The sequence below is a fragment of the Myiozetetes cayanensis genome, unplaced genomic scaffold (assembly GCF_022539395.1).
Source record: "Myiozetetes cayanensis isolate MyiCay16 unplaced genomic scaffold, myiCay2020 scf19, whole genome shotgun sequence".
In the NCBI taxonomy this organism is placed as follows: Eukaryota; Metazoa; Chordata; class Aves; order Passeriformes; family Tyrannidae; genus Myiozetetes; species Myiozetetes cayanensis.
In genome coordinates, this window is record NW_026087400.1 from 12,300,739 (window position 1) to 12,550,314 (window position 249,576).

General features: G+C 49.4%; 2 protein-coding genes across 4 annotated transcripts; one reads left to right on the plus strand and one right to left on the minus strand.

The window, feature by feature from the left end:
- The first annotated feature begins 34,101 nt into the window (after window positions 1-34,101).
- TOX2 (TOX high mobility group box family member 2) lies at window positions 34,102-188,181 on the plus strand. Of its 3 annotated transcripts, none has more exons than XM_050313847.1 (9): window positions 34,102-34,166; window positions 96,284-96,349; window positions 125,957-126,202; window positions 164,117-164,356; window positions 168,289-168,516; window positions 178,188-178,268; window positions 179,758-180,165; window positions 181,376-181,506; window positions 186,953-188,181. In XM_050313847.1, the coding sequence occupies exons 2-9, from the start codon at window positions 96,299-96,301 to the stop codon at window positions 186,987-186,989; spliced, it is 1,422 nt and encodes a 473-aa protein (XP_050169804.1). In that variant the 5' UTR covers window positions 34,102-34,166; window positions 96,284-96,298; the 3' UTR covers window positions 186,990-188,181. The 3 variants fall into 3 exon arrangements, with proteins under 3 accessions (XP_050169804.1, XP_050169803.1, XP_050169805.1); XM_050313846.1 differs by lacking the exon at window positions 34,102-34,166 and adding an exon at window positions 36,500-36,647; XM_050313848.1 differs by lacking the exon at window positions 34,102-34,166 and adding an exon at window positions 37,390-37,658.
- Window positions 188,182-214,533: 26,352 nt separating this feature from the next.
- SNTA1 (syntrophin alpha 1) lies at window positions 214,534-229,760 on the minus strand. The gene is made up of 8 exons (XM_050313474.1): window positions 229,493-229,760; window positions 227,010-227,195; window positions 220,512-220,710; window positions 220,203-220,410; window positions 219,996-220,126; window positions 218,778-218,974; window positions 218,516-218,703; window positions 214,534-218,259 (listed from the first exon to the last, which is right to left on the minus strand). The coding sequence occupies exons 1-8, from the start codon at window positions 229,758-229,760 to the stop codon at window positions 218,167-218,169; spliced, it is 1,470 nt and encodes a 489-aa protein (XP_050169431.1). The 3' UTR covers window positions 214,534-218,166.
- Window positions 229,761-249,576: the final 19,816 nt, after the last annotated feature.

Consider the following 249,576-nt stretch of genomic DNA (forward strand, 5'->3'; position numbering starts at 1 on the left):
CTCTCTTCCAGGCCACCATTCCAGCTGTATATGAGCTCCCTTTGCCTGGAATGTCCCTTCCAGATCGGTTTTGTACTTCTGACTTCCCAAGGTCTCTGCTGTAAAGAGCACCAGGACAGGTGGCTGCACTGCTTTGCTCTGTTTATCCAACTCTTGCCCTTCCCAAATACAGACCAAGTGTTTCTGTTTAAATTGAACCAACCACCATCCCATCCCAGTTCTGCTCTACACCTGGCTCCTCTATGATCTCCTCCCTGGTTGGCCCAAAGTACCAGTGAAGCAGTTCCCCCAGCAGACCTCCCCATCTCCCAGGGCTTGGGAGTAGGATGGGAAGCTGCAGCTCCAGCTGAGGACTCAGGGGTCTCCCCAGACTGGAGCTGGCAGCTTGGCCAGCAAACAATCATGGAATGGTTTGGGTTGGAAGGATCTTATCACCATCTTGTTCCATCCCCTGCCATGGGCAGGGACACCTTCCACTAGCCCAGGTTGCTCCAAGTCCTGTCCAACCTGGCCTTGGACACTTCTAGGGATGGGGCAGCCACAGCTTCTCTGGGCAACCTGTGCCAGGGCCTCACCACCCTCACAGGGAACAACTTCTTCCCAATATCCCATCTAACCCTGCCCTCTGGCAGTGGGAAGCCATTCTTCCTTCTCCTGTCACTCCATGTCCTTGTCCAAAGTACCTCTCCAGCTCTCTTGGAGTCCCTTTAAGTGCTGGGCAGTGCTCTAATGTCTCTCTGGAGCCTTCTCCAGCATCAGGAACATCTGCCATAAGGTTGATGGGACAATCCAGATTCACTGTAACTCATGGTCCCACCTGAGGAACATGCATGGTCAGGTCAGAAAGGGAGAATCCAAGGTCCAGAAAGTTCTTTTCCTAGGGTGTGCAGGTCACCACAACCCCTCTCCCTCTGGGAATACTCAGAGCACTTTTGACATCATTGGCTAATTGAACAGTAAAAAGTCAGATTCTCTTCTTTTGTTCTTATTTTGTAATAATAAGAACCTCGTTCTTCTGCTCACCCCACAGCTGTTGTCTAATGGCAACAATAAAATAAAAAACTACACAAGAAACTTTTCTAAGAAATTAGCGACCTTTTCCCCTGCTCACGTGGTTCCTGTGGTTTGGGTAACATTTAAAAGAGCTTGTGTTACTGGTATTGCAGTTCTGATGTGACTAGAAAATGAGCCCTCTGTCAAAAGCTGAGGTTTCTCCTCTGCATTTCCTCTACTTGAAGATTTCTCATGCACCTGTAAGTGCAGTGTCTCTGGATGGTTTTCAAATGACCAGAACCAAGCAAAGAGAGAAAAAGCAATTTTAAGATGGGCCAGTGTTGAAGAGAGTCTGGAGAGTCTTGTTGCACACTGAGACATTCTGTAGCAAAATGGGGCATCCTGCACCAGCCACCCTCATCCTCTGTTAAAGGGAACATGTACTGTGGAACATTGCACTTCTCATCTGGTTTGGGGGCGTTTGTTTTTGGTTGGTTGGTTGCTTTGTTTGGTTTGGTTTTTAATGAGATCCATTATTTCACTGAAATATTGAGGCTCGGGAGAGACAGCAAGCTCCACTCATTGTCAGGGTCCAGTGGGAAGCATTGCCCATCCCAGTGAGAAGTGCTGAGATGTTAAAGACTTTCCTCATTTACACTGGGATGAAACCAAACCTTCTTAAAAAGAATGAAGCATCACTTCCCTGAGTTTAGGGGCACACAAATCTGGGCCCAGCTCTGGGTTTTTCCTGAGTTAAGCCAGCAGCTCATGTCCAACGTGATCCCGTGTTCCCTCAGGAGGCTCAGGACTTGCTGTGCCCAACACTTACTCAATGTGCCAAAGGGACAGAAGTCACCACGTCCCACACAGAGCCAGGGGAATGGAAGTGTGGGGTCAAACAAAGGGAAGAGTGAACACCAGTGAGTGTGGGACTGGGATGGATGGGAGCAAACACCCCAGGGAGAAGAGGGGGCCATCAGGGTGGTGGTGATCCCCAGAAAGGGGTTGCTGAAAGGAAAGGGAGGATAATATAAATAGGGGAACACAGGCACTGGACAGCTCTGATGCTCAGAGACTTCCCAGATATTGATTTTGCATCTGGGGGATCCTCAGTGATGAACCATTCTGGGGGGGGGGCAGTCCAGCCCAGCACTCCTGATGGGGTGTGGAGGAAGGATCCCTCTCCTGCTTGTTCCTGCTAGATATGTCCTGCAGATCCCATTTGTGGAGTTACCAAATGCTGAATCCAACCCATTGCATAAAGCAAGATGCTGTTAGAATAACACCATAAATCTCTGTCTCTGGAACAACGAGTCAGCTCTAATGGAAAAGGGAAGAACGAGAGAGATGATTTTTTTAAATGCATTTGGTCAAGTAAAGAGTTTTAGTTTTTGTTCAAACTGTTGACTTTCTTCAGAGTGAAATAATTCCTTTACTAACGAGATACAGCCTAAGGAAAAGAAAATGAGTTCATTCAGCCTTTGTTACTCCTCGGATTAACCAAAAACATGATTTCTAGACAGTGATTCTTTCCTGTCAGATCTCCCAGGTGCAATTATTTGCCATGTAACAAAAGCTTTTTCTAATGAAATCCAATGTGCACTAATAGAGACTAGATTGGCTTTGACAATGACACCTTTTGCTCCAATTCATGCAAAAAGTACCAGAGAATGATCTTAAGAGTGCGGGGAAGTTTTGGTGAGGGCTCTTTGACATCGGCAGGATTTTCCATCGGCTGCATTAGTGGGACTGAGCCAACACAAAGGCTCAATCTGAGAGCTCATCACACACTAATTTCCTGCAGGTCCTGCTATAAATAATGCATGCAATGGGGAGCTCAACAGCCCTTAGTGCAGTAATGCACTCAGGCTTCTTCCTCCCACAGAGGCCAAACTTCGTGTCTGTGCTGGAATCACATCGGTGACTTGGGATCAGGGTAGGAAAAACTCTGGGATTTAGCCATCTTACATCTCAGGCAAGATATTTATAATCTCTGTCATTTGTATCTCTGTATTTATATCTTCTTCCTTTATTGACAGGAAATGCTGGCTGAAAAGCAGAAAGCAGGCAAAAGATCTGTTTGGGTTTTCCTCAGGGATGTGGTGTGGGTTCCCTGCAGGGTTTTCCAGTCACTCCAGAGAGAGCCCTGCAGTGGAGGGGGTGACTGTACCTAGTGCTGCTGGAGAGAGTGGTCTGAGAGGCCAGGATGCTCTTGGCAGGGAAGGGAAGGAGGACTCATCCCAAACTACATCTAAGTCCTGGGAGATGAGAAAATTATTAGTCAAGAATTATTCTGAGGAACGTGGTTGAAAGATTTTCTGAAAATCCACCTGAATGCCTTTTTCCCCATCCAAGAGGAGTATCCAGGTGATCCAGTCTTTCTGGTATTGCATTGCCTGTGTAGTCAGGGTGAAACCTGGTGCTTTCCCACAGAGCTGTGCAGTCTGTGACTCTCCAGGTTTTCAGCACAGGGGCGGTTTTAGTGACAGACTGGATATTTTTGGTTTCTGTTCCACCTCTTCTTCCTGTAGGATCTTAAAAGATCTTGTCTGACACCTTCCCTGCCTTGTGTGTTGTTTTGCTGGGTTTTTCCTCCTTTTTCCTTCAGTTAACTCCCTCTTGTGTCCCCTTACAAAACCCTGATGGAGCTTTGGCCTTTCCACCCACGAACTGTGTGGGGCTCATACTGTTCATGATAAATAATGTAGATTCTTTATAGTTTTCATTACTTCCCTTCCCTTTACTGGCATTTCAACAGTGCCACAAATCTTACTGCAGACTTTCAGTCTCTGACATAACAGGCTCTCTTGCTGCCTGTTTTATGGGTGTCTGTTTTGGCCCCAAGTCCCTGTCCCCTCCTAACCCGAGTTTCAAACATACCTGTTGCCTGCCTTCCTCAATGCTCCTTTTTATTGGCCTAATTAAAATTGGATTTCCATTTCCAGCAGAATGACTGTGGTTTAATTATTTCTTGATCTATCTCACTAAGTTTGGTGTTTTTGTTTCCTCCTTCGTTCCTTTCCTGCTTTTTTTTTTTTTTTTTTCCCCATGAGAAGTTAAAGCTCACTACTGGCTAGTTTGAGCAGTTTTGGGGTGAGGATTGTCTGTCTTGGAGGGTTTCACCCCTGTGCAAGGGGTTATGCAGGTGGGAGCACCATCCATGGTATCCATAGTTTGTTGTCTCCGTTAATGACGTTTCCATGGGACAGGAGAGGCATTTTCCCAAGCCAGGAACCAGTGGTGGATGTGAGGCCCCTAGCCCAGCCAGGATTGCCATCCTCATCCCCTAAACATTGGTTTTCCATCACCTCTGGGGTGTCCCCAAGGCATAGGAAGCTTCTTTTGGGGAGGACTGTTAACTTGAAAAGCAAATAATGAGAGAGTTTTGTTGCATCCTCTGCTTTGCCTTCATCCTGGGAGGGTGTTGTGCACATGCCTGTCACAGTGCAGGGATGTGCTGGTGTTGATGGGCTTTCTGGGTCAGATATCCTCAAACCACAGTCACCCTGGTGCTCTGCTGTGCCTGGGCAGTGCCCAAGCCCCTCATCATGCCTTGGTGGCCAAAGGAATGAGCTGGATCCTCCCAGACTCAAGCCAGGAGCGGTCCAGCAGATACACACAGAGGATCAACAGGGCTGAGCCTGGGGCAGCAAGGGGTGCAGGGGGTACACAGGGCCATTGCCCAGTGATTCAGTGCCTGAAGGTCATTCAAATATTCAGAGGTTATTTTTTTCTCCTGCAAAGCCAGTTGCTCTGAGGAAAACCAGTCAAACTCTCACAAAAACTAACAAATATCCCATGGAGCTTCTTGGGACCCTTGAGATGTGTCTTCTGTTTGTATGACAGCATGCTTGAATAACTGCATATCCAAAGACCCTGAGAAACAGCCTCTTCCATGTTTCCCTCGGGGTCTAGTTTGAGATGCAGACATACCAGGGGCCCCCCAGCAGCCCTGGAAGTTGCCCTGAGTCTCCACCTGCACCCTCCAGGCTCCATGTCCACTCCCATCTGCCTCAAGGCTCATCCTACCCCACAAGCTCCCCATAGCCCAAGGCTGAGCCCCACAGCAACACTTGGGCTATGGGGCAAGAAGAACACAGGTCCCACACTGGGCAGGGACCAACTGGTACCAAACTTCAGCCCCTGAGAACTTGGGATGGAGTCAAATCCCCGGCTGCACCATCAGAGTCCCCAACTTATTAAACACCGAAGCAGCAGCCCAGTTTTGTTTGAGAGAGGATTTAGGAAATGTAACAAGCTGTTTTGCTGTTAGATGCTGAAAGGAGAACAGAGCTGTAGTAGTTGTGTTGGGGGTTTGTGTGTTGTTTTTTTTTTTTTTTTCTGAGTCCCTTTTTATCTTTTGGCAGCCCTTTGTACAATTAAATAGCTCCACGGGGATGCCATATGTTGCCAATAGTTTTACACTTCTCAGTAGTGGGAGGCTGGAACACTTTCCAAATTGACATGATAGGAACCCATTACAAAATTCTTCTCTAAGAGGAACGGCTAAATGTTCTGTCAAGGAACTGAATTAAAAATAGACCTACTGGTATTGTTATCTCCCCAAAAGAATGCTCTTGGCATCACACAAAAACTGGTACATCTGGTGGAACATCTCTGATCTTGGGGGCCTGAGCTTGAGTCTGGTAAGGCCATGAGTGGTGAGAGGGCAGGGCTGGGCCCAGACCCCAGGGACAGGGTGGTGGGTTTGGGACTTGTCTTCTATTCCCCACAGCAGCTGAACAGCATGGTCCTGGCAAATCCATTGCCCCAGGCAATGTGGCCTCCCAGAGATGTCCCTGCCTGCCACCATGAGGGACAGCACAGGAGGACCTTATGGGACTTGCCCAAGTCTTCCCTGCCCAAGCTCCCAGATAAGCCTTTTCTTGATGTGCTGGGGAATAAATTCACCCAAGTGTTCCTCAGGTCACAGCTAGAAAGGACCAAATCCAACCACACTTCAGTGCAGTCAGTTGGTGCAGCACACAAAACCTGCTCCAGATGAATTTGACTTCCCTATGAGGGTGGGGAGGCCCTGGCACAGGCTGCCCAGAGAAGCTGTGGCTTCCCCATCCCTGGAAGTGTCCAAGGCCAGGTTGGATGGGGCTTGGAGCAACCTGGGCTAGTGGAAGGTGTCCCTGCCCATGGCAGGGGGTGGAATGAGATGATCTTCAAGGTCCCTTCCAACCCAAATCTGTGATTCTATGTGATTCCATGATTCTCTGAATTTATTTTCTCACCATTTGTTGCCTCCATGAAAATTCTTATTTTTGCCCTCCCCCATCTCCACCTTATCTTCGACTGCCCTGTTCTTTGCTTGTTTGCTCAGTGACTCCTCTCTGCAGGGCGGGTTACAGGTTCTCTGTGGGGCCAGTGGGGACACATCCAGCACACAGCTGTGGGTGGTGGAAGGGGGATCTCATAATAGCCTGATAACAGCTATTAAGTAAATACCACACACTGGAACAAAATGCTTCGCTTCAACCTCAAACAGGGCGGGGTGAACTATCAGAACTGAGTTGTTTACCTTGGGCTGAAACGCCTGAAAAGGGGGACTTTGAAAAATCTGCTCCCATGAATTACTGGTTTCCACACAGGCTTCTGTTATATGGTAGTGACAGCTTAAATAAGCAGAAATCCCTCGGAAAGATTTTGTCTCAGTTATGCCTTTCCTCCAAGCCCAGAGCATCATTCACACAATCAAAAATTGCCAGTGTGCCAGGTACTACAATTGCAGTCAGAGCTGCCCCTTTATTTACTCTGATGTTGTGTTGATGTTGAGTTGGTTTGAAAAATGAAAAAAAACCCAAAACAAAAAAACCCCAAACAAACAAACAAACAAACAAAAACACACAAAAACCCCTGTGTGATTCTTACTTGAGTTTATACTGAGAAACATGCTAAAACAACAGAAAAATAGGGAGCCTGCCTGGTGACAATCTTGGGTCTGACTGGGAGTTGATCAGGGTAAGTGGATCTGCTTTCGGTGTGCCTGTCCCTGGGAGTGAGCTGTGCTGAGCCTCCCTGGATCTCTGGGATGAACCCACTCTGGGGCTGTGTTTGTAGAGTGTATTCTGGGCAGAGAGAAACTCTGCTGAGAGGCAAAACACATGAACCTGACTTCATGACATCTTAATGGGGTCTGGACACCTCTGGGAGCCCGGTGAACATGTGTCTGTGCTTCTAGGCCTCTCTAGGTCTGTCTGAAACCTGGGGCCAGGGGCCAGATGCAGGAGGAGATCAGTAGTGTGAGGGACTGTCAGTGGCCTCTGCATAATTCAGACAACTGGCCTGTTACAGGGTCAGTTGCCAAACCAGGGTATTTCTTGTGAGTCTGCCAAAAAAACCCTCAGAGGACAGTACCTAGTGGGGTAGGACATTCCCAGAACTGTGCTCTAGGGATGGCATTTTGGTAAATCAAAGGTTAGAGGATAAGTGGGGTTTTTTTAGCTTTTCCCCTTGGGGTCACTAGATCAAATGCCACCTCAGCAACTCCCTTAAGCTCCATCTCCTTCTTGCATCCCACCACGATGTCCCACAGCTACAGGGAGGGCTGGTCCCCACCCTGTCTCCCCTCTGCACCCTCACTACAGAGCCTCTGAGTGCTGGAGCCCCGTGGGCTGAGGAGGTCTTTGGGTCACCCATCTCTGGGGGGACGCCACAAACCTTCCATGCCTTTGGTGGGAGCAGGTGTGGACCACGCTTTTCCAAGCAGGTTCCTGCAGCCCCTGTGTCAAGTTCAAGGGGGTATTTTTCCTTCCAGATAGGATTAAGTGCCCACAGATGGGAGAAGATGAGCCTCTGAGGCCAAATCCAACCTCAGGCAGCAGGAGGATTTTAGGTCCTCCCCTCTGCACATGGGGTCTCTTGCTCAGGGCCTGGCTGCTCCAGGTCCTCCTTGTGATGCTGCCAAATATGAGCTGGGCAGAATTCAGGTCTTCAAGGACTGCACAGAGCTGGAATGACTTCCTCTTCTTCTCCTTCCTGGGCTGACTGTGGTCCCACATGGGAGGAACAAACCATCCCTGCAGAAGAGAGACCCTTTGTGCCTTTCCCAGGATGTGTAGAGCTGTTTGGAGGCTCGTAGAGGGAAAGCTGAGCTATTGCTGTGCAGGAGCTCAGGCTGGATCATCGGGTTCTGTCTGCTCTGAAGCTCAATGAATCTAGAAAACCATCTCCCCTTGTCATCCGTGCTAAGAGATTCACAGCACCTGCACAAAAGTGCTTTTATGTCTGCTTCATGCATATTGAGAGTTGACATTAAAAGAGAGAGAAAGAAAGAACAATCCATTAGGCTCTGTGCACTAAATCCTAGATTTCAAACTGACACATCTAAAAATACCTATGATATGAAAGCAGATACAGCATGATAATTATATACTGCAGGTCTATTGTACTATTGTGTTCTATATGGGATTCCAGGAGCAAACCAGGCTGAATAAAATGAAGAACAGTGCTGTTGGATTGATTAATATCATCGACATCCCAAAATCTCCCAGGCTCTGGTCCTGGGCTCTTCAATTTGGAGTGCTGGGATTTGGCCCTGGGTAGCTCTTCCTTGCCCAGGTTTGATGTATTTCTTTAAAGAGTCCTTTGGTGGCTGACCTGAAACCAGTTTCTTGTGTGAAGTGGTTAGCAACTGTGCTTTCCCACTTTCTGGAGACATTTCTCATGTCCTTGGATGTGGTAGAAAACATGTGTCACGAAACTCCTGACCTCAGGTTGGTATGGGGGGAGCCACCCTGACTCTGAATCATTTAACTGTGTGTTTCTGGCAATTTCCTGTAGTTACAGACTCCAGTGAAAATTAAGATTAAATTGCAGTCTAATTAGTTAATGATTTAATTTTGTATAAATAACTCCAATAAATCGTGTTCATTATTATATAATAATATAATAATAGGTTCTCTTGTGTTTAAAATAATCTTCATAAGATGCACCATCCTGTGTACAAACCAAACCATGTCCCAGCTTTCCCACTGTGTCTCAAGTGACAACATGGGACAGATATGCCTAAAAATCAAGTCTCTTGTTAGAAGTCTGCTGCCTGAATGAGAGAACACGGAATATCCTCTTCATCTGGGCAAAACAGCAACGGGCTGGTTTGGAAACAGCTCTTGAAGGAGCAGGAAGGAAGAGGAACCCACGCTGCAAAGTCCCTGCTGTCACCCAAGTGTCCTCGATTCCAGCTTGCAATGGTTCTGAACGCCAAGTCCTGGGCAGGCGTGGTCAGTGAAGGTCCCACTGGCTTTGTGAGGGTTTTTGGGAGCCTCTGGCCAGCACAGCAGTGGGGCTCTGCCATCCTCACCTCATCTTCCACTTCCAAGTGGCTGTGATGATCTGCCTTGAGTTCTGGGTTTAGCTGGTGGAGAAGCAGGCTGGGATCCTCCAGATGAAAGACTCTATAAAAAGGCAAGTCATTCCCTGCAATTTGAGAGTACTGCCAACCCCAAATGTTAAAAGATTCTGAGGTTCCCAAACCACAGAACCAGCCAAACTGCCACAAGCTTTTCATTTCTAATTGGAGTTCCTTCTTATTTTCCTCCTGGTTTTGAGCCTGGCTGGGTCCTGCTCTTATTTGCAGGGAAAGGTCTCGATGAAGCACAAACTCTCTGGTTTTCAGAAGCGAAACCCGAGCCTCTCTGTCTCGATCACGTGTCTCTCTCGGAGATGGGGCTTCTGTAAAATGTCAAGGAAGGGGGAGCACCATGACAAGAGCATCGGAGCAGGTACCTTTTTGCTTCAAGTCCATGTCTCTCACAGTGCTTCTCACATCTCTTGCCCCACCACCAGCTGCTCCCAGAGCGGAGCACCGACCCCCAAAGGCAACTTCATCCTTTCCCAGGGAGAGCCTGGGCAGCCAGTTCTGCGGGAGGAAATCACTCCTCCTGCTCTTTGAGAAAACCACCTGTGTTTAAGTGGGTCAAAGTAAAGCTGTGAAGTTCTCACATCCCCTCTGTGAGAGCAGGGGCCGTGTGACAGGGAGGGTGCGGATCTCACCTCGGGTGCTGAGCTGTGCTGGCAGCAGCGGTGGCCAGGACAGGGTGTGTGGTTGATATTGGTGCTCACTGCCAAATTTGCTAGAAAAAAACCCCAGGAAGAGCCCCAGAGGAAAGCAACTCGTTTTTATAACTTGTTTTTATAACTAGGTGGGGGTTTTTTGTTGCCTAACAGTGATGGTCTCTCCCATGTCCACCCCTCTCCTGGCAGTGACTGCCTTGTGTTTTTAGGGGTACTAAAAGCAAACACCACCCAAACACTGCATTTCAAGCCTGGGGTTTGAGCCTGTGGCTCTTCCTGTGCTCAACCCACAGCTCATGCTCTCAGCTGAGCTTCTGGAGGCACCACAGCAGGGGCAGAGGTTTGTGCTCCCACAAACCCACCAGATGGGGAACACAAGCAAGTGTTACAGTGCCCTGCCAGAGAACCAAGCCCATCCTTTTCTCAGGAAGTCTGGAAAACAGGTCCCAGGTCTCCCAAATCCTTGGCTTGTGCTGCTCTGGAAATAACTCCAGCGTGATGCGTGGCCACACATCCAGGATGCTGAATATCTGGTGTGGGCATGAGTTGGAGATGAAACCTCCAGGGCTTGAGACGGGCAATTCCACACTCACAACGATGAAAGGGATGGAATGGGATCCCCCAGTGTGCTGTGGAAGAAGCTGCTCCTCTGTGCCTCAGTTTCCCCATCTGTAAGATGGGCACATTTGTGCTGTTTGTGGAGGCAGAGGGCTTTGACATGCATTCCTGTGAAATGCTGGATGAAGGGCAGCAGTAGCAAAACAGAGAGGGACAGAGCAAGCCCAGAGTTGCTCAGTAACACCCCTGGCAGTGCCAGGATCTGCAAACAGTTCTGCAGTGTGGGCAGGGATGGCCCTGGGGATGGGATGCTTTGGCCCTTGGGTCTGCTTTACTATTAGAGCTTTTTCTGTCAGGCTGCTTCAGATTCTGCCTGGAGCAATGAGGTTCTTTTTCCCAGGGGAGACACCTTCTCTTAGCACTGAGCAAGACCCAGGCCTCAAAGGAGGAGTCAGAGAGCAAAAGGCTACAAGGCAGGTGAAGGCAAAACACAATTTCAGTGACTGTGTAACCCTGGCTGTCTCCATACGTGCTTTCTCTTGCTAAGCCTCCCAGCTTTCAAGGATCTGTCACAACAGTTCTCCTTTGAAATACCTGTCCTGGCAGAAACCACACTTTAGATACCATTATTTGTACATTTTCCTAAGAATATACACTGCTTTAAGGACTTTCCTACCTGTTTTAGGTCACCCACCCTGCAGAGGTTGTGTGTCTCCCCATCAGTACCAGGTCCATGTGTAACACAGAGAGAAATTCTCAGAAACAGGAGCTCTGAAATCAGTCCTACCAGGAAATTAGGACAAAGGGAGATACTACACTTTCCCTTGTTATTTTGCAGAGCAAGAAAAAATTTGCAAAACAGGAAGAGAAAGGGGGGTGTGCGAGTAGCAGAAAGGCAAATTAAAAAGTAAAAAATAATAAATGGAAATCAAAAAGAAAAATGGGGATGGAGACAGAGAACATATGGGCATGGAGAAGGGAAAAAAAGAAGGGATAAAGGTGGGGGAAGCCTAAGCCACCTGTCCCCGTGGGCGGTGTTGGGGCTCCGTTACCCGATGGCTGGGCAGCAGGTGCTGCCGCTCCCTTATCGTGCCCTGCTCCGCCAAAAACCGCCCATGGGACCTCTGCCAAGGGCACCTGCCTCATCCCAGGGGGGTTGTTGTTCCTTCCTGTCTCCAGAGGTTCTTTGGGTGCACGGCCCCAGGTACACGTTGCTTGTAAACCACCTGCTGTCCTTGTCTGCTCTGGCTCGGCTGAAGGGGGGAGGGAGGGGAATTTGGTAGAGAAGTGAAATAAAAATGCCCTGTGTGTAAACTCCAGAAATCCCATGTAGCCTGGCTTGCTTTTTTATAGGATTAGTTATTCCTCTGCATCATCACATGGGGATAGACGTGTCAAGCGACCACAGATTATGTCACTATTAAGGTCACCTGCAGGAGCTACTCCGGATTCTCTCCCATGGAAGAGCACAAAACCCGGGTCTATTCAAGCAACATAAAGTCAGACAGGCTGTGACAAATTTCTAAGCTACTTCCCCACTGCTTATCCCACCTCAGCCATGAATCCCTGCCGTCAGAGTGCTGAGCACATGGAGCAGGGACTGGCAGAGTGGGCACGGGCCAACGTACGGGAAAATCAGGCGTCTCCAGTGTTTGCCGACAGGAATTGAAACGATATTTGTTTTCTGATAAAAGGCTGGTACTTTGCTCTTTCGCAAGATACTTTTAAAAGCAGTTACTCTGGGGAGTGGTTTAACTCCTTCCAATAACCTCAGTCCCTGCCTCTGCCAACAGACACGTAGGAGCTGATGCAAAGCCTCGTGAAGCTCCTGAATACTCAAAGATATCCAGATCGCCTTGCTGAGCGTAAAAAGATCCACTCCAGATGAAAAGTATTATTGCTGAAGCTTTTAGGAGTCTGGCCTGACTGTGTCTCACAAAGGATCTCATCCTTGAGAGAAGTGCCACCAGGTCTGGTGCCTCTCACATCTCCCCAGTGGGAGAGGGGACCTGCAAGGACCATTTGGGATGGGAAGCCCAGCCCCATGTGGGAACTGATTCCCTGGGGATTCACATCCCAGGGGAGGAGAGGAGGTGTCCCACATCTTACCTGAGGAGTGGTGGTGCCCACACTGCCTCCTTCAGAGGAGCCATTAACTAGTTAATCAGAGAAAGTCAAATAGGAAAAAATTATATTGGTGAGCACTCCCTGCCAAGTGACAGAAAAAAGATGGTGATTCATTTCGGGGGGTAACTGCAGTTCAGAGATCCTCAGAGAAGGTTAACTACTCATGACAATATGCCCAGAAATAATTTATCTGGCAGTGGATGAGAAAAAGAAAAAAAAATACAAAAGTCGAATAAACTATTTTTGGATAATGCTAGTGAGCCAGGACCAGGGAGCTGAACGTATTGATGGGTCCGTGCAGCCAAAGCCTGAGTGGGTGGTGGGTCCCACATCCACCTGCACCCACAGCACCCTGCAGGGACAAGCAGGAGCTGGTCCTGCTTGGATCCTTGTCCCCATCCCTGGCATGGAGTGCCCAGCCCTTTCCCCTTCCCAGCCTCTCAGCCCCCCCTGAGTTTTTCCATGCTTGTGGTGGGCACGGGGCCAGTTTGCTGGAGGAGCCTTGCAGAAAGAAACCCTTGGACAAGGGGTAAAATTACTTGGGAAGTGAAAGCCTGTCATGCCAGGCAGCGGCTGAGCCAGAGCAAGAAACCCCTGATTAGTATTCCTAGAGCTCTGCACTTTTTTAGGAGAGGAGCACCTCGATTTAGCAGCCAGAGTAAATATCATGCCTTAATATTGTGTGTTAATAGACTCGCTTTTGCAGCTACTGATGACTGTAGTTTTGGAAAATTTATTGTTGCTATAAAACGAGCCTCTCTCTCTCTCTCTTCCCTCTCCCTCTCTCTTCTGCTAATTGACAAAGAGGCCCAGTAATTAAAGGACAATAAAAGTTTTCCAGTAATTAGTTTCTGTTGTTTGGTTACAGGCCATCAATTGTTCTTTAATAATACCAATCGTTAGCATGCAGTAGTCAGTGGGCTCTCAAAGGCTTCTGGGGCACAACCACTTACCAACACTACACATTCCATTCCCATGAGGGCATCCTGCATCCAGCGGGAGATTAACCCTCTCCTAGGATGAGGCACTCCTACCCCTGCCGCCGTGTTTTGGGGTAAACAGCTCACATAACTGATGACCAGGAGATGGCAATTAGGGTAAGGTAATTATCTGTACCTGAGGAGGAGCAGGGAGGTGAGGAGCTCACTTTGGATATAGTGCAGGGCACTGGCAGCCCGGGGTAACACACACACCTCTGCTGGGAGGCTGCCCTTCAGCACGTCCTGCCCTGCTCAAATTCACTGCAAAATACTCCTCCAAGGTCTAATTTTGCAGAGGGGCATTCCCAGTGATTTCAACAGGATTAAAGGATGAAGTACTTAAAGGGGGTCTACTAAAGGGGGACAAACTTTTTGGCAGGGCCTGCTGCGATAGGACAAGAGGTGACAGTTTAAAACTAAAAGAAGGTTGATTTAGGTTAGATATAAGAAGTTTTTTTACAATAAGGGTGGTGAAACGCTGGTACAGGTGGCTCAAAGAGGTGATGGCTGCCCCATCCCTGGCAGTGTTCAAGGCCAGGTTGGAAAAGGCTTGGAACAAAACCTGATCCAGTGGAAAATGTCCCTGTCTATGGCAGGGGGTTGGAATAGATGGCTTTTAAAGGTCCCTTCTAACCCAAACCATCCTCTGCCTAATGAACATTCAGACAATAAGCATATGCCAGTTGATTACCACCTGAATGCTGTACTTTATGCTTCAGGTTCAGCACGTTTGTGGGATTTGGCACCCATCTAGGGATGGCATTCCCTGTTGGCCTCTTTGCAGGACCCAGCTGAAGCTGCAAAGAGAACAGGTTCTGGAGAACTTGTCTCCAGGTTTTTCACAGGCACCTTATTTATACATCTGAGTCAGAACATGTTTGGAGGTTCTCCCTCAAACAAAATCTCATGTTGGTTCTGTGACTGCTGGTTTCTACATCACAGGAGTCCCTCAGAAGCTCCTGGAGGTGGGCACTGCCCAGAAGTGGCAGCCACCAATAAAAAAATAATGTAATAAAACTGAATCTCAGCACTGCAGAGAAAAGATTAAAAATATGGCCTTAAAATTAAAAACCCTTCCTTATCCTTCTTCACACTGAGATGTAGATAAATACTGACAGATTGTTTCTGTAAGGCAAAGTCCCAGTTTGGGGAGATATGATTCACAATTTTTGAATCCTCAGGGTTGCAATGGAGGGGCATTTTGCAGCACCTCTCCTCAAGCTGCAGCCTTTCACTAACATGCACAGCATGACTGGATTTAATATTTCCTTTTCATGTTTTATTTTTTCCCCCCAGCCTCCTGCAGCAGGTCAGATGGGAAGTAGGAGCAGTTGTTAAAGGGCACACTCCTCAAACACACCTCTCTGATGGAGCTTTTATGGCCAGCTTCTCTCAGGGCTGGGGTTGAACATCAATGGACACTCTCCCCAGGGAGCAAAAAGTTCCCTGCTCCCAAGCTGGAGTCTTCCCTGGCTTGGAGAAGCTCCTCTCCTGTGGGCAGCTGCCTGCCCTGCCCCTCCCTGTCTCTGCTTTCCATCAGAAATTCCTCACGTGCTGCCGAACAGCCTGGTAGGCTCCCATGAAAAACCTTGATTTTGCCTAATCAGAATTTCCTGACATTTCCTGGAAGATTCCCAAGGAGCACTCAGATACTTTAGTAGGCCTGGATTCTGGATATGATTTCTGTCCATAAATAGCCAGGCTGAAGCTCAGTTAAATCATCGTGACATCCAACCACGTGGCCCCTGCCAGAGCTTTGGCATGGGCTTGTCACCCTGGGACGGGTTCAGGGTGGTTGTGCTGGGGTGTCAGCAGCCTTCCCTGGGTCTCTCTGGCCACTGTGCGTGCCCAGCTCCTCTTCCTCGCCGTGTCCTTCGCACAGGCACAGCTCTTGCCCCAGGAGGTGCTGTGGGAGCCCAGCCCGGATCTCCCTCAGCACTCCAAGGCACACGTGCTTGGGTAGGAGAAGAGCTGTGGAGCTGCAGAGGGGGCTCTGGTGCACCAAGGTCTCCAGGGAGGTGGATGAAACGTGGGCAAGTGCCATGAAAGGCTCCAAAGGCTGATTCATCACACCCCAGGGCAGGACCCTTGATGGGTGCACAGGCCCTTGCCAAGGGCTTGGTCCATCAGGCTCTGCAGGGACCTCATGACCTCTTTCCTAGAGAAGATCAACCCTCAGCAAAGCCCATCTGTCATGCAGATGCCAAAACCTTTCCCATACAGTCCTTGGCAATGGATTTGCCCACAATGAGCCCAGGTGAAGCTGCAGAAACACCCTCTGGGGGAAGAACCTTTTTCTTGATATCCAACATAAACCCGTGATATTTATCAAAACGACAAAATGATAGTTATCAAAACTCTGTGGGGAAAGCTGGCAGTGCAGCCACGGTGTGTGAGAAGCTGCTGGATCAGCCCTGAGGGCACAGGCAGGGCTGCAAAGAGTTTGGATTGAGACTGACTCTCCCAGCTCTCCCTGTTCCTTGTGATGAAGCTTATAATGAGCTTCCCAATGTCTGGCTTTGGCCCTGCTGCTGGAGTCCTATAAAAAGGCTGGCCATGCCTGTGGACTGTGCAGATGGGATGCACAGCCAGGGGAGGAATGTTTTTGGCAAAACCTGAGGCGTATCAGACAATCCATTTCTGAGACATGGGTCTTAGGGAAAATAAGTGTAATTCAGAGTGTTTGAAGCATCTCCTAATGCTTTTGCATGTCATATCTCAAAAATGGCTTGGCCTAGAAACTTCAGATTTGTTTAATTCAAGAGCCCTTGACGTAATCTAGCACAGATGAGGGCTTCTGAGAGGCTGCACTGCTTATATGGAGTTATTCTCTTCTGAATTACGAATATATTAGTGTTCCACCAGCAGCTGTGACAGTGAGAAGTTAAGACAGCCTTTCCAGACTTCATCAAAGCATCCTTGGAGTCCTTTTCCAGGATCCCTGGGGCAGATCTGTTTCACTCACAACCACTTTGCAGCAAGGAGTGTTAAGGTGCAGTGGAAACCAAAGCCAGCCCTGATGTCTGCATCTGCCAAACCTCCTCAAACCTGCCTTTTTCATCTACTAACAGGACTTGCCTTTCTTCTGACTTCAGTGCCCCACTCTGGTGTCACTGCTTCCTTGCTGGATGTATTCAGAGAATCATCACAGAATGGTTTGAGCTGGAAGGGACCTCAAAGATCAGCCAGTCCATTCCCCTGCCATGGGCAGAGACACTTTCCACTGTCCCAGATTGCTCCAAGCCCCGTCCAACCTGGCCTTGGACACTGCCAGGGATGGGGCAGCTTCTCTGGGTAACCTGTGGCCCAGCTTCCATCCCCAAAGAGGCTGAGAAATGCCTGCTGTGCTCCCACCTGTGCTCCTCCAGGCACGAGTGGGGATAACGGGATAACAGGGGCACAAGCTCAGCTCCTGCTGATCCTTAAAAAAAAAAACCAAAAAACAAAAAACCACTAAAAATACAAGTCTAGAAATGGGGCTATGAAAAGAAAGCTTCACCAGGAAATGCTATAATAGACAGGTTTGATGCTGAGGCACAACCTGGTTTCCTTCCTCCCAAATGACAGCTGCCCTCAGGAGCTCTTCCCTGGGATCACCCACCAGCAGGACCCACCTTTGCCACCCTGCCACGCCTGTGCCACCCTCTGTTTGTGTCCCAAGGGTGGGCTGAGTTTCCACTCCTCACCCACATCCCATTTCAGCCAAACCTAAATAAAACTCAGAAAGTGTCAGACAACTCCTGGCAACAATTCAGCTTGGAGAAGGAGGAGTGAGCCAGCATGAAGTTTGGGAAGAGTTCTATTTGCAGTAATAAAACTGAAAGAAAAAAAAAACCCTCCTGAAATTCATTTCCTCTCTAAAGGCCAGGGTGACTGGGGGAGTGTGGATTTTTTTTTTTTTTTTTTTAATAATTATCAGAGCTAAAGGAGAGATGTTGCGGATGGGGTGTTAATTAGACCCGATATACTTGGGTATATTGCATTTCATTAAGAGAGTAAATAACCCCAGCAGATTTTAATCCTGCTGGCAGCTGGCCAAGCGCTGCAGAGAGATTATCTTTGAGGGTTAAAACTAGGCCAAAGAGCTAAAAGCAGCCTTTCGTGAAAGAAGAAGGCCAAGGATCCAGGTTAGAAGTGGGCCAAAGCTCTGGGATAATCAGATTGAATTCCTTGGCAGAAAGCACACTAAAAAAAAAAAAAGAGATAAATCCCGATTGCCTCATTTCCGTGGGCAAACAGGCACGCAGGAGGGAATCTGGGAACTTTCCCTAAGTGGAAGGAGAACGTGGTCTGGTGCTGCTTGCCTTGTGGAACCAGCAGGTCTGACAGAGCTGCTCTGGCTGTGGAGGGTGAGGAGGGTGACCCAGCACTGCTGCCAAGGCCAAGATGTCCCCCATGGTGAGGTCACCCAAAAAGCCTTCTGGTACCTCACGGTGCTCCCCCACACCCCGTGTTTATGAACCCCTGGTGGTGACAGCTGTTCACCAGTAAGGAGACACTCAAAGGAGATAAACAGAGTGACCCTGGTGTGCTTTGGGTGGGATTTTAGGGCAGCGTTCGATGAACTGTGATTTAGTTCTTCTGGAATGAGTTTCTCTCGTAAATGCGCACACGGAAATGAAACCCAGAGGTGCAGTTTTAAATTGTTAGGAAACAGGATTTGTACTTGAATTTAACAGTTCCCAGTCCTGCCTCCTGCTGTCTGTGATGCAGCTGCTCAAATACTGGGGTAGCTGGCCTCATGTTCCCCCAGGGTTTATCACAATAACAGAAGGGTTTGGGCTGAAAGGCACCTTAAAGATCATTCAGATACAACTCCATTCCAAGGACAGTGTCACCTTCCACCAGACCAGGTTGCTCCAAGCCCCATCCAACCTGTCTCCTTCTCAGGAGATATCAATGTAAAGATCAGTGTAAAAGGTGCAAATGAAAGGTAAGAATAAGCTTGAGCTGTGACCTGCTCAGAGCCTTCAGAAAGCAGAAAGAGTTGAAGGAAGAGGAGAAGGTCTGCAATGCAGGTGAATGACCACATCCACTCTTGATCTGATTCTTCGCCATCAGCAAGGTTTAAATGTAGAAAATCATTTCTGAAAAAATGCAAGTTTCAAAAACTTTTCAGCCTGCAAATGAGGGAGAAATTAATTTTTGTCCTTTTCAGTTGGGAGCATGAGCTGTAAATCACTCCAAGAGTTATTTCAGGGCAGGACTGGAGTGTGGTGATCCCGTGGCTGGATCACTGTGAGAGAGCTCCATTCAATTAAAATGCAGTTGTTGCATCCTGTGAAGGGACCCAGATTCCTCGCCAGTGACTGCACAGAGACTTGCAGGGAAGTAGCCACAGGAGGGAATGACACCATTTTATGATCTCAGCTGTGAGTAAAGATGGTCTAACCCTCCAGCACCCACGAGTCATGACATCAGTGCTGGTCCCACAAGGACACCTTGGATATCTCTGGTTGGAGAAACCATGGGAAACCAGTTTGTAAACAAATTAAAAACCAGGGAAGGACACAACATATAAGTATCTCCATTCACCCCACTGCAGTGGGGACGAGAAGGCTCAGAGCTCACTGGAGCAGGAGTCTCAGAGGCACCTTTGGTGTCTGAGGTTCCTGATGTCCTTAACTGGGCTGGAAATCCCGCTCATTTGTCCTTAACTGGGCTGGAAATCCCGCTCATTTGTCCTTAACTGGGCTGGAAATCCCTCTCATTTGTCCTTAACTGTTCTAGACTTGAACATGAAATGAGTCCTTCCAGTTTGGATCTCCTCTAACACCTCTGATGCGGTGATCCTTTGGAAATGAGAGGGGAATAAGCCACCCCAAAGGGAGGAGCAGATACCAGGGATGATTTTTGCACTTCTTGAGGGATCAAGCCTAGGAAATTGTTTCCTTCCCACATGGCTGTTTGTGAGTCCCCTTTGGAGATGGTGCTCCTTAATGCCTTCAGTGCTGTAGGTGGATATGAAACAACAGCTGAGCATCTGTTAGGAGGTCTCAAAGTACCTTATGCTTTGACATAATAATTACTTCTAAAACTGAATAGGGATTTGGAATTTAAAATTTGGGAAAATAAGTTAAAGCAATCTATGGGAAAGGCCAAACTTCAATGGGGAAGGACCCTGACACTGCCTAAGATCATGACTGGATCAACTCAAGAGGTATCTGGTATTTAATCCTGGGTGATGTTTAGTCACAGAATATTGCTAGAAACAAACCTATGATATAATCAGGATAAAAAAATCCTATATGGAACCTGATTTTCACAACAGTTTCCTGAAATGTCATGATTTAAGATCAACTTTAAAATGAGGTGTGTTTAAGTGGTTTAAATGCCTGACACTGATGTTGCCCACACCCAGCACTGCTCCCTCCAGCCAAAGAGGGGTAAAAAGGAGGAAGCAACACAGCTGAAATGACAAAATCTTCTTAATTAGCTACAAGGGCTAACCAGTTCATCACGTAGAGATGTTCCTAAAAGCACCAAACTGAAGTGAGGAGGTGATGGATGAAAAGAATAGGGAACAAACTGCAAAAAAGGGGGAGGTTAGTAGCTTTTTTTTACTGGATTACTCAAAACTTTCACGTGTGAGCCCTGACTCACCTGCTGCTGGGGAGCACTGGGCTCTACTTAACAGCCAGCCCTGGGCAGAGCTCTGAGCATTGAAGAGATCCTGCAAATGAGGGTTATGGCCTGGAGCCCACGTGGTGGCAATAAGGTGTTTTATTGACCAGTGTTTTGGAAGGGCTCCATCCTCTAAAATAAAAATAAATATAGAGTTAAAGGGACCAACTCTTCAGCTTTGTCAGATGTGTGTGATTCCTTCTCTTGGGTACCAGGTAGGTGTAAGCTACTGACTTTCTGTTGTTTTGGGGCTATTTTTGGTCTTCTGGGCTCAAGGTGAGATGGTGGTGCCTGGTACAGAGAGGGGAAAATCAGGCTGCCTTATGTACAACAAATCCAACTGAACAAAAAGGGAATAGAACAGTAAGTTTGGGAGTAGGAAACTGAGAGGATAATTTATGTAATATAAAAACTCCAACTTCACAGGAGGGAAGAAGACTCTGAAGAACATCAGATATGTTTATTCCCTGAACTGTCTGAGTTGGAAGAACTCCTCTGGCCTGCAAAGCTCTCTCTGCTACTACTGTTAGTCACACAATAAACTAATACTGAACAATTAGGATTGTTTGCAGGTAATTCAAGAAGGGGAAAAGTTCTCCTGACAAAGGAATTTTGGACATCTAATTAGAGATAAACCCAAATTCCATGTGATTGAGGTGTCCAGTCATAAGGCTGTTGAAAATAGTCAGAAAATCTCTACTACTGAGGCTGCCTGTCTGTCCAGCCAAGTCCTACACTTTTGATCATGGACTTCTCCAAACACCTTCTGGCCTCTGTCCACATCATGGTAAGAGATTTGACTTCAGATTCAGTGCCCATCTGGCACCAACCAGGTTTGAAGCTTTGCTCAGTGATAGAAAACTCTTCATCCTGTGGCCTGGCTTGGGTTGATACCTGGGGCACCCTGTGGCAATTGGGCTAAAACCAGGCTTTCCCACATCAGCTCTCTGAAAAGGGAGCTCAGGATGAGCTGCTAGAGATGGGATAGGACAGGAGCACAGGTACTGGGTCATTTAGTGCCCACCTTTGCCCAGAACAAAGAAATTCTACTTTGCCTCCATTACTCCCAGGATGTAAATGAAGAAAAATGAAGTCAGCTTTCAGATTGCTGGAGATAGATGACATTCATTCACTCAGGCATTTAGCTATTTCTGTTGTTTACATTTGATGCCTCTTACAAATACACTATTTCTGATTAAGGGGAAAATCTTTTTTTTTTTTTTTTTTTTTTCAAGGTTTGTTTAATTTTTCACTTCAAAGTCAATCTTTAAAAACCTCTCTGCCATTATCAAGCCTGCAATGGTTTCATCCTAATCCCTCTTATGCTCTCCATTCTTATCCTTTGCTGAGGGGAAATGATAAAAATTTTTCTGACAGAGAACTCGGATCCAGTGCTGACAGATAAGCTGTTTCAAAATAAAATCATGGAATTCAATTTCAAGCATTGGTTAATATTGCCATTTTTATAGATCCTTTCCTGCTGCAGATTGAACAAAGCACATTAACTAAAGGCCTTCTCCTGAAATAGGAGCTCATACTTTTCTAAGACTCCTTCTTCATTCTAAGTTTCCACTTCTAAGTATTGTCTTTCTACAGTAATGAACACCCAGAGATCAAAAACAGATTTATAATTAAAAATTTAATCAAAACTAGGTCTTGGAAACTTCCAGAGGGTGAGAAAGCTGTAGGTGAACTTAGGTTTAATTGCTGGCTGTTTTTATTTTAAGGCTGTTTTAAGATACTTAAAGCTTCCCCGTTTTTCAAAACCTGGCATTCAGACTTGGTCAGACACACTCCCGGGAAGACTGAAAGAGGATGCACGAGTGGCCTTGAACACTTGTCTTTGCAAATTCAATGGTCTTTCAGTGCAGTTTGTATTGGAGTAATGGCTGTGAGTGCTGCCAGTTAACATCTGAAAAGGTCTGCCCAAGGGTTTGGAAGGAATGGTCTTGTCTAATTGAATGAACTGGCCTAGCTAGTTTTGTTTGTTTGTTTGTTTTTTGTGAGTATGACCCGGAATAGTTTCACTAGAGTCAATGTTATCATCAGCTGAAGAGTCCTAAACCAAAAATCATACAAAAATATAGGTTCTTAACACAAATTCAGCTAAATATATGTGTTTTTAAGGGAGCCAGAAGGTGGAAGGTCTGCTCTGTTTATGCTCTGACTGCTTTGCTTAATTTCTGGGGTGAAACAAAGCATCCCTGACAGTGTGTACACACACACCAGCCATGAGCTGTGCTCACCAAGCAGGAGACACTGCTTAATATAAAATATTGAGTTTACTGCCTCTTTAATATCATTGGGGCAGTGTTAACCCAAGGAGGGAGTGATGGTTCGAGGGGTTCAGCTTTCCCTCACCCTGTCTCTCCATTCCCAAATGGACACTAATATGGAATTAAGAGTCTGCAAACAGCCAGAAACAAACCCAGTGCCTTTGGGCTGCTTCTTCCTTGCTCGATATCCAAACAACCATGGCAGCAGCTGAAGTTCTCCCTGGCCTTGTTTGGATTGCAGTAGGACCATGGCAAGCCAATGCCTGCCATCAACAGCACCAATGGATCACTGCTGTAGGATCCTGCCCATTGTGAATCCCAGAATATCCTGAGCTGGAAGACACACCCAAGGATTGACTCCAACTCCTGGCCCTGCACAGGACGCCCCAACAATCCCACCCTGTGCCTGAGAGTGCTGTCCAGCTGCTCCTGGAGCTCTGGCAGCTTTGGGGCTGTGACCACTGGCTACAACCATTATAACATTTTCATCAACCAGTTTCCAGCTACAAATTGCACTCAGCAATACCATATTGCAGATACAAGTGGTAAATAGTCCTGGAAACTCACACCCAGGCTGGAAGCTTTTTCCTTTAAATCCAAGTACAACTGTGACCAACACCAGGTGTGTGGAAAACTGGGAAAGTCCCGTGTGGCTGGAAGTTGTTCTGGTGAATGCTGTGCACTAACAATTCTGTGTAGCTGTGTGAGGAACATCTGCCCCACAGAACCTTCTGGTTTCCCCAAAATGTTCCTGCAGTGGGACAAGTAAGGGGGCTTTACTAGGGTTTTGGGCTTTAGGAATGCTGAGGCAGGTAGAGACTAACTCTCAGATCCCAGGAGAAATCAAATATTCACTTATAAGCTATGGGACACTTAAAGTTAGATATGTTTCTGACCAGAAACTTGGACCTAACTGAGGGACAGAGCAGATGTGTGATGGACTGTGGGGTAGGACCTCTAGATGCAGCCTTTCCCATAAAACTTAGTATTCATCAGAGGTGCATCAGTGGGGTGGAATGCCAGGACTTTCAGCTGTTGGTGTGGAAAATGAAGTGTAAAGTCACCAAGTCAAAGAAGGGCTTATTGATCATGTGGAGGTGCTTCCACAGGAGATAAGGGTGGAATCAGGAGCTCCTCACATTCTGGTGTCTGTCCTCATCCAGTGTAGCTTGTGTTCTGTGTTCCCAGCTTTGACCAGAATTTTTACTGCTGATCAGAGATATCCTTTCTCAAGCAAATTTTGTCAAAATCAATACATTCTCAACACACAAATGACTTCAAAATGTTTGATTTTTTATTTTTTTAGGAAGTGCTATCAAAACCCCAAACCCAGGCCCAGCCTGATGTTAATGAGATCTGAATTACTGTTTTCAAAGCATGAATTCGGTGATATCTTAAGCCTGAAAATTATACATATGCAGAAAGTAGAAGCTTAGTTTGAGAGGGGGGTTATGTTTCACAGCATTGATGTGTCTTATTTGTTGTGTTTTACACATAAAACCTCTCTCTCACACATAAAACATTAATGGAGTGATGGGGGCCATGTCCACATTGGAGAATTTTGGTTTTAGGTGCTCTAACCCTCAGTTCATCTCCATTCCTGCAATGCTCCGTGTTTTCTGGTAACCTTTGGAAATCGTTCACTTCAATTTTATTCACGAGAGACAAAATGCTAATCTGCTGGCACTTCAAATGGTGAGGGGAGAAGGAGGGGAAGGAAGGAAGACCTATGTGATCTATTCATTCATTATTCCCTGGCGCATGGGAAGTCATCTCTTTACATGATTGACCCGCCTGGATTTGATTACAACACACAGCTAACCTTTTCCAAATCTGGTTGTGTCATACAAGAGAAGGGGTTGAAGGCTGTTGCCATGGTATTAAGGTATCTCTTGAGAAAGGGGGAAAAAAAGAGAGAGAGGGAGGAAATGATGCTTCTTTACTTCCTAGCCAAGTATAAACAAGAAATGCACACACATGTTTTTGTTTTGGAAGAGCTTTCAGCTTCTTATTGAGTCTCATCTATCACTGTGTTTCCTCGGGAAGGGAAGGAGGAATTGTCTGCTTTGCAGATCAGTGTCTCTTCGGAGGGTGGGGAGGGGGGGTGACAATTGGAGGGAGGGGAAAAAAAAAAAAAAAGAATAAATCAGTCTTGCCACCATTCATGATTTATTCATGAGACACGTGAGTTTTGCATTTAAATGTGACATTCTCATGATCTCAATATTGTATATGCAAATCTAAAGATTTCTGCATCTCTCCACATGCCCAGCTTAAGTCTTGTCTCAGATCCACAGCTCTGTAAATGCAAAACCAGAGAGGCTCACGCAGCTTCTGCTTCACTCCCTGTTTGTTCTGTGACTCAAAGAACAGTAACACTGAACCACTCTTAACAGCAGAGGTATAATTTAGATGTCATTATTTTTTATTTTTTTAATGATAGTGAACTCTCACAGTCAGGAAATTACCTGTAGGTTTATTAATGGTTTAACTTTCTGAGGTCTTGCCTTGCCTGAGCTTTCCAACCCCTTCTCTGCCAGGGCAGATTTGAGATCAGCTGAGCAGCCCTGAACAAAGAATTTACACCTTGAGTAGTGCTTGCTGCTACACTCCAACACAAACGTGCCAGTTGTCACTCAAAAAGTAAGGCGGGATGACCTTGTTTGCAGGTGCTTAATTAAGATCTGATGGATATATTGAAACAAATGTTCCAATTCAAGGCCAGGCTGGACTGGGCTTGGAGCAACCTGGTCTGGTGGAAGGTGTCCCTGCCCAAAGCAGGGTTTGGAGTGAGATGAGCCATTCTGGGATTCTCTGAAACACACTGGTGTAGAGAGGACAGGCTTCCCCTGAGCAGTGATGCTCAATTAGGGAGATAACCTGAACCTTGGTAACATCTCTTGATCTTTGTCCCCAGCCAAGATTCCCACTCTGGGGCCACTCAGCAGCATGAGAGGTGTGAAGGCAGGACTTTTCAAAGGAACACAAAACACTGTTCCCAGCTAAACCAGTCTGTACCAACTCCTTCCCAGGAGAGACCTTTGGCCCAGTATTTGCAGAAGTGATTTGTGTAGGGAAACCCCCTTGGGTTCTTGGGGCTTTGCCTGATCCATGTGGATGGAGAGTTGCTTCATGATCTTGTTGTTACTCAGTGAACAAATCAGAGTATAAATAATTTTTATGGTTTTTTTGCTCTGTCATTGACTGACAAAAATATTCCTCAAATATATTATTGACAAACAGTCACCACATTCATTGATAACACTAAAATTTGTAGTTTTTATAGCACTCTCCTACATTCAACACTCCCTTCCTGTTGTCTTGTCAGATTGAAGCCAGAACTTGCTGAACTTGATGGCCTCATATTCACCTTCTGAGGTCAGGGCCCATATAAGCAAAATTCTTTGTATTAGTTTCATTATATGAAACACATAAATATTTCCTAACTATCCATAAGGCCTAATATCCTACCTCCAGCAATGACTGCTTGAGGGAACTGCAAAAGAGACAGAGCTTGTATTAAATGGCATGTTACAAGGGTGTTATCTCAGACTTAGGAAAATATGAATATAGAGACTTCCTGATGTTATATATTGAGGTCATCCCAACTAATTGCTTTCAAGAACTTGTTCCTTTTAAGCCCACCTGTACATTTGTTCCCCCAGCACCCTGTGGCAATGAGCTCCTCAATTTAATTTCCTATGGGGTGAATAACTACTCACTTTTGGATAATTTAATGCTGTCAGTCCCCACTGTTTCTTTCATTATGAGAGATAATAAAACAGTTATTCCTGAGCATCTTTCTCCACACTGCTCATGATTTTAGGAGCCTGTACTGGAAGTTCCTCAATGCTCTCTTCTCCAAGCAAAAATTCGTATGCATTTACCTATCCTATTAGGAGCTGCTCCTATGGAAGCAGCTCACAACTCTGATGCTTTAAACCTGTCTTTATAAATTTTCTGCTTCTCTAATATCCTTTCTGAAAGGGGAACATTAGGGCTGCCTGCAATATTTACGAAGATGGTACAGCAGGAATTTATGCACTGGCAAAATGACTTTTTCTGTTCAGTGTCACATCTGACAACCCCTGGTATCCTCATTACTTTCCTGACCATCCCTGATTGCTGAGCTGCTGATGTTTCTGAAGAACTGAAATCTTTCCTGAGCAGTGTCTGTGACACAAAGAGCCACAGCTCTAACTCAGGGCTGGTGTTGCTGTGCTCTTGTTTTCAGTACATTGTGTTTCTTGCCACTGAATTTCCCATCACTGCATCTTGCCCTGTTATTTGAGTGACTGTCCTGCAACACCTTCCCTAGACCAGCAGCAAAGCTGGTCTAGGAAAACACCTGAATACTTTGCATTGTGTGCAGATACCTTCATTGTGTTCATTTCTCTCCTTTCCAGACAAATGATGACCATGCTGAACCCCACAGACCCCAACCCATGTCCCCCACAGGGCTCTGCTGGCCACCTCCTGCTCAGGTGAGACCACCCTTTTGTTCCTGTCCTTTGTTTCCCACCTCAAAACAAATTATCCAGCTCCACAAGGCAACCTGCTTTTAGCCCATGACACTGGCTCAGAGCCCACAGTGTGACTGTGTTTACTTCTTCCCCTAAACTCAAACTTGCATTCAGCTGAAAGCCAGGGGAAGATTAGCATGGAGAAAAAAAAAAAAAAACCTCTGGAATCAAATATTAAGAAAATAATGTATAAGGGGTTTCTCCATCATTCTCACATCCTCTTTTGCCATGTCCTCAGTACTGATACAAGCACCTGAAATAGCACCCTTCATAGCTGGCCAGACTGGGAGTGCTGTTTTACCAGGCAGGGAAAAGAAACTCATGCAGGGATCCCATTGTTATTTAAAGATATGCTATCACTTTTAGCCACTATTTAAAAACTGAGAGGGATAAACATTTCTTTGCAGAGAAGAAACCAAACCTGTGCTAAATTCAGACTGAGTTTTCTTGGTTTCTTGATTTACCCATGTTTAGCCTGGGTTTAGTGGCCGGGGCTGCAGCCACGCTCAGCAGGGTTAAAACAAAGTGGGTTATTCCTGGGAATGCCCCAGTGATGCCCTTCCTCCTGCCCAGAGTGCTCACTGCCTGCCCCTGAGGAATGCCAGGACCTGTGTGCTGAGGGTTCTGCCTGCTCAAACACTGAAAATGGGTGTTATCAACCAGACAGGGCGAAGGCCAGCGATGGGTGAATTGGGTGCCTGGCAAACCCAGGCCATGAATGACTTCACTGCCCAGATTTCATTCCCTAGCAGTGGATGGAGAAGGCTTCTCCGTGTCTTCCAGCTCCCACAGAACTCAGGCATGGCAGCTCCACCTCCAAACCAGCACCCTTGCACTTCATGTGGGGCTAAATTTATGAAGAATCACAGGATCACAGAATGGTTTGGGTAGGGAGTGACCTTAAAGACTTCTTAGTTCCAACCCCCTGCCATGGGCAGGGACACCTTCCACTAAACCAGTTTGCTCAGAGTAAGAAAGAAAGGGGAATAAGCAGAGCTGTTGCAGACACTCAAATGTGATTAAATTGTGCTGTGCAAGTGGGTTTCACTTGCTAAACTCTGCTCGTGCCTGTGTTCACACGGAGCAGGGCTGTATTCCTCACACAAGTGAAGAATGCACTGCCTTGCAGACCTTGGTTTCTGCAAACGTGGCCCCTGTGAATGTAATCAATGTTGTGCAGAGCTGCTGAAACCGAAAACAAAGCCAGAATGATCATTGTGCTAAGTTTGGGTTCCTCATTGTTCATTGAATTACATCAGTGTTTTCTTTAGTTGCACAGTCAGCTGGCAAAGGTTTGTTTGAAATCTCGAGACTCTCCCCTTTCAGGGGAAAACATGAATTTCCGGAGATGTGGGCTCTGTTCTGCATCACAGTGCTGGGTCTGCTGTGGCCCAGGACATGATGTGACAGCACAGCTGCCCAGGGGGTTCCCAGCCCATGGCCCCTCAGCCAGGGCTGCAATGCAGCCACAGGAAAAAGTGTTCTGTTAGTTGTTTTAATTTGTATTTAATTTACAGCAACTATTTAATCTACTTAAAAAAAATATATTAACCATTAAAACTTATTTTGTAGTGAATCCCTCTCCCCATCTCATGAACATAAAGCAGTGTTTTGTTTCACTGCTGTTTTGTTTGGTAAAAATCTTACTTTCTCCCTTGGATGCAGAGAGTGAGCAGGGGCTGGCACAGCCTGTGCTCCCAGGGCACCTCTCCCTGCAGCAAAGGAATACCAGGACAGGGTGAAATACAGAGTAGTTTGGGTTGGAAGGGACTTCAAAGATTATCCAGTTTCACTCCCTGCCATAGGCAGGGACACCTTCCACTAGCCCAGGTTGCTCCAACCTGGCCTTGGACACTCCCAGGGATCCAGGGGCAGCCACAGCTTCTCTGGGTAACCTGTGCCAGGGCCTGCCCACCCTCACAGTAAAGAATCTCTTCCCAATATCTCATCTAACCCTGACCTCTGGCAGTGGGAAGCCATTCCCCTTGTCCTTTCACTCCAGGTCCTTTTCCAAAGTCCCTTTCCAGCTCTCTTGGAGCCCCTTTAGGCATTGGAAGGGGCTCTAAGGTCTTCTAGGAGGCTCTAAGGAGCCTTCTCTCCTCCAGGCTGAACACCTCCAGCTCTCCCAGTCTGGCTCCAGAGCAGAGGTCTTGTGGCCTCCTCTGATCCTCTGTGACTCTTTCCAGCACATCCATGTCCTGCTGGAAGCAGTGCTACAGGTGGGGTGTCAGGAAAGCAGAGTAGAAGGGGAGAATCAGCTCCCTCAGCCTGCTGCTCACATCACTGGGGATGAGCCCAGGACACTGCTGGCTTTCTGGAATGCTCCCTTCATGTACAAGGTCCTCCAGCAGCCTTGGGACAGGATGCTCCAGCCCCTCAGGACTGTTGGGGTTTGGGTGTGCACCTGTGTGCCGCTGAATGGGAGCCACGGCTCATTTAAACTTAACCTGACTTCCCTCTAAAAGCCTGATTTTCATCATCCACAGCCTAACTTCCCCCAGAATCACAGGCACTTCCTGTGCTGTGCCTCAGAGCAAACTCTTCTGCAAGTTGAAGTGGTCAGAACAGGAGCTGTAGAGTGGTGGGGTTTGGCTTTCTGAAAGTTGTATTTTTGTTTGATCCGAAGGATGCGCTGAGGGCTCAGCCTGCACAGCCCAACCGATTTTTCTAACTTTGATTTTTATTTCCTGCTTTTTTTAACTTTGTAGAGGAAAACAGTGATAAAATAGCAGGATCTAGGGTGAAGTTTATGATGTTTACTTTATTATGTTTATTATTTATGTTTATTATGTTTATTATGAAGTTTATCAAAGCAAAAAACACAGCATGGAGGAAGCTGTACAACATCCAGGTCGTGGAATTTTCTTCATAACCCTGTAGAGCTTAAAAAACTAGGAAAGAAACTTTGTCAGGTCTTGTGATGCTGCTTTTATTTGGGGGGAGGTCTTGTATAACCACGGAGAGAAGCTGGTCAAGGTGGAACTCCAGCCCAGAAGACCAAGGAGAGGAGGCAGGATGGAGAAAAGAGCTCTGAGGGACCATCAGGGCAGCCACAGTGGGTAGGGGAGGAAGAACAGGGACAGAGACTAAAGGGAGGAAGAGTGTGGGTTGTATTTACCAGGGTGCCCAGAGCTGAGAACCGAGGCCTGAAGCAGCCAGAGCTCATCCTGGGACACTGATGGGAGGAGGTATTTATTGCTTGGTGAAAACTGAACTTATCGAAGTATGTAACCGGTTTGTGACTCGTATTAATTTTGCAACTTCTTCCTGCAGAGAAAGAGAGGAGGGGGGAGCAAATTGAAAATATTCAAAATATCTCATTTCATGTTTTAAAAATGAGCCATTTTCAGTTTTCACTCGGAAAGAAGGCCTCTGTCTCCTCAGTAATGTAATTATCTCATGATAGAGAGGGCAGGAAGTAACCTGACACTTAGCTGAAAGTTTTGTTTCAGACAGAGGACGTTTTTGGGGTTAACCCGTGATGATTCCCCGCACCCTCCCCAGCATTTCTGGACTCTTTAGTTCTGCCATTGAAATGAAAATCCATTATTTGTCCTGCTCAGCTAATAACACTGACCAGCATTTCCACGGGCAGCAGAAACCCTGGAGGAAGGCTGCCAAAAGCCCGGGGAGTCAGAGTTCCTTTTCATGTTCAAAGCTTCAGACTCTGAAATGCTTTAGCAATGCCATTACAAATGCCTAATGTCAGACCTGTGTCTCTGCTCTCCTCTCCCTCACTCCATTAGCCCTGCAAGGACGATGATAAACCATCTGAAGAAGCAGGAGTCATCCCAGGTCAGGCCGAAAGAGCTGGAAACCTCTGATAATCCCCAGCTTCATTAACATTTTTGTTTTTAAAAAGGTAACTTTCTGTCACCAGGAATGTATTTTATACATATATATATATCAAATAGAAGCTGGGATATAATTTTAGCCTCGATTCTTAAGGTGATATATTTTGGATTGTCAAGCAGGGGTGCAGCATGTGTGGGAATACATGTAAAAACATTGTTAAAGTGTAGTAGATGTGCTGCTCTTCAGATCAGAGGCTGCCCAGGGAAATTCCCACCCTGCCCCAAAATGCCCAGCGATGATATATGTTGGGTGAAAGCAAAAGCAGAGGCTTAGAAACACTAAAAAAAAAAAAAAAAGAAATCGCAGCGATGAAACTGAGCTAAAATGCATTTTGACATTTAATCCTAGATCAACTGGCAAAGCTCACAATAGGTATTTTTTTCTTGTCACCCTGGCAAAACAGAGCCATGGGAAACTGGTTTTCAAAAAAGAAAAACAGCAAAGAAACAAGAATTAATTTCTAAATCAACCAGCAATCTTCTTTCTGGGCTGAGGGTGGGCACGGGAGCTCCCTCGCACTGCCGAAATATTGAGTAAGTTTAGGGAAAACCCAACTATCGCAAGCTCAGGAGATCATTTATTAAACAAAAGTCACTCTCTGCTGCATTGAAGAGCCTCAGTGCTGCTCTCAGGAAGATTAATTTTCTGGGTAGAGGAGGGGAGCGTCGGCTTCACCCCTCAAAATGAGCCAAAGAGATGATTCAATTGCTTCCCTTTCCAAGCGTGAGCCCGAGACACTCACTCAGAGCACGGTTATAAGAAATTACTCCTTTACTTTAGGAGGGAGAAACTGAAGAAACTGTTAAACTTGGTCACAGTATGTGACATCCTTGAAATCAAAAGTAATACTTCTTCTCAGCAACTGCACAGTAAAATTAAAGATATGAAGCCAAATTCATCTCTGGTGTAATTCTCCTGCCAGTAGCCGGGGAGACACCTGGGATTAATTTCCTCTATTATACAAGTGGCACAAGACCCTGACAAATTGTTTGGAGTGTTCTTTGTAACACTTAGTTAACAGAAACCTTATTCACTGTGTCCCACCCATGGAAATGGAGTGGCTCTGATATATTTTACAGTATTAGGACTTTTTGGTTTTAGCATATTCATATTAATGGAGATTTCTTTTTTGGGGAAAATTATTTGCTTATAAGCATCAGCCAGGTTGGTATTTGACCAAATAGGAGCAGATATTTGACCAAAGGTGAGATATTTTCATGAGGGCAGAAGAAAAATATAAGTCAATGTTGTGAGCATCCTTAATGCTTCTCCAACGTGTTTGAGCTTGTTTTGTTTTGTTATATTTGGTTTTCTGGTGTGTTTTATCCTGTCAATGACATTAATTATGGAGTAATTGCCTTAGTAGCATGTAACAACTCTCCTCTTTTTTTAAAATAGATTTTCACACAATGTGTAAACTTTGCTGTATATGTGCTACGTTTCTTGTGTCGTGAAATAACGTGTAGACAAAATAATGTTTTTCCTGTCAGAAATTCAATGGGCATCTAAAGCAAAGTGACAGGTGGTTAAATAGCTGCATTTAAAGGATGTCAAGAAGATTTTTTGGACAGGTACCAAAACCCAGTGCCAAAAAGAAGGCCTAATACCATCTGTTTTGTTAGCAGAGAGATGCAATTATACATTAGATTTTAAATTACGTGAAATGCCAAATTCATAACCTTGATTTTTGGGTCAAATCTAGCTTATCTAGACTGTGAGTGTTTTTATTTACTAGCGCAGTTCCCGACCCTGAGCCCACACAGGTAAACGAAGATGTTTTCAATCAGCCCCATTTTAAAGTCACAGGAAGCTCTTGAGCTGCATTTAATTTTGTTTTGTATTACATGTAAATCCAGATGCAACGTGGATTTAATTAATCCAATTTCACCGCATTTAAATGTACACATTTGCATTGTGTTTATTGGCAATTGGGTTTATCCATTTGTTCAGCATTTTTTATGACCAATGAAACCACTGAATATTTAGAGATCTCTCTCCTTCCGAGCAGGAACGAGGAGTGTAGTTCTGAATTAAATCACTCTCAGACATAAACTGGGGATAAGACGAAAATGTCAAAATATAGCTGCATAATACAGTGGGGAAATGATATCACTATTTTAAAGTAATAAAGTGCACTGTGCTAAATTATTTTAGAAACCATTTCAGCAGGCTTTTTAGATGGTTTGTTGAGGGAAGGAGGACCACGTTGAAACAAATAATGAAACTGATATATTCAGAGACTTTTTCCTGCTTCTAAAAGGTGCCTCGGAAATTATGATTGTTTAGGTTTAGTCTAATATTTAGAAATAGTCACTGCAGAGTTTTCTTTTCTTTGTGAGGAGTCCATGTGGCTTAAATGGGATTGCTGAGATAATCACACTCCGCTGTTTCTGTTTCAGGGCTAATGTTAGGCATGAAATGTGAGTTGTCATGTTGGGAGCTCCTCTTTCAACGACCTGACCAAAGCAACTACAAATGCTCTGGGGTTTGTGAGGAGTCAGTTGGGAAAAGAACAAAAGGACTGGGATCTTTCCCTGTCTGTGTTTAGCTGCTCGGTTGGGCTCTGCTGGGAATGCTGTGGTTCAGCTGGTGTCACTGGCTCCCTTCAGCCAGCACAGACCATTCCTTTCACCTTTGGATGCTTGGCCAAACCTCAAGGCCTTGATCCTTTTCCCTATCACAACATGCCCTGATGAAATGTCCCCATTTTTCTTATAAGACCCCTTTAGGCACTGCAAAGGGCTCTAAGGTCTCCCTGGAGCCTTCTCTTCTCCAGGCTGGATAATCCCAGCTCTGCCAGCCTGGCTCCAAAGGACAGGTGCTCCAGCCCTGGTAGCATCTCCACGGTCCACTGTTGATCCTATGTAGAGAGGGACACCAAAGTGTTAGAGGAGAGCAGGGATTCAGCCAAACCTGCATCTCCTGGTAGACCTCCACTTGCTCCATAGCGCAGGTACCAAAGTGCCAGAGGGACAAAACACATTGAAACACGGGTAAAAACGGGCTGAGGGAGGATTTAGCAGCAGGTACAAATTGGTGAGGCTGGATAGGTTCCCCCTGGAGCAGCAGGGGCTGCTGATCCATGGGCAGAGAACCGTGGAGGAGGCTGGAAACACCTCGTTCCCCATGCCCCTGGTGAGGATGATGCTCAGCTCCCCTGGGTTATCTTCTGACAGTCTGAGGAGGAGAAGAAGCACTGAAGACATGAGGTGAGCTGTGAGAACATTCATCTGATGAAGAGCATTTCCTCTGCCAGCTTCTCTTAGCATGTATATTTATATATATATATATACATATAAAAGCATTCTGGCTATTAATAGCAATAACACTTTGTGATGACGGGTGTTTCAGATCAGTCTCTGTTTGAGGTCTAACGGAGGCACAGGAACGTGCAAAGTTTGACAGGGCTGATTGTTGTAAATCTGAGGAGGCATTAAGAAAACGGGGGAAAATGAGCTTTTAAATGGTCTGAAAGGGATCTTTGGGGTGTCTCAGGCACTGAAAAGAAATTGGGTTGTATCTGCTGGAGAGATGCTGCACGTTTGGTGATGAAATGTGTTAATTTTTGTAGGAAACAACAGAATTAAATCCTGCTTTTAGTGGAAAAGCCAATTCAACCTTAACTGCAAAGCTGCTAGCAATGACTCCACAATATATGAAATATAATAATTATGATAATTAATAAAGATAATAATACAGTAAAACCTTGCTAATGACTCAGAGGCTGCTTACTAATTACTGAATTTTGTGGATAAACAAGCCAGAATAATGCATAATAAAATACACTTTGTTCCATTATTTTGACAACTCTCATTTAGTTTTAATTATTTATACTTCATAATATACCAGTCACTCTACTTGGGAGGGTTTTACAAAAATAATGAAGCTCTAATAATGTGACATGTCAGTTCAGTATTTGCTGAAACAGGGAGAGAGGGAAAACCAGTCCTTTCTGGGTGCGTGTAAATCAGGAAGGGCACAGATCAGCTGAGCACAGATATTCAAAGTTTTAATGCAAAATATTATACATCTCTGTAATGCCTTTGACCTGGAGCCCTGGAGCAGCTTGCCTGGTGGAGAACTCCCCCAAGCCGACCTGCTTTGCTGCTAAATGCAGAGGGATCGATGCTGATTCTCCAGAAAAATCATACCGTTTGAAAAATAGTAATAAATGCGAAGCAGTTTTTGTGCCCGAGTCAATTTTTATCCTTAAATCAATTTTTTTTCCACCATCACGAGGGCTGAAAGCTTGTTTTTAATTTAAATGAGAGCTACGATTTTTACATAATCACTTGATTCCTGGAGCTGGCATTCCCTCGAAACCCCAGCCCGCCTCCCCCCTCCTTGAATTTGGCAGGAGTTGGCCACGCTTTTGCAATGAAAGACGCTCGTGGAAGAACTCAGCATTTATTTAGCTCAGCTTTCCAGCTACACAGAGTCTTGTAGGGTGCACATGGCAAATGTGCCTTCGGAGTCATGAGGTTTTTAAAAAAATAAATAAATAAGTAAACCCATTTCTAGCGGAGGTTTGCCAGAAAACTGACTCCATCAGTCCTGTGAGCTCTCTGAGAGCTTAGGGATCGACCGCCGTAACTTTCAAGCGTTTCCCCTCTATCTGGGAATGGGATAACGCACTGCAAAAACAGCCTGGATACAATATTCTCCCCCACCGGGCTGGTTTTCTAAAGGGATCTGTTGTGAGATGTTGGAAGGGAGCGGGAGAGCGAGGAAGGGGGACCCCTGCGCGTCCAGCCTGTTCCCCTCCGCTGTTCCACCCTCCCTCCCCACGGCCGCATTTGGGGGTTCCATTCCGCTGTGCCCTGGAAGTCCCGGCCCGTGGGAGCTGGAGGGGGATGGCACAGAGGGCGGCCATGGATGGGTGCTGCCTTCCAGCAGCAGGGTCCACATAAAGACGGGAGCGTGGAAATCCGGGTGGTGGGAGAACGTGGGTCTCCAAGCCTTGGGGGCCGGTGCCAGGTGCAAAACCTGAGGCTGGCTGTTCCCTCCCGGGTGGGAGGGCGCGTGGGGAAGGCGCTTCCAGAAACGGTGCATTCAGGGGCTCTTAAGTGGGGGAACCTATTCGGGGGTCCCTAATGGCGTCCTATTTAGGGCGATGAAGAGCATCCTTCACCGGCGGGTGGGCGCCAGGTGCGGAGGGGAGCGCAGGCTGCTGGGCACCGTCCTGTGTCGGGAGAGGGCACACCGGGCACCGGTGCGGGCTGGGCCGGGGGCGGGGAGGGGGGAAACGCACAAAACGTGACAAGAGGAGCGGGAAGCGGCGTCGCTGTCTCAACTTCCCCCCTCGCCGGGGCGGTCGGGGACGGGCGAGAGGGGCCGCAGCGGGCCGGCTCCGAGGGGGCTCCATCCCCTCTGGCCCAGCCCGGGAGGAGCCGCCCGGCCCCGCCGCGAACAATAGCGGCCCCGGCGCGGGGCGGCGCGGAGCGGGGCGGGCCGGGGGCCGCCGCCCGCCCCCCCTGCGCCGCCGCCCGCCCTCTCCCCGCCCTCTCCCCGCGCCAGAGGCACCGCCGCCGCCGCAGCCGGGTCCATGCCCGCTGGAGCCCCCGCCTGCCGCCGCCCGCAGCCCCGGCATGGACGTTCGGTTCTACCCCTCCGCCCCCCCCGCCGTGGGCTCCCTGCCCGGCGCAGACCCCACTTGCCTCGGCCCGCTGGATTATTATCACTGCAACAAGGTACCGGCGCGGGGGTCCCCCGGGCGGCCGCGCTCGCCGCGTCCCGTCCCGCCGCTGCTCCGCGGGGAAAAGGGGCAGGAAAGTGCCGGCGGCGCCGGGCTCCGGCGGGAGGGAATTTTGAAAGTGGTCTGGGAGAGGAGAGGGGGAGCCCGAGCCCCGGGCGCTGCTCGGCGGGGCGGGCCGGGAGCGGAGCGCGGGGGGAGCGGGTGTCGGTGTGTCCGTGCCGGGCTTGTTTAACCTTCTCCGCTCCGGGGGCGCTGGGCCCGGAGCGATGCGCGGGGTTTTGGGGGCGGGGGGTTGGTGGTGGTTGTTGCGTTTGTTGTCGGGTACTTTTTTTCCTGTTGTTCTTCGCCGCGTTGTTGTTCTGCACCTTCTTCGCAAGCCGGGTCGCGGCTCCTCCCGAGCGGGGGCTCCGGCCCCGGCCCCCGCCTCCGTCCCCCCACCTGCCTACGCTCCCGCGGAGGGGACACCCAGCCCTGGGGGGTGAGGGGGGTGTGTGTGCCCTCCCAGACCCACAGCACGGCGGCGAGACCTCCCTAACCCACATTTCCCCCGCTCGCTGCAGCTGCAAAGTGAAGCACCCTCCTCTTGTAACGGGAGAGGGATGCGCAGGGGATATTTGAGAGCGCGGAGGTGCTGTAGGAAATTTCCTTCATCCTAGAGAAGGCGAAGCGGAGGGGATAGATGCTCCTTCAGGGATAAGGAGTTCTCTGCTAGTATCGTCTTCGTTTGTAGCTGATGTTTCAGCTACAAAGCCGTGGGATACGGATCCCTTTGGAGGGAGGGGGATCATCCGAGGCAGAATCCTTGCTGCCTCCCGGGCCAAAATCGGGTAATTGTTTTGAAAAAGTTAATAAAGGGAGAAAATACTTTCCTGCGTTGGGACGGCAGCTCAGGATGCTCTCGGCTCATCTCACTGTTCTGATAGTTTGTGATCAAACTCTTCTGACAGAAGCAGAGGGAAACCTGCATGGCTTTCCAGACACGGCAAATTAATCTTTATGTATCAGGGTATGTATTTAAGTGTTCTCCGCCACTTGGGTCATTTATATCTTTTTATTAAGTTGTAGCAAACCTAATAGTTCTCATTTATTTTGAGATGCCAGATTATGCACAAAGGAAACAACTTTTGTTGTTTTCACCTGTATCCGCGTTCTGCCGTTTTCAAACTGGTTTATTATCATTGCCGTTGCTCTTAAAATGCTAAATATGCTCTTAAAATACTAACGGGAGCTGGGTCACCCGGGAGCAGGACACCCGTGCCACTGAAACATCGGCCCGTAGTGCGTGAAAGCCGAAATCTGGGATAATGTGAGCGTGTGCCAGTGGGAACTGCGGCTGCCCCCGAATCCTGCTGGCTTCGGGAACTCGATTTTACCGACAAGTTGTCGGATGTCAGCATGGTTTAGTTTGCCGCCCGCTTTTCCGTGCAGGGGCTGGGGTGGGCTCGGTGGTCCTGTGTGCCCCCAGCAGTGCCCACCCGAGCCTTGGGGCACGGGGCCCCTCGTCGTGAGCTCATCCGTGGCCTGAATCCCTGAGATTAGTCCCGGATTAGGCGGTCGCAATTGATCCGCGGGTCCTCGCTGTGCGGGGAAATCGCCTCCTCTGCGCCTCCAGCGAGCTCGGCCCGGGCGAGCGAGCGGGTGCGATGGGTGCTGGTGCTGGCCAGGGTGGATGGATGGGACACCGGAGAGGAGCACCCCAGGTACTGACCACTGCCACCAGATGCTGCTGTTGTCACTGCAACGGAGAATCTTAAGGCAGCGGGAGAAGAAAGGAAGTGACTTACCCTTTGCTGATATTCAGGGCGCTTCCCCCCCATCCCCCCCCGCCCCTTCTTTTCTCTTCTGAGTTATCAAATGACATTTGCTTATGCACAGCCGTGCACGTTTGTCTGTGGGATGAGGCTGCTGGAAGGAAGCCAGGGACGAGATGGTTGACTTTGTTTTCCCGGCCGAGTGCAGGTACAATGGTTGTAACTTTGGAGTCAAACCGTGGAGCGGGCAGAGGTGTCTCCCGCTGCCTTTGCTTTGGAGAACTCCGGCTGGTGTGGGGTGGGATACCGCCAAGGATCACCAACAGCACGCTGTTATCTTGTGCCTGCCACGGAGAGCACTGCCTGAGCGCTCCTGCTTCTCAGACCTACATGGGATACTCTGGGAAACTCCAGAACCTCACACCAGTTCCAACCCCGTCGCTCCTGTCTGGTGCTGGCGGCTCAGCTCAGAGCTGGGCTAGAACAGTGTCTGCCTCAAAGCATTTCTGTTTCAAAAAGCTTCAGGGGATGGTAGGGTGGACTGGAAAAATAAAAGTTCTCCCAGTATTGCATGCAGCTATCCCAGATAAAACCCATCTCTAGGAAGGACCCTGGGCAAGGAGCACTTACAGGCTCTTCACTGTCTTCTGCTTAGCTGAGTTTAGGGAAGGGCTCTAAAACCCTTTTATTTAAAGGGTTTGTTGTGTTCAGTTTCAAGTGTTTGGTTTTTTTTTGTTGTTGTTGTTCAAAACGGTTGCTTTATTTATTTATTTATTTATTTATTTATTTGGGAAGAGGCAGTGAGGCTGGGAAGGACTTTGCCGTGTCACTGTGCATAAATAACTCACTGGGAACACGGCAGAGCTCTGCCCATTTGCTGTGAGCTGCTGGGGAGATGTGCCTGAGCCCAGAGCATCCTGAAATGTTAATGGAATTGTTTTGTGCACTTAGTGGACGTGATATTGTTTTACTGGGAGGTCTCCCATCCCACCTGTGCCCTGCAATAAGCCACAGTTTCTCTTTGCAGCTACAGAGGGCCCTATTGCGCATCAGCATTTCCATTTCTGAAAGGACAAGGGATGTTGAGAAGGATAATGAAATGGGAATGTACATTCAGTCAGGGCCACCCCTGGAAGGGGGTATTTGTACCTTTTCTTTAACCACTTCCCCAGCATCCCTGTTTTCCCTTGAAGGGCTGGCCACTGGGAGTGGGATGAAGGGGGTAGCAAAGGGCTGGGCACCCACGAGTGGATAATGGGATCCCTCCCACCCTGTCAGGCAGGGTGAGAAGGAGCCTCCCCCACTGCTGATTGTGTTTGGTGAGGAGTTCTGATGCATCAGGAATACCAGTGGCACCGAGGCAGGGGAAAAGGGCTCCCCACGTAAACCAGTCCCTGTCAGCTCATCCTGCATGGAGCAGCCTGCCATGACAGCTGGAAGTGGACCAACCTCAGACTTCCCAGCGGTTGCAGCCTGGAGGACTGATGCTCCTTGGCAGGATTTTTAGGGCTGTGATGGCTCAGCACAAGGTATGGGGGTGACAAGGAGCAGCACGTTCCCGGAGCCACGCCAAAGGGCACGCTGTGAGGAGTATTTCCCACCCCGGGGTGCCAACCTCTCACCAACTTCCTTGTGGGCTGCATCCAGGACCTGCTCCACCACTGGGACTGCACAGCAGGAACACCTCTTGTGTCTGCACAGTGGCCACGAGGACTGGGGATGCTCAGCTGAAAGTGGTACCATCTCTGAAAGGAGCCCTCATCCAGACTGCGACACCCATCTGTGTCATCGGCCGCCTGCACCCCGCTGAGGGAACACTTACCTCTGTTTTGGATTTCTCATTTAAATCTGGGTCAGAATCCCCTTTTTCCTGGGGCATTGGTATGTGCTGCAGACCCTCTCCTGCTCCCTTGCCATGAAAGTGGAGCTCTCACAGGATTTCAGGCTGCCTGTGTTGTTGTGATGGTGTTGTAAGTGAGAGGCAGCATGTTCCTGCACCACCTAAGGGGATTGTTGGTCTATGGTGGGTATTTTCACATCCCTCCAGTTGCTTCAGGAAAATTTGGGGATTTTTTTCCCACATAAGCTCTAGAGAGACTCTTCAGCTGTATTTCACAATACATAAACCATGGGAAAAAAACACACATTTCAGTAACACCAGGGCTCATTTTGCTCTTAGCAGAGCTTTAGCAACGGTGTGCTGGCTGACATACCAGCAAGGAAGGATTTTCCCAGGTCCTAAATTGTGTGTATGAGAGTCCACAAAGTACAGGAGGGAGTTTTGCATTCTCAACTCAGGAAAAATTGCCTTGCCAAGGGAGGCACATGGCAGGAATCTTGCCCGAGCGCAGTACCCTGTGCTCTTTCACACTGGGTGTGCACAGTGATGCCGTGATGCAGGAGGAGTGATCCTGCTCCCTGCTCCCCAGGGGCATCTTTAGGGAGTGAATTAACATCTCTCTATTCTTCCTGCAGAAATACATTTCCAGTATAAATTCTTTGCAGTGCTTCTGGTGTTACCACGATCAGTGCACGGTGCCCAGTTTCCACCAAGGGCAGCGACTGATTGATGGGGAGGAGGAGGATCCAGCCTGGGAATGCTGAATCCTTGCAGAGCAGGCACACTTCTGTCATCCTGGAGGTGCCTGTGGTGCTTGGGAATGCTGGGGAGCTGTTAACCCTGCAGCATTTCTCTAGGATTAATCAGCACCATCAAACCTTTTCCTGGATCTTTCTAGTGGGACTCTGTGTCTTTGCATCTCCACGCACACCCTCTGTCTTTCCTTTTAGGCTGATAAATTGGCAAAAACTATTTTGCCAATACACCATCATAAATTACGGATAATTAAAATCTACTAGTCATGAGATGAGTATTAATCTGCAACCAATGCTCTCTTCTTCTTTTAAGAACCCTTCAGAAATGGGATCTGAGCTGCTGGTATGAGCCTGGGTCGATGTAGCAAATGCATTTCTGTGGAACATTCTGTTTTGACTTTCACAATAAATTGTACATTGCAGTGATAAACATGGTCCCTTTTTCCTTGTTCCAGAACAGCTTTGCCATTCTGGAAGATAAAATATATTCTCTTCCCTTTCTACTTTCGAAGCCAACTCTGTTTTGAAGTAACATAAATCTTTCTTTGGAGATGGAGGGTTTTGGATGGAGAACAAAGTCCAGCAGATTTTTAATTTGAGGCCCATCTCATTCTCATTTGGCAGGCAGCTCCTGTTGATTTGCAAATGTGGATTTTTTTTTTTTTTTTTTTTTTTTAGGCCCTGAATATGGGCAAGGCCTTCCTCTGAAAAGTGGTTGAGTTACTCAGTGGGACAACCCTGTGTTCTCTGGAGCTGTCTCTGGTGGGTTGTGAGCAGAAAATGTTTGAAGCTCCATTTTGCCTTGGGCTTTAAGTCAGGGATTGGGAGCTAAGTAATGAATGTCCATCCATTCATAGAAATTGTTGTTCTCTCTGCATGTGCAGAGGGAGGGATTTAATCAGGTTGTTTTTGGAACAGTGTGAGATGTTTTGAGGACTGGTCTGATTTGTATATAACAACATGTTTGTTGAGGCTGGTTCTGAATGACCTTGTCAAGGGCCTGATCCACAGCAGTCCCTGTATCAGAAAAGGCATCAAGAGAGACCAAAAATTCAGGATCAAAATTGTACAAGTTTCTCTGATTTATTTATGATTCTTCAAATCAGTAATAACATTGCCCCCTAAAACAATAGTCTATATCCTATGGGTGTTATGCCACTGTAACTGTGGGATAAATCCATGAACAGCTCTGGACTTGGACATCTGAGCTTGCCGTAGGTGCTGGGATCGGTTTGTGCCTAATGGAGAAAACATCTTGTTCACAAATTGTATTTTGCTTTTAACAGAACAGGGCATCCTTTAGCTTGGATAGTGCATGGCTGATCCTCATGCCAGGGCAGGGGGAGAGCACCTGGAGCAGAGCCCTTGCAGCTTTTGCTCGTTGTAAGGATGGGCACTGCCAGCTCTTTTCCCGGTGGTTGTTGTCACCACTGTGATATTTCTGCAGCATTTGAAGAAAAATGTTAATTTTCATTCTGCCTTCACTTTACATCTCTGCTGCTGGATCCAAGGAGCGGGAGGTGAGGCTGCTCCGTGGGGACTGGCCCCACTGGGCTGGGGGAGTGTGATCCCCTCGAGGGGCACAGTTTTTTCTCCTATTACCTTTGTACTCCTCTGTTGTTTTACAAAACGAGCTCTAAATGTTTTTACCATAAGTCGGGTTATATCTTGCAGTATAAATGAAGCATATAATTGTGTTTTCCTAACAGCTCTACATTAAAAATAAGTTATTGTGTTGCTAATGTGTTTTCCTTGACAATTTTCCATCCGGTGAGTGCAAGGCTTCTGTCTGAACTGTCGTGTACCACCATCTCTGCCTCTTCTTGATGTCTTACTCAGTGTTTCTCAAGTCAGGGTAAAGTGTTAGTGTGATTAGAGCTTTCAGACTATTAATTCCCAGTTGGAGGTTTGAGCTCTAATGTTCCACCTTCGTGATTTTATACACCTGTTTTAAAGGTGTATAAATTAAATTATATAATGCATAATATCTGTTATATATATAAAAATTATACAATACATAACACCTATTCTATAATACTGTACATAAATTATGTATAACTGCTATATGCTATATTCTATAGTATATATAAATTTATATGCTATAAATTTATATGCATAGTATAGTTAAATGGTATGCTCTGATCTATATTATATATAAATGATGTAGTATATGTAATAGTTAATATACACACACTATATAATTCTATGTATTATATAAAATTTATATTATATAGAATATATAATATATATAATTATAGGGTATAGTTGGGGATACACAGTTCAACTTTGGGGGGGGAATCTCCCAACAAAACTTACTGAAGCAAGCACTGATCAAACCACTCTTAAAAAATACAGATAAAGTGATAGAAAACAACATTAAATTGCCCGATTTTGCACTTAAATCACCAGATTTAAATATATTAATTGTCTACCTCCCCTCCACCTCTTCCTATTGTTTCTCCCTGGAGGTTTTGTTCTGATGGATGCCATTTCTTCTCTGAGAAATGGCCCTGGCTGCCGTGCTGCTGCAGGGGAAATCTTTGCATTATGCCACAGAATCTCTCTCCTCCACCATCATCTTTTGCATAGGTGGCTTGACCTCTGCAGATATAATTAAATCTCCTCCTGACGACTGTGCAGTTGCAGCTCAGCTCGGTGGTGAAGGGAGCTGGGAGGGAGGTGTTAACGGGGGGGCCCCAGACCAGGAATTGTTCCTGTGGAGAGATTATTTGAGCACTGGTTTGTGCTGGTTGCTGCACGTGGCTTCTGAGGACCCTGATCTGCAGGAATTGGGTGAGTCTTGGTCTGAGGCAGTTCCTTGGCTCTGTTTCTGGCCTGGACCTGGACACGGGAGGCAGGATTGTGCCAGTGTTTAAAATGGAGATGTTTGAATATTTTTTTTTTTCTGTTGGTTTAAGGACTCAGCCTCTTGCTCTCGTGCTGCCTCCTTTTGTTTTTTCCAGTGTTTCTGAGGATCTCTTGACTTGGCAGGAGCTGGAAGATGGGGGTGGCAGTACAGGGAGCTGTTCCCCAGCAGGGTGGCTGTAAAACTTGCTTCTCCCCTCTCCTGATGTGCATCTTCTTCCAGGCAGCAGAGACCCCCCCCCAGTCCTGCAGAGAAGGTCTGGGACAGCCCCTGGCACTGTGGTGCTCAGGGGAGGGAGAGGACAAGCTCTGGGTGTGCTGCCACATGCCACCCTCCTCTCTGGTGACACGTCACTGTCCTCACTGTCACCCAGGCTGTATTTTCCCCTGCGACCCCATGGATCCCCTTCCACCTTGGTGATGGTGAGGAGCACTTTTTTATCAGATTAGCTGGATCATATTAGCAGGTTTCTCTTCCCACAAAACCTACTGATGACTCAGAGTTTCCATTCCCGTCTGGACTCATCAGGGAGGCACCATCCCCTTTCCTTTCAGCTTGTCTGCCTGTGCACCGCGATCCTTCTCTCCTCTCCTCTCCTCTGCTCTCTAGAAAATACCATCTTCCTCTTCTTCATCTTCTTCTCCACCTCCTGCTTGCAGAGTGGAGCCCGCTCTTGCCAGTGCTCAGGGTTGGGAGAGAAGGGCTGTGTGGTGCCTGGGCCATTTATCCTCTCTGTGAACCTCTAGGTCTCAGTCTCCAGAAGCTCATTTTGGGCACCCCAGAATTATTTTATGAATAATTTGAACCATCCTGAGCACTGAACATCCACTACAGGAGATCTGGGTCCTTGGAGAAGTGCAAGCAGAGCCCAGGGCATCCCAGAAGTCTTCTCTTTTCCAGAGATGTGGATCTCCACTTTTATACCTATGTATGAGCTTCACCTTTCCAGCCAGGTTTACCCAGCAGTTAATGCCCTGAGCATCTCCTCCCTCTCCCTGGGAAGGTGGTAGGTAAGGACCCCCGACATAAGAAGGATGTGGAGCTGCTGGAGCGACTCCAGAGGAGGCTGTGAGGATGCTCCAAGGTCTGCAGCCCCTCTGCTGTGGAGCCAGGCTGGGAGAGCCGGGGGGGGTTCACCTGGAGAAGAGAAGGCTCCAGGGAGACCTGAGAGCCCCTTCCAGAGCCTAAAGGGGCTCCAGAAGAGCTGGAGAGGGACTGGGGACAAGGGATGGAGTGACAGGACAAAGGGAATGGCTTCCCACTGCCAGAGAACAGGGTGAGATGGGATGCTGGGAAGGAATTCTTTTCTGTGAGGGTGGGCAGGCCCTGGCACAGGTTGCCCAGAGAAGCTGTGGCTGCCCCATCCCTGGCAGTGTCCAAGGCCAGGTTAGATGAGGTTTGGAGCAACCTGGGCTGGTGGAAGGTGTCCCTGCCCACGGCAGAGGGTGGAACTTGGTGCTCTTTAAGGTCCCTTTCAACCAAACCGTTCTGTGATTTTGTGTCATCGCTTACAGTTACTGAACCCTAAACTTTTTTTTCCTCTGTCAGTGACAGTTCAGATCCATTCCCTGTTTCTCACTTTTCATGGATACTTCTTTGAACAAAGGGTTTTTTATACAGTGAGCCATCTCGGCACAGTGTGCCTGCAATGCAAGAATGATGTATTTTCAGGGAATTACATCTCTAGTCCCTCATTTCAGAAGAGGGGCAGTGTGCCCTGGAGTCCTTAACAAAAAGAAAAGAAACTTTGACAGCATAGAAATCAAATTTATGAAAACTTCAGGGGAAGTTTTGTGTGGAAACATTTAATTGAATTATCTTGGTTTGTTCCAACTTATGCAATGGGCACAAAAAAGCATTTGGCTCTCATGTGAGGAAGAAAAAGCAGAAATACTGGGGCCGGGGGGAACATAAGACACAGAAACTGGGGCTTGTAGCTCTGGAAAATGTTCCTCCCCCTGATAGGATCCTGCTCTGTTTTGTCCATGTTCAACCCAGGGAGGCAACGTTTCCTCTGCTGCATTATCTTGTCTCTAAATAGCGTTCAAAGGAGAAGAAGAATGTGCTGTTAAAAATATCCAACTTTTTGGAATGGCTGGCAGACTTTACCACTGATAAGTGTTGTTGATTGAAGATCAAACAGCCCTTGAAGAAAAAAACCTTCCAGCAAGCGCCATGGGTCCAACCCTGCAGCCAGACAGTGAGGTCAGGCCTCAATCTGGGGATATTTAGGGACCAGCACTGGAATTATGGTCTGGGCTCCTCTACCCCAGACTGATGTTGGCGACACAGTGGTTTAAACATGATAAATCTGTTAAAGCTGAGAACAGCATTTATCACATGCCAAGAAAACCAGAGTCATGTCTGCATTACTGGGGGGTTGTTTATATATATATATGTATATATATATTTCTTTTTAATTTTTTTCCCCTCACTAAAGATAAAGAGAAAAAGCTGCAGGTCATAATGGGAACTGAAGACTAGTGACGTTTGTTTTTTAATTATTTGACAACCTTCCTTTCTGTGTCAAGGTGGCAAATTAATAGTGGGTGGCCATCTGTTTGCAAAGCAGATAGTTCTGTCCTGGCTGTGCCAAACGATACATGTGGAGTATTTAACCATTTGATTTGAATCAGACCAGAGTGGGTTTTTTTTGAAAACTATATTCAATGAGTTTTTCCGCTTAAAAGTTAGGCTTTGAAAAGGGGAAAAATACCAAAATGGTATTTTTAGTTCATGAGCTTTCAGCCCTGTAAGTGAGTTAGGTGGCATATAATGGCCTTCTTTTGGGAGAGGCCAAATCAGGATGGCAGTAACAACACGTAGCTTTCAGTCATCTGTGGAAGTGGGCTCCCAAATTTGTGTGAGAGCACCAAAGAAAGAAATACATGCTTGAAATCATGAAATAGCTGAGGCTGGAAAAGACTTCCCGAAGTGTATTTAAACTAATTCCAATAGCACCTTCTGGGATTGAGATGGCAGGAGAGAAAAATATCAATAGATTTTCTGCTCTGATACAGGGAGAGTCTCAGTGGTGACGGCTGCAATCAAATGCTAAATAGAAAGTTTGTAATAAAAAGGGCTTTAGTTGGAATTAATAAAATGTGAAATGCCTCATTCCTTGGAAAACATGTGGTATTGACTGAGATTTAGAAACACATCCTGGAGGAGCAGGGATGGAGATTGCAGGCTCCAGAGCTGGCTCTGGCATCCTTTCGCTGCATGTGTTACTATTATTTATTTTTTATTTATGTATGTATTTATTCTAATTTTTTTCATTATTTTTTGCCTGGAAAGGTCACAATGTGCAAATTTGAGAGGAAATTAGTGAAGAGCTGGAAACAAGGGCAGCCTTTTACAGAATTATCCTCTACTTCTCCCACTCTTGCACCTTCCTGCACTGTCTGTGGCATGAAATAGTCTTTAAGATGCCTTCTAACCCAAACTGGATTTTAAAATAGGTTCCTTGTATCACAAGCAAGTCCAGGTTTGTCATGGAAACTTTTCTGCTTGAGATTGATTTTGAGGCCTGCTATCCAGATTTCCTCTCCACAAGCTGCATGTGAAGTCACAGGTACCATTCCCATTTGCAGGAAAGCACTGCTGGAATTCTCTGGGAAGCGTGGGTTTCAACATCCTCTTGTTTTGAGGAATTGTCTTATGATTTCCTGAAGCTCAAGTGGAGCCCCTTATTTGCCTCCAGAGTTGGAAATCTTGGGTAGCTCGGAGGCAGGAAGAGCCTGCTGCTGGATCTGGGGTTTTAGCTTGTGTCATTGTCACTGTGCCATGGGCATGGGGGCAGTGCCAGCTTGGAAGGGATGCTCTGCCTGGCACAAAAAGGTCCTCAGAACAGCCTGTCTCCTTGCTTAGTGCACTTACAGCATGAAGGCTCCAGGACCCAGGGGCTCCTGAAGAGCTGCTGTAGCTCTTCCCATCACTGGGTTACCAGCCCAGAGTGCTGAGGGGACCAGATGTCCTCAGATCCTGTGAAATAGGGCTGGGGGTTGCTGTCCCATGCTCTGAGCCTGAGCATGTGCTCCCAAAAACATGTAGATGTGCTGCTTACTGACATGGTTTAGGGGTGGGCTTGGCAGTGCTGGGTTAATGGTTGGACTCAACGATCTCAGAGATCTTTTCCCACCTTAATGGTTCTGTGATTCTTGGTGGCAGGGTGGCACCTACAGCAGGACAGGGGCTACCTTGGCAACCTGAAACTGGTGGCCTCATCCCTTTGGCCGTTGCTGGAGCCACTGGAGAGGCCAGTGGGGAGATCCAGCCTTCTTTTGGGCTTCTACTTTGTTTGTTTGATTTGTTTTGGGATTCTTGGGCTGTCCTGTGCAGGGCCAGGAGCTGGACTTTGATGATCCTTGTGGGTCGCTTCCAACTCAAAATATTGTATGATTCTGTGATAAATGTAACATCCCAAATGCATCCCAGCAACATCCAGGCTGAGCTGACTTAAAAATGATGAAGTGAGTGTGACCGAAGGTTTCAGAGCACGGCCCTTTGCCGGCTGATCCAGGATCCTCAGGGCTGGTTATCCATGGTTTGGGTCCCTGCCTGGACACGACTGAGCCCCAGAATTAGTGGCCCTGGGGCTGGTGGAGGCTCAGCAGGAGCTGCTCAGCCCTCCCAGCTTTGGAGCCCTGTGGAGCACGGCTCTCCCTCCGCTGTGTTTGTGTTGCAGGGGTGACTGGAGCTCCCCGATGAAGTGGAAAGCTGAGTGCAGCAGGGGTGGGAAGGAGGTGACAAAGGAGAGTTTAATTCCCTGCTCATCTCAGCCACGATTCAGGCTCTGTTTCCCTTCGCAGAGGCTTCCCCTCTCCTTCTCCCTGCCCAAGCATCACTTCTGTTGCGTTTGTTATTTATTTCCCTCTTAGCCCGGGGGCTGCTGCGAGAGGTGTCTCTTTGCTCTGCCGGCTGTTCCTGATGCTTCCTTTTCCTTGCTAATACCAATTGTTTCTGCCAAAATCGCTGGGTGGTGTTATGTAAACCTCGAATCACACGCTAACGCTCCCATCCGGGGGCTCCCAAAGGCGCTGGATGGGATTCGCCCCCGCGCCGGCTCCGCTGCCATCAGGCACAGGGTGCCAGGGGTCCCCTTGGCTTGGCACCCAAGGGGTGGGAGGCCACTGGCCACGACAGTCCCCGCCATCTGAGCCCTGTCGTCACTGGGAGTTTCAGTGGGAGGCATGAAAAGCCCCTGTGACTCGCTCAGGGCTGGGATTTGAGCTGTTTGTGGTACCTGCGTAGCAAAGCTTGATTTCTTGGCACTGGGGTCGGTGTTTCTGCTGGTGGGGTTGCAGCGGCGTTGGTGGGTGCTGTGGGTGGGGTTCTGTGCTGCCACTTGGTGCATCTCCACCCCATCCCTCCCCCTGATCCAGGGCAAAGCCTGCCTGTGCTGTCCCTGTGCTTGCTGCCAGCCAGACAATGGGATTCCAGCTCCTGAAGCACCTTCCTGGAAATACTTCAAGGTATTCCTTGGTGTTCCTGCAAGGCTGCTGGGTGGGCATCTCTTCTATTCCAGACTCTGTAGCCCTCCCAGTCTAACCAGTTGTTTACCTGGGAAGTAATATTAGCAAAGTCTGAGTGAATTTCCACGTGCTGCTTAATGTGATTTGTCAGCCAGAATTATGTTTTAGAAAAAGAAAATAAGAGAGAGATCCACCACTGCTGTGTTTCCAACCTCTTCCACATCTACTCCAGTGTTTTTGAGAGATTAAAAAGGGATTAAGTCCTGCTGAGCTGGCAGGTGATGCTGATGAATGTTTGGAGGGGATTAGGGTAAATCCATTCCTCCTTCTGATTTAGCTCAAGATTTGAATTCATTGATAAAATTTGTCCAACTTTTACCTCTGAAACCTCCTTTGAGCTGGTGAATCTGCAGAGGGGTAAAAGAAGGCAGAACTTGTTTTTGGAGTAGAAGAGCTAATAAATTAGTCTTTATAAGGTTGATGAAGCATTGCTTGGGCATCTCAGGGTTTTATCCCACCTGCAAACCTGTGCCTGCTTTGGCTCCAAGCTTCCCTGCATAGAAAGAACCCCTGGAGTGGTGACAGTGGCAGCTTTGGGATGCTTCCCAGAAGGTGAGCAGGTATCCTTGTGCTGCTTAATAAATCTGACATTTAAAAATCGCCTCGAGGCACGGAAAGTTGCCAGGTGGACTGATGCTGGGTGTGACCTGGAGTTCCAGGCTCTGGCCAATGGGCCTGAGCTCAGAGATGGTCTGAACAAGCAGTGTTGTGGCATGGAGGATGCAAGAATTGGGCTTGCTGTGGAGCAAATCTCTTTGCTTCCTCTGAGCTGGTTTGGATTTATCTGGGAATAGCAGCAAACACAACCTCTCTCCCAATCCTTACAGATGCTGGTGGGATGGGTAGGAAGCCTGATAGTAGGTCACGGACAACTAGGAGTACTTGAAAGAAAATAATTGGCAATAATTTAGAAAGAGTATTTTTTTCAGTGGTTCATTGGAATATACAATTTTCTAGAAAGTAGGAGGAAAGAGAGCTTGAAATTTAAATATATTGTTATTAAACAGAGCTTTCTTAACTCTCATAAGGCAAGAGGATTTGGAGGGAAATGTTTTCCAGTTTCTTATCATGTGGCTGCACAAACCAGTATTTGCTAAGCTGGTGTTCTTGTCTCCTTCAATAAGAGCAAAAATGGAAGTTAAAGTCCCTAAATGGTGAAGGAGATTATTTGGTATCTATTTTTTGTGATGATGGTAGTTTGTTTAAAATAAAGTTAGCTTTGTGTTTGCTTAGTTTAACTCTAAACAGGAAAATAATGGCTCTTGTAATGTCTCTATTAGAGGAATATTGTTTGAAAGCACTTTGGGGTTACTTTAGCTGAGTGAAAAATGAATTCCTCCTCTGGAGCAAATAAACCCCACTGGAGCTGGATGCTGGAGCTGACAGGCTGATGTGGGGATGTGCATCACACGGGTCTCTGGGGGCTGGTTCTTGATATAATCCATCAGGCTCCTTCCCTTCCCTCACCTCAGCGATGCTGCATCCCGCCCCAACAGATGGGTTAAAGCATTTACATCCGAAACTGGGAGGCAGGGGGTGGTTTGCAGGGGTGTGGCAAGAAGGTTTTCAGCGTTGTAAATGTGGACTCCCCATGTGTCAACACATGAATAAAGACTTGGGCGCAGTGTCTTTTATTTTCTCATCCGAACACCAACTTGCACTTGCAGTTTGGGGTTTTCTTGCTTGTTTGTTTTTCCTAACTGGATCTAACCCTGCCACATGGGATGGGAAGCAGTAGAGAAGTGTTTCACTGCTGGTGCTGTGTGTGTAGGTGCCTTGCACGGGCAGTCAGTCACCTGTCACCCTGCACAGCCTGAGCACCAAAGGCTCCTGAGCACCCACACCCCAGCTGTGTCCAGAGCCAGCTCACAGACCTGCACATGCACGCACACAGGGAGCTGAGGCTGCTGGAAACTTGGCACAGATCGGTTTTCCAGCAGTATCCAGTGATGTGGATGCCTCACCCCTGGAAATATTCAAGGCCAGGTTGGACAGGGCTAGAGCAACCTGGGCTTGGAACAACGTGGTCTAGTGGAAGGTGTCCCTCCTCACGGCAGGGCACGGGATGAGATGAGCTTTAATGTCCCTTCCACCCCAAACCATTCCACGATTCTGTGTAATACAGCAGGTGTTAGGAGTCCAGCATCTGAGGGCTCTGCTGTCTGCACACCCTTTGCAAGCAGTTGTTCAGAGCTGTGTAAATGTTCAGTTTAGTCATGTAACTGTGGTAGGAGACACACACAGTCAGGACCACCTGCGTGCCTTTTTTCCTTTCACATAGAATAATGAGGACGTTTTCTTAAAAAGCGGCTAAATGCATTAGAAAGAGGAGTCAAGATCTCTTTGTGCAAAGGTGTTAACGATTTTATTTTAAGCTTAATGTTACATTTAGTTCTTTATCTACAAATGCTGAAACGCAGGCGGGAGTGACTTGGATATCCTGCCGGAGGGATTAGTTCCCCGCTGTGGCAGGAGGTGCTTTCTGTGCAGGGCTGTGTGTGATGTGCTGCTGGGACAGGTTTGGTGGCTGGATCCATTCCAGAGCCTCACCCAGGATGCAGAGTTCTAGTGTCGGCTGTGGCAGTGCCCCTTCTCTGCCCAAAAGTGAAACAGAGCTCACAGCTGGTGTGAAGCCGTGAAACCATGGGTGGTAAAATGCTGTGCAAACTTGTGTGCTCAGTACTTAAGGGAGGCCTGTGAGAAAGAAAGGGACAAACTTTTCATGCAGGGCCTGTTCTGACAGGGCAAAAGGTGAGGGTTTGAAACTAAAAGAGGGTCAATTAAAAGATATAAGGAAGGATTGAATTTTTTTTTTTTTTTACAATGAGAATTGTAAAACACCAGCACAGGTTGCCCAGAGAAGCTGTGGCTGCCCCATCCCTGCAAGTGTCCAAGGCCAGGCTGGACGGGGCTTGGAGCAACCTGGGCTAGTGGGAGGTGTCCTGCCCATGGCAGGGGGTGGAACAAGATGGTCTTTAAAGTCCTTTCCAAACCAAACCCATTCCATGATTCCCTTACTCTGTCTGTCAAGGGTGTGGCCATAGGATGCAAACCTGCTGCTTTGCAGGCAAGTATGTAGTGGTGGCAGTGGAGGGGCCCAGCTCTGTGTGAGCTGAGGATATGGACGAGCTCTGCTGACTTCCTTTGTGGCTCCTGTGGGTACAAGGCTTTGTTTAAACTTAGGAGGTTGCAAAAATTCGTGTTGGGTATCACTGCAACTATGTGTGGTCCAGCAGAGTTCTCAGGCCCCAGCTGAAATGAGTTCTAGTGGCACTTGGGAAAGGATGGTCCCTGAAACAAACAGCAGAGATGGACAGAAGGTGTGTACATGTGGGCATATAAAAGAGAGAGAAATGATATTGCTACCAGGGGGATTTCTTTCCAGGGTCATTTTGTAGAAGAATCTCAGTGCTGTGAGTTCTGTATTACCAGCATGTCTGGCTTGTGCTGCTCAAGACCAGAGCATGGTCCTGCCCTGTGTGCTGAGAGGCCATGTCCAACACCAGACTGGTCTTCCCTGTCCTGCTGCTGGGGAAATCAGTGTTCTTGCACGGGGTTGGTGAGGTTGTGGCTGGGCTGTGGCATCTCCCTCCACTTTGATGGGGAGTTTGCACTCTGGGAAATCATTAGATGATCATAAGAAAGTACAGGTGTGATGCAAGTGAGAAAGTGTGGTTTAAGCTCAGCTTTAGCTTCAGAAGACCTCTGAAAACATAGGTGTCATCAGCACCCTACAACTATGTTACACACAGTCTGATTCAGCCACCAGTGGTTTCTGTCAGGCTGTTGTGTGTCAGCAGCACTGACCTGAGAAGAGGCTCTAAAACAAGTGGCACTGGTCAGACATCCCTGATGGGCTGCAGAAAATGTGATTTCAGACATCAGTTCCACCTCTGAATTCCCTGGGCTCTGTGGTCACTTAATTTGTGGAGTAGGCTCCTGAAGCAGGAGGCACAGGGCTTATGGTTTCACCAAAATCATTGAAGCTGGAAAATTCATCAATCCTATTCCTTCCTCTCAGTGACCACACACTTGGTGGAATTCCCACACTCTTCCTTCCTCTTCCTCTGTGTGTGAAATGCCCCACCTTCTCCTACAAAATGCTGCAGGGAAGAGGTGGCTGCCTGTGGTGGGGGATCCCTGGACACTTCCCTGAGCCACACTGGAGTGGAGCTCCAGCCCTCCAGGCTTGCAGGATGCTCGCTGCTTAGCATGTCACCTTCTTTCTTTTGGAAAACTGGGGCAAAAAGAGTAAGTAAAAGATGAAGCTCATGCACTTTCAGGCTCATTGCCTTGCTCCAGTGCTGAGAGGGTTAATGGGAAAGGTGGCCACTGAACTGGTCACCCCTGTCCCCGTGGGTTTTGCTGAGTTCCCAAGCAACAAACTTCATAGCTGGAATAAGGACTGTAGTGTTGGGGAATATCATGGGTTGCACATCCATCCTGTGTTTGTAATGTGGTTTATGTGGGAAGGATAGTGCTGATTGAGGGAGTTTCCCCAGGGAATGGCCAACAGCCTGCTGAGCTTGTCATCAGAGGAGGGTCCCTTGGTTCCCCACAGGGGCCAGCACATGGGTGTTGGCTTGGGTTGGGGTTTCTGCATCTGCCTAGGGATGAGGGAGCTGTGGAGGGGAGGAAGGGGTTAAGATCAGTGCACACTGACAGGAGTGAGTGACAGGTGAGTGTACAGACAGACTCTTCTGTTGCAAAAATCAACCCTGGACCAAAGCACAGACCCCACTGCTCTGCCCCTGGGCATTCCTGCCTGGCACAGAGAAGGTGCCCAGCCTCCATCCCCAGGGCTGTGTCTTGGGCATCCCTCCGTGATGCTTCTCTGATACTTTGGGGCTTCAGCTTGTGTTACCATCTTCACTGATCTTGGGCACCAAGGCATGTGTGAATGGCAAAGGAGGCAGTCCCACTTTGCCCACGTTTGTTAAATCTGATATGAGCAGACTTTAATAAAAAAAAAAAATAAAAGAAAGAAAGAAAGAAAACCTTAAAGCTTGAAGCCCAGGAGATGGGTGGATTTAAAGGCTATTATAATGGCCAGTCTTCGCGAGCGAAGATCCGGGGAAGGTCTTTCCACCTTCCAGCCTGCGCATTGGATTTTTTTTTTTTAGGTGAGACACAGTGTGCGTGGAACTGAGCCCACCCTTTAATCCTAAGGTTCATCTGCCGGGGCCAAGCAAGCTTGGACAGTGGCAGCGAGGTCCTTAGGACGTAGGTGGGTTGCCTTTAAGGGCTAACGAGCCCCACCTGCCCGGGAGTGGCCCTGACCGGGAATCGAACCCGGGTCTCCGCGGTGATAGCGCGGCGCCTTTACCACTAGACCAGCAGGGGCTCAAAGGCTATTAAGAGATTACTGGTAATGCCCAGCTGTGAGTGTTGGTTCAGCTGTGAGGCAGCAGCAGCAGTTCTGTCTCGTTCCTCTTGCAAGTGCTGCTTGTCCCTGGGCTGTGGAGCCCCATCTCTTCATAGTGAGGGGTACCTGGGGACCCCCATCTGCTCTACCCTGTCCTCTCTGCTCGTCCCACCTGTGCTCCATGAGCCCTGCCAGCAGCATCTGTGGGCATGGGAGGGAAGGTTGCCCTGAGATGTCCATTCTTTGGCCAAGATGCCACTCTGTTGGATATGGACTCACAGCCCCCCAAACTCGTGGTTTTTAGGGGTAAAATAGCTCCTGGCACTGCTCCTAAATGTGTCAGGAGGCTGTGGCCTGAGGCCAGGGTGTGGGGCCTCACCTGGAGGGGATGTGCTCACTATTCTGGTCTGACCCCTTTGCATCACAGCTCCTGATGATGATGATGATGATGATGAGTGGTGCTCTCCACCAAGTCACTTTTGGTGGAGAATTAAATCACTGCATTCCCCCCTTCCCTCTCCAGTGTTCAGTGTTCTGAGCTAAATTAGAATAGGAACCTTTTCAAAGCGTTCCCTTAATAAAGTATTTAGTTAATAGATGATGCATAGCTCACAAAGCTTGCAAGAATCTGACATGGGGTATCATAATATTATGATATTTAGCAGCAAAACCTACTGCATTATCAACTTACCTCTATAGCATGGAGGAGGCAACAGCTGAGGCATAAAAACTAATGCTTCAGTATGACAGAGCTAAAATTGAACTTGGCAATTACTGCGTGCCTGATTCGCAGTATTGTGAAGTGAAGCTACTATATAAATCAGCTCCAGTAATCATAGGGTTTAAAATTAGTCAGTTACTATTAACTCTGCCAGTGTTAGCATATGCTGAAGAATTATAAAAGTGAAAGGTATGGAATATCTAAAGTACAGGTTTAAAGTAAACCACTTGAACAAGCTCCCAGTGGGAGGATTTGAAGTTCATGCAGAAGTAAGGTTTTGGATACTCTGACAAAGGGTTGTGGAACACATTTAATTGCACATTGCTGTCTAATCTTTTGAATGCTTAACATCCTTTCGAAAGCACCTTTTCATGTTCCCAAGACTTTCACAGTTCACAGAGGGTAGAGTGATGATTGAATTTAATTTTTCCTCCCTTACAGGATTTTTTTTTTTTTTTCAGAGCAGCGCTATTCAAATAGTTTGCAGAGCTCTTCAATGCCAGGCATAGAAAAAAGGAAACAGCAGGATAATGTTTTAAAATCATTATGGGGAAGTGAAAGGCTGCTCTGAGCCCAGCACAGAAATTAGCAACTGCTATGATTGCTGAATTTTTATTCAATGCAAAATTCATGGAATTTGCTGCTATGAAAAATAAGGGAGTCAAGTTATTTAATAGGATTCTAAATTATGTAGGATGCACAAATATTTTATATGGGGCAGGGAATGTGTGGTGTTTCTGTAGGAGAGTGGGGGCTGGGAGCAGCTCTGCTGGGGTCAGATGGCTGCTGCACTGTCCAGTCCTGTTCCCTCCCTCCTCTGCTTCATGTCAACATTTTCAGCTTAATTTTTGAATTAACACAGCTTTGGTCTCGGTGACACATGACTGTGGTGAATGTGCTTGTGTTTGCAACCTCTGAAAGCTTTCTAGGAAGGGTGAGGGCAGGCAGCTGACTCTCTGCAGGGTCTGTACCCCTTGCTCTGGGCTTGCTGCTTCAGGGGATGTGTCACCACATGACACCTCATCTGATCACAAGGATCTCGAGCTTGTGGCTTTTGTTGTCGGGGGTTTTGCTGTCTGAATGATTTGCATCCAGTGCTAGAGCGATGGGGCAGGAGATGGCACAGTCCCCTCAGGTCTATCAGCCTGCCCTGGGCTGCTCCTAAAGGGTGCTCTGGCACTTTCAAATGCTTCAGTCCCTGGATTCTCCCTCCCCTCCAGGGAAGGCAGGCTGTGTGCTCTGATGGAGTTTCCCAGCTGGATGCTTTTCCTGCTGGTGACTCTAACCCCATGTTTCCTCACCTCCACCCGTAGCTCAGGTGGGGCCCCTTCAGCCTTCAGCCCTTCCTCACCCCACAGCACCCCTGCTGCTCCTGCAAGGCAGTTCCATCCCTGGCTTCACTCTTTCCATGTCTGACCTTCAAATCCTGACATAAGTCACAATGACTTCTGTGGGTTTTCTTTTTCCCTCCTTCCCTCCTGTCCATGCTGTTTTGTTTGGTCGCAGCCACATCTGGTTTTCCAGAATAGGCACCTTGTGTCTTGTTTCTGACTCCAGTGAAGTGGAAACGTTGCAGCAAATCTGTGCTTTAGTCTTTCTTTACTTTTAGTCCCCCCATGTGTCCTAATTATTTAGTGCAACTTGTTCAGCCAGTGTTTTTGATGATGCTCCTGCTCTGGCAGGGATAAGAATCTGAGGAGACTGGTTTTTTCTCTCTTTCATGTGTGTTTTTTTTTTCATTCTCTCTCTTGCTTTTTAAAATAGAGAAACTGGAGGAGTGGCAGCAGCAGGACCATGTCCATCTCCTGGTTAATGTGCAAAGACCATGCAGAAAATGCTTTGTTAAGCAAAGTACAGCCTGATCAGCTGGAATCATAGAATTATGGAATGATTTGGTTTGGAAGGGATCTTAAAACTCATCCAGTTCCACCTCCCTGCCATGGGCAGGGACACCTTCCACTATCCCAGATTGCTCCAAGCCCCATCCTACCTGTCCTTGGACACTTGCAGGGATGGAGAAGCCACAGCTTCTCTGGGCAACCTTGCCAGGGCCTCCCCACCCTCACAGGGAAGAATTCCTTCCCAATATCCCATCTAACCCTGCCCTCTGGCAGTGAGAAACCATTCCTCCTTGTCCTGTCCCTCCATGCTTTGTCTCAAGTCCCCTCCAGCTCTCCTGGAGCCCCTTTAGGCCCTGGAAGGAACTGTAAAGTCTCCCTGGATCCTTCTCTTCTCCAGGTGAACCTCCCCAGGTCTCCCAGCCTGGCTCCAGAGCAGAGGGGCTCCAGCCCTTGGAGCATCTTCATGGCCTCATCTGGACTCACTCCAGCAGCTCCAGGTCCTTCTGATGTTGGAGGCCTTACTGGGGGATGCAGGAGTCAAGGTTGGGGTCTCACAAAAGGGGAGTAGAGGGGCAGAATCCCTCCCTCTCCCACGCTGATGGGGGTGAGCCCAGGAGGCTGGAGAAGCAAACACCGAGGGCTGTTTGGGTGCCGCTCCAGGGCAGCACCACACGTGATTCCTGAGTTTGTCACTGTGCTTTCTGATAAAGATTGAAGACTGTGAAGGTCAGTGTGCACTGATGAGTCTGTTTGCCATCATATGGGGGACTTTGCATTTTGGAAATAGGCTCTGTTATTGGTCTCATCCTCAGGAAGGCGTTGCCTTATCAGTCAGAGTTAAACCTTACTGCGTTCCATTAAAGGATTTTGAAATATATAATTTTCAATTGACTGATACAGGGTAAATTGCCCCCCATTCTCTCTGCCAATAACTTTAGGATTCATGAAGAATTTATCAGTACATTTAACACTTCCACTGAAACTCTATTTCGGAGGTTATGGAAATGAGCTACAAATGAAAGTCACAACTCAGAAAGCAGGAAACATGCCTCTAAGTGAGGAAAAAGCTGTCACTGGCATTGTGAAGAAAGAGAGGTATAAATAGGGCACTGGGTTAGAAAGCAGGAAATCTGCGTGCTGTGGGTTTTACTTGGAATTTCTTCTGGTGACCCCAGATAAGATTGTTAACCCTTGTCTCTGCAGGCAGTCGTACGTGCTCACTCGTGGGCTCTGGCTCTGGCTCTTGGGATTGTCTGCATGAGCTGCCTGTTTGAAAGTGGAGCCACTCCATCAATCATGGGCGTGCGGTTTTCGTGCTGAGGAAGGATCACTTTACCATAAAGAGACTGGATTTCTCAATATTTCCTGTAGAGTAAAATTTAATCTTGTCCCCACACTGAATGGTCTGGGGAGAGGAGAGATCATTTTGAAGGGTCTGTCTCTGCAAGCAGCGCGGGGAGGGTGGGTGTCACAGATAAGGGGAGAGTTCCTACTGCGGATGATCTTGGTGCAGTCAATGACCACAACTTCACGTTTGGTTTGGGTTTTAGAAAATAGGTAGAGAAAATAAAATAAACAGCATAAATCAGGAGGGGCTTTTCTTATCTCCGTGATGGACCCCATGTGAGCCGGTGCCGTGGGTATCCATGTGTGTCGGTCCAGCACAGAGCCAAACGTGGAATGGCTCCAGTGGTGACACAAGGCTGTGTCCTGGGGGATGTAAAATTCCAGTTCCCAGAAAAGGGCAGGTTTCAGCCCAAAAACACACTGTGATTCTTTGGTCTCCTCCCAGCCCTGCTGGGCGTGGAGCATGTCGGCAGAACGGGATCTGGTGTCTGTCACATCCTTTGATATCAATTTGTTCAAAGCGGGAATTTATGTTTTTTCCAATGTGCACCAGATACACCAAAAGTCTGGAGCAAACCCTCGAGGTGCATGTTGCAGTGGGAAAACCAAAGGGACAGGACAGATTATTGCCACTAAATGAGGCTCTGTGCAGCATCACACCCTGGTAAGGTGTGGGTAAGGTGTGGGGATGGGCATTAATTACATCACAGAATCACAAAATGGTTTGGGTTGGAAAGGACCTTTAAAACTCATCTAGTCTAACCCCCCTGCAGTGAACAGGGACACCTTCCAATAGACCAGGTTGCTCAGAGCCCCACCCAACCTGGCCTTAAACACTTTCAGGGTTGGGGCATCTTCCACCTCTCTGGGCAACCTGTGCTGGTGCTTTACCACCCCCGTTGTAAAAAGCTTGTCTAATATCTAATCTAAACTGACCCTCTGTCAGTGTGAAGCCATTCCTCTTGTCCTGTCACTCGAGGTCCTTGTCCCAAGTCCCTCTCCAGCTTTCTTTGAGTCCCTTTAGGCACTGGAAGGGGCTCTCAGGTCTCCCTGGAGCCTTCTCTTCTCCAGGTGAACACCCCCAGCTCTGCCAGCCTGGCTCCAGAGCAGAGGGGCTCCAGCCCTGGGAGCATCTCTGTGGCCCCCTCAGAGGGGATGTGGCTGTGAGAAAAGCCATCCCACTGTGGCATTTAATGCCTTAAGAACATGCTGAGACAAAACCAATCCTGTGAGAAGGGGCCTGGCCTCCCTGGCAGCTGCTTTCAGTTCCCAGGCTGACAGTTCCAGTGTGTGTGTAAGTCAGGGGGGTCACGCGGGTCTTTAATGAAATGACAAGTGGCTATGATAGTTCTGACTGTTACAAGTTATAAATTTGGCTTAGGGAGTTATTTCAGGCTTGTGCAGCCTAAAATTGTCTCACAGCCTGAAATGGCATCTCCAATAGAAATAATAACCTCCGATCACTCGGATCCGTGTGTGCTCTATAATAAACAGATGGTGACTCCCCCAGAGGTGTCATCCCAGGAGCACTGGTGTCGAGGAGTGCTTGTCTCACAGAGATGGAGGAAGCAGGATGTTTCCCATGCAGCTCGTGACTCTGGAGAAGTTTGGTAGTAGTGGGGATGTTTTGGTCTCGGCTCTGCTCTCTGAAGGTTAAAACAAAAAGTGGTGAATACTTTGTACCTGGGCAGGGGGGCCTGATTAGCTCTTGCAGGCTGAGTCTGAATCCTTCAGAGGAGAACACAAAGGATTCCTCGTGTTTCTCATTGTTTGATGTCCCATGTCCTCGTGCAACATCTCGCTGTGAATCCCAGCGCTTTCACAGGGAGGTTCCAGGTGCCAAACCTGTCGAATGGTGACTCCACGCAGGGAGTCGTTTTCCTGCCTCTGACTGCAGTGAAACCCCCGAAGCTGAGCAGATTTTGGAAAAGGTCTTGCACAGCTTGCACAGGCCCTTTGCAGAAGCTGTAACTGAAACCAGTGGGGACAGAGCAGTTGCACCCCCGTGCAGGCAAAAGCAGAATTTGCCCCGTCCTTGGAGCGCACAAACATTTGCTCTGCGGGCTCCGCTCTTCTCTGTGCACAGGTTGTTTGGTTTCCTGTGGTGTCTGTGCTGCTGTTGAGGCAGTTCCACGAACCTCCTGTTTCTCCCAGGGCTGTTTGCGTGGCAGGTGTTTGCTGTGATAAAATATTGATGGGGAGGAGGAAGGAAGGCTCTGTGCTCTGCCCGGCCCTGTCTCTCGTTGTTTTGCAGGTGGGAAGTACAGAAAGAGCCGCGTCGTGACTTTCAAATCAGCCAAGGTCAAGATGGAGAATCTGGGGAATTTGTGGAATTTGAATATGGCTGGGTTTTGGTGCAGCTCAGGATAACTTGTTTAATTAATCCCTGCCTTTGGCAGAAGCTGGAGCTGGACACTGGCAGGTCTGGTTGGGCATGGTTAGAGGAGGAGGGTGGAAGATGCACTGAGATATCCTGGGATGATTCTGGGTGTACAGCAGCGTGTGCCAGCCTGTGCCACTGGATACCCCAGCAGCTGAGGCCACCATACTGGTCTTCAAATGCTCCAAGTGTTCCAGGTCTTTGTTGATGCCATCAAACTGTAAGAAAAACTGAAAAAGCATCGTAAAAACTAATGGACTCCTTGATGAGCAGAGCAGCTCACTGACCTCTGGCCTGCCTCTATCCTTCCAGGGCAGGAGGAGACCCCAATATGATGCCTGCCTGTGGCATGTGGTGGGCACAGACTGAGCCTGAGCCTTGCCTGGGCACCTCCCTGTGGGAGAAGGGGTGGCAGAAGTGGGGGCTGTTGGAATATCACCCATTTGGCAGCTGGGCTGCATGAATGAGAACTGGTTGCCCACCTGTAGGACAGGGTTCCTGGAAGCCCAGCCTGTGGCAGGACTAAGAGGAGCAGGGAGTGTTGAGGCAGGGAGATGGAAAAGGGGACTTGGAGGGCTGAGACAAGAAGCTACATTTACTTTCCTTTTAGACCCCATTAAATTGCTGCTTTTGTGCTCTTGCCCAACCCTCTCCTGCTTTTTCTTTCTGCCAGTTCCAATTTTCTTCCCCTGCAGGCTGAGGCTTCCCAGGGTGTAACTAAAGGTGGAGCACAGTGTGTGTAAGGTGATTTTTCATTGAGCAGAGATGCTGAGTAGTTAATGCCAACCTGTAACCTGCAAGCAACAGAGCTGCTCCCCTACCTTGTAGGTGGCAAGTTGGGCAGCCAGGGCCTCACTCCATCACATTTCTCTTTTTCTTCCTCTAAAGAAGTATGTTGGATGCTCCTTCCCCTGCCCAAGAAATAGTAAACCCTCAATGCTTCTGGACGTGCTTTGTGGGGTATTGTGCAACATCCATGTGACCATGGGGAAATTGGGAATAAAGGGGAGAGAACCAGATAAGACAAGTACAGAGTTGTAGAATCTCCTCTGTGGGGGAGGTTGAACCTTGCTGCAACCAATGCAAGACTGAATGGGTTTTGAGGAGCTGTGGAAGTGTTGCACATTTCAGGGCAGCCTCCAGTCAGACCAGTAAAGCTCCCTGGGTGGCTGTGCCTTCAGGCTGCCCCCCCAGTGCGGGGCTCTCAGCAGATTGGCCTTTGGCATTTTATTTTTAATAGAGATCTGCAAAAACAAATATGCTTTTGTCTTAATCGAAACAGAACCAGGAGGTGAGTGCCCCAGAACCTTCACTGTGCACAAGCTTTAAGTGGCTGTGGTTTTTTGTTTCTAACTCCTTATATCTATCTGATGAGCCGTTTCTGTTGGGGTTTTTGTTTTGTATTTGTTTGTGGTTTTTTTCCTTTTCTATTTTTAATTTTTCTATTTTCCCTGCACGGAGGAAGGCAGAAATTCTTCTGGCCAGTCTGTAGCTCTGCCATTCCCAGCTTCTGCCGTTAGCGGCCGTGACCATCGTGGTGTCAGCGAGCGCGCTCCAAATCCGTGGGCACGTGCCAGGTCTGAATGTGACCTCCAGCCAGGATATTAAATGACTCTAAAAGCTTTTTTATTTTGCAGCAGTGCACGTGTAACACGCCGTGGGTTGGGTGTTAATACTGAGTGATGGCAACAACATGAGCTGCAGCGTGAGGGCTGCAGGTTGCCTTACCCGGACAGCTGGAATGGGATTTCCAAGTGCAGGTGGCAAGCCAAGTACCTCCTGTAAGCTTCTGTTCAATTGTCTGTGTCCTGGTTTTGGCTGGGATAGAGTTAATTTTCTTCTTAGTAGGATAAAACAGTGCTGTGTTTTGGGTTTAATATGCCTGTAGTGTTGATAACACACTGATGTTTTAGTTGTTGCTAAGTAGTGCTTACCCTAAATCAAGGACTTTTCGGTTTCCCAATCTCTGCCAGCGTGCAGGAAGGAGCACAGCTGGGAGAGCTGACCCAAACTGGCCAGAGGGTTATTCCATACCACAGACTGCTATTCCCAGTGTAGAAACTGGGGGGAGTTGCCCAGGAGGGACAGTTGATGCTGAGGGGTGATCTGGGCAATGGTCAGTGGGTGGTGAGCGGCTGTATTGGACATCACTTGGCTTTCTTTGGGTGTCATTCCTTTCTCACTCTACCCTGTTCACTATTTTGCTTTATTTCAATTATTAAACTGTTCTTAGTTTACAGTGAAACCCACAGGTTTTACCTTTTTTCTGATCCTCCTCCCCATCCCATCGGGAAGGGGCAGTGAAGGAGCAGTTACGTGGTGCTGAGTTGCTGGCTGGGGTTAAACCACCTCATTCTGCCAGGGGTTAAATACCTGCTAAGAATTAAATCTCTCCTAAGGGTTAAATATCTGCTGAGAATTAAATAAATGTTCACTCACTCTTAGTGCTAAAGAGAGACATACCTGTGCCCAACTCAAAGGGTCAAACCAGTAACTGATACATGGGTTTGGGGTTTATTTTTGGTTATTACAGTGAGCACTTCTGCTTCATACTTTTTTTTCCTCATTTCTATGTACCTTTGGACTCACTGTTCCTGTTCCTTGTCACTCATGGGCTGTGCTGCCCAGGGCCTGCTGTCTCCCAGCAAGGGCTTGTCAGAGCTGATCCCCAGTGTTGTTTCAGCCTTTTGCAGTTCTAGGCAATATATGGTTTTAATTTGTGTCTCTTTACTGGAAGAAAAGGAAATGCAAAAGGTGTTTACCTGGTAGCAAACCTAGATCTTGTTGAGAAAGGGGTTTAACAGCTTTTGCTGACTCAGGGAGGTGATATTCTGGCTGGGGTTGTTCTTACAAGATGTCTTAGTTTTCTCTATCTGGTGCAGGCGTTAAGTCACAATACCCAACTACCAGCATAATAAAAAGTGGATTAAAAATGCCTGAGTCACATATAAATCTTTGATTCTGGTATTCACAGAATCACAGAATGGTTTGAGTTGAAAGGGACCTTGAAACTCTTCTCATTCCACCCCTCTGCTATAGGCAGGGTCACCTTCCACTACTCCAGATTGCTCTGAGCCCTGTCCAGCCTGACCTTGAACACTTCCAGGGGTGCAACATCCACAAGTTCCCTGGGAAACCTGTGCCAATGCCTTACCACTCTCACAGTAAAGAATATCTAATCCTAATATCTAGTCTAAATCTCTCCTCTTTTAATTTAAAACCATTTTGCCAGCAACTGATGGAGCATTGATTCGTCAGTTTAGTCTAACAGTTGTGTTTTGTGCACTGGCCTTATTCTGGTGGGGATGTTCTCAGTGTTGGTCATGACTCGTGGCTGGCATTGAAATAGGCCTAGGGAGAAGCTGCTGGTTGGTTTGGTGGTGCTGCTGCTCCTGTGACACTTCATCTCTGTGTGCCTCACTGGAGCAGGGGCAGGGAGATCCCCTCTGAAGGTAGGCATGTCCCCACAGCATGGGGACTCCTCTGTCCTGCCCTCTGCTCAAGGCCAGGTCACCCCTGGGGCAGCGTGTGCTCGCCCAGGGAGATGCCAATTCCCGCCGTCACTGGCATCTCCTTACGGAGAAACGGAGAAACGTATCTGCTCCTTATCAGATAAACGGGAGAACATTCCTGATAAAGATAGAAAGACAAAGCTCCCAGATAAGATTCGTGTGAATTACGAGGTCTCTGAAAATAGCTTATTCTTAAAGGTTCTCAACCACAGCTCTCGCGTGTGATGCAAGACAGAGAGCCCTTGTGCGTCAGCCCGGCAGCAGATGTCAGCTGAAGGACGCGCTGAGTTACGGCCGGTGCGTGTGCCAGGGGAGCGGGCCGAGTCTGGCACGGTCAGTGAGCTCCCTGATTCTCCTCTCTGCTCACAAACTGGGTGTCGGCGCCGTTACCTTTTACTGACCACGTTTGCCTGCGGGCGTTGTTTGAGGAGTGGTTTCGTGTGGCCGAATTGCAGCCTGCTGGGTGTTCGCAGGCGGCTCGGCGGGGTCGGTCGTTGGGGTTTTGGGTGGCTCGTGGGCAGCTGGATAAGCGAGCGCTCGCTCCTTCCAGGGTTTGCATGAAGCAGCTCGGAGCCAGCTGGAATGAGCAGCCTCAGCTGTCCTGGGCTGCAGCAGGAGAGGGGAGTGCAAGGTCCCTTCTTGCGAAGGAGAGAGGAGATAATAGTTGTCTTATTAATAAATCTTGCTGGCTGTTTTATGGAATTTTTAAACTTTATTGGAAGGCTCCTGACACAGCTTACCCCTTCTGTAGCCCTGGCTGGCCTCTCCTGCCATGCCTGCTGTTGCTGCCAGGTGCCCCGTGCTGGGTCATGACTGTCCCCTCGGCCAGCTCAGGATGCGGGGGTCAGCACTGACAGCTGTGGCAGGTCCCACTTGGTGCAAACCAGTTGTGTACCACTCCTGGGGGCAGTGGCTGTGTGTGTTGGCCCCAGGAAGCTTCTCTTGATGGAAATACTGTTTATTATATAAAATAATAATTTAATGAAACTTAGCAGTAATAAGACCATCACATTGTGTGTATGCCCATCCTTTTGCTCACCCCATGTTTGACCATCCTACCTCTGATAGATTCCATCTTCGACATGGTTGCTGGGATCTCTGTCTGGCTGACACAGCTCTGATCCCTTCACTCACAAACAGCTTGTCCTTCCTGTTCAAAGCTAGCCAGTCATTCCCCTGTTCCTGGGGTGTTCAGGTGTGAGCCCTGACCGAGCTCTGCACGCCTCCAGCTCGTGGTGCAGAAGCACGTTGGCGCCTTGTGGTTACTTTCTCATGTTCTCTCTCTCTCTCTCAGTGGGAAGGATGCACCTTTTGAGGGGCCAAGGCACAGCACCCTCATTGTTTTGGCCACCACACACACCAAACACTTGAAGTCATCACTTGCAGATCGTTATCCTGCAGTTCTATCACGTCCTGTAACCACCTTCCTCTTCCGATCGCAAGAGCACGAGCACAGCGCAAGATCTGGTGGTGAAGGGCAGTGACTTTGCAACAGAGAGGGTTTGAGGGTTTAAAGACAATTAGCTTTGATGCTTCTGTGTGTGGCACGTGGCTCTGGACCAGCATGGGACTGGGAGGGCAGTGGCCTCTCAGCTGGGCAGCGCTTCAGTGTTGATTTAAGCTTTTCCATAAGGCATGAGGTGTTCACCACTTGTTACTTAACAAACCTTTGGAGTGATTGCTGCCCTGTGAGCTGTACTAGGATAACTACACCCCCTCGGGCAGGCAGGTCAGCATCCACACCGAGGAGTGTCAGTGGAAGGAGGGCATCCCTGTCTGAGCAGACAGGAATGAAAGGATGCTCAGACCCATGCGAGGGGAAGCCCAGTGCTGGTAGGCGTGGTGGGCTCCTCCCTCAGCTGGGCTTCAGGTGAGCTCGTGGCCACATCCATCTGGATGAGATGCAATGAGCAGGGCTCTGTCTTGGTTAGCAAAGCCTCCAAAGAGCACATGTATTATTTATGCAGCCCAGATCCTGGTGTGACGGAGTGCGGCACAAAAGCTAAAATGACAGTAATTAGAATGGATCTGCACTCAGTGACCCAGAGAAAAGTGAAAACCCAGGAAGATAATCACGAGCGAAAGAGGCAACGCACACACACCAGAAAACGGTGACTGTTGCAATTTGAATGAGGAAACGAGCTCCTAAAGCAAACTAGCTCCTGGAAATCCCATTAACGCTGACAAATATCCAGCTCCAGGATTCGGGAAGTATCACAGCGAACATCTGTTCAGGTAAATAATGAGGACGAATCCAGCTGCTGTTTGGAAATGCTGCCTGCTTCCCTGCCTGAGGTGAGGCTGTTAATGTGCACTGCCTGGTAAAGCTCGTTACAGAGCTAACAATTATAATGCTCTCTGTGGTGGGGGATTATGGAACACCTGGCTCCCACATTAACTGCGGCGCGGCACCGCAGCCGCTTCCGCCGCAGCAGCGCTGAGGATAACCCAGCCCTCACGTTAGGGGTGATGGATTGCCTGGGAAGAGTTGGGGGAATGGCTTAAACTGAAAGAGGAGAGATTTAGGTTAGATATTAGGGAGAAATTGTTCCCTGTGAGGGTGGGCAGGCCCTGGCACAGGTTGCCCAGGGAAGCTGTGGCTGCCCCATCCCTGCAAGTGTCCAAGGCCAGGTTGGACGGGGCTTGGAGCAACCTGGGCTAGTGGAAGGTGTCCCTGCCCATGGCAGGGGGTGGAACAAAATGAGCTTTCAGGTGTCATCCAACCCAGACCATTTTGGAATTCTCTGATTCTATGAAAATGGGTGAGATTCCAGTAAATTCAAGTCTGATAATTTCTCCAAACTGCAAAGCACTAGAGGTGCTCTGTGCTTCGTGCTCACTTGGCTTCCAAGAGCCTTAATCCCAGCAAGCATTCAAACAACAACAAATTCAAGTTCTGCTTTGCTCACTGCTCCATCTGACTGTTTCAGGTCAGGTTTTTCTCAACAACTTTTGTCCTCAGATATTTCTGGAGTCTGTTTTGGGTTTGTTTCTTTTCCTGAGGAGGCCCCAGCTCATGAGCTGAAAAAGACCTGAAAGGCCCTGTCTGAAGACAACTTTGCCCTCGACTGGGTGGGGGAACTCGTTCAGCATCACCATTCTGCAGACATCCAGCATAAATAATTTATAGCCATAAAAACAACCCTGAGAAGGAACCCTACTCATCCAGGAGGGCTGGAAGCATTGCACTGGCTTTGGACTTGACGGTCCTGTGGACTCCATGAGGTTTTCTGGTTGGCTTTGAGTGTTTTGAAGACAGCTGGAGGTGGATGAGACTCCTGGCTCCTCCAGGGACACGTGGGATCTTGTATTCCTTTGGAGGACAGGCTTGCATCCTTGGTGATGCACCAAGTGGTAGTGTCTTGGCCATGGGAAGATAATGACAATTTGGTCTGAGATGTGTCTTGGCCAGAGAACAAAGCTGTGACTGGATGGGGAGAGCATTCCAGGCTGCTCTGCATGCACAGGGGGTGGGGGTGATCAGGGCTGGGTCAGATGTTTTTCCAGGGCTTTATTCATGTGTGAGGCCCATCCATGTGTAAAGGAAATCAGTGTTGCACTGGCAGCGCTGTGTGTGAGTCGAGTGCCCCAGTGCTACCATCCCTTTGCCTCTGCTCAGGTGGTCCTGCCCCCCACCCCATGAGAATCACAAACATTTTGGGAACAAAAACTGCTGCTTTTCAGGGTGCCAGTGAGGGCAAGACCTGAGCTATCAACCAGAGGTTGACTCTTGTTTCATTTTCTCCATCGTGAGTGCTGAGGGGCTCATGTGTCCATCCTTGGGGGCCCCAGCATCCCTGGCATGGTGGTCTCACCAGGGGAAGGCCAGGTTGGCCTTCTTGGCCATGGTGAGCAACCCAACAGCAATGGTCAGTGGGGCTCAACCAGCCAGGATGAGAGAGCATTAGGGATAGCTGAGTGTGGGGGGTTGTAACCCCTTATCCAAAGGCCTGCAGGGTGTGAACCTGTGTTAAGAAAGAAAGATGGTGAGTGGAAAAGGGTAGTGACAGGACAAGGGGGAATGGCTTTAAACCAAAAGAGGGCAGGGTTAGATCAGATTTTAAGAAGAAAAGCCTCCCTGTGAGGGTGGGCAGGCCCTGGCACAGGTTGCCCAGAGAAGCTGTGGCTGCCCCATCCCTGGAAGTGTCCAAGGCCAGGTTGGATGGGACTTGGAGCAACCTGGGCTAGTGGGAAGTGTCCCTGCCTGTGGCAGGAGGTGGAATGTCATGAGCTTTGAGGTCTCTTCCAACCCAAACCATTCCATGATTCTGTGATGAACTACCATGAAGGGACACAAGATAAACAGCAAAGGCTTTTTCCTGAGTTGAGCTGTTTTGGCTGGAGTGTGATATGCAGAAACCAGCTCAGAATGAGCAAGGTGGGATCACTTTGATCTCTAGGGCAGAGTGGGCCACGTTTCCAGGACCTGATGCTATCCCTGTGCAGGCAGAGCCTGCTTTCCATCCTCCATGGGTTTTTTTTGCCTGCAACAAGAGTCCAGGATTTCTCTCTTGGCTCTGTTTGCTCACTGAAGGCAGTTGGTGCAGCAGGACAAACTGCAGGAAGGAAGAGATGGAAGAGATCCTGCTTATTTTCTATTGTTTGATGCTTGTAGTAGGAATTTTTTTTTTTTTTTTTTTAAATGTAAAGTGTGTTAAATGTTTCAGAAGTGACAGGGCTGGGATGGGACCCAGTGCATGCAGAGAACAAAGCGTGTCAGCAAGTCCCTTGTCTCCGGGCCGGCTGACAACCCTCTGTTCTGGCTAATTTTTGGTGTCATCAATCACAAGAACCAAGACAGCAGCCTCACGGTGCCCTGTGTGCACTGCAGAGCTCATTGAGTGACCTATTAGTGCTTGCAGTTAATTCTGGTGACATATTTATAGCAGGGAGATCTACAGCACCGATTTCCTACAGGACACATCACCATTTGACATCAGATTAAGTTATAGAGTGCCTTTTCCTGGCTGGATCAATAGGCAGAATCAAACAGAGCCTCGTCTACATGCAGATGAGGAGGATTAGATTTAAATCAGCAAATGTCAGTAATGGCTATTTTTCCCACCAAGGGAAGAATAGGCAGGAAAAAATTTCCATCATTAATAATTGAAGTTTATGGAGGGAGTGTGGGGGGAGAATGTATCATATACCACTCCTGCAGATAACAGGACCCGGCTTTTGCTGATAATTCTGTCTGGCAGACAAGTGCTAAAAAATTATTATGATTATCACTGGGTTTCTGAATCTGTTATGAGTCTTCTGCAGTCATGGAATATTTTAACAAATGCCCTTTTGTAGCAGAGCTGAAAATGCTATCGATAGCACAAAAGTGTCCATAGAAAAATAGGGTCAAAATAGTTGGAAATGAGAGTTGGTATAATTTGCCAGAATGAAGAGAATGACAAATTCTGGTGTGGACTTTGTAAGGCAGGGTGACTGGAGTGAGTGGCCACCTCCCTCACCAGCTCCCAGCACTGGAGGAAGCAGAGGGGCACCGATGAGAAATCCTTCTCCAATCCCATGGGAGAGCCTTGGGGGATTGCTGGGTGTCACTGTGGTGCTCTGAGAGGCTGAGGCTGCCCAGGGGTGAGCGAAAACCTCCCAAAGCAGCTAGAAAAGAGCTTTTTATATCTATTTGCAGTGTGAAGCTGTATTTCTGCAGGCTTGAGAAAGAGTTTTCTGCTCTTTTTTGTATTTTTAAGGAAGGCTCCCAGTGGTAGAACAGGGTTTACGTGTGCAAGCTGTACCCGTTGATTGTGCTGGCAAGGCCCCACGTTCCCATCATATGTCCATAAAACATTTTGGTTTTTCTTCATTCCTGCTACTGATAATTTCTCCAGACTGCAAAGCACTAGAGGTCGTGGTGCTCTGTGCATTCGGGCTCGCTTGGCTTCCAAGAGCCTTAATCCCAGCAAGCAGTCAAACAACAGCAGCTCATGTAAATCACGCAGGAAATAATACAGGGAAAGAAGTCAGCATGAATTTCTAATTAACTAAATTTGCAACTGGTGCACACAAGTTAAAGGGCATGTGATTTATCACCTGTCAGTAAAAATATTGGTTGTAGCTTGTGCTCCCAGTCCTGTTGTGTGTGCAGAGCTCAGCTGGGGAGTTAAAGGGCATCTGATTTATCACCTGACACCAGCCATACTGGTTAGAGCCATCATGGCCAGGGTGGCAGAGACACCATGTTCTTTTTTTCACCAGATAGCTCTTGGCTTGGTTATTGCTCCAGCAGAGAGATGTGTGAAGGACTTTATTTTGACAAGTACATGAGTAAAAGAAAGTTATAGCAACAGCTGCTTTACTGAGTTGGAAAGGGAGCACTGGAGAGCAGTCACTTTGGCACGGTGGGACATCCTCAAGGATGTTGGTGCTGGTTGCACCCCTGAGGGTGTTCCAAGCCAGGCTGGACAGGGCTCAGAGCAGCCTGGGCTGGTGGAAGGTGTCCCTGCCCATGGCAAGGGTGGGGTTGAAATGAGATGATCTTTAAGGTCCCTTCCAACCCAAGACCTTTCTATGATGATTCTATGACTTGGTATAGATGCAGGAAGTTCAGTGCAATTTTAGCATGACCAGATCAGCCCAGCTGTCCCCATATGCCAGGGACCAGTTTACAAGATGCCATGAAGAAATCCATTGGAACAAAGTGTTCACTGTGCTTGGGAGGTTCACTGTGCTTGGGAGGTTGGCCAAATGGGATTCCACCCTTTGGCATGAGCAGATACCTTCAATTGTCACCCCTTATTTCTGTGTCTGCAATCTCCTCTTTTGTCACCTGGTAGACTCAAGGAAAGTTTTGAGTTTTACATGCTTTTCTCAAGTATTAGGTGCTCTCTTAGAAAAAGCAGGTGTACCTAGAGATGGAATAGATGAGTTTCTGCTCTTCCTTGTGGGCCCACACTGTGCTCCTGTAGAGGTCTAGCTGTGAAATGCTTCTTCCCAGCTCCTTGTGACCTTCAAGAGGCACAGCACCCTTTGGGTAACCCATCACCTTCCTGGGGTTTGATGTGATCTGCCACAACTTCTTTTCACTAAGGTTTAGTGATTAGTGGTGTGAGAAATTACGCCAACACAGTTCACACAGTTGGGGACCACCAGAACATCAGCCTGTTGTGTTTGGATCTTTCTAACCTTGGCTTGCCATTCAGTAAGATAAATTGGGGTGGGGATTTTGTGTGTGTGTGTGATATGACAGATTTTGGAGTATCTAGTGTAAAACACTGAAAACTTTTCTCTAAATGTTTGTGTGTACGATCACTGCTGTTGGCTGCATCAGCAGGAGATTGGTGAGAAAGCTCTGTGGACCACAGAAACCTCATTACATAACGTCTGGAAATTCAAGACATAGTATGAGTTCAGGTAGGAGCTACAGTAAATCATGAGGCTCTTGAGGATGGAGGAAAGTTTTTTAAGTGGGCTTTAATTACCAAGCTCGAAAATTCTCCTGACCCAATGCTGAGTAGAAGTCGGAGCTGACTGGAAGGGTTGGGTGCTGAACATGATGTTTTCCGCTGAATCAGTTCTTTAATGAGGCTTCCAAAAAGTGCTTGGATGACAAGAAGAAGCTCAGGGTGGTGGGAAACTGTTCCTCACCTCACTCCTCCCCATCCTGTGGCCACAGGTGAGTTGGAATGGTGCCAAAGATCCCAAGAAGGACAGGGAGTGAAGCCCTGCCTCCAGCTCATCACCCAGCTCTTCTCCTGGACTCTCAACTGCAGTCTTGCCCTAGTTCCACTTTTATCCTCTGTCCATCTGTTTATTAGGTTTGGTCCTTGTGCCCCCTGTGACCCACATGTCAAGATTTAGTTGCTATGGAGTTTGGGGTTTTTTTTAAGTTTTTATTCTTCCTCTTTCTTTGTGCTCCTCTTCCAAGTGTTTTGCAAATCTGGGCAATTTTTATTTTTTTTTTTTGCAAATTTTGCAAATCAGTGCAACCAAAGTGTCCTACTAGCAAGGGAAATATTCCATCAGCTTTGTGTTTTTTTCTGCATAAAAATAGAAGTCTGGTGGAGCCTTTCCCATATCCAGGGTCTCAGAGGGAGTGAAAGAATGAAAAATGGGCAATGCAATAGCATTTTGCTACCTACCTCAGCTGGAGGATGGGAGGAATCAAGGTAACACGTTTATTTGACAGGGAATACTTTGTGTGCTTGTGTAATCTGTTGATCTGAAAATTAAATCACTTTCTTCTTCATCTTCCGTGCCATTGATCTTGGAGTCATTAGTGAAAGCACAAGGTGTCACAGTGACACGTCCCCTGCCTCTCACAGCCCTCACGCAGCACAACACGCACCAGCAGATGATTGTATTTGTGTGACTCAAATATGGGCTGTGCTTGTCCCAGACCACGTTAACTACAAGGGGAGAAAAAGAGAGGAGCTGGAAGGCTCTTACAAAATCTTATTTATTTTCCATAATAGTTACCTTTTCCCTGTTTTTTGGAGCTGCCTGCGAGCTGGGGTTTGTGGTTTTACGGTTGGGTGCCCGTGGCTGTGAGGAGTGGGGGGGAGTGAGGCTGTATTGGGGTACAGGAGGCTGCCCATGCACCCACCTGGCCCCAGGGCTCCTGGATTGCTGACCCTGTGCCAGCTGGGTTGGTACAGCAGGAGGGGAACAGACTGAGACTGGGGGCTCAAACACATATTTGGTTATAGTTGTGGGGCTATGGCGTTATAGATATATATAAAAGTGAATATAAATATATAACTATATAATACTAAGTGGGTGTGTGAATTTGCATGTGTGTAGAGTATATGTGGAAAGCACACAACATTTTGGCTCTGGTCAGCCTCGCTTGGAATGTTTTCTAGTTGTGGAAGTGCAATCCATTTGTGCTTTAGAGAGGCAGAAAGAATGAAAATCTGAGGAAGTCCACTGGAAGACTCGAGGAATTGCTTTATTTAAACATTTGCTCTGCAAACAGGATTCAAGGTGACCTTATATTTAGATTACATTATATTTAAATATTTAGATTTAAAAGAGGGGGGATTTAGATTAGATATAAGGAAGTTCTTTACTCAGAGTGTGGTGAGGCCCTGGCACAGATTGCCCAGAGAAGCTGTGGCTGCCCCATGCCTGGAAGTGTTCAAGGCCAGGTTGGTTGGGGCTTGGAGCAACCAGCTTTAGTGGAAGGTGTCCCTGCCTTGGGAAGGACATGGTTTTGGTAGGAGTCCCAGCCTTGCCATCCATGGTGGCAGGAGTGGCTGTGGGCACCTTGCCACCACCCCCTCCCGGGCCTGGCACTCTCTCCCAGCGTGTGCTCTCTCAGCTTTCCAGAGAGCAGTTTTTGTGCTGCTGAAGCTGTTATTTAAAAGCCTCTTCTGCTGGTTTATTCCAGCTGTGAGCAGTCCCTTAGAAACCCCACTCAGCTGCTTGCCCGTGAGTGCTCTGGGGATGAAGGCACCGTGAGACCTGAGCATGGCCAGGGACTGATGCACCACAGATGGGAATAGATTTAAGGAAGGTGGGTATTGAAAACATTGGGCAAAATAACACAGCACACGGTATTTAGGATTGAATCCCCCAGCTGCCCTCCTCTTGTTTTATTTAATCACTATCCCACAGGGATGGACACTGCCATAAACGACAGGCTCACTCCCCATCGTGCCTGCAGCCTCCCCTACACCATCACCTTCCTTCTGAGCTCCCAGCTGGATTTCCTCTGCCGAGCAGGGTGCCAGGTAAGCAGGGACAGGGGCCAAAAATCAGCCCCCTGTTCCTGCTAGTACAGAACACTGCCCTGGGAAGCAGGGCGGGCAGTGAGCACATCCCACGCTGCTGACACGGGGCTCGGTGTCTCCCACCGCTGGGAGGGATAAAGAGAAGGGAGGATGAAAGGAACAATAATATTTTTACACTTACTGTAACTCGGGTTCAGTTTCATATTTCATTAATTATTGTTTTGTCATGTTAGGAGCCTGGGGAGGAAAATATTAATCACAGGTTTTGCTGAGTGCTGTTTCAGTAAGTAAATTAATTTCAGACGGGAAACTTGTTTGTGGATGTTTGGCTCCTTCCCGCTGTCGACAGGAGAGCTCCCTGTGCTTCCCAGCACCCCGCCGAGCCCGGCCATCCCCTGCCTGACAGGCTTTTTGGCACGTTTTGGTTGCAGCATTCACTGTCACCACAGTGAGCAGAGCTTGCAGGTCCCCTTGGGGTTTTTTTTTTGCTTGGTTTTGTTTGCTTTTTGCTCTGTAATAACTTGTGGCACAAGCCAAGGCAAGGAGATGCTCTGTGTGTGGCTGGGGCAGGAGGTGGTATCAGCCATGAGATGCTGCAAGAATCCAAGCTGGTCTGTGCAAAACTCCTTTGCCCTGAGGCAGCTGTGTGAGAGGAACCTAACGGGCAGGAAAGGGCATGGCCCATTGCTCCTCTCCCGTCTCCATCCCCTCCATCCCAAATCACTGCTCTCCAGTCTCCAACACAGGAATGCACCAGGGGTCTTCCCTTCTGTGCACCACTTGTGGCACTGGGGAAATTCCAATGACATTTTTCCATTTTTTTAATAAATCAAACCAGCATTTCTTTGTCAAAAAGGAGACCCCCAAAGTAGATCTGATTAATGACACACAACATGTTCCCCCTACCAGGGATTATTCCCTCCCTATCTTAGAAGCAAGTGTTGTCTGAGCGTTGGATCAGAGCAGTTACAGCTCAGCTACCCAGGTGCTTATTCTGGGAGAGGGCTTTGCATCCTTTCTCACTTCTGGAGTCCATGACCCCAGACAAAAATAAATACCATCTAACTGCTCCTGCTCTGGGTTATTTCTGGCAGCATTGCCAAGTAACTGAATTTCAGAGGGCTGTGAGTGTGTGTGTGTGTGTATAAACCAGTAGATCTCAGTGAGATAATCAATTATATGCAAGAGGAAACCAGAACTTTTTCCATTGGTTTTATCAGATATTGTGGTCAGTTGAGGCAATTCAGAGCAACTCGGAACCCGATTACATTCATTCTTCCTATAATCACTCCATCTCTGTTTACCATATTCAGTTAAAGTGGCTTGTTTGCTACATCCGCTCTGCTGCCAAAATAACCTCATTTACTCCTGCAAACGGCTTCTGCTGCTGCTGCTGTAGTGTGTTCCTGCATTGCAAATACATTCTTGGCCACAGCCCTGAGGTTTGGATGTGCTGTTCTTTGAATCCTGCCGGGGAGTTGATTGGTTGGCATCTCATTCACTTTCAAATACCATTTGAATGACAGGAGGTTGGTTTGGTTTTTTTGGAAGCACAGGCTTTGCTTTCACCTGCTGTGGAGCTGAGCAGTCTCTGAGCTCCAGGCTGCTTCCTTGGGGTGTTGGTGCTTTGTTATTTTTTTTTTACAGTTGCCGTTGTTTTTGTTGGTTTTGCAAATTTAATCTTCAAACAGAAGAGTCTGTTAAAAATACTCGGGTTGCTGCTTAGTGGAAAGTTGGACCCAGAGCTGGCAGGAGCCTGCTCTGACTGCAGCAGTGGATGCAAGGAAAGGGTTTGCCTGCAGTTTGCAACCACCTGCATCCAGCAGCCAGCGAGCAGCCTCTGCTCAGTGGAACTGTGTCATTCCCCTCGTTTCCTCCTGCCCCTTGTTTTTGCTGGAGTCACGTGCATGAAGCCCCCTGAGATGGGTTGGTTTGGTGCGAGGTGTTTGAGTGATGTTTGAGCTGTCCTGCTGGGGGAAATGCTAGGATGGTTTGGGTTGGAAGGGACTTCAAAGCTCATCTTGTTCCATGCCCCTGCCATGGGCAGGGACACCTTCCACTAGCCCAGGTTGCTCCAAGCCCAGTCCAACCTGGCCTTGGACACTTGCAGGGATGGGGCAGCCACAGCTTCTCTGGGCAACCTGTGCCAGGGCCTGCCCACCCTCACAGGGGAGAATTCCTTCCCAATATCCCTGTGGCAGTGGGAAGTGATCCCTGTCACCCCAGGCTCGTCTCCAGAGTCCCTCTCCAGCTCACTTGGAGTCCCTTGAGGCACTGGAAGGCACCTTGACCCAGCAGCTCTCTGCTCCCCAAGGACCATTGAGCAACCTGGGCTGGTGGGAGGTGTCCCTTCCAGGGGAATGTTGGCAGGAGGGTTGGAGTGAGATGGTCTTTAAGGTCCCTTCCAGCCCAAAGCAGTCTGGGATTCTGGGATATAACCGTGCGCTGCTCCGTTTTCTGCCACCACACGAGGGACGGGGGAAGCAGATGGTGCTGAGCCACCAGGGGGCTGGACCTCAGGGTGGGATTCCATGTCTCCTTGCTGTGCTCCTGGATTTTCTCCCCTCCCTGCTATCCAGGCTTTGCTCCCCTGTGGGAGGCAGCTGAGGTGCACCATCACTTGGTGAGAAGAAAGAGCTTTGCCTCCTCGAAGCTCAGGAAACCGCTGTGGAAACAAAGCCCCCAGAACAACCCGAAGCAGGGATGGTTTTATGGTGCTTCAGAGTTTCTCACGCTTCCTGGCTCAGAATGTGATTTTAGTGCTCTGAAATGAAACTATCTTGAAAACATTGTGGGGGTTTTCTGGTTGTTTAGCTGGGGGGAGCGAAACTTCTCATACATATAAATCTAAAGCCAGGCATGAATTTGTCCCCTTTTGTTTTCCTATAAGTATTGTCTTCTGCTTCAAGATATAGAAGTATTTTTTTAGCCTGGCGTGCTGTGAAATCCTGCTTTCAGTGATCAGAGCCCTGATTTGTTTCACTATGAATTGTGGCTCTGACCCAGCCCCAAGTGGGAGCTGCATCTTGTGTTACAGAACTGGTTATTTGGAGATAGGAGGCTGAAGTGGCAGGACAGGGGCTTGTTTACGGGGGGGATCTCCTTCCAGTGGGCGTGTGGGAACGAAGTGTCTCACTGCTGTGCCCCAGATGAGCATGATCATCTGTATTTTACATTTAGGGGCTTCAGCAGCCTCTAAATGAGCCCATCTTGGGTGAGATTAGAGCAGTTTTTCACAGCGCGCTGGGGGTCCCACCAGCTCCTGCTGCTGTGCTTTCCCAGGGAGCACAGGAGCTATGCTGGGGACTGACATCCTTGCATTGAATGATTTGCCAAAATTAATGGTTCTCTATGCTGTCATCAGGTCTCTGCCACCTCCATGTTAGACAAAACAAGGCCTTTTCCTTTTTTCTCCCGTGAAATATCTGTTTGAAATGTCCTCTCTTGCCCCAGGGCTTTGGTTTCCCATTTTTCTTCCCTTGTTTTCCCATCTCTCTCTGCTGAGAAGGAGGGGGGAGTGGAGCTGAATTCAGCACCTGAAGCAAGTGTGTGCTGACAGTTTGGATAACAGCATTACAGGATTTTCTGTGTTTTTTTCTGACCTGTTATTTTTGCACTCTGTCTATCATTTTGATACTGCTGTGCTTTCAGTGGAGGTTTGCACGGAGCAGCTGACATGATAGTCGCTCTTACCACTTAATGCTCACTTAATTTAACCCCTGCTAAAGTCTAGAAGGATTTCAAACCCCTCCTTCCTGCATGGACTGTTCTGGATTTGTCAGCACAGGGTTTCTCTTGCTCTGATGTTCCCTTCTGCTTGGTTAGGTGGCTCTGAAATTCCCAAGACCTCGTCATTAGTAATTAACCTAAATAATGTTCTTTTCATCTGCAAACTTTGTTTCGCATTGCAGCCTACTTTTCAGATCATTAATAAAGATATTGAGCAACAGGAGACCTGGTTAAATACTTCTGTTGGTGTGGTGTTCATTATTTCTGTCTTGAAAAACGAGCTGTGGGCATAGTCTTGTCATGGGCCTGAGCAGCGTCGGGTCTGTGTACAGCGTCACCCACATCTAAAGCTCAATTTTGGTTAAACCAAAGCACAGCTTACTATAGGAACTCTTCACACAGTTGAGATCAGCCTTGTAATAATTTAGGTTTAAGTTAGTTCCTCACAGAACAGCTGTATTTAGGTGAAATTTCGGTTGAGGGCATCCACGGCAGTGGAAGTTGCGACAAAAACACACCTTTATTGAAATGGGTTGAAACTCGAGTTGAGGTGGGTTCAAAGCTTTACATTTTCTTTGTAGAGAGCTCTGAGAAGAAACCTTGGAAAGCATCAACACCCCTGAGCAGCTGGTTCTCCCACAGCCCTCAGTGGCTGAGAGCGAGCTCAGGATGGTGTTGGGGACCATCAGGATCTCTTACACCTCCTCTGGGTCTGTTTTGTTGTCACCAGTCCCCTCACCCTGTTATAAGGCTTAAGCTGTCCCAATTTGCAGGTTTGCTTTCCAAGTCTCTCTTAGGAGTGGTATAGCATTTGCCAACCCAGGGCTCTTCTGCAGAGCAGCTGCTTGTGCTGATGATTTTGTGCCTGCCCCCTTTTATAGGCTCCTTTGGGACTGTTGTGCTTGGAGAAGCAAAGTTAAAAATGTGACACAAGCAGGAGTTTAAGCTGCTGATAAAATGATGGGATGTTTGGGGTGGGTGGTTTGAATTGGGAGACCCTCTGCCTTGTCCTTATCCCCAAAATCATTGGAAATCCTGGCTGGGAGCCTCAGAGCAGGGCAGAGGAGTGTGATTGATGCAGCCCTCTTTGCTGGCTGATGGGACTGGCTTAGCAGTGATGGGAGAGCAGAAACTCCCCAGGAGGGACACAGGGAGCCTCAATTCTGAGTTCTGAGGAAAATAATTAAATACACTCAGGTGTCATGCTGGGTCTGGGGACTGTCAGGGGCAGGCAGGGATTCCTGGACATGTCCCAGGCTGCTCTGAGACCTGAGCGATGGATGGATGGATGGATGGATGGATGGATGGATGGATGGATGGATGGATGGATGGATGGGAATGATGTACCAAAATGATTGTTTCTGTGCTGTCTGCCATAAATATCTCCACACAGACTGAAACAACAGTCCTGGCAGGCAGCAGAGGTAAATGTGATCAGGGGAGTTGGCTATGTCAGCACTCACAGCCTCTTTCAGATCCAGGCATGTCATGTGTTGTTTCCGCTATGACTTGCAAAGATTTATATGTATATTTTTAGCCTTAATATATTAATACACTTATTTTCCAAGAAATATAAACTATGAGCTTCCTGCACTCTGGGAGATTCATTATGTTTTGTTTAAAGGAACCAAACCAACTTGTTTTCCTTTCCAATGAGCACACGAGTGTCTGGTCCCACTTACTGACTAGAGGAGGTGATTAATTCCTCTGTTTTTGTAGTCAACAGCGAAACACGCTCTGGTGAGACATAACCACCCTGCAGCCTCGCTGGGGCTGAATTATCTGGCACAATGGAGCCTATAATTAGCAGGTGGAGAAGATGCTGCACGTGGAGCGTTAGGGGATCACAGAGGGACAGGTTGCAGGGCAACCGAGGGAAACAAGAGATTATGGCCAGGCAGTAACAAATTAAGTGTTTTCATCTCTCCAGGATGCTTAAATCTTTATAATACCAACTCAAATAAAGAAAACCTTCAGTGATGTGGAGGAGTTCAACCAAAGCAGAGTCTGTGGCTGTTGTACCATGTAGCACTGGTGTAATTCCTGCTGCTTCCTCTGTGGGTTCAGAACAAGGAGGATTCTTTCTCTTAACAGTTAGGAAAAATTTGAAAGTGGGGAAAAATAAAAGGTATCTTTTATAGAGGTGTGGTTGAAATAGAAATGAAATATATTCACTGGAGGGCCTGAAATCTTGATGTGACTTCCCAAATTGGGATGCAGTGTTGGTGGAAATCACTATCCATTTTTGGAGAAAGCATGGGAGGATAATCATGTTAGCCAGTAAATGTGATTTTTTTTTTTTTTTTTAAGGTGTCTGACTTGGGCACCATGAGGACCTGAGCAGAGGGTCCCAGTCTCTGGAAACATGAGGTTCAGAATGATCTCATGAGATATCAAAGCTGAACTTGAGTGTCATCTCATTAAACCCTGGAGGGTTTTAACAGTGCGTCCTTCCCTGCTGCAGAAGGACCATGAAACCCCTCTCAAGGCTTTTAGCAGCCTGGCTGTGAGGTGGTACCCATCCTGTGAGGTGGTACCCATCCCTCATGTGCCCTTGATGGGCATCACAGCAGTTTGGGAAGCAGCAGGATGAGGTGCAGCTCTGCTGGTTGTCCTTGTTGGCACAGTCCTGCTTCCACATTCAGCCACTTGTGGGGTGGCACATAAGGAGATCTCTTGCCTCCCACTCTGCCATGGCACAGGAGGAAAGATGGGTTCTCCTACCCATACCTTGACCTTGTGGGCATTTTCTTGCCCAAGGCCACACTTCATGGCAGCACTGTGCAGATAATTGCTCCTTGGTGAGCTCTTTGGTCAGTGGATCTGGCCTTCTGGAGCTGGATGAGCCTTTGGAGATACACTCTTGATCCTGTGGTTCAGGAAGAAATTGCAGCCAAGAAAGAGGGAAAAGCTGCTAGTGGTACCCTGTGCCAGCATAGCTGGTCACCTGGGCCATCCTGGGTTTGACAGGAGTCCCAAAAATGAGAGCATGAACTCTGCCCAGAAGGGTTTGTCACTCTGTGCAGTGCCTGGTGAAGTGTTTCTAGTGCTTGGCTGGAGTGGGACAGCCCATGAACACTCCAGTTATGGGACAGTCCATGAACACTCCAGTTATGGGACAGTCCCTGCTGCTCAAGCCCACTGGTGCAAGCTGGGGGGTGTCCAGTGGGGCTGGGTACCCAGTTCTCAGGCTTCTCATGGTACCAGGCCTTACCACCCCTGTTTGAAGGTGTTGGCTGAGAGTGTGCTTGGGGCCAGGATCCATCCCAGGGCTGAAACTGTGCTTAATGTGGGTGTAAATTGGATCCAGTGGATTCATACACAGCACTCCTGTGCTGGTGGAAAGTGCCTCATGGTGAGGAGGGCCACTTGCAAGGACCTGGCCCAGGAGTCCCTTTGGTTCTTCAGATGATGTTTTCTGCCCTGGGGAGGGGATGAAGCCCATGCAGGAGCTACAACCCACACGATCACAGACAGCAGAATTCCATAATACCCCTCACAATCGTCCCTTTAACAGGCCTTGCTGGGATTATGTACGAGAATTACTAAATATTAGAGTGGATTTAACAAAGTGGATTTAAGAAAAAAGCCCTTTGGTGTTGGGAGTTGTGACTGGCAGCCACCACCACCGAGCACAACTCTGTGCATCCTGCAGGCTGAGCATGAGCTTCTCCTCTTGTAAAGCCCCCGTTGGAACTCCTCAGGGCCACACTGGTGGCAGCTCCGGTGTCACTGCTGTGCCTGTGGCCTCACAGGAGGGATGCAGAGTGCTGGAGCACAGGGATCTCACCAGGGGCTAATGTTTCCCTTTGCTTCATTAGTGTGGCTGTGCTGATTAGTGCCTGCATCCATAAAACCCCAACAGCCAGGGCGTGGGGGTCCCTCCCCATGGTAAATACAGTATTTGGGGAGTTCCAACAGCCCTGGAAGGGGTAGCACAGCCATAAATCCTGCGTGATCTGAGGGTGAGGGGAGGAAGATGGGAACTCAGCTTGTCAGGGGAGTTTTTACATTTTCCCTTTGTCAGCGTGAGTTGATGTTGAACAGGGCAAATCCTTCCCCACAGAAGGAGCCTGGCAAGACCTTCCTTGTGAATACATGAATAGCAGTTTGGTAAATAGTGCATCTGAATTTATGAATGATCTGACACTGACAGGCTGAAATGAACTCTGTAATTTTATTGTGGTAGATTTAGTAGGTCAGACATATACATGCCAAGTCAAAATGACCTAGAAAACCTTTCTAGGTCAAACTATTGCTTGAAAAGTTGTCTCTTTCAAAGGCAAGGCCATAAGTTTTCATGCTACCTCTGACACATATTCCTTCTAACAGTGCAACATGAGTCCTCAGGGCATGACTTGTCATGTCCTACACTGAGAAGAGAGAAAGAAACATGAACAAGGAGGATACTACTTTCTTAATGAGCCAAGGCCTCTTCTGGCCACGTCTCCTGTCCAGAGATAGTGTGTTGGATACCTGGCCTGCAGGAGTTTAGGGTAGAATTTACAACTCTGGCACTCTGCTGTTTCTAGTGATGCTCAAACATTGAAAGCAGAAGATCCAGCAGAAGCCTGGAGTTTGCAAACCTGGAGCATTCACCCTTGGAGCCCTAACCCTTATTTAGGAATTTATTTATTAGGAGCTTTTTGTCCCCTGAAGAGGCTCAGGGGGAGCTGGTGAGGTTTGCATATGGTGACTCTCATCACTGAGGAGATGGGATGGGGCAGAGCCACTGACCTGGACACCACAGCCTGGGAGTCACGGGCATGGGTGAAGTTGGAAGGACCAAGGCTGGAAGGACCCAGGACCTTGATGTCATCCTGCAGCTCATGTCTGCTCTGGTAACATCTTGCAGTCTGAGAAAATGCAGCTTTTGTTGCTCTTAGGAGGAAGCCTGAGCTTCTAATAAAAGCTCAGCTGTTGGTGTGGGTTACTTATTTCGGAGAGCAAACATAACTGTGGCTCCAGTGAGAAGTACAGAGGGCTCCCCACCACCCTCATTGGGTTTGGGGTGGACTGGAATGTTTTTGTCCTGTGGTGCTTGTGGTGATGCTGTGAGATGTGGCTGGATGAGGACCTGGGACTGGGGCTGGGCTGGAGCCCAGGTGTTATCAGAACCAACCACACGCTGAGCTGAGCTGGCAGCATCCACAGGGGTGCCCAAATCATGGAATCATTAAGGTTGGAAAAGACCTCCAGGATCATCAAGTACAACCTTCAGCCAAAACCACTGTGGCCACTGAGCCATATTGCAAAGTGCCACATCTCCTTATTTTTTTTAACACTTCCAGGGATGGTGACTCCACCACTGCCCCGGGCAGCCTGTTCCCAGGGCAGCTCCCAAGCAGAAGTCCTGCTTCCCACCCATATCCAAAGGCAAGCAGCACCTCAGCATGCTGTTGTCACATCACCCCCACTGGCTTTACTCCCAGTGAAGAGTGGGCATTCATCCCATTTCCCATCCCATGCCCAGGGCTCCCCACTGCTCCCCTCCACCTGCCCAAGGCAGGGGTGTTGGAAATAGATGATCTTTAGGGGTCCCTTCTAACCCAAACCATTCTATCAACCTATGAACCTGTGAACTGGAGGACCTTTAAAGGTCCTTCCAACCCAGACCATTCTATGAATGTATGAACTAGAGAGCCTTTAAAGGTCCCTTCCCACCCAAACCGTTCTTCCAGTCTATGATAACCCCACAAACAGGGCTCGGTGCAGGCAGGTGCCATCCCAGGGGGCATCCCACCGGCTCCCTGGTGTCCAGCCATGCCGCCCTGCCGACATTCCCAGCGGAGCAGCACAACCCAAACTCCACAGGTTGCCAACTGGTTTGTTCAGCTGAGCCGTGACCTACTTGAAAGTAGCTTTTGCCATCCCAGGGAAGTGGGTAAATGGGAGGCTGCAGTGCCTTCGGAACAATTACAGCTCACAGCAGTCCAAATGAAAATGTTTGTTGAAAACAACATGTGCATAATTAAGGCTTAATGAGCCCTTGTCTGTTTGGAATCTGCAATTAGATTTATAATAGAAAATACCAGCAAATGCCAAATAGCTTTAAAAGAAGACGAGATAAAAGATAATTTTGCTGCAAATCTATAGTAATACTGTAATTTAATGAGCTGGAAGTGGTGCAGAGAAAGACTGTAAAAGCTTTGGACAAGTTTGTATTGTGCGTGTTTATCTTATCTGCCCATTTCCCTATCTATAAAGCTGTCAGTCTTGCTTTTAACTGCTTGGAAAAAGGCAGGACTTTGCTAAAATCAGGAAGACTCCCTTTGTTTATTTTTATTTAAGTCATTAATTAGTTAGGCAAAGCTGCTCTTTTCTCTTTCTCATCAGCATGCTTTAAACTTCTTGTTAGGGTTAATAATAGTAATAATAATAATAATAATAGTAATAATATCGTTATTCAATTATTTACAGTGAGGCAGGGGCATAATAATAATAATAATCAGAGATGCTTCTTTCTGATGAGTTTCATTAATTTTGATGAGTTTTAAACTTTTTTTAAAGATGTTGAGTATTTTCAGCACTAAGGGAGATATTTAATAAGTAAACCTGAGGCCGACTTGGCTGTAGCAAGTACAAAATACCTTTTGCCCTAATGAAAACGTTACATGGCAGTAAAATCTGGTGGAAAGATATAAAATGAGCAGAGAGAGATAGAAGGAAAAAAAAAGAAAAGAGCTTAAGTTAGAAGTGCTTGAGAGAGATTCTTTGGGTTTGGGGTTTTTTTTTCATGCTCAGTAGCTGAGGTTGGGAATGAAGTGGTGCCAGTGTCGGGTCCAACACGTGGACCAAGGGAATCGAGGTCAGGGCGATGGGGTGGTGGGGCTGTGAGAGGCACAACCCCCTGGAAACGCAGCCCAGCAGCTTCGTGTGACAGACCTAACTCAGCACTTCACGAAACAGGCCCTGCAAGGATGTGGTGGTGCTGCCTGTGGAGGCACCTTTCCCATGTGCTGCTGCTGCCCGTGTGAAACGCTGTGAGCTGCAGCGTCTGTAACACCCTGGGGTTGCGTGTCCCGGCTCCCCGGCGTGTGAGGTTACGGCGCTGCTGCTGAGTTTGCAGCTCGGTGTGTGCAGCCCCTGCAGAGCTCTGGGCTGGCTCCCCATCACCTCCCAGCCTGTGGGTTTCAGCTCCAGCCTCTCTGCCTTTGCAGTGCCAGTGGGTGCCTGTGCACCTTGTCCATCTGCACCTTCCCCACCCTGCTCCCGACCTTCTGCAGCCACTGCTTCCCAGGATTTTGCCTTTCTCAGGGACATGGAAGCACACCATCAGGGCATCCCCACCAAGAGCAGAGACACCTTCCTCTGGATCAGGTTGCCCCGTCCAACTTGAACTTGTAATTTCAGAAATTATCTTCCTATTGCCCTTGTTTGGGGATTGGATTTTGGGGTTTTTTTGGCTTTAAAGGAGATCTCACTTTTCATTAGTTTTGTTTTTTCAGACTCTTAAATATGTCTAAGCATGTAAGGTGAGACTGTGAAATGGATTTTACTTTGTCAGCCCTTTTTTTATTTTTGCAAGTCATACTATGCACCGCTGCAAGGGTACATTTGCATACAGAGTGGAGTGCAGAACCACAGAAAGCAGGTTTTTACTGGTGCCAAATATCTGTGTGTTGGAAACTATTTTCTAAATGACTGGCATGAAAGGTCTCTGATTTATTTTTTTTTCCCTCCCAGCCAGGTGGTTTTGCATAATGCTCTCCATTGTCTTGAAAATTGATTATTCTTCTCCCTTATGCTTTGCAACAGAAAAAAAATACACGTAATCTTGAATTCTAGGGGGCAGAGAGGTACTTCTGTTGAAAAATGATTTGGGTTGGAAGGGACCTTAAAGCTCCAAACCCCCTGCCATGGGCTGGGACACTTTCCACTAGCCCAGGTTGCTCCAGAGCCCTGTCCAGCCTGGCCTTGGACACTTCCAGGGATGAGGCTGTCACAGCTTCTCTGGGCAACCTGTGCCAGGGCCTCCCCACCCTCTGAGTAAAGAGTTTCCTCCTAATATCTAATCAAAACCTACATTCTTTTAGCCTAAAACTGTTGCCCCATGTCCTGTCCCTCTCTGCCTGTGTAAAAGTCACTCTTCATCTTTTTTATAAGCCCCCTTCAGTAACTGGAAGAGGCTCTCAGGTCTCCCTGGAGCCTTCTCTTCTCCAGGTGAACACTCCCAGCTCTGCCAGCCTGGCTCCAGAGCAGAGAGACTCCAGCCCTTGGAGCATCTCCATGGCTTCCTCTGGACTCGTTCCAACAGGTCCATGTCTTTCTTGTGCTCTGTACCCCCCTCCTGGACACAATGCTCCAGGTAGGGTCTCATGAGAGAATTTAGAGGAGGAAGTAATTAGCAAAATACTTGTGCCTGAGTAGGTGAATAGTGTCTGCCCTGGGCAGTGCTTCCAGGCTGGCTGCGCTGAAAGGAGAGAGGCTGTAGAGCAAATTAAAGTTGCTATTTCCCTTTGTGACTGTCAGCTGAGTAGCACGTGTGATTTTATGAATTATTGGAGTGAGTTAGGAGGTGCGTGGGAGCCGGGTTGTTAACCTGCCCAGCTGTCAGCAGGGTGTCGGGATCAGAAACGTAACACACGGTCTTAGAAACTGAACAGCCCTGAGCCTTCTCCCCCCGGCTCCTCTGACAGCTCCGTTCCTCACCGCAGCGTGCCCTGCTGTGCTCGGTTATTTATTTGCTTTGCAGCTGGGAGAAGACAAATAGAGACCTCCAAACCCATCCCCTCCCCACGCGCGCGCGTCAGGCCCGGCGTCACCCGGCGTGTGGCGGCAGCTGCCGCCTTCAATCCCTGAGGAACTGCTTTTGTTCCATCCAGGAATTCGCTCTGGCTGTGCGCCTGAGCACACGATGGGTCCCTGCACGCTCCCTGGGCAAAGGCGGCGGAATTATAGGTGGGAAAACGTCCCTGCTTCAGGTTTGTTTATTCCCAGCTGCTCCCTTGTTCCAGTGGCTGCCTGTAATCCCTCTCCGGTGGTACCTCTGGTTGTAGCCAGGGCTGTTGCTCTGCTGACGAAATCAGCATCTCCATAAAAGACTCCCAGAGCGGAGCCTTGCTTGTAGCTGTTTCTGAGGCAGACAGGTATAAGCTCTATTTTTATCTCAGCCCTGAGGTTTTATCTTGCAGAAAACAATGTTCCTTTGACGCTGGCACTGTTCTAGCACAGAGCCTCCGTGGCTTCTCTTAGATCTTTGTATGTTTTCTGCCTCAGTTTCCTGCGAATTACAAGTGTTGCTGGTGGAGCAGGCGGTGCAGTTAATTCTCATTAACACTTACTGTATTTATTTCAGACACACCTGGCCAGTGCCAGGAATGTGCTGCATCCCTGTACCCTCTTCCCTCCCCAACAGGGGTGCCCTCAGCTCTCCTGCTCGTTCAGCTGCTAAAGGGTGAAGGACCAGCTTAGCAAGGGCCTGGTGTTTATATTTTTGCAGATAAACTCCTCGAACACCTGTGATAAACAACTCAGGATGTGCTTGTTGTTCAGTTTTGAAAAGGAAGTGATGTACATGCCCGAGCCGTGCAGCGACACCGCTGCAAAATAAACAGCATTGGGCTGGTCAGAGAAGGGCTGGGGAGGTCCTGGGTGAGAGCAGGGGGTGCTGCTCACCTCCCAGCAGCCTGTTTTCCTTCTCCATGCCCAGACTTGGAGAGAAATCTGAAAGGATCTGGTTTGGCCTGAGCTGCAGCTGCTGTGGAAGAGGAGGATGGAGATCTCCTGAGCGCTCAGTGGCTGCTTGAAGCACCAGCAGCACCTCTCCCCGGCAGCGTTACATCAGGCTAAAAGCTAAACACAATCATCTGAACACAGTCAGAAGGTATTCGATCAAGATCTGCCCTCAGGGGCAAAACTTGCTAAGCTGAAAACCCCAACCCCTCCTCCATGCACAGCAGAGGTGTAAATGTGAACAACTTTGGCCTTTAAATTAATCATCCTTTCTCCGAGCATCGTTCTCCTCACTGCAGCTGGGTGGAGGAGAGGAGGCTGGATGGAGGATGAGCTGGTCTGGGCTGCTTTCTCTTCTTTTCAGAGTTGGACGTGAAAGGGTTAAGCAGAATTTTGATCTCGGCAATATTTTCATGCTTATACATTCTGTTTCTCATTTCCATGACAAAGATGGTAGGAAGAGCAGAATAAGGTACAGAATTTGCAGAGCAATTTTAAGACTGTAATGAGAACAGAAAATAGTAGGGGGAGAAGAATTGTAATTAGAATATGAAATGGGAAAAAAATTAATCTATTTCCATGTCAGTCTTAAGACTAAATTCTGCTGCTCCCTGTAGCTTTCAGGGGACGGATATTTTGTGAGTGAGTATGTGAAGAGCTTGAACTCCTTTGCAGGCTCTGAAAGATCCAAGTAAATGAGTTTTAAGTCCTCATTCCCCCCCAAATAATGTAATAACAGTAATTTTGTGTGCAGTGTTCACAGAAAACCGGCCAGTCTCTTAGATAAATGAATGCTGTCACTCGAATACTGGTGGCATTTGGGATCTCTCCAGCCTCGAGCACAGGAGAGTGAAGGGGGGTGCTGGAGATGCTCTTGGAGTGGGGGTCTGTGTGGCTGCCTGGGTGAGCACCACATGACCACGTATCACAGAAGCACCCAAACCCCAAATATTGCCAGTCATGAGGGACACCTGTGTGTCCCAAGCCCCCAGGCAAAGCTGGGCCACCCAGATGGGGTTGTGCAGCACCTGGTCCAGCTGAGCCTGAGTATCTTCAGGGGATGAGATCCCACAACCTTGTAGTTTAATATTTGACCACCCATATGCTGGGAAATGTTTTTCCTGATGTCCAATGAGATTGTACCTACCCAGAGAGCTTCCAGCAGCCCACAGGTAGGGGGTTGAATTTACTATTCATTTCTTGTTTGTCCAGTTGTTATTCTGGATCCTTCCAGGATCCACAGCATCCTGCAGCAAGAGGTTTTCTTGTTGGGCCCAGTATAAAGAACTTCTCTGTAAGGTGTTTAATTCCACTTGCTCATGATTTCAGTGTCTGCCTCCTTGGCTTTAGGCTGTGAGAAGCAGAGAAGAACCGTTCCCTCTTCTCGTCTCATGACTTCATGTACATCTTTATTGAGTCCCTCTGTCACTCCTTCTATCCCTCTATTACCCCTTTTTCTGCATCCATGTACAACATTCCACTCCCTGGATTCCCCCTGTAATTACCCTCTCTCCTTCTTCTAACTGTATAGATGGTAAAATAGTACTTTATATTTTATTCTTTGCTCTTTCCCTAATTGCTTCTAAAACTTCTCTTGAATGGCAGTTTTGGCAGCTGATGATGACTGAGCAAAAGCTGGAAGTGAGCTCTCCAAAACAGTTTTTCTTCTGGACAGTAACAGCTATTTTAAGGCCCATTGCCATGTCTGTATCGTTGGGATTGCTTTTCTTCAGTGCATTACTTTGCATTTATTGACATTGAATTTAATCTTCCATTTCCTCAGTGCCACTTAGTGCTGCAGGAGTCCTAATGCAAAGCTATTCAAAGTCGCTTTTAGTTTGGCTAGCTGGAATAATTTTTGTCTCATTAATAAACTGAACCCTTCTGGATCAGTTATATTATGAACTGGATAGATTTTAGTGCAGATGCATCGTGGACCATGATCCTCCTGCTTGCTAAAACCCCCAAAGTTGGGTATCTTTTCACTGTCTGTGAGCAAGAGAACCTTCCCCTGGGGCCCATGGCGAGCTGGGGTTTAGGTTACAGAGCTGTTTTTCGAGGAAGTCCAACCAGGGAGATCACTTCACCTTTTCTAGGTGCTTCTTGACCCTTCAGCAAACATTAAAGTGGGCTGTGAGACACAACATCCCTCATCTCAGGTCCCTCCGTGCTGCCTCGGTGCTGTGTTGCTGCTCCAGCTGCTTTCACGCAGAGAAAGTTGGACATAGTGGTCTGGCACCTTCCCCTTTCCCACTCCTGTCTGTTTGGGAGTGGAGGCAGAAGATTATGCATTGCATTTAGAATCACTAAGTTTGGAAAAGGCCTCTAACATCATCAAGTCCCACCATTCCCTAGCACTGCCAAGGCCACCTCTAAACCATGTACCCCAGTGCCATATCTACACAGCTTTTAAATCCCTCCAGGGATGGTGACTTCACCACTGTCCCTGGGTAGCTCCTTCCAATGCTTGACCACCCTGTCAGTGAAGGAATTTTCCCTCATATCCAGTCTAAACCTCCCCTGGTGCAACTTGAGGCTATTTCCTCTCATCCTGTCCCTTGTTCCCTGGGAGCACGGCCTGACCCTCCCCCTGGTTCCCCCCTCCTGTCTGGGAGTTGTAGAGAGTGAGAAGGTCCCCTTGACACTCTTTTTCTCCAGGCTGAGCCCCCCCAGCCCCCTCAGCCACTCCTGGTGCTCCAGCCCCTTCCCCAGCTCTGTTCCCTTCCCTGGACACGCTCCAGCCCCTCAGTGTCTTCCTTGTCATGAGATGCCCGAAGTTCCCTCTCATTGCTTTAGAGCAGGTGGGTGAGAGTCACTTGGCCACAGAGATTCCTTAATATTTTCTTGGTTTGTTTTACATGTTTTCCTACTGACCATCCTAGTGTGAGAGCTGCTCAGATGCATCTTTGCAAGGGAGATGGTCCAGTTTGGCAGCTGCTGAATACTCACTCCACCGGTGTCCAATCCTGTCCTTCCCACCTGGTTTTAGTTTCTTGACAGCCTCTACCATGCCTTGGGCAGCCCTTGGCACCACCAGGTTTCCTACTCCTGGTGAATTTGAGAAACAAGTGCTATTGGGCTTTTCCTCTACTTGTAAGTTGTTCTTCACATAAATCAACCAAACAAACCGCTTTTTACTCTAAGGTTTTAAACCTTAAGGCTTCAGCTATAGCCATCTGAATTTACCCTGGAATAATACATGAGAATATTGACTGTTCGCAGAAAACTCAGCCCCAGTGGCTCTCGTGGATGCCAAGGCCTGTGCTCTGCCACTGACACCTGCTGTGGGGTCGTGCTCCCTGCTAATGGCATTTGTCCTGAAGCAAATCCCAGGGTACAGCCGGGGTGGAGATGCCGAGCTTCCCTCGCAGGGAGGTCCTGGGGGGAGCCGTAAATCTCAGCGCTGAACTCCTGACCCTTTTTGACAGGATCAACTGAGGGGCCATCCAAGCATTTCAGCAGACAAATAAATAATGCTAAGTAGATCACTTCGGGCCAGAGGTTGTGTAAAGACCTTAATGGGGAAACTGCAGTTAAAGAGATTAAGCCAACCCCAGCCATGTATTCCCTGAGGAGGCGTGATGCTAAATTACTCCTGGAGGGGATCGCTCAGCCGGCAGTGCTGCCAGGGGCAGGGCTGGAGGGAGCAGTTCACATCCCAGGGATTGGGCAGAGATTGCACTGGGAAAGAGGATCCTGGCCAGAGCCAGGACCCCTGGGTTTGGAGCTGGGTGCCCAGCACACCCGTAGGGCTCAGCCTGGTGTGCAGGAACAGGATGCAGGGCTGCAAGTACCATGGCCAAACTGCACTTTAGGGCGGAATGTGGTCCTGCCACTCAAATAATGCTGATAAAAATGAATTGTGGACAAAACTACTTCTGTAACACTTTCTAAAGAAGAGTTATGTTTCCCAATGCTGGGCAGGGTGCCATCAGAGGCAGCTGAATGAAGCCTAGCAACCCATGGGCTGCAATTATTTTATTATTTTAGTATTATTATTATTAAATGAAGAGTATTAAATATGGCATTGGCTATGTTATGCAAGTTTTCTTGTATCCTAACTCTCTTAACACTAAAAACCTGAAGGCATTTCTTGCATGGCATTATTATGGGTCCCTCTGTGCCTTGTTGGTAGTGGTGGTTGAGGTGTAGCTCACTGCTACGTTCCAAGTGTCTCTGGTGAAAGGTGGCATTCCCAGTGCACCCAGTTTGAAAATGAGGTTGTCATGAGAAGCAACCTGCTGCCCATCTCCCGTGTCCTGGTCCAAGATGTTTTTTTTCTCTTTTGGAGGCAAATTTCTGCTCCAGAATCCACCTGAGACTCCTCCCAGGCATCTCCTGAAGTGTTTTCCCATCACCTCTTAGGAGCTGAGATTCCCAGGTAGGAGCCCCAGACTCCTCCAAGGAAGGCACCCAAGATGATTTTTCTCTTTTCATGAAACCTTCTGTGTCCTGGCACGAGGAGATAAAACTGGGAGGCAAGTGCTTATAGCTCTGAGCAGTAGGAATCATTGGAAGCATCCAGTTTGTTCTTAACTGGTCATTTAGTATCTCCTTGAAGATGATGACTTTTGGTTACTGCTGGATTTGTATTAACAGGCCACTCTTTCCAGCTCCAGCTTCTCAGTGGACTTGCAGTTAAGGTGCTCTGCTCTATTGCCAACAGTGAATGTCAAAATTTAGATAAGACCTCTCAAAAAAACACCCACAAAACCCCAAACCCACCACACATAAATTAAAATTATATTGTATAAAAAAGTTTGGAAGGTTTCTGAGATCTTACAGGTATAGAAGCCATTCTGGCATGAGTCCTGCCAACATATTTCTTACAGAGTTGAGGTTTTCTTCTCAGCTCGTGGCTCTCAGGAAATAGGAGGATGTGATGAGATTCATAATAAATTGTACAAGCTGGCAGTGCCATCCATGAAAAAGTAACACCTTCTTGGGATCTTGGCAGGAGGTTGTGTTTCTTTCCACTGGGTCCTTCCCAGTTAGCAAACATTTGTTCTCCATGTTTGCTCAGAGCCAGAGATCCCACAGCTGCTTTGGGGTCTGTCCCAACTTGCTGCCTGCATTTATTTTTCTTACTCATTTTCATCTTGCTAACATGGGACCCATGTGACCTCTGGGCACGTTTACAGGTTTGAAAATAATGTTGTAGGGCAAAAATAACAAACCAGAGCGAGTCTGGCTCCTCTGGAAGAGATGTAGTAAAAGAATTCTATTTTTAAGTAAATTCTCTGTAAAAAACTACATTTCAGGGGGTGTTTTTGCCCTTGTATCTTTTGCTTGGACCCAGATACACAGTAGCATGTCCCATGGAGAGGTGCAGTTGTGGAGGCACAGCTTGGTATCCATTAACCCTGATGTCCTTAGGACTCTCCCTCTGAATGGGGTTGGCAGCATCCATGTGCTTGTCCATTGGTGCCAGGAAAAGTCACCTCCTGTGGCACGAGATGGGGTCTTACCTGTTCTGTGGCTTGGAGTTTGTCACCTGCAGAGAAAGGCGTCTGATGGAGTTCGTTTGACTTCATTGCCAGAGTTCATGGGAATTTGGGCACTTTGCTCTGAGGGTCCCTTTCCCTTTCCCTGTCCCTTCCCCTCTTGCCCTTCCCCTTCTCTTCTTCCCCTTCCCTTTGCCCTTTCCCCATTGCCCTTCCCCTTTCTTCCTTCGCTTTCCCCTTCCCTTCCTCTTCCTTTTCCTCTTTCCCCTTCCCCATTCCCCATTTCCCCTTCCTTTCTGCCTTTCCTCTTCCCCTTCCCTTTTCTCTTTCCCTTCCCCTCCCCTTTTCCTCTTTCCCCCTTTCCCTTCCCTTTTCCTTCCCTCCTCAGGTTCATGCTCATTTCATGCAGGAGAGGGTGAGAATCAGCCACAGCCACTGATTTGTTTAATAGGCTGCCTCTATTAACCAAAGAATAATAAAATTAGGTAATTACATCAGAGCAAAAGGATGATTAAGACAACTGCACAAGAGTATTTTCCTTTCAAATTAGGACTTGAAAGTGATACCTGCCACCTCACATGTGCACACTGTTCAGTGCAGGTTGGATCAGTTTTGGGGGTACAGAGGGTGATGAATGTCTGCACCAAGTGTGAAACCAAAGCAGAAAGAGAGGAAGTGTTTATAACCAAAGGGAAATATTAAAATGTCTGTTTCTACCGTAAATCTACCTGGAATGATGGGGTTGATTGTTTTGAAGTGCATTCTGTAGCAAAACAATAATGAGAAGAGGGAGAGCACATTACTTATCTGCTCTACCTGGCTGGTGTATAACAGGCAAACATCTAATTGAAAAAATATCCTGATGGGAGAATTTCTAATAAATTTGTTTTCACCCCCATAGCCTGGAGGAGAGGGGGAAAAAATCCAATCAGCAGTGGGGAAGTTCCAAAGTTTCCATTGCATTTCGAGTCTTGATTTTCAGGCTCGCTGCTCAGCCTGGCAATCAGAGGAACAGTAATTCTGAACGCAGGATTCATTACAATTGTTATGAAGGCATCAAGGGCAGAAGGAAGCGTGGAGTGGAGGTAGGGGAATAGTAGAAAGCCATAAAAAGAAATACCTTCTGACAAACAGAAGGATACGGAGAAAGAGGGTGCTTGTCCTGCCCTGGACCTCCCCTGTAAAGGATATTTTTTGCTTGCCAGATGTAACTCTCCAGGTGACTTCTGTTTTCTGGAGAAAAAGGTTGCAGCCGGGTGGGAGTTGGTCTCTTCTCCCAAGAAACAAGTGACAGGAAGAGAGAAAACTGATCCAAGTTGTGCCAGGGGAGGTTTGGATTGGACATCAGGCAAAGTTTCTCCACTGGAAAGGTAGCCAGGCTGCTCAGGGCAGTGGTGGAGTCCCCATCCCTGGAGGGATTTAAAAGCTGTGTAGATGTGGCACTTGGGGGCACGGTTTAGAGGTGGCCTTGGCAGTGGTGGGTTAATAGTTGGACTTGATGGTCTTAGAGGGCTTTCCCAACTTCAGTAATTCTGTGGTTATCTCTCCATTGACCTGTGCCACCTCTTCTTCCAATTCAGCCATGTGTGCTGGGGTTGGTGGGGTTGTCAGAGGGTACAGAGCTGGTTGTGGGCTGTAGAGCAGGTTGAGCCAGCTGGAACTGCACTGGCAGGAGCTGGCTGGGCCAATGATCATTTAACAGGTGGAGGGACATTCAGTTTAAAGTGGGTGGCACCTGGCTGCCTTCTGGGAGAGCTGTGAGCCCACAGTGCTGCTGATAGTCGCTGCATCCCACAGCTCCTGACAGATTTAACAGAATCCAGCATTTGCACAGGGATCCCTTTCCACCCTGCTGCAGCTGCTCCTGGCATTAGTTAATGAGTGTCACAATACCTGCTCCAATTTTGCAGCTTTTAATTGGTTTGCTCTGCTATCCCAAAGGATAGTTTGGCAATTAGAGGGTGTCTGAGGGCAAGCAGAGCAATGTTACCCCCACTTGGCTTTACTAACTCTGCCGACTTTAATAGCTAATCCTGTAGCACTCCGAGAAATGGAAGTGTAATTAATTGTCTAGGCTGAAAATCTTCACCTGGTTTTATTTAGATTTCTCTTTTATTGCTCTTAATACAGCCAATTTCTGTTAAGGCATAACTGGTATCAGCTTCAAATCAGAGACTGAGAGGACATGCAAGGGTGAACAACCTTCAATTCATCATCCTGCTCGTAAGGGCAAGAGGGTTGGTTCTTCCCCTTGTTAAGTACAAGGTGTCACTCACAGCTGGTACCTCCATCCTCGTCTCGGGAGTGTTTTATGGCACAGCCCGCTTTATTGACATAATTAATTTGTGAACTTAGCCTTGAGGACTGGCCCCAGCCATACTCAGAGCCAGAGACAATCCTGGAGGGCTTTTTTCCTTCCTTTGGAATCGGGGCAAGTGAAAAGCTCCCGTTGTAGCTAATTAATGAGACGAGTTGTCGTTCTCCACGGGGGTTTTGTAGCCTGGTAAATGGATTAGCAGCTGGGAGCTGGGTGTTTTCTGGAGCTAGGGCTGCTCGGCCTCCTGCCCAGCCCTGTGGAGCCACAGTCCTGGCAGAGCAGGCAAGGGAACAGGAGGTGGGGAGAATGTGTTCTGGCAGCCAGAGTGTGCAAACAGCAGCAAAATCAAGGTGGGAAATCAGGCTTTGCATACAGACCCCCCCTGTACGCTCCAGAGTGGTGCCACGTTGCTGTGGTAGCTTTGCTTGGATGCTGAGGGGTACACAGAGGTTGTGGGAGAGCGTTGAATGGGACCTGCCTGTCTTGGAAATTTCCATTAATGGAAGTTGGCTTTTTACAGCTGATTAATGGTCTAGTAGGAATTTTAGCAAGGAGGTTTTTTTTGGGTGATCCTTGCTGCAGGGCACATCTGTGGGTTTGCACACGTTTGGCTTATTTGTTTGAACTTGAGTGGTTCATTCCTTATTTCACTGAAAAAAATGCCATAACTGTGCTGTGTTACCATGTCCCGTTGCAATAACCAGGATGTGAGTGTGCTCATACATGCTCCAGAGTTTTAAAGGAGCAGCTCAGGATTTTCCTCTGGGAATTGTAGCTCTTGATGTGAAGAGGCAGGAAGGCATTTGGGATGCACATGACTGTGGTGTGCAGATGGCATTTCACTGACTCTAACTTTCTTTTGCCTCTCTAGTTTGATGGAGAGAACATGTACATGGGGATGAATGACAACGCCCAGGAGTTTCTATCTGCCAATCAGGTAAGTGTTGGTTTGCTGGGGTGGGAGAATGGTGAGGTTTTTAGGGGAGTTAGGCTGTGCCCCAGCACAAATTCTAGGAGCTCTCTGTGAATGTTCTGCCCTGGAGCATCAGGAGTCAGTCCATGGGAAAGGTCGGCCTGGCTGCTGCCAAGGAGCAGTGTTGGATGCTCTCGGTACATGGAGTGGGATGCACTTGTGTGCCAGGGCTGCTGTGAGTCACCAGAGCCTGGCTTAGCCACAGCTCTGCCACCAGAGAGGCTGAAAAGCTTTGCCTCACCATCCTTCACTCCGAATGAAGATGCATTTGGTGTTTCTGGACGCAGTGAAGTTTCCAAGTATTGTGTTTAGCTCAGGTGTCTCCTTCCCTCATTTGGAGTATTTCCTGTAGCTAAATAGATTAACAGTTAGGGGAGAAAAAGGAATCAAAGGTTTCCTGTTTTGGAGCTGTAAATCCACATGTGGAGGACCAGAATAGAAGGTGTCTTGCAGGTGCCTGAGCCTTCTCTGGGCTTGGGTGCACATGGAACAGGCATGTCCACTCACTGAAGCCCTAAACACATATGTGGGTTGGAACAAGGTGATCTTTAAGGTTCCTTCCAACCTGAACCATTCTGTGATTCTATAAAGTTAAGCCCATGCTTAGGTCCTGCTGGGAGGGAAGGACTTCAGCACGTGCCTACCTGTCCCCCTGACCAGGAGATAAGAGCTGGTCCTGTGTGCATCCCCTCTGTGGTGATGTGCTGTGGGTTACCAGGCGAGTCATCCATGGTGAATCGAACTCCAATAACAGTGGGGATTAAACTATGGATATTACACTGGAAACAGGATGAAAACCTGTAGTTCACCTCCTTAGAGCGTGGCAGTGTGTTGGCTCATTTCTTGGGAGAGTTGTTCCTGCTCTGGCTTTGGAAGCAGGCACTCGAAGCCCGTGCTGCTGCAGACTGGGGAGAGGCTGTTCGTGCGTGAGAGGCATTTCCAGGGTGGGGAAGGAACAGCAAACTTTGGGCTGTTGAGTGATTCAGCAGAAACAAATATGTAGTCAATCAACAGCGGCGTGTGGTTGATCATTAGAGCCAGGAATTGCCAGAGGTTGAGTAAATACAGAAAGGAACAGGGTGAGCCCAAGCTGTCCCCACCAGGGGTCAGCCCTGTCCCCCTCCCCAGGCTGAGCAGAGCCTACGAGCAGGTGGTGGATGCTCATGGGGCACTTACTTAGACACTCTGCTTTTAAAAACCCCCAAGGGACAACTATTTGACAGCCTCATCAGGAAGGGTCATCAGTGACCAGCTACAGTCCCTGGTCATGATGTTCCTGCAGGATCAAACTGGTCTTGGGCAGAGCCATGGCCAGCATGAACCACTTGTGTTTCCTTCTCGGCCCCTGTCACATCCCACTTCCCCCATGGGTGGGCAGAGGAGGGGAGTCAGAAGTGATGCTGCAGCGTTTGGAATAGTTTGCTGCAGCACAGTTGAGGAGGAGAGTTGGCTTCCAAAGAAAAACAAAGGTTGTCATGTGGTGGAGGATTTATGTAGTGGGTTTGATCCTGGAGAAGGATCGACCAAACCAGCTTAGATCCCTGTAACCTGGGAAATAGGAGTTAATTCTTATTTATTCTCTATTTACTTTGGCGTAGCAATTAAGGATGAAAAGGGAAGAAGTATCTTGGCAGAGGAGGGGCAGGTACCCCCTGTTACAGGGATAGTTGTGTGCCTGGAGGATGTATTGCTGCTTTCTCCATCAGCAAAAGCACCGTAGGGAGTGACTTGGAAAATAGATGGGGAAGTTTGTCTTGTCTTGCATCTCCAGTGGTCCTCCCTGTGCTGGTTTTCTTGGGACAGTCAGAGGGGAACTGGGAGTGGGACCAAGGGGTACAAGGGCAGAGGGTGGCACCTGGGGCTCTGTTGGGATGGGTGCCCCTGTGGGATACTGCAGTGCCCCCCCCTAACCTTGTCTGGGGTTACAGGAGGGTAGTGGGAGGGAAGGTGAGGATCCCAGTTCACACCCTGAGGTGTGTTAATGGTGGTTCACACCCAGCATGAGCTTTGGCCCAGGAGGATGGGGAGCAGCCTTCCTCCTCACCCTCACTAGCTCATCCTCTTCCTTTATTCACCTGCACATCAGGGCCTGTTTACCAGGGAGCACTTTATAGCCCCAGCCATGCCTTCAGTATAATAACACAACTCTGCTGTTTAAATGGGGGCTCCAGGTGGATTTTTATTGTTTGCTAAACCTGTTGTAACCTGAAGGAGTACATTAAACAGCAGGAGTGGGGTTTCACAATCCCTCTTCAGAGGCTGCTAAACCACCAGCCCTGCACAGCACACATGGGATGTTGCTCAGAAGGTTGGGATCTGTGGGGACAAAGGCAAATCCTACAGACCCAGTACTGGAACTGTCACACTGGAATAGGATGGGCCTGGTGGGTTGGGTTCTTTTCCCCAATCAAGATCCTGCAGCCCCCTGGCAGCAGCCTTATCTTAGCCCGCTGTCTAGTTTTTGATCTTGAGGAGGTTCTGTTAAGCCTGGAGGAGAGAAGACTCCAGGGAGTCCTTAGAACCTTAGAAGAGAACTTAGAACCCCTTCCAGTGCCTAAAGGGGCTCCAGAAGAACTGGAGAGGGGCTTGGGACGAGGGCCTGGAGTGGCAGGACAAAGGGGGAACGGCTTCCCACTGACAGAGGAGAGGGTTGGATGGGATATTGGGTAGGAATCCTTCCCTGTGAGGGTGGGCAGGCCCTGGCACAGGTTGCCCAGAGAAGCTGTGGCTGCCCCTGGATCCCTGGATGTGTCCAAGGCCAGGCTGGACAGGGCTTGGAGCAACCTGGGCTGGTGGAAGGTGTCCCTGGGCAGGGGGTGGAATGGGATGAGTTTTAAGGTCCCTTCCAAAACAAAGCTTTCCAGGTTTCTCCAGTTTCTCATGGCAAGAATGTAGTAAAGCTGTGATCAGGGTTCACTTGCCTTTCCTTCATTACCCCCTGCCCTGCACAGCTGCTAACTTGGGGGGAAGAAGAAAAAACAAAACACCCCAAACCCCTCATAAAACCCAAACAAAGCACCATCCAAAACATGTGAAAGCAGGTGACCTGCTCCTTCCCCTCATCTTCCTCGTTAGGATGGCTTTTGTGTTATGGCTGCAGTTCTTGTCATCCCAAAGGGGTTGGTCTCAGCTGAGGATGAAATGCAGAAATAAAGGAACCAAAAAACATAATGAGAGTGCTGACTGATCCAGGCTCACACCAGAACAACCTGCTTGGGGAAAATAATTCCTCTTGTTCTAGCAAATAGGAGGGACATTTGACCCCAGAAGTGAGTCAAATGTGAAATGTAATTCAACCCCAGCAGAGGCCAGAGTATAAATGCAACCTGACATCTGATCAAACCATCGCAGACATTTGACCCCCGAGATGAGTGAGGTATCTCTTGTGTCTCATGGAGTTGGCAGAGCATCATTCCTCACCCCTGTCAATTTTCTTTCTTTCTTTCCCACTCCTCTCCCCAAACAAAGGCAAGGAACTAAGTAATGCAGAAAAATCCCAAGGAATGGACAGATTCCCAACCATATGATGTGCTCTGAAAGATGAGTAAAAATGTGATGGTGCTGGTGAAAGAAATAAAAACACATGCAAAGTCAGTAAGAAAAGACATTTATTAAGGCCTTTTGTGGTAAGGACAGTAACACTAGGAAAGGGAAAGACTGGGAAATTCCACATGTTGTTGGACAGGAATGAGGTTGGTTTTGTTTGGCATCAAGACTTTTGCACTTGCAGGAAGAGTCCATGGGTGCTTTATAAAAATGGATTAACTCCAGCTGGGAGTACCCTGCAAGAAGGTATCATCCTTTCACATTCTGGGGGAATAAATGCAGGAGATGCCTTGCTGGGGAGCTGGGGGTGATGTGATGAGGGTGTGGGAACCGCCAGACCCTGGCACAGCTTTGGGGACTGTTATCCCTTGGCTTGCTGGGAGCAGGGATGTGACTCTACCCAGTCCATGGGGGGATATTTTGGAAAGCTTTAGGGTGGTGTTTGTCATGTTTCTCCTCTCTCCATGAATATCCCTGGCTGCTGGCAGGGCAGCTTTGAAGGAGGAAAGAGCTGAGTATTTATCAGTGGACAGTTTGGATCCTGTGCTCTGACTAATCCCAGGAGCTTTCAGTGGGCAGCTTATTCCAGCTGAGCAATCTGCCTGTTTCTGTACCAACAAGTTAATTTGTGTGATTCCTCATGGGAAGGCTGTTAGACATCACTATGGTTTATTCAGGCCAGGGAGATGCATCGGCATAAACAGCTCTGGGCTTTCAACAGTCCTTATCAGACCCTTCCAACCCGAACCGCTCTGGGATTCTGTGACTGAAAAAGCAGGATTTCACCCAACCCTGGTGAGGCACCTGATGCTGATGATGTCAGGTGTCTCACCTGGAGTGTGGAGCAGCAAGAAGGTCTTTAATTTGGGCTGTGGGCCTTAGGGCAAGACTGGGTAACTTGTGAATGGGGCTGCTCACACTTAGAATGTAAATCCAAGGGTGTAACCGTGTTTGTGTGGGGCAGCACATGTGTGAAATAGAAGGTGGGTTTTCTCTGGCTGTGTGTGAATCAGGGAGCCCCAGTGAGTGCAGGGGTTGTGCTGACACCCCGAGGGAGATGGAGCTGAGAGAGATGATATTTGTAATGTGCACACACGTACACAGCCATCTGTCTTGATGTGCCCCTGTATAAATGTCAGTGTGGGGTTAGACATGCCTGCCCCTTTCCACACACACAAAATCCATCTGTGGATGTATCTGTGTGCTTGGATGTGTATAAATCAACATTTATCTACTGTATCTATTGCCCTTTATCTCTTTACCTCCATATATCTCCGAGCTGGGGTCTGTATTAGCCATAATAGATACAGTAAGTCGCTGATCTGGTGGGTCAAATGGTCAGGGCTCTTTGATCAGCCGTCAGGATACATTACCACCGGGGCCTCCGGTGGGGCTGGAATTACAACTTACATTTGACTCATTTCTGGGGTCAAAACGTTCCTCTTATTTGATCGAATGACAGAAATTGCGTAATTTGTATATATCCCTGAGCCATATGTGCTCTGAGTGCCACTCTAATGTGTTTTATAAAGGCACAGCTGTCTTGGTGACTTATTTAAAATGGGATTTTGAAGTAGTGTTCTTGCCATTTAATGTCCTCATTCAGGGTTACACAAGGTTTATCAAATAATAAATAACATTTAGAACATTGGTTTTAGCATAACAATGGGCTTGCTGGTTATAAGGAACTGGACGGTACAATAAAGCTGTGTTTGGTAAATAAGCAATAATGTAGAAAGCAAGTGATAGTGTAATTAGAAATTAATGATGTGAGGGAAGCTATGGATGCCTTCCTCATGTTCTGCTAACACTCCAGACTAGACAGAGCTCATCTTGGCAGCCTCTGCTATAAAATATGCCTTCAAACCTTGTCAGAATGCTGGCAGACGTGCTGTCCTCCCACCAATCTCGACTGAGTCGCAGCAAGATGTCAACAGTTGATAAAATAAATCTGGGTCTGGGGCAGATCCTCATGAGAGCAGGGGTGTCCATCCCTGCTGGGGATGACAGTGGTCCTGACATAGCCATGGAGCTCTGGACAGTGTAAATGAAGATGGGGGTCATCCTCCCCTCATTCTTGCTCCTTCCTCTCTGGTGGGGAGCTGTGAAATGGAACTTCGGGTTTCCCTCCATCAGTGGCCTTGGTGGTGATGCTCTGTCGCTGGCAGTGTAGCAACAACATGCAATTGCTTGGGCTTAACATGTCAGTTGGTCCCTGACCTACCAGCTGTGTGAATTTGGGGGAGTTTCCAGCACTTTGTTCATCCCACAAAGTGCAGCAGGTTGCTTATGGCCAGCACAGCCACTGCTTTGAGCCTGGGATTGCTCCAGGAGAAAGGCTGGAAGAAAGCAGGAGACCATACATGTGGCTGAGCAGTTCCTTACATTGATCCTTCTCTTGAGTCTCAAGGTCTGCACAGAAAATCAGAACCCAAGAAGAGGTTATTCTTTGTGCAGTTTCCACTCAAGTCCCCTCATGAACTTTGGTGTTTCTAGTGAGTCCAACAGTCTTTGCACATGAAGAAAGTTGTTTCAACTTTCACAGAATCACAGAATGGTTTGGGATGGAAGGGACCCTTAAAGTTCACGTAGTCCAGCCCCTCTGTAATGAGCAGGGACATCCTCAACTAGAGAAGGTTGCTCAGAGCCCTGTCCAAGCTGACCATGGATGTTCCCAGGGATGGAACATCCACCACCTCTCTGGGCAACCTGCGCCAGTGTTTCCCCACTCTCTGAGTAAATAACTGGGGACACATGTTTTGGGGTCTCCACATTCTATTCATTTTGGCTGTTGAGCTGGCTTTGTTGTGTTGATCACAGGAACAGATGATTGTCAGAGGCTGGTCAGTGTCAGAGGAAACCACTTATCTAAGTCAAGGGTTTAAAAAAGGGGGAACTTGTCCACCTTTTTAAGGGGGGCATGGAGAGCTCTGCTGCTCCTGAATCTCCAGCAGTCTTCTGCTCCTTGGACTTTACTCTCTTGTGTCTGTGCAACGTCTTGGTCTCTTCCAATCTGCAAATAGTCTGTGTTTTTGAAGTCTAGAATTGACCACAACAGGGGCAGAGCACACCTTAAAGTAAATAACTGGTGACTCCCCAGTCCCTTTGCAATGATACATTGCAAATACTGCAAGAACATACATACATATATATATGTATAAAGACCCCTACTGAAGAGAAGTGAGAGGTTTATATAGATTCAGGGTTGAAAGAGGATTACACAGAGTTTGGCAGTGCTGGGACTGCAGGCCCCCATGCTAAGATACAGATTTTGCTCTTTCCCTGCTGTTCTTTGAGTAATACTGTATAATTTCATGTGTTGTGCTAGAGAATAAAAAATAGAGGGAAGACATTGATAGATACTAAATGCCTTTCTCAGCAGACTATTCAGGAAGAATCTCATGTACTATTTTAGAATGAACAATAGACTGTTACATGTCATTTATTATAATCAGCAGCTAATGGAAACCCTTCCAGGCGGGGTTTGGGAGTTGAGCACAACCACAGCTGATGATCCAGGCTTGTGAATTTTGCATGAACTCCTGTGTGACAGTGAAATTTTTGAAAGGTACAGTCAGGAAGTGATTCCTGTAGCTTAATCATAGCAAGAGAAGTTTCTGCTGCTGGTGAAAGGCTGGCTGTAGTGCTTAAATAAAATAATAATAAAAAAATCCCTTGGTGTTACAAGCAAAATGAACATCAGCCCTTGGTCTCAGGGGACTCCTAAGTTATTAGCAATAGGGTGTTTGAAAAACAGCCACAAGCATCACAGAGTGAAAAGTTAATGTAACTGAGCAGTTCCTAGACCAAAATGGATGGTCTCTGCTTCTGTTGCATTTACTCTGGGAAAAAAAAAAAAATAGCATCTTAAACAGCTGAGGATACCTGTCAGGTACCCCAGAGTGTCTTGCAGGGACAGAAAGCACTGAAGCTGCCGTGGTGGTTGAATTTCATACGTAGGCATTTCATCAAGGAAATGAGGTTCCTGAAGAGATTTGGGTTTAGAGGCAAAGGTAGGAGGAGAAGTTGATCCTCGGGTGACTTGGAGCTCCCACACCACACGCTCTGTGACTGACAGCCTGAGGGCTGGGCTCAGCACCCACCACTCTCCAAGGTCTTTCCAGGTGACCACAGCCAGCTCTGCCCTTGGGTCAGTCTGAGCAGTAACCTTTCCTTCCCTTTCCTGAGACTCTCCGAGGTTTTCTGGGATCTGAGTCATCTCAGAGATTGTCTCTGAGCCGGTGGTAAAAAGCAGCACACCTGGTTGTAGGCCTTGATCTGTGAGGTGTGGGATCAAAAGGTGCCTGAGGCTCTTCAGCCGGAGCTCTGATTTCTTTTGGGGTGAAGTCTGTAAGCAGTGGAACCTTTACAAATTGATAATAAAAATCCAATCAATGCAGAAGAGTGGTCCAGGGCTGGAGGCAGTACAGCTGGAGCCCTGGGGGCTCGGGACGTGGCGATACACATACAGAAAATACTGGTACCAAGATGAGTTATGATGGAGGGTTGGATATGGGTGCTTTTTGGTACCAGAATGCCATGATGGCCACGCCACCAGTGGGGCTGAAGGAAAAGTGGACCCTGGATTCCAGAAATTCCTGTATGAAGAAGATGGAGTAACTGGGACTTCTTCAGAGCACCCTGGGGCACAGCTGAGCTCCAGTCAGACTGAACAACTCTGAAGGAGATCTGCTGGTAGGGAGGGCGACTCCTGCAGCGTGAGGACACGTGGACTGGCTGTCCAGCAATGCTGCTGAGCTTGTAAAGCCAACAGCTCATAAAACATCAGCAAATGATTAGAGGAAGGCAGTGTGCAGTGTCCCTCAGCCAAGAAAGTGTCACTTTATCAAAGACTTCCCACCGTGCTCAGCGCTGCTGTAAAGGGCCTGCACGTGGTGTACACAAGAGCTGCTGCCCTTGGTGGTCAGCACAGCCCAGGGCAAGGTGGAGACCTGCCTGTGGGGGAACCTGGGGCAGCTCTGGAGGGAGCAGGTCAGGTTAATGTGGTGTTAGGTTAGTATGGTGCCTATATGTGCTATAAACCCCTGACAGTGCCCCTTTGGTCAGCTGCTGCTGTTGCTGGTGGGGTGCTGGGCTGTCCTTGAGTGGTGACTGTCACTTCAGCCAAAGGCAATCCCAGAGCTTTTATCCACAAGCTGTTTCTGCCTCCAGATCCTCGTGTTGTGCTAATTCCTCACTGCATGTGTCCTGAATTACCTGCTGTGACACAGTGTGACTGGGAGCCAGGTCTGGGCATGCTGGATTGGATGCTGAGCTCTGAGAGTTCAATGCCAGCTGTGATGAGCAAGGATTTTTACTGTGTCCGGCTGGGGGGTTTGGGTTTGGCTCCTGTAATGAACCTCTGGGAAGAACTGTGTTTATTTGTGGAAATGTAGCACTATGGGCCACAGGAACATGGAAAAAAATACCCAGCCTGTTGCTCTTGGGATTTCCTTTCCCAACTGATTGATTACTTCTTCCCTTCTCATCGGAGACCCAGCCCGAGCCAGTGTTTGGGTCTGCTGTCACAACACAGTGATTAACTGAGGAGCCACTTACTTCCAGCAGGAAAGCATTATTTTCCACTTCAGCTCTGTATGAAGGCCTGTGCAGAAAGGAAAGCCCCTCTGTTGCCTTGGCTGACAAGAGAATGAGCCCTTCCCTCCGTGTCAGCTCTGGAACTGCCCTGGGCACGTGGAGGGTTGGGCTCCATTCCAGCCCCACGAGGGCCTGACCATTCTGGGCTTCTGAATGACCCACAGCATGGCCAGCAGGACTAGAGCAGTGATTTTCTCTCTGTGCCTGGCACTGGTGAGGCACCTCAAGTCCTGTGTCCAGTTCTGGGCATCTCATGACCCCACCAAGACATTGAGGGGCTGGAGTGTGTCCAGAGAAGGGAACAGAGCTGGGGAAGGGGCTGGAGCACCAGGAGCAGCTGAGGGAGCTGGGGGGCTCAGCCTGGAGGAAAGGAGGCTCAGGGGGGACTTTCTTGCTCTTTTCAACTCCCTGACGGGAGGGTGGAGCCAGGGGGAAGTTGGGTGCTGCTCCCGAGGGAACAAGGGACAGGAGCAGAGGAAATGGCCTCAAGCTGTGCAAGGAGAAGCTCAGGTTGGACATCAGGAGGAATTTCTTCATGGAAAGGGTTGTCAGGCATTGGAAGGGGCTGCCCAGGGAGGTGGTGGAGTTCCCATCCCTGGAGGTGTCCAAGGAATGACTGGACATGGCACTCAGTGCTCTGGGCTGGGGGACAAGGTGGGGATCGGGCACAGGGTGGACTCGATTATCTTGGAGGCCTTTTCCAACCTGAATGATTCTGTGACTCTGTGATCTCAGGGCTCTGCAGGTCCTGGAGGATGATGGAGTCCTGCACTCAGTCAGGCATTCACTCCGACCCTCCTCGCTCCTGAGGCTGGGCAGAGCAGGGGACCCCAACTGGTTGGGAACAGCATCCTACCAGTCCTTTGTGCTTCTGTCCCCTCAGGGAAGGTTTAGATCTTTCCCTCTCAGGTGACACACCAGGCCAGGCTGGTCAGAGCTACGATGGGAACTGAAAATCAGAGGCAGTTAGGGATTCTCTAGTCTTTCACAAGGCTGTGTGGTCTGGCACTGGATCCAGCTGAAGGACGGTCATCACAGCAGCCTCAGCTCCTGCTGGCATGACCCAGAGTTCCTCCTTTGGTCCATGCTCCATCTCCTGTATCGCAGTTCTGCCGAGGACCCTGCTGGGTCTCACCCATCAGTGACACTCTGCTTCCACGATCAGCAGCCTCTGAGCAAGCCTGAATTAGATTTATCTCAAATCCAGCAAATCCATCAGCAGCCATCGAAAGTGCCGGATGTGATGCTCTATAGCTCGGGTCTATACATCTGTGTACACTGCAAAGGGCAAAATATGACTTGGCTTTTATTACTTTAATTAAAACATGAGTGAAGAGTATGAGATTCATATTAAATTGCATTTTCCTGGCTGCTGTGTGAAGGAGCCAACTGATCTGATTACCATGAAGATTACAAACTATCAAAGTGAAAAAGAGCTTTTTGCAAGTATTTCATATTAAACCTTCAAACATAACACTTTAAGAATAATTATAGTTGTATTACTGGAAAATGATTCATGAATTCTGAATAAATATAAGACCCTTAAAGGGAAATGTTCCAAGACCATAGTTTTCATTCCAATCTGATGAAATTTTAGTATCATTTTGCAGCTGTAGAATAAAATGAAAAAAAAAAAATATGTACATATACAGTATTGAGTATATGTCAGACTAAACTAATGAGATTTTTTTTCATCAACTCCAAGCACGCACACAGACAAATGGAATAGCCATCCTCATTTTCTGTAATAGAAAGCATGGAAAGAGAAGGCAGAAAGGATCTTACTGCTCACAAGTCTTTATTCTACCCTTGATTGTTAAATAATATATTTTAAGTTCTCATATCTTGCCTGCAGAATGTTTGAACTGACACTAATGGGTATATAGGAGAGAAGAGTGAGCCTAAAGAAAAAAAAAAAAGTGAGGAAGGGCTAGGATTGGGAATTTTATTAGTATTCCCAGTGGGCTGTAATAAAGATACTTTTCACACAATACAGTGAATGTTTACAGCAGACAATTTAGTTTCCTTCCAACAATTATGAGAGAAATTGAATCTCAGGAAATGTTAGTTTTCGCTAAAATTAGACATAACAATAAAGATACCCCTGGAAGTTTATTAAGGGAGGGGAAAAAAAAGAAAAGCCATCAGTCTCTGGAAGACAATTTAGCAATTTTATTTTAAGAATTCCAGATGACTTCTAAACAAAACCACACACCTACGTGGCACTGAGAGCTCAGGCTCCCCACGGGGCCTGCTTTTCTCCTGAGGAGCCTTTTTTTTCCCCAGGCTTCAGGAATTCCTAGTGCATTTTGGCAGCAAATACCCAAAAGGTGCTTGTTTCCAGGCTAGAGAGGGATGCCCATCACTTCTGCAAGTAGATGGGGCACAAGGTCATGTTCTTCTTCATGCAGATCGGGGTTCTGCAAGCCTGGGAACCCACACAGATATCAAGAGCAAGTTATTGGGCACTTGAAATGCAAGTTCAGGAATTAATTTCTCATGCTCACACAGAGATGCTGGCGATCCAAAAAAGAAAAGCTGCTCTGTAAAGCAGAGAAAACTCTGGAGCTCTCTGAGCAGCTCATGTGATGATGTTTAATTTTTGAAGCACTGCAATTGGAACACGCAGCGTAGTTCTGCTTGCCCTGGTTTCCAGATTTCTGCATCAAGGGATGCTGCAACATCCCTGATAGAGACAGCTATTTTCTTCTACTTGTGTGATTTTCCTTTCGCCCCTGCAATCCTTGGTTTCTGACTTCTGCCTCACTCTGTTCCAGTCTGGAAAGAGATTCCTGTTATTTGATATCGAGAATAGGGAAGGGATGGTAAAAGGGATGGTAAAAGCTGATACAGCTTAGTTTGAGGCCAAGCCTCTCTAGTGATCTTCCTTGAAAGGCTCTGTCCCATTTTGTGTCCCCTATTTGGGGCCACACTGGGCTGATATGTTTTGGCAACACCAAGTGGGACTCTGGAGGTGCCCAGTTTGGTACCAGTATTAGCAATAGAAGCACTTGGCTCTGGATTGTCACAGGTTTATGGAATTATCTAGGCTTCATGTGGAGTGGGATTTGAAAGCTGGCAGATGCAGCCCTTGAGTACACTGGAAAAATGTGAATTTTGGCTCTGTTGCCTGCAGCCCTGTTGTGCTCAGAGCCTCCCCTGCCTCTCCATCAGCATCTCCTCCTCTTATTTTGGCTCTTCCACTTCTACCCTTTTCCCTTGGAATCTTTCAGGTTCTACCTGGTGTATTGTAAACTAGTAAAAATAATAGAAAATCCTCTCCAGCTGCTTAATGAATAAAATGTTTCAGTTGGTTTGGCTTCCAGCTAGCTAGGGTTGGGTTTCTCTGCTTCCTTCATGCCTTGCATGTTAGATTTGGTCTTGTGGTCATGTGATGAAGGTTGTTGTTGATATGAGCCCTCTTGCACCTTCATCTCCTCTGCAAAGCTATTCCCTGTGTCCACAGATGCTGTCCATGACCTGTAGAGCTGTCAGTGCCTACAGTGGTCCTTTCTCACCACCAGCCTTGGTTTCTGCTACAGGCTCTGACCAGCAGACTGATGTCCTGGCTGTTTTTCTAGATGGAAATTTGTCATGACTTTAGGAAAGCATTGCTATTTTGATTGTTAATGTAATGGTTTTCTTTTCTGCCTTGCTCCTGAAAGGACAGTTCCTACTCTCACTGCTCATTTTGTCCAGATTGCTTAATGCTTTAGAAGGAATTCGATGAGTATCTGTGATCTGGGACATAGATAATCCCCCCACATCAATGTGTGTGTTCCTGCCTTCTTGAGATACCATACATAAGCCTGGCTTTAATAAAGAAAAAAAAAACTTGTTAAAATTGTTAAAGATAAAATCTGTTTGTTTCCCAAAATTCCTATATTGGAGGCTTAAGGCTGAGATTTTCACACCTACTCTGGGGCTTTGGATGCTTGGCTCTGCACCATGTTCCAGTTCTCACAATTTTGTCACAAGTCTCTTAGTGCTTCCTGCTTTCCCTAACAGCCCAGCACCTTTGTGCTCCTGTGACACGACAGCTCCTGCTTGGGATAAGTGAGGAAAAGAGTAAAATTCTTGGAGTTGTGGTTGTGGAGGAAGAGTCGTAATTGTGGCGCTCAGGAACTCAGCAAATGCAGAGGAGGTAGAGAGAGATCCTGGGTGGTTATCACAGAATCATGGAATGGTTTGGGTTGGAAGGAACCTTAAAGACCATCTTGTTCCACGCCCTGCCATGGGCAGGGACACCTTCCACTAGACCAGGTTGCTCCAAGTCCCATCAAAGCTGGCCCAGAACACTTCCAGGGATGGGGCAGCCACAGCTTCTCTTCCCTTGAGCACCTCATGGACTGGGGGGACCACATTTACTGGGCATGGTGGTATTCGGTCAAAGGTTGGACTTGGTGGTCTTGGAGGTCTTTTCCAACCTTAGTGATCCCATAATTCTAAGATCCTCTGACTGGCACATTGATGAGCTCTACATATTTAGGGCTGTAAGGAGTAAGACATCCCAATCCCATGAGGGAGCCTTGCCTCCCTTGGCCAGAACTGGGTAGATGCTCTTCCGTCTCATCTCAGGGTTTGGTTTGGCAGAGCTGACTCACAGATATCTGGCTTTGGCACTTCTCCCCTGTGCCAGAGCCAGATTCTGGGGCTGAGGGTCTTTGGGATAACGTGGAAAACTGATTTATTGCGCTGGTGATTTCAGTTAATTTCCTTTTCCCATTTCGGCAACTTCCTGGCAGTCTAAAATGTTTTGCAGTGAATGGATGGGTAAAGAATTTCAAGCTGCTCTTGGGGATAAAGAGGAGGGAGGGGAGGGAAGAAGGTGGCATTTTACAAAGCATTGATATGTTCTTAATTTTAATAAAATAAATATAAAAAAGAGGTAAACAGCACCTCAGCTGCTGAGGCGACAGGCGCTTAAGAAGCACTGAATAAATACATAAAAATATATTTGCTGAAGGCATTTGTTTTTGGAAGTTTAAACATTAAACATGCCTGCTTCGTCTGATACCATAATAAAGCAGGGATGTTCAAAGAGCCATTAGTGGTGCTCTGACTACAGCTTTACATCTTCACTCATGTACCAAGGAAGCTGCATTACATCAGCAATGCCTCAGTGAGTTTTGCCCCCAGAAGGGAGAGTAAGTGAATTCTGGGAGAGATTTCAATGTAGGCTAGGGGGTTTTTTTTGGTGCATTTCCCCTTTCCTGTTGATGGACGTGGATGTTTTGGTATTGTTCCCTTGTAAAGTGCTGGGGCAGGTCCAGGGGAGGCAGCAGCTCTGCCTTTGTCCCTCTATCCCCAGGCTCAGTAAGTGCTGGCTCAAGGCCTGATGAGACAAATAAACAGGTTTGTGTATTTAGGTTTTTAAATTACAGGATAAGGAGGAACACAGATACTCAATCCATTAAGAAATAACTAGGTGGGTGATTCACTACCATTTGTGTAAATGGCACTAACTCTGGTCTGCCTGCACAATTTATTAATACTTCACGGGAGGAAAAAAAAATTATTTTAATCTCATAATGGATGATGAGCTGTGAAATTGCTTCTGCAGCAGCTGGGCACCCTGGGGGAGGTGCTGGATTGCACCACATTATGCAAGCCATCCCCTCCTCTCTGCCTTCCTCGTGCTAATCAGACACGTCAAACCTGGGCAAGGGGGAGGGAGGGGCTCTGCTTCTGCTGGGGTTTATTACTTTTTTAGGTTTTAGCACATGGAGGTTTCTTCTCAATTTGCTTTTGGGGTCCCAGGTCCGACCTGGGCAGCATGAGGGCTCAAAGCTGAGTACTTTTGTTGTGAGCGACGCTTTGGGCTTTCATGGCAACCTGAAATAATGAGAAATTCAGCAAATGTAGCAGGTCTGACCCAGGTGGTGATGATTTTCCCTGGCTCATCCCCTTGCTTTGCAGGGGAGGGTACCAAGCTGTTCCTGCTCTTTGCTCTGCTTTTGTAGCTTTGGGTTGGGACCACAAACAGGACCAACACTCTGAGTGCTGTGGGGTTTCCTTGGAGCAATGTAAGGACAACCTGGGGTTAAGCACTTTGGTTCTGTGTGGGAAGATGGTGCATCTGGGCAGTGAAGGGAGCAGACCAGGGGTAGTATAGGGCCATTTAGGAAAAAAAATGAAGATTTTGCCCCCTTAGCAAGCATGTGAAGGAGTGTGTCTCATGCCTTGTGCACGCCAGTCCTCGTGGCTGCAGGTGTGCAAGGACTGCAGAGAGCTTCAGTTCAAAATTTGTGTTTGCTGAGAAGAGCAAAACCTTAAAAAAAAAGCAAAAACAAAACAAAAAAACCCACAAACATAGAAAAACCCCACCCCAAAACCAAAAACCACAAATAAACAAAAAACCAACAAAACAAACCTCACAAAACAAACAAACAAAAATCAACAACAAAAACACCAAACAGGGATGTGTGGGAGAAAAAACTCTGGAATACAGATGGATTATGTTGCCACTGTGGCTTTGCTGGAGCACCTTGCTTTAGACCTCCCAGTAAAGGCATGTTTGCCAAAACACCCATGGCACAGGGCATGGCTGTGGTGGCCAAGTACCATGAGTAGGACATGTCCTCTGAGATGAAACTGTGAAAAACTCGGTGCAAAACAAAGCATCCATGCACAGGGTGGCTCAAAGGGTTTTTTTTTTTAATCCCTTAACCCCACACCTTCAGTTTGGAGCATAAGGGAAATGATCCAAGACAAAATCTGAAAGGGGACAAGCATGGTGGTACAGAGTGTAGTTTCCTTCCTGCTCTGGGTCCTTCTGGCTTGACTGAGGGCGGGTTGAATTAATTTCTTAGAGTGCTTTTCACTAATTCTTCCTTGCCTGAGCTCCATTACTGTTTTCAGGCCGTCTTATCTGCTGACCTGCTTACAGTGCATTATACATCATTGTGTAACATACCCTGGGCTCAACACACACCACCAAATCCATCCAGCCCAACAATGGATTGCTGTGAGTGCACTGAGCTTATTATGCAAGTTCAGTGTGCCATGAGACAAAAAAAGGCAATTATGTAAAACCTGTACTCAAATAATTCCCCGAAATGCGTGATGTTCTTGAGTAGAATATGATATTCCTTGTATTCACTTCCAGGCAAGATATGAGGAAAGAAAAGAATTTATGTGTGTCTGGCCTAGTCAGTCTAATTTTAGATCCCATTGGCTCCTGTCTCACTGGGTGTACAGTCCCTTTAATACATTTTAAAACCAGGCAAAAATCATTATAAACAATTTTAAGGAGGCTGATTGTGAGGCAGATGACAGAGGCTGCACTTTGCCACCGTGCAGCAGAGCTTGCACATCTCCTGGCTTTCCCTGGAGCGCTGCCACGTTCACTTTGAGAGACTGGGGAAGAACACAGCCACAAAAAACACACACAGTGAAATGGAACAGTCCTCTTGTCAGTGTGGGTAGGTAACTTAAAAACAGATGAAATTAGATATTACTACGGGTAATCCAGGAGCAACTGTGCATCAGATGTGCCTCACAGCCCTGGCCCTGCATATGGGGATACAACAAAGGGATTTCAGGAGCTCTGGTTGTTGCTGATGTTTGTGTAAACCAATAATGAAAGCTTCTAAAACACTGTCAGCAAACTTTGAGCCTTGCTATCCCAGCTGGACGAGGCTTGGACCAACCTGGTCTAGTGGAAGGTGTCCCTGACCATGGCAGGGGGTTGGAACAAGATGAGCTTTACAGTCCCTTCTGACTCAAACCATTCTGGGATTCTGTGGTCTGCTTATTTGGGAGTGGAAGGTCTTTGTTAGAGGGACATGGTGTTGTCATAACAGAGTTGAGCCTCCTGAGCTGGAGATTGGGGGGTTCAGATGTAGCAGCTCCATGTGTGCCATGATGTGAATATCCCAGCGTGGATCAGGGCAGAGGAAGGTGTTGGCTGGACACGCTCTGCCTGGTGAAAATGGCATTTTAGAGAAGTAACAACAGCAAGTCTACTTTTGGGCGTGTTTTGTTCCTGGTGAACTGCCTGCTGCCTAAACATTGATGTCAAAAGCTTAATAGAGATGCAAGGAAGGGAAAGGGCCATGAAACCACACGAGGCAGGTGAAAGGATGGGGTGAATTGTTCTGTTCTCTGGGATTTTTGTCTCTCTCCCAAAATGCTGGCAAGCTTTGGCCAGTGTTTAGGTCAGCATGTTGACAATCTGCTGGTCTGGTTGGTTAAGTGGGTCTTTGGTTCTTGGGAGGACAGTATGTGGTCATGGGTTTCCATTCCTCCTGCAAGTGGTTTAGAGAGCTTTTCTCTCCAGGATGTACCTGGTGACATGAGTAGGTGGTTCTGGAGGGATAGTTGGTCCAACAGGTTCACCTGGAGCTCCCTCTGGGACATGCTGGGGGTCTGAGAGGGTCCTGCCCTGCCCTATCCTACGAGGCAGTTGCTGCCTTGCCGTGAAAGAAGGAAAGGCTGAGATACCTGATCACATTTTTCTTCCTCTTAATTCCCGGGGGGTATCCACTTCCAAAACTCATTTTTGCCTGTATCACTGGGGAGTTAGAGGTCTGTCTGTCTCTCTTCCCTCAGAAGGATAAATGCAGCATTACTAATCCTTTGTATACCATTGCCCCCTGCACTGCTGCTCCGTGCATGTCTGTCTGCCTTTATGGAAACTGTAACCTTTTCCTGAACCAGAGATTTTCCTGAACAAGAGCCCTTTGGGATCTGAGTGGGCTTTCCTGGATACGTTTTTAATAAACACAATAATTTGACTGCAAACCCATTACCTACCCCCCTGTTTGTTCTATGGGATAGTCATTTCCATGCCTGCAAAAACCACTAACTCACAGGGCAATCAAAGCAGGAATGACAACCAGGATAAAATTGGTATGTGTTGTGATAAACCAGTCCATCTTCAGCATCGTGCACTGTAGCTTTATATATTGCCTATAAATAATGGCCTCAAAAAGATATTAAATCTTTAGAAAAAATCAAGCCTAATTGTAACTATATTTTTGTTTTCCATTTTGGTTTATGTACAGTATATGACTTCTGCAGAGACATTTTTATTCCAGGAAAATGACAGGCCAACAAGAAGCCATAATTGCACTGATTTTTAGAAGTGCCTGCATTACTACAGATCTGATGTACTGCAAGACATGAATCAGAAAAATTCTATTAAAAAATCTCTTGAATGGCTGACACAGGAGTATTATCCACGATGATTAATTTGACTTGGTCATTATGAACACAGACAAGTCTGACAAAATTGCATTTCATTCCCCACTGAATTCATAAAATCACTATACACATAATAAGAAGTTATAGTTCTCTGCTATCCACTATTCTTGACAGGATTCCAGTTCTGGATAAGATACTGATTAAAAAAAAAAGAAAGTAGAGGGAGTTGGGAGCTTTTTTGAAAGCCTACAATAGAGCTGATTTCTTTTGCTTTAAATTGTTCATAGGACTCCCATTATTTTTAGCTTTTTTTTTTTTTATGAAGTGGTGATGCAGGTCAGTGGCAGCTTGGACAATACCAAACCTCACTGTGAGCTTTTAGGTACCAGTCATTACTAATCGTGTGAGTGATGGGAAATCCCTGAGATTCAGCCTGGCCAAGGATTTGGTTGTGGCTGTGGCTGAGCAGAGGCAGCAGCAGTGATGGTCCTGCTCCATGTCCTCAGACACAGCCCAACAGGGCTTCTTGGCACTCAGGATGTGAAACATGGAGATGGGAGAAAGTCAGCTCATGTGAAGTTTAAAGGTATAAACATCCAGCTAATTCAAAGCCAAAGCTGTCCAGGAGTGCTGGGTTTGAACTGAGGGCTGGCTTTGAGTTGCAAATGGTCATGGGGTGCAGAGTCTGCATCAGAGCAATGCCCACACAGTGGGAAAAATGGAGAAAAACAGGGAATGTGGAGGGGTGGGCTTGGTCTTTGGGTCAGCCAGCACTTGTTCAGGATTTGTGAAGAAAATAGTTGGGGTTGTTCAGCCTGTGGAAGAGAGAGCTCCAGGGAGAGCTTAGAGCCCCTTTCAGTGCCTAAAGGGGCTCCAAGAGAGATGGAGGGTCTGGACTGACAGGACAAGGGGAAATGCCTTAAAGCTAAAGTAGATTAAATTTAGTTTAGAGATTAGGAAGAAATTCTTCCCTGTGAGGGTGGGGAGGCCCTGGCGCAGGTTGCCCAGAGAAGCTGTGGCTGCCCCATCCCTGGGAGTGTCCAAGGCCAGGTTGGATGGGGCTTGGAGCCACCTGGGCTGGTGGAAGGTATCCCAGTCCATGGCAGGGAGGTTGGAATGAGATGATCTCTAAGTTCCCTTCCAACCCAAACCGTTCTGTGATTTCAAACCCCGCTACTCTGGGTATTGAAGAGGAGTACAGAGGAAGGCAGAGCCCACTTTCACCCAGGTCTCCTGCTGCTCTGCTGTGCTCCCAACCTCTTCCTGAATATTGTGCAGGCCCTTCCAAGGTACATTTTATGTTCATGCAAGAACTCTTTTTTCTCTTTTCAACTGCATTCCCATAGAAAAAAACCCAACCATGTGAAAATTAATGTAGCAGGAGCTGGGAACACTTCAAAGACAATTTGTAGATTGTATGTGACTGACTGTTAATAAATACTTCTTTACAGTATTTATAGGGTGGGATCAGTTCTGCGCAAGCTGAGCCTCACCTAAAAAATCCACTGCGCAGGCTCTAGGGTTATACCCACACTTGTAAAGTCCTGCAGCGACAGGTGAGGGACGAAACGGCAGGTGATAAGGTGCACTGGAAGCTGCAGTCCTAACCCTGCATGCAGGCGGTTCAGGACATTGGTCGCCTGAGTCTGACCCTGGAGATGACAGACTCACTCGGCAGCATCCTGAATGACCAAGCAGCCTTTTCCAAGGAGAGCACTGCTTGCTCCACACGGAGAGGGGCCTAGAAAAGGTGGCCTAACCAAAGCTCATCTCCATCCTTCACCTGGTTGGCTAGCCGCGGCCAACAGGCACCTTCTGATGCGGTCAAATAAAGATTAAAAGCAAAAGGCACACACCTGCCTCCAAAGGTGTACTCAAATTATCACTCGCATGCTGGAACATCAGAACCATGCTCGATACTGCAAACAGTGGCCGTCCTGAGCGTCGCTCCGCTCTAATTGCCCATGAACTGTCACGACTCAACATCGACATCGCTGCTCTCAGTGAAGTTCGTCTTCATGAGGAAGGCAGCCTTAGAGAACATGGTGCCGGTTATACACTCTACTGGTCAGGTAAACCCAGTTCTGAAAGGCATCTCTCAGGAGTTGGCTTCATGATTAAAAACTCTATTGCCTCTAAACTCGAAAATCTGCCAACTGGTCATTCTGATCGTATCATCTCCCTACGCCTCCCACTACACAACAAGCAACATGCTGTTCTCTTTTAGTATATATGCCCCAACCCTCCAAGCTGACCCTGCTGAAAAGATAAATTCTACAACGACCTACGCCACCTTATCCAAAAGGTTCCTGCAGATGATAAGATCATTATCCTTGGTGATTTCAACGCCAGAGTAGGAAAGAACTCTGAAGCCTGGAAAGGAGTACTAGGCAAGCATGGTGTTGGGAACTGCAATGATAATGGTCGCCTTCTGCTAGAGTTTTGTGCTGAGCAGCAGCTTACCATCACCAACACTATCTTTCAGCAGAAAGATAGTCTGAAGACAACCTGGATGCATCCCAGGTCCAAGCACTGGCACCTCATTGACTATATCCTGGTCAGACAGAGAGATATCCGCGATGTTCGTCACACCCGCGTGATGCCTAGTGCAGAATGTCAAACGGATCATCGTCTCGTGCGCTGTAAACTTAACCTCCACCTTAAATTCAAACCTAAAAGGGCAGCATTCCTAGAAGGAGACTTCAAGTTAACAGTCTTCAATCAGCTACAGTGAGGGACAGATTCCAGGCAAATCTTCAATCCAGGCTCAAAGTTCATTCCACAGACTCCTCTCCCGAAGCACTTTGGCAACTTATTAAAAGTAGCATTCTGCAGTCCTCTGAAGAATCCTTAGGGTTCTCCTTCAAGAAAAACAAGGACTGGTTTGATGAAAACAATCTTGAGATCCAGGAATTGTTGAGTAAGAAGAGAACTGCTCACCAAGCCCACCTTGCTCAGCCATCTTGTCATATAAGAAAAGCAGCCTTTCGACTCGCATGCAGCAAGCTGCAACAGAAACTTCGTGACATCCAGAACAAGTGGTGGACCAATCTAGCGGAAAAAATCCAATTATGCGCAGATACAGGTGACTACAGGGGATTCTATGAGGCTCTGAAAACAGCCTACGGTCCTACACGCCAGATTCAAAGCCCATTACTCAGTGCAGATGGCCATATGCTTCTCACAGATAAAGTTTCCATCTTGAATCGATGGTCTGAACACTTTCAGACCCTCTTCAGTACTAACCGTGTAGTTCAAGACTCAGCATTGCAGTTCATCTCACAACAACCCGTGAAAACTGAACTGGATACCGCCCCCACCATGGGAGATACTCTTAAAGCAATACAGCAGGTGAAAATTGGCAAGGCAGCTGGGGTTGACGGAATCCCACCTGAAATCTGGAAGTACGGTGGCCAAGCACTCTGTGCTAAGTTTCATGAATTTGTGGTGCGCTGCTGGGAGCGAGGTGAATTACCTTCAGACCTTCGTGACGCTGTCATCGTCACCTTGTACAAGAGGAAAGGAGATAAATCAGACTGCTCAAATTACCGAGGTATTACTCTGCTCTCCATTGCTGGTAAAATCCTTGCAAGAATTCTGTTGAACAGATTAATACCCACCATAGCAGAAGATCTTCTACCTGAAAGCCAGTGTGGTTTCCGAGCCAACAGAGGTACCACAGACATGGTATTTGTTCTCAGACAACTGCAAGAGAAGTGCAGGGAACAGAACAAAGGACTCTATGTTACCTTTGTTGATCTCACCAAGGCTTTCGACACTGTGAGCAGAAAAGGTCTGTGGCAGATTTTGGAACGTTTAGGATGTCCTCCCAAGTTCCTCAAAATGATCATCTTGCTTCATGAGGACCAGCGCGGCCAAGTGAGACATGGTGACGCACTTTCTGAGCCGTTTCCAATAACCAATGGTGTGAAGCAAGGCTGCGTCCTTGCACCAACTTTATTCACAGTCTTCTTCAGCATGATGCTCCAAAGGGCCACGGCAGACCTCGATGATGAAAACGGTGTCTACATTCGATATCGTACGGACGGGAGCCTGTTCAACCTAAGGCGACTGAAGGCCCACACTAAGACCTTAAATTGTCTTATCCGTGAGCTGCTTTACGCTGATGATGCCGCCCTTGTTGCTCACACAGAAGTAGCTCTGCAGCGTCTAACATCCTGCTTTGCAGAGGCTGCTGAGCTGTTTGGACTGGAAGTCAGCTTGAAGAAGACAGAAGTTTTATACCAGCCTGCACCTCAGGAAGTCTCCCATCATCCCCATATCACCATTGGTGAAACAGAACTCAAATCAGTCCAGCAGTTTAGCTACCTGGGTAGCATCATCTCCTCAGACGGTAAGATTGATGCAGAAATAGACAACAGGTTAGCAAAGGCATACAGAGCTTTCGGTAAACTCCATAAAAGAGTGTGGCAAAACAAACACCTGAAGAAAAGTACCAAGATCAGTGTTTACAGAACCATTGTACTGTCTACTCTTTTGTATGGGTCCGAATCATGGGTCATTTACCGGCACCACTTGTGTCTCTTAGAACGCTTCCATCAGCGCTGCCTCCACACAATTCTAAACATCCACTGGACGGATTATGTGACCAACACGTCTGTCCTTGAACAGGCAGCAATCACGAGCATTGAGGCCATGCTGCTGAGAACACAGCTGCGCTGGGCAGGGCACGTCTCCAGGATGCAGGACTGCCGCCTCCCTAAGATCGTACTCTATGGGGAACTTGCCACTGGCTGCCGCAAGAGAGGAGCCCCGAAGAGGAGGTTCAAGGACTCCCTGAAACAATCCCTCACCCTTGGCCATATTGATCATCACCATTGGTCTACCCTGGCCTCCAATCGGGAGGCCTGGAGACACACCATCTATAACGCTGCTGCTGCTTTTGAGAACACCCGCAGGATCACTCTCGAGGAGAAAAGACAACGCAGAAAGAATCGCGTCTTGTCTGTATCACCTGGGGAGTCTTTCTGCTGTGCCTTCTGCAACCGGACTTGTCTATCTCGCATTGGCCTTTTTAGCCATCAGCGTGCTTGTAGCAAGCGTGGGTAGAGCCCTTTCAAATCTTCGTTCGCGAAGCCTAGCCATGATGATGATGATGACAGTATTTATCCACCTCTACCCACATAATTCATTGGCCCTGCTATTCACACTCTGGACTCTGTGTGCAAGGATGAGGCAAATCAATTTCCATTCCTAAGACCCAGAGCTGCTGACGCGGAAAATCAGCGCTGCTTCACTTCTTGGCACGGGGCTTTGGGAATCACAGGTGTGAACACAAACCCTCTGGCGTCCCTCCCTGGAGGAGGGGTGCCAAAGGGGTCCATACCTCTGCCCACAGCCCCCCTGGGTCACCCCACAGAGAGCTCCCCTCCACTTCCCTCGCTGTCCCCAGAGTGTTTTGCTGGAGTTTGCAATGTCCGAGTGACTCCCACTTTCTCCTGCCACCTCCACTAACATTTCTGTCCCTGTGGCTTCAGTGCCTTGAATGAACACAAAACCTCCGTGGTTCCCATTCAAAATCCCCTTCTTGCAAATATGACTGTGCCTGTGTGAGTAATGTGTGGTAGGAGAGGAGTTTGGAGGCTTTTAAGGAAAAATGAGTGGTTGGTCTTCAGGAAGCCTCAGTTTTAACTTTTCATGGTGTTTGGACTCTTTTCCTCTTTATATGGCCCAGGGTCTTCTGTCAAGCTGATGTACCCTGCAGCTGGTGTGGCACATGGTGAATCTTTTAGGTGTGTGTAAGAGAAATAGGGAATGTGTGTGTATGACAAAGCCATCCACGTGCTTCTCTGGCTTCTGGCATGATCTGATGTATCGTCCAGCTTTGGTAGGATCGAGATACCCCCAAATCTTCATCTCCTTCCCAAGCTGCTCTGGTAGAGCATGTGGGGCCAGTGGTAGAGTGCTCTCCTTGCCACAGCCCTCGGCCCTGGGATTGGGGTCCTGCTGGGATTGGGTTGTGGGATTGCCATCACTGCTCATGGGATAGCATGGGCACCCCATAAACTCCATCTCCTCCCTGGTACAGCACACCAGGAGCTCAAGCCATAGTCCTTGGTCACGCTTCTCAGCCTCACAAACAGCAGTGTTTTCCTCACTTTGCAGGTTTGCCAGGCTGGTTTGGGTCTGTTTAGTCCATCCCATCTCTGGAGTGTCAGGAGGGACACGGTGAGCTTTTGCATTGGCTTCAGGAAATACCCAGTTAGGAGATGAGAGATGGTGCCAGGTCTGTGGTGGTTTGTGTCATCTGGATAGATCACACAAGCCTACGTATTTCCTTGAACCTTACCAAGAACAAATGTTCTCTCTTAGGCTCATATTTACTGCTGAATGTTATTTGACAGGGCAAATATTTACCTGCAATAATACTACAAATCTTTATCCTTCTCACTGGGAATAATATTTCTCTGACTCAATGCTTGGCTGCAACTCCTGGATCCTCACAGATAATCACACAGAGCATGACTCAGTGGAGAATTGGGGTCACTGGACATTTGCCATTCTGCCAAGGAGGAGAACAGTTTCCCAGATCCTTGGTCAAGTCATGTCCTCTGTGATTAATACCAATGTGCAGTGCAGACATGATGCTGCCTGGCTGTGGAGTGTTTTGTAGAGGAGAATGGTGCTTTCCTTCCCTTCCAGGAGGGGAAAGGCAGGAGAAAGCTAAAGGCTTCATTTATAGAAGTGTTCAACACTAGTTACGCCCTCCCAAGTCACCTGCATGCAGATTTGTGGTGTCTTTTCGAGCGTGGCTGTGGCTTTGGCTGAGGCACAGCTGGTCCCTCAAGAGCTGCACAGCATTAAGATGTCTGGACATCCCTTGATCTCAGACCAGCTGAATGTGTGGAGCCCCTGGGTGCTGCACAGGGATTGGGGAAGTGGATCTAAACCTGCCTTCTCTTCACTGATGTTCCTGGGAGTGCTCTCCCTGGGATCAGGGAGGTTTTGTTAGGGGCTGACTGGTGGGAGTTTGCCAGGGCTCGGCTTCATTTGAGTTCAGGAGGAGATGCAGCATGGGAGGAGAAGATGAAGCAGCAGCAACATCAAGGGTGGTTTTAGTCTGATGGCAGAGGGTGTGCTGGGTCACAGTGCCCATCTCATGGTGCAGAGGTGAGGGACACCCAGGGCATGAGGATAACTCATGGATGTGTCAGGCCAGTCCCCAAAGCTGCCTTCTGCCTGAGAGCTTTCTCCTGCAGGTCCTGGGGCTTTGGGGTGCCTCCTATGCATCTCTCTCTCCCTCTTCTGAAAAGCATCAAGGAGTGCAGCAAATCCAGGAGATCTTGGCACATTGTCCCTGTGGTGGGGAGCAGCACTGGCAGGAGGCCACGTAGGGCTGTCTCCAAGACCTGGTGGTGCTTAGGAGCACAGGTTGTGCCCCAGCAGTTCATCAAGGAGACCTGGCTGTGCAGGTCACCCCGTTCTCTTACACAGGGTTTAGGAATTCCAACTTTCCTCTCAAATGTTTAGGAATAGCATGTCCCAGCCCTATGCTGTGAGCTGTGAGGGAGCAGCCAGTAACTTGGTTAGCTGTTCTGACTCCTCTTGGCCCTGGACATGGACTGGAAGTCACCTTGCCAGGAACCAGAGCCTTTCTTTCCAATACAGTTCACTCACATCACTTCCCCTCCACTCCTCTGTGCTCTGCTGCTGAATCTGCAGGTGGGTGGAGATGGTCTAGGGAGCACATTCAAATTTGGGTTTTAAGAAGGAAAAATTGTTTTAAAATATGATTTTGCTGGTGTTGGAGATTGGCTGTGCCTGCTGCAATGCCATCCCATGCCATTGCTGTGCAAGGATGGGGCATAACCATGGGTATGAGGCCCTGGCACAGGTTGCCCAGAGAAGCTGTGGCTGCCCCATCCCTGGAAGTGTCTCAAGGCCAGGTTGGACTGGGCTTGGAGCAACCTTGGCTAGTGGAAGGTGTCCCTGCCCATGTCAGGAGGGTTGGAACTAGGTGATTTTTAAGGTCCCTTCCAACCCAAGCTATTTTATGGTTCTGTAATAACCCTGGGGCTGCGCTCAGGGCAGTTTGGTCCTACACAGCCCCTCTAGCTGGGGCACAGAGCTGCTCAGCGGGGCTGAGGGCAAGGAGGGACTCAGGAAAGGGGAACTGCTCCCTCTCTGAGAGGTTCTTGGCTCCACCCTGTATCTCCATCCCTCTGCAGGCTGGGGCAGGGGGTTGCCACTCCAAGTACCACCCATGTGCCCTGCAGCGCGAGCCGCGAGAGGCTTTGCAAGAAGAGGCCTGTTGTTTCAGCTGATTTCAGTGTTTTAATTTGAAGAGGAATAATGTGTAATCACAACAACTGTCATCTGTTTGACAGTGGAAAATCCCAGATCTCCCGTGCTTTTTTTGGGCCCCGTGCTGGGCAAGCCATTCAGCAGCACGAGCTGCTCTGCAGTCACATTTGTAGTCCTGGTGGGATGAATGGGTTCAGACCAGCTCGCTAATCTAATTTGTAATGTATCCTTATAACGTATAATTGGCTGTTTAATTTCATTCGAATTAACATAAGAATGGAAAATATAATCTGCTGCGTGGCCCACATGGTGGTGGAAGGGAGCGTTGGGTGTTACTGCAGAGGGCTTTGAGAGGTGGCTTTGTGAGACCACCCTTCGTGGGGGTGGAGGCGTCGTCTTGGACATGTCAGTAGGCACCGTGTGTGACAATAAATCACTCCCTTTCCCCAGCCTTCCAAGTGCCTATCTGTCTCATCTCCCTTCCTTATCTTTCTAGCCATCTATTTAAAACACATATAGAGTGAAGGCGGCTTGCTTTGGAAAGCTGTCGGTAGCGACAGGGTGTGAAAGCTGGCAGGCGCCGAGTCTGATTATGTTGATTGGATATTGTCTAATCTGATTTTGATTGTGTACAGCTTTGATTGTAATTTTGATACGTCTGCAAAATGCTGTAGCTGTTTGGAAAGCTTTGTGATTTAAACAGGTCTTTTTTCTTTCTGTTTTTTTTGTCTTTTTTTCCCCTGGGTTGAATAGAACAGAGGCAGAAACGTGACAGGGGGTGAGCAGGGTGACGGGCCTTTGGCACTCCCTGCAAAACCACCTCAAAGCCCCTGGGTGAGCTGCTCTGCAGCAACACAAGGAGCTCATAGTTTTGCAGAGAGCTTTAGGAAACTTTGAGTGGGTTTTACATAATTTAGTTAAGCACAGCAAAGCCACTTGCTTATATACCTGATACCAAAATAAACCAGTTGGAGGAACAAGTTTGCTGTGTGATGATTTATTTAAATCCCTTTCTGTAAAGCATGGAGTGAAATCCTCTTAAATAACTGGGAAAGAATCGGAGTACTTCGAGGAGCACAGCCCAAATGGAAACCTTGCTACCAGATGTATTAAATGGGATCTATCTGTCTGCTGTTGTGTACATCCCCTCAGCCTGCTGCCTTCTCTCTATAATAAAACCGTTAGACAGAAGCTGGCTTGAATTTCCCCTGAACAATAACAGTTGGTACAGAGCTATCAGGGCCCAGGCTCTGTCTTGTGTTTCTGGCATGCTCTTGTTTCCCTGCAGCTGGTGGGAATCTCAGGCGAACATGAAGGTTCTGGTCAGAAATGCAGTAGCTGCTCTTGAATCATCACATGGTTTGAGTTGGAAGGGAACTTAAAGATCATCTTGTTCCAACAAGATGCTGCCAGCCCCAGTTTTGGGGTGAGGCAGGAGCAATCCCCTACTCTGACACCCCACAGAGCCACAGCTGTCCCTGGCAATGCCCTTTCACCAATCCATGGATCTCTCCTTGCTCTCTCCTGCCTCTCCCACTGACTTCTGTGTTCTGGTTAAATATAGGCTTTATTTTATTTTATTAAGGGCTTTTTCCCCACACTCTGGGGTGATGAAGAGCGGGAATCTGAGGGTGAGCTCTGGGACAATGGATTAATAAAGCCTACAGTGCTTAACTGGTTTTTTTAACATCTGGGGTTTTGCTCTTAAATCAAGTATTAAGTCAAAATCCAACCATGAAACTAGGTGATCAGGAAATTTAGCTTAAAATCCATGTGTATAATGCTATGGCTAATCAGAATTTCATATGCTATAATAATATGTGAAACAGTAGATGTTTAGAATCAGCCTCCTCTGCCAGAGACTCGTTATATTCTGCATTGATAATTAATACTTTTGGATAGATTCACACTTACATTATGAAGCAAATATGTTTTTGTCTGAAGTGAAAACGATTGCACAGGTGCAATAACATATTCTTTATATAAATTGGAACGCTTAGAAGTAAACAAGCCTCCAGAAAACATGGGGAGCAGACGGAGTACTGACATCTCTGTGTGTTCATGTCACCTCGAGGCAACGTTGGTAGGGAGGTGAGGGAACACTCCTCCAGATGAAATTTGGAAGAGGATACAAGGAAGGACAAATCTCCATGTGTGGTGAAGTCATGCAGGCTTCCTTTCAAGGATTTCTTAACAAGTGATGGCTCTGTTTGCAAATCTCCCTCCCTGGTTGTAGCTTCTATGCTGGAGTTTTTGAGGACTCAGCAGGAATTAGGACAAGAGGGAATGGCTTTAAACAGAGAGGGGGAAGAGCAAGATATTGAGGAAAAATTCTTTACTACGAGGGCCGTGAGGCCCTGGCACAGGTTGCCCAGAGAAACTGTGGCTGCCCCATCCCTGGGAGTGTTAAATGGAGTTTGGACCAATCTTTTTAGGGGAAGGTGTCCCTGCCCATGGCAGGGAGTTTGGAACTAAGTGAGATTTAAAGTCCTTTCCAATCCAAACCATTCCATGATTCTTTGAATATTGTTCCTAAGTAATTGTTATTTCTACAGATTAAATTATCATAAAAACTCTTAAAAATATCAACTACAGGTACTGTAAGAGCTGAGCTGGGTGCCCGGAGAGAGGCTTTGACTTACAGATGGTCAGGAAGCAGCTCTTCCATGGTTGTGGCACTGCAAACATCACTGGCCTGGCTGTGGTCCAGGCATGGAAGTTTCTGCTGACGCTTTGGCGAGTAAAACATGTGCAAGAGGGATGAGGGGAGCAAGGGGATGACCTAAGTGGATCTGAGGCGTGTGAGGATCCTTCGCTGATGGATGGTGGTGCAGCACTGCCACACTTGCACCCTGGCTCCTACCTAGTTACAACCAGAGCTAGAGTTACCCTTTTTATTGCAACAAAACCATTTTCACTGGGATATGCTTTTGTGTTCCTCACACAAGTAATCATTTCCTTTGCCGAAGCAGCGGGGCAGTGACAACGTTGCAAAATGTCTTTCTCGCATTTCAGACGTACAGCAGCCAGAATGAGAACAACGAAGACTACGAGATCCCTCCCATAACGCCTCCTAACCTCCCTGACCCTTCCCTCCTGCACTTGGTGGACCACGAAACTGGATATCACTCCCTGTGCCACAGCCTCCCTCCCAACAGCCTGATCCCAGCCTACCCCTACCAGAACATGGACCTGCCGGCCATCATGGTCTCCAACATGTTGAGTCAGGACGGGCATCTCCTCTCCAGCCAGCTACCCACGGTCAGTGCCTTTCCCCTCTTACAGTCTAAGCTGTCTTTCAGTCTAAGCTGCTCTCTATTTTGCATTATGAGTCGACTGAGCATGGAAGGGTGTCGGTGGTGAGCTGTTTGCCTGGGTGGGTTGGCAGCTCTGTGGGGCTGCCCACCAAGGCCAGGGTGCAGTGGCAGAGATCAGAGTCACCTGCGTGGCCACGCACATTGTGTCAATTCTGTGTTTCCAGTTTGGTGTCTTCCTGAGCCTCATGAACCACTCAAGAGCAGGGGAAGGTTGTTTTCTTCCCTCTGTGTGTTTAGCATCCTCCCTGAACCAAGCGAAGTGCAGGTGCTCCATCCCCCATGGGAATGTGACCAGCCAAAGCCTGGGGTCCATAGCCCTGCGTCGTTTCTCCTCATCCCTGTGTCCTGCTGCCAGGGTGGCCCCGGTGGCATCATCAGGAGGAGCATGGATGCTCCCTGAAGGGAAAGCTGTGCTATTGATTTCAAGGGGAACAAGATCCCTCCTTGCACTCGCAAGCTCAAATTGCCTCTTGGCTCACGCCGTGGCAAGGGGATACCCTGGGAAGTTTCAAATGACTCATCTGCAGGGATAAACAAGGCAGGGATAATGAAGTAAAGTGCAGCTCTGGGAAGAAACTTCAGGGCTAATTAGACCTTACGACGCTTCTGCATCAGCAGCGCCGAGGAAAGGTTGTGACTTGATTTTGACAGCGACACTGAATTAACACTGTTGCTGTTTGGTGCCATTTTCCTCTTTAGCAGATTTAGCCCCGTGGTTGGGTTTCGACGTTGTTTCTCTCTAAGATCATTGATTTTGGACGGCGTCGATATCAAACAGAGTTAATTTGACTTAAAGAGCGTGGCTGGGAGGCTGCCCCTGCCTGGCTGGGGAGCGCTTGGTGTTGATTGCTTGGCTAGATAATGGTCTGAAAGGTAGTGATATTTAAATATTTAAATGGGATATTATCTCTTAGTCTAGGAAAATCCCAAGGCTTTCTAAAGTCCTGATGAGTCTCCAAGTTTCATTGTTAGTGTGTTTAAGGAAAATATCATGTTCTGCCCATCGGTATTGAACAGAGGCATATTTCTATGGAATTAAATATTACTTAGGGCTCTGTGTTAGCTTCTAGGTTCTTAGGTGATTAAAACATTCATTTCTGAGACAAAAAGAGTCAATTTCAGCTGAAATATTTTTCCCTGGTTTAATTTAAAGCACAGCCCCTTTGCCTGACCCCTATTTTCATAACACGATAATTTTATCCTGTGTTGATTGTCTCATTTTTGGAGGTGATATTGCACTTATAAATCACTTTCTAAAATACCTAAAGAAAAAAGAATCGGGGGATTTATTAAGCAGCTTCCCTACCTCTGAAATAATTTATTTTGGAGTAGTCCTTGGGAAATGTTCTCTTTCTTACTTTATGGTACTGTTTTACAAATGCAGTGTGGTGACAATAAATCAGGACTGAGCCAGAGAAGATCAGAAGGGGGCTTAGTGGGCTGTAAAAGTAGAATAGAGAGATTAAGATTTGTTTGCCCCTTACCACGAAAATAAAAAAAAAATCCATTGAACCCTGAATTTCCCAGCCAATAGTGAATTGAAACTGTTTGGGTTTGAGTGGAAACCCTCGGAGCTGTAATACATCTTCAGAGGTCCTGGCAGCAAAGGGAAGAGATCAGGGAGGGAGCTGATTTTAGGTCAGAATTAAATCCTGCCTTTCTCTCCTGCCAAAGCATTTTTTCCCACTGAAAAGTGACACCTTCTATCCCCTCTTGGGTGGGGGATTGAGTCTCCCCTTCCTTCAGCACCAGCCCACAATGGCAGAGTTAGTCCCACAGCACACCTACAACTCCTGTTGGTGCTGAAGAGAGCAGCACATGAGGACACAATAAAACCCTGGAGAGAGAGCAGATTTTAAACTCATATGGTTAATACCCTATAGCACCTTGCAGTACCTAAAGGGGCTCCAAGGGAGCTGGAGAGGGACCTTGGACAAGGGCATGGAGCGACAGGACAAGGGGGAATGGCTTCAAACTGCCAGAAGGCAGGGTTAGATGGGATATTGGGAAGGAATCCTCCCCTGTGAGGGTGGGCAGGCCCTGGCACAGGTTGCCCAGAGAAGCTGTGGCTGCCCCATCCCTGGAAGTGTCCAAGGCCAGGTTGGACAGGGCTTGGAGAAATGTGGTCCAGTGAAAGGGGGGTGGAACTACATGGTCTTTAAGTTCCTTTCCAATCCAAACCATTTGATGATTCTTTACCTCCTGCCCACATGTCTGTCAAGCCATAGCTCAGGGAGTGGTGTCCCCATGAAGCCAGAAGTGAGTCTGATGGCACAGGGCACACAACGTGCTCCAACCCTGCTAAAGTCACCCACCACCCGTCACCAGGTGGGTGTTTGCAGCAGGAAACACCCACAGCAAGAAGGGGGCTTGTTTGCCAATGCTTCCAAAAGGAGAGGATTCATTGCCACACGGGTAGTGATGGGAAGCCAGTCTGGGGCCAAGCATTGCCTGAGCACAGAGCAGGCAGCTCAGCCTGGGGAGGTTTTGTCTTTGTTCCAGCACCAACGCTGCTCATGCAAATGCTGGAGCTGGAACCTCTCTCCTCTCTCCTGCTCCTTGCTGTAGTTCATACAGGTTTTTGCATACACAGCTGTTTCCTGCCTTGGCTGCCATGTCTTTTGGTTTGAATACGGTGACAAATGACAAGCAATTCCACGTAAAATATTTAGACATTGGTCAGACCTTTGCTCTAAAAATGTAACCTGAGCCTTGGGGTTTTTTTAAGGCATCCTCGTGAAAAAAACCTCAAACTGCTAGAAAGAGGTGAGTCCTAACTGCCAGAGAGCCACAGGATTGGAACTTTCTTTAAGAGCTCAGAAGTAAATAAAGAAAATACAGGTGCAGGTTGCTGTCCCCTGTGATGTGTCTCTTGTCCTGGGATGTCCTGACATTACCCTCAGATTGCATTAAGCCTCCCAGTGCCTCTGCAAGGGATAGGCTGCTGCTCCCACTATGGAGGTGACCGACTCAGAGTGATTTTAAATCAGCACAGAACTTCCCATGGCAGGTTGGGAGCTGGAGAGTGGAGGTGGATTCGCTGTGTGCCAGACCCCACTCCTGCCTCTGACCCATGCACAGGCTGTCAGGAGCTGGAGCCCCTTGTTCAAGCACAGCAGCTGTGCCCTGATGGGGAAAACCCAAATCTGTATTTCCTTATCCCCTCACTATCATCCTCCAGAGCACCCTCCACACCACCTGCCTCTGCACGCTTTGCTCTGCCCATGGGCCAGCTCTGCATTTCCATAACGTGATTCTTCACTGCTGTTTCTCTCACTTCATTTCTCTGTTGGTTTTTTTTCCCCCCACCATGAGTTTTTGGAAGTTGAGGGAGTTTTCAATCACTGATGTGGGGTGCTGGGAGCTGGAGAGGAGGGAAGCAGGGATGGATGGACAAGGAGTGGCACAGGATGCACTGTGTGGAGGACCTGTGGAAGGGGATGTGGGGAGGCTGGGGAGGAGACAGGACTGTCTTGTTTGGGAAGAACTTGTTATTTTTTATGTAGTGACAAGAAACAAACAGAAAATTTCAAGCAAACAGTGGATTTTATTTTTTTTTTCCTACTGACCTCTCTTTTGCTATGGGAAAAGAGGAAGGAAAGAAGAGGAGTGGCAGGAGGGAAGGGAAATAGGAGAGATGTGACTGTCACTGAGAAATGGAAATATTTAGGAAAAAATTGTTTTTCTTGGGAAGAGAATGACTCTGTGACCCTCCCAACAGTGTGGACAAGGAGCTGCTGGGCCCTCCAGGGATCCACAGGGAGTCCTGCTGGGCTGGGACCACACTGGGACTGGGATCTGGGGCATGGGGGAAGCAGGGCAGGGGGCAGAGACACTGTGGATCAGTGGTGAGGTGGGGGCCCTCTGGGTTAAGGAGCTGCTGCGAATAAATGAGATTTCAGAGGGGATTTGGCAGAACATATTTGACAGAAACAAAGGCCGATCAAGGTCAGAGCTCAGGAATCTCCAACGCAGCGCAAACATATTTCCATAAATATTAAATAGCCACCAAGCTGGGGGTGTCTCTGCTCATCAGGTGGGACAGTGCTGGGCTGGGGGGAGCCAGGAGCTCCAGGTCAAGGGGACAACACTGCCTGGAGCTCACCACAACTGCTCCAGAATCTTAAAACTGTGTGGTCCCTCAGGCCTGATCAAAGGAGGTGGCTGTGCTGGGGCACACCAGAAAACCAACCTGTTCTCCCATGGTGCCCATCGTGAGCTGCAGCTGCCCTGCTGCTCCAGCTCTGCCATGGTCAGGAGGAATGAGGGCAGAGCCCTGTATTTCTGCCTGTGGAAAACATCGTTTTGGGCACGTGCCTGCTGTAAGAGCCAACACAGGCTGTGTAGATGTAGAGTTTGGTTGGAGCTGCTGGTGACTCTCCCTATGTCTGCATCTCTCTGGCGCTTGTCATGATGAGAGATCCTTATGAGTCCTTTAAATGCCCTAACACTTCCCTGAGCCCAGTGGGGTGACTTTTTTCTGCTCACAGCGAGCTGGTGCAAGGGCAAAAATGCTGCAGCCACAACCTGAAAGTTCTTAGTTTCTCTTTGTTGACTGGAAACCGATTATTTGAAAACCATTAAAAATCTTCAACGGCAAAAAGCACATCCGTTCTGTAAAATGACAGATTTCCAGTTAGCTGTGGAACCTGTTTATGCATAGCCCTAGGAAGGCAGTCAGGGTGCCCAGTGATGGGCAGCACAGCTGGATGTGGCTGTACAGATGTGGCTGGTGAGCATGGAAAGTTTCCCAGTAGAGGATCACAGAATCCCAGAATGGTTTAGGTTGGAAGAGGCCTTTTAAGGTCATCCTGTTCTAACCCAAATACTATGGGCAGGGACACCTTCCACTCTCCCAGGTTGCTCCAAGCCCCATCCAAGCTGACCTACAATGTTCCCAGGGATGGGGCAGCCACAGCTTCTCTGGGCAACCTGTGCCAAGACCTCACCACCCTCACTGTAAAATCTTCTCCCTTATATTCAGTTAGATTTTGTCACAAAAGCTCAGTAGGATGTGTCAATCTTTTCTCTAAGTCATTGGAAATCCATGATCCTGGTAGGCAGAACAGCAAAAACTTCCAGTACATCAATATTTCACTAATTTTGAATCACTGCCTGTTAAAATAAGCTTTTTTAAATAATCCATATCCCAATGCAATGTACAGGCAGCAGTGCCCTTTAGAACAAGTTCATGCTCTTGGAAAGAACCTGAATAAATAAATATATCAACAACAGCTGTAGTTGGGTCACCAGCAGCAAAAACTTTGCAGAGTTCCCCATGGCTCAGTCCTGGATAAGTTTACAGTGGCAATTTTGTGTTGTGTGCTTTCAGGTTTTGACTAATTTGGCTTTCTGCTTATTAATGGTTCAGTATTTAAAAACTAAACTCCAAAACACGAGCCCTTGGTGGAAAATAGTAATAACACAACCCTACATGAAAGGTTCTTTGTATTAAGCAGAGCCCTGTTTGCAATTCCCTGCTAGTGTTTTTCTCAGAGGCAATAAATGAAAGAAATATGTCTTTTTAAATTTTATAAAACTCAGAAAAATGGTTTTAAACAGCTTTTCTTCACCTCCTATAATTATTTATTTTCAAACAGTCCTTCAGGGTAATGTTCCGTTTTCTTATTTCACACTCCTTTTTCTCATAAATGAACCATCACTTCAATAAATCATTATGAAAACAGAGACTAACACAAACCCTGAAAGGTTGAAAGATTTATGTAACACATTTATGTTTTCCATTTTCTCATTCTGGTACTCCACTGCTAAAGCTAAGCTAATAAAAGCTGCTATTAATATTTCTTGTTGCCTGGCAACCACAGAGAGGGAGTAATAGCTTTAGCTAGAAAAATAGATGACCGATAAGGAAAAATTCAATTCTTTTATTATCTCAAGGGAAAATGGGCTTTTACTGGAACATTATGATGTACGAGTGTGAAGTTGAATACAAAGGATATTTTTTCAGTTGTTTTTCTATTTTTAATGAACGTTATTTTACCTTCACAAACTCGTTTAAGGCATTTGCCCCACCTACTTGCAAGCTTAATTTAGCAGCACCCACACATGCTCCTGGCTTTAAGTATCTGTTGGCATTTTCACTGGGAAGCCCCTTCCCACCACACCTCCCCCTGAGCTTGAGCGCTCGGCCATAAAATTTCACTCCAGGTCGGAACCTGCGAGACAAGATTCCCAATCAAAGAGTAAATTGTTCTTGTGTGTGATTAAAACACACTCTCCCAGAGGAAGGGGCATGTGTGGTGAGGTACTTTCTGAAGTTTTAGCCCTCGTGGTGAGCTGTCTGTGCTCGGGGAGAGCAGGAATGCTTCTGCTCCTGGCTGTGCTCTCGGAGCAACTGCAGATGCTGAGGTACAAGTGCAGGGCTGGAGTGTGTGGATGCCTGTGGGAATAGCAGCCCAGGTGCTGCTGCTGTACCTGGTCAGGGCAAATGGTGTCATTCCAGGCTGAATCTCCCTGGCTGGAGGGTGAGCAGACTGAGATCAGCCCTTGGGAGAAGGTGCTGGTGGATGAGAGGCTGGACATGTCCTGACCATGTGCTGGGCTGATCCCACACCGTGGGCAGCAGGGGAAGGGGGAATTTTGCCCATCTGCCCTGCTCAGGTGAGACCCCACCTGCAGAGCTGCCTCCTGCTCTGGGGTCCCCAATGTAAGAAGGGCATGGACCTGTTGGAACAAGTCCAGAGGAGGCCATGAAGATGCTCTGAGGGCTGGAGCCCTTCTGCTCTGGAGCCAGGCTGGGAGAGCTGAGGGTGTTCACCTGGAGGAGAGAAGGCTCCAGGGAGACCTGAGAGCCCCTTCCAATGCCTAAAGGAAAGATGGGGACAGACTTTTTATCAGGGTGTGTTGCAACAGAACAAGAGGGGATGGTTTTAAACTAAAAGAGTGTTGATATAGATCAGATATAAGGGAGAAGTTATTTACAATGAGGGTGGTGAGGCCCTGGCACAGGTTGCCCAGAGAAGCTGTGGCTGCCCCATCCCTGCAGGTTGCCAGGTTGGACAGGGCTTGGAGCAACCTGGTGCAGTGGAAGGTGTCCCTGCCCATGGAAAGGGGGTTAGAACTAAATGACCTTTAAAGGTCCTTTCCAACTCCAACAATTCTATGATTCTATGAATACAGGTCCTCTACTCCTGTGGGAGAGGCCCTCCCTGATCTTCCCAGTCATCCTGAGCACCAGTACAAGCTCTTCTGTGTGGAGCAGCAAGCCCACCTTACACATGGCTGATACAGATACTTCTGAGTGGTCTCTTGTCAAGCACTGCTGGGAGAGAGTTGGGGCGATGTGGGTCACACTCAGGTCCCAGCTCAGTGAATGCTCAGATAACAGCAGAGCTTGTGAGGGCTGGGCTGTGTATGGGAAGAGTGAACCTGAGGGACCAAGCTCCTGCCAGTATGCTCCTGTGGCTGGTCTCCAGGTTCACCCATGAGTATCCTGTTTCTGAGATACGAGAAAGTGATGATACACCTGAAAGGTGTCATGATACACCTTTCACACCAGGGAACTGTTGTGACAGCTGAGAAGCAAAGCAGATGTGGGCCTTGCTTTGTAATGCAAGAATTTCTCCCTGAAAAAGGGTAAGGAAGAAGGCAAGGTGTCACTTGGCCTGCCAGGTCTGGGAGAGGGCGATTGTCACCTACCAGGCTGGGGATCTCACATGGGAACCTGCCTTTTTTCCTGAAAACCTTTAATAGCCACCTCCCTGCAGCAGAACTGTTCCTTGGCAGGAAGTCCCTTCCAGAACAAACCATTCTGGGATTCTGTGTCCCAGAGCAAGGGGATGCAGGAAAGCAAAAAAATGTGGGTTTTTTTTTGCCTCAACACCACCACATCATCACATCAATACCACACTGGAGGGGTCTTGCACAGCAGGAACCAATGTGTGTTTTTAAGTCTGGCTGTAGAATTGTCTCTTGTTGTCTCTTTTGATTTTCTGCTGCAAACAGGGTCTTTATCTCCCCATGCTCATCACTTAGAAGCCGGGAGATGCCATCCCGAGGTGGTGTAACCCCTGCTCTCCATGAAGCAGCATGTCTGTGCCACGTGGCAATCCTTGCCTTCCCCCTCTCAACTGCTCCGTAGAAATTCATCCCCTTAATCTTTCCTTTCCTCTCCTTGAGTTGGTCACTATCTCTCTGATAAGCCGCTGCCTCCGGGGCAGCCCCACTGGTTCAAGAGCCGCCTTATCAGCCGTAAAACACACAGGGAGGGAGCGCTGCCGGAGCTGTCCCCCAGAACAGATGTCAGATGAGACAGTGCCTCTTGTTTGCTCTGTGCCTCACCTGCCATTAAGCGCTGGGGTCACAGTTTGCTTTGCCTTCCCCAGCAATTCCAAATGTTACCCGTTGCATTTCAGTTCGAGTCCGAGCAGAGCCGTTCGGGGCAACAGCGATGGGCGCTGGGAAGGCGCGGTTTGCGTAACGCCGAGGAGGAGCGAGCGCCGTGAGCAGCGTGTGTCTGTGTGTGTGTGTATTAGTGGTGTAATTAAAATATCAATTACGCCGTGTTGACAGTTTGCCAAATAACCGGCTTTCGTGTGCAGCAAATTTAATCACTCCAAAGTCTACTCACAAGACCCGATGCGATCTCGGTGCCAAGCTAGCACAACGTAAAACCGGCGCTTTGCTAAAGCGCGGCCTCGATGTTGCTCTGCGTGATGGTGCCGCGCTCCGTAGCTGGTATCATGTTCTGAAAATTATCTTTTAATGTACAATTTGTATTGCTGAGAAATGTCACTTACTTTGCGGAACGTCTCGCCGGCATAAAACCTAAGATTTATTCCTGTCATTTTTTTGTCTCCTCTGCCATGTTGATAATAAGAAGTCTACTTTATGTGCGTAATGCTGGTGTCAGTTTTGAAATTTGGGGTTTCGTGAAAGACAGCAGTATAAATAAAACATGATATAAATTAAAAATATAGTGGAAAATAAAATCTGTGAATTACAGCAGCAGATGAGATGAACGCGGCATGAAGGAGGTTTTCAGAACAATATCAAATAACTGGAGTAAATATGTTCAAGGAAAGGGATGGATCTTTTTTAAGACCCGATTCTGGTCTTCAGATGTGTTGTGTCTAGTGTACAGACTTGCAGACAGATGCCTGTTACTTAGCCCTGTTTCAGCCCTTTAGATTTTGGTTGTGTCCTGCAGGGTGGCATTTTTTCCTCTTCTTAGCAACCAGTTCCACTTCAGGTCTTCCTGGGTGAGGTTAAAAACATTATACCCACATAGAGAAAATCCTGCAAATGGGAACATGTTTTGATAAATGAACTAGAGATATGGAAGAGAGTTTCTTTGGAATCTGGGATGTGGCTATGGGGAAAGAGTGCCCCAGCATGGGTGATTCCTCGTCTCTTCATAGGGGATTTGTTGCCTTGGCCCCAGGAGCCAGGGTTGGTGCCTCAGTGGGTTTTCCTCAGCTGCTTGGGCTCTGATGTCCTGTGGTACCACTTCTGCCATCTTCTTCCTTCCTGTCATAATTTGTAAAAATGTAGGCAATTATGTCAAAAGTTAGCATTAGAAAAAATAAAAAGATGGATCAGGCAGATAATGGTCAGAAGGAGTTGGGATTACCCTCGTCCATGCTGACTAGTTTGGGGCATTGTGAAATGTCTTGCCTTTAATTGCAGTATGAGACAAATGATGCCAGGCCATCTCTGCTTAAAGGCTGGTTGGTTTTGGCACAATGGTTTTAGGTCTGTTTGGACCTCAGAGATCCCAACTCCTTTGGAAACAGTAGGTAAAGTTAACAGGAATGTGGTTTGTGCAAGAGCTGCAGTATCTTCCTCCTTCATGGAAGTGTCCAAGGCCAGGTTGGACAGGGCTTGGAGCAACCTGGGCTGGTGGAAGGTGTCCCTGCCCATGGCAGAGGGTTGGAATGAGATGAGCTTTAAGGTCCCTTCTAACCCAAATCATTCTATGATTCCTTTACCTCTTGCTGAATATGCTCAGCCCTCTTGCAGCTGATTAACCAGAAACTGCTTCCACCCTCCCCAGAATGCTGTCTTTGTGCCTTACTTCGTGCATGTGACTCAATGGTGCAGGTTATTTGAGGACTTGTTTTCGTTTGGGTCACACACAGGAGAGCAGAGTCATTTCCAGGCAGGAATAATCCCCAAGGCACGTGTCTCTGCACCTTCTCCTGCATCCCATTCCTGCTCCCTGCCTGCTGGAGTGGGAGTGCAAATAAAGCTGAGCTTTCATTGCCACCTCTAGACTGAGGAAGGGTCTAATGTAGGGAAGATGATTTTGCCGAAGATATGGAGCTCCTTCCATCCCGTTGGTCCATCCCATCCACCTTATTTGCTGTCCCTTCTGCCCCGTGCTTCTTCCCTCTTTGCTCATTTCTGTGGGAATAACGAGGAGATGTGGTGGCTGCAGGTCTGTGCCATGCAAAGAGCCTCCAAAAGGCGAGTGAAGGGTTTTCATTTGCATCATAACCTCTGCCACACCATCGTGCTCCCATGTGTGTTCACACCCCACCTCATAATGCAGCATGAAGTCGTCTTTGAAGTGCATCAGTCAGCTGTAAATAGAATAATTTTTGCCAGTTTTTAACCAGCAGCACCTCTGATACTTGGGGGAAAAACCCAAAGTAGCATGGATGGCAACTCTTTGCCATCAATCTTGCATGTTTTGATCAGTGTTGCAGCCCACCTTATCCCTTATCCCTTAGATCAATCATATTTATCTCGTAGCTGTCACTTCCCTCCTCTCCACGTGTTCCCAGGTTGCATTAACCTGCTCCAGCAATTCCTGATCCCCCCAGATTTTCCTTACGGACAAGGAGGGCCGGTGTAACTGCTGTGATTGCAGTTCCTAGCTCCTGCCCGGGGTGGGAGAGCCCAAAAAAGCATGGAAATTTCCACGGCTTTTGTTTCTGCTGCAGAAGTTGTGATGACTGTTCACCGCTGTAGGTGTGTGCACGTCGAGTGAGTCTTTTTTGTATTATTTAAGTGGGAGCCGTTTTTAGAGGCAAATAACAGAAAAGTGCTCACAATAAAAATAATGGGGCTGTAACAGGCTTTGTTGTGCAATGAGGGGATCAAAGGGCGACATCAGCCGCTCGGCTGAGCGCTCCGAGTGACGGGGAGGAATGGTTCCTAGTTGGTGGGTAAGATTTCCTCAGCTGGTAAACAAAAACTGTAATCCCAGCCCTTTCAGAGGAGTTTTCTCCTACCAGTGGGCTCAATGGGGTTTGCTCTCTCCCTGAGAGCAAGAGAGAACACCAACAGGAATCCTAAGTCAGATTTTCTTCCTGCAGTGAACACCCCCAACCTCTACCTGCATTTTTGAGTGCAGATATTGGAAGATCCAGGTGTCAAATTCTGACCCCCCCCTCCCCAGAAGGTTTAACCTGGAAAGCACAGACTGCAAACACAGCTCCAGCAACCCTCCCTTCCACCCGAGTGGTACAGGCTGAACCACTTCACATCCCCGTAGCCCCGAGAAATCAAAGTTACCATTTAAATGAAGAGTGCTACTTGAGTCCTGCCTCTGTGAAGAGGTGTGGGATGCAATGTCAAGAGAAATTATAATGATTGCTACAGATGCAGCTTGTCACAGAAAGAGAAAAATGTTTCTGCATCTGATGCATGGCAGCGAGCCAGTTGGTAATGTTATATGTCCGAGTGTTTCACTTGGGCTCTGCTGGATGGAAAGCATTCCTTAATGCTCTGCCTGGCTGTTACATTTGTCTCCCAGCTCTGCAGAATCCCATTAGGAACCGTCCATTTCCAGCCTGGAGATTGTTTGTTCTCTGCGAAGGGAGGGCGCAGGGTATTGCTGCAATCCTTCAACATCCGTGGGAATTGCCAGGGTTGTACTTCTCACTTACCTCTCCTGCCGTGGGCATCCCCCAGCGTGGATCGAGATGTCCTGTAACCTGCAGCAGGCAGCTGTTGGGCACCACGGTGCTGTCAGAGGGAGCGGGGTCTGCTCCCTTCCTCCAGCCACCCTGGGCAGGCACCCAGTGGAGAGTCCGTTTGTCTGGACCTGGCTGTCAGTTTGGAGTTAAAAGAGTCCAAAGTGTAGTGACCAACACGGGCAGCCCCTGATGGACATGATGCCCGTGCCACCAGGGCTGTGGTGGATGAGGTTCCCCCAAAAGATACCCGTCTGGACCCTTTGGAAATGGGCAGCAGAGCAAGTGGAGGTGATGGGATGACCAACAAGCTGGGAGGAACATGCCTTCTGCTTGTGCTGACAGAGGCAGAGGTGGGGGAAATGGGGGCAATTTGAGGTGTTGCCACAAGAAAAGGGACTAGCAAAGAGCAAGGTCAGTCAGGGAGTGGCTGTCCTGACCCAGGACAAGCACTTCTTGCCAGTCTCTCACATCTTTTATTATGTTATTTGGCTAACCCTAGAAAAAGCAATGATTAAAAACTCATGCACCTTATGATTTGGGGAGGTATCTCAAGGTAGTATTGTTGCCCTGGCTGCTCTGTTGTTTATGATTGTTTGCTAACGATGCTGAGGGTAGGCAGGGAGGAATAAAATTTGGGGGTGACACAAAGAAATTGGACGTATTTGGGGCAGGAGAAAGGAAATTTGGAGAGATGCAAATATAGGAGGGAATTGGACTGCAAGATTGCAAAGGCAGTTTGTTCAGTGTTGATAAATGTGAAATCAGTGCATGTTGAGGAGAAAAATATTCACTAGTCATAAAGCTTGCAGTGCTCTGAATTGACTACCAGAAAGCACCCCAAAACACCTTGTGCAGGGATAAGGGGTGAGCAGGAGAAAGTTATGAATGGAGGTGATTTGGAGAGTTATATACTCTGTACTGTGCTGGTCATCCCATCTCAGGCAAGGGGAAGGAAAAAAAGAGGCTGAAAGACTCCAAACAGAAAGTATCATGGGTCTGAAAAGATCCTCTGCGATGGCAGATGCTAAGTTTAAGAAGGAGGCAAATAAAATAATTGGAATTATAACAGTGCCCAGGATACACAAGTGAGAACAGCTACATCAGGAATGTCCCTTGGCTGGGAAACTGCATGGGCATTGAGATTTGGGATCTCAAAGCAATAAAAGGGAATAATTTTATGCACACAGGTCAAGATCAACACTGGGACTTGCTGAGAGTGAACATGAAAACACCAAAAAGATATTTTTTAAAATGCATCTGGATCTACCAAAAACATGAGGAGCTGTTGTAGTAGATGTTAAAATGCATGTTGGTGGAGAGGAGGAGGTGGTTGTTACATGTAAGAAATCCAAAGCTGATTTCTGACTGGAATTACTCTGAAACTGGGGAGCATCAGGTCCCATCTCTCTTGTATTGTGTCTCATCCTGGGGAAGGTGTGGTGGAATTGGAGCATCTCTGCTTTGGGCTCCTGGCAGCACTTCACACCTACTGATTTTGCAGTAAACTATTGTTAAAACCCAATGACTGAATCAATCCTGGCTCTGCTGTCCTTGCTCGTAGCAGTGCGAGCCAGATCTGTGTCATTTCCCTCTGCACTCAGAGCCTGGATCCTCTTTTCTTCATCAGAGACATGGAGATTTGGGCACATTCCCAAATTAAACCTCACAGCATTAATAACTCCTTGCTTGAAACATCTTTAATGTCCCTCATCAACATCCCCTTCTCTAACGCAGAGAGAAGGTCAGTCCCAGTGCTCTTTTGCAGCTCCTACTGATGCCAACCCGTTGGGACAGACCAGCCTTTGCAAACCATCTCCTTGGAGGTGCATTTTTCACGTGTTTCTGGGTTTGCCTGTGCAGAACTGGGCTCTGGAAGAGCCAGTCTCCAGTTGTTAGCACAGCACAGCACAGGTTTCATGTTCTTGGTGCAAAAACATCCACCAGCCATTGCCAACCCACCTGCTCCATCCCAGGAGGTTTCTGCAGACAATCCCGCACACAGCTCCAAGTTTCATGCTGGTTGGGCTTTCTCATGGCTTGTTTCCAGTTCTATATCAGTTCTCTGTGTCTGTCCTAGAGACTCTCTGATTATTTCAGCCTGTGTTTTTAGCAGCAGTCCTCAGGCAGTTGGCCATCTGGTTAACATTAATCTGGAGGAGGAGGCGGCACGTTTACCTGCGGGAAAATCGCTTTCCTTTCAAAATGAGTCCTGTCAACTTTCATGTTCGTGTTCAGCTGAACTGAGAACATCCAGTTCTGGCAAGAGAAGAAAATGAGATAGCTAGGACACATCAGCCTTCCCAGCTGTCCCCTGCAAAGCCCAAAATTGGTATCAGCAACTGAAGCTGAGTTTTTGCTTTGATTTCTCTGTCTTGGCAGGCACGATGAGGTGAAATTCCACCGGTGCCTGCCTTCTCACACAGCATGGTGGGGCAGGTCACTGCTCAGCCTCCACAGCCAGCTGCTTTTGGTTTGCTTGGTATTGTACTGGATAAGTTCTCTCTTCGGGGAATTCCATTCCTTTTTAAGCTTACATTTCATGATGGTACATGGTGGGATTCTTGGGGTTGGCCAGGAGCTGGACTTTGGTGATCCGTGTGGGTCCTTTCCAGGTCGGGATACTCCATGATAGGATTTGTGGTTACCACAGCCTTGCTCCCTTGCAACTGCCCCAGAAGAAAATACAATTGGGGTGATTTTTCCTGTAACAGAGCTGAGGGTACAATCAGACCTCTCTGTGGGATGTGGGAGGTCTGGAGAAAGGTCCAGAAATGAACCACACTGTAGACATTGAGCAGGTATTTGCTGGCCACAGAATTGTCTTCATGTCCCTAGAAGTCACTACAGGGCTCTCCCTGGGGTGTCTTAGATGTCAGGCAGCTGTAACTAAAGAAGCAGTTTAATTTTAATGCCTCCACACAGGAGATTGAAGGACAGAAATATTTGCACTTAGGAGTTCTCCTGTTTCCTCCATCCCATCAGCCTGCTGAGAGGACTCAGCACTTCTTGCTCAGCTTTGTCATCCTGGTGGGGTCATTTCTTCTTCTTCATCTACCTGTTCCAGCAGAATTTCAGCCCTGCCATGGTGCCCAGTAGATGCTCTTTGGCATCTACAGAGAATCTAAGCAAGAGCTGTAAAAACAAACAAACAAAAAAGAATTACCCTGAGAATTGAATCCAAACAGTGGAGTCAAAGACAGAAGGAAAATGGGGTTTTATCCTTTCACAAAAGCAAGGACTGAACTGGTGGAGCCCAGGCTGTGCTAGGAACCCCCTACAAACTGTGTCAGGGAATTTGCAAGGCGGATTAGCCACCCCTGTCCCACCTGGGGCACGGCTGATTTTGAAAGTCCCTCTTGTAATCGGGCATATGTAGCCCTGCCACGGCCATGCTGTTTTACAAGGCAGAAATCCAATTGCTGAAGGGCTGGAAGCCAAAGTTCAGCACCGAGCATTATGCCCTGATGAGGGTACCGTACTGATGCCAAGTGGAAGAGCAATTTCGCTGCTGATTTACGGGATGTGTGTGTGTAGCTAAGCAGCATGAGCTTGTGAACAGTTCCCCTGCTAACCCCGTGGCTACTCGTTTGGCAGGGGATATCTGTAATATTAAGCTGGTTGTGGAAAGGCTCCTGTGTGGAATTCTGCAAATCCAGCACGTGGGACTTCTTTTAAGAGTAGTTTTTCTCTGGCTTCTCACAGTCAGAGTATTGGTGAAATGTGATCCAACAGAGCTTCCCTGGTGTGAATTTCCAAAGAATTTGATGGGATGGAGCCTGAATCCACTAGGATCACACAGAGATGCATTCCAAGGGATGCTTTGTGTGGCCATTGTGCACTGACTTCAGGTCTGCACAGGAGAACTCTTGTCTGTGGCAATCCTGCCTTTCGATTTGATGCTTTGGGTCTTACGCCTCAAAAACCCAGGACTAAATTGAGGCCCCTTTGACAGTTTGGATTTCCTGATCCATAATGGTTGGTTGGAGCTGGAATTCTCCTGAGTGACAGTTTGCTTCATTCCCTTTTGCTTTGCTTTCTCGCTGAAGTAGAAAAGTCATATACAGTACAATGACTTTAGTGCAGTCAGCAACAATTCAGCCATGCTGATTTATTGGAGCCATTCACCGAGAAGTTCTGGACTGCTCTGCAAGTGCTGGTGCCCGTGAATTTCGTGTTGATTTTTACTGTTGCCCATGAATGGTCAAAGGTTTTAGTTATTGCAGTCAGACTTTTTGCTCTTGTGTCCTCTGGGTGATGCTGAACTCTGTTATCCAGCTGTCCTTGGAGGATGCCTGGGTGCAAGTGGAGCTGGCTGGAAGTTGATGCAGGGAGTTGGAAACGGGCTTCTTCTGGTAACTTTAAATCACGTTCCACTGTATTTACGTTTTTGCAGTCTTTGCATTGTTGTTGCCATAAGATCACTATAAATAAATGTGAGGAGGTGACCAGTAGCATTTTTAACACCCAGTCAATCACTTGACACTCTTGGATGCTGTGTACACCAGGAATAATAATAACTGGACCTCAGTTAGAGCTCACATTGAAGATTCACTGGGGAAAAATTAGAGGGATAACTACAATTATGGCTGTAGCAAGATGGCTCCTCTGTAGTCCATTATCTGCAGTAATTTAAAAACGTGGATCATTAAAATCAATACATATTGCAACCAGACCTTATGAGCTTGATTTCCCCCTTTACAGATGTGTCAGTCTTGTCAAGAGCTGAAAGCCAAAGTTATGGGAAACAGCATTAGCTAAAGAAAGGTTGGGCTTCCTATTTCCTCTAAGAAATCTTTTCCTAGTTCACTTCTTTCCTGTGTTTATCACTGAAAAGAAATGCAAGAATTTCACAGAATCATAGAATCACTTAGGTTGGAAAAGACTTCTAAGATCATCAAGTCCGACCTGTAATCTGACACTGCCAGGCCCACCAGTAGCCATGTCCCTAAGCGCCACATCTACATGGGTTTTGAACACTTCCAGGGATGGGGATTCCAACATCTTGGACAGCCTGTTCCATTGCTTGCTTGACCACCCTTTCAGTGAAGAAATTTTTCCTAGTATCCAGCCTGAACCTCCCCTGATGCAACTTGAGGACATTTCCTCTTGCCCTAAACATGAGCAGAGTGGATTTCTCAGCCACTTTGACTTCAGCATGAAATTAGTGCAGCCAACATTGCTGAAAAGTAGACAGGGCTCAAGCTTGCCTCTGATTTTCTGAGATTTGTGCACGGGATTTTTAAGTTTGGCCATGGGATTGTAAGACCTGGATCCATGAGGCCTTTCCTTTGGGATCAGTGCTGTGAGGAGACTTGTTTGGGAGGAATGGGAGGCTGGTCCTGCTGGAGGGTGCTTTGATCAGCAATCAAACATGATGTGATATCAAGACACCTATCCTGGGGCACCAGTACTTGGAGCAGCAAGTATTCTGGAGTTTGGCAGGGTTGGTTTTACTGAGAAAGGACACTGAGCTTGGGTGCTCAGAGCCTGCAGACTGCAGCATCCAACTGCCCACCACAGGGAACCAATGTCTGTCAGCTCCCAGTCAGCTGGGACCTCTCCAGATTCCCAAGACCACTCAAAAATCATCGAGAGAGGTTTTGAGATGGCATCTGTCGCTCTTTGAGGATCCTTGGGTGCACCCCATCAGACCCCATAGATTTGTAGGGATCCAGCTGGAGCAGCAGATCCCACACAAGTTCAGGGTCGAGTGGGAGTTGATCCTTCGTGCAGTCATGGTCCTGCAGCTCAGGGCACTGAGACCCCCTTGGTCCATCATCTGTGTTGAAGACAGAGGCAGAGAAAGCATTAAACACCTCTGCCTTGTCTCTCTCCCTGTTTGGGAGGAGAGCATCCTCATCCTGGAACATCCCATATTTCTACACAACCTTTTTTGCCATTAATATATTTGAAAAAACTTGGCAACATTCCTACTGGTGTCCTGCAACATTGGCTGCAAGGGCAAAGCAGCAGGACATGACCCTGCAGTTGTGCTTCTAGGGAGGTTTCCTGTCTTCATCTTGTGTTTCTGAAGGGTTGAGGTAGCCAAGAGCCTCGTCTGTACCACGGTGCTGCAGCTCAGCCCTGCATGGGTGTCGTGGTTTAGCAGTGGGTGAGCCACATAGAACTGTGTGTTCAGGGGTGAGGTGACCTCTGGGGACACACAAACCAGGGCTGTGAATATGCACTGAGTGTATCCTGCTCTCTGGGACAGTCAGTGCAGGCACAGAGCTTAGAGGAGCAGCAGAACATCCTGGGAGATGTCATCACTGATGGGAGCAGGTCAGTCATGTGCAAGCCCTGGAGGCACTAAGGGGTGCCTTGAACTTTGCATCAATCCCATCCAGTTGAGGGAGAATTTTAAAGGAAACCTTGGCAGTGGCCCACAAAACCTGGTCTCTGCTAAAATGACAAGAACTAAATTCTTCCACAGATCAGGAGTTTCCTTCCCACTTTCTCCTACATTTAAAACCTGCCAAATTCTACTTTCAATGGGCTGTCTGTCCTGCCTCTGCTTGCAGATTCTGATTCTGGTGTGGAGGCAGCCCTGGGAGCCATGAGTCTCACTTGGTCCTTGAGATGAGAAGATCCAAAGGGGACCCATCCCATTTAGGTTGCTGGATGCAGGGATCTACCCAATCCCATTCCTCGGGGCTTCAGGGAGAAGGTGCTTCCAGCCAAACACAGCGAAGTGGCGTTTTCCAGTGTACATGAGTGCAAATTGCAGTGCTGGGTGAATTATGGCAGAGCCTGTAGGAGCTGAGCCAGCTCCCCCCTTCTCAGGGAAGCAGAAGGAGCCCTGGATCTGGGAGCATAAAGGAAAAGCATGTCTGAATCATGCATTGACATCACCGGGAGCACTGCAGCTCTCTGGCTCACGTCAGAGCTGAATTGATATGGTTACAGGAGACTGGGGGTTTTAGTATTCTGGGAGAGCTGCTACAGTGGCAAAGAAAATTATTCATGGATCAAAAAAAGAAAGGCATTAGCAGTACAAAGTGTCATGATTGTCTGTGTTCTACTGCAAGGTTGAAACGAGGTGCCAGCTGTGGTACATGAGAAATAGCTTGACGAAACACCAACAAAAATGCACAGATTAGTCCTGAAAGACCCTTGCAATTCAAGCCAAGGTATCACTTACTAATTTATGGGGAAGTACAAGGGGTGCACAGCCCTCTGCTGACTCACAGGCGGGTGATCTGGAACAAGAGGTATTGCAACAGAGGAGCGAAGCAGTCGGATGCTTTATGTCACTGGAAATAAAGGTTGAGGTGAACAGATGAACTGCCAGCAACAAAACCATAATTAAGAGGTGCCAAACCAGCTTTTTGTCCTACAGGGAGGGAAAAAATAGGAATGCAGAGATCACAGAGTAGACAGTGGTTCATGCCGTGCACACGGGGGAGTAGAGGAGGGAATAATCTTCCCCACGAGGAATCAAATTCAGATTCCAACAAGCAAATGCTGCACTGAATGTTGAGTCCTGTGGGGGAAGCATATCATGGAAAAAAGCGCGGCTGCAGAATTACCTTAATGTGTAAAATCTTTTACAGGGATCAGTGGTTGAGTGTTAAGTTTGGCAGGGCGAGTATTGCCAGTGGAGCTGTGGGTGGTGAGCAATAGTCCGCTGTCTTCACTGGTGCAAGTAAAACTGTCTAAAGTACTTGTAGGTGTCTGCTGGAGGTGTAATGAATTTCAGGTTTATGGACATCTGAATACAGTGCTATAGGAGGAGCACATGTGGATGTTACTTTCCTTTGAAACTGGGTCTAAAATCCTTCAAATGATCCCAAGCCAACAAAAATGTGTCAACAGAGTAAGAACTTTTATAAAAATATTTTCGTTAAACTTCTGCATTTTTGAAGTTATTCACTCAGCTGATCCATCTGGAATTAGCATTTAAACACTTTGTGAATATTCATTAGCTTTGCCACCCCTCTGGCAGAGGAAAATTGCTCTTGGTACCCAAGAGGGGTCAGTGGGGATGTCTCAGGGAGAGCTGTGAGCTGACGAGAACCCTCCACCAGCTCTCCCTGCAGTGCTGTGCTCACCTTGGGACACAGAGCAGCTCCTGGTCACATCAGCAATCAGCAAAATCTCCTGCTGGGATAAACTGCTTGGCCTTTTTTACTCATCCCCTGGCTAACAAGATTACCCCACATGACAGAGGGACAGCAATATTATCCCCTGAGCAAACCGGTGGGGTTTGTTGTGTCCCTGAGAAAGTCCTGGCTGGGTGTTTGCTAAAAAAAAAAAAAAATCCTGATTTTTCTGGGAATAAAGCAAGGGTTGCAAAAGCTGTTATTTCCCACCTGGCAGCTCTGATCTGTGCAGGTGAAAGTCAGCACTCAAGAGGGTACATTTGAGTCCAAGGGGTTTTCCTGCACCTCTGCACCCTCCACAGCCCCGGGGGGAAGCTGAACCTCCACCACAGAGTCTGATACCTTCAGTAATCATATCACCAGCTCTGTTTGCCAGGATGGCAGTTGACAAGGGAGGAATATTTTAATTTCTAAACTAACCCACATTATGTGGTGCTGCTGAAAAACCACAGACATTGAGTCCCACGATGTCGTTTTTACAGTCTCTGGTCAGAGGGGGACCTCGCTTTTAAATGAAAGAATTCGGGCTAAAAATAGAAACCCACACCAAATTATACAGCCACTTGAGAATTATTTTTTAGGGCTGCTACTAAAAATGCCCCATTAAAAGACTATAAGGTGCTGCAGAGCGTCGTCAGGCTGCCACACACAGGGATTTTATTGCCAGGCTGCATTTTATTTCCTAATTTTGGCAGGCCAGAGAGCAAATACTACGGTATCTCTAGTAATCTCTATATTTCTTATGTTCTGTGCAGTGGGAGCAGGGCAAGCAGAGGGGCTGGGATGCCAGCTCAGCCAGAGTCTCCAGGGGCTGTGGGATACCAGGTGAAGAATCACTCGGGGCCACCCCATGGGGTCACCCTGGAATTTGGCTGGGGCAGCTGGAAAGGCTGCAGTGCCAAAGCTGTGACGTGGTTGGATGTGCCAGGCTTTGAAAGCGTGCCAGTCCACGTGCTCAAGGCAAAGAGGAGGGAAAGGAGATCCACCCAATATTAATTATGACTTTTGAAGCTTTGCCTAATTACATCGTCTCTCTTAAGACGGCGACACAAATATTTATGAGTGGGACTTTTTATTCTCATTGTAATCAGTGACATAAATAGGTAACACCTTTATAAAGAGTTAATAAAAATGTGTCAACACAAGCTCGAGCACAAACTATGGAGCAGTGTGCAGTAAAACATTCCAGTGTTTATTGTAGTAATTGAATATTCATGAGATGCCAATTTAAATTACAGTTCACAACTGTTGCTGTGTCTAATGAATAATTTAAACAAGTGTGGCCAAAGAGATTTCAACGCTGCATTAGCAAACTGCAAGGGATTAAGCAACAGAGAATTTATAATTAGCTTTGTATATCCTATAATAAATTCATTGGAAAGATGGTTTTAATTATCCCACATGTTAATTCAGAATTCAGTGCATTAATTTTCGATTGAAAAGTAACCCTTTCTTCCCAGATAGTATATTTGGCTCCTCTTCATCTTCTGCATCTCAAAAACAGGGAATTGCAAGTGTGGAATGGGCTGATTCTTGCACATCTCGTCCATCGTGACACAGCATTTGTACCTGCCCATCTCAGGTCTGGAGTAATTCCTTTTCTACCATTTCCAGCTGGGGAAGCTGAGACCAATGAGATCAAATCCCTTCCTGCAAGTCAGGATTCCAGAAGCTGGAGCTTCTCCCAAGTCAATCTGCTATGGCATATCCTCTTTGATACACTTGTGTCTACTTGGGAAATATTGTCTGTTCCTCGAAAACAAGCCTGTGAAGGTGATAAAAGTTTTTGGCAGTCGTGTCCTATAAGCAGCTTTAAGGTTTTGTTTAACAAACAAGGATGTGTGTAGATAAAAGCCTGAAGCCAGGGTTCAAGCTGAGATTGTTGCATTCTTCAGAGCAGACCAGGGAGAATTTTGTCCCTATTTGGCAAGTTTATAAAGGGTTTTTTCTGTGGGAGAAGGACCCTTTTGCCCATAGCAAGAGGGGCTGCAGAGTCCCGACCACTTGTCCCTCTGTGGGGCAAGGAGGGCACCAGCCCTTTGAGGGTTGGGATCTGTGGTGTCAGCATGGCCTTGACCTCAGGTAGCAAGGGGAATGCAATGTCCCCAACAGCTGAGCTCCTCATCAGTTGTGAGCCCCCATGTTGATGCTCAACCCTTAGACACAGTGAATACTCTCTGTGCTTTCCCCTCCACCCATCACCCATCCTCCCCCTAACCCATCCCTTCACAATGCTGGCCACCTCTAAAGCCTGTTGATGTGTACAGAGACAGATGAAGCTCTTGCAGAACCCGAGCACTTGTGCTGAAACTCACTGGACAGAAAAAAACCCACGGGAAGCGTTCCAAGGCACGTAAATCCTTACACCTCCGTGAAGCCACCCATGCTCAGAGCTTGTCTGGGAAACTCAGAAGGTGTCGGGGAGGAAAGCTGCTTCCTTTCCAGGTGGTTCTGTGCAATTCCAGGGCAGCAGGTTAATGAGATCTCTGGGATATGTGATTTGATCTGGAATGTAAACACGCGCCTGGCATGTGTCCTTGATGTCTGATCAGATGGAAATGCAAATGCGGCGCCGAGCGTGGCACGCCATCCAAAATGTTTTGGTGGCACGATGTGCAAGACAAAATAGTGATCACTTTTTTTAAGAGCCTAATTGAAATGTTTTCTGCTGCGTTTGAGTCCTGCCATATCTATCAAATCAACAGCCTGGCACTGAGGGTGGTGTGCCTGATCCTGAGGTTGGAAGCTCCTTCAGTTGCGTTGGGAGCACCGAACACCCAGGGCTGTCCCAGGTCTTCCCCTAAGACCTTAACTGCTGTTTTAGTGCCTCTGTCTTTTGGGTGAGTGGAGTTATTTAAGTTGATGAATGGAGAGCACTGCTGGAATGCAGGATGTTGTCGTTGGCACTTATTGATTGAACCTCGGGACTCAATTGATCAAGCTCCCCAGTGCCAGCGTGTAATCCCAGGGGAAAAAATCAAGCCTTTAATGGGGTTATGCATTACTCTTGGTTTACCACTTGGGGTTATATGTTTTTGGAGGGAAGGAAGCGTTTTTGATGGCCTGAATCCCCCTTGTTACCTGGATTAAACGAAGACTGGCAGCAGAAACACTTGTTATTGTGGCAATCCAGTCCTGGGCAGACGCAAGCCTCATTTAATAGGGCATATTTCACCTTCAGGAACTGAGTGCCTTGCTGCTGGAAGGAAATAAATGAATCTCTGAGGTGTTTGTTATCCATCATGAAGACGCCCAGGAGGACAGAGATGCTGCTGGACTGAATATTCTTCCCCTGGCCCCCCTGAATACACTACAGCTAATCTAATAAACTGTACTGCACAGTGCAGGCAGCGCAGCAGCTCAGGCTAACGCTGCTGCTGGAACCTAAGTGAGCACTTCCTTCACCTGCATGGCTTCAGTTCTGCATTTAGGTAGGTTTTTGCCTGTTTGTAACTCGTGCTGGAATAGGAGCTGCAGTTATATTGGCTGGTTAAGGGAGGAGAAGGGTTTGCCATTGTCGGGAGTCAGAACAGAAGTTGTGGCATCTGGCTCTCGTGTCAGGAGTCGGCGCTCGAGTTTCTCTTCTCTGTTCCCTCCTGCAATTAATTTTGAACACACAGAGTCATTTGGGCTTTTCACACCTATTTTAAAAGTGTTCAGCATTTGCTATAATTAGAGACAGGCAGATAACAGTCTGTGCCTTCTGTTAGCAGTTTATGTGACGCAGCAGGGTCGTGGCATATCCCGCAGCTCTCGGAGGTTCCCCTCTGCAGAGCAGGGAAGTGCCGTGATCATTGTCAAGCTGGTGGGGAACTGGTGTGATGAAGATCTGGTTCTCTGATGAAGTCAGAGCATCTCAGACTGTTCTGGCAGAGCTGGGGGTTGAAAAACCTGTGGTTTCCCAAAGAATGTTCAGCCACAAAACCATCCTCCTTCCCTGGGTGCTTGCGATCCCCGTAACAGGAGACTCATGAAACACTTACTGCAGACTAACACAATAATCCCAGCAGTATCTGGCCACAGAGGGAAACCGAGTGGGGGCAAAAAGGGGGCAGCTCATTTCAGATGTGTAGGAGAAGTGCTGTGGTTTGTGTGCAGATGTGGGATCAGCACTGGGACCCAACTCTTTCTAATACCACAACTTTCCTTATGGTGCTTGAAAAGTGGGCTGTTAGACTTTGCAATCCAAAAAAAAAAAACAACACCTATTAAAATTCATTCAGAGAGTTTAATCCCACTGGGGTGAGTTTTCTATCTAGTCTTCCCAGTTTCCTGTTGTGTTCTAAAATTACTTCTCTTTTCCTTCTTCTCCTTCTTCTCTTTTAATGCTCCACGCAATAAAAACGTGGAGGTCTGTCATTACCTGCAAGTCTATTGCTTTATGTGAATGCAATATCTAAAATGTGTGAGAAGAGCTGGGAGAGACATCAAGCAAAGGGAATTTGGTCATGCAGAAAGGCTTCAATAAGCTGCACGAGCACAGGGAGGGGGCAATAAATGCTGTGGGAGATGAGGGGGCCAGCGTGGCTGCAGGTGGGTGGGGGAGTGTGAGGGACAAGCCATGGTTGTGGGAAGTCCCCTGGGAGCTGGAGATGCTCTTGCCAGGGATAGTTTTTATCCCCCTGAGAAGCAAACACCAAGATTTACACAGTCCAGCGTCTTCTCCATCAGAAGTGAAGCTCCTTGTCCCTCTGCCGGGCTGGGGATGGGCACAATTCCAAGTGCTTCATGGCTATTCACAGGCAGTGCCCAGGGGTCTCTGGGGTGCTGTCCCTGGGGAGCAGGATGGGGAAGGGTTCAGTGTGATCCCACCTCGTCAAGGACACGCGACAGAGCACACCTCAGCTCTGCTCATGTTGCTGTCCCATTGGGCAGGCAGGGTAACAAAAACTTAATTATTGGCCTCCAGTCCCCCTGGAACAGGACTTTTGTCCATCCCAGCAATTCAAAGTCTTCTCAAAAGGAGGCTTGAGCTGTAACACAGGATCTGATGATGTCAAGGGTCTGCTAAACCCTCTCATCTCCCCCTCCCCCAAAAAAGCAAATTCCTCTGTAAAGCTGGAGATATGACGTGAAAAACTTTCTGTCTCTAGTATTTTCCTGCTTTCTCCTTTTTTTTATGCCTAAGGTTATTTGCATTAAAGCAGATCTCTGCTTCCCCAGGAATCTCTTTGTGTCTCAAATCCTGTCTTTGACCTGTGGGATGGCTTTGCTGGGCAGGTGATGGTCCCATGGAGGACACAGCTTAGGAGCTGTAGGCAGCAGGATCCCAACTTTCTATTCATGACAAAAGGGGACCTTGGACGTGTGGCCAGGGACCACCTGTAGCCCCACACACAACATGTGGTGTCTCAGCCCAGGCCTGGAAAGCAACAAGTCCCATTTATAGAGCTACTTATCATAGAATGCTTATCATAGATGGCTTCTGAGTCCATCTCCCTACCAGCATCTTTGGTATTAAAAATAGAAAGCCAGAAATTAAAGAAAATCTGATGTATAAACCGGTCTGGTGCTGAAAGAGATTTTCCCCTTGCTTGGGATGGCTTTGTCTCACCAGTGCATCCACATAATGCAACAAAAATACTTAGTGAGGTAGTTTATCTGCTCTTTCATCACCTTGAGTGTGGAGACAGAAATCTGGACCAGGAAATGGTTCTGGGTGGGCTCCAGGGCTGGTGCAAACCCTTCCCTGCTCCCAGCACCATCCCAGCCCCCTCAGTCCCTCACCTGCACCCCTGAAGGTTTTATCATCTGACCCCTTTGTGTCTTTTCCCCTCTGTAGCTGCTTCTCCTTGCCTTTCCTTCTTTTTCCAGCACAGGAAGGGCATGTGACAATTTTATTAAGTTTTATATCCCCAGTGGGTGGGAGAAGGGCTGAGGGTCTAGTGCTGTTTAATTACCTCCCACTGCCCATTCCAGGGGAATTCTGGCCCCAGCTTTTGGGCTGTGGTGGTGGTGTTTTGCCTGGATGAGCCTCAATTCCCTTCCTCTACAAATGGTTTTTACAAAATAATGTATTCAGAAAACATGCTGGAAATTAATGGGATAGATTATTTGCAAACATGTTCACTGAATTATCAGGCTTGTTCTTTATCCGTAAAATTATGTACTTAAAAAAAAAAAAGAATGAAGTTTATTGAAGACTTTATTTACAGAGAGTTCTCCAGCTGAGAGCTGTGGGAACACTGATGGAGCACACACAGCCCAGCTGCTTTCCAGTGCCACAGCATTCTGCTCCTCCAGACAGACCACAGAATCCTAGAATGGTTGGGGGTTCCCTCAAAGACCAGTTCCACCCCCCTGCCACAGGCAGGAACATCTCCAACTAAACCAGGAACAACTTCACTGCAACCAGAACTTTGCTTGCGTTTTGCTGGACTGTTTTGCTCATCCTTGACCTTGGAAGAGTGAATTTGGCAAGGGACACATTGCTGTCCCTCCCTCAGTCCCCACGGGAATAGTCACAATGGTTCCTTTTCTTCATGCATTGCCCCCTAAGACCCAATGGTGAAGAGGCAGAAAACCTGGAAAAAAAGGCTTGGAGCAACCTGCCCAGAGTGGAAGGTGTCCCTGCCCTTGGCAGGGGGTTGGAATGAGGTGGTCTTTAAGGTTCTTCCAACCCAGACCATTCTGTGATTCTGAGCTTAAGCTGTTGAACTCCTCATGCCCAGGAGCTGTCCTGCCACCAGTCTTGGTCACTCGTGTGGTTCTCCTGCAGAATCCATCCCATGGAGTTGTTCCCAAGCACCTCCAATGCAAGCAGGAGGGTTTAACCCTCCCTCTTGTCAAAGGTGATGTGGCACAGGTGTACAGGGACAGTGTCACCTGTGTGCTGGGGATGGGGCAGCTCAGGAGTGCGAAGGAAGCCCACGGTCAGCTCTGGGGTCTCCATAATGCAGGTGAGGTGGGGTTGCAGGGCTGCAGGAGCTCAGCTATTGGAAACACCCCATGTGCTACGTGAAACAGCCTCAAGTTGCACCAGGAAAGGTTCAGTTTGGATATTTTGAAATATTTCTTCACTTGGAAGGGTGCTCAAGCCCTGGGACAGGCAGTAGTGGAGTCACCGTCTCTGGAAGTGCTCAAAAAACATGCAGATGTGACACCTTGGGACATGGTGCACTGAAAGTTCTGGGTTAATGTCTGGGCTTTATGATCTTAGAGGCCTTTTCCAGCCTTAATGGTCCTGTGGTTCTGTGCAGTTCAGGTTCCCACCTCAGCTGTGTGGTTTCTCCATCCTCACACACCTGGTGGGATTTGTGACTCAGGATGGGCCGAGATCTTACGGTACTTTCGTCACCTCCTCAAGAAGCAGCATCCCAGCTGGGGCTGCAGGGCTGAGATGAGGACAGGGCTGGAACTCCAGCTCACCCAGGGTTGTCATTGCCATCTTGAGATCCTTTAAAATCACAGCCTCTTGCAGTCTGTGCAATAACTCCACTGGCCCAGGAGAGAGGGAAGCACATACTGGAGCAGGACTCCAACATCCCCAGCACTCCCTGGGGGTGGGAATAGCTGGATTTGGGACCCTTTTGGACCTCTCTGGTTTGCAAATCCCCAGTAATGCTCCTGTTGGCAGATGACCATGGTGGGTTGTATCCCAGGAGAATAACAAAATCCAGCTCAAGTTACACCAATTGGTCTGTTCCTTCTGGCCGGGCCCTCCCAGCACCAGGAGCGATGACAATGTGAATGAGAAATATTTCCCCTTTGCCAGGCAATCTCTATCCTGTTTAACACCCCTGATCTCCCCCCAGAAGTTACAGTGCTTTATCTTCTGATGAAGTGTTAATTGTGTTTGGAGGGCTCTTTCCCCTGTAATAGCAGGATATCTTAGCACGAGATCACAGCCTGCCAAGGCACCCAGCTCAGCCTGTCAGGCTGGTGCTTCCCAGTGCCTGCCCCTGCCAGCACCCAGGGGCTGTTGCTGCAGGGAACATCTCTTAGGGGGGAAAAAAATCCCAACATGCAGAGGTGCTCGAGGCTGGAAAAGACATGGAGCAATTTCTGTAGTAAGAGAAGCAGATCCCGAAAAATCCCCACAGAGAGGAGACAGATAGAATGGTATATAACCACAGAATGGTTTGGGTTGGAAGGGAACTTAAAGACCATCTTGTTCCACCCTCTCTGTCTTTGGCAGGGACACCTTCCCCTAGCCCAGGTTGCTCCAAGCCCTGTCCAACCTGGCCTTGGACACTTCCAGGGATGGGGCAGCCACAGCTTCTCTGGGCAACCTGTGCCAGGGCCTGCCCACCCTCACAGGGAAAAATTTCTTCCCAATATCCCATCTAACCCAACCCTCTGGCAGTGGGAAGCCATATCCCCCTGTCCTGTCCTCTCCAGCTCTCCTGGAGCCCCTTTAGGCCCTGGAAGGGGCTCTCAGGCCTCCCTGGAGTCTTCTCTCCTCCAGGTGAGCACACCCAGCTCTCCCAGCCTGGCTCCAGAGCAGAGGAGCTCCAGCCCTGGGAGCATCTCCATGGCCTCCTGTGGAGTCACTCCAGCAGCTCCACACCCTTCTTACTTTGGGGGTCCCAGAGCTGGAGGCAGCACTGCAGGTGGGGTCTCACCAGAGCAGAGCAGAGGAGCAGAGTCCCCCCCTCACCTGCTGCCCACAGTGCTGGGGATGCAGCCCAGGGTACATTTGGATTTCTGGGCTTCCAGTGCACATGGCCAGGTCAAGTTCAGCTTTCCATCCACCCAAGTGCTTCTCCTCAGTCCATTCACACATAAACACAGCTGGGAGAAGCCCTGGGAGCCTTGCCTGGGGATGCTTCACGTTTGAAAGCATCGCATTTGAAACTGCCAGCGTTAATTAGAAAGGTCAGGATTTCGTTTAAAGCGTTTAAAGCCAACCAAATATGTCTGCTCAGGTTCCCTCTAAGCCATCAGGCTGAGCCAGCTTGTCTGCACATGGCTTCAGATAACTGACTGAGGAGCTCTTGGTACTGCTAATGCTGGTATTTAGTCATTCTTGGAATATTGGGGAAGCTCTGGAGGACTAGAAAAGAACTAATGTGCAAATATTTAAAAAGGGAGACAGAACAGCCTGGGTAATTACAGACCTGTCAGTGTGTCATCAATCCTCAGCAAAATAATGGAGTGGCAGATCCAGGCCTCAATTAATAAAGAATTAAGGGAAGGTAATATAATTAATGCCAATCAACATGGGCTGATGGAAAACAAATCTTGTCAAACTAACTTGATATCTTTTTTGATGAGATTACAGGTTTGGGTGATAGAGGTAACAGTGTTAACATAACATACTTAGACATCTGCAAGACATTTGACTTGGAAGCACAAAGTCTGTTGAGGAAGTTGAACAATACAAACCCAGTGTTACACAGTTTTGGTGGGCTGGATTGTCACTCTGTCTTCCTGGAGTTTGTCATATTTCTGCCAAAGGAAGAAATTAAATAATTGCCAGTGGAGTTGGTAGATGAAGCAGTGAGCAGGGAAGCAGCAGAACACAGAAGTGCAGAGCTTTTGGCATGAACCTGAAAACCTCATCCCCAGTAATGAATATGTGTTGGAGAACCAGTATTGTCCCACCTGCAGGAGCAGAAAAAGGTCTTTCAAGATGAGGACACCTCTCTTTAGAGGTAGTGGCTCTGGGAAAGGGATGTGAGATGCTCATGGTGGGTGCTGCAGATGAAGAAGTCCAAAAAGCATCCATAGCAATGAGCAGGGTGGGGAACATGGAGAGGGTGCAGAGGATCACTCTGCACCTTTGGCCAAAGTGGGACAGGGTTGATGGTGATCTGCAAGTGCTTTGGTGCAGGACAGACTGATGATAGCCTGGCAAGCACTGGAATGTGAGCTCTGGGTGCTGGTGGCTCAGGGTGACCATGCAAGCTGCACTTGCTCCAGGGATCACCCACGGGGTGAATTGACAAGTGAATCCACACTCCTGGGCAGCTTCTGAACCCCACCTGTCAGGGAGGGTCTGGGCAGTGGGCAGCACCTCCTTGCAGCCACCCCCTCTCCATCCCCTCCACCTGCAGTGCCCGTGTCGTGCCCCGTGGGCTCACAGAGGTGCTTTAGATCCCCTTTGTCACAGCCACCGAGGGCTGGGGAAAGCTGTGCCCTCAAATGTGCCCCAGGGCATGTCTGTGTCTCAGAAACACTTTTTTTAAATGATGAATGTGGATTCTTTCTCTTTGCTGCCTGGCTATGAGTTCAGAGATGCTCCTTGGGGTCATGTTTGCAAACCTGAGCCTGTGAAACCTTTTGGGTTTTTTTTCCACCATGTTCAATTGAAGAGAAACAGCAATTTCAATATGGTTCAAAAAAATTTCCGTGTGCCCAAACTCTCACTGGTTCCCATGGGCTCCTGTGCTTTGCTGCCAGCAAAGCCACCCCACAGCAGCTGAGTGGGGATACAGATCCCTGGGAGAGGCACAGAGGTGCCTGGTCCCTCTGGAATCTGGGAGGGAGGGTTGTCCCAGGAAATGACAAACACAGCTGGGAACCCCACTGCATACAGAAAACCTCTGCCATATGATAAACCCCCCCCCATCTCTACAAAAATAAATTACTTCCTTTTTTAAATCCTTTCCAACTGCTCCCCTCGTATTCGTAATAGGATGATCGGTGGAACCAAAGATGTGGCTGTTACTTTAAAGGATAAATTAGTTTGACTCTTAACTCAATAATTAAAACTGTTATGGCTATGAGCCTGCAGGGATAATGTACTATTATTATAGTCATTTGTTTCAATTAAATGCTTACTGATTTTACAATAGCAGCTGGGCACCTGTGTGAGATAGCTATTACTCTGAACAAGACATCTCAAATTCCAGCAGAAATTTGTCACTGCACTAAAGCATTTTACACAGACCATGAAAGTTTATTAGGAGCAGTTACAAATCGGGAAGAGGAGGGGTGGTAATTGGGGATATATTTTCTTATCAGCTTCTCTCTCTCCTGCTCTCTCTCTTTTTTAAGTAAATCATCTTTAAGCATTTCAGCTGTGGTGATGCGTTTACATTTAAACTTCAGTGCAAGAAAAAGCCTGCTGGGAAAACTTTGCTTCAAAGCTGTTCAGCAGATAATTTCTCTCCCTGGTTGATTGTGATTGTAATGACTTGTTCTTGGGAACAAACCCAAGGAGAGGTGAGCTGTGCTGCCAGCGAGCCTGCTGGCTGCCCCTGGAACAGCTACGTGTCTTGCCTGGGGAGGAAGACCCTGGTCAGGGAAGGCTCTGGCAGTTCTGCTCAACCCACCTGTGTTCACTCACCCTGGAAAGGGTGAGAGTCATAGAATCACAGAATGGTTTGGGTTGGAAGGGACAATTAAAGACCATCTCGTTCCACCACTTGCCATGGGCAGGGACACCTTCCACCAGCCCAGGTTGCTCCAAGCCCCCTCCAGCCTGGCCTCGGACACTTCCAGGGATGGGGCAGCCACAGCTTCTCTGGGTAACCTGTGCCAGGGCCTCCCCACCCTCATCCTAAAAAAGTTGTTCCTGGTATCTAGTCTAAATCAACTGTCTTTTAGTTTAAAACCATTACTCTTTGTCGTGCTGAAAAGTCTGTCCCCATCTTTCTTATAAGCCTCAAAGGCCCTGGAAGGGGCTCTCAGCTCTCCCTGGAGCCTTCTCTTCTGCAGGTGAACCTTCCCCAGCTCTCCCAGCCTGGCTCCAGAGCAGAGGGGCTCCAGCCCTTGGAGCATCTCCCTGACCTCCTCTGTACTCGCTCCATCATGTTCACATCCTTCTGATGTTGGGGACCCCAGAGCTGGAGGCAGCACAGCAGGTGGGGTCTCACCTGAGCAGAGCATCCCCCCTGACCTGTGGATGAGCACAGGACACAGTTTCTGTGCTGTCAGCACAATCCACAGGGCACGTCCAGCCTTTCATCCACCAGCACCCCCAAGTCCTTCTCTGCACAGAAGTCTGGTGGTCCCCATGTGCTGGTCTCCTGGGAACATGGAGCAATGCCCCTCAATGGGGTTGCACCACCTGCCCATTCCTACTTATTTTGACCATTGTCCTTTGGACATCCCAATTTGCACAGTTTTGCTTCACCTCAGGGGGATGCAGTGCAGTGGGGTCAGACAGTGTTACGTAGCAAACTCCAGCCAAATTTCTTCTTTTCCTGCTGGGTAACATCTGCAGGTGGTTTGGCTTGGATCCCACCCAGGATTGCAGCCCAGCCAAGGAGCTGGTGGGGTTGGAGCACCGTGGAGCATCCCTGCTCCACCTGCACAGCAAGGGCAGAGCACACCGTGGGGGGATAAACCAGAAACTCTGAATTGACACTTTTGCCACCAAAACATGGCCACACCTTCAGATGTGTCTGAGACCAAGGGAGGTGGGAGGAGGAACAGAAAAATCCCGTGGAAAGCAAAGGCAGAAGGTGGTTATAGGAGTGGGACCTGCCTCAAGGAATTAGGGTTTTGCAGGAGAGGACATTCCATGAGAGCAACCATTCCTGGAGCCTGGGACCTGAGCCCCAGGTCTGCTGGCTGGTGCTGCATCCTGTATTGCTGGAAAGAGCTGCTTTTTGCATAAGAATTTGGGGGGCAGTTATGTTGAAGTTTGTCTTGACACATTTCAAACATTACCTGTGTCAGCAGAGCTCCCTGTTCCTGGCCAGGCTCTTCCTTATGGATTCACTCTGGATTCCCCTTTTCCCCATAAACAAGGAGTGCAGAACATGTGCCGTTTGTCAGCCTGTTTTTCTCTCCTTCTTAGGATTAACTGGAGCATTTATGGGCCTGATATGCATATTCATTAAAAGAATTGAAATATCGTGGAAAAAAAGAAGCTGTCTTTGAGTTAGCACAGCCTTTGGGAATCTGCTAAGTAAGATGCACTTAATTACTTTAGCTGTGACTACATCACATTTCACTCGTGTTTCCTCTGAGATGCAAAACATCTTTTCAAGCAGAGGCTGGCAAAGCCATCCCAAACCTTTTGCAGCACCTCGTGGTGAGTTTGCTGTGCTGAATTGCCTGGGATGGAGACGGGACCCGACCTGGCTGTCACAGCCTCTCCTGCTGGTGGTGGAGCTGATATCCTCTGGAGGGCAGTCATTTAATTACACATGTGCTTCTCTTGGGCTCTGTGGGGATACTGAGTGCTTTGGGGAGGGGAAAGATATGAGGCAGCCTCAGTGAGCCCAGTGCTGGGGTTGCATCCCACAGGACCGGGATTTTTTTTGCATTTTTTTACCTTCTTTCACTTTGATTTGCGATCATCCCAGTTTCATTCATCATTTACTTGCCTAATTAGGCCATTTGCTGCAGAGGAGCATCTCAGAATCCTGCTCCCAGGTCTGTCTTCCCTTGGGTCTTTTCTGAAGGGACATCACCTGCTTTGGGTGTCCTCTGAAATAGCTCGGTGTCTCAGGGTCCCGCAGCAGGAATCAAAGACTAACCCTTCCCCCTTGAGCCAAGGCCATTGTCACCCTCAAGCCCATGGAAGAAACTCCAGAGCTTCACACAAACCACTCAACCTTCATTTTCACCCCAAACATTTTACATCTGAAAAACACAGATGCCTTTTCCATCGCTTGCCCTCTCCAGTCCTGAAGAGAAGAGTCCTTCTGCAGAACCTCCTGGACTGGGGGAGAAGAGCTGGAGACGTGGGAGAGGGAGAGAGGGTGTCAGAACCAGCAGCATTCAACTAAAATCGGGGGTTTTTCCTAGAATTGTAGGATGATTTGGGTTGGACAGGACTATTAAAACTCATCTCATCCCACATTCCCCTGCCATGGGCCCAAGCACCTCCCAGCAGACCAGGTTGCTCCAAGCCCCATCCAGCCTGGCCTTGGACACCTCCAGGGATGGGGCAGCCACAGCTTCTCTGGTGTTTTACAACCTTCACTTTAAAAAAACTTCTCCTTTATATATAACCTAAATTAACCTTCTCTCAGTTTAAACCATCCCCCCTTGTCCTCTCACCACAGGCCCTGGTTAAAAGTCTGTCCCCATCTTTGTTATAGCTCCCCATTTATGATGTAAAGAAATAGGCAGCTGCTTGGGGGGAGGCATCTGGGCCAAGGTCTCCTTGGAGAGGGGATGTCCCAGGAAAAATGCAGTGTCCACACTTTCTAAGAGGGGGCTGTGGTGGGGTTGTGTCAGCAGGAGGCTTCTGCCTGAGATCTCTGAGCCAGGGCTCAGGTTTCTGGTTTTTTCCTCCTAATTTTCACAGGCATTTGCAGCACGTGGCCCATATCCATAATTGCACTCCTGGACTTGTTCTGCTCTGATGCATAAATAACATGCACTGTAAAGAAAAAGTGTATGATTACATATTTAATGGATAAACGGAGCCGTTGTGGTCTATTGGCCACATAATAAAGGTTTCCAAAAAAAAATTAATACAGTGTTTCCCCAGGAGACTGCCGTGGCTGAAACGTGAGGGAGCTGTTTTAAATTTAAAAAAAATTTTTAAAGCCACGTTTCATAGCCTTCCCCATTTCTACAACACTCGTCTTCTAAACTTTTCCTTCATTTAAATTTAAAATAAGGACAATAAATTATTCTTTTCCTTAGCAGCTGGCAGATCCTCTCCAGCACGAAAGGTCTGGATTAAAGTGACAAAACCCAAGACAAACGTACCTTTTCCCCTGGAATTTGGGAAGCAGCATGCTGCTCGTGCAGCAGATGGGTGCTGAGCTGTCTCCCCATCTTTCACACCCCTGTCCCACCTTGGCCATTCCCATGACTTTTTGCAAATTCAATTGCAAGTGCAGAAATTGCCTCTCTGGTGCCTCCTGTGCTGCCCAAGCCTGGTGTCCATCCCCGTGGCTGCATCATCCTCGATGTCTTTGTGACCAGGATTTCCCACACCATGGCCAGGAGAGGCCAGAGCTCTGCAATAAGGCACATAATAAGGTTTCAAGGGCACATAAATCTTGCCAGGGCAAAGCCAGCCCTGCTGCCTCCTGGACACCACCAAAGCCATGGGGAGCAATTCAGGGTAGCCTCTAAGTCAGCCTCAGTCAGGCTCCTGCTGCTGTTGAAATGCAAGACAATATTTAATTCCTCTGAGTTAAATCCCTTCACTTCGTAATTAAGACAGAAAAAGGGCAGATCTAGGAAAACCTGTGCCCCTGATACCACTCCTCTGCTGATGGAGAATCCAAAAGAGGGCAGGACATGCTGTGGGGTGTTGTGTAAAGCTCTTGATTCCTGACCTGCAGCGGTAAATCAGGTTTTGCACTCGGATTTGTTTCCTCTGAAGCCTGTTGAGCCCTCACTGGTCTTCCCTGGGTTTCCTTCTGTGTGTGCTGCTAATGGAGTTGGCAAACCTCCCCTGGTAATGAGAGATCACACCTCAGCAGGCTTATCAGGAATGAAGATTGTTAATAAATAAAGCTCGGGTCTTTAAACTCCTGTTAACACTAATCAGATTAATATGAAAGAGAAAAAGCCTGGAAAACAGTTCAGGCAGGGATTGCCTCCCTCCCACTCCATGGTTGGATGAGGCTGTGTGGGAGCTGGGCTCTGCCTGTGTGAGCTGTGTGAGCTGAGTTCTGATGCTGGGAATGACCAGGCAGGGATGGATCTTGGGGGGGAAAATTGGGTTTTCATGGAAAATACTACAAACTGGAAATGGGGTCTTGGAGCAACAAACAGCAGGGTTTGTCCCCATCTCACGTTTGCTTCTTGGTGGACAGGGGGTGGACATGCTGGAAGGAGTCCAGAGGAGGCCACAGAGATGCTCCCAGGGCTGGAGCCCCTCTGCTCTGGAGCCAGGCTGGGAGAGCTGGGGGTTCCCCTGGAGAAGAGAAGCCTCCAGGGAGACCTGAGAGCCCCTTGCAGGGCCTAAAGGGGCTCCAGGAGAGCTGGAGAGGGACTTGGGACAAGGGCCTGAAGTGACAGGACAAGGAGAATGGCTCTAAACTGAAAAAGGGCAGGGTTAGATGGGATTTAAGTTCTTCCCTGTGAGGGTGGGCAGGCCCTGGCACAGGCTGCCCAGAGAAGCTGTGGCTGCCCCATCCCTGGAAGTGTCCAAGGCCAGGTTGGACAGGGCTTGGAGCAACCTGGGCTAGTGGAAGGTGTCCCTGCCCATGGCAGGGGCTTGAAATGAGATGACCTTTAAGATCCCTTCCCACCCAACCCAATCTAGGATTCTGTGATTGTTGCTGCTCCCTCCTGACCCAACCACTTGAACCTTGGTTTGTGCCACGGCACGGGGAATACACACTTCACAAGACACTTTTATTATGTCTAATGCAGCATTCAGCATTTCTCATTAGACACACATATATATATGTTTCATGTTTCCTGCAAATCTTTCAAGAGCAGTGGGCTCAGCAGCCTCAGGAGGCAGCGCTTGTGCCGTGTCCGTGTGTCCCTGCAGCCGTGTGTCATTAGTCACCTTCCAGTCCCAGCAGATGTCCCCCTCTCTCCCATTATGAGAGCAGATTAATGGGTGTTAGGAAACTCCACATTTTTGGGCACAGCTCCGTCACGTGGCCTCTTCCCCTCATCTCTTGCCTCCACACGTGCACACACATACATCGCTTCTGGCTCCTTCCTTCACTGGGAAATCTCAACAAGCAGCCCATAATGTGGTTTTTTTTCTCTTGTCTGGACTATTTTTTTTTTCTTTATTTTCTACATTCATTTTGAGTGGGATTGGAACAGATTGTAGTATTTAAAAATGGAAGAGTCATCTCGAGATGGAGGTGGTGACCACCAGCAAATCTTGCCTTTGCACGTTGGGGTCCAGTCCAGGGAGAGCTTAGACCCCCTTCCAGTGCCTGAGTGCTCCCAGAGAGCTGGACAAGGGCCTGGAGTGACAGGTCAAAGGGGAACAGCTTTAACCTGAAAGAGGGCAGGGTTAGGTGGGATATTGGGAAAAAGGGTTAGATGGGATATTGGGAAAAAATTCCTCCCTGTGAGGGTGGGGAGGCCCTGGCAGAGGTTAACCAGAGAAGCTGTGGCTGCCCCAACCCTGGAAGTGTCCAAGGCCAGGTTGGACAGGGTTTTAAGCAACCTGGTTTAGTGGAAGGCGTCCCTGCCCAAGGCAGGCACATCCACAAGGAATGGGATGATCTTTAACTTTCCTTCCAGCCCAAACCATGGTTCTGTGGTTCTGTGTTGTGATGCTTGGGGCTTCTGGAGCTTGAGGATATACAAACCTCTGGTTTGAGGGTGGTGTCACAGTTTTTGGAAGATTGATGTGGTGGGAGCAGGGACCTGGGGCTTCCAATGATGGCTTTTGTGTTTTTTTTATTTCTAGGTTTAACCCAAGTAGCACAAGGGACCCAGCAGCCCTGCAGAGGGTGCAGGGGGGTTGTTTGTGGTTCCTTCAGATACTCAGATGAGCAGATATTTTTTCACCTCTGCAGTTACTAAATGTCAGCACCAAGTATTGCTCAGAAAGACCTTGTTTGGGATACACAGCCTCTGATGCTGCATCCCTGATGTACCAGGGCTTGTCCCCAAATACCCTGGCACAACATGTGCCTGTCCTCAGCAGTGGTTTTACACTGCAGCAGCAAAGCTTGGCCCCAGGAATGCCCAGTAACTTGTAATGCTGTCCCTTCTCCTGGTGATGTGGCCAAAAATTGCTCATTTACGAACATTTTGGTTTTATATCCCTGGAAGGTGCCAGGCACCAGTGGTCCCTGAGGCAGGCAGGGACACCTTCTGGGCACACAGACCTATGTACAGAGGTGATTTAGGATCTCTCTGTAATGCTCATGGGCAGGGGGATGGCAGGAGCAGAGCCCTGGGGGCACAAGTGCTCACCTCTTGCTCTTGGATCTTTTTGGTAGGGAGATTGAGGAAGATTCTCCCAGCCACGGAGAACGATTTAGACAATAAATTAACCAGAGCTCATTTTGAAGTGATCTGACAGCGTAATAAATCCATAAGTACATTTGGTAATGACAAGATGATCTTCTCCTAACTCAGATCCAGGAGATGGTCCACTCGGACGCCGCGTCCTACGATTCCAACCGCCAAGTGCCCCTGCTCAACCGCCCTGGGATGCTGGCCGGCCCCATGAGCGCTCTCAGCCAGTCCCAGCTCATCTCTCAGATGGGGATGAGGAGTGGTGTCGCCCACGGCTCCCCCTCACCCCCAGGAAGCAAATCTGCTACACCATCTCCCTCCAGTTCTACTCAGGAAGAGGAGACAGAGTCACATTACAAGGTACGTTTCTGTTTTAATGAAGGGGGGGGGATGTTCTTCAGCGAGGGATGAATTGTGCTAAATAGACTTTTATTTTGAATATACAGAGTGGGAGACTTCCCCAAGGGTGAGGTGGCTGTTCCCAGCCTAGGGTGAGGCCCAGCACTCATCCAGAAAGTTTGGAGATGAGAGCTGGGCTTCTGCCTCCACATTTTACCAGGACCATCGAGCTGCAGAGTTTCTCCCTATGAGGATTTTGATGAGCAAAGCAGGTTCAGGGCTGAGGGTCAGCAAATGTTTGAGGAAAAACTAGATTTCTAGTGGTGGGTAGAGGAGACTAAAACAGGGAAGGAAGATATCCCATGGTGGGATTTAACTGAGCTCACCGGACGTGGCTTGCTAAGGAAAAAAACCCCAGAAATTAAAAGAGGAAGAGTCTTTTAGTTCACCCAGGTGGTGTTTTAAGTAGTCAGCAGTGTCTCAGTGATCTCTATAGCCAACACAACTGCTGCTGAGCATGGCATGAACAAACCCAAGGAATTCCTAGGGTTTGGGGCACATCTTGGTCATTGCCCATCTCTCTCAAAATGCACCAGCAGAGCAAACAACACGTGCTGTGCTCCAGGAGTCTGCAGCTGTTGTTTACTGAGGGCAAACTCCAGCGATTGCTGAGTTGCTGCCTCAATACCTGGTGTGTCTCTGTGCCTTTGATTAAAGCCTGTCATGGAAAACCCTCTGCTGGAAGGTGCTGACCCAAGGCACTGGGGTTGTAACCTTGTCCCACCAAAACAGACTGTTGTGACAGGATTTGAATGTATAACCAGGGCAGCCAACAGTGCAGACACTGGAAAACGAGGAAAATGCTAGGACCGAGCAAAAACCTTTCCCTTTCTGTGGAAATCCAGGAGAATGGATTCCCATCAGTCCTGTGGTTCTTCACCCATTGCCAGATTTCACTTCAGGCTGAGGGCATTTCAAAGCAGAGTGCAAACCTGGATGCAAAAGCAGCTTCAGTGGAATACAGCTGGAAAAAGAAGGGATACACATGCTTAATAGATGGAGTTTTTCAAACTGTGATTCCATGTTTGGGGGGCACTATAGGGTGGGTTATGCTGCTGGACCCCACAGTCTGCCAACTCCCAAAGCCTGTGTCACACAGCTCCAAGCAATGACCTGGGAGCTGAAATATTTCATGTCAGCAGAAAATTAGTTTCAGCTTAGTGACACACCAGGTTCTCTCTCTGCCTCCATCAGCATCACCCAGCTTTTCCTCCCAGCCAGCAAGGTTTCCTGGAGCTTTGGGATTGCATCTTCTGTTCTCTTGGGCCAGTGGTGCCTGTGGGAGTAGGAAGAATTTGGAGATGTCCAAATTTGCAGAGATCAGAATTTTTCCTAATTCTTAAGGCAAACCCCATCATTTTTTCTGCCCTGTAAACTCCCCATCAAGATAGGTGGGACAGGAGTGGTGTGTTTGATGGAGGAGGAGACCCTACATGTCAGGAAAGCAGCAGGGCTGTGTTGTGACCTGCAGGTTTCTGTTTGCTTTGTGTCTGCACAGCTGCTGCATTCACCCATCAGTCATTTTTCCTGTGGCCATTAAGGGCTTTTCTGCAACAGGTCATCAAAGCAACGTCTAACAAGCAGAAATTAATCTTGTGAGGAAGAAGGTCACACATTAAAGAAATGGGTCTGATGCCAGCAGGCACTTCAGGTCCAGCAGGTCCTCTGAGCCAGGGAGCTTATGATTTTAGGAGGTCTCCCAGCCCTGTTTTTTTCCCAGGTGCATTTACCTGCTTCACTGCTTTGGGGTACACATGTATGGGAAGGAGAGGTAGTTACAACTCAAATTCCAACTGGGTTAGTGGTCACTCTCCCTAGTTATTAAAATCACAGTGTCCATGGGGTTCCAGCTCTTCATGGGTTCAACATCTAAGAAGGCACCAAGGTTATGGGATCATGTCTGTCACCAGTGAATTGCCCCACACCTGTCCACATCTGGTGTCCAACAGATCTTCTGATACCTCTCCAGGGCGAGTCCATACTCTTCATCCTGCTTCCCAAGCCTTCATGGTCCCTTTGACCATGGGAGATGACCCTTGGGGATGACCCTTGGGATGCTCTGGGACAGCGAGGCTCTGGCTCACTGGGGTTTGGCTTTAGCCATGAACATGGCTTAGGTTGTTCAAGCATCTTTTAAGGTCCAGGGCCAGGCTGTTGTCTCATCCCAGCTGCATCACAGCTGGAAAACCCCGTGAAAACCAGGCAGAGTCCTGATCTGCTGTGCTCCCTCCTGGACACTGATGGCTCCTGGCAGTCTCACAGCATCTGTTTTCCATAAATCCCACGTGCTCTTTGGTGCTGCCTGAGCAGGACTGGCTGTAAACCTGCCTGGGGTTGTGTTGGTGCTGTTCCAGCTCCTTGGGTCCTCCAGCTTGGTGGCTGTGAGGGGGCAGGTTCCCCTGTAGCATTTCAGTGAATCAAATGGGATCACAGTTATTTAAAATACCATCTCACTTCCTAATGGGCTGAAGCCTTGTCATGCATTTTTTTTCCCTCCTAATAAGCTGGCCTTTCACCTCCAGGCCTCCCATTCAAGCCCAATTGGGCAATTTTAAATTAAATGCAATTTTTTTGAGCTCACTGCTCATTCACTAATGGTCACTGTCTGTTTGACAAATGTCACTGCGCTGATACTGAAATTAATGACCAGTCAAGAGCTGCTGAGCGGGGAACAGGAGCACTGCTGCCCTTTCCTCCCCATGCCCGCCCTGTGCCAGCTGAAAGGAAGCCTCTTAAATCCTGGCACTGCCAAGTACACAGTTAAATCAACAAATCCATCAGGAGAAGAGGCTGTTTACTCCCAGCTCAGCGGGGGAAAGTGTGTTGACAGCATCTTGGTATTTAGACCTGTGTGTCTTTCTGAGTGATACAGCAACCTGTGCAGCTGGGGGAGCAGGGACTGACACGGTTGGGTACTGGCTGAGCACTCAGTGCTTGAGCTTGGGGTCTGCAGGTGGAGGGGCTGGTGCCCCATTTGCCCTCCTGGGTGCAGAGATCCAGCCTGCAGCAGGCAGTGGTTTTATTCTCTGTCGTGTTTGAACTCCAGTGTATTTAGTTTTTCCTTCACTATAAAATAAAGATAATGGTGGTTTCCTGTAGTGTGAGCTTTCACTGACCACGCTTAATGTGTTAAGAGCTTTGATGGATGTCCCAAGTGCTTTCTAGGGGCTTTTTCCTTCTCACACCCTCACATGGAGACTTCTGCACTCCCTTATATTCATAGAATTGTGGAATATCCTGAGCTGGAAGGGACCCACAGGGATCAACTCCAACATAACATGTAAGCAGGGTGAAGCAAATTTTGGATGGCCCCAGTGTGATGGTCAGTGTGATGCTGGTGCTGCTTGGTCAGTGCTCACAGTCCTCCTGGGAATGGGAACACTGAGCCAGTGGCACACACATGGATAAGGGAACTCAGGAGCAGCTTGCAAAGGGGGATTATTGGGGTGGAAATCAGAAACCATTTGGAAGCCAACTTCGGAAAAATTCATGGACTGGTAAAGGGATATGGCTGGGAAGCAAAGCATTTGGAGAGGTCCCAGAAAAGTGTCAAGGAGTGAGTGAGTTTGTGGTGCCAGGGAGGAGGAGGGAGAAGGAGAGTGACCAAGGGTGCGTGTCTGGAAAGCCCCACTTTTGGAGCAGGGACAAAGGGAGGAACCCAAGCTGTGAGCTGGTCTGAGTGGAGTCACCAAGCCAGGCTCAGGCACCCACCAGCAGTTTGTGTAATGATCCAAGAGGCTCCTGGGGCCAAAGAGACCCCGAGGGCTGCTGTCCCCCTCTCCATGCTGGGATCCCTCCCCTTTCCATTCCCCCTCTCATCTCCTTGGCTGTAGCAGGGACTTGTGTCTGACCACTCCCAGCTGACTGCTGTGGTTCATCTCATGGCTTTGCAGGCTACTGGAGAGAAAAGACCATCGACAGACCTGGGCAAAAAGCCCAAAAGCCAAAAGAAGAAGAAAAAGAAGGACCCCAACGAGCCCCAGAAGCCCGTGTCAGCCTATGCCCTGTTCTTCAGAGACACACAGGCAGCCATCAAAGGGCAAAACCCCAACGCCACCTTCGGAGACGTGTCCAAAATTGTGGCATCCATGTGGGACAGTTTGGGAGAAGAACAAAAACAGGCGAGTTACCGATTTATTTACTTTTTTTTTTTTTCCTTCTTTCAGCTGTTGAAATGTGTTTTTCCATGGTACAGAGGCACGCTCAGAGCATGGCCAGGCTGGAGGGTGTGGTCAGGAACAGAGGCGGTGCTGAAGTGCCCACTGTTCAAAATTGCTGTCGTTGTATTGGGAAGAGCAAATTTTTATGACAGCTAATTATTCTTGATAAGCTCATGCTCTGCAAAACCATCAGTGGCCTTTCCCTGACCTGGGGTTTTACAGCCTTAAATGGGAGATGGGTTTGTATTTGCTTATTTACTTACAAGGAGTGACAGTAAACTGGCTAAACACTATTAACTCCCTATATTGCTACCTTCAAATCCAACATTCAGACTTTAAAACCTGCAGAAGGAGATGTCTGGAGTGGCTTCACAGAGGAAACCTTGCTGCCCCAAAGCTGTCAGCCACTTTCCGTCTGCTTCACACGGAAAATTCTGGGTCCTGCTTTCACTGTTTTTGTTGCTGCTGAGTCGGTTACAAAAGCCTGTAATTGCTTGTTGCCTCTTGAGAGAACCCCAGGGAACACTTCCTGTAGCAAGGATGGGTTTTTATCAGTCAGAGTGAGATCTGACACTGTGGAGTGTGTCCTGGATCCAAACAGGCTTTTTTCAGGGAGCCCTTCTCCTAGAGCCTGGCTGCCAGCTCCTGTTAGGTGTCCATGGGCCAGCACTGGAAGCACCTATGTCTGGAGAAGGAACAGCAGGGAGGAAAAAACCATTAAGCTGGAAGTCATGCTAGGAAATAGCCTTGCTTTCCACCCCACACCACGTCGGGAATCCGAGCAAGGCATCTTCTGGGGTGGAAGCCCTTCTGCTGCTCCATTTGGAGACTCCATTCTGTGCAAAGCGGTGCTTTGATGTTCTCCTGATCTTCCCTTTCTCCTCTTCAGCTGGATCCCTGGTGGATCTGCGGGCAGGAATCCCTCATGCTGAAGAGGGGAGGAAGGTGCAGCAGGGTGAGCCCAGCCCTGGGCAGCTGCTGGGCAGGGGCTGAGTTCGGGCTGTTGGTGGAGGGTGTGGAGGTTCAGGAGGGTGGAAAAGCTTTCTGTCACCTCTTTCTCCTGCTCTCATCCCTCCCCAACATCTCGTTCTGCCTCTGCCTTGCTCCTCCTGGTTACCAATATCTCCGTAGTTTGGGCTGCTCAGAGAATGGAAGCGCTGGTGCGACCCTGACTCAGCGCAGTGCAAATGCTCAGCTCTTAATTAACAGCAGGGATTAAACCAGCCCGTTTATCTTCCCTGCTAACTCTCCCTCCTTCTCTTTTATGAGCTTGCAGCAGCCTTGCCGTCTCTTTACACACGCTTTCTAAGTGGCTCCATTTCTCCCTCTGTAATTGATTTAATTAAGTCATTTGTTCCTTGTCTGAATGCTTAAATATTAACTTCCTGGCTTTGTCTCCAGCTGGATACTTCTCTCCCACAGCAGTTACCTCCCTGCCCGGGACTCTGGCTGGAGGGACTCTATTTATCTTTGGCTCTGGGACCTTGTGGCTGATTTGTGCGATGTGGCACGTTCACTCTTGAAGTGTCTGGCTGCAGGAGAGTTTACTTAGTCCCTGTTTGCTTTCCTCCACCAGCATCCCCAGACAAGTTCTTTTTTTAAGATTCACAGGGCAATGCAATGGAAAGGGAAAAAGGAAGAGAAAATTTAAAAAGTGTTAACGAAATGTCTCTAATTTTTGAAAAGAAGTGCCTGGGCTGTGTGTAGATGTTTCCTGCCAGGGGCTGCAGGACAAGGTGCACACATTCCCAAGGAAGGCAAGCAGCCCATGCTGAGAGCTCTCCTGGCACATCTGGAGAGGGGACAGGGATGGAGCAAGACAGCCACGCACCACTGGCCAAAATCCTTCTGGGACCTGGGAGTCCAGATTCCCACATGGCTGTGCCAAATCGTGGCTCAGCTCATTGCCAGGCAGGAGCAGCATGCTCTGGGAAGGAGTGGAAATCAGGAAAAGGGAAGTGTTTCATGTGGGACACCGCTCTTGCCTTTGGTGACGACAGTGGCTTCACGTCCTCACTGCAGAAAGCAGTGCAGGAGACAGGCTGGGGAAAAGCCAGGACAGGGATGGCACAGCAGGCAAGCAAGAGGCGAATCTGGGCATTCTGCCTCAGTTATTACCAAGGCCTTAGTTCAGGAACACTTCCCCTCTTCCTCACATGAGAAAAGAGGGTGGATTTATGCTCTAGGATCCGATCTGGAGCCCCCAAGATGCTCATGGTGGGTCTGGGGCATCCCATCCCCAGAGGGGCAGCACACAGACCCCAGCCCCACCATGCATTACTGCCAGTTGTTTCCATCTCTGCAATTTCTGCTTCAGATGACTTTTACAAACCTTATTCTTCACTTTCCAGTGGGCCCAGAGTTTCCTCAGTCCTGGCTGTGTTTTGGCTCCTGCCTTGTGGGAGAGCAGCAGGCAGGGAGCAACCAGGGAGGGGCTTCAAGGGAAACTGGTCCATAAACCCACCTGCAGCCAAGGTGTTTTGGACTTGTGATTCCCCACCCTGTGTCAGCAGCCCCTGGCACATGTCCTGCTGTCCCTGCACTGTGTCCATCAATGATCCCATCACAGGGGTTGCACAGAGGTGGAGTGGCCACCATGCCAGTGCCAAAGGGATGAGGAAAGCCCAGTGCTGGTGCCTTGCAGCCACGCTAGCCAGTGCCCTGGGCTGGGATGGATGGCTCTGTGCCCCCTCCAGAACCTCAGCCCCTCTCCAAGGACACCACATGGAGCATTTCTGCCACCAGCAGTGAGATGCCACCCCTATGCCAGGTAGCCCTGTCCAGCACACGGAGGGTTAATCCTCTGCCATTTGTGCTGCTAATGATTATATGCACTGTAATATCAAAGCTGCAGCTATTTATTTGCCATTGAGCAGGTGCTGCTGCTCCCACAAAGCAAATTTGCTTTCTCCTCCTGATGAAACAAGCAAAATAAAGGTTGCTCACGTCCCATTTCAGATATGGGGTTTTTTTTTCCCTGTGCACCAGCTGAAAGACAAACACAGAGAGGGAACCAGAATGCATATTATGCAAGAAGCTATATAATCTAGGAGCATCTTTGATTTGGCTGCTGCTGTCACAGACATGCATTTCACAGAGAGGCTTTTCCCCCCCCCTTTCCTTTTGTTCTTACTGGTTTATCATTTGTGCCTTTGTCATTTTGTTCCTTCTTCTCTTCTCAGCCTCTTCACAATGAATCTTCATTTTCCCTCTGACACACTTGTATCTAAATTTCCTTATTTCCTGCCTTTTTTTATTTATATCTGTTGCCTGGTGATTTGATCATGCTGTGGAATACAGGATTAGCAATCTCCGTGTCCTTGGGTACTGCTCAAGGACACCTGTTCGGCAAAGCTCCGTTTTCTTCCCCATTTTAACCCCTTCCAGCGTGTGGAACAGTCATAAATAACAATACCTTGAAATATCTCCAGCTCTGCGTTGGCAGGACATTGTAATCTTCATTCTTCAACAGCTGGCGTGGCCCTTTCTAAGAAGCTTACACGGGAATCTGAAGAATGTGACTCGGGGAAAAAAAAAAATATTAATATGTCCTCTTTGAACTTTGCAAATAGTTTAGCAGCTGTTCCTGCAGAGATAGCTTAGACTCTGCTGGAGAGGGAAATGCTAATTCAGCCATTAGCATCAAATGGGGTACCTGTCCTAGGAATCTGCCTGCAGCTCCAGGTCCCAGCTCCAGGCTCCCAGAATCCTCTGCCTCCTGTGCTGGGAGTTTTTTTCATTAGCAGGTCTCAAGGATTAAAAGGGCTGCCTGATTTGACAGAAATTACAGGAATTTGAGGACTATTTTGGAGCAAACTCTGCTAATTCCCTGGGAAGGATTTTTCCCTGGCACAGGTGGAATGCTGGCAGGCTGGTCCCAGTCCGTGCCACCCTCAGCCCCCTCATCTCCTTCCATGGGGCCACCAGCAGAGCCATCTCTGCTCAAGAGCTGGTGACACCAGCCCTGGTGGCTGTCCTCCCTCAGGGGGATTTCCTGGGAGTGATAAGCCTGGAAACTCTCTGGAGTTTATTGAGGAGTCACTGGTGGGATTCACTCTTTCCTGCCATGTTCTTAGTCCCTTTCTGAGCTTCCCGTTGTGAGGGTTGGAAACTGGTGATGTTGGAGCATGGGATATGCTGCCAGAGTGGCATTTGCAGATGTATCTGTAACCTGCTTCTTCTGATCAGGAAATCCAGCCATAAAGTCAAAGCATTGGGTTGGTGTTTCCCTTAAACCCTGGAAACTCAGGGCAGAGGAATCAAGGAACTCCAGAGCAACCTGCTGAGTGAACCCCAGGCTAACTCAGGATTTCCCATCCAAAATGAGCACAAGTTGGATAAAACCAACATTACCAGTTGAGTTTATGAGTCTGGGGACTCACTGGGGACACAAAAGTACTGGGGACAGCATTAGCCCTGCCTCACCAGGACCATTTCAGTAATGCCAGGTAGCTCAGTGGCCAAATGCATGTGGGATTTTCCCAAACAAATGCACAGCCTAGAGAACTACACAGCTCCAGGGGTAAAGTCACACTCCAAGGCTAAATTACCCAGCAGAAAAATTGCTCACTCTGCAGAAAATAATAGATCACCTATTTAATCAGATCCATCTGCTCACTGAACCTGATACCTCACCTGGTGACAGGACACTGCAGGTATCTGCAGTGGGACAGAGGCATCTCAGGCCAACTGTAAAGCTCTTTTATGGAAGAGCCATCACAGGGGAGAGATCCCATGGGAATGGAATGCAGCAGATGCTGCAAACTGGCCAATTCCAGCACTGGAGTCAGTGCTGGAGCCACCATGGGTTGCAGTTTCCTCCTGCAGCCCCAAAGCCCTGGCAGTGAGGGGCTGCTGAAGGGTCCAAGCAGTCACTCTGGCCTGAAAGGAGCTTTCAGCATCTTCTGAGCATCAAGGACAGTTGGAGAAGCATCAAAGCACCAAGCCCAAACCAGGTTTCAAGAGGGTTGTGGTGGAAAGCGGGATAATGACAGGGAGGATGTGAAGGGTCAGATCTTCTCGTAACAGCAGCTCCAAGAGTGTGACTTCTCTTCTCGGAGAGCAAGATCAGAAGCGTGGAAAGATGAGTGTTGTGTGCTTTTCGTTGGAGGTTAGGGGTTGGATCTGTGAGCCTCCTCCTCTGTTTCCTTTGGAGTCTTCCAGGGGCTGTCCTGGGAACACTCTTGATGCCCTCACATGGAGTGATGGATGACTTACACCCTGCTGGCACCGTGAAGTCGAGGCAGGGGAGAGCAGGAATCTTTCAGGATGCTTTAATCACTGGTGGTTGCTGCTTGATTACAGGTCCACCCATTCATTGTCCAGAGGGCTGCTTCACAGCATGGTATCTCCACCAGGATAACAGGGAAACTCTCCTGAAACCATGCAAATAGTTCCCAGAGCTAGGGCCTTTTCAGGGGCTGTGACTGACCCCACTCGTGACTTTCGAGTCATCTTGTGAATGAGCCATAAGTTATGCTGATCCAGAGCCATATCTTGCAGGAAAGTGTGTAATACTGACAAGAAAAAACCTCCAGATTTACAAGCAGAATAAAACCCAAATTTATACATTTGGGAGAAAAAAAAACCCCAGTCATAGAATCATAGAAAGGAGAGCACGGAGGGACTTAAGAGGTCAACCAGACCATACTGCTGCCTGAAGTCAGGATCATCTCTACTTAAGCCATTCCTGATGGATGTGTGCCTAATCTGCTCTTAAACCCTCAGTGGTGGAGATTACACATCTCCCCAGGCAATCTCTTACCATGCTTAATTATCCTTACTTTCCAGTGCTTAGCCAACATTTCCCTTGTTACAATTTAAGCCTATTGCCTCTTTTCCTGGATGGACAGGATCACTTGGGGCCTCCTTTGCTGTGCTGTGTTTGGAGATGTGGCTACTCTTGGTCTTCCCTCCCAGCTTTCCTCCTGGAGACCTCTCCTGCCCTTCCCATCTTCTCCTCCCTCCTGATGGCCTACCTTTATTTTTGGAGTAAACTCCACCTAGGATTGAAGCAGAGACCTTTCCACTTGGGATCAGTGCATCCCTTGATGTTTTGGGGTGGGGGGAGTTTTGAGTTCTTTCCATCCTTCCCCAGGCTTGGGAAGCAGCATTCCTGCTGAAGCAGGAGGGCTGGGAGGCAGAGGTTACCGATAACAGCTCTGGCTGTCACTCAGAGCCTGCGTGACACGGAGCCGTTCGTGGGCGTCAGCAAGGTTTGGAATAATTGTCTTCTCTAATTAACTGGTTATCAAACAAGAACATTTCATTATGGTACAATTACTGGCTGCTTTGCTGAGACACAGAGGTGTCAGGATTACGATCCCAACATATGCTTCTTACAGCTCTGATTTTTTGTTTTCATAATCACTAACCATTTTTGCTTCCTCCCCACCCCCCCCTTCCCCAACCCACCCACTCACTTAATGACTAATGAATCCTCCTGCTAATGAATAGGGAAAATAAATCAGTGGGCATGGCAGGTTAGAAAGAAAAACATGCAAAATGTTTTGAGGATCCTTAAATCTGATAAATTACTTTGAAATTAAAATCCCTGGGAGAAAATGGGATTTAATTAGAAAGTAACATGGTTTTGTCAATGTTTAAATTAAAATTTTAAAGGTTATAAATGAGGCACTAGAGCAGCCTTTACACAGAGGATTCGTGAGAAGTTTTGTTGGGATCTGCTCTTCCCACGTCATCGTGGCAGTTCCCCAGGGACAGGCAGCTGAGTGTCCTTGGTGGAGCACTGTGTAGGTGCAGAAAGTCCACGTGGGGGGAGCAGGACTGCAGAATTCTCATCAGGAGACCTTTAGGGATGGTTCTTTACAGTGAGGGTGGGCAGGCCCTGGCACAGGTTGCCCAGAGAAGCTGTGGCTGCCCCAGCCCTGGAAGTGTCCAAGGCCAGGTTGGACGGGGCTTGGAGCAACCTGGGCTAGTGGAAGGTGTCCCTGCCCATGGCAGGGAAGTGAAACTAGATGGTCTTTGAGGTCTCAAAACTATTCCATTCCGAACCCAAACCATTCTGTGATTTTATGATTAAAAATCAGATAATCCACCGGGAACCTTCCAGAGCTGGAGGGAGCTCAAGGGATTATCAGGAGAAAAGCACAGCCTGGGCTCTCCCTGTGACCCTTCTTGGTAACCCTGCTCGTGGCCAGGCTTGAGCCAGGGCTATCCCAGCAAACTTGGAGGCTCCTGCTTGGAGCAGTCCCCTGTTCCCTTCAGGAGGATGTGCCATTTGGCTGCCCTTTCCGAGTCTTTCTGCACCAGACACCACCTGGCAGCACATCCCAATACAAGGGAAGTCCAGTGCCCCCTCACACCCTAAAAAAAGACAAGGGCAGCTGAAAAAGTGGCCAAAAAATAAAAGGGGTTAGCAGATAAAGCAAGTGGTGGGGATGAAGATAGGCAAAGAATTTACTGGTTATTAATTTCTTTGCATTTGGGTTTAGGAAGTCTCATTTACCTGCCCTCTCACTGTCCAGAAATTACAGGTTTTTCTCCAGGCAAGTCTTCCTGATAATTGGATTTGGCTCTGCATAGCTGTGAATACTTTGATTTCTGATCATCTCAGAGAAAAAGTCAGGGCAAGGCAAGGCAAGGAAAGGATGCTGTTGTATTTTGATACTACAGACTTAAAAAAAAAAATTAAATATGCTTTCAATCCATCAGCACCCAGCTGGGGCCACTGTTGATATTTCATTTCTGTGCTGGGTACCAAATTTAAGAGCTGGGTGCCACATTTAAGAACATCCAGCAGCAGAGCTGGTGGATACACCTCATGCTGTGGTGGTGGCACTGGTGCTGCTGCTACAGGCACAGACCTGGTCTGGTGGAAGGTGTCCCTGCCCATGGCAGGGGAGTGGAACTGGATGAGCTTTAAGGTCTCTTCCAACTCAAGTCATTCTGGGATTCTATAATAAAAGATGTGAAGATTGCAGAGAGAGGTAATAGCTTTTATTAAGGGAACTGATACAGTTCGAAGAAATAGTTGCTTTTCACAGGCAAACTCTTCTTCAGGCTGACATTTTGAAATGTAATTTTGTTCTGAATGGAGCAAATATAATATTTCCTGAATACCATAAAGCCAAAGACAAACTTAGGGAAACGCTCCATTTCAGAAAATTACCGTCTGAGACCTCCAGTGTGTCGAGTCAAAATGTTTCATTACAGGAGTCTCTGTGATTTAGCAATGAAAATAAGGCTTTCCAGTCCTTTTTTAATAGAATTTGTCTGTACTGATGTTAAATTCAGGTAACTGGATAGTTTAACTGCTGGAGGTTATTTTCCCTCCGAGGTCAGTGTTGGGAGGGAGTCTGGGGTGCTGCCGAGGAGCTAAATCGTAGAACCTTAGGATTGTTTTGGTTGGAAAAAGACCTTTGGGATCATCCAGACCGACCATTCCCCAGCACTGCCAAGGCCACCACTAAACCATGTCCCCAGGTGTCACATCCGTGTGGCTTTTAAACACTTTCAAGGATGGTGACTCCACCACTGCCCTGGGCAGCCTGTGCTGGGGCTGGACAATGCTTTCCCTGAAGAAATCTTCCCTGATATCAGGTCTGAATCATCCTGGACAGAGATGTGCCTGTGAAGCTTCAGCCTCTCAATTGTTGAAAGCTCTCATTGGTTTTAAAGCCAAATTAAATGTATGCAAATCTGTTCTAATTGAAATCAACTTTCAGTGCACTGCTTGAGGAGGGTTTTGAGTTTCCAGTGGGGAAGAGGGCTGGTGGGTATTTTTCTTGGGAGTTTCTGCCTTTATCCTGAAGTTTTTATTCCATTTTAGAATGTTCTTGCCACTCAGTTTAATCTGTGTAACCCCACAAGGACAGACTGGATCCCACCATTATTTTATTGGAGGTCCTCCATCTCCCAAGATCTGGGCAGAAAGGGGACCAGTACACCAGCACATCTCTCATTACGGGGAGAGATGGAAGAATAACCAATAATTCACACTTACAAAGCTTTATTTTGTTTTTTTTTTCCTTAGGGAAGTAAACTCTCCTGATACGTGCTGTTTCCCACAAGCCTCACCTCAACAAGTCTTAAGATTAGCCAAAAATCTCAGCTTTTATATGATGGGAAAGCAGTTCCCCACTGTCCAGACTGCAGAGAAGAGCTGGAGTTTTGAGCTCTAAAGGCTTAATAATGGGATAGCCAAGAAAACAAATGGATAATGTAGGATTTCTGGATGTCTCACCTGGTTTCAAGCTAGTCATCATCATAGGGTCATAGAATGGTTTGAGTTGAGTTGACCTTAAAGATAGTCCTGTCATTTGAGGATTTGGGCCTTTGTCTTGCTCTTCCAAGAACCTGGATCGTTCTTCACCCTGCTTCCTCCTGGGAAGTGGTTTCATTGATTTCACCTTTTAAAATCAGACTGTATCTCTTACAGCAGACATGTATAAATTCCTGTCTAGGCACACAGACTACTCTGACCTGTGATGTATCCCAGAACCCCAGCGAGATCCCCACCAAGAGGTTTGGGGGGCAGACTCCTCTCCAGCAGAGTTTTTCATACACATGACCCCAGTGGAGGGGATCCCACTGAGCAAGCAGGGTGCAGCCAAGCCCAGCATCACCCTATTTTGCTTTGTTAATTATTATCCATTCCCTGGTCCTTTCAGGCATACAAGAGGAAAACAGAAGCTGCGAAGAAGGAGTACCTGAAAGCTCTGGCCGCGTACCGGGCCAGCCTCGTCTCCAAGGTACCTTGCTGCTGTGGGACAGGGCAGTGCTGTGAGTTGCAACTCACAGGAACCTCCTGGAAGGAGCAAGTTTATAGGAAATACCATGTAATTGTGATATCAGAACCAACATCAGCATTGGCACCTTCCCCAGGCTTTAGCGCCCTGCAACGAAACCCCACTTTGGGTTGGTTTCATCAGCAGGGGAGGGGTGTCCCTGCACGGGGTGTTGTCCCTATTGCTTGTCCCCACCACCAGCAGCTGTTCTTCACCCAGCTCTTGGGATGTGAGTGCAGCAAACAGGGGCAGGAGGGCGAGGTTCACCGTGGGTGCCACGGGGCACTGGCCCGGGGGAGGATGGGCTCACCGGCCAGCACTGGTACCAGCATCCTGCTGCTCCCTGCTCCAGGCACTTGGGCTGTCCTGGCTGCTCAGGACCTGCACACCCAAGGTCCTGCACACTCAGCCTAGAGCAGATTTTTGCTGCCTGGTGAATTTGGGGTGGCTCCTGTGGAGCTGGCAGGTTTGCTGCCTCAGGGGTAATGCTGCCCTTGGCTTGAGTAAGTGTATCAGGTTGGTTTCTCTCAAAGCTTCTCCTTTGTACTACACCACATCCTCAGCACTTAATCATCACATTCAGCCCCCATGGGAAAGAATGTGATGTCCCAAATCAACCATCATCTGCAGGATCCGTGTGATGGTGGTGAGCTGGAAAGCCTCAAAGTCCCTGTGCTGTCAACTTGTAAACAGAAAAGCAACCAGGACAGAAAAAGGAAATGGGAAAGACTTTGGGGAGTTTAAAAGCTCTTCTTGGACCTTCTGGAAACCTGTGAGGGTCCTGCCTTGACCATGCCTCGCAGCAGTGTGGGGCAGGAGGCACAGAAGGCATGTGCTCTGTGGCTTCATGTTTTTTTTCAATTTCTCCAATGACCAATTCTCTGCAGAAGAGCAACTTTGTTTTTGAGTAAAGCAGCACAGTGTGATCCCAGCTGATGGGTGAGAAAGGATCTGGAGTATCATTACAGAGCCCATCCCAGGACAAAAACCTCATTGTCCAACACAGAAAATTTCCCCTTGTTCTTCTCTTTTTCCTGCTGAAATGAGGACACTGTTGTCCAGTGCATTATAGACACACCAGAGCTGCAAGAGGGCACAGGCTCAGGAAAGCAGAGGTTTTATAGACCCATTTGTTCTCCACTGGAAGCAAAATGTGGTCACCCACCTCTGTGGACTGAAGCAGTGAGCTGCTGGTGGGCCATTTGCCTCTTCACTGTTTAATTCCCTCGGGTGCTCCAGGCTCTGCCAGAGGTGTGGTTGAGTCACTGGACTTTAGTTTTCCAGATATGGATGCTGCACTCATCCTGTGGACACCCAGCTGCTGGAGGGGTGGGAGTTCATGTGCAGGTTAGTGGGGTGTGGGCAGCTCGGTTGGGCAGACGGACATCTCGGGACATGTAACGATGTTTCCTCTTTTCCTCCCTCACCACCCTTCCATTCTGTTTCCCCACAGAGCTCTGCCGACCAGGGGGAGACGAAAAGTGCCCAGAGCAACCCACCTTCCAAAATGATCCCCCCCAAGCAGCCCATGTACCCGATGCCTCCGCAGGCTTCCTCACCCTACCCTGGCCTGGGCTCCTTCCTGTCCCCGTCGGACCTGCAGAACTACCGTGGCCACCCCCACCCCGGGCTGTCCCGGCCCCTCAGCTCCAAGCCCATGCTGCCCAGCATCAGTGCCTCCCCCCCGCCCTCCTTCCAGATCAGCCCCCCGCTCCACCAGCAGCTGTCCTTGCACCACCCGCAGAGCTCCCTCCTCAGCCAGCCCCTCAGCATGCAGCAGGTCCCCCAGCAGCCCCTCCTGTCCCCCCCCATGGCACTACAGGTACAGCCCCCCATGAACGCCTCGCCTCCCGGGCAGCAGGTGGGTGCTGGGTCCGGCAGGTTTGGGGGTGCTTTGGGGGTCTTGGTGTTGATGTTGTGCCCAGGGGAGTCATGGAGCATGTCCAGGGAAGGGAATGGAGCTGGGAGGGGGGTGAAACACAGGGAGGGGCTGAGGGAGCTGGGGGGATGCTCAGCCTGGAGAAAAGGAGGCTCAGGGGGGACTTTCTTGCTTTCTGCAACTCCCTGACAGGAGGGGGGAGTCAGGGTCGGTCGGGCTGTGCTCCCAAGCAACCAGCAGTAGGACAAGTGGAAACAGCCTCAGGTTGCACCAGGGGAGGTTTAGGTTGGATATTAGGGAAGATTTCTTCATTGAAAGGGTGATCACTGGAAGAGCTGCCCAGAGAAGTGGTGGAATCACCGTCCCTAGAAGTGCTCAGAAAATGTGTAAATGCGGCACCTGGGGACACGATTTAGTGGTGGCCTTGGCAGTGCTGGGTTAATGGATGGTCTCAGTGATCTTGGAGGTCTTTTCCAACCTTAATAATTCTGTGATTCTGCGACTCCTCCAGCACAGGGGTTGAGCTTTAGCTCTGCACAACCAGAAGTGGCTTCTGTGATTTGGTGGTAGCTTCTGTCCAGAAAAGAGCATAAAAGGGGATCCTCACAGTCACTTTAATTGGTGTAGTTGTTGCTGCTAAGAGCAGCATTCTGCGAAACTTCACTCCACATAAATTTGTGAATAAAACATTTAAATTAAAAAAAAGAAAACCCGCATTGCCCTAATTGGGCTATTTTGGAGAAAATCGTGTTCTTGGTCAGGTACCTACCATGACTCTGGTTTATATACATGCCTAATTTTAAAGTGAATAAAGCCACCCCCAAAAACGGGGAAAACTGATCAACTTTCAGCTAAAGCAACACCACAGTGTCCTTCTTGAATTGCCAGTGGTGACAGACATTCCCACCTTCCACAGCCATTCCCTCCCACCCAGGAGGGAGGTCATGACAAACATGAGCAGGGAGGAGGGATGTGAAATGTGTTGCTGCATTGACATCTGTTTGCAAGAACTCACAGGTCCCACCATGGTGGTTTGGGGGGTCCTGGGCCTGGACTGCTCCCTCTGTCCCTGAGGCTCCCCCTGCACATTTTAGGGACAATGCACGTAAATGTGTTTATGCACTGCTATTAGATCTGCTGTTCTCCTACTGTGGATGCTCCTGTAACCCTCCCTCTCCTTCCCACCCTGCAGGACTTCTCCCATATCTCGTCTGAGTTTCAGAACAGTGTTGGACCCCGTTCGCCTGGTGCATCAAACCCTGCGGGAAGCACTGAGTGGGACAGCGACTACCCCAGCAGAGAGTGTGGGGTCAACCACTGCAGGCCAGTAGACAAAATAGCCCACTGCTAATGCAGTTCCTGTGATCTGAGCTGTGACAGTGGACAACAGCTGGGAACCTGCCCTAAAATGTACGGCAAGAGGGTAGGCCAGTTACGGTCAGGGAAGTTCAAGGCTTCCTTGCCTCTCCAGGCTCACCTGGAAGCAGGCAGCTTAAAAACCATGGATAAATTCTTCACTGGACATGAAGAGATTTCTTTTTTTTTTTTTTTTTAATTTTCATCCAATTATTAACAGAGGGGTTGGGCACATTTCCTTCTGGAGCAGACCAGGGAAGCCCAGTCTCCCAAACAGGGTCCCTGGAGGTTTGAAGGTGGCCCTGCCCATAAGGCCAGGGGGACCTCATTGCAGCCTTCCAGTATTTAGAGGGGGCTTATGGAAAAGAGGGAGAACAACTTTTTACATGGTTAGATAGTGATAGGACATGGGGCAACAGTTTTAAACTAAAAAAGGAGAGATTTAGATTGGATATAGGGAAGAAATCCTTCCCTGGGAGGGTGAGGAGGCCCTGGCACAGGTTGCCCAGAGAAGCTGTGGCTGCCCCATCCCTGCAAGTGTCCAAGGCCAGGTTGGATGGGGCTTGGAGCAACCTGGGCTAGTGGAAGGTGTCCCTGCTCATGGCAGGGGGTGGAATGAGATGAGATTTAAAGGTCCCTTCCAACCCCAACCATTCTGTGATTCCGTGTTTAGCAATGTCTGTCTGTTCCTAAAGCGATTGCTCTTATCCCTGAGGCCACAACCTCCCGTAATTGTCTCTACCAGCAGGCCCACAGACATCTGCACAGATCCTCTCCCTTATGCCCTACAAGCTCTGGCATGAATGTGGTTCCTTCAGTGCTGCATGAACTCCTCAATAAATAAAAACCTCAGAATGGTCTTAAAGCTGGGGAACAGGGAGGGTGTGGAAGCCATTTCCAACCACTGCCCAATCCTCTGCTCTTGGCTCAGCTTTAATAGTTTGGAGGTTTTATTGTGCTCTGTGAGGCAGGCCTGGGGTTTGCAGGGGGAGCAGGTTGAGAAGGAGGCTGGGTACCTTTGGAGTATTGTTTGATTCACTAGAAGCACTGGAACATGGTGCTTTCAGAGGAGATAATAGCCAGCTCCCAGGCTTTTCAGAGCACAGCTCCTGTCTGTGCCAGCAGAGCACTTACAATTGCTGGGCTGTACAGACTGTACAGACATTTATTTCTTTCAGGAAGATAAATAACTGGCTGATCCATTAGAATATCTCTGCTGTCTGCCTGCCTGAGGGGGCTCAGTGATGTGGGCTCTGACAGTGACCTTTGCGTGGTCCTTCCTGAAGCCTCTGCAGACAACCTGAAAGAAGGAACATGTTCAGGGCTTGATTATCAAGTCACTTTAAATGTTGTTGGGCAAAATGCTAAAGGTGCTTGGTGGGTTGTGGATCTCAATTTCCAGAGGTGCTGAGCAGCTCCCACAGAAATGAGCCCCCCTAGAAATAAACATCATTTCTTAGGGAAACACTTGATTCCCTCTGCAAATCCCACTGCCTGGGCCCCATGCAGAAAGCCCAGGGTGCTCTAGAAATGGATGTAATGTTCCCATGGCAGTAAGGACTGAGTTTTGTGTTGCTAAAACAAGCTCTGTGACATCTGGCTGGAGTGGTGCATTGTAAGCAGAGGGCCCATGCAATTCATGATCAAAGCTCATGTATTTCATGCCTTTGTCACAGCAGAAATATCAAATTTCATGGGTTTATCGCAGCTTCCTGGAAAAGAAAAATCATTCTAAACCCAAACAGATTATGCAGAGACTTCCAGATAATTATTAGAGTAGATTGTACCAAGGAACTCAGATGGATATAGATCAGTACTGCAGAGAGTGCTTAGTGCACTGAAAAATGTCATACTGGCTGTTAAGGATGCCCCATCCCTGGAAGTGTCCAAGGACAGGTTGGACAGGGCTTGGAGCAACCTGGTCTGGTGGAAGGTGTCCCTGCCCGTGGCAGGGAGGCAAAACAAGATGAGCTTTGAGGTCCCTTCCAAGCCAAAGCGTTCTATGATTCGATGACTTCCCTTCTGTGATGCTTTCTCTGGTCTACTTTGTACCAGTTTGCACCCAACATTCAAAGTTTCCTTTGGGCTCCTCAGGGGCACCTTGCCATGAGCTAGGTGGGTCCAGCCATCAGCAGGACCTGGGCACAGCAGCGATGAAGGCAGATCCTGGCTGGGTTTGATCTGTCAGTGCTGTTTTAGGTACAATGGGGTGGTGTCTGGATCATTAATTGCCCATTTCAACCTCGAAAGTGCCTTCAGCCTAATTGCAATTAAAGCAGCACTCTGAGGAGCAAAATGCTGGCTGGAAAGAAAAGGGATCATTCACTGATGGGATGTGACTGAGTTGTAGAGTCCTGGATTCCTGAAAGAGAGGATGGTCCCACCCTCCCCAGCACACAGAGAGCCCTGTCCTGCTCTCTGGGTTACGATTTTTATTTCATGTCTAACCTCGATATTTCTGTAGGTTCCAGCATGTGTTGGCACTGGGTTAGCTGGGGTAAAAACCTCCCAATCCTCGTTTTCTTTTGTGTTTGTCACCCAGACAACTTCTGGAAAACTGACAAGGTTGTCTTTCTCTCCATCCTTCTTCATTAATAAGGGAGCTGCTGTAGGGAGTTTTGTTTCCCAGCCTATCTGTGCTAGTTAAAATGCCATTAAATGACTCTTCTTCCCACATGCCCCTCAGATTCTGGGATCCTGTGAGCAGGCACTCCTTAATTCATAACTCAGCCATGTTAGAGAGAGAGAGTTTTAAATGTTTCTTATCTCCTGCTTTCCCCATTCTTAATGACTTTCTCCTTACTGACTTCCATCCAATTTTCCTGGCTCTTTCTGGGCTGAAGCCCAAACTGTCCTAGATTGTGAGCAAAGACATGGGTAGCATTTCTCAGCTCCTGCTTGGTGTGTGACTGTCACTTCCCACAAGTAACTGCAGCATACAATTTTATTGCTTTTTTGCCATCATATCACAAACTCCTTTCGTAGTCCCCTGTCTCCCTCACCTGACAGCCTGATTCTGGCACTTGCTCTTTCCCAGGCACTGAATTCCTCTGTTTTGCAGTGACTTTCTCCAAGGGAACTGGCTCACCTCTGTTGGAAGTGCAGCTTGGTTTACAATCATATGCAAATCTTTCTGAATTCCTTAATTAAATCTTATTTCCTTGAAGCACCTCACTTATTTTTTCTGCCTTGTTTTCTGAGTACAACTCTTTTCACACCTTCAGTGGCTGGGTCCCTTCCATCCTAGGACATTCTGTGATCTGTGATTTACCTTTTTCTCCTCACATTGAGGTATTTTTGGTAAAAACACTGAACTGGATTCATCTTTTCTTATCCTTCTTCTCACTTGCAAGGCACAGATTAGGTTCTTTTTGTGTATCATCCTTCAGCTTTTCTCCACTCTTCCCACTCTCCTTTGGACTAAAAGACAGGACACTCTACATTATGCCTTGTCCAGACACAAAAAGGACATATACAGCCACTCCATCCAGACATTTATAACCTCCCTAATTCCTGCTAATGACAAAGTGATCCTCTCCAAATGGGGGAATTTTCCAAACCAGAAGCTAAATGAGCAAACACTGTAAAAAGGCAAGGATAACCCATCACAACTGCACTTAGTTTGAATTCAATTATTTATGTTAATACTTTGTAATGAACTGGGAGATGTTCTGTAGCATGTTTTGTAAAATTAATGAAGTTTTAGTACTGGAATACCTTGCTGCTGCTCAGTGGCATTAAATCTTTGCTGAGTGCAGTAGGGAAGACTCTGCATTTTAAATGCAGATTATAAAATGTGGAGATTAGCAAAGGGCGGGCTCTTCACTGTCACAAGGCAGCTCTATCAACAACAGCATTGCCTCACTGTCTGTCCCTTCCTTATTATTCCACTCACCAGCACACCCACACCAGAATCTCCCATGGCTTTGTAATGTTCTCCATCACTTTTTAAGGCCTAGATGTCCTTATGGAGCCAGTGATATTTCCCTCAGGAATGTGTAGGCAATAAACCCCCTTAAAATGCCTGGATTTCACAGCAAAACCCACACAGGACATCAGCCAGGGGAGAGGGGTTTCAGTCACTCCTTTCCCTGCTGTTCCATGAGAAAAAGATAGTCTGGTCTCCCTTGTAGGACACTGCTGATGGCAAATTGAAGTGGCCAGAGGGTTGAAATGCCCCAGGCAGGGAAGGGAGCAGTGATGCCTCTCTGCACACCTTGGTGTCCCCATGTGGGCTGTCTCAGTGTTTTGAGCTGATTGCCCCCTCCAGAACACACCTGGATCTCTTGACATCAAAACCATGGGGTCAGTAATGTGATAAATTCATGACCTGGTGCTCCAGGGATGTGCAGAGCCCTCCTCCACAGCCTCCTTGGATTCCTTGTTCCTCCTGCTGTCTTCTTCAGACCAGCTAATCCTGCTCTCTCAAAAGATTTATTTCCCTTCACTTCTTGATTATTAATTTTTCCAATTTTACATATCTGGGGGAGAAGGGCATCGAGCAGATGGTGTCTCCTGCTCCTGTGCACTTAAGCTCTGAAACAGATGTAAATCCTCCTCACAAGCATCTTCAGGCATATAAGCCCCTCAGTCACATTTTTGGGACCCTCTACTCCTTAGGTAGTGTCAGAATGACATTTTTTATCCAAATTCAGGTGTGCACTTTCTAAAGCTCCATGGCTCAGCCTAAGGGCAGCGTGTGATGAAGGAGGGGATGGTGGCCCAGGGGCTGATCCCTGGCACAGCACTCCAGTATCCTGCTGGTGTGATCTGCAGGGACATCCTGCCCTGCAGCCCCAGCAGGAGGAAAGATTGAGCCACAGGAAGGAATTTATGTCGTAGCCCTTATTGTTGAAATTCAGGGATAAATAAAATTGCACCAGGCTCTTACTCTTACTCTTAGTGGGGACCTTTTTGCTCTCTACAACTACCTGAGAGGAAGGTGTAGCCAGGGGGATGTTGTTCTCTTCTCCCAAGTGATGGTACAAGAGGAGACAGCCTCCAGCTGCACCAGGGGAGGTTTAAATTGGATATCAGGGAAAATTTCTTCACAGAAAGGAGGGTCAAGCATTGGAAGGGGCTGCCCAGGGCAGTGGTGGAGTCACCATCCCTGGAGGGATTTAGAAGTTGTGTAGACGTGGCACTTGGGGACGTGGTTTAGTGGTGGCCTTGGCAGTGCTGGGGACTTGATGATCTGAGAGGGCTTTCCCAACCTCAGTAATTCAGTGACTTTTACATGCCTCTGCCTTGCCCCCCTCTCTGTACAAACCACTTTGTGCTGTCGTTGCAGAGCAGCGATAATAACGAATAAATCCCTGGCGCGTGCCAGCTTTCCCGCTGCCGATCCCGGCCCCTGCAGACAGACCTCTCTCCTTTGCCCTGTCTCACCTCGTGCCTCTCGTTTCTCTTACAGCATGCTGCCAAGGGACAAGGCACTCTACCTCACCTAAGGCTCACCACCCCTTTCTTGGAGGAGGCTCAGACGAAGGACACTTGAGAGGGTCTGTCCCACGGACCACCCCGGGGAGGCACGAGCAAGTCGTACGGGCGGGAGAGCTGCCACTTTGCAACCTCGTCGCTGGCTTCGTTCCCAGGCTCTAAGAGCAGTTTGTTGGGTTTTTGTTTTTTTGTTTTCTTTCCTTTCCTTATTTTTGAACTCTAAAAGTCTTTTCCGTGCAAGCCCAAAAAAAAAAAAAACCTCGTAAATCATAAAGAACAAAAAAAAAAACGAAAAAGAAAGAAAACTAAAACTAAAAATAATTAAAAAAAAATTTAAAATAAATGCAAAACCAACAAAAAAATAATAAAAATTAACTGAGGACACCGTTTTTCTGCTTGCCATCAGCTTAGCTACAGACTATTTTCCTAGTGAACTGCTTTTAGATGCAGCATAAGCCCAGGTCTGGTGTCCTACAGCGTTAGGCCAGCTCAGTAGGAGGATGCACTCTTTTGACTTGCTAACAGCACTAAACTTTGTGCAAGAAAATGTGAAGTTTGTGTGAATATTGTACATGCAAAGGCCTTGGATGGTCTGGCAAAAAAAAAAAAAATTACAAAAAAAATAAATAAAAACTATTGCTAGGTAGGTGGGGGGAGAGAGCAGAAGGCAAAATACGAGCGGAAAAATGTGAAGAAGATCACGAAAATATAATTTGTTGGATAGTTGTAAGTAGTTTACTAAGTGTTTTAGAGCTGTGCTAAAGACATCTTTAAGATTTTTTTGTGAAAGAAATTAGTAGTTTACTTTATAGTAAAAGCATTTTATATTAATTGTAGCACATTTTTTAGTTATACATAGAAGGGAGATGTGTATAAAAAAAAACAACAAAAAAAGCCTGCCAAACTTGTTTCTATTATTTGTACAGCAAGAAATGGACAATTTATATCCATGTTGTATGGCATTATTATTTTTTTTCGGCCATATGTCCATCTATTTAAAAATTGCTGACAATGATTTTTGTCTATTTATGAAAAATTAGAGAGCATAATTACAGTTTCTCATAAGGTGCATTTTTGGGGTTCTTTTGTTTTGTTTTGTTTTTATTTTTTATTTTGTTTGACGGCGCTGCTTTCGCAGCACCTGGCACATTCGGTTCACAATGCTTATCTTACCTTTCTTTATAATAAAACATATGAAAAGTAGAGCTGAAGCAGTCTCTCCTTATTCTGGGGGACAACCATGAAGTGTCCTGGCCAGCGAGATCCCTGCCCTGTCCTCCTCAGCTCCTCTGCCACCAGCAGATGCTCATGAGAGCCCCGATTCCAGTGTTTCCTTGGATGAGAAGGACACGAAAAGGATGGAAAATTCCTGTGGTGTATGGATGGAACTGGCATTTTCAACCTTCTGTAGCAGGGTTGGAAAATCCAAGTGGTGTGAAAAACAGCATGATGTGAAATTTCACCCCCGGGCCACCTGCCTGGAGTAACGCTCTTTAATTAATGTACCATTTTAAGCCCATTTGTAGACACAGTTTGGCTGTAGGAGTCTCATCACATTGTGTCACAGAAGGGTTTGGGTTGGAAGGGACCTTAAAGCTCATCCACTTCCACTCCCTGCCGTGGTCAGGGACACCTTCCACTATCCCAGGTTGCTCCAAGCGCCTACAACACTGCTCCAAGAATTTGAACAAAACATGGTAGTTTTTATCACCTCATGGTTTCACATGTGCTATAAAACCTTCCTGCCAGGGAATGCCCATTGAAGTCCATCAAAATACCAAGCCCCAGCTCTTGCTGCCCCACTGGGCAGGGCAAGGAACATGTTGTGGGAGTTGTCCTGCTGCACCCTCTGGTTGACATATCCTACACACCCTGCTGGCATGTCAGACACTCCAGATCCCACCCAGAACTGCCCACTCTACATGGGGTGGGGAGGAAAACCCTCTGAGATAGAGGGAAGGTTTGGGGCATGGTGGGTTTGGACCAAGTAGCCCCCAGAAGACCACCCTGGATGCCAGGAGAGGAGGAGATAACAGCACCATGGCAAATCCCTGGAGCTTCAGGGCCCCACAGAGGCTTGAAGATGTCCAGGTAGGTCACAAGCTGCTCCTGCAATAGCACTGGCAGCCCAGCTTAGTGAGCTTGTGGTGAGGAGATAATTACTCTGCAATATCAGAGCCAGGAGATTTCTCCCAAATATGCAATTATTAAAATAAGGTGGGGGGGAAATAGAACATTAAGATGAAAACCTTCCTTGAGTTATCACAGTGAGGAGATAGGACTGACTTACTCCAGGGAGAGTTTCTGGAATGTTAATATTTTGTGTGTTTCAGGTAAGTGGCCTTGAGACTCTGAAGTCACAGGGAAGAGGTTTCTAGCCCTGGGAGAAGGTCTGGGAGGAACCATCACTGGAGGTGTTGCTTTGCTCCAGGTCCCTGTGGTTTGTCCTTTCTGAAGGAAGGTGCCATCCATGATGCCCATCAGCCCCATGGCCCTGTGCCCCAGCTGTGTCACCTTTGGGTCGCTGTGACAGTGGATTTGGAGCACTTTGGAAGCCTCCACAGAGAAAGTCTCCTCTATTTGTGGGGCCACAGTGCAGGGAGCCATTGACAAGGTGACCTTGCCAGTTTAGGATTAACTGTGCAGAGCAATAACCACATTTTTAACAACTTTCTGGCCATCCACCCACATTTCTGCAGGGCTGCTCTGCTCTCTCTATACTTCTCTGCAAAGGGCTGGTGGCCAGCAAGGAGCAAGGACCCACTTCCATCCTTGGTGATGTGGGAGCCATCTCAGCAATGAAGGGCAGTTGGCTCTTAGAGAGCCTGAAGAATTAATAAGAAATCATGAGACATTCCAGACCACTTTAAACACTGCTAATCTCTAAATTTGCATGATGGCAGCTGTGCTTAAATGGCATTCCAGCTGTTAGCTAATTGTCATGGACCTGGAATTGCTCCAGGGAAGCAACTGGGAGCTGAGCCTCCCATCCACCATCACAGCTGGTTCACAGAATCACAGAATCCCAGAATGGTTTAGGTTGGTTTTGGGACCTGAAAGACCATCCAGCCCCCTGCCATGGCAGGGACACCTTCCACTAGCCCATGTTGCTCCAAGCCCCATCCAGCCTGGCCTTGGACACTTGCAGGGATGGGGCAGCCACAGCTCCTCTGGGCAACCTGTGCCAGGGCCTCCCCACCCTCACAACCAAGAATTTCTTCTTAACATGTAATCTAAATTTCTTCTTTTTGAGTTTAAAGCCAGTCCCCGTTGTCCTGTCACTATCTGGCATTGTAATTAGTTGTTCTTTGTCATTTTTACAGGCCTCCTTCAAGTAATGAAGAGATTCATCCAGTCTCCACCAACAGGTTCAGCCTCCTGAGGGTCAGCACCCAGAGCCCTGGGCTGGACAGCAATGACATGATTGGGGAGCCTCCCCTCACTCTGAACCTTTGGTCTATAATTAACATTAGAAAATTCAGTAGCCGAGCCTCAAGAAGCCTCAAGGCAGGGTCTTCCTAAACCCTGCCTGTGTGCCTAACCTCCCTTTAAAAACCTTTAAATTCCAGGCAGATAACCCAAATCTCTCTCCCTACAAAGCAAATCCCTCACTTTTGAACATAGGGAAGAATTTATTGCTTTCCTTGTTGCAGTTATTTTTTCCATATTTGAAGAAGGATAATGGCTCCCCCCCAACTCCTCTCCACCTGCCCCAGCTGTTCCAGTGGCAGAGGTCGTGTTCTGGAGCAGGATGAGCTGTGCAGCTTCCAATTTTAGTCAAAGAGCAGCAGTTGGATCCTCGAAAGTCTCTGGAAGAGCTTTGGGGCCAGAGACTCACAGAGCAGGGGAAGGGGCAGGACCAAGGCAGGCATTCCCAGGGATCGGGCTGATGATGGAGAGGGATGTTAAGAGGCAGGAGCAGGGAGAGACCTGGCTAATTGACTTTGGTTTATGAAGACATAATTAGCAGCGCTGCAGGATGTAATGGGGAGTTTAACAAACCTCATCAGCGGGATCCCGGTGGTGTTTAACCCTCGGAGCGCAGCCCCAGGAGGGTGGGGTGGGTGACTCCAGACAGCCATGCCTGGCTCCCAGAGAAACAGGGATACCACCAGCATCCCACCACCCCACCAGGACACAGCCTCCTGCATAGCCAGGGTGTGGAAAGGGTCTGCTCCTGACTTGTGCTTTCTCCTTAGGCACCACCCCGAGCTGTGCCCACGGCCACGAACACCCCGGCAGCGCTGGGAGGAAGCTTTGTCTTTGTTACATCTGTGTTATTGTTATTAAGATGATGGAATGGAAGGGAAAACAGCCCTGACAAGCAATATTGAGGGTTTTACGCAAGAAGGATCAAAGGAAAGGACTTCATTTGATAAATCCCAGGTCCCTGACAACTGCAGTATGTGCAAGGAACAGCAGCCTTGTGCCAGCCCCAGTGAGGTCCTGGTCCCCACCAAGGGCAGATTTGCACCTTGGCATGAATGTTTTGGGTTGAAAGGGACCTTAAAGTTCACCTCATTCCAGCCTCCTGACACAGGCAGGGACACCTTCCACTAGCCCAGGTTGCTCCAAGCCCATTCAACCTGGCCTTGGACACTTCCAGGGATGGGGCAGCCACAGCTTCTCTGGGCAGCCTGTGCCAGGACCTCCCCACCCTCACAGGGAAGGATTTCTTCCTAATATCTAATCTAAATGTACCCTCTTTCAATCTGAACCCATTCCCCTTTGTCCTATCACTGTAGCTCCTCAGGAAGGGTCCCTCTCCAGTTTCCTTGTAGGCCCCTTGAGATACCGAAAAGTGCTGTGAGATTTCCACACAACCTTCTCTTCTCCAGGCTGGACAGCCCCAATTTTCCCAGCCTGTCTCCAGAGGGGAGGTGCTCCAGTCCCCTGAGCACCTTGGTGGCCTCCTCTGGAGTGCTCCAACAGTTCCATGACATTCTCATGTTGGAGACCCCAGACCTGGCCACTGGAATGTACACATTCCAGTTGGGGTCCTCCTTGTGCAGTGCAAGGGGTCGAGGTGGTTGGGGTGTGAGTCTCATTGGCAGGACCACCTGTGCTCCCCCTGCCTCTGCCCACCGCTATCCTCAGGGGATGGAGAGGTTCTGCCCATCAAGCAAACGTGGCATGAGGCTCCTTTGCCATCTTTCTGAGGGCAGAAGGGCCCAAAAGAAGTGTCTTGTGGGGATGAGCCACAGTCAGTTTGCTTCCATTCCATGCGCTCCACTCCGTAGTGGGAGATTTGTGAGTCCAAAATACCATCACCCTGGCAGCAAATCACACAGCACAGGCAAAGTACTGACTCCAACACACGAGGAGTGCGAAATTATCAGTTTGAACCATGATTTTTAAAGAAGATGAGAGGAATAACAATTGCTCTGGATGAAATACTGTGCTGGCCAGAAGGGTAATTTAGAGTCAGGGCTGAGATCAGATGTTTTATCACTGTATCCTCAACTCTTCTTGACTTTCAACTGCAATTTGATAAATCAGCATAATACCTTGCACAGTAATTGCTGTAGATTTTATTCCTGGTGGGGTTACTTTATTACACTGCAAGCACATTAGAGAGCTTTCTGTTGCTCTACCATTATTATTGTGGGGACAGAGGTCGAATAATGCAGAAGTGAGTGGGTGGGTGTTTCTGCAGATGATACTGGTGAGCTCGTTTGCAGGTATTTGTGCAGCTCAGTGACTCCAGCAGTGCTCAGCCTCTCCACCTCAGCACCTCTGTGGCTCCTGCCAACACCCTGCTTTGCTCTTCTCCCTGTGTTTATGCTCCCATCCTGGCTGCAAGGCTGGGTATCCATCAGGAAGCCTCACCCAGAGACAGGAGAAAGGACCAGCAGATGCTGCAGGGCTGTCCCTCTTTTAAGGTCAGCCAGGTTGGGCACCTGCAGCTGCCTGAAGTCACTGCCAGCACTCAGTCACAGAGGCAAAATGCAATTCCTCAGCCTGTAATCCCATTAAAATTTTATGATGAATGAAGCCACTTGCACTGCAAGTCTGTGGGAAAGTGTAACACTTTTACTGCTCTTCAATATGTAATTAATGTACATTTCATTGCTTTCCAGATGAATTTTCGGTCACAGGAGATAGTTATGGCTATAAAATGAGAGTTACTTTAGATGGGATACAGACCAAAGGTCAGAGTCTTCTGCAAAGCCAGGAGAGCTGTGCATGCCCTGAGCCATCCATCTCCCACGGAGCTGGTGAAGGGAAGGCAGAGGGAGAGTGAGGATCCATCTGTCCTAGGGGGTCTTCTGGAGTTTGATGTGTCCTCATCCTCCTCTTACACCTCCCTGTCCTGTGGTTGAGCATCCCTGCCCACAGTGCCTGTGCCACTGGGATACCCTTCAGCCAGGCAGCTGCTCCACCATGGGGTTTTTCAGATCCTCAGCCCCTCCTGTGGCTCCTGACAAAGGGGGGATTTAAAAAGATCCCCGTTAGTGACAAGCAGCAGGAAATCCATTAGGCCTGTTGGTCTGTGAGAAATATCCAGGCAGAAATGGCAATGTTATGGAATCACAGAATTGTTTGCATTGGAAGAAACCTTAAAGTTCATCTCATTCCACTGCCTGCCACAGGCAGGGACACCTTCCACCAGCCCAGGCTGCTCCAAGCCCCATCCAACCTGGCCTTGGACACTCCCAGGGATGGGGCAGCCACAACTTCTCTGGACACTCCGTGCCAGGGCCTCCCCACCCTCATAGCCAAGAATTTCTTCCTAAAATCTATTCTAAACCTACTCTCTCTCAGTTTGAAGCCATCATCCCTTGTCCTGTCACTACAGTTCCCCTCTGGATTCCCTCCTGATCACCCACAGGCTGATTGTGCCTCACTGTAGCCACATCTGGGGGATTTGGCTCCCTCCATCAGGGATTCAAACCTGCACTTTGGGTTCCCAGGGGAACACCAGGACCCTTGGATGTGCCCTACACCCGATGGGAGCAGGAGAGAGCAAGGAGGGCTGGCTGGATAGAGCCATCTCCACCACAGCCAGCTCCATGCAATATCCCTCTGCACCCCACGCAGTGCTGGCAGCAGGAATCTGGTAGCTGGGTGTCAGAAGTCAGACTGCCTCTCTCCATCTCACCGGGGCTCTTAGAACGTGCAACCGTTTCTGTTTCCTGATTAGGAGCTTGTGACTCCCACAATCAAAAGGAAGGCTGGAAGAAGTCCCAGGGATTTGGGATTTCTCCAGGAGACAGAATGGCTTGAGGGAAGTTAGGAGAGAAACAGGATAAAGGCATTTCAGAACATATTGAAGCTTTTTTTTCTCTTTCTGGAGAGCACAGACTGTCAGAACACCAGAAACCATCTCCAGAAGCACTACACTGCAAGGAGATTTATTGGCTTGGAGCACAGTTTATACTAAATTTTTTCTCTAGCAATTTACACAAAATATTTCTGTAGTTATGCAGGGGAGTTTTTATAATTAGAGCTTTATTTGACTGCTTTAATTGTGGCTGGTCTTTTGAGTAGTCCTACCCTTCAGAAAGCTCATCCCATCTCCCACTCCCACCTAAACGTAAATGTGGGATACAGAGGAAAAAAGGCCACAGGAGTGTCCCCTTCCCTGGCTCAAATAAAAAAACAGCCACAAAAACTCCCCAAATTGTGAGGATATTTCTGCCAAAATGTCACAGCCACCCAGGGCTTTTCTGGGGAGTCAGTAATTCCACTGGAAACATTCACAGCCCAACAGTTTACATCAGGTTTGGGCTCCAAAGATTGAGGGAAAATACAGTTAAGTATCTTATTTTGAATATTTGAAAAGCAATCTAAACTCACGTTGCAAAACAAATGCACTGTTCCCATTCTAGAGATTAGAAAAATTTGATTTCTTGACTTCCCTCACCAATTCAAACTCTCAATCAAGAGTTTCATGTTTCTTTGTGGTGTTTTTTTTTTTTCCTTTGACCCCTTCATAACATTGAATGCATTAAAGCAAGAAATACCCAGGAATTGATTTCTTTTCTTTCTCCGCACCGAAGTGTCTCAACACTTCACTTTTTCCCTTTCAAGTTGCCATTTTTTACGCAGTTTCTGGCATTATTTAGAGCTATAGAGTTGAAAAGACTCAAAAACCTTGAGAGAATAAGTCTCCTCTTCCCTATAAACATTTGCCATCCATCCCTTTATATTCTCATCTTTGACACAGAGGAAGAGAAACAGAGAAATGAGAGAGAGAGAGAGAAGGGAGGAACTGGAGACATGAATAATTTCTTCTTTCTCAAAACCCAAAATGAAAAGAATACAGAATAAGACATAAACTTTAGTGGTTTTTTTTTTTCCTTTCATCTAGGAATTTGCCATGAAAAGATAATAATGCACCTCCACTTCATCCTTCTCTTCAGTTCCTCAGACACACAAATCCCTCGCAGCCCCAGCAGGAAGGCAGGGGACTGCTGAGCTTCCCAGAGGAACAACCAAAACCCTCTGGGGTGTCTCTTGATCTGGATTTGCACAGACATCAGGACCCTGGAGATCTGGTCTCTGTGGGATGCTCCAGGTAGGGCAGCCATGCAAATAATCAGTCTGGCTCTTTAAGGGTGGAGTGAGCACAAAATGGGTCATTTCTTCCATGCGTGGATATTCTCCTTGGGGACAGTTGTTGCACTAGAGTGAACTGTGTAATATTTCCTCTGGGAGGTGGAAATAGCCAGGTTCTGCTTGATGTCAGAGCAGAAAGGTGTGTTCCTGCAGGGTTTGGCACAGGATCACAGAATGGTTTGGGTTGGAAGGGACCTCAAAGCTCATCCCATTCCACTCCCTGCCATGGGCAGGGAACCCTCCCAGTATTGCAGGTTGCTCCAAGCCCCATCCAACCTGGCCTTGGACACTGCCAGGGATGGGGCATCCATCCTCTGCCAGTGTCAGAATAGCCCGAGTAAAGTATTTCCTCCTAACACCTAATCTCAATCTCCCCTCCTTTATTTAAAAAAATGTTCTCCTTTGTCCCATCACTGTCTGCCTGTGTAAAAATTCTTTCCAGAGAGAGTGCTCAGCCATTGGAATGGGCTGCCCAGGGAGGGGGTGGATTCACCATCCCTGGAGGTGTTTAAGGACAGACTGGATGTGGCATCAGTGCCATGGGCTGGGAACTTGGCGGGGTTGGGTCCAGGGTTGGACTTGATGATTTTGGAGGTCTTTTCCAACCCGGCTGATTTTATAATTCTATGATTTAGGTGCCATCAGGGTTCCAGACATAATTCCCTGCACTGGAGACTGAGCAGAATGGAGGCATTCCCATGCCCATGCTCAGCACTGCAGCTGCAGGTGCCAGTGGAGAGCACAGGGAATGGACTGCAGGATATGGCCAGGCCCATGGGCTCTCCCAAAACAGCATCACCCAGCACTGCTGCTGCAGACACAGACCACCCCTCTGACCCTGTACAGCACAGGATATCAGCTGCAGAGAACTACAGTGGCACTCCAAGCTCCCTTGCAGCCCTGCCTTTTCTTATCAGGATCTAAGTATTTGCCCCAGGATAACCTCCAAGAACAAAATCCCATTAAGTGCTGCCTGTCTGGGAGCTGCCTTGACCTCCCCAGGTGCCTCCATTTCAGAGGTGCAAGGGAACAGTTTGGCTGTGGCAAACCAACCTGAGCGAAGGTTTTCCTCGAAGCCGGATAGTGCTGTGCTCAGCTGGCAGTTCCTGGAGAGTCACAGGAGCCTTCTGTTCCTGCAGCTTTTCACTATTCTTCCTAATTAGGATGTTTTTAGGAATGAAATATGCTCTGGGGTTTCAAGCAACAGTGAGTATCATCTACTGCCAGCATGACTTTGAATGCACAGCGGGCTCAGTGGGGCATGCAGGGCAGGGCTGTCACCTCACAGGGAACTTGGGGGCACACAGCCCACATGGTCCCCATGTTTTACCCCCACATCTGTTCGTTGCTCTTGGTGGGTTAGAGGTAACATTTTAGAGCCCCATTAGTGGATGTGTGGAGACCTCAGAGCGCCACAGCATGGTTTGTTCTGTATTTATGGAATCACATCATGGAATCACAGAATGGATCCGGTTGAAAGGGACCTTCAAGCTCATCTCTTCCCCTCCGCCTCCCACAGGCAGGAACACCTTCCACCAGATCAGGTTGTCCCAAAGCCCCAGCCTGCACAAGACAGAGCATCCCTGCCTGGTGTCTGTCCAGGTCTCAGTAATTTGTGTTTGTGGGCTGGGAGAGCAGAGCACAAGCAGTGACTGGACCACATCTGTGCAAAATGTGACTGCAGACATTCACACATGGGCAAAGCCTGAAAGATGCATTTAGCTCTTTCTCTTGGCCTTGTCTTTGTGAAAACCCTGAGGAGTTTGCAAGGCACCTGTAAGTGCCCTTCCTTATGGGCAGGGGGAAGAGAGCCAAGAGGAACACAGAGACAAAATGCTTTAGGATGGAGGACACTCGTGAAAGTTGCGGATGCTCCATCCCTGGAAGTGTCCAAGGCCAGGTTGGACAGGGCTTGGAGCAACCTGGGCTAATGGAAGGTGTCCCTGCCCATGGCAGGGGGTTGGAACAAGATGATCTTTAAGGCTCCTTCCAACTCAAACCATTCCATAATTCTGTGATAAACACAGAGCTGGGGTGGAGTTGGCCCAACAACAGCTGAGGGCGGAAAAGAAACATTCAAAAACCTGAATAAAAACCCTCTTTGCTAAGACAGCTGCTGAGAACCCGGCGAGGAGCTCCCAGAAACAGAGGAGCCCCATCAGCCACAAGTCCCCAGCGAGGGACAGGATGACCAAAAAAGGCTGGAGAAGGTCAGGAGCCCAGGCAAGCTGTGCCATTTCGGGGTGAGGGCCCCAGCCCCGGTTATGCAAGCGGCAGGACGGAGGTTTCCGGTGATATTTGCAGGGGGAGGTGGAGTGCCCAAGGTGCAGGGTCCACCTCCCCCCACAGACCTTTCCACTCGAGGCTTTTGCTGCTCAGTTTATTATCTTGCGGTTTGAAACAATACAGGAAGGATGTAGGTGTTTGCAACAAGAAAGAGAAGGAGGAGGAGGGGGAAGGGAAGGGAGGGGAGGGGAGGAAGGCTCAGCAGCCACCGCTGGGCTCCTCAGTGAGTGTCGCCCGCCGAGAGCTGCTCGCCCACACCCTTTATTAAAGGTGATGAAATTAATCTGGGGGGAGAACACAGCACAAAAAGGGTAAAGTTCCCACCAGAGCTGAGCTGGGAGGGGCAAAGACACTCCCATGAGCACCCTCAGCCATGGGTGATGGGTACAATTCCTGGCAGCCCGGGGTTGGTTTCTCTGCTGATGCTGACGGGGATGAGCTGGGAGTGCAGCAGGGACGGGAGGAAATTGAGGATGGTTCTAATTAAACTAGGCAGGAGCAGGATGAGGTGCAGGCAACCCAAGGGCTACAGGAGGCCCAGCACTGGGCAAAAGGCTGGCAGGAGCCCTGGTGCTGTGGTTCAGCCCCCATGGATTTGCCATGGAACACTTGATGGCCAAAGGGATGGACCTGGCTGGTGCAGCCCCACAGGGCCCAGTGAACTGGGCCTGTGTCTGCCCTGCACTGGGAACTCTGGAAGGGAGTGCAAGCAGAGTGAGGAGCAGACAGAGGTGAGCACTGCACCAATAATAATAGGGAACATCACAGGGACAGCAGCAAATGGTTCTGAACAGGAGCATTCTGGACAAACCCTGTATTTACCCTACATGGTAGAGTTCTGACCTGTCTCCTAAAGCAGAATTGTCCTGGTTTTAGGTGGGATGGAGTTAATTTTCTTCTCGGTAGCTGGTCAGAGTTGTGTTTTGGATTCAATATGAGAATAATGTTGATAACACACTGATGTTTTAGTTGTTGCTAAGCAGTGCTTACCTTAAATCAAGGACTTCTCAGTGTCTCATGCTCTGCCAGCAAGCAGGAGAAACCAGGAGGGAGCACAGCCAAGACAGCTGACCCAAGTGGCCAGAGGGATAGTCCATACCATAGACCATCATACCCAGTATAGAAACTGGGGAGGGATTGGCCAGGAGGAACAGTCACTGCTGGGGAACAGGCTGGGCAGCAGTCAGTGGGTGGTGAGCAACTGTACTGGGCATCACTTGTCTTTCCTGAAATTCATTTCTCTCTCTGTTATTCTTATTTGAGTTACCAGTTGGGACTAAACCACAACAAGAATAAACCCAAGTATTTTTGTATAATTCCCCATATTGTATATAGCATTTCCTCTTAACAAGAAACTTCACCAGACCAGCATAATTTTGAAAACTTCACTTTGGGAAAGTACTGAGTTCCTCTGGGGAAAGATATCCTTATATTTAGAAGTATTTTATTGCGTGGGCTTTATGTTGCTGTCATGTTTAAAGTTGGGCTTGTAGCAAGACAGCAAGAAATGGGAAAACTAGTATTTTTTTTTTTTCCAAAGAGCTGCACAGATTGCCTCTGCAGGTGAGCATCCACCTCCCATGCCCTCCTGCTTGAGAAGTCTGGTGATGCAGTTTTCCTTACAGGTTTGTGTCCTGACTCCACCAAAACAGAACCATGGGAGAAGGGCAGAGCCTGGAGCCAACACACAGCCCTTGAAACCACAGGGCACCCCATCTATGCCTCAGCATCCCAGGACACTGCTGACCCCATCCCACAGGAGGGACCCTGGGTGCTGGGAAGGGAGCTGGAAGCAATCCAGGGTGGGATTTGAAAGGTGTGTCTCTGCTTCGGTGACAGGAAAGCTGTTCTCTTGAGCGGCGTTATCTCATCTATTTTGCAAATACAAATGTGATAGAAATCTGCAAAATAAGGAATATGCATTAACTTCTGAAAAGTTTTGACTACATATCATTATCTGTAATTTCACTGCTTTGATTTGCATATTCATAAAAGAAACATGCAGCTCAGATGTGTCAAAGGCTTTCAGATGAGCACGAGCAAAACCAGCAGACTTGCAAGCTCAGAGCTGAAGTAATTGCCAAGATGCCTTCGCCTTCCCTGATGTCAGGGTGAGATTGTGCCCCTTTGTGGGCTGGCAAAGCGCTTCCTCAGGCCTGCTCTGGTGTGCTGGGCAGGAAAAGGCAGCTCTGGTGGAGAACACACAGGCCACAGGCACCCACAAAACAGCTCAGGATGCTGAATGCCCAGAGAAGCTGTGGCTGCCCCATCCCTGGAAGTGTCCAAGGGCAGGTTGGACAGAGCTCAGAGCAGCCTGGGATAGTGGAAGGGAGCAGGGGGTGGAAGGAGGTGGACTTTCAGATCCCTTCCAGCCCAAACTGTTCTGTGGTTCTCTGCTGTTATTGGGGCTCTCCCAGCCCCAGCAGCACTGAGCACCTCTCCAAAGGGAGGGGACACTGCAGGAAATGCTGGGTGGGTGGGCTGACAAGATTTAGGTGCTCAGGCTGGGCATGCCTCACCCCACTTCTATCAGTGGGCACTTTCAGGGGTGTTTTTGACCCTGGGTTTTCAGCCATGTGACAAAACCAGGCAAATCTTGGCCTGCTGTCCCTGCAGGCACTGAGGAGGCAGCAGCATCCGTAGCTCAGCTGACAAAAAAGTGATAAAAAGTTCAGGTGACTCGGCTTTTAACTTATTTCCATGCTTTTAAGCTGTTGAGTAGGTGAAGCCACTGCAACTGCCACTGCACCCAGCCACCCTTTGTGCTGCTGCTCTCAGTGTCACAGTGATGTTATTCCTGTGCTTTTGAGGCACTTGTGGTTCTTCCCTGAGTATCTCCATCTTTATAAGGTGCCTGTACCACATTCTTCCCTTCCTTTTCCTCATCCCCTCCCTTCCCAGAGGAAGAGCTCATGGAGATGGGATCCCATGCTTTTGCTGATGCCCCTGGGGAGATGCAGTTCCCTGTTGTGTTTGGGTGTCCCCAGGATCCCCCCACCCACCTGTACCCAGCTCCAGCAGCACCCACTGGCTCAGAGTTCGTCAAGATGCTGGAGAAATGGCAGTTGCTGCTGGAGGAAAGCAGCTGTGCCAGCAGGAAAAGGGGAAAATGCTATTTTTCAATTTCCCTCTGACACTTTTCAGGCGGGAAGCAGTGGGGTTTCTTAACAACAGAGAGCAAAGCAGAGCTGACAGGCTCAAATACACCCTGGCCTTCAATGCTGGTTTGGGTGGAGAGTGTGAAATTTTGGTTACAAAAATAAAGTCTTCTGGTTTCAAAAGCTTAACCCTTCCCCCCTCCCAACCACCACAGAGTCAACCTCAGCTTGGGGCTGAAACATTCTGTCACCAAAGCACCCCCTGTCCTAAAAGCATCCCAGGTTTGGAGGGGAGGTCCAGAGTGCACTCTGGCATCACTTCAGTGAAGTCCTCCTGTCATCCCCATCATCACTTCAGCCTCCCTGGCAAGGGGACAGAGTCGTGTCACAGCTGGGGGAGCCAGTCAGCAGTGCAGGAAGCAGCCTGGGGGAAAACAGATCCCCCCCAGCTCTTCACCCAGTAAGCTGCAGAGCAGAGCCCTGTGAGAGACAAGGGCTGAGCCAGACCTGCCCCACTTCAGCTGCAGAAGCTGATGTTAAACCCACCCCTGCAAACAGGCTGCTGGTCCCTCTGCCTTACAGGACTTGGCCCTTTCTTTTTCCATGCAGCTGCAAAAATCCCTCCTCTGGCCAGTGGCCACTTACTTATGTGATGGCAAATAAAAAAAAGCTTTTGTTTTTAAAGAGAAGCCTGAAAATGGAAAGGCTGCATGCTCAGAAAGCAAAACCAAACACCCAGAACTCAAGATGCGTGACCTTAAAACCAGGTTTTTCTAATCATTCAGCCAATGGGTGTCATGAGTGAGGATTTCTGAACATTCAGCATCAACTCCAGGTTACCAAGCTCTACCTGCAACTGCCTGTTCCCAGGAGCAGTGGGAAACTGGGCCCAGGAATGTGCCCAATGTGGTGGGGCTGCCCTTGGCTACAAGAAGGAAATGGAGAGGCTGGAGTGTGTCCAGAGAAGGGAACAGAGCTGGGGAAGGGGTTGGAGCACCAGGAGCAGCTGAGGGAGCTTGGGTGGGCTCAGCCTGAAGAAAAGGAGGCTCAGGGTGACTTTATCCCTCTCTGCTACTCCCTACCAGGAGGGGGGAGCTGGGGTGGGGGTCGGGCTCTGCTCTCACTGAACAAGGGGCAGGATGAGAGGAAACGGCCTCAAGTTGCACCAGGGGAGGTCTAGATTGGATGTGAGGGAAAATTTCTTCACTGGCAGGGTGGTCAGGCACTGGCACAGCTGCCCAGGGCAGTGGTGGAGTCCCCATCCCTGGAGGGATTTAAAAGACGTGGATGTGGTGCTTGGATAAGTGGGCTAACGGTGACCTTGGCAGTGCTGTGGGAACGGCTGGACTCGATGGTCTTGGAGGTCTTCTCCACCCTTAGTGACTCCATGATTCCTGATGCAGTGGGACTGCCCTTGCAGCATCTCAGCACCCTCACAGTGCTCCAGCACTTGGCCTAAGGCTGGACACGTGGACTTTTTGTGGCTGGAGCATTGGGCAAGAGGTGTGCTAATCAGCAGAAGCAGGGACACACAGTGTTTCTCAGAAATCTCACCTGGGGATTTCCTTTTTCTCACAGCAAGAAGCAGCCTGGGAAGGTCTGGGACAGGCTCTGGGCTTTGTCACGACGTGGTGGGATGAACCAGACTCCCTGGGGCAGCAGGGAGTAGGCAGAATGGGCTACAGGGTACACATCTACAGCTAAAATCTTCTATCCCTGTCCAGGTTGACCTGTTGGACATCTTTCCTACTCAACAGGACAGGATGCTGAGATCATCTTTCTCAGTACCAGCCGGTCCCCCTTTTTCCATGTTCATCTGCCTTGATCTTTTCACCTCCTTTGGCCCTTCCCCTAAATATCCCATAAGCCCTGGACAACTCCTAGGCTCTCTAATTCAGTCCCAAATTCCCATAAGAAGCACCCTTCAGCCCTTCCTTTCCTGGCATGGGTTCCTGGTCAGCAGCTCCTCCATGGGACCCCACAGTGACAGGGACAGTGTCTTCCTTGCCACCCCCAGCAGCCAGAGAGCACAAGGCTGGCCAGGTGCCTCCTCCAGCTCCTCTGAGTCTGATCTCTGCATCTCTTTTAGCCATTATCTTGTGTCCTTCACTAAAAATCACACGTCATATTTTGTAGGAAATTGCAGAGGATTCAAAATCTTTTGTTAATAGGAATAATTTATCTTCTAACCACCAAACTCCTATCCTGGAGCACAGTGCCCAGTTCTACTCTGATGTGACATTGCAGTGACAGTCGTGGAGCTGCTCCAGGTGGGACCTGCCCTTAACCCAGTGTATGACCACCAGGAACTGGAAAGTGGAATCACTGAACTCCTTCCCACGGGCCCATCCCCGTGGACTTCAAAGGCAAAAGCAAGGACTTGATGTGTCTCTACATCCACTCCTGCAAACCAAGGGCTGGCAGCCAGTTCTCCTCATTCCTGCCCCAAAACAGCATTCCTGTGTGCACTTTTCATCTATTTCTGCTGGTCTCTGTGTCCTCTGAAGCTGCTCAAGCCATACACGTCTCCAGCACTCCCAGCCAGGGTCGAAGTTCCTGCAGCAGAAGGAACTGGTCCAGCTGGCAGTGGGAACAATCCAAATTGTCATTTCAAAAATAATTTTCAATTTATTCCCCTCTCAGTGCAACTCAGATGGGAGTTAAATTGATTTTTTTTTACACTGCCTTCATTTAATGTACACAGCTCTTTCTCTCGCTCTGCATCGCTGGAAGAAACCTATGAACATCAGTTAAATAAACACGGCTGTGCCAGAGCCCTGGGAACACGGAGGGGGCGACTCACTGGGGAAAACAGAGGGGTTGGCAGGGGCCAGGAACAGAGATCCCAGCTACAGAGGGGCTTGAGAATGTCACACCCAGAGGAAGACACACAGAACTACCTGTAATCACCTCCAGGGAGGGGATCCTGCCCCTCTGCTCCCCTCTGGTAAGACCCCATCCCTGAGGACCTCCAGCTCTGGGGTACCCAGTGCAGAAAGGAGATGGAGCTGTTGGAGCAAGTCCAGAGGAGGCCACCAAGATGATTGGAGGGATGGAACATCTCTCCTATGAGGAAAGGTTGAGAGAATTGGGATTGTCCAGTCTGGAAAATAGAAGGCTTCAAGGTGACCTAATTGTGGCCTTACAGTACCTGACAAGAGAGATCTAGAGAGACTATTTACAAGGGGGTCTGGAGTGACAGGACAAGGGGAAATGGCTTTAAACTGAAAGGGGGTGGATTTAGTTTGGATATTAGAAAGAAATTCTTCCCTGTGAGGGTGGGGAGGCCCTGGCACAGGTTGCCCAGAGAAGCTGTGGCTACCCCATCCCTGGAAGTGTCCAAGGCCAGGTTGGATGGGGCTTGGAGCAACCTGGGCTGGTGGAAAGTGTCCACTAGCTGTCAAGGCTTATGAGCATCCTCAGGCTCTGACAGTCCTCTTGGAATAGGATGATACGTGGAATTGCTGCTCCCATTGCCTTGGGAATCAAAAGTTTCAACCAAAAGTTTCAACCAAAGGCTTGTGGACTTTTCTGCTTGGAGAAACATGATGATACTCTCCCAGGCAGGTGCCAACCTCATGCCCACAGTGCAAAGCAGATATAAGTGGGGGCAGCAGCTCTGTGTCCCAGGAACAGGCATCTCCTGAGGGCAGAGGGAGGAAGGAAAAAGGATGTTCTATGTGTTTATGGTGACAACATGGCTTGAAAGAAGGCTCCAGGGACCTGGGAGTGCAGGAGCACCTCCCTGAGATGGAAATGTCCCCTGGATTTGCCCTCCTGGGCCTACAGGAGTTTTGCACACGTGACAGATGTTTGAAGGGAGTTGGGAAGAACACAAAACTCCCTCTTTGGGGCCTGTTTTCCACGCTAGCCATGAGTGTTTGTTGGATGAAGACCACGGTCACAGAGGTAGGTACCTAATGGCTCTCAAGGAGCCACCATCTCTTTGCTGATGGTTTATAAAGCTCAATTATTCAACTATCAGAAAAACATGAACAGGGACTTAATAAAGGCATATTTCCAATATAAAAAAAATTAATGAATTTGTACTGTATCCTGCCTGCAAGATACATTAATTTCGATAGACAGCACTCAAGGCTTTAAGAGCTGGTGCTGCAGAGGGTGGACAGAATGAAAGCAAAGGAGAGTAAACAGAGGAGAGATTTCTAAGTGCCCATGACATTTGTTCAAATACTTTATTTCAATCAGCTTAAAAGGGAAACATAAAGCTGAGGTTGCTCCTAGGAAAGGCAATGAAATTGAAAACCAAGTAATGCACTGAGAGCAATTCAAAGGGAGCAGAGAGGCAGCCATCTGCTGCAGAGAGGGCACGAGCCGCCCTGCCGAGGGCCGGCTTTGGCTCTTCTGATGATATTTTTGTCTCCAAATGCCATCTCATGTTGTCTTGTCTGGAGGAGAGAAGCCACTCCAGTGCCTGAACAACACTGGGAGAGTTTCACCTGCTCAGACTAAGTGATTTCAAGTTTATTTTGCCAAGTCCTTGGGGTGGGAGGTCCAGACCGGATGGAGGAAGCGGCCCTTCAGGAGACCATCCAGGGTTCAAAGCTCGTGTTCAATTTGCTTTAGAAACACCAAGAACCATTAGCAGGAAGAAGGAAAAAAAAAAAAAAAAAAGCAAGAACCAAAATACCATCTTGAAAAAGGTGTGAAATTCTACTTCATGGCTAAAAATTCCTCCTTCCCCTTCTCCAACCTCTTCCACATGAGTTGGGAGCGCACTGGGAGGAGGAGCAGTGCATGGTGTCTGAACTGGGTGTACTTTCCTGGGCAAAATCATCTGCTTCCACTCTGAAGCAAGACTTGATGAAAACTGCTCTAATTCCCACCCCAGCCCCACCAAGTCCCACAGCGAGGCAGGCCCTGGGCTGTCCTGCTGCCTCCACGGCATCAAACCACAGCTCCAAGGGGGATATTTAGGTGGAAAAGTGGATTTGGGGCAAAGTGATACTTATGGCTTGGTTTCCAAGGAAAGTTGTGATTTTCTTATTTTAAAAATAGAAACCCATCAAGCTGGGAGGGAAGGAGAGAAGGCTCTTTGTGACCACCTTCTGCAGCAGACTGTGGGGTAAAAAGTGTATTTGTTCAGCAATGTAATTTACTTTTAGTAACAGAAGAAAAAGGTGAGGCTATTGATTTATCACTATTTTTTATTTGTTTTCTCCTTTTTTACCTCCATTAGCTCACTGGGTTTCTTTTATCTGGGAGCTGCCTCTGACAGGATTCAATACATTCAGCATTTCTATAAATATGTAAATATAAGATCTGTATGTGTAAACACACCCGCATAAATAAAACGGTAATGATGTGTGTATCTATATTTGTGTACATAGAAAAGCCAAATTATCTCCAATTTATCCAATGCCCTTTATAGCTCCTCTGTGCATTATGTTCCTATGTACATACAATCTTCATGTTTATATGAAAATGGCACCTAAGAGGAATACAGATAAAATACTAAAGGGTGTTTCTGGTGGATAAGTCGCTCCTAATTCCTTAATTTCTTCTTTCTTGTTCCCCTGAGCAAGCAATGGAAGATACATATTTGTATCTTCCACTTTTGTCTGCACATATTTATTTAACCTCCTTGTTTAGCCAGTTTTCGTGGGGTTTGTATCCAAGATTCCTGCACTGATGCCAAGAGGAAGGAGAGACTGTCCCAGGAGCTGGTACTTTGGTCCTGATCCAGAGCAAAGCCTGGAATTATGAGCAGGAAAATAAGGATGCACCAAACAAGGTAAAGGCTGAAAGGAATTAAAATACCCCAGGGAGACCTTGAGCTGAATTTTCCTTGAGCTGAGTTTTCCTTGAGCCCAGGGCAGATGAGAGGCTCACGTCTCTCAGCTGCACACAAAGAGCTGGAGCACGATCTGCCACTGATCCCAACCCAACTGCAGCGTCCTGGGGACCTTCCCTTTTCCCCATACACACCTGCACCATTTCTGGATGGTAGAAAAGTAAATCAGATGGGAAAATTCTCCATCCATGTCGAAAATCATGAGATCTTGGTGGCTTCCTCTGGACTTGCTCCAACAGCTCCATGTCCTTCCTGCACTGGGTACCCCAGAGCTGGAGGTCCTCAGGGATGGGGTCTTTCCAGAGAGGGGCAGAGGGGCAGGATCCCCTCCCTGGAGGTGATTACAGGTAGTTCTGTGTGTCTTCCTCTGGGGTGACATTCTCAAGCCCCTCTGCAGCTGGGATCTCTGTTCCTGGCCCCTGCAAACCCCTCTGGTTTCCCCAGTGAGTCACCCCCTCCGTGTTCCCAGGGCTCTGGGCACAGATGTGTTCATTTAACTGTGCCTCCAGACCCCCACGGGGAAGAATTACTTCCCAATATCCCACCTAAACCTACTTTCTTTCAGTGTGAAGCCGTTCCCCCTTGTCCTGTCACTTCACAAACTTGTTCCAAGTCCCTCTCCAGCTCTCCTGGAGCCTCTTTAGGCGCTGGAAGGGGCTCTCATGTCTCCCTGGAGCCTTCTTTTCTCCAGGATTTCTCAGGCACCAGCAGTCGTTGACCTCCCGGCCCGGCTGTCCCCGGTGGCAGCGGGATCATTCGGAGAGAGGCGTCCCCATCCCCAATTTCTCCTCCGCTGGCTCGCACGGTGGGGAAGTTGGCTCAGCCGAAGCGATGCTCTGTGAGTTGGAGGACGAAGCCCATCGGGATGCGGAGCGATGAAGCTGCCGCACGGCACGAGCTCCCCCTGCAGCGCCCTGGGCAGAGCAGCTGAGCCGGGCGAGAGACGAAGTTAAACCAAAATCTCTTGTTTGAAGTCAAAAAAAAAAGCCCCCTTGCCATTGGCATGATGCCAGGCCGGAGCACGGGTGACCCCCGGGGTGGGGGGAGCAGAAGATGCTCGGAGGATTTCCAGTCCCTCCTCTCCCACTTTACACCCATTCCTGTGCCCTTTTGCCAGCATCATCTGAAGGAGAACCACAAGGTTCTTTCTGCTGGGAGGGTCCCCGCAGTGGGGGGTGGGTAGGGGACTGACCAAGACACCACATCCCCCCTGCCACAGCCCTCCAGCATCCACCTCCCTCCTTTCTGCTCCATCCAAGTTTCAGGAATACTTTGACCAACTGCATTCATTTTGCACCCTGTGCCTATAGATCTGATAGAAGAGAAAAAAGCCACTGATATTTTGAGATGCCTGGAAGAGACATTTCCTAAATTTCCAGTGCCCCGGGATAATTTTGGCCTAGACAGCCACACTCCAGCCCGGTGCTGGTGGCTTTGGATGCAATTTTGGATTTGCTCTCTAATGGAGCAGGGAGATATTTATATATTTATAGCTCTGCTGGGCTGTGCTGGGCATTAACACTGTCCTGGAGCCAAACACCTCAATTCCTGCTTTAGGCTAAAATAATCTCAGTGCCAGCCCACGAGGGAAAAGGGGAGCCTGAGGATCCTGAAAATCCTGCATGGTGGGATCCAGAGTAAATCTCCCCTTGGCTGCAGGATGTGGAGTTGGGGGCTCAAGCCCAGGTTTATGGGGTTATAGGGCTGGGATTCCCCAGCTCCCTGTTCCCAGAGTTTTGGTGGGAAGCCCCACCAGCACAGGGGGTGCTGCACTTGCCACTGGCCACAGTGGCACTGCCAGGGGCTCTGCAGGCAACTTGTGCTGCTCTCCAAGATGCCTTCTGCCTTCCCTTGGTGCCCAGGAGGATCCAGGAATATTTCCAAGTGTTTTAGCAGGAGGGGTTTCCTAGGACAGGTGCTACCAGCGTGCCCTGGGTGGCTGCAAGCGTGGAAGGGATGGGTCACCACAGCCAGGGTGCAGCAGGAGGAGGGGGCAATTACAGTTCAGAGAATCCTAGAATCATGGAATATCCAGTTCAGAGAATCCTAGAATCATGGAATATCCTGAGGTGAAAGGGGCCCACAAGGATCAAAGAAGTCCAGCTCCTGGCCCAGCACAGGACAACCCCAAAAATTCCAATGCCTCTCATTAAGGCATCCCAGCAGGCAGAGAGGTCACAGCAGGGATGACAGAGCCTAAAACCCTTCCAGGGTCTTTCCCAGGCAGAAGACGAGGTTATCCCCACCAGCAATCACTAATGATCCTCCAGGAACATCAACAACCAGGGATGCAAGTATTTCCCACACCAGTGGCAGTCATTTGCATGCAGGAGCACTGGGCTGCAATTGGCCAACTCCCAAAATTCCATAAGGACGAAGATTCCTCCCAGATCAAAGGTGCCCACACAGAAAAGTTCTTACTGTCCATGGAGTGCTGAGAGTGGCACAGCAATGGCACTTGAGAGACAGAGGGCCAGGGCTTTGTTTCCTGGGTGGAAGGGCAGGATCTGCCTCTGGGGATGTGGTCATGGATGTAACCACAGCAGGAAGATGATGGCCAGGGAGGAGGGGGCCAGTGAAATGGGAGTCTCTATGTCCTCCTCCTGCTCTGAGCCCTGGCTGCCCAGCTTCACTGGGGACTCACAAAAATATATATTTTGACTCCATCCCTCCCTGGGCTTATCCCAGCAGCTCCTTTACCCATGGCAGGAGTGATGCCAGACCAAAACACCAGCTTTGGCAGGGCAGGGCCAGGGAAACACACTGGAAAGGGGAGGACCAAGAGCAGGAGCATCCCTGGCCAGCTGCCCTCACCCAGCCAGGCACAGCAATGCTGAGCCCCTGGCACTCCCCTGGATGGGAGGGAGCTCACTCACAGAGAGGTTGTTTCCCCCAGATTGTGGGAAGCAGCACGAGCTGTGAGCTCCCTGCAGCTCCAAGTGGGCTGTGAGTGGGGATACAACTAACCCCCAAGTCCTCTGCCACCTGGGGCTCCTGGGACAGGGCCACTCCTCTTTTCTCCTGTATTTTTGGGTGATTTTTTTTCCCCTTCATCTCTCCATTCCTGGATCAGCTTCCCTGCTCCACCCTGCAGGGAGCACCCAGAGAAATGTTCCCCAAGGGGGTGTTTTTACCCAACACCTTGGTGCTGTCAGTAGTCAGGACCCCAAGATGCACCAGACTGAACACCCCAAAACCCAGAGAGAGCCATGAAACAGCCCCAAACTGCTGAGCAGACCCAGCACCCGTGGCTGCCAGGACATCCCTCCTTTCCTGTGCTGCAGGATCTGCTCCTTCACGGACCACCCAGCAGCCAGATGTCCCTTGTCTGGGGATGCCAGGGCATGGGTATGGGGACAGGGAGGTCCAGCCAGGTGCTCCACACCTGGAACATTGTGTTTTCCACAGAGTATTCCAACCCTGCTTCCCACCCCAGGCAGAGTGTGGAGCAGAGCCCACTGCAGTTTGGAAACCTGGACTTTTCCACTGAGCCCCTCACCCACCTGTGCTTCTCACTGGGGAGAAAATCGTGGGTATCCTGTGGGGGAAATACAGCTTTTTGGGTTTTCCCCTCCCCCTTTTCCCAAAGTTTTCTGCAAACTTTGGGAATACATCCCTTTTTCACCACTGGGGAAATGCTGACTTGCCAGCACCTGTTTTTAGCTTCTTTACAAAATTCAAACCCAGGGAAAGTCCAGCCAGTGTGCTGGTTTTCCACAATTTTCTCTTTGCCAAAAACTCCAAGCCTTTCCCCCAAAGCTGCTGTTGCTCACTGCTGGCCACGTGTGTCCCCTGCAACCCAGGGGGATGTGATGCCATGAGGATGCTCGGTGCCTACTGACACTGGGGCTGTGGCTGCCGCTGCCACCAGACCCCAGCAGGACCCCCCAGGGCTCCCCTGCACCCCACACTGCCCTGCACCAGCACAGCCCCTCCATTTCCAGCCTTTGCCACTGGATTTGCACCGCTCCAGGTGCAGGGTTCACCTCCTCCATGGGGGTCTCTGGTCACATGCAGGAGGAGATGGAGGCAGCCGAGCCCTGGATCGCAGAATATCCTAAGCTGGAAGGGACCCACAAGGCTCATCGAAGTCCAGCTCCTGGATGTGGCCATGGGTTGCCTCCCCATCCTCCTGCTGGGGCTGCAGCCCCATCCCTACCTGCTGCAGGCAGCAGAACTGCCAGGATCACTTTCCGGACTCCTCTGGCTCTTTCTTCTCTGTGCTGCACAATATTTCATCACCCACCTCAGTGAAATGCATATTTCCCTTTTAAGAGCTCTCCTAGAATAATACATTTTTTTATTATCGTGACAGTGAGGGCTCCTGTTGCTATGGCTACGTGCCCTTTGCTGGAGCAGGAGCTTTCTGGGTGTTGGAAATTCCGCTATTTTTCCTGATCTAAATGGTTTGATTTTATTTTTTTTTTTAATTTGATGTTTACTCCCATTATCATCTTCTGAAACAACAGGTTATTTATATTGCATATGGATACGTCACCGGTACAGCAAAGCCTTCAGAAACAACCTTCTGCTTTCAGGAGGAATTTTTTTGGGGGGCGGAAAAAATCTACCATGCAGAATTGATAATATACAGTATAACAAAAACATGGAAACTCTGAAAGGGTCTCATCTGTATCTCACCACATCGTACATTAAAATCCCAGTTTTGAGTTCAGGACTCTTGAATAAGTGTCATAAAAGCAAGTCCAATTTTCTGTGGTTTTCATCTTGTTGCTGTAAAACAGACCTTTATATTCTGGTTGTCAATTGAGCTGCCTTCCAGTCCTGAGCCTCTTGAAACCTCATCTATTTGAGAACACACAGAGGTAAAGGAAATGGGTACATTAAACTCAGATATGGATGGATGGATAGATTAGAGAGAGAGAGAGACAGACAGACAGACAGACAGACAGACAGACAGACACAGATAAAACAATTCAGCTTTTTACTCCAGCATTTCCTTCCAGAAGAGTGCTGTAACATTTACATTTGGAAAGGGATGCACAGAGATATTACAGGAACTTTTCCAAAGCTTTCATGCCTTAGGATACTTAATGGTGCGGGACTGGGCTCTGCTTCTGCTGTCAACACACACTGGGAGGGAGCAGGAACGTGCCCGTTGTACAGGAAGGGAAACTGAGGCACGGAGCCAGCCCATCCCTGCTCCTGAAGCAGGTGAGTGGCAGAGCTGAGGTGAAAAACTTTGGCTTTCTGCTGAATTTGTCCTGTGTTTTCAGGGAAAGTATCCTCACCACTGCCTCCTTGTTTCGTGGGGAGGAGGATGATCAAGGCATCACCTGAGAGCTCATTTCCCTCTGTCCCAGCAGGACCAGAGATGCTGTGTGAAGTCCATTTGCTTCCCTCCCTCTGTACTCCTGCCTTTTTTTGTTATTCCATTTTTAACTAAAAATAGTAGAAATGGGTGAAAGCAGAATAACACCACACAGAAACTCCCAAAAGAGCAAATACTCCAGAAAACCTCCAAGATTTGCCTACAACAAGGCAAGAGGTTTGCCACTGAAGTCTTAAAAGGAAATGGCTGCAGTGAGGTGCCGAGTGGATTTAACAGTTTATATGAACTTGAATGAGCAGATGCTGATGCAGATTGGGTCCACAGGCTAGAGCTGAGTGGAAGGTGCTTTAGATGGTGTCCCCAAGCCCCAGACAAGCCCCTTGCCCTCCATGAAGCACAAGCAGCAGCTGTGCAAGGGGCCCCCTGTGCCCATCTCCTCTGGCATCCCCTGGGTCTCTGCAGCATCCACAGCCCCCAGAGGGACTGCTAAGAGATGGAGGAGGATAAAAATGAGGATGTACCTCATGGTGTTTCATCCTGGAGGGCTCAGGAGGCTGCTGGAAGAATCTCTGTGCAATGGCTGGGACACAGAAATGCCCAGGTGATGCCAGCAGGGAAGGGAAGGAAAGGAAGCTCAGAGCCCCTTCGCCTGCAGCTGGAGCAGGAGCGTTCTGGGAAGGGATGTCAAGCTCCTGGAGAGTATATGATGGCAAGGAAAGAGCAGCTGGGAAAGGGAAATAGGGCCCAGCCCCGTGGAGAAACTGGGATGGTGGGAAACCAGGCAAAAGGTGTTTATGTTCCCAGCTACACCTTGTGGCGCTGCCAGAAAGGGAGGCACAGAGGGGTGAAGGGATGGCCCAGTGGTGCTCAAAAACAGAGAGGAAAAGCTCCAAATGAACTAGAGGGTCTCACCTGGGCACAGCATTTCCCTTCCCACACCAACCAGCTCTGTGTCACCCCCCCCAAGACAAGCAGATTCCCACCCAAGGATGTGGCTGAAAATTTCCACCGCTGGCTGCCCAGCGGGGTTTTGGGAGAGATTCTCCCTCAGAACACCACACATTTAAACATCCCCCCCGCAGTTTGTTTTACTTCTGACCAAGGGGAGAAGGGGGTGACCCACAACTCATTTCTCTCACCATCTGTGCCATTCCACACTCTCTTCCCACAAAGATGGCACAGGAGGTGGCTGGAAGAGGACTCAGCACCCAGTACAGCACCCAGCACTGGGGAGCAGGGAAGGGGGAACAAGTCTTTTCCATAAGGAGTGAAAGTAGGAGGAGTATGGCAGAAAGCAGCAGCCCAGTGGGCACAAGGGAAATTATTAATTATCAGGATGCAGCAATGAGGACCCTGCAGGCTGGAGGTACATCCTTGCCTCCCATCCCTGGCCTCCAGCAGCACCCATGGAGCAGGATGGGGTGTCTGGATGTCCCCAGCACCAACCCACATCTGAGAGCTGACCACAGCTAAAGTGCAATTTTTAGGTGCAATGTGATAAAAGTGAGAAATAAGAACTTTTTAAATATATATATACACTTAAATATATATATATATATATCTTTTTCATAGAATCATAGAATATCCTGAGTTGGAAGGACACCCACAAAGATCACTGAGTCCAAATCCTGGCCCTCCACAGGACAGCCCCAAGAATCTATAGCTGCAGACACAAATGCTGACCCCAGTTCTCATGTCAAATCACAATGGGATGTCCCTGCACAGGAAAGCAGCACATGGAGCAACACTGGGAAAATACAGCAACAACAAGTGTTTTGGACAGCTGAAGTTCTGTTTTCTGTCATTTAAAAAAAAAAAATATTGATTTATTCAAACCTTGTATTAGCAAAGGAAGAAAAGAGTCCTGATTCAGAGTATTTTGGACTGTTTATGCCTATTTATGGGACAAGGCTGTTCCTGGGAATGGGGAGGGGAAGCTGTGCTGTCCTGGTTTGCAGCCCATCTGCTTTGGCTGCTGTTTGGAGGAGGCAGGAGGAGTACTGAACATGGTGAGCAGCAGTGTGGGAAACCTTGTCCAGACTTTTCCTGAATGGATTTCACTTAATCAAGCGGCGCCAGTAGGAAATTATCACATGGGAGGAGAAGACACAGCCAGTGCTGCGTGAGGACGAGCCAGGGGAGCCACAGTGCAGGATCTGGGGTCTGCCGTGGGTGTTCTGGCTCCCAGCATCCCACCAGCCCTATATCCTCACCAGGCAAACACCAGTAAATACTCAGGGCCTGGATCCCTCAGAGGCAAGGCTGGAAAAGCCCATCCTTGCACAGGGATTTGCACAGGGATGGCACAGCCAAGCTGCCCCTACAGGGCACGTGTTGGGCTGTGGATGCACCAAGGGATGCACTGAGAGATGAACCAAGGGATGCACCACGGCATGTGCCACAGGATGTGTCCAGGGATGCACTGAGGGATGTGCCACAGGATGCACCAAGGGATGAACCAAGTTCTCGCTTTTCAGGTAAGGATTCCAGTCGAGGCTGAATGAGAGAAAACACCCTCATCACTGCCTTGGATCCTCACCATTTAACGCAGCTTCCCCGCTCCCACAGGGCTCCTGCCTGTGTCAGATCACTCCCGTTTACCCACATCAAATGCCAAATACAGCTTCCTCGTGCCCCAGTCGGGTGATGTCCACGGGATGCACGAACTCCAGGTGAATATTGACTTTGTGCTGACAAGGCTCTAGTCCAAATACCACCCACTGCGTGGGGCAGCCGAAGGGGGCCGGCACGCCTGCGAGCCAGCAACGGAATGATTTGATTCCCCAGCCCTGCAGCGTTCTGTCTGCGAGGAAATTTTCATTTGGCCTCTCCAACGCGAGAAGCGATTGTAAATGTCAGCGCTAAACGCTCAGATTTAAGTGTTGGGTTGTCTTGTTTGATTACGGCGCTAAAAGGTCAGGGCTGACTAATGGAAAGTACAAGCGGTATCGGGAGGGAAACTGTGTTCTGCCGTGGGTGAGCAAACACCTGGGGACAACCTAATTACTCTTCCCGCTGCATCTCTCTCTTCCCTCTCCGGCTCTTTCATTCAGGGATGTTTTTTTCAGGTCTTACAACCTGGAAAAGCCATTTCTGGGGAGAACTCCTGCTTGTGACGTTGCTGCGGGGGATGCCGACAGCGCTGGGTTTCCTCTCATGCAGGAAACTGAGAGCTCACCTCGCCATGGGTTGGCTGGATTTGCTCCCAAAGGGAAAGGGATGGCACCAGAGCCAGGCTGCAGCCACCCCCATCACCCACTTCTCTCCATGGGTGGCACCAAAGTGGTTTGGGTGCCAAAGTTTCTCTGCATCCATTTCCATTCCCATTTTGGCCTCCCTCTGGCAACCAGCATCCCAAGAGATCCATGTAGAGAGTAGAACAGGATTTTTTCCCCTCCTCCTTTCCCATTTGCCATCCATTTTCCAACACTTGCAGCACCTTTAAATTTCCCCTTTCCCCGCGTTGTTCCAGTCATGGTGGCCAAGTAAAACTCCAGTCGCCTCAGACTGAGCTGAGGAAATTGCTTTTTCCTGAGCCTGTTCCCATCATCCCAGCTCTAAAAGCAGAGTTCGTTATATTTATTTTAAAGCTGCTTCCAAAAATATTAGTCCTTCTGCCATAAAAGTGCCTGGCAGAACAGAACCCCGAGATGCTGTTCCTCCCCTCTGGGAAGTACTGTGGTGATCCCAAGCAGGAGCACTCATTCCTCCATACAGATGCCATCCTGCACTGGGATCTGGTCCCTGTTGCCAACCCCAAAATCTTTCCTGGCCAGGGAAATTCAGTGTTGATTCAGGATGTCTGAATGTTTCTGGGAGAGGTCTCCAGTTGCCATGGGTTTCTCCTGGGGAGGCAGTTTCTATCCTCTTTTTCTGTGTGGCTTGTTTTACAAGGTCCCACATCACTCAGAGGAACAGAATCACGGAGTTTAGATAGAAAAGTCCTCTAAGACCATCGAGTCCAACATCAACCCATCACTGCCAAGGCCACCACTGCCCCATGTCCCCAAGTGTCACATCCACACGCCTTTTGAATCCTTCCAGGGATGGGGAGTCCACCACTGCCCTGGGCAGCCTCTTCCAATGCCTGAGACTCCTTTCAGTGAAGAAATTTTCCCAGATATCCAACCTAAAGCTCCTTTGGCACAACTTTAGGCCATTTCCTCTTGTCCTGTCCCTTGTTCCCTGGGAGCAGAGCCTGATCCCCACCTGGCTCCCCCCTCCTGTCAGGGAGTTGCAGAGAGTGAGAAGGTCCCCTTGAGACTCTTTTTCTCCAGGTTGAGCCCCCCCCAGCTCCCTCAGCCATTCCTGATGCTCCAAACCCTTACTGTAAGAAGCAGTTGTCTTATTCACAGGCCCCTTTGCAGGAGCATCCCTGGGGAACGGGTCCCATAAAGCAAAGGGTGGTGCCAGAAGGATGAAGAGGCTCAGAAACCTCCAAAAATACAGGAGGAGAAAAAGTCCTCACACCATCACCAATATCAAATGCAAAGAAATCCAAGAAAATGAATATCCATCTCCAAACTGAGCTATTTCCTTCACAGTCCAGGCATGGAGTGGGATAGAGCCTGAGCTGCACTGGGGAAGTAAAGACAGCTTGTGTTCTGCAAGATTAATAGGAAATCTGCTCTGGATTGGGAGTGATTCCCTCTTTTATTGCAATGAACCCCAAAGAGTAATGGCTGTAGGGCAAGAAGTGAAAGGCAAATTGCAGTAATAACGTGTTTCCTTGTGCAGACACGCTTTTGATCATAGAAAATACACTATCTGTTTCTAAATTACTTGTATTGATTTAACAGTTAGAAACGTGAGGGGGGATCTTTTTTTCCCTCTTGCAAATCCATTTTGCGAGGTCTCCTGGAAATCTGACAGTTCTGTGTAATAAAAACTATGGGCTTGTTCATCATAAAAGATTCCTGCTGCCAGGCATGGGGCTGTGCTGGGACATCCCCTTCCTCTCCATCACCCTGTCTCACCGAGAGCTGAGCACCTGATGCACCTGAGTCCTGATGCACCCCATAAGAACTATTTATTTACACCAAATAAGATGTTCCTGTGCTGCTTCTTTCCTGTGAGGGTGGTGAGGCCCTGACACAGGTTGCCCAGAGCAGCTGTGGATGTCCCATCCCTGGAATTGTTCAAGGACAGGCCAGATGGAGCTCTGAGCAACCTTTTTGTCCCTGCTTGAATTCTCCCATAGTGTTCCCAGCACTCCCAGACCAGCAGCAGCTCACAGCAAAGCCCCACAGCCTCCATATGAACTCCTGCCTTCCCCTGGTGAAAACACCCCGAGCCCAGGCATCGTCCACAAAATGACTTTCTACTCCTCCAAGTGAAATCAGGAGATGGACCTTGGCTCCTGCTGGTTGTGATCTGCAAGGTTTATTCAAACCCCTCCCCCCCCCAAAAAAAAAGGCATTTTCATGCAGAATCTTTTGGTTCACAGAAGAAGTTATTCCGCAGCAGCCACCTGACAACCCTCCCCCCCTCAACAAACCGAGAAATAAAGTGACTCCAGAGTGAGCAAAACCAAACGCGCTGTCCAATCCCGACACACAAAAGTGGTTCCTATCGCTTCGTACAACACGGGAGAAATTTGGCAAATACAGCTGATCTGCAGTTCCCATCTCTTAAGCACTTTGGGGCTGGCTTTGGCCTCCAGCCCTTTGGTTGCCTGCCTGGAAAACAGACACGTGTCCTCGTGCTGCACGACCTGGGGGACTCTCCTGGGGGAATCCGAGCCAGGTGGGGAAGAGCTGCTGTGTCAGCGTTTTTAAGTGGGCGATATAAATATAAAACATGGATACAAACGGGTTCTTTGTACACAAAATATCATCTCTCAAGGCACTGGGGTGACGGCCCTGCTGCCGCTCTCGTGGGCTCCCACTGGGCTTCTGCAGCTGCTTAGGAAGGAGGGGAAGAAGGGACCGGAGAAGTCCCAGTGCTGCCATCCAAGGGGGATTTCACCCAGACGCCCCAGGAGGGGGTTTTCCCAGCAGGATGGTGCTTTTCTCCTTGGTGGGGGTGGTGTGATCCCACAGGGGCTCCAGTCTCCTTGGGATGGCTTGGGGCTGGGCCGGGCCAGGAGGGAGGTGCATAGATGGGCCGGGGGCTTGGGCTGCTCCGCTCCCTCGTTACGCCAGCAGCCCCAGCCGGGTCACCTTGGCCGACAGGAAGGAGTGGATGATGAAGACGATGGTTTTAGGGCAGGAGTGAAGGTCCAATTGCTGCAAGAAAGGAAGGGAGGGGTGTTTGCAAAGGGGAAGGCTGTTCCTGGAGCAGCTTTCAGCCCCAAGCTCCACCACAGCCTTACTGGGGCCCTGGGAAGAGCTGTGCACCCTGGCTGGGGCAGGTGGATGGGTCATGCCTCACCCTCATGCATGGCAGGATGGGTGCTGAGCCCCAGGCAGGTGCTCTGCTCCCCCTCTCCCCCGGGACTGGTTGGAGCATGGGTAGGGGATGCTGAAGGCAAAGCCAACTCACGATCTCTCCCTCTGGGCCACCAAAGTCCAGGTAGAGCATCTTGGTGCCATCATCTGAGGACATCTGCAGCTTCTCGAAGGGCTGCTGGAGCAGGATGGTCTTGCTGAGCCCGGGCTCCGTGGTGGAGATCGTGAAGCCCTTGTCGATGTGGACGGTCAGGGTGCACTCCTGCCCCTTCCACGTGCAGGCTGGGGACGGGGAGGGGACAGGGGTGAGCCGGGGGTCCCCCCGCACCGCCCGGCTCCCCCGGCCCCCCGCTGACCTGCCGACACCTCCTGGGCCAGCTCTGCGGCGCCGTGGGTGCCGTCCACCAGCAGCCGCGTCCACAGGGCGAGCTCCCGGGGGCTCTCCAGGCTGAAGAGGTGGGTCTGCACGCCCAGCCGGCTGCCGGCACGCAGCGCGAACGAGCGCTCGGCCTCGTACAGCGCCGAGCCCTTCGCCGGCCCCGAGTGCACCAGCCTGCGCCAGGGACACCGCTCAGCGCCGCGCCCCGCACCCCTGCACCGCATCTCAGCACCGCACCCCGCACCGCACCCCGCGCCGCAACCCAGTGCCGCCCCCGCCCCGCGCCCCACAACGTCCCAGCACCCCGCACTGCTCCTCAGCACGAAACTTCAGCACCGCAAAGCCCCGGCACCCCACACCACAACTCAGCATAGCACAGACCCAGCCCCGCATCCCCCACCCCACCTCAGCACCGCATCTCAGCACCGCACAGCCCCGGCATCCCGCACCGCTCCTCAGCATCGTCCCAGCACCCCGCACCGCATCTCAGCACAGCCCCGCACCCCGCACCGCACCTCAGCCCCGCACCTCAGCACCGCACAGCCCCAGCGCAGCCCCGCATCCCGCACCGCGGCGCCTGCGCGGCGGGGCCGGCAGGGGGCGCTGCAGCCCCGCGGATGAGCCCCCGCAGCGCCCGAACCCCCGCACCGGCCCCGGGATGAGCCCCCGCACCGGCCCCGGGATGAGCCCCCGCACCGGCCCCGCTTCACTGCCACCACCACCGCCCCCGCACTGAGCCCCTGAGCCAGCCCCAGGGCTCTGCGCCACCCTGGGACACTGTCACCACTCTGGGACACTGCCACCCTCCAGCACCGACACCCCGCACCAGCCTCGGGGCTCTGAGCCCACCGTCCCCGGCGCCCTGACACTACCCCTGGACACTGTCGCTATCCCCAGTGCCCTGCCAACATCACGCCCAGGGCTCTGCCATCATCCCCCCACTGCCCTGCCAGCGCCCCGGGACTCCGTCACCTCAAACGCCTCTGCCACCACCAGAACCAGCCCCCGCCATCAGCCCCGGGCTCTGCCCTGACACCCAGCTCCTGCCACCACCTCTGGTCACTGCCACCATCTCCGGTCACAGCCACCACCCCTGGAGCTCTGTCCTGACTGCCAGCCCTTGCCACTGCCCCCCAGACATTGCCACCACCCTGTCCCGTGCAGGGCGGGAGCGCACCGGGCCGGTGGTCCCTACCTGGTGGCGATGAGGGGGTAGCTGTGCGTGGGCTTGCCCAGGGCATCCCGGCTCTGGGGCAGGCTGCCGTACAGCAGCAGCTCCTTCTCCGTGAGGACGGCCAGGAGGTTCCTGGTGCCGGCGCTGGGGAGCTGCAAAGCGACTGGGTCAGGGCCACCGGCATGGTTGGCACGGGGTGGTTCCTGGGGCGTAGGGAGGGGGGGTTACCTGCTCGGTCAGCCAGCCCACGTGCTTGACATCCCGTCCGGCCGCCGTGCCCGCGGCCGCCAGCTGTGCCCGCAGCTCCTCCTTCACCCGCGGCAGCAGCGCGCCCGCGTTGGCCTGGATGGCGCCGAGCCAGGACTGCGCCGTGGCCTCGTCCTTCGCCCGCAGGAAGAGGGCGACGCGCCCGTCCGCAGAGCACACCTCCAGGTACCTGCCGGGACACGGCCCCGCTGGGTCCCCGCCGGCCCTCGCCTCTTTCCCACCCCCGGGGCACCGCGGTGGCATCGCCACCCCTCGGCCCCCCGCGCTGACCTGTGCTCCGGGTCGGTGGGGAGGCACTTGCGGGACACGTAGCACATCTTCAGCGGCACGGTGCGGCCCTCCCGGAGTTCCCGAGGGGGCAGGACGGGGGAGGATCGCTTCTGTGGGGCGCCGGGAGACGGGTCCCAGCTCACCGTGGCCCCTGCGGGGTTGTTCTTGAAGTAAGGGGAGATCTCCTTCATGTACTTCACTGGAAGAGAGGCAGCACCCGGCTGAGGGCACGGCACAGGCCAGTGTCATCCTGTCCCGCTGAAACCCCCTGCACCCTCCCTTCACTGGAGCTCATGTCCCCTCCGTTACCTCCAGAGATGTCACCCGTGGGTGCTGTGGGTCCTATGCCCTGCACCCCTGTGGAGGATGAGGTCACACCAGAGGGGGACACAGAATCACAGAACAGTTTGGGTTGGAAAGGACCTTGAAGATCACATTGCTTCACTCCACCTTCCACCATCTTAGGTTGCTGTAAGCCCCATCCACCCTGGCCTTGAACACTTCCAGGGATGGGGCAGCCACAGCTCCTCTGTGCAATCTGTGCCAGGGCCTCACCACGCCCATATGACACCTAGGACCCTCCCAGTACCTGTGCCCCACCATCCCAGCACAGGAAGCCCCCTCAAGAGGGATAAAAATGGCCTGTGCCCTTTTTTTTCTTCCCTTTAACCCAGATCAGTTCACAGATCCAAGCCTGATCAGGCCCCCGGGGCAGCACACACAGGCAGGGGTGGGGAATGGGAAAGAGTCCCAGGCCAAAATTACACAGTCCAAACTGTGCTGGTACAGCCAGTCCTGCTGCCAACTGAGTAACAGCTCTCAAATACCCTGGCCTGGCCCCAGGAAAAGCCACAGAGTGCGTGCTCAGAGCTCAACCCTGCCCCATGAGCTTCAAACCAGGGACAAGAAATCAGCTTTCAGTCCCCAGCGAGCCTGGCTCTGGAGCCAGAGCCCTCAGAACCATGCTGGGATGGCAGCCGGCTCCTGAGGTTTAAGGGGAGGGGGAGATGAAAGGCACCACAAATTGATGGGGCCCCCACAGCTACATCCTGAGAATGAGTTCGACAACACTGGCCAAAAAAACTTTGGCTGAGCAGGCAGGATGCCAGTCCTGGTCCGGCCCTGGGGGAACATGGAACCAGCTAAGTGGCCCCAGGGAAAGGGCTTCCCTTTGGAGGCGCTCGGGGAAAACAGCACAGGGCAGACACGTGCCTGCTGCCACGTCCCCAGCCGTCCCTGCTGGTCCCACTCCAGCTCCAAGTCAGCAGAGTGGGTGGCAGGAGTGGGGACACGAGCTTGGCTTTGCAGCCGACACTTGTAGGTGGCTGGATGGGCTCAGCTCCAATCGCTGCAGCCAAGCCACGGCAGCCTGAGGTGCCAGGAAGGAGCCCTTTTCCCACCGGGAGAGGGTCTGCACGCAGAGCCCTCCACCCTCAAACCCCACCTGCCCACCACCACCCACCTCCCACCCATCTTCCCCAGGGAAGCACCAAGCCTGACAGCTCAAGAAGCATTGGGACAACGCTCTCAGGCATGTGGTGGGGTTGTTGGGGTGTCCTGTGCAGGGCCAGGAGTTGGACTCGATGATCCTTGGGGGTCCCTTCCAACTCAGAACAGCCATTCTGTGACCTCCCCCTTCATTCCCATCCCAGTGAGCTCCCTAAAACCTCTAAACCCAGACGCCCCGCGGGCGCTGCGGGGAGGCAGAGCCCCGCAGGACACAGCTATAAAAGGCCACGCTGCTGTGACACGCGGGCCGGGCCAGCCCGCGGTGGCCCCGGGGCCAAGGCGGCGGAGCGGGGCCACCAGCCCCGTGCCCTGCGCCTCCCGCTATAAATAGGCACTGCATTCCCGCAGGCATCCCAGCCACGCGGGATCCTGCCCGAGCCATTAATCTTGGCAGCGGGGACCTGCCCATTATGCCGGTGCCTGGGAACTAATTGGAGTTCAGAAAGATATCATTCAGCTGCTGAAACCCGAGCGCCGTCCCCGCGCCAGCCCCTGGCTCGCCGGGCACTCGGGGGACGTCACCGGCACTCGCTGGGAGACGGTGGGGTCACGTCCCGATGGAGCCACGGAGGGGAGGAGCAGCGCCCAGCCCAGGATGGGGCACAGGCAATTAGGGAACGGCCAGTGTGTGTGTGTGGCTCTGGTGTGTGGCTTTAAGGAGGATTTAAGGCCAAGAAGGACCAACAGGTTCCCACAGCGCTGGGGGTCCTGAGCCAGCACAGCGAGCTGGGATGTGCTGGAAGCTGTGGTGGTCTCTGGAGTCATGATCCCATGGGAGCTGCTGTCTCCTCCAGTGACCCCAGCATTGGCTCTATAGCAGGTGACTTACACTTCTGCCATCCCTTCACTGCAGCTGGTATTGAATGGATTAATTAATTACCTCCATCTCATTAAAGCACACAACTCAGACCATATTACATATCACCTCTGCTGCCAGTAACCCTAATTCCTGAATTATTTCTTCCTTCTAACTAACACTGCTGGAGCTCCTGCCTGCTCCTTGTTTGTTAGCCTGCACCCTCCAAAAACCACTTGGCAGAAAGACCGCCTCACTGCTGTTGACTTAAAGCCACCTTCAGCAGGCACACAGCCCTGGGTGGCTGCTGGGCTAACCCACACAGCCCCCTGAGCCACATGGGCTCTCCACTTCTCAGGAGAGACAGCCTGTCCCACTGATCCTCTCCAGGATGGAGGAGATGGGACAAATAAAGCCTTTAACTGCTCAGGGCTTTGCACTGAAGAATGCTTTATTTTAGGTTTTTGGGGGACAGCAGAAGTCTCTGGGCTCGTGGCCACCCATGCCAGGACGGTGCCTCTGCAGGGGGCTGGTGGCACAGGGGCATTGCCAGAGCATCACATGTGCCCTGAACCCTGCAGCGTGTTGCAGCAGGGACATGGTAAACCAAAGGCCCCCTGTCTGCCCTGCTCTTCCCTCTGTGTTGTAGTTGGGGTTTTTTCTCCTCAGCAAGCCAGAAAGGGCAGAACCATCAAAATTCCTTGGTTTTACTTCTTGGCTACAAATTCTCCTTCTCCTCCTAAGGATGAAGAATAATCACAAACCAAACACTCCTGCACCCTCAATCCTAAGCCTGCATGATGTGCCCCACACACCTCCCATGGCTCAGCATGACCAAAACCAAGCTCCTGACTCCAGAGAGCTTCACTGAGGAGCCACAAAACCTCCTCCAGGCAGGAAAACAGTCCCAGCCACATGGACACCCAAGTTCAAGAGAACCCTCCTGCTGCTTGGGCCATCAGCCTGGTGCTGGCACACTCTGCTCCAGCCCAGAGATCACAGCATGGATTCAACAGAGAGGCTCCAGGCTGCAATGCCCATCAGGGGTAGGATGGGTATTGCTGTTTCTCCTGCCAAAATCTTCCCAGCAGTATCTACACAGCCCAGCCAGTCACCTGTACATCAGGAAGCCTTCCAGAGAGGTCCTGGAGATCCAGCTCTGGCCCTATGGAGATGCTAAGCTAGTCTCCAGCTGGTCCCTCTCTGCCTCAGGACTGATGATGCAAGACTATCATGTTAAACTGGGGGCTCAGCAAACACACCCCACAAAGAGACACTCTGAAGAGACCTGTAGAGTTCAAGCTGATGCTCTGATGTGCTTCCAAAATGCTCAACAGTCCCTTCTGCATTCCCCCCAGGGACCATCTCCTGCCCCTGGCTCCAGGGATGAACAAAGCAGCAGCTCCTGGTCCCAGCTGCCTCAGCTCAAGCCCTTCTGCTCCAGGGAGAAGGGAGCTACTCCAAGGCACTGCTGCAGGGTGAGGTGCCACTGCTGTCCCTCCTGCCCCAGGACCCTGTCCCAGCACTCAGTGACACATCCCATGCCCCTAAATATTCCTCTGTGCTGCATGGTCAGCAGGGACCCAGGGAGATCATGGGATGACCTCCTCTGTTTCCATGGGAGGAGAAACAACCCTGAAAACTCCACAAGGAAAGCAAAGCTTCAGAGCAGTGAGGTGTGGAGGAGGGAGGAGGATGTGGACCCTCATCCTCTCTACATCATCTCCAGGGCAGGTCCAAAGCCTCTGTTTCTGCTTGGATTCCATCCAAGTTATGGCAATCAGCCTGAGGGAGCTGGGCATCCCCAGCCCCACCCTCTCCTGGCACCCTTTTGTTTTCCTGAATTTCAGGCTTCCAGGCTATTTCTTGGCCAAGCAAGTCTTGGAGAGCTGCAACAGCCCCAGGAGCATCCCTGTGGCCAACAAGCCCTGAGCTGCCACAGATTTGAGATGCCCAAGGCTGCCCCAGCTACTCCTCCCCACTGCTCCCAGTTCTCCCTTCCATGACAATACAGCACAGGGGCCTCACCAGGAAAACCACTCCTGTCACCAAAGCCCTTCCCAGGGTAGCTGGAAGGATATTTATCAGCCTTTCCCCTGCCATGGAAAATCTCTGGATTCCAAGCAATGAAAAAAAAAAAAAGAAACACAACACAAGGGAAAAATAAGGCAAGGGAGAGCAACTCTCCCTGAAATAACAATGTAATATAAATACAGTCCTCCTGCAAATATCAAGGGAGTAGTTTGGCACATCCAAAAAAGAATCTTGGCAGGATTAACCGAAAGGTATCTGCGTGTCCTCACGCCTGGGCAGCAATGACAACCCAGGAGCCAGAAGCCGAGCTCAGCAGCCCGGGGTGAGATCTGGCACGTGGAGCCACTGCTGATCCTCAAATTAAAACGCATCACCTCCCAACCCTGCTGCTTTGGAGGGTCCCACCCCAGCTCACCGCCCTGTAAGGAGGTGCCAGCTCTCCCAGATTTGTTACCTGTCACGGTGGCACTTGCAAGCTATCCAAAAAACTCCTAATCCCAGGAATGACTGCAGCCAGAAAGAGCAAGGTAGCAGACATTGGCTGTGCCAAACTACTCTGTCTTGATACTTACAGCGCCATAAGGAAAGCTGGAGTCACACCTGGCAGCATGCAGGGACCAGGAAGTGTCTAAGTGATGTTAAGGTGTTTTTCTCCAAACTCTAGAGTGAGTCCAAGCAGGAGAAGAGAGAAGGGAACCCCTGTAACACCCTTTGGGCACCTTAAGGACACCCCCTGCCCCCAGCCCTGCCACCCCTCCCCAGGGCAGGATGCTTGGCAAAGCAGCTCCTGGAGAGCCACCAGGATGGCAGGTACAAGGTAGGGGACACCCTTTCCTGAGGCAGGGCCACCAACTCCATGGGGCAGTGCCAGCCTGACAGGAACCCCGGCACAGTGCCAGCCCAGCCATCCTCCACAGGAAGGGCTGTGCTGTGCCAGCAAACCCAGAACAGGGAGGGCATGGAGATGCACCAGGTTTATAGGTGACATTTGTGATCAGATGAGCAGCAGAGATCCCTTTCCTGCCCCAGCTGTTGCCTGGAGCATCCCAAGCAACACCACAGTGCAGAACTCCAACAGCATCAGCTACCAACTTATCCCAGAGCCTCCAGAGTGCTGTGGTGGGGACCAGCCCTGCCTCACTCTTCTCCCAAGGTACCTGCTGGGAGTTTTAATTAATTAAGAAGCCCTGCAGGTCACACCTGAGCTTAGTGAGCTCCAGTAAAGGCCCTGCCTGCAGCTGCCTCACGGGAGAGCAACCTGGCAGTGCCTGGCTCCCAGGGAATAGAGAAGGAGGAGGAGGAGGTTGGGGTGGTCCAGGGAGAGAAATTGTTCTCTACAGAAAGGGCAGCTCATCTCCACCTCTGGCAGGGCCTCTCACAGAAAGGAAACCCACACCAAAGTAAAGGATGGACAGAAAACAACAAAGAGAGGGTGGTCCAAGAACAGCAGCTACGGGGAGGAATTTTGCAGACTCACAAAGAAAGAAGCTCTTGTATTTCTCTTTGGTCAGAAAAAAAACCAACAAAATCATCCCACCAACAACCCTATCTACTCCCAGCAGCTGTGCAGAGCAGCACATTCCTCGGTCTGAATCGTGGTCCTGCAGCTCCCAGGAGAGGAGAAACCCACAGCAGAAAGGGCTGAGCGAAGCTAAAAACAAAAATCTGGAGCTGAGACAATCTGAGGAAGGCACAGGAAAGCAGGAGCCACAGTGGTTGCTGGCAGCAGAGCACACAGAACTCTTTCTTTGTCCAGGGACAGCCCAGAGAGCTGCCCCCAAATCAAACCTCCCTTTGGGATCTTGGTGTCAAATCCCTCATGGTTAACCAGGGCAACCCTACGGGCTGGTTGGAAGAGAGGGGAGGGGAAGGGTCCTGTCCTCAAGGATAAATATGGGGTGCTCATCCCAGCCTGGCAAAGCTGGTAGAGGGTGGGCAAACATGGACATATGTGCAGACCTTGGGGTGATGCTGTGCAACACGACAGTCCAAAACCCCAGAAACTTGTCCCACACCTCCCACCACTGCGTGCCCCCAGTCCCGGAGCAGGGAGACAGAGCTGCTGGACATTGAGCAGTGGCACACACGTCTGATAGGCCACCCCAGTGCCATCCCAGTACAGAAGGACCCTTGTCACCCCTTGCACCCTTGTCTCTTACCTTCCAAGACCACCTCCTTGCCCGTCTTCTTCAAGGCCTGCACGGCCTCGTCGTGCGTGGCCTCAGACAGGTCGGTGCCGTTGACGGAGAGGATGGCATCCCCCACGTACAGCGCCTCGGTCTGATCCGCTGCCAGCCCCTTAAAGATCTTGGAGATCAAGATGGGCATTTTATTCTCTCGGCCACCTTGAAACAGAAGAGACAGGAAGCGGTTGTGGCTGCTGGAGCTCACGGAGGAGCAGGTGGGGAGGGGGATGCTCCAGTACCAGATGGCCCTGGTGAGGCTGAGCCCTTCTCCTGGCACTCAGTTGCGCTGGGTCAACCTCCTGCTCATTCCCTCAGATGCCCACAGGACACCTGTACCAACCACAGCAGCCAAAGTACCACGAGGCTTCACAGCAGATGAAGTGATCGCTCCAAAACCACTAGGAATGGTAACAGTTTAGTCACAGAGCGAACACGCAAACCTGGCCATCTCCCCATCAATTCTGGCAGGAAAGCATGTCTTTATTTGCATTATTAATCATGTGTGCTGAGAGATTATCCTTGCTCCAAGGACTTCATGATCTCAACAGATAAGACAGCTGAACGTTTTTGGAGAGGCCGAAGAGTCAGGGAGAGGTGAACCAACCTGGCTGCGTGCTCCTCTCAGCACAGCAGCCCTGTTTTACCTGCTGCTCTCCTGACTAAAAGAATGCTATTCAAACTCCCGGCGGCTTCAGGAGATCAATTTGCACGTTAACTTTTGAACCCGCCGGGAGATCCAAGCTGCCTCCGTGCCAGGGAGCAGGGATGCAGCGGCCACTGCCCACGGCAGCCGGGGATCAGCAGCCCCCGACGTGCTCTGTGCCCCAGGACAGCCTGTCCCGAGGAGCCTCCAAGGGATGATCTTCACCCCAGAGGAAGAGATTGAGCCCAGCCTGTTGTCACTGCCCGCCCCGGGGCTGCTCCCAGCCAGTGCCACAGGCATTTCCTCGCTCAGCCGCCTGCCAAGCCCTGCGAGGGCTCCGGTTATCAGCTGTCAGAGGCCCCGGCGGGGGCTGCTCCGTCCTTGAGGCAGCGGCTCCCGGCCCAGCTGCCAGCACCGAGAGTCCTGCCAGGGCCCAGAGCCTCGGCCAGCACAGCTCAAAGCTCAGCTCCCTGCTGTCCTGCCAGCCCAGCACCCACGGCACTCAGACCCTCACCACGCCCCATGGCAGGACACCTCACCCACGGCCCGGCTGGCCGGGAAGCATCGCCGGGTGAAACGCGGTTGGCAAGAGCACAAACAGGGACGTGCCAGCAGCCTGCAGAGGAGGAACGACGTCCTGCCCTACCAGAGCTGCCCCACCACTCACAACACCTTCTACTGCCCAGTTCTGATGGCAACTAACTTCTTGTCCACATACGTCACCGCAGAAATAAAGTCTTGACTGAACCAAGTGTAGTTTCTCCTTTCCTGGGAGAGCCACGGAGAAAGCAGTAACTTGGCAGCCAAGGGGTCGTTACGAAGGGGGTTTTATGCTTCCAAAAAAAACAAAGGGTTGGCAGGCTGGGGCACCCTGGAGACACGGCCAGCAGTGTCGATCCAGTTCCAGCACCCAGGCATCCACATTGCAAAACCTCCCGACTTCAGAGGGAGCCGGAGGCTGCGTCCGTCTCCTCTGAGCTGTGAGGAGAAGCCACGTCAGGAGGCGAGAGCTGCCCTGTTGCTGCCCCCGGGGCTGCCGAGCCCGCTGCCTGCTCTGCCCGCACGCGGAGTTACGGCCCCTCGGTGACAAACCCTGCCTCTCTGCTGCCCTTTTCGTCCTCCTCTCCGCCACGCTCGCAGCCGCGCGAAAAGCAAAGGCGGGCAGGACGCCAGGAACGCCATCCCTGCCCCAAAAAGTTTCCAGCCTGAAGTTCCCACCAAGGCAGCTTGGGAAGGAAAACAGGGATTATAACAGGGAGGCTTCCCTCTGCTCAGCTTCCCGGGAGCAGATGCCTCTAAGCCCGAGTGCGTTGGTTTAACACCTCCCCCCCCGCCAAAGAGCCTGGAGGTCTCCAAGGGCTTTACATCGTTTATCTGATAGTTTAAAAGGGCATTTCCCAGCTCAGGGACACGGGGGGACAAGGACACGCTGGCAGAGCCCTCGCTGTGGCTGCAAAAGGGTAGCTTTTGTATAACTGGGTGCCCTCTGCGTCCCACCTGCCTCCTGAGACCGCACCCTACCCGTGGGCGCGGGGGGACAGTGGGAATCCGTCCCCTCCAGCTCCCAAACGCCGGGGACCTCCACTCCGGCCGGGGCACGGCGGGCAGGGCTGGCACCCCCAAGCACGTCTCTCTCCGTACAGGGTCCAGTCAGTGCCACGCGTCCCCCTCCCCACCCCGCGCAGAGGCTGGAGGGGTGTGAGGACCCCGACCCCAGCCCCGAGCGAGCCGCGGGACGGCGGCAGCAACAGGTCGCGGTGCCGGTGCCGCCCCGTGCCCGCCGCCCCGAGACCCCCTCCCATGCCGGCCTCACCTTTGATGCTGATGCCGAGCCCCCCTACGTCCTGCTTGACGACGCGCACGGTCCTCCTGATGTTGGCGAGCGCCTCGGGCGCGGCGGAGCCCGGCTCGCCGCCGTTCAGCTGCGCTGCCGCCGGGGCCTCGGGGCCGGGGCCGGGGCCATCGGCAGGGCTGACCCCCAGCACGTCCTCGGCCAGGGTGAGCAGGACGCGGAGCCACTGCCCGCCGGTGCCGCGCAGCTCCAGCAGCCCGGTGCGGGGGGCGCGCCGGCCCGCCGCCATCTTCGCGCTCCGCGCCCCGCACCGCCCCGCTCACACCCTGCACTGCACCGCCCCGCTCAGCCCCGCACCGCCCCGCTCACACCCTGCACTGCACCGCCCCCGCACCGCCCTGCTCTGCTCTGCACTGCCCCGCTCACCCCCTGCTCACCCCCTGCACCGCCCTCGCTCACCCCCTGCACCGCCCCGTGCACCCCTGCTCACACCCTGCACCGCCCTGCTCACACCCCGTACCGCCCCGCTCACACCCTGCACCGCCCCGCTCAGCCCCGCACCTCCCCGTGCACCCCGCACCTCCCACTCACACCCTGCACCACCCGGCTCACCCCCGCACCGCCCCGTTCACACCCGCAAGGACTCCGGATCAGCACGGGGCACTGGGAGGGACCGGGATCCCAGCCCCTGCCCGTTCTGCCCAGGGACGGGACACCAGGGTGCACCCCAGTGCTCCCCACTGCTCCCCAGTGCTCCCCACACCAGCCTGGGACGGGGCACCGGGAGCTCCCCTCTCCATCTCGGGACAGGGCACTGGGAGGGATCCAGTGCTTCCCAGTGCTCCCCTTCCAGCCTGGGATGGGGCAACAGGAGAGAAACAGCTCTCCAGTGCTCCTCGCTCTGGATGGATGGGGCATGGGGAGACATCCTGGGATGGGGCACTGGCAGGGCCTGGTTTTCCCTACTCCAGTGTGGGCCAGGGCACCAGGAGGGGCGGCACAGCTCCTTGTTCTGGTCTGACACAGGGCCCCAGTACTCCCCAGTGCTTCCCAGAGCTCCCTGCTCCGGCCCAGGATGGGACACAGGGAGAGACACGGGCCCCGAGTGCTCCGTTGCTTGTCCCACATCTGGCCCTGGACGATCTGGGGGTCCCTGTGTCCCTGCGGTGGGGCTCTCCATGCTGGGCTGTGTCACTGGAGGAGCAGCAGGAGCTGGGCAGGGGCTGTGGCTCAGCCCTTCATGTGTCCCCAGCAGCCACAGGCAGGGCAGGAACCTCCCAACAGTCCCAGTAGGTGTTAAACAGGAGCCAGGCACAGGGAGATGGTGCCTGCAGACATTCAGAAGAGTCTGTGTTGCTTTTCCTTTGCTTGTCCAGGATCCTGAAAACAGGAATATTTTGACTCCCTTGGCAAACCCGCATGTTTTCTGCATTAATTAGGAGTAGAAAATAACCTCCAGGAGTAGCAAATGCCTCTTGGCACATCCCCTCTGCCCCTTGCAGAGTGCTTCAAGCAGCTCCAGAGGCCTCCAGGGTGGGGCTGCTGAGGTCTCAGACCCTCTGGAAAACACAGAGATTTGTAAGTATTCAGTAACATTTACAGCAGACAGGGAAGGGGACGGAGCAAGGGGCTCTGGGTGCGTGGGGCAGGGGGGCTGCAGCGTGTGCTGCTCCGCACAGCCCTGCCCAGCCAGGGTCTGCAGCCAGCCCTGAGCATCAGCCCCATGCAGAGGGGGGAAATGCTCCCCGGGCTGCCTCCCACGCAGCAACAGCTGTGGAATTTCTTGAGGTTGCAGCAGAGGAAACCCTGAAGGTTATTTCTTTACAGAACAGACGGTTCACATATTCCTGATTTTCTTTTTGCTAAAAGGTCCGGGGTTTGGCTCAAATGACTCTTTGTAGTACAATGCTGTTCGCTGTAGCAAGCAGTTCTACAGCACCCCAGAGATACTCCCCTGTGATCCCATCCCCTGCACACCCCGTGGGACCCTCCAGCCCCCCTCTGGCTGCTTGTGCCACTGGGTTCATGTACAGCAAATGGAATTTGGTCTGTTGGTCCTTGAGTGCAGACAGCTCATTCCCCCTGTGCCACTCGCTCTGGGAGCACTCGCTTTATTTGCCAGCCAGGCAGCTGCAGTCAGCAGTTTGTCCAGCTGTTTTTCCTTCCCAGGGCTGCTTTTGATAATTCCAGCCTCTAAGGCCACATTTCCATCTGAAACAGAAGTGGGAATGCTCAATAATGTTTTTAGAGCAGCAGAACAGCACCGTTCGTGTTGTTTGCTTTCATTTCAGCTCTGTGCCCAGCAGCACAGATGCTGAGAAGCATGGCCTGGATGCATGGAAGCCATCCAGATGGTGTCAGTGCCTTTCCCTGTCCCACTTGCTGGGATGGAGAAATCACCATGGTCCTTGGAGCCAGGGCACAGCACTTGATGACTTCACCTCTCTTGGGGAAAAAGCCACACTCCGTGGGTGCAGTGAGAAAGATGAGCAGTGATCCACAGTAGAGAGCTCATCCCACAGCCACTGCTTCTGCCCTGGACCCCCTGCAACCCCCCTTCTTCAGAAATTAATATTCCCATGACAATTGCATCCATTAATTATGCTGGATAGAGATCCAAGGGTGAGTATTGCAGGTGGCTTCTAATGGAAATAGTGGGTCCAAAGTGCCCTTAAAGTCCCTGGTCCCAAACTGGGAGGCTCACCCAAGCAGGGGGTACATCAGGAGGGGAACAACAGGGCTGGAGACTGCTACAGTTTTGGGGGACATGGCTCCAGCACTTCGGAGGTGTGTGAGGGGGGGGCGTGTTTGGGTTTTATCAAAGACAAAAATCATCTGCTGGCTCCTCTGCACAGCTGGGGCTGGAGAACCGTGGCCAGCTGGACATGCCAGGACGTTCCTGGGGATCTTGGTGCTCCCCAAGCAGAAGTGCCGCTGTTTTGGGGACTTTCAAGCAGGCTTGGCTCTCCCAGGCTCCTTCCCCTCTTCGGAGCCCCTTCCTGTCCCAGGGCAAACGGTGAGCACCGGGAGCCCGGTACGTGGAGCTGTCCCGGCTCCATTTGACCCTCTGCAGGATACCGTGAGCGTAATTCCCATGACGTGGAGCTGCAGGACACGCTGTGGGATGGGAGGGCGGGGGATGGAGGCTCTGTCCGGGGCTGGCATGCAGGAGGGAGTCGCAGCTTCCAGGAATGCCAGCGGCGTTCGTCAGGGCTCCTGCTGAAGGGGAGCAGGCGGGGGAGGAGTTGCTTGAAAAATTGCTACTCATAGAAATAGAAGCGTCCTGCAGAAACACGTGTGCGTCGGTGACAAAAGCCCAGCTGGGAGTTTCTCCCTGGCAGCAGGAGCGGTGGGAGGGGAAGGGGCTGGGGGAGCATGAGAGGCTGAGGTGCAGGACTGGGGGTGCTGCCAGGGCCCTGACCCTGACCCTGACCCTGGCTCCGGGAGAAATCTCTGCTTTTTAGCCAGAAAAAGCATTGCTTGGCTCCACTGTCTCCAAACTGTCTTCAGGAGCAGGAGCTGCCAGTGTGGCAGCGATGGGCTCTGTGCCCCCTGTGCTGAGCTGTTCCCTCCAGCAGCGCTTCCTCGGCCACCTGTTTGGATGCTGCAGAGGGTGGGGAGGCCCTGGTACAGGTTGCCCAGAGGAGCTGTGGCTGCCCCATCCCTGGAAGTGTCCAAGGCCAGGTTGGACAGGGTTTGGAGCAACCTGGGCTGGTGGAAGGTGACCCTGCCCATGGCAGGGGGTTGGAACAAGATGAGCTTTAAGGTTCCTTCCAACCCAAATCATTCTAGGAGTCTATGATTCCATGCTTGCCCAGCTGATTTCCATGGCAGAGTTGAGCCCATCCTGGCATTTTCTCTCCCTAATCTCTCCAGCCCCCTGAACTTCATCGTTAAGCAGCTATTATTAGTCTCATTTCTTGGCATAGCCAGGAGCTGTGTCAGAACCCACCAGTCTATTTATAGAGTGCTGTGAGCAGCTTTGCCACTTGTGTTAATTAGATTGATCCCTCCTGAAGCAAAGTAAAAGACTTGGAGAGCTCAAGTGTAGTCCCTGGGACAACATTCCCAAACTGTGGGGATCCAGGTAGCATCTCAGGCTGCTGGATGCCCTGACAATCCTTAGCCCTCAGCACCAGGGAGAGTCTTCTCTGCTCAGTCTCCTCTGGGAATTTATGGAGGAGGATGGCACCAACCCTGCCCTGCAGGACTGAGCCCCGTGAAACCCTGCAAGGGATGGGATGGAAGGGAAATAAAATAGCTTTTCCTATCTATCTAGATATTAATCTAGATTAAAACCTATATAGATATTAATCTAGATAGGTTTTAATCTAGATAGTAATAGATTTAGATAGGCAATATGTATTCAAAAAAGTGATTCATCCTTCACTATGAAGCAAATGTAGTGAAATGGCATTATCTGACTTTAGAATCACTGGAATCTCTGAGTCCTTTAACTTGAGAGCACTTTCTGTTTGCTTTGGGACATAATTAGTCCCTAAAAAGTTTTTTCCCCTCTTAGGAAGGCTTTTCTCTTACCAGATCTCTGTAAGATAACCACAATCAGCTGGGCTCTCACAGTGGGAAAATTCTTATGCTACTGCATGGCAGATCATGTGTTACCAGGGCAGGATCATTTTATCGAGGAACAAGAAACTGGATGGGAAAAAAGCAGCACCCTGGAGCCAAAATAACTTTGGAAAGGCAAAAGTTGTCACACATTAAAGCCCAGTCCTCACTGCCTGCTGCAGCTTTGGCTCTCTGATGCTCCAAGACCAAGTGGTGTCAGTGGCAGGGATGTCAATCAGCCCCTGGGGTGAGTTAATGGACAGAAATTAATCATAAAATCAGCACAGGTTGTAAAATCCACCTTCACATTTGCAGTTCAACTAGGCTGATTTGCCTCACCAGTGTCTTCCACGGGGAATGGGGCAAATTCCCCGTGTTTTGGTAAATCTGCCACTTGCAAATGAAAATGCTGTTGCCTCCCTGCCTGCCACTGGGAATAGGCATCTCTTGGACTGCACAGTTTGTGGGATACACTGCTGGAGATGCCACCCACAATTCTGTATGTCCCCTGGCACTGTAGCCACAGTGTCAGTGGCACCAGAGCCACAGCTCGTGGGGAAACTGAGGCACAGAAGGAGGGCAGGTCCAAGCTGCAATCAGGATCACTGGGCACATCACTCCATGATTCCTGGCTGAATGGGTGATGCACAGGGGCTCAGAGATGGTGTCTGCTGGGCAACACTTAGGACGTGGACTCTCCTGTGGGCATGGGCAGCCTTTTCCCCCCAGGCAGTGGTGGGGTGTTTGATCTCCAGGTTCTTTATTTAGTGGTATCAAACCCTCCCCTGCTCCCCAGCTCCTTCGTCACGGATTTAATCATACCCTGCTTCTTTGCTGGGGGGGAGGGGGCGTTGCTAAAATGCTGCAGCAGGTTGTGAATTCAGGGAGGTGACAGACAGACAGACAGACAGACGGATGGACGAACACACTTTCAATCAAAACTACAGAATCACAGAATATGTCAAGTCAGAAGGGATGCCCACTGCCCTGGGGAGCCTGTTCAGTGCCAACCACCCTCTGGGGGAAGAACTTTTTCCTGAGATCCAACCTGAGCCTGCCCTGACACAGCTCCAGCGATTCCCTGGGTCCAGTCCCTGATCCCCCCAGAGCAGAGCTCAGGGTCTGCCCCTCCTCTGCCCCTCGTGAGGGAGTTGTAACTGCAGTGAGGTGTCCCCTCAGTCTCTTCTCCAGCTGAACCCACCAAGTGCCCTCAGTTGCTCCTCACACAGCTCCCCCTCAAGGCCCTTCAAATTCTCCTTGTCCAATGCAGTCCCATTCACAGAGGGGGCTTCTGGATGTGGCCGTGCAGGCAGTGACCCCACGGCCCTCTTTCAGTGCCCCTGAGCCCATCAAATGCTGATGCACCCCAGCAAAACCCTGTTCCCTCCTGGCTCCACCATCCCACCGGGATGCCCACGGGAAAAGGCAGCTCCCTGGTGCAGGGACCTGCAGCTCCCATCTGTCACAGCTCCCCTGGGCTGTTTGTAACTCAACAAATAGAACTTCGAGAAATGTCACTTGTCTCCACTGCTGTCATCTCTCTCCAATGGGACACCACCGAGGCTGTGGAATCCCCATCCCTGCAAGTGTCCAAGGCCAGTTTGGACGGGGCTTGGAGCACCCTGGGATAGTGAGAGGTGTCTGTCCCTGCATGTGGCAGGGGGTGGAATGAGATGAGCCCTTCCAACCCAACCCATTCTGTGATTTATGATTCTATGAGGTTGTCTGGAGCACCAGGAGACCTTTGATGGATGTGATTTTGTTCCCTGGCTCAGGGGATGCTACAGAAAAGGCCTCCTGTCTGAGCACAGTGCAGAGGCGCTGTGGGAAGAGCCTTATGTCCTGGGAAAAGGCTGGGTTTGAGCCCCGAGGGATGTTTTCCCTCTTCTAGCTGGAAAGCCGCCTTCAGCATCAGGTTTTTTGAGTTAGGTGCATCCTTCTGTGGGGTTTCACCTTCCCTTCAAGGGCCATATCCGCGGGGGACTCTCCTGGCACATGCTTGGGTGATGGACCCATCAGCCCAGGGTCCTTCTCCTTCCCACGAGTGTGGCGAGGACCATCTCAACGCCGAGTTTCAGTGTCCCCCCGTGGAAAGAGCAGCTGCAGGATCTGACGCTGTCAGCAGGTGCCAGCAAAGAGCCGCTCTGCAGCCACCGGGGGCTGCCGTGGGCTGGGGGTGGCCGGAGCCCCCGACCCTGGGTGCTGGGGCACCTTCTGCCCCAACCCACCCAGCCGGCTGGGGCACAGACCCCTGCGGGGACCTGGAGGAGCTCGCTGGGGCTTTGCCACCAGCTGAGAACCCCCACACTCAGCTCACAAATTGGAGCACCTGCAGCTGCTGCAAAACTGGTGGCACCGAGTAGAGAAATGAGGGAGGGGGTGACCCCCTGGCTCATCTCACCAGGCGTGGTGTTGTGCCTCAGAGACCCAGGCCAGCCCCCACGGGGGACAGGGGACATGCTGCCCCTGGCCTGGCCACTGCCTGCTCAGCCTGTTGGGTATCAGTGTCATGGAGTGCTTTGGGTTGGGAATGACCTGAAAAACCCTCTAGTTCAAACCCCCCGCCATGGGCAGGGACTCTTCCACTAGACCAGGTTGCTCAAAGTCCCACCCGACCTGGCCTCGATGTCCCAACAATGGGGCATCCACATCTTTTCTGGGCAACCTGGTCCCGTGTCTCACCACCCTCGTGGGAAAAAAATTCCTTCTCTATCTGGTTTAAGGGGACACTAGAGAGGAATCTCCTCACTGCTTCTCACTGCCCAGCTATTCTGGGCTCTGGGCTGGCCCCAGCCCAGGTTTTTTTGGGGGCGGTGTCCAACGGGATCCTCTCACATGCCCTGACTTTCTGCTCAGCACCATGAGCACAAACCCCACCCTCCCTTAAACCACCCTCCCCTTCCTCACCAAATTCCTCCTCTGAGGTCTCAGGAGGCACCTGGTTGAGGCTCCCTCCCAGCTTGGCAGGCAGCTGTGACACTGCTGCTCCACAGCAAGAGCTATTTTTACCCCCTAATGCATGCAGTTCATTCAGTTCAGCCTCCTGCCCTCCCCGTGCCCAGCACCATCCCTGGTTCCTGGCTGGGCCCCTGCTGCAGCTGGGACCAGGCTCTGCTTGTGTCCCCAAGTACCCCATGGCCAGGGGGATGCGGGAGGGGCCCCTTCCCTTCGTTTGTGTGCATCATTTCTGTGGACCCCATCCACTGCTCCGGGAAAAGCTCTTTTTCCAGCCTGACAAGTAGATGGAACTTGTTTTATAGGAGGGTGTATACTTATAAATGTAGTCCCTGCTATTTTCCCTTTGTCCCCTGCTATTTCCCCCTTCCCCATGGGCTTTTCAGGTCTCTCAAGCAAGCTCGGGGCTATCCAGGAGATCAGCACTGGTCCTTTGTCAGGTCTTTTTGATGGTCAGGGAAGGGTGATGGACCTGGAAAAGCCTCAGTTCCTTTTAAGGGCTCCCTAAACCAAGCATCAGGCTCCAGGAAGGCTGAGCACGGGGATCCCTCTGTGTTCCAGGGTGTATGCTCCAGGCACAAGCCCTCAGAGGGGTTGTACAGAGACCAGAGGGGCTGCAAAATGGGAATGGGGGCATCACCCCTGCTGTGAGCTCTCCATCCAGGTCATGGCATCTCCAAAGGAGCCCCCCCAGCAGGAGAGGGAACCCAGGGGAAGGACACCCTGGGCAGTCCCCCACTGCCCCAGGCTGGCCCCTGCTCACCTCTGATACAGCCCTTTGCTCCTCTCCAAAGGGAGGTTTTAATTTACCCTCTTGGCTGGCGAAACCCTATCCCAAGCAATTCCCCAGCCGTTCCTCCGAATCGCAGTAACTACCTCATTACTTTGATATTAATAGAATTCATATGGCCCGGGGAAGATAATTGAAATTAGCCCCGCGCCGGCAGCGAGGGGGAGAGGAGGGGGCTGGTCTGTGCCAGCCCTGACCCCTGGCCGGATCCCGGCCTCCAGAGCGGGTCCTGGGGCCAGCAGTGCCCACAGGGCTGCAGCTCTGCCAGTTCCAGTCCCAGGGATGAAGTATTGCCTGCAGTTTGGCCAGTGGTACCAAAGTGGGAAGCGGGATGGAGCCCATCTCGGTGTCCGTCGGACTTCTCGGAGTCAGACTGGGAGGATGCCCAGCCAGACCCTGCCCCTGTTCTCAAGCCACTCTTGTTGTCCCCTGCCTTGTCCCCTGCTCCAGGCTAGGGCATCCAGCAACCCCCACCAGCACCATGGGGCCGTTCCCATCCTTTCTGGGGGGAAAAAAACGTGAAAAAAAAAAAAAGGTTCATTATCTGCAGAGGCACAAAGGCAGCCCTGTGAGTGGCTGTCTCAGGCTATGCCGGGCCCGCAGCCGGCGCTGCCCGGTGGGACCATGACGGAGCCGTCCCGCTGCCCCTCCGGCCCCGGGTCCCTCCAGCTCCCACCCCACCTGCTCCCCGTCAGATGGGAGGTGACCCCGACAAAGGCCGGGGCCGCGTCTGCCACCCTTGGGCTTTGCCCTGACACGTGTCTCCTTAACCTCTTCCTTGGGACCAGCTGCTACCAGGGGACCCTCCTTTGTGGCCCCGGCGAGTGGCAGACAAGTCTCCCCATCTGGCCAGCGAGGCCTCGTCTGTTGGAGACCCCCTGCCCCGGCTTATAACAGCATTAACCTCCCCCTGCACCCTGCCCTGCTCCCACCCCCTCAACTGTCACCAGGTCCCCACGGGGACATCGGGTTAGGGACAGACTGCATCCCACAGGGCCCTGTGGCATCGCTCACCCACCGCTGACACCTCACAGGGACCCAGGGACCCCTGCCTGCACCTCTGACCCTGCCTGTGGGTGTCCCTGCCTGCACCTCCTGCCTTGTCTGTCTGCACAGACCAGGCAGGACAAGGCAGGATGAGGAATTTGCCTCCAGGTGCTCAAAAGGATTCCTGCACACCTGTGGCTGCAGGTGGGCTCAGTCCAGCCTTGGCTCCTGCAGCACTGGGGCTCAGAACCAGGAGCCCCAGAACGGGATCTCCATCCCAACCCACTGCCACTCCATGTCCTTGCCGCTTGTTTGGTCCAGCACTGAGCTCCCGTGGGAGCTGGGGAATGCTTGGCAGGCAGGGCACCATCGGTGATGGGATGTGAGGAGCAGCAGTGTGCAGGGTCAGGCCCTGGAGCAGGTTGGGTGAAGGAACAGGATAGTGGCAGGATTAATTAGGTGAAGGGCCGAGGTGGAGGCTGGCATTCCCTGACTGCCTGGACAGTGGAGCCCCCAGACCAGGACAAGAAGAGGAGAGACACCACCACCTCCCTCCTCAGCCATCCCCAGGAGGCCTTATCTGCTGCTAATGCTTTGCAGGAGCCTCCCTCCCCAAAGCTTGTGGGCTTGGCAAGACACTCTGAGCCTGCATTTGCTCCAAATGGATTGTATCAGGGGGAGAACAAAGCACTGGAGACTTTTCAAAGCGAAGTTGTGATTGCAGCCCACGGGGGAGGCAGCCAGTCCCCTCTGGCATTACCTCACCAGGGACTCAGTGGGGTCCAGACCCGGCCCCAAAACCCACCAGGCAGCGGCTGGTGCCCCTCAGCTCTCCCTCCCAGCCCTGGCTGTGCCATCCCACAGCGCTGGCCGGGCAGGGGCCATTCAACAAGTGCTGGCCAGAAGACAACAGCTCCATTTTCACCAAAAAAATGTTCTGCTGCACAATCTGGCCTCGCTCCAGCTGAAAATGAAAAAATTAGGTTGGTGGTTGGTGTTTTTTTTTTTTTGTTTTGCTTTTTTTTCTTTCTTTCTCTACTGCAAAATTTCTTGGAAAGCTGGTGAGGGGCAGGCTCCGGAGCAAACACTGACCGTGGCACTGTGCCCTTGCCTGCTCCTCTCCCCATCCCTGGTGCATCTGGCAGAGCAGTTTTGTCCTCCAACGCCTCAAGAACTTGGTGAAAAAAGGGCAAATATTCTCTCCTCTGTTGATCTGAGCATGAATTGCATGTGTTGCATGAAGCAAAGTGTGCTCAGTGGCCGTGGTGAGGTGTCCCCAAGGAAGCACTGGCACACTGGAAGCACTGTGTTTGTCAGGAAGGGCTGGAGGAGAAGGAACTGTGTGGGCAGAGCAAGGAATAAGACCAAAAAGTCATGTTGGCTTGGCTTCCCCTCCAATCTGCAGAAAAGATGGTGAGTCAGCTCCGGGAGGTATGTGAAATCATAATGGAAGTATGCTGAGAAAACAGCAAAATCCCACAAAAAAAAAAAAAAAAAAAAAAAAAGAAGAAGAAGAAGAAAAAGTGGGGGAAAAATATCCCAACAACCCTCAAGCAAAAGCAACAGTGCAACTGCAGGATTGCATCAGGGATGGGAAGAAAGGAAAACAAACCCAGGAGCAGTGGCTCGCTGCTACAGAACAGTCCCAGGGCACAACATGGCCTTGCACCATTTGACCCCACAGTGGTGAGATCCCAGAGACTCTCCCAGGGCATTCCCAACCCACAGGAAATATCACAGCCACAAAGGCTCCTGTGGACAAGTGTCTTTGAATATCTGGGGAAACAATAGAGCTGCCCAAGGCCAGGCTCTGTGAAGTGCCTGATTCACACACCATCACATCAGGAACTCCAGAATCATTTGTGCCAGATTAGCAGGAGGGACAGGGGCAGGCTCCAACACCCCCATGACCACAGGGAGAGAGATGCAGAGCAATCAAGCAGCCTCCTGTAGAAGGATTGGGGTGGTTCCCTGAGAACCAGAGCAGAAAGACACGGGAAAATCAAGGAAAATGTCACAAATTCAGAAACTCAAAGAAAAACGAGGTCTGTGTGTCCTGTGGGGAGATGCTGTGAGGGTGAGAGCAGCACAGAGGGGACAGTGCTGGACAGTGGTGGGATAAGGACAGGAGTCCTGCCCATCACTGCTGGGGATCACAACCAACCCCAGCCTTCCAGCCCTCTTGGAAAGCCCCTGGCCACCTGGCTGAGGAGGGGAGCTGGGATCAAAGGCTGGGATGTTGACAGTCCCAGTGCAAATGCAGCTCAAAGCAGGAAAACACCAGAGCCAGAGGATCCAAGCAGCAGCAAAATGGCAGGAGAGTGAACTTTGCTCGGGTGTCCATGTAAACAGGGTTGTGAAGCCTTCCCCTGCACACTGGACAAGGCCAAAGGAGTTGTGAAAAACCAGATGGAAACTCAGGGGTAACATAAATCCAGACCACCCGTACCAGGGAGGGCCTCAGGCTGCTGCCCCATCACAGCACCACCATGAGCTACATCGGCTGAGATCAGGTCACAGCTGGGGACAGGATCTCATCCATGGAGACACCAGCCTCCCTTGCCCTCTGGAGGCCCTGCAGCATCCCTGTGGAAGTGTGAGCTGGGCACCAAACCACGGCTGCAGAGTCCCAGGTGGGAACAGGAGCTCAGTGCTGGGAACCAAACAAGTGTGAAACAGCAACAAAAATCTGGTATTTTGTTATTGTAGGTAAATCAAATAATCCATCCAGTTCAATGTACCCTTCAAAGAGTGTCCACTGGACACTGAGATGCTGCTCAGAAGGGCTGACATATTCCCAGCACTTCCCTTCAGAGGTGGACACTGGCCTCAACTCTTGGAATGAGCAAAGCCCTTGGCAGAGCTGTGACTTGGTGCTGGATCCTCAGTGGGTTCCCCAAGGCTGGATCCTGCCTCCAAAGAACTAAAAGCAGTGTGGAAAATGCCCAAAGGGATGAGGAATAGGGAGGCAGGACAGGTCCTCTGCTGGTGGCTGGAGCCCCTGTGTCACCATCTGTGACATGTTTCCCCTCCAAACTGTCCTGGCCCCGCAGAGCTCTTTGCCCTCGACAGGGAGGATGAACAAAGAGATTTTATATAATCCCACATGATCTGCTTAAAGCACAGCCCCAAAACCTGCTGGTCTCACCCACCATGGCACAAGGAGTTCCTGGATGTTTCTCTCTCTGCTCAGCCTGAATCCTATTCCCTGGCTGTGCATCGCAGCCAGGAGTGAAATCCTTCACTGAGAGCTCTGTCAGCCCCCTGGACATGGATACCCACACCCCAGCATGTTTGGGGGTGGTGCTAGAGGCACCCACACCCTGAGGGAAAGCTCTTGGTCCAGCTGTGAACACCACATGGTCATCTGGGGAGTGACCAAACATGAAAGCATGTGGAGACATTTTCATGGGGACCCTCTGAGTGTGCCACAATGCCCATGGCTCATCCTGAAAGGTCCACACCTCCACTCCCCCCATCACCTCTATCCCACCTCCAGGGAAGGAAAATCCTGCTGGAGCTCCAGTGCTGATCTTTAGCCAGAGCCGAGCATTTCAGAACCGCAAAATTCAGCCGCCTTGAGTTGAGAAAAAAACCCATCCCTTGGTGATCGCTGGTTTTGCTTAAAAATACAAAAGCAAAGCAAAACTCAAGCCTCAGCAGTTCCTGCAGCCAGTGGCTGTGTTACAGTGCCTGGTTGCTACGACCAGATGTGTTTGGAGGGCTGGGAATGGCTGGGAATGGCACATCCCTTCGCCTCACTGCTATCCACGATGACACCGTGACAGGGACACCATGCAGCCGATTGTAATAGTGCCACATGGAAGTTGCCAGGCACAAAAGTGGCTCTTTCACCAAAAGTCACCCCAAAGGAAGAGTCCACCTCACAGCACCCAGCTGGGCATCACCTTGGGTTGCAGCAGGATTGGGCACGAGCAGAGCCAGCAGCATCTCAGCATCTACAACCGTCTCCAGTAATACCATCCCTAAGCTCCAAAATGTTGGGGAGAAATAAATATAGCTCAGAGGAGGCTCAGAGATCGAAGGGAAGTGGCCATTATCAGCCCTCCATCTGCAGTAAAGAGCCAGCCATGTCCGGCACTCCGGATCTAATGGGTTTTTAATATCCTCGTGGCACGCACTGTGGTATATATGGTAAGAGACACTTGGAGGTCTTGCATGAGCACCAGTACTCGGGGGGTTGCTCACAGAGTTCAGGCTCTTCCTTTCCCTGCCAGCTGCCTTGTAGCTGTAGATGTTTCAATTATTCTGTCAAGCTGCATATTCCAAATTAAGGCCAGAGAAGTGTCTCTGTCTCACATAGAAAGAAAGGAAAAAAATATATCCCTAAAAGGAAAAGAAATGAACTCAGAAATTAATAAGGCTGATTGACAATGCTGCTTTGGAAACTCTGGTACCATATGGCATCCTTGAATGGCTGCAGTGCTGTTAGGATGGAGCTGACCAGCTGGAGAGTTACTGTGGGTTGTTTGTAATTGTAATAATGGATATCAGATGGCTGGTGTGGAGCAGTTTATAAATGAGAACAGACAATGAGCCGCACTGTTTGTCAGGAAATCATTGCTGATATGGGCTTTGTGCTACCCACCACTCCCGGGTGGAGCTGCCTGCTCCCAGGGCACCCCGTGCTGCCCGTTGGTCTGGCTCCAGCCGGGAGAGGCACAGTCCTGGGGCAGGTACTGCGCTGGCCCTCGAGGCGGGTGGTCCAACAAAAAAAACTCCTCGCCCTCCTGGTACTTTGGGCAGAGCCCCAGATGCCACTGGGAGATGCCAGCAAGGCTGATGTCCGTCTGCAAAAGATGTGACGCGCAGCCAAGGGGCCTCTCTGAGGAAGCCAAGGCAATGGGGACCCAGCCGGGATCTGCCAGAGCCTCTGGAGCCAGTCAGGCTCGTAGGGCCTCGGACACTTCCAGATTGGTTTTTGTGCTGAACAGCCAGAAAAATCATGACATTTCAGAATTTGCCAGTTAATGAATTTTTTTTATTTTTTTTGTTAAGTCAGTAACAGTGAAATCCATTATTTCGGTTTCTGCTGATCTCCATCTCTACAGTTTGTCACATAAAACGAAGCCTGAGTTTGGAATGAAAATGTCACATACTTGTTCCGTAACCTTTTCCAAAACGAAATTCCATCCAAATTAACACAGGACATTTCATTGCCCGGCTGAAATGTCCCCTGTGCTCCAGCTGAAGCCACCCTGTGCCACATGGCCTGGCAGCCTGGGGCAGTGAGCTCCAGCCCAGGGGCTCCGGGGCAGGAGATGGCTGGGAGAGGAGGCTGCATTCAAGGCTTAGATATTACAATTATTTTTAATTCCTTAGTGGTCCTGGATTACTTTTTACCCTAAATCTTGTTTTAAAAGCCCATAACCAAACTGGATTGTGCACATTCCCCTGGCACCTGTAGCCCCTGTGCTGGAGGAACCTGCCCACAGCCAACTGGGGATGTGGCAGGGCAGGACGAGCACACCCACATGTCCTTTCACACTCAAGCCCAAACACAGCTGGGTGCTCTAGCAGGTCTCATTTTCGGCTCATCAGCCCTGACCCAGGGATGGAAAGAGTCCTGGCACTGCTGGGTTTCTCCCCGCTCAGCTCCAGGCTGACGGCATCTCCGGTGCCGGGGCCAGGGCGCAGTGGGTGCTCCAGGACTGGCCGGCCGGCAGCAGGGAGAGCTTTCTAGGAAAGCAATCTCTGTGGGAAGGCGGCCAGGACTGGAGCTGCGGCCATGGCACGTGCCAAGCACCAGGCAGAGCACCCACGAGTCGACATGCCCCTCTGCAGGGCATCTCCACAGCCTGGCAACGCTCCTGCCGCTCCGGCTGGCTGCACCGAGAGATCGTGGGCGCTCTGGGGGTGTCTGGGGACCCCCCTCCCCCAGGACATTGGCTGCCCTGTGCCACCCAGCTGCCGTGTCCAGGGGGCACAGGGAAGGGTGGGCAGAGGTGCTGGTGGTGCAAGGGCACAGCCTGGGGGGGTTTGTACCCAACTCATCACCCTTGGCAAAACCCCTCCTCAGCTCAGTCATTTCCAGCCCTCGCTACCAGTAACAGAACTGCTGCTCCCTGGTTTTGTTTGGATAAGATATTAAATATTTAATATATTTTAAAAATATTTTTATATATTCATATTTATATATTTTTATAAATTTTCTATAGATTCTCATTTAAAGTTTTCTTTTATATTAGTCTTCTGTAGTATAGAAATATTTCTTAGAAACCTCAAGGTGCACAAATCCTCACACAAGTCTTGGTCAAGCTGGAAACAGGCAGGGCAAAGTGATTAAAATCCATGATAGAAATCAGCAGGCAGGAAGGCTTGCTCTAATCCATCACCCCTAACCGAGCTCTGTGCTTAATTCCCTGAAGAAATACAGAGTCCTATTCCCACTTCTGAGAACATCCCTGTTTATACTGGGACATGGCTCTTCCTCCCAAGTCGTGTATTTCTTTTTTCCCAGTTCAGAGAGGATTTCTCGAGTCTGCTTATTCACAGCCTTGGTTTCTAGGCTTTCATATAAAATGTGAGCTACCCATTCATTTTAATAGCAGAGATTCAAGGTTGGTCTTATATATGTCAACCACTATTTAGGGAAAATTGGCATTCCATTACCATGCACCAAACATGATAATTAAGTTTGAATTTGTGAGGGGATGCTGAGGTGCAGTACAGACACAAGACACAAGAGTGTTTTGGACACCCCCTCTGGAGCTGGTACCTGTTCTGGGAAGCAGGAGAGCTGTTGCTATCCCCCAGACTCATCTGTCGTGTCCCATCCCATGTCCCCACACACCTCCCAGTGACCAGACCACATCCTCCCAGTTTTAGCCTGAAGTTGTCACTTGATTGGAAAACTCTCCTGCTTTCTCCAGCTCAACTTTGGCTCATCAGCAACCTGAACTAAGTGAAGGAGCAGAAGCAGGAGAACATCCCAGCAGTCCTTCCTGAGGAGGCAGTTGCTGTCAAAGCCCGTTGGTCACATCACCCAGCCCTGGTCCCATCATCCATCCTTGGTACCCTGCAATGAGCTGCAGGTCCCATTTTGACTTTGCAAGGGCAGATGCATTGCTTACCACTCGCTATCACCTTTTCAATCACCCTGACTGCAAGCCCTGACAAGCAGTGTCAGCAGTTTAAATGCAAGGAAGATTAGATTTCAAAAGAAAGAGGTGTTCAACGTGGTGAATCCCTACCCAAATATACTTGTTTTTATGGCAAAGCCTTTCTGGAAACTCTGAGCACCCCAGGCTGGGCGCAGCCCTTCGAGCATCCTTTTCTTCATGTGGTTTGGCAAGCTCAGCTTGGCTTCACATGACTTTTGGGGTGTCACCTGTTTATTCAATCCCCATCACCCCCCGTTGCCCGTGGAGGGGCCCCACTGGCAGCCACGCTGGCGTCATGGCTGGTTTTTGTTTTACAGGGGTAATAGAGCCTACCCACATCCTCCCGGGGCCGGCCCACCCCGGCTCCCACCCACGCTCCGCCGGCGTTAATGGGTTTACTTTGCCGTGCCTGGCAGGTAACGGCCTCCCAAAGCCGCTGTCACTTTGTCATCCCAAGCCAGCAGCTGCAGGGCGGGCGAGTGGCAGGTGGCAGCCCCATGTCCCCTCGCACGGGGTGCGATGTTTGTGCGAGCTGTGTGCCCCGCAGGGCTGCGTGCGGGGTTCTCTCCATCTCTCCGCTCCCACCCCCAGCCCTATCGGCTCCCCAGGCCCCTCTCTGCCCTTCTACGGGAGGTTGAAAAATCCCTAAGGGTCTGCTGGAGGGAGCTGAAAATCCAGCTGAGAAGCAGGGTGGGTGTGTGGTGGCTGTGAGCTTGGGCCCCACACAGCCACTCCAACCCGAAAGCCTCGGCAAGCAGCCGGGTGGGACGAGGGCACCCACAGCCAGAGGAGAGATCAGGAGGGGATGAACAACACAGAGCTGTCCTCAGCTGGGAGGAGGAAGATGAAAGTACTGAACCAGGGATGAAGGTGCTTTAGGAACAGAGGGCAGAAATAAAATTGAACAGTGGGCGAGGGTCAAGTGGTGAGCTGCAAGAGGCACCGAAAATTCCTTTTGCTTCAGACATCTGCAAAAAATATCCTGTTAAAACCAAAATTGAGCTCCTACCCCGGCCTCCCTCATTCCCTATTTACTGGGATCCCAAACAGCTCCATGGTGGCAGCTGACTTTTGCTTTCTGTCTGTGTGGGCACACGTGTCCCATTGCTGTAAAATGATAAAAAATGTTTAAAGTAACATAGCAAACCCTGGGAAAAGTGCTGGGTGCTCACATGAGGATGGGAATGGTCATGAGATGTCTTCATGGAGGAGCAGCAGAATTCAAGGGCACTCCAGTGAGCCCCCATCCCTGAGCCTGGCTGTGCTGACAGGGGCTTTGGCTGTGATTTGCAAAACGATCACTCCTCGGAGAAAGGATGGGATTTACCCCACAGGTGCAGATCTGGCTGGAAACGGAGCACAGCTGCCTGGCTGGTGGCGATTCTGCCACCCAAGGAGCCACCATGGGATAGCCCTTCTGCCTCTCCAGAGCCCCTCTGGACAAGGGACCGCTCCGAGCATCCCCAAATCCTCATCCCCAGCCCATCTGCTGCTCAAATCCCCGTTCCCGGCTGCAACGTCGGGGTGGCTCCCACTCCTCATTAGAGGTCGCAGCCCCTGAGCAAAGATTAATCTGGCACTTGTGTGAATTTATCTGCTTGAAAAGAGAGGGACAGGCTCTGACCTCGCAGTCTGGAGACTGGTGGGGAGTTTACTGTCCCCTGAGCTGTCAAGCCAATTCCCTGCAGTACCAAGCTGTTGTTCTTGGCATCTGCTAGGCAGAAAGACTGTGAAACACCCCAAATATCTGTTTGTTTTAAAAGGTAAATATTAATTTCAGGATGCTGTTTACATAAGCAGACTCTCCGAGCTTGAACTCATTGCCTTTTGCTAGTGTCACATGGTATTACTGTGTATTTAACATTTATTTAACTCTACTTGGTCCTGCTTGTGCCAGATGGCAAACAGCCTGCCCAGCCAGGCAGGGCTTAGCTCGCTGCTGCTCTGAGCATGACAAGGGGGTGGGTTGAGGCTGCAAAGTTAAAAGTCTGAGCAGTTTTGTGGCTGCAGGTTCCTGAATGACACCAAAACACACCGTGGCTCTGATGTCCCTGAGGCTGGGTGGTGACCCTGCCTCCAGGAGCGTGGCAGAAGCCAAAAGCAAAATGACCAGGGAATCATCCTCTGACAAGCCCAAAATAGTGCAAGGGCTGGGCTTTCCTCAGCCCTGGCTGGGCATCAGTCTGAGCACCTTGGCCAGATCCTGCCCGGCACTGAGCTCCCTCACTGCTCCATAGGGAGCAGGTCTGTGGATCCCAGCAGAGCAGTCCCTGCCAGGCCATCCAGTTTGCATGCACTGGGTGGGAAACACAGAGCTGAAATGCTGAGCTGCACAAGTGGGGGATGCCCAACCAGCCAGTGACCTGGAGCAGAAGCCACGGGAGAGGACCTGCTCACTGGCTCCTGAGACCTTGAGTTTGTTCATCTCAGTGTAGAGCTGAGAGACCTTGAAAAAGTGATGCACAGCCCCAATTCTGAAAGCTCACATCTCTTTTCTGTCCCTCTCCCAGCACATTTTTGGGGTAATGCAGTGCTGTCGGTGTCACTGCTTCCTCAAACAATGAAGAAATGCAGCCAGATGGCCTCTGGAAAACAAATATGGCATTCAAGACAGTATCACCCTCTTTCTGGCTGCAGCAGACACCCATGAGCTTGACAATACAAATGGAGGAGATCTGAGCTGGTTTCAGGGGCAGCATTACAGCTTCTAAGTTGGGCTAGACACTCCCATGCTTCAAACATTTGCGTTTGAAAAAAGGGACCTGCATGACAAATAATGTCCCCAGATTTTATCACAGAATTATTGCCTGTTCGGGTTTGATCCCTGCTGCATGCTCTGCTTCCCACCTGCTGAACAGGTCCCATCCCATCCTCCTCTCCTCCAGCAGTTCCTGCTCGATGAGGTCCCATCCTCCTCCCCCTGGACACGCTCGCCTCTCCAGGCAATGCTGACCACTCACATTGTGCCAGGAGAAACACTGGACTGGACACCAGGACTGACCTTGGGAAACCTTGGGAACCACCAGCCTCCAGACCTTCCTTCTGGCACCATCTGCCTCCCTCCCCTTTAACTCAGTTCTCACCCATGTTAATGGTGCTTGTACTAAACTTTGCATTTTGCCTTGTTTTGAAAACCAGCTCCCAGCAAAGAAAGCAGGCAGGTTACTCTGCCATGACCTGCCCCATGAGATAAACCCTTTATCTCACTTCCCACTCATTTTTATGACAGTAATTACTCTTTTTTTTTTGTCATTTTTAGAGCTACACATGCCTGTGAGGTGAGAGATTTCTAAATAACGTTCCCTCTCGCTCTTGTGTTCACTGTTCTTTGATCAAACCCATTAATCCTTGCCGTTAGATTTGCCTTCCTTGTAGAGGAAATGGGAGGATCAAGCTGAGAGGGGACAGCAAAAGAGTGAGGAAGAGGCAGGACAAGGATGTGGGGAGCAAGAACAGGCATACATCTTTGCCTGAGTGAGGTTTTTCCAGCCAAGGGCTGTGGTCATCAGCTGAGACCTTCCCTCCCTCCAGCTCAACATCCTCCACCCTGTTTTTAATGCTGGTCTGCAGAGACAACAACCTTCAGCTGCCTTCAGGTACCCCAGCAACTGCAGGGACAGAGCACCTCAGACCTGCTGGTGTCTCACCTGACTCCACACCCTGCTGTACAGGTAAGGACT

Excerpts from the sequence above, each read along its gene's own strand:
- TOX2 (XM_050313846.1), top strand. The coding sequence starts at position 36,546 with ATGGACGTTCGGTTCTACCCCTCCGCCCCCCCCGCCGTGGGCTCCCTG. Across the intron at positions 36,648-96,283 it reads ATTATTATCACTGCAACAAG|TTTGATGGAGAGAACATGTA; the intron begins GTACCGGCGCGG and ends TTGCCTCTCTAG. Across the intron at positions 164,357-168,288 it reads AGACAGAGTCACATTACAAG|GCTACTGGAGAGAAAAGACC; the intron begins GTACGTTTCTGT and ends ATGGCTTTGCAG.
- SNTA1 (XM_050313474.1), bottom strand. The coding sequence starts at position 229,760 with ATGGCGGCGGGCCGGCGCGCCCCCCGCACCGGGCTGCTGGAGCTGCGC. Across the intron at positions 220,411-220,511 it reads CCCACCGACCCGGAGCACAG|GTACCTGGAGGTGTGCTCTG; the intron begins GTCAGCGCGGGG and ends GTGTCCCGGCAG. Across the intron at positions 218,260-218,515 it reads GTGGCCCAGAGGGAGAGATC|CAATTGGACCTTCACTCCTG; the intron begins GTGAGTTGGCTT and ends CCTTTCTTGCAG.